Source organism: Aegilops tauschii, chromosome 1, assembly GCF_002575655.3.
Source record: "Aegilops tauschii subsp. strangulata cultivar AL8/78 chromosome 1, Aet v6.0, whole genome shotgun sequence".
In the NCBI taxonomy this organism is placed as follows: domain Eukaryota; kingdom Viridiplantae; phylum Streptophyta; class Magnoliopsida; order Poales; family Poaceae; genus Aegilops; species Aegilops tauschii.
The window spans coordinates 418171047-418459404 of NC_053035.3; the positions used below are offsets into that span (position 1 = coordinate 418171047).

At 46.9% G+C, this 288358-nt stretch overlaps 1 protein-coding gene and 1 long non-coding RNA gene across 3 annotated transcripts; one reads left to right on the forward strand and one right to left on the reverse strand.

Annotated features, from left to right (window-relative positions):
* Positions 1–282571: 282571 nt before the first annotated feature.
* Positions 282572–287709, reverse strand: LOC109752098 (uncharacterized). 2 transcript variants are annotated; one of them, XR_002230249.4, is made up of 3 exons: positions 286701–287693; positions 286523–286591; positions 282572–283062 (listed from the first exon to the last, which is right to left on the reverse strand). It is a non-coding gene; the product is annotated as an uncharacterized lncRNA (long non-coding RNA). The 2 variants fall into 2 exon arrangements; XR_005755813.3 differs by lacking the exon at positions 282572–283062 and adding an exon at positions 285584–285823 and having other exon boundaries at positions 286701–287709.
* LOC109752097 (formiminotransferase cyclodeaminase-like protein) lies at positions 283474–285279 on the forward strand. The gene is made up of 3 exons (XM_020310963.3): positions 283474–283766; positions 284094–284520; positions 284617–285279. Exons 1-3 carry the CDS (start codon positions 283743–283745, stop codon positions 285126–285128), a joined length of 963 nt encoding a protein of 320 aa, XP_020166552.1. The 5' UTR covers positions 283474–283742; the 3' UTR covers positions 285129–285279.
* Positions 287710–288358: the final 649 nt, after the last annotated feature.

Below are 288358 nucleotides of genomic sequence, written 5' to 3' on the forward strand. Positions count from 1 at the left end.
GGATTTCCATGCAACGGATGCACTAGAGCTATAAATATATGAAAGCTCAACAAAAGAAACTAAGTGGGTGTGCATCCAACTTGCTTGCTCACGAAGACCTAGGGCACTTGAGGAGGCCCATTGTTGGAATATACAAGCCAAGTTCTATAATGAAAAATTCCCACTAGTATATGAAAGTGACAAAACAAGAGACTCTCTATCATGAAGATTATGGTGCTACTTTGAAGCACAAGTGTGGTAAAAGGATAGTAACATTGTCCCTTCTCTCATTTTCTCTCATTTTTTTGGGCCTTCTCTTTTTTATGGCCTTTCTCTTTTTTTTATTCCTAACTTGGGACAATGCTCTAAAAAATGATGATCATCACACTTCTATTTATTTACAACTCAATGATTACAACTCGATACTAGAACAGAGTATGACTCTATATGAATGCCTCCTGCGGTGTACCGAGATATGCAATGAACCAAGAGTGACATGTATGACAGAATTATGAACGGTGGCTTTGCCACAAATACTATGTCAACTACATGATCATGCAAAGCAATATGGCAATGATGAACGTGTCATGATAAACGGAATGGTGGAAAGTTGCATCACAATATATCTCAGAATGGCTATGGAAATGCCATAATAGGTAGGTATGGTGGCTGTTTTGAGGAAGATATAAGGAGGTTTATGTGTGAAAGAGCGTATCATATCACGGGGTTTGGATGCACCGGCGAAGTTTGCACCAACTCTCAATGTGAGAAAGGGCAATGCACGGTACCGAAGAGGCTAGCAATGATGGAAAGGTGAGAGTGCGTATAATCCATGGACTCAACATTAGTCATAAAGAACTCACATACTTATTGAAAAAATCTACAAGTCATCAAAAACCAAGCACTACGCGCATGCTCCTAGGGGGATAGATTGGTAGGAAAAGGCCATCGCTCGTCCCCGACCGCCACTCATAAGGAGGACAATCAAAGAACACCTCATGTTTCAAATTTGTTACATAACGTTTACCATACATGCATGCTACGGGACTTGCAAACTTCAACACAAGTATTTCTCAAATTCACAACTACTCAACTATCACAACTTTAATATTACTACCTCCATGTCTCAAAACAATCATCAAGCATCAAACTTCTCTTAGTATTCAACGCACTCATAAGAAAGTTTTTTACTATTCTTGAATACCTAGCATATTAGGATTAGTTAAGCCAATTACCATGCTATTTAAGACTCTCAAAATAATCTAAGCGAAGCATGAGAGATCAATAGTTTCTATAAAACAAATCCACCACCGTGCTCTAAAAGATATAAGTCAAGTACTAGAGCAAAAACTATATAACTCAAAATATATAAGTGAAGCACATAGAGTATTCTAATAATTTCCGAATCATGTGTGTGTCTCTCAAAAGGTGTGTACAGCAAAGATGATTGTGGTAAACTAAAAAACAAATACTCAAATCATACAAGACGCTCCAAGCAAAACACATATCATGTGGTGAATAAAAATATAGCTCCAAGTAAAGTTACCGATGGAAGTAGACGAAAGAGGGGATGCCTTCCGGGGCATCCCCAAGCTTTGGCTTTTAGGTGTCCTTAGATTATCTTGGGGGTGCCATGGGAATCCCCAAGCTTAGGCTCTTGCCACTCCTTGTTCCATAATCCATCAAATCTTTCACCCAAAACTTGAAAACTTCACAACACAAAACTCAGCAGAAAATCTCGTGAGCTCCGTTAGCGAAAGAAAACAAAAGACCACTTCAAGGTACTGTAATGAACTCATTATTTATTTATATTGGTGTTAAACCTAATGTATTACAACTTCTCTATGGTTTATAAACTCTTTTACTAGCCATAGATTCATCAAAATAAGCAAACAACACACGAAACACAGAATCTGTCAAAAACAGAACAGTCTGTAGTAATCTGTAACTAACGCAAACTTCTGGAACTCAAAAAAATCAGCCAAAATAGGAAGACCTAGAAAATTTGTTTATTGATCAGAAGCAATTGGAATAAATATTTTATCAAGTTCTTGTGATTTTTAACAATTATTTTCGTGAACATAAAGTTTCTGTAATTTTCTGCAAGATCAAATAACTATCATCCAAGAAGATCCTATAGGTTTAACTTGGCACAAACACTAATTAAAACATAAAAATACATCTAACCAGAGGCTAGAACAAATAATTCTCCTAAATAGAAGCAAAAAGCAAAAAAACTAAAATTAAAATTGGGTTACCTGTAGCAATGAAATACCAAAACCTACCCGATATGATATATGATAATTATAATTCTCTATGATATGCCTTCCCCCTAATTTCCTCCGCAGTCTTAGGCTTCGGTGGCATTTATCACGCGCTTCTGGGACCCGAGACTCTTGAGGAATCTTTTCCATTCTTTGGTTATGTCTGGAAAGATAGAAATAAAATGACTACAGTTTTGGGGAGGAATTGGAAGATGGGGGTTCCATGGCGCACTGAGATGAAAGGCTGTCTTGGACGAAACGGCAAGCGGCACGGGGAATTTCTTTCTTCACTCCTATGTATCACCTGCTTATTCACAATGAGCTGGGGATACAAGGTGTTTTTTCTCAATAGGAAGGGCTGGATCTATGTTCGCGAGCAGGGTTTAGCAATAAAAAGGGGATATATGCGTTCTCTCAAGCAGTTAAGAACAAGACCATACTCGAAGTCGAGCTCTTTTGCATCTGCTTCGATAGGTAGGGTCTCGAAGAGGCCTCCCTCGTTCTTGCTCGAATCTAGTTAGTTAGATGCTTAACCCAATCCACCAACTCGTGCGTGCATTTTCTTCTTTGTTTGGTTTTCGGGACCCCACGTACTAGTGATGGTGGAAAAAAGTGAAGTGAGGCTACTGCAGTCACAGCCCTCTCAGCCCATCCCGAAGAGAAGTTGACTGACGGGGATGTCTCGAGAAGAAATTCCAGAATTGGTAGCCTCCCAAATCCCCAACAAGCGCTATCGTTTAACGCCCTTAGCTAGGCATAATAGCAAGGATAGATCTAGGTATTGCCATCTTTGGTAGGCAACTCTTTAATAAGACATCTATCACCCTTGGGAGTTTCTTTATTTTTATTAATTATCAAACTCCTAGGCATAAAATAAAAAAATTCATTTGTAGCAAATGGTTCCTTAATGATAGCTAAAAGATTGGGATGAATACTTATAGATTTTAGATCCGCAGTTTCCTTACTAGAGGATCCACCCTTGTTTTTAGGAACATACATAAGCTTGGCAATTTTAGTTGGAGGACTTGGAGTATTCTTTACAGAAGAAAAAGTGGTTCCGAAGTTGGTAATGATACCCTCAAGTTTATCGATTCTAGTGGAATCTTGATTTATTCTTTCATTAACTAAGGGTTCCTTCTCCTTAATATTTTTCAAAGTGACTCCTACTTTAGATCCATATTGGGTAATTTGGTTGTGGATCTTTTTATCCAAATTTTCAATTAACTCTACGGTAGCAACTTTATTTTCAATAATTTCAAGTCTTTGCATTACATGCTCCAAAGTTAACGTAGTTCCATTAACCAAAAGAGGTGGTGAGCCAAACAAATCTATCATAGCATTATAAGAATCAAAAGTATGGCTACCCAAGAAATTCCCTCCGGTAATGGTATCAAGGATATATCTGTACCAAGGAGTAGCGCCTAAATAAAAATTGCGGAGAAGAACGGAAGTAGATTGCTTTCGGGTAGATCTATTTTGAGCATTGCAAATTCTATACCAAGCGTCTTTTAGATTTTCTCCCTCCCTTTGCTTAAAATTTAGAACTTCATTCTCGGGAGACAATGGGGAAGATGGAGGACTAGCCATAACGACAAGCAAACGGAAAAGAGGCAAACGGAAAAGAGAGGGCGAATAAAACACCAAGGGTGAAGTGGGGGAGAGGAAAACGAGAGGCAAATGGCGAATAATGTAATGCGGGAGATAAGGGTTTGTGATGGGTACTTGGTATGTTGACCTTTGCGTAGACTTCCCCGGCAACGGCACCAGAAATCCTTCTTGCTACCTATTGAGCACTGCGTTGGTTTTCCCTTGAAGAGGAAAGGGTGATGCAGCAAAGTAGCGTAAGTATTTCCCTCAGTTTTTGAGAACCAAGGTATCAATCCAGTAGGAGGCTACACACGAGTCCCTCGCACCTACACAAACCAATAAATCCTCGCAACCAACGCGATAAGGGGTTGTCAATCCCTACACGGTCACTTACGAGAGTGAGATCTGATAGATATGATAAGATAATATTTTTGGTATTTTTGTGATAAAGATGCAAAGTAAAATAAAAGGCAACGGAAATAACTAAGTGTTGGAAGATTAATATGATGGAAAATAGACCCGGGGCCATAGGTTTCACTAGTGGCTTCTCTCGAGAGCATAAGTATTTACGGTGGGTGAACAAATTACTGTTGAGCAATTGACAGAATTGAGCATAGTTATGAGAATATCTAGGCATGATCATGTATATAGGCATCACGTCCAAGACAAGTAGACCGACTCCTGCCTGCATCTACTACTATTACTCCACACATCGACCGCTATCCAGCATGCATCTAGAGTATTAAGTTCATAAGAACAGAGTAACACTTTAAGCAAGATGACATGATGTAGAGGGATAAACTCATGCAATATGATATAAACCCCATCTTGTTATCCTCGATGGCCACAATACAACACGTGCCTTGCTGCCCCTACTGTCACTGGGAAAGGACACCGCAAGATTGAACCCAAAGCTAAGCACTTCTCCCATTGCAAGAAAGATCAATCTAGTAGGCCAAACCAAACTGATAATTCGAAGAGACTTGCAAAGATAGCCAATCATACATAAAAGAATTCAGAAGATTCAAATATTGTTCATAGATAAACTTGATCATAAACCCACAATTCATCGGTCTCAACAAACACACCGCAAAAGAAGATTACATCGAATAGATCTCCACAAGAGAGGGGGAGAATATTGTATTGAGATCCAAAAAAGAGAGAGGAAGCCATCTAGCTAATAACTATGGACCCGAAGGTATGAGGTAAACTACCCACACTCCATGATCGATGCCCCCTCCGGTGGAGCTCCGGAGCAGGCCCCAAGATGGGATCTCACGGGTACAGAAGGTTGCGGCGGTGGAATTAGGTTTTTGGCCCCATTTCTGATCGTTTGGGGGTACGTAGGTATATATAGGAGGAAGGAGTACGTCGGTGGAGCAACGTGGGGCCCATGAGGGTGGAGGGCGCGCCCAGGGGGGTAGGCGCGCCCCCTACCTCGTGGCTTCCTGGTAGCTTTCTTTACGTAGGGTCCAAGTCCTCTGGATCACGTTCATTCCGAAAATCACGTTCCCAAAGGTTTCATTCCGTTTGGATTCCGTTTAATATTCTTTTTCTGTGGAACTCTGAAATAGGCAAAAAACAGAAATTCTAGGCTGGGCCTCCGGTTAATAGGTTAGTCCCAAAAATAATATAAAAGTGTATAATAAAGCCCAATAATGTCCAAAACAGAAGATAATATAGCATGGAGCAATCAAAAATTATAGATACGTTGGAGACGTATCAGCCTCTGCCGCCCGGTTCAAGTCCAGGACGTCCGGTTCCGCCTGCAGGAGGGCCTCGATGGCAGCGGCATCCGCGCGCTCCGCCCCAAGTTGAGCCTCCGCCGCGCGGTTCACATCCATGACATCCGGTTCCGCCTGCAAGAGAGCCTCGATGGCAGCGGCTTGCGCGCGCTCCGCGTCGAGTTGATCCTCTGCCTCCCGGTCCTCCTTTAGTATCGCCAGGTTGAACCGCTGGTCCGCCTGCACGATGGGGGACTCGGACACCGGCACAAAGTCGACGTCCATCGTCTCATACCCATCTGGGGCCTTCTGCGCCGCGACCTCCGCCATGAACATTGGATCGGCTTCCTCCTCCTCGTAGCTTGGCTCCAGAGTACTCGGGGATTGGCCCGCCGCAAAGCGAGCTTGGGAACGGAGGTCTCTGGCGCCGACCGCCGCCGCGATTTCTGCGCGGCGCTCCGGCGTCAGCATCTTGTAGTACGTGATCTTGCAGCGCACCATGGCTTTCTGGCGAACTAGGGGACGCTTGATGTGGGCTAGGGGATCGAAAGGTGGGGGAAGGGGCTAGAGATTAGGTGTGGTTCTAGGGTAGTGGCTGGCGTAGGCCGAGGAGCGAAGGTTCTGGTGTGAATAGTGGTTCCGGTGACGACCGGTCAATCGTTTTTGACTGTACATCGCTCTTGTCGCGTTCGCGTTGCAGCCCGGCACGCTGGACCCTCCACGTCGCTCATCGAATGGAACGCGCTTCGTCTTGCGTTTTCGCTCGCTTGTGGGACCGCAGCTGAGAGCAAACCGACGTCCCCCTCCCCCGCCCGCGTCATTTTATGCGGAGTAAATAAAAACAGAGGGAGTATACTACGGATGACGATCCCCTGACGTGGCCGAACCCATTGAGTAACTGACATGCGGGGCCTAGCAAGCATGGGGTCCGCCAGTAAGTGACCGAAAGGGAGGGTAAGGCAGGGATACGTATGTGAAAGGAGCTTCCAATGATATAATTTTCACATTATACATCTCATGTACTATTAATCTTGTCAATCGTCAAATGCGGTTTTGAAAAACGCATTAGAGCATGGTTAATAATATAGCCAGTCAATGGCTATAAGGAACTGCCATGTCATCTATAGCCATCATCTATTATATGCACTCATACAGTAGTGTGGGCTATAAGGTTGGCTATTTCCCGCAAAAAAAAATAAGGTTGGCTATTGTATTAGTACTTTTTTCCATCTCCTCTCCATCTCTTTCTTCATATTTATTGTACGTATTTAACTAGGAATGCGTATATAGCTAGGATCTTGCATGAGAGCTCACTCCCCTTACTTTTTCACATCTCTCTCCTCCACATAGGCCCTATATAAATGGAAGGAGGGAGTACAACTATGAGCACTAGATACTCTAGTACAGATGTTGTCAGTACTCCACTAGTACTATTGGACAGGGAGCTTAAAAAAGTTACTATTGGACTGGCTATATGTGGCGAAATCCTAGTAGAAAGAGCATGCGCGAGAACAAGCACATTCACATGGTTGAAAACAAATTGGAAACCATCTCGGGTACAAATCTAGGAGTACATACGAATCTAACAATATTGATTGGGCGTTGTTGAATGTTGATACTTTTTTTATCAAAGTAGAGATACTTTGACTACACACAAAACTTATATGTAAACTAGAAAGGATAGGAGGGAGTATATTGTACGTTAAAAAACGAAACGAACATGGAATACCCTTTATATATGATTTGCGGATGCTATCATCACCGGTTCAAAATTTTGAATCCGCCTTAGGTATCACACATGCCCCCACTCGTTCTCTCTCGATTTCATCTCGGGGTCCGAAGATCGATTTAAAGAGGACTAGGGTGGGTACAATACGTTCGTTTCGCTTATGAACGTAGAATATACTCCCTCTGATCCCCACAGACCCCCCCCCCCCCCCCGCGCGCGCGTCATTTCTATCATAGAAACAGACCAAACCTTTATCTCCTTGCACGACACGCAATTAATCTCTGAACATCAATCGATGTCGTCAACATGTGTCGGGGCATGAACCGAATGGGATGTCAAAACTAAGACGCGAAGTGACACGTAGTGGAGGCAACGTGCTTCAAACGAACCGTTTATTTGTATGCATGTCGGACAAATTACAAATAAACATTGGAAATACAAGCATGGTCTAGGCCCACATGCGAATGATACTCGGCGAAATGTTCAAATGAGGCATGCGGGAGGATGGACTCGACCGGAGGGCGACATGATCGATGGAGAAGAGGGTTGGAGAGGAATGAGAAATAAGCAAATGCCACATGATTATACTTGAACGACTCAAATAAAAAATAAGTTGTCTCACTTGGCCTACATAGTGAAAGGCCTAATGCGCAACGCGGAGCACTGACGCTCGAATATGGCCGGGAAAATAGGGAAACCGACATGTGGGGCACACCTGTCGGGACGACGTAGCGCAAACTAGTCCAATGGAGGAGCTGGCCCACGACCTCCTCGCCACCGGCAACCGTTCATGTGGGTCGTGGGGGCCAACAATGTGGCGCAGCTCCACCACCGCCTCTGGACACGGCGACCGCGGTGAGCGAAACGCTCATCGTCGCTAGACACAGTCGGTTTCAGTGTGCCGAGGGTGGCGTTAGTGTTGTGGCACGACCAACAGTATGTTTGGTTTGTGCCCAAGGTTGCCCCATCAAAGCATTGGGTAGCCAAAATTTTGGTTGAGGTTTTGGTTGCCCATGATTTGGCCGACATCGGCAAGAAAAATGAACTAGAGTTGGCTAGAGTTCATTGGCATGCCAAAAAAATGGCAACCATCCAAACAAAGACCAATCTTTGGGTCATGACCAAAATTTTGGTAAGGTGCCTTTGGCCACAATCCAAACACACCCCAACACCCGGCTCGTCGAGGATGCACGGGGCGCCGGGACGCGTCCGCGGAGTGGTGTAGCGCGGCCAATTGCATCCTCAGGACCTGAGACCATGCCGGGTCATCTTGCTTTTTCAATGACATGCGTCGATCGCATGTGAGCAAAGGGCATCTCCAACGTTGCCACGACCGCAGCTGACTACCCTGGCACACCAAAAACCCTCGTCCCTCGCGCCGTAGCGCGGTGCATTCCCAGCCGGCGCCAGCTGCCCGCATTCATGCCGTCCGTCCATATGCCGTCGTTAAGAGGCTCGGTGCTCGAGGAACCAACTCCGGTGACTTAATGACGCACCAGGACGCTTGGCCTCACCGGAATGCGCTACTTAAAGCGGCAACGCCCAGCTAACCTCCACACCAAAGCGCATCGTCCTCCTACCTGGCACCACATCCGCCATGACCGCAAGCGCGAACGCTCTGCGGGAGAGTTTGTCTTCGAGAATGGAGCTCGAGGTCGCCGCCCTCGCTCAAGTCGCCGCACAAGCGGTGGCCACGCTGGCGGCCGACGACGGGAGCATCGTTAGCCACGCGTCCTACTTGCCGCCGTCCAACGTCCGGCACCGCCGAGGTCGGGGACTCCTCCGAGGATGAGTAGGGCAAGGGAGGCGGCAGGGCATGGTGTGCCAACTGGCCGGTCCGTCTCTCGTGTTCTACTTTTCCTCGCCGAAGACCGCACCTTCACTTCACGGTCCTTGAACCCCGCCCCCGTACATGGAGATCGCATATGGAGGATGTCCGTCGCCGCTGTAGAATAGGTTTGGGGTCGGGTTTCTTTTATTTTTCTGTCCTATAAAAGTTTGAAATGTAATGAAAATCTGTCGTGTTTGCATTAATCTCGGCCGGTGTATATGAACTTTCACAATAATATAGTATACTGTAGGAGTACTAGCAAGATGCCCGTGCGTTGCACGGAAGATCAAGATCTTGTGGGAGAAATGGATGAACGAGGGAAGGCCTTATCTGCAAATGCACAGTCACGCATTTCACATTTTTCTACATCTACGGGAACCTACGAAAGGGTTAACGTAAATTGCCTCTCTCTCTCCTCCCCTGATTTTCATGGTGGTGGGCCCCTCCCTCCCCCCAATCTACAATCAACAGCTCACACGTTTCACATTATGTTAATTACGTAACTGGGACTACGTAGGTGTAGCATTACTCGTCCTAAAAACCCAACTAAGCCAACCTCCCAGCATATCGCGCGGGAACAGACCCAGCCGCGCCCTTTTAGTCGGGATTACCGGATTACTAGTAGTAGTATCGATGGATCGCGTGAAGCAACAAGTTTTTTTTTAGGTGGCGAAGCACCTAGTTTAAAAGGAAAAAAGGCGGTACACTCACAGCACCCCTGTCGCGGTCGCATTGCACCCCACACACATTCGGTCCTGCACACGGCTCACGCAAACGGAACGCGCTTCGGCTTGCCTCTTCACTGACACGTGGGACTACACTTGGAGAAACCGACCATGCGTCAAACTCCCCCCGCCCACTGCGCGAAAATCCTCCCCCCCACCCCAAAATTCCCCCCAAATCCTAGATTCAACCGCCCTTCGGCCAACTAGCCAATAATATTCCCCAAACCCCCTCCCCCCGTCCCCCTCCACTCCATTCGCTCCGCCAAAGCCGCCCTCCCCGCCACGTCGATACGTCGGCGCCGCGGTTCGTCGAGGGGATGCACGGCGATCCTCTCGCTCCCACAGTACGCTCTCGTAGACTGCCGTCCTCTAGCCGCGCCGCCACCGCTAGCGACGTTCTTGTGGAGGCGCACGGCGGTTAGCGCCGCCACCGCTGGCGACGTTCGTCTGGAGACGCATGGCGGTTAGCTTCTCCCACGGTACGCGCATTCTAGACTGAGGTCCTGTGCATGTCGGTGTAGCGCTGAATGTTAGATGATAGACGTTGTTAATCTCACTGTTTGCCGAAGTAGTTTACAGTCAATATGCTCTGCTTAAGAAGCTTCCTTGCCCTGTTCTGCACTCAATCTGCTTAGCTGCGATGTCATGCCAAGGCCGATTAGTTGCTAAAATATCCTGCCATATATTTATTGTGACGTAGATTGCCATGGTCTAGTAGCCAATCTGTTAGGTGAAATAGCTTTACACCGTTTTATACTCGATCTTTGTTGCTGCGATGGCCTTCGATAGTTTGATGGCTGTGTGCTCGGCCTCATTGACTACTGAAACAGCCTGCCATAATTTAGCACTCAAATCTGTTTGCTGAATTAGCTTTACATATATTTCGTTACTTAGATCTGCTTGTCCAAATATCTTGCCATAGCTTTAGACATTGACCTAGGTATTTTCTTTTGGACTTCATAAAAAAGCATATATGTTTTTCCTGTAATATCTAGTAGAAGAACTAATTTGTATGTCTAACAGATGGACAGGACTTGGATAACTTCTGCTCGAAGATTCTCCCCTGCATATGTCGAGGGGGTTGAAAACTTCATGAACTTTATCAGAGCTGAGTACGGTGGTCCGAAATCAGATGTGCTCTGCCCATGTAGCAGATGTATGAATTCAGTTACAAGACCGCAGTCAACTGTGCAAAATCATCTACACTTGTATGGGATGTCGGCCACATATACTAGGTGGGTTCATCATGGTGAAGCTGTGAACATCAATGTTATTGACTACGTGGAAGCAGCACATCACCATCTTGATCTGCCTGATGCTCAGGTGGAAGAGGAGGAGGAGGAGATGGTGGCGGAGCCAGTGAGTTTGACCAACATTGAAACAATGCTACGAAATGCTCGTGCATTCCATGAACTTTCACCTGCAGAAGAAAAATGGTGGGCCCGCATGTTGGAACAATGCAACGTGGCTGTCACCCCAGGAAATAAGCTGTCAGTATTCTCAGCTATGGTCACCTTTCTTCAGGTGAAGACATCTGAGCGGATGACCAACAAATCATTCGATGCGATGTTGGCTACTTTCCGCAAAGCTTTCCCAGATGCGTCTGAGCTACCATACACCTATAGTAAAATGAAGAATTTCCTTCGTGCAGTTGGAATTGGATATGATATGATCCATGTTTGTAAGAATAATTGTGTTTTGTTCCAGAAGGATTATGCCAACTTAAGTGAATGCCTGAAATGCAAATCATCAAGATGGAAAGATGGCGATGTTGTGAAGAGGATTCCTCATAATGTTCTAAGACATTTTCCAATTACACCAAGATTGCAGAGGTTGTTTCATGATGCTGAAACAAGAGAGGATGTACTGTGGCATTCTAGGAACCAGGAGTACAGAGATCAGAATGTAATGAGCCATCCATGACATGGTAGTGAGTGGAAAAGCTTCAATCAGAAGCACGAAAAGTTTGCTGCTCACCCGAGAAACATTAGACTTGGCTTAGCTTCAGATGGATTTAACCCATTTGGCCACTAGAGCGCCACATATAGCATGTGGCCAGTGCTTGTTATCCCTTACAACATGCCTCCAAATGTCTGCACCAAAGAATCAAACTACATGATGGCCTTGCTCATCCCAGGTCCAAAAAGTCCTGGAAAGGATTTTGATTTGTTCATGCAGCCTCTTGTGGAGGAACTTCAACAGCTATGGAGGGGTGTTCTCACTCGAGACCTATATAGCAGCCCACCAGCTGATTTCTTTCTGTGTGCTGCTATAATTTGGTGTATCCATGATTATCCGGCTTTGGGCACTATGTCAGGGCGAATGACACATGGTTACAATGCATGTGTTCGCTGTGACAGGAATCCGCTGTCATACGCAATACTTAGCAAGATCTGTTACATTGGACACCGCCGTTTCCTTGCCAAGGACAAGCCGCATCCTAGCAAATACCAAAGACATGTGTTCAATGCAAAGCATGAAAACCGTGATGCACCAAAGAGGCTCACCGCCGATGAGTTGCAAGTGGAATTAGAGAAGGTCAGGCATATTACACCAGGAAACCATCCTGATAATGGTAGCGGGAAAAGGAAGCGTGGCAGGGCAGAAGAGAGATTATTGTTTACCCGCAGGTCCACTTTGTGGGACTTACAGTATTGGAAAGATTTGGATCTACGGCATAATCTTGATGTGATCCACATCAAGAAAAATATATGTGACAGCATTATCGGCACACTTCTTAATATTAAAGGCAAGATGAAAGATACCTTAAAATCTAGGATTGATTTGATACACCTGGGTATCAGACAGGATTTGCAGGTGCAAGATGAAATTAAACCATGGGATATGGCACCAGCTGTGTCCGTCTTGGACAAGGTAAAAAGAAAAGAATTCTGCCAGGTCCTGTCACGTGTGAGATTCCCACATGGATTTGCTTCCAACCCTGAAAGGAGAGTCAGTGCAGATGGAAACAAGGTACAAGGGTTGAAAACTCATGACTGCCACGTCCTACTTCCAAGGGTTTTACCTGTTATCCTTAGAGGATTGGGCAGCCCTAACTTATATCACTACAAAAAAATACACTTCCGTGATGATACGTGTTTGTCACAGTAGGTATCGTTTTCTGTCATGCATGTACATCCATGACAAATTTATGACAGAATCAAGATAGTCATACCTGTGCTGTCGTAGAAGTGTTCCATGACATTGCCAAAATTATCATCACGGAAGTGTCCACTTCCATGATGATAAATCGCACGTCACAGAAGTGCTTTCGTCAAGGGTGACCGACACGTGGCATCCACCGTAACGGAACGCCGTTAAGCTATCGGGTCGGGTTTTGGATCCGATAACCCGTTAACAGCCCCGACCAATGGGGATTTTCCATGTGTAAAATCATCATTGGTTGGAGGAAACACGTGTCGGCTCATCGTTGGGACAGATGTCATCCACTCATTGGACGGAAGGCGCCTATGATACGTCGACACGTGGCACGGCCCAACAGAGGCCCATTCCTGTGAAAAGGCCGGCCCGTTTGACTTGGTCAAAAGGTGGCGGGCCGGCCCATGGAAAGCCTGTTAACGACCTGTTCGCATATAGCCCATTTACAACCCGCTAACCCAAGGCCCATTACGCCCTATCCGAATTAGGCCCAGTAGCGTCATCTGGGCCATCCAATATGATTCCAGCCCGTTTTCACTTCTGGCCCATGTATGGCCCATGACGTCTTTCAGCCCATATGAGGCCCTACATAACTCTTGGCCTATTAATGGCCCGTGGTGAAACTGGCCCGTAATGAACAGTGTATCACTTTACACCCATTAACGGCCCGTGGTGAAACTGGCCCGTAATGAACAGTGTATCACTTTATACCCATTAACGGCCCGTGGTGAAACTGGCCCTTAATGAACAGTGTATCACTTTATACCCATTAATGGCCCGTTATTCCGTTGGGCCGTTTCCAGCCCATGTTATCTTTCGGCCTTCTTAGAGCCCATTTATTCTTGGGCTCATTTCCAGCATTCGTTTACTTACGGCCCATTACTGTTATTTTCTGCTTGTGGGCCAAATTCAGCCCGTGGTTACAGTCGGCCCGTTTGTGGTCCGTTAATACATTGGGCCGTTTTCATAGCGTCATCAAATACGGCCTATTAACGATGGCCCGTTATGGTCGGTCCATGAACGGACGATTCCAACTCTAGCCCGTTTATGGCCATAATGCGGCCTGTTATTGGCCCATGTTTGTCCAATCGATCATATGGACCGTATAAGGCCCATTGATGATACGGCCCATAGAAGGCCCATTGTTTCTACGGCCCATAGAAGGCCCATTGTTTCTACGGCCCCTAGAAGGCCTACTGTTTCTACGACCCATAGAAGGCCCACTGTTTCTACGGCCCGTAGGAGGCCCAGTGTCACTACAGTAAATATTAGCCCATGGTTATTGTGGCCTAGTTTTAAAAAATAGGTTATTGCAGCCACTAGCAAACCGCGGAAAAAGAACTGCACTGACTACAAGCAAACAAATAAACAAGACAACAAGGAAATAAATAAGCAAGCAACTTATGCTAGGCTATCACGGCTATTACACATATTACATCCACTCGGCATCAAAGTTCGCCACCAGTGCAAATATAGGGAACAAAGTAGCATATAAACGCCGCAGCAAAACAAGTCCAGAACTGAAACCACTTCAGAAGAGTTCAAGAAACAATATCCTAGGTAGCCATAATGCTGGCAAGATGCTTAGCAAGCTTATTAACTTTCTCTTGTTTGACGCTTAAATCCTCCAGCGCTGGCTGTTGCACAATAAAGTACGCATCTGAATTCTGCAGGGACTTCCTCAGTCCTTCGGCTTCTTGCCGCAGCACAGCTGACTGATGGCTTTTAGCTTGTAGCTGAGACTAAAGAAGCCGAAGTGATTCTGGCAGCGAGTTCGAAGAGCTTGTGCCAGCGGTACTGGCCAGTAACTCGAACACTACGTCAACGCAGGACTGTGGGGTTTTCTCACTGTCTACAAGATCGTTTATCACCTTTCTTGGAGACCAACAGGGTTGTCTCACTATCTTGAACCTTATCTGCATTACTTTCTCTACCATTGCATAGTGGGGTGCTCTTCTCCAATATTCTGTTTGCATACTACAAGAGAAACAAGCAGACACATCACAGGTTTAGCTTGTAGTATACGAAACTCATTTTGGTAAACCGGTTCAGTAGTAAGGTGGACAGGATAACATCATGAAACAAACATATATCTATGTACTATGGTCACTGTATTGTCCATATCATTCTAGTTTATCTTCCCTAATCAATATAGAGACACAGTTCAACTCATATATTTTTAAGACACAGCAGCATACACAGAATATAAGTGTGAGAAACTACACAGCATTGGCAGCACTTGTAATGTGCATCACATGAGAACATAACTGTTTATACAAATTAAACTGAAATCAACATAGAGCAAGAAGTTAGAACAGCAATCCAGTTGAAGAAATAGGTTTAAAACATACCTGTTGCGCCATTGGAGTTTCAATTGGATCCTTCAAATTCGAAAGTAGTTGGTATGAGTAAATACAGTGATGCAACAGCAAAGGATATGGACCATAGCTACGGAATCTGACCTGAGAACAGTTGCTCTTCTGCTTTAAACGTGGAGTTTGGGTTAGCTGTGGTGGTCTTCGTGCTTTGGGCACTGCAGTAGCTTTACAAACTGCTCGTGTGGGGGTACTCTGTGGTGGACATGGTGCTTTGTCAACTATAAGTGGGTTACTATCCGCTGGGGTTGCGGTTAGATGGGTTGTAGCGGGTTCCCTGCCCAACGGTGTAAGTGTGCAATCTGGAAGAGTCTCGATTATGTGTGGTGGGGCTAGTTTGTGGGCCAGTACAACCATGGTTCTATCTGCATCGACGGGTAGCACTGTCTTTTGTGAAGAACGGGTTTTTGCTCCCTTAGATACTGCCATCACCCCCTCCAATTCAAAAGGCTGATAAACAAGAAAAGAAATTGAACGTACAGACATTGTATGATAGACAGATGTGGTAATTCACATATATGTTGTCTAACCAAACAGGACAGCATGACACAATTTCACATATATGATGCCTAACTAAACAGGATAGCATGACACAGTTTCAGATATATGATGGATAACTTAACAGGATATAATGGCATAATTCAACATATGATGAGTACCTAAACAGGATGACATGACAAAACTATATGATGTCTTTCTAAAATAGGTTGGGATGAAATAATTCACATACATGTTGTCTAAGTATACAGGATGGCATGATATAATTGACATAATTGATTCATATACTAAGCAGCTGGCACTCGCATGTATGATCTCTAAACTAAGCAGATAGAATTCAATATTGTGCATATGATGTCTAAACTAAGCAATGCAAGACACCATATGCATCATATGAGAAATATAAACATTGCAACTTAGAGCCTACACCTCAAGTGGGATATAGGACTGGTCATCTGTCTCTGAATCCTCCTCTGAGGAGCTCCCTGTAACCATCGAGATATATGCTTCAACAGGTACCATTGCCTGCTCTGAAGACCTTGTTTTCACTCCAGATTTTTCCATAACCGGCTCAAATGGCTGATACACATGAAGAGTAGTTCAATATACACAGATTGTCGACAAATGGAATACGTAATGAAAAAAAAGATGGCATGAGATAATTCACATATATGATGCCTGGCTCCATGGCGGTGCATAATTCACATATATGATAACTGGCTGAAAAACATGGCATTGCATAATTCACATATCTGATATAGAAAGAAAACAAGAGGCATTCACACAAAGCATGTCTAATCTAAGCAGATGGCATGGCAATGCAAGACACCATATGCATGATATGAGCAATATAACCCAGCCAAGTTAGAGCATGCACCTCGGGGGGGGGGGGGGACGACTGGTCATCTCTCTCTGAATCCTCCTCTGAGGAGCTATCTGTAACCAGCAAGAAATCTGCATCGACAGGTAGCACTGACTGCTCAGAAGACCTTGTTTTCACTCCAGATTTTCCCATGACCGACTCAAATGGCTGATGCACAGGAAGAGTAGATGAATGTATAAACATTGTTGACAAATGGAATACATTATGGAAAAAATATGGCACAATACAATTCACATATACGATGACTGGCTAAACAGGATGGCATTGCATGATTCACGTATATGATGCCTGGCTAAAGAAGATGGCATTGCATAATTCCCATATACTCCCTCCGTTCCTAAATATTTGTCTTTTTAGAGATTTCAAATGGACTACCACATACGGATGTATATAGACATATTTTAGAGTGTAGATTCACTCATTTTGTTCCGTATGTAGTCACTTGTTGAAATCTCTAAAAAGACAAATATTTAGGAATGGTGGGAGTATGATATAGAAACCAAACAGGTGGCATTCACACAAAGCAAATCTAAACTAAGCTGATGACATATAAGATGTATAATGTCAGCAATGCAAGGCGCCATATGCATGATATGACCAAGATCAGCATGCCAGGTTAGAGCAAACACCTCAGGTGGTAAACAGGCGTGGTCGGCTCCTTCTGAATCTCCATCTGAATAGTTATCTTCCTCTGGAATACAATCTGGAAATGCAGGAGGGGGGGGGGCACTTCGCCCACCATGGAGCGGCGTCTACATGACATTATATTCTCACGCAACGGTCTTCTCTTTTTCTCTACATGTTCAGTACGATTGTGTACAATATCTGACATGCATATTAATAAAAATATTTAGATTTTGTAAGGCCTAAGGGGTGCATGCAAAAATCAAGGCTGATGGTAGCAAACGAGTGGATGGATCCAAAACTAATGATAGTAGGTAGATTATAGCTTCAGTTAAGATAGACAATGGATCATCTATTGTTTGTTGCCCACCCAACATGAACCACATAGAAGACCCCAGATGAACTAGATAGTAGATAGATACTATTCGTTGCTGGCTCGATATGAGACCCATGGGCAATTCAAAACTCAAGATTGAACGATAAAGTAGCAGGTAATAATAACCGATGTATAACGTAAGCAAACACGAAAGACTGTGACCTCTCTTCCGGAACTGTGTAGTCCTCAGGTTCATCTGCTCAGTCGATGATGGTAATGCAGTTGGCGTGGCTGCCGGCAACGGGGAAGATGATCTGAGGCGGCGAAAGGAAGTCTGCAGGGGGGATCTCTGCTGCAGTGAACGCTTCTGTCGATGGTGCACCTCAGGTGGGGTGGATGACGGCACGGTAGGAGCAGGACATAACACACAGAGTTTTCTTTGACGCCTATCTGAAAATGAAGTAAATCTGTAGGGGCTCCTTAGAATTGGAGGATTCTATAAACGCAGGGACAGGAAAAACACAGGAATAGGATAGGAATGCATGTGCAAAACAGAGCATTTGGAAACATAGGATTTCAGTCAACCTGGGTGTTTGGCTCACATGAATTGGAAGAACAGAGGAATGGAGAAACAAAGTGATGCGACGAGTGTACAACCTCTTTGCCATAGCCTTGTGGACCTCAGCATCATTGGGTTGGACGTGGAGGATGGTGATGATGCTGGTGTGACTGTCGGAGGCGGGGAAGAAGATCCGAGGCCTCTGGAAACGGCGCCGAGGGTACCGCTCCGCTGTGATGGACGGTTCCGTCGTTGGAGCAGCTATGCTAAGGTGTACGGCGATGTCGGAGTAAATGGCCACGGGTAGCCTAACCGACTACCCCTGGCTCTTCAGAAAATTTATCAGGCCTTTGGGCCTTCAAGCACTCCAAGCATTTGGGCCGCCTTCCCCGGCCGGCTACCACTAAAGCCGACTCCCGGAAGGCGACCCAGCCTCACCGACTCCTCCCCAGGACGACTACGGGGTGGCCGACTCCAAGAAGCCGACCAGGAAGGACGCCGACTCCTAGGGGCCGGCCAAGATCACAACCACCCCTCCTTAACGGCGACGTGACCGGGTGTGGCCACAGTGCGGCCCATGACCCCCGAAGCCCGAGGCGGGCATGGCTACAGGAGGCCGTACGGGAGGGACGTCCCCCGTGCGGCTCGGAACTGTAGCCACGCTAGCCTCGACGTCATCCACGACTCACTCCTGTACGGCCCAAGGGTTGCGGGCCCCTTCAGCCAGAGAGAGGCGTGAAGGCGGCCCGGCTTTTCCTAGTCGGCCAGGAGTATAGCCGGCCTCCAGAAGCCGGCTACTCCCTTCCCCGAAGCAGGAGCCCCATTAAGGAGACAAGACGAGGTGAGGCTACAGTGATAGCCCCCGAGGCGGCCCACTGTAGCCACGCTCACCTCGACAAAGCCCTCATCATCAGAGGCGCGGCTACAGTATGCAGCCGCCGACAAAACCCTAGGCGGTGGGACCGGCCTGTCGACCAAGTAGCCGGCAGCCGGCGGGACCCACTAGCCGGCTGGACCCAGCAGCCAGCGGAGAAGCCGGCGAGCGTAGACACTGACGGCTGGGACCAGATCCCAGCCGGATTACCATTGTACCCCCGGGGGGTAGGCCTATATAAACCCCCCGGAGCACCCATGCAAAGGGTTCGCTTCTGGTTTTAGCCTTGGAGCATAGTTGGCTTCTAGGTTAACACCCACGCATAGCACACACACCATAGATAGAGAGAAGCAAGAGCTAGCCTTGTTCTTCTTCTCCCTTGATCTCAACAGCTCTAGGAGCGATTGTAGCTACCCCTTATCGATCTAGTGATCATGCGGAGACCCCGCAGAGCAGGACAAGGGGTGTTATCTCCTCGGAGAGCCCCGAACCTGGGTAAGATTCGCCGGCGTGCATGTCTTCGCCTCATCCCGTTTCCAGGCACCGGCGACGTTTTATTGGCTCCCACAATGATAAGCCATCCCTTGGCATATGTCGCACCAACCACCCAACATTTGGCGCCCACCGTGGGGCCAGGTGCACCATCGTCCGGAGACCTGTTCTGGATGGGAACCCTCTTCCTTCCCCACGAGCGCAGCCAGCCTGCTGCGCCCGATGGCGTTTGCCCCGACGCGCTGCAAGGCGTCGACGACGCCTGCGCAGCGAGCCGCCTCGCCGATCTGCTCGGCGAGACTCGCATCTTCGACGAGCCTGCGTCCGACGCAGGCACCGACTACCCCGAGAGCCGCCTCGTCAGCCTCCTCGATCAACTTCACGTCTCCAGCGAGCCTGCTGCGGACATGGAGTCGGTCGGCTCCACCGACCCGATGCTCATCGACTACGACACCGCGTCGCTCGACGCCTACCCCTCCGACGTGGTGGTCTTCGACGACCCCCTCCCTCGAGCTGACAGCGGCAGCAGCGCTGTCACCGAAGTGCTAGTCATCAGCCACGTCTCCAACTCGGGCGAGAATGCCCGCGACGCTGAGCAAGCGACGATGCACGACCTCTCCGTCCCCATCCCGGCCGACGCCGACGCCGAGACCCTGGAGGCATGCCGCCTTGCCCTCATCGCGGAGGGCAAGAAGATAGCCTCGATGAGACGCCTCACCGAGGCCCACCAGCGCGAAGTCGACCGCGCCGCCTTCGGGACGCCGCCGCCTAGCGGCCCGAGCCGAGCCGGCTTCGTCCAGAAGCGCGGCGCAGCCGTTGCCAGCATGCTGGGTGCAGATCGCCCCATCTACGCCACCCCGCTCGAGAATCTGCGAGCCGCTCAGGCGGCTGCAGAGGAGCTCAATGGGCTGGGAGCCGATGAGCTCCCCTACATGACAAGACGGATCCAGCAGCTGATCGACGCGGCTGCAGAACGGCACGAATCCGGCGCCCGGGCTGATAGCCATCCCCTGCGCCGGGAGCACGCTGCGACATCCCGCTCGCCGACTGCGAGCGGTGCGCGCCAGAAGAAAGACAAGGAGCCGGCAGCCAGCCGCAGCCGGACTCGCATTACCATCGAGCGCGACGCGGATGGCCGCCCTCGAGCTGTAGAGCACCAGGGAAACCTGCCTCCTCCCCCGCCTCGAAGAGAAAGACGCCTCACTCCACCGCCTGTCACCCATCCGACTCTTGGCGACCGACTCGGCCGCCGAGAAGGAGTCGGCGAGAATGACGCCCGCCATAGGATCGATCGCCTTGCTCGATCCTTGGCGTTAGAAGAAGAAGACGATGTCGGCCCGCCATGCTTTGGCCCCCGCATCCGCGACGAGCCCTTCCCCAAGGGGTTCTCGCTCCCCAGAGACACACCCAAGTACAACGGCTCAGTGAAGCCGGAAGATTGGCTCATCGACTACTCCACAGCTGTCAGCATCGCCAACGGCAATCGGCGCGTCGCCGTGAAGTACGTCCCCTTGATGCTGCAAGGCACAGCGCGCACGTGGCTCAACAGCCTCAAGCCCTACAGCATCAACAGCTGGCTGGACTGCACCGAAGTTTTTGTCCGCAACTTCACCAGCACCTACAAGCGGCCTCCCAAGCCTCGCCAGCTCTCCCTCTGTGTCCAAGGGCCCAACGAGTCGACCCGCGACTACCTCACGCGATGGGCCGAGCTCCGCAACTCCTGCGAGGGAGTGCACGAGGTCCAGGCCATCGAGTATTTCACCGCCGGGTGCCGAGAGGGCACCCTCCTCAAGCACCGACTCCTCTGCGATGAGCCGGCTACCCTCGATGAGTTGCTGATCACCGCCGACAAGTATGCCACTGCCGACTCCTCCATGAAGACCGAGCTCCGAGTGGACGCCTCGGGGAAAGTAGTTGCTCTGGCTCCCAAGACGCCGGCTGGCGACCCTAACCGGCGCCCCTACCAGAACGACCACAAGCGCAAGGGCCCCATGCCGACTTCCTCCAGTCGGCAGGTGGCCACCATTGAAGACGAGCAGCCCGAAGAACGGCCCGCTCCCAAGAAGAAGGGTGGCCGGCCGCCTTGGCAGCCGTCTTTCTCCTACGAACAACCACTCGATGCTCCCTGCAAGTTCCACAGCGGTGCGAAGCCGTCCAACCATACGACACGGAAATGCCACTGGCTCACCCGCATCACCAAGGGCGAAGGGATGGTGCCGCCTCCGCCTCCCGGCCCGCCGCCTCCAGCTCCCCAGCAGCCGGCGGCCCGGCCGGCAGTCGGCGCCATCCAAGACGAGTTCCCCGAAGCGCACGACGCCTACGTCGTCTTCACAAGTCAAGTCGACGACAAGCGCAGCCGACGCCGGCAGCACCAAGAAGTAAACGCAGTCGCCTCTAGCACCGCCGAGTTCATGCACTGGTCGGAAAAGCCCATCAGCTGGAGCCAGGCCGACCACCCAGAGGTGATGCCTTCGCCTGGCTCCTATGGTATGGTCTTGGACGTCACCCTTGCGACGGAGAGGCGAGCTGCCAGATTTTCCCGCGTCCTGATAGACGGCGGAAGCAGTATCAACATACTGTACCGCGATACCATGGACAAGCTGAACATCAAAGCAAAGCAGCTCATGCCGAGCCGCACCGTCTTCCATGGTATCGTACCCGGCCTATCTTGCTCTCCAATCAGCAAGATCAAAATGGATGTTCTCTTCGGAGACAAAGATCACTTTCGCCGGGAAGCAATATGGTTCGAGGTGGTGGATTTGGAGAGCCCCTATCATGCACTACTTGGCCGACCTGCTTTGGCCAAGTTCATGGCTGTGCCCCACTATGCCTACCTGAAGATGAAGATGCCTAGCTCGAAGGGGATCATCACGGTAGCCGGCGACTACAAGAAGTCCATCGAGTGTGCCATGGCCAGCAGCCGGCTGGCCGAGTCCCTCGTGGTGGCAGAAGAGAAGAAGATGTTGGAACGGGTTGTGGCCATGGCCGGCAAGCAGCCGGCCTTGTCCCCTAACCCCAAGGACTGTGATGCGCAGGGCTCCTTCCAGCCTGCCAGAGAGACGAAGAAGATACCTCTAGACCCGGAGCACCCGGAGAGGTTCGCCATGATTGGGGCGAACTTGGACAGTAAATAGGAAGGCGAGCTCGCCGACTTCCTCCGTGAGAATCGAGACATCTTTGCATGGTCCCCAAAGGACATGCCGGGTGTCCCGAAGGATTTTGCCGAGCACAAATTACATGTCCGAGCTGATGCGAAGCCGGTCAAGCAACCCCTCCGCCGACTATCAGAAGAAAGGCGAAGAATCGTGGGAGAAGAGGTAGCCCGGCTCCTTGCAGTCGGCTTCATCATGGAAGTGTTCTTTCCAGAATGGCTTGCCAATCCAGTTCTGGTTTTGAAGAAGAATAACAAGTGGCGCATGTGTATAGACTACACAAGTTTGAACAAGGCCTGCCCAAAGGATCCGTTTGCTTTGCCACGGATTGACCAAGTGATAGACTCCACAGCCGGATGCGAGCTGTTAAGTTTTTTGGATGCATACTCAGGGTATCATCAGATCAAGTTGGACCCGGCTGACCGCCTGAAGACTGCCTTCATCACACCCTTTGGAGCTTTCTGCTACCTGACAATGACATTCGGCTTGAGAAACGCCGGTGCCACTTTTCAGCCTTGCATGCAGAAATGTCTCTTGAAACAACTCGGCACAAATGCCCACGTCTACGTAGACGACATTCTGGTGAAGACAGAGAAGCGCGGTACCTTGTTGGAAGACCTGAAGGAAACATTTGCGAACTTGCGCCGATTCCAGATCAAGCTCAACCCCGAGAAGTGCGTGTTCGGAGTGCCAGCCGGCCAGCTGCTAGGCTTCCTGGTCTCCGAACGCGGCATTGAGTGCAACCCTGTCAAGATCAAAGCCATCGAGTGGATGGAGATTCCCACCAAGCTGCGAGATGTGCAGAAGTTCACTGGCTGCTTAGCCTCCCTGAACCGTTTTATCAGCCGACTAGGAGAGAAGGCTCTCCCCCTGTACCGACTCATGAAGAAGTCCACTCACTTTGAGTGGAATGATCAAGCCGACCAAGCCTTCCATGAGTTGAAGAAAATGTTGACCACTCCGCCTGTCCTGGCTGCGCCAACTGAGAAGGAGCCCATGCTCCTCTACATGGCCGCGACAAGCCGAGTCGTCAGCACTGTTGTTGTGGTCCAGCGCCCGGAGGAAGGCCGAGCCCAGCTGGTCCAGAGGCCGGTCTACTATCTCAGCGAAGTACTGTCCAGCTCAAAGCAAAACTACCTGCACTACCAGAAGATGTGCTATGGGGTGTACTTCGCTGCCAAGAAATTGAAGCCCTACTTCCAAGAGCACCCCATCACGGTCGTGTGCACTGCCCCGCTCGCTGAGATCATAGGCAGCCGGGATGCATCCGGCCGGGTGGCCAAAAATGGGCCATTGCCTTGGCGCCCTACACGATTTTCTATCAACCCCGCACCGCCATCAAGTCGCAAGCATTGGCCGACTTCCTCGTCGACTGGGCCGAGACCCAGTACTTACCGCCGGCTCCCGACTCTACCCATTGGCGGATGCACTTTGACGGGTCCAAGATGCGCACTGGCTTGGGAGCCGGCATCGTCCTCACCTCTCCCAAAGGCGACAAGCTCAAGTACACGCTGCAGATCCACTTCGCCGCCTCCAACAACGTGGCCGAGTACGAGGTGCTCGTACATGGGCTCCGGCTAGCCAAAGAACTCGGCATACGCCGGATCCTGTGCTACGGCGACTCAGACTTGGTGGTCCAGCAATCATCTGGCGACTGGGACGCCAAGGACGCAAACATGGCAAGCTACCGTTTCCTCGTCCAGCAGATGAGCGGATACTTCGAAGGGTGCGAGTTCCTTCACGTGCCAAGGGCCGACAACGACCAAGCAGATGCCCTAGCACGGATCGGCTCCACCCGACAAGCCATACCGACTGGCGTCTCCCTCCAGCGCTTCCTCAAGCCGTCCATCAAGCCGTCTCCATAGTCGGATTCCATCTTCGTACCTCCTGCGCCAGAAACAGCCGGATCCGGCTCAAGAAATCCCGCAGGCGGCACGGGGACTTCGACGACTGCCCCGGGGACTGACGTAGTCGCACCCGGCCCAGGGACTTCAGAACCCGGCCCGGGGACTGCAGCAGTCGGCCCGGGGACTGCAACGACACAAGAAGCGGTGGTCGACTCCAATGCAACACCCAACCCACCCACCCGAGTCATGGTGGCCACATTAACAGCAGAAGAAGGCACAGCTCCCTCATGGGCCCAGCCCATCCTCAAGTTCCTAGTCAACAGAGAGCTGCCGGCTGATGAGATCGCAGCAAGACTAGTGCAACGACGAGCCGCAGCATACACAATAATCAACAGGGAGCTTGTGAAGCGCAGCGTCACTGGAGTCTTCCAGCGTTGCGTCGAGCCAGAAAAAGGAGTGGCAATCCTCAAAGACATCCACCAAGGCGAATGCGGCCATCACGCCGCCTCAAGATCCCTCGTGGCCAAAGCTTTCCGCCATGGTTTCTTCTGGCCGACTGCCTTGGAGGATGCTAAAGAAATAGTCAAGAGCTGCAGAGGATGTCAAGTCTTCAGTTCCAAACAACACCTGCCGGCTTCTGCCCTCAAGACCATTCCTCTGACCTGGCCTTTTGCCGTCTGGGGACTGGACATGGTGGGCCCTTTCAAGACAGCCCGCGGTGGCTTGACACATCTACTCGTTGCTGTGGACAAGTTCACAAAGTGGATTGAAGCCAAGCCAATTAAGAAGCTGAACGGGCCGACTGCCGTGACATTCATCACCGACATCACTACTCGGTACGGCGTGCCGCATAGCATCATCACCGACAACGGCACGAACTTCGCCAAAGGCGCACTGGCACGTTTCTGCGCGACACAGGGCATCCGACTGGACTTAGCGTCCGTTGCCCACCCGCAGTCAAACGGCCAGGTCGAGCGAGCAAATGGACTTATCCTCTCCGGCATCAAACCCCGACTGGTTGTACCACTGGAGCGATCGGCTGGCTGCTGGCTCGAAGAGCTGCCGGCTGTCCTCTGGAGCCTGCGCACTACACCCAACAAGTCAACCGGCTTCACTCCATTCTTCCTTGTGTACGGTGCCGAGGCTGTCATCCCAACAGACATCGAGTTCGACTCGCCTCGGATCACCATGTACACGGAGGAGGAAGCCAAAGAAGCAAGAGAAGACGGCGTCGACCTACTGGAAGAAGGCCGGCTGTTAGCCCTCAGCCGGTCCGCCATCTACCAGCGAGGCCTGCGCCGCTACTACAACCGCAAGGTCAAGCCAACATCCTTCCAAGAGGGCGACCTTGTGCTCCAGCTGATCCAGCGAACAGCCGGCTAGCACAAGCTCTCGGCCCCTTGGGAAGGCCCCTTTGTCGTCAGCAAGGCACTCGGCAACGACTCCTACTACTTGATCGACGCGCAAAAGCCAAGAGCACGCAAGAGAGACGACTCCGGCAAGGAGTCGGAGCGACCATGGAACGCAAACCTCCTAAGATGATTTTACAGCTGAAAAGCAGTATGTATCACGCTACCCCTTTTGTATTAAGTTACAGACCAACAGCCCCCCCGAACAGTACTCGGGGACTGCCTTTTATTTATCTATGAATGACGAGTGTCATATCCATGAATGTATTATTACATTTTGAATTCTTGTCCGGCACCGGGTCCGACTAGTCGGCCCGGGGACTGGCCGCCTTGAGCTATATTCTAAGTTCTTCCCGAAGTCAGCAAAGTAGTGCGCCGGCTCCCAAGTCCTCTCTTGTTGAAAGTCACAGCTCAAAGAACTGACTGTCCGACTAGCAAGAGAGAAGACAGAAAGGACGCCCACACGAAAAATGGCTAAGGAACAACTAACCTATATAGCAAAAAGACGGCCTCCATATGTGCCTGCCGGCTGTCACAGCAGCCGGCTGGCCGGCTTCCTAAAAAACTTAGCTTAAGTCCGGCAGAGCTAAAAGTACTTCCCCCTCCCCAATCGGCCAGGCACTCCCCGGCTACAGATTGCAGAGCAACTGTTTGACTAGGGAGGCGGCAACCAAGGGAGGGCGGCAAAGGAAAAAAGCAGAAGGACAAAAAGCGAAAGTACAAGGAAAGACCGATTGCATAACTTATATACATAAAGCCGCCCACAGGCCGGCAACAGACTTAAGTTTGAATACACCAGTGGGTGGAATTGTGCAGACTTAACCAAACATTGTTCAAAAGTAACAAGACAGGAAAACAAAAGAAAGAAGACTAAGGCGCGACTTGGAGGCCGAGCTGGTCGGTGAAGGCAGCTCGCCGGCTGAAGGAGTGGCCGCCTAGCTTGTCCCGGCTTGACCACCTCCCGCGGCAGGAGACGCACTCGCACACGACGTAGTGCTGGAGGCGCGGTCTGGCTGGCCGGCTACTCCACCAGCCGGCTCGGCGTCTTCACCCTCCTCCTCCTCCTCTTCGCCCTCGTCGCTGGAGTCGATCTCCTCCGCCGAGTCCTCGCCGTGCGCCGGGTCTAGCCCGAACCAATCTTCCGGCTGGGCGACTCCATTGTCGTCCACCTCGGGGGCGAAGACGTTGGTGTCGGTGTAGTCGGCGATCGCTGAAGCCCGCCGAATGATGGCCGGCCGCGCCGGCTCAGCTCCGTGTCGGCTTGCTGCCGCCAGGTCGCCAGCTGGTCCAAGTTCAGGCCGGGATACCAGGCCTTGACGAATTCCAGCGCCCGCCTGGCACCGGAGCGAGCCGCTGACGCCTTCCAAGCCTCGAAGTGGCCGACTGCCACCTCCAGCCAGTCGGCGGTCCGACTGGGGGTGCGAGGGACCACTTGGCCGGGCCAGAGGGCGGCCAAGACCTGCGATCCCGCGCGCTGAAGCCGGCGGAGCAGCCTGTGAGCCGGCTGGATGCGAGCCTGGATCTCCAGGAGCTGTTCCTCCAGCGAGCGGCCGGCGGTTGGCGAGATCTCGAAGCCGGCTTGCCTCTTCGCCTAGCGACGGGCTTCGATGGCCTGGTTGGCGGCAGTGGAATAGCCGGGGAAGTACTCTGCGCGAAGAAGAAAAGGAAAGAAAAACACCAAAATCAGAAAAACAAGTCAAAATGGCAGATGGCAAGAAAGGACGAAGGGGTAGACGACTTACCGTCAACCAGATCCTCGATCTGGCCATAGCCAGAGACCAGAGTCTGCCTGGCCTCTGCCCAGCCGGCCGCCTCCGTCTCGAACTCAGCCTGGAGGGTGGCTTCGCGATCCTGCGCAGCCTTCAGCGCCGCCTGGTGGCCTTCCTCCTGGTCGGCCAACTTCTTGACTAGGCGGTCGCACTCCTGCACCAAGGCGGCGAGCTCCGCGTCCTTGGCACGAAGAGCAGTCTAGGACTCCCCCAGCTGTGCCCTTAGACTGGCGTTGGCCGCTGCAGAGATAGAAGAAGAAGAACAATGAGAAATCATCAAGGAAGATCCGAGCCGACTGCTCAGCAGTCGGCCCGAATCTCGGGGACTACACCCAGTGGGTGCGCTGACGCGCCCCCACATGAGATAAAGATCAAGTCACATACCTCGGCTTTCAGTGAGATCGGCGGTCTTCTGAGTCAGCTCCCGAGCATGGGAGTTGAAGGCGGCCGCTCGGAGGTTGTGGTAGTCCTGCAAGACGGACAGAAGACCGAAGTGAGAACAAAAGCAGCAAAAACAAAATCTCCAAGAAGTTCCAAGCCGCCTGCTCAGCAGCCGACTCGGAACTCGGGGACTACACCCAGTGGGTGCGCTGACGCGCCCCCACGAGAGAAATCAAGATCAAGAAAGAACAAGATGAGAATACTAACCCGGATGGCTGCCCGCGTGGCGAGGAATTCGTCGGTGAACTGCCTCAGCGCCGCGGCTTGGCTTTGCAGCCGGGTCCGGACGTCTTGTGCAGCGACGTTCACCACGGCTGTCCCTCCGCTCGGCGTCCACCCCGAGGTAGCGCTGGCCGCCTCCGCGTCTCGAGCCGACGAGCTGGAGCCCACGGCCGGCTGTGGCTCCGACGCAGCCTTCTGCGGTTCAGACGCGGCCTTCCCTGCACGCCGGCTTGGCGGAACCCGGACCGCCACCTCAGCCCCCGCGGCCGGCTCGCCCTCCGCCGACTGTACGGGCGCAGGCTCAGGCTAGCGGCCTTGGGTCGCCCTAGTCGGAGGAGTCGGCCCCGGCGCCTCCCCCAAGATGACGATGTCGTCGTCGCTTCCTCCCAGCCCCGGCTGGGAACCGCTGGGTCCCCCTGGCGAGGGATCCACGTCCCCGGGCGCCATGGTGCGCAGGGGGGTGACCATCAAAGCCTCCCCTGCCACCGCTTCGGCCTCGGCCTCTGCCTGGGCCTTGGCTGCGGCCTCGGCGAGCGCCTTCGCCGCCTCCTCCTCCCGAGCTGCCTGGGCGGCGGCTGCCCTCCGTGCCTCCGCCTCCCGCGCTTCCTGCTCCTCCCGCGCCTCCCGCGCGTTCCTTTCCGTCGCCTCCAGGAGGGCGGCACGGGGATCTACGTGGCGGGTGGTGCTCCCAGAGCCCCCTGGCGACTCGACGACGGAGCCGGCGGCCGCCCGCTCAAGTGATAGCGGAGCTCTGACCATTGAAAAAGAAGACGAAGATTCAAGAACCACCAAAGGAAAGAAAGAAGGACAGTACGTAGAAAGAGAGAACTTACGCCGACACAGTCTGCGGCTGCTTCACCACTTTGCGGAAGCGAGCCGCCTTCGCGGCCGCCTCTTCCCGCCTGGTGGCCGCCGCCCCACCCCTGGGCTTCTTCGTCCGGCTACCGAACATGCCCTGGGTGGCGCGACGTTTCTGACCTCTACCCCGAGCAGGCTGCGCGCTGGAGGAGCCCGCGCCGCGTCCGGATGCCAGCTGGCGATGCGGGACGGCTTCGGCTTCGTCCTCGTCCGGCCAGTCGTCGAAGGTAGCGGTGAACCCGGAGCCGCCTGCTTCGCCGCCGGCTTGGCCGGCGGCCGGCTCGGCGACATCCTCCATATGGACCGCCCCCAGGTCGGGGTCCTCCTGGTCGTGTTCGGTCCGGTCGGGGACGAAGCGGCGCTCCACGTCTGCCCCGCCGGCCGGCCGGAGCAGAGGACTCTGTCAAAAGAGCAAGCCGACTGAGTTAGTGTCGGCCCAGAGGAACTCGGCGACAAAGCTGAGAGAAAGAGAGAGAAAAAGAGACGAGGGGAGCGTATCGTAGGCGGAGGATTGGCGCGGCTGTATGGCTCCTTGCCGAATCGCCAGTCTTCGGAAAGTTGGCAGTTGGCCAGGTAATTCACCATGTCGGCGGCGTCGGGCTGCGGCATCTCCTTGGTGCACATTCGGCTCGGATCGAGCTAGCCGCTCATCTGACAGATCAGATGAGGCCGGCTCTGGAGCGGAAGGACCCGGCGCGTGACAAACGCGGCCAGGAGGTCGGGCCCCGTCAGGCCCTCCGACTGGACCATCACCCGCAGGCGGGCGATGGCGGCGTTTCCTCCCTGCGACAGCGTCACCGCCCGGAAGGACCACTGGGGCAGCCTCCCCGCCGGTGGGCCGGCTACGTAAGCCGGCAGGTTGATGTAGTCGCCCCGTGGAGCGATGTTCTGCACGTAGAAGTACGACTTCTGCCACTTCTTCACCGATTGGATCAGCGTGATGACGGGGAAGGGGTTGTCGGCGCCCGATCTCCGCGACGCGATGAAGGCGCCAGTATGAGCCGGCACGCCTTTACTGCGCGTGCCCAGCTTCGACTGGAAGAACTACCCCCAGAGCTCAAGGGTGGGGAGGACGCCGAGATAGCCCTCGCACAGGGTGACGAAGGCCGACAGCAGCACCACCGCTTTGGGGGTGAGGTGGTGCGGCTGGAGCTGATAGAATTCCAGCCAGGAGCGGAAGAAGGCGCTCACTGGCAGGCCGAAGTCGCGCAGGAAGTGCGAGCGGAAGACCACCCGCTCGCCCTCCCGTGGCGCCGGCCTGATTTCCTTCTCCGGCGCGAGGCGGACCTCCACTTTGTCCGCGCTGGGCAGACGCCGGGTGTCGCGGAGGAAGTCGATGTGGTCTTTATGGACGATAGAGCCATCCCAATCCCCGCCAAGCTGCTCTACGTGGGGAGGCATAGCGGAAGCTAGCGCGGCGGCGGAGGAGCGTGCGGAGGAAGAGCGCGGCGGCGAGGCGCTGTCGCGAGAACGAGCAAGGCAAGAAGACGGTGGAAGTAGGAGGAGCGTGCGAGGGCCTGCCGCCCTCCACCTCCCCCTACTTATAGCCTCACGCGGCCGAAGAGGCCGGACGTGGGGGGGGAGACGTGGGATTAACTGCACCCACTCCCCCCACGTCTCGCGTTTATTACGCATAAGTGCGAGCCGAAACTGCCGCACGGAACGTGCGGGCAGTTTCGGGATACAAAGGATCCGCGCCTGGGCCGGGGCGCGGACGTGGCGGGCCCCCTCCCTGCGGCGACGTCCCATCACGCGCGTGGGCTGGCAGGCTTTCCGGCCACGTGGCACGCCAACAGCCCGAGGCCGGCCCGCGGCCCGGTACACGTACCTGCGGGTTCCCGCCCTCCGACTCCAGAAGAATTCGACTAAGGCGGCGCGCCTGACCAAGGCCGGCTCCCAGCTGCCGGCTTGTCACAATAGGAAGCTGATCGAGCTTCTTGAACCCCACTCCACCTCGAAGCCCAATCAGCTTCGGGGACTACTCTCGGAGTAAATGGCCACGGGTAGCCTAACCGACTACCCCTGGCTCTTCAGAAAATTTATCAGGCCTTTGGGCCTTCAAGCACTCCAAGCATTTGGGCCGCCTTCCCCGGCCGGCTACCACTAAAGCCGACTGCCGGAAGGCGACCCAGCCTCACCGACTCCTCCCCAGGACGACTACGGGGTGGCCGGCTCCAAGAAGCCGACCAGGAAGGACGCCGACTCCTAGGGGCCGGCCAAGATCACAACCACCCCTCCTTAACGGCGACGTGACCGGGTGTGGCCACAGTGCGGCCCATGACCCCCGAAGCCCGAGGCGGGCATGGCTACAGGAGGCCGTACGGGAGGGACGTCCCCCGTGCGGCTCGGAACTGTAGCCACGCTAGCCTCGACGTCATCCACGACCCACTCCTGTACGGCCCAAGGGTTGCGGGCCCCTTCAGCCAGAGAGAGGCATGAAGGCGGCCCGGCTTTTCCTAGTCGGCCAGGAGTATAGCCGGCCTCCAGAAGCCGGCTACTCCCTTCCTCGAAGCAGGAGCCCCATTAAGGAGACAAGACGAGGTGAGGCTACAGTGATAGCCCCCGAGGCGGCCCACTGTAGCCACGCTCACCTCGACAAAGCCCTCATCATCAGAGGCGCGGCTACAGTAAGCAGCCGCCGACAAAACCCTAGGCGGTGGGACCGGCCTGTCGACCAAGTAGCCGGCAGCCGGCGGGACCCACCAGCCGGCGGGACCCAGCAGCCAGCGGAGAAGCCGGCGAGCGTAGAAACTGACGGCTGGGACCAGATCCCAGCCGGATTACCATTGTACCCCCAGGGGGTAGGCCTATATAAACCCCCCGGAGCACCCATGCAAAGGGTTCGCTTCTGGTTTTGGCCTTGGAGCATAGTTGGCTTCTAGGTTAACACCCACGCATAGCACACACACCATAGATAGAGAGAAGCAAGAGCTAGCCTTGTTCTTCTCCCTTGATCTCAACAGCTCTAGGAGCGATTGTAGCTACCCCTTATCGATCTAGTGATCATGCGGAGACCCCGCAGAGCAGGACTAGGGGTGTTATCTCCTCGGAGAGCCCCGAACCTGGGTAAGATTCGCCGGCGTGCATGTCTTCGCCTCATCCCGTTTCCAGGCACCGGCGACGTTTTATTGGCTCCCACAATGATAAGCCATCCCTTGGCATATGTCGCACCAATCACCCGACAGGCGACGAGGCTGAAGCATGACAAGACAGACAACGTTAATCTGAAGTGGGACCCTAATATCATCTGCAATAGATGATGTAAAATACATCACCAAAAAGTGCTAGATGTAAAACGCATCAGCCGCGCCATGGCCGCTCCGACAGATGCTGTAAGTACTGTTCACTCTGAACTTAACTGAAGAAAATGAACTTCACAGTCGAAACTGAATTTTACTGTCGAAACTGATTGAACTAGTAACAGAGCATTGCAATAGATGTTTAGGGCGTTCGAGCACTAGTAGCAGAGAAGTAGTGATCTAAATTAGCAGACGCTCGAGCAGGGAACGCACTAGCAGAGAGCAAGTCGTGCAGTAGCACCGCGAGCGAGTGCTAAAGCAGCAACTCCTGCAGCTGCCGGAGGCCGTGCAGCAGCAGCAGCAGCGCAAGCGAGAGCAAGAGCAGAGCAGCAGCACGAACGAAAGCAGGAGCAGTGCAGCAGCGCGACCGACAGCAAGAACAGAGCCGCAGCGCGAGCGAGAGTCAGAGCAGCTGCAGCTAGTGTCGTTGTGGAAGTCGCCGCCGAGGAAGCAACGACATGGGGGAGAGACGCCGTGGATGATGTGGCCGGCGACGGCGCCGTCGATGGAGACACGCCATGTCTGCTCGGTATCGAGCACCGGCAGCCCCGTGAGATCAAATAAAAGATAAAATGCTGCGGTGAGTGCAGAACCTCCTTGGTGGCGCCGAGTTGGCCTCGGCTTCATCGGAGGAATTGGTGAGGGTGCTGCGGTTCCGGTGGGGCAGGTCAAGACGGTGTTGTGGGTATTGAGGTGGCGCGATAGACGAGGTGAACCTCGGGGCAGCTCCTTGGAGGTGGAGGACGGGGGCTGATACGGCGGGACGACGAGATCGACAGCGAATCCTCATCCGGTGCGGTGGATGAGGGACGGCGAGCTGTTGCGGTGGACGACGTAGTCGGGGAAGAGTCTCTGGTTGGGCGGCGGTCGGGAGGCCGATGGAGGAGCGTGGGGTTTCGCGGGTTTTGGCGGCCTCGGTGTACGAATGGGGGGGGGCGAAGGGGGAGGGGGAGCCAAGCTTAGGGACGCGCTTGTCCGAAATGTAGGGTAAGTTACCAGCGTACCCCCACCGGTTTTGACACCGCGACGTGGAGCTTCATTTCCGGCTGAGGGGTAGAAGGGGGATTTCACGTGTCTGGGCTGCGGGAGCGATTTCGGATGAGGAGGGAGTTCTCGCGCGCGTCCAAATTTTGGGATAACAAGGCGCGGCGCGGGTTGAAGAAGCGGGAGTTTCAAAGCAGGTGAGACAAAAGATACTCGAGCTTGAAAATTTCGGGATAACAAGGTGCGGATTCCTTGTTCGGCAGAACAAACTTAACGTGTAAAAACCAATTCATACAAGACACAAGAGAGTCATGTCCCCTTTTACTATATTGCTATAGATGCCATTGAAAAAACTACAAGAAAAGTGTAAAAAAAATCGGGAGAACAAGATTACCCTGCACAGTACCAAATCGATTCGCACTTCCCTCAACAACAGCAAAAAACAAATCAATTCCCACCAAAGAAAGAGTAGTGTCCATTTTTATATGTTTACAGATGCCATGATCTCGAATTTCAATTTTTGAATCCACGTTATGTTGAATTCGAATATATCGTTAGGTGACATTGCGGTTTATAATTGATGTAGTCGTACATTTTGATCTTCCATCATATATGAACATTTTACTCCACCATGTGAACATATATATTGTTGTCTACCATATGGACTAAATTTGAATCAATTTTCCTTATTTGAATACGATTGTTGTCAAGTTATACAATAATTTAAATATTATCTTGATAACAAAAAACATACATATAGCAGTAATCATATTTCACTATGAACTACATGTACCATACGCTCTCCAATTCAAATACTTGTATCCATTTTATGTTGAATTCAAATCATAGTACATTATTGGTCTAGGTAGCGAGATGTTTGGGATAATCAAAACCCTGTTTTCATACGTATAATTTTTGGCTGAATTGGGACAAGTTTTGGTATAAGCCTCCTGCAAAACCGGAGATTCTCTCAACAAGCCTCGTGGTTCCGAGAGGGAACGTGTCACCTTTGTGTGCGAAACGATATACGCTACCTCCCCCCTGATTTTATTTACAGAGGCAACATAGAACTATATGAGTGCCCTGTTAAATTTTGGAATTATTTCGGGTTCATTTGGCCTTTTTATACATTAATTGAGTTTCTGGACTTTTAATGTGCATAATCTAAATATGAATTGCATGCACATGCTCCGGTGCACCAAGGTGGGTTGAAAAATCACATGTGTGTCCTCGGTTGAATTTCTAGGTCCCATGGAAGAAATGAGAATGAAATTCAAACATCTGGGCGTCATGACTCGGCCGAGAACATCGAGAAACTTTGATTTTAAATTCATGTAAATCCAAAACTCGCCTGGAAATCATGAAACTTGGCATCGTGTCATGTCATGGCACTAACATGTTGTGGTAAAAAATTGGGCCGATTTGGAAGCTCGTGGTTCTAAGAGGGAACGTGCCACCTTTGAGTGTGAAACGATATACGCTGCCCCCCTTGAGTTTCTTAACAAAGGCAACATAGAACTACATTAGTGCCCTGTTAAATTTTGGAATTATTCCGGGTTCGTTTGTCGTTTTTTATACATTAATTGAGTTTCTGGTCATTTAATGTGCATAAGTCAAATTTGAACTACACGCACATGCTCTCGTGCACCAAAGTTGGTTGAAAATCACATTTGTGTCCTCGGGTGAATTTCTAGGTCCCATGCAAGAAATGAGAATAAAATTAAAACATCTGGGCATCGTGGCTCGGCCGAGAACATTGAGAAACTTGGTTTTAAAATTCTTGTAAATCCAAAACACGTCTGAAAATCATGAAACTTGGCATGGATGTCATGTCATGGTACTACCATATTGTGGTAAAAAAATTGGCCGAATAGGAACAAATTTTGGTATAAGCTTCTTGCAAACCGAAGCTTCTCTCAAGAAGGCTCGTGGTTCTGAGAGGGAACGTGCCACCTTTGAGTGCGAAACGATATACGTTGTCCCCCTTGAGTTTATTTACAAAGGCAACATAGAACTACATGAGTGCCCTGTTAAATTTTGGAATTATTCCGGCTTCGTTTGGCCTTATTTACACATTAATTGAGTTTTTGGTCATTTAATGTGCATAATTCAAATTTGAACTACAAGCACATGCTCCCGTCCTCCAAAGTTGGTTGAAAAATCACATTTGTGTCCTCGAGTGAATTTCTACTCCCTCCTTCCATCTATATAGGTCCTAATGCGTTTTTCGAGGCTAACTTTGACCAAACGTTAGAGCAATAATATATGACATGCAACTTACACAAAGCATACTTTCAAATTTGTATGTCAAAGGAGCTTCCAATAATATAATTTTCATAGTATACATCTCATGTGCTATTAATCTTGTCAATAGTCAAAGGCTGTCTTGAAAAACACATTAGGCCCTATATAGATGGAAGGAGGGAGTAGGTCCCATGCAAAAAATTGGCCTAGTGTCATGGCTCGGTCGAGAACATTGAGAAACTTGGTTTTAAAATCATGAAACTTGGCATGGTGTCATGTCATGGTAGTACCATGCCATGGTAAAAAAATTGGCCGAATAGGAACAAATTTTGGTATAATCTTCTTGCAAATCGGAGCTTCTCTCAAGAAGGCTCATGGTTCTAGGAGGGAACGTGTCACCTTTGTGTGCATAATTCACATTTGAAATACAAGCACATGTTCCAGTGCACCAAAGTTGGTTGGAAAATCACATGTGTGTCCTCGGGTAAATTTCTAGGTTCCATGCAAGAAATGGGAATGAAATTCAAAATTCTGGGCGTCGTGGCTGGGTTGGAAACATTGAGAAACTTAGTTTTTTAATTCCTGTAAATCCAAAACACGCATGAAAATAATGAAACTTGGCTTGGTGCCATGACATGGCACCAACATGCTGTGGTAAATTTGCAGTCCGATTTGCGAAGGCGCACACATTAACAATCAACAAAGTCATTTTGGAACAAGTGCTGTCACGTTACAATCGGAAACACAAGTATTACTGAAACCGTGGGCGTTCTACTTACTAGTACCATTTACGTGCCGCCACGCGTCCCCATTTTTTATTAGCTAGGAGGCGCCGTGCAGGGTAGCTATTTGAGTACGAGAGGCGTGCGATCAGACCCCTACGCATGCTTATCGGGAGGAGAGCCCTTTGACCTCCATCTGCCGTCCACCTCTCTCCCAAGGTCTCCATTAATGGCGCCCGAGCCTCTGTTTAATGGCGTGGCTATGTCTCACTCGACTGAGATTTAAGAGAGAAAAAACAAAATCTGAAAGCACGGATCTTGATGTAAGATCCGACGGACATATATAGCATCTACTGCGACTTATAGCAAGACTGATGAATATATAAGGACGATTAATTTTTTTTTATCACAGAAGGGCTTGCCCCTTCCGATTTTCATTACTGAAACCCACCACAATTCACAAGAAGTTCAGCACAACTCCAGCCTAACACGAATGACTAAAAGCTACCAGATTGAAATCGCAACATCCCAAGAGGCCAACAAAGGCCAAACATCCGCGCTAGAATCCAACATTTCACAACCGACGACACAATCCACATCCTAAACCGATTATTTCATCAAAAGAAACCAGTAAACTGAAGGAAGCCCAGCAGCAACTAGAAGAATAGCAACTCCAGGGTCGCCACAGCAAGAGTTTTCTTCATTCCAGCCTCGCAACATTGATCTTCCACAGAAAGATAAGGACGATTAATTGTCTTACATAATTAGAAAGATAATTAAAAAAGCCACATGCGGCTACGCCCGAAATACACAAGGGCAAAAGAAGAAGGAAGACAAGGATCTGGCTCGATGATCTCTACTTTCTTGATGCGTTGCTGCAGGCCGCGGGAACTAGGCTCCGCGGCGAGCGGCGATGAGCTCTTTCGTGTCCTCAAGACGCTGCTTGAGAACATCCACAGATTCCTCCACCAGCCTTTGGCACTCGTTGCGGAGCATGTCATTCTCGTCCATAAGTTTCTTGACGATGACGCCGGTCCTCTTCAACAAGGCACTGGTCTCCTCCTGCTGGTCTGCACTTCGGACGATCTTCTCCCTCAGCAGGTCGCGCTCGGCTCGGAGCCTCTCATTGCCCTCCCTTAGTTGCCGGATGACGCCGGTAGCCTGTTCAAACGAGGCTTTCATGTCGTCCTACAACCTCGCCCAGCCGGAGATCTGATCCATCTGGCTATGGACGATCGCATGCATGCGCTTGTAACAGTCGTCGCCTGCCCGCGAGAAATTTTCCCAGGCTGCCGCGGCGCGGCGGGACATCTCTGCTGCATTCGTGGCGCGGCGGGACATCTCTGCTGCTTCCGCGGCGCGGCCGGACCAGTCTGTTACATCGACGGCGCGGCGGGACCTCCGTGCTGCTTCAGCGGCGCGGCGGGACCTCTGTGCTGATACTTCCGCACGACGGGATATGTCGGCTGCTCTCGCAGCGAGGCGGGACATCTCTCGTGCTTCCGCTTCCATGCTCGCCTCTCCCTGGTGGCAATCTCTCGACCCAGAACTCATGCTGGCCATGGCAGACGCAAGGGAAGGATGCTGAATGACTTGTTTGTTTTTGTGGATGAGGAGTTGAGGAGGAATGTGCAGTCATCTTGGCATACTAGTATTTATAACCGAGTACTAATACGCTCCTAAGTGGGAAACCGTTTAGGTTGTGACCGGTGTGAACAGGTTTGCAATTCAATATAGCGTTGTACTAATACGCTCCTAAGTGGGAAACCGTTTAGGTTGTGATAGGTGTGAACAGGTTTGCAATTCAATATAGCATGGAGTAATTTGGAATGTGACGAGACGCAAGATCAAAATTTATTGACGGCTCTAGTTTCGAAGTGCGGCACTATTCCCAGATGGAGTACTTCTTTTTCTACTCCCGCCTTTCCGGTTTTATAGGGCTTATCTCAAAATTTTAGTTTTTGCCATTTTATAAGGCTCAATTTGGTTGTTCCCCAACACATGTTCAGATTCCAAGGTGCATTAAATCATTGCATGCAAGTATTAAGAGAAAATTGACCAATGCATGTACTTTATGCATGCATGCATTGCAATTAATGCATTGATAAACATAATTTTTTGAGAAAAAACAAGAGCATTAATTAGGTGCTTTTGCAAACTACAAAAAATATTCCACCACTCACCATCTTGGTTGGTGAGATTTTTGAATTAAGCCCTATAAACCGGAAAGGAGGGAGTACTGCTGTGTACGTGCAATAACTGGCACCGTCGTATACATATCTTACGGTTAATGGGGTGTTCGACAGGAATAGCCGCGTGGCGAGCTCTCACATACGCGTCTGTTTTTTCTCGAAAAGGAGGATGATGACCCCCGGCCTCTGCATCTGGGACTCACACACGCATCTGTAGCTACGAATTGTAGTGTTCTCAACCATCCGATTGGCTCTATCATGGATGTACCTATATACTAAAACATGTCTAGATACATCTATATTTTGACAAATGGAAGGCATGTATTGTGGAACGGAGGCAGTGCTTGTCATCAAAATGGATAAAAAGGGACGTATCTAGAACTAAAATACGTCTACATACATCTCCTTTTATCCATTTTGATGACAAGTAGTACTTCTTACCCAAAGGAACTTTATATCCAACAGACACAAAATATCCGCACGACTGTTGGAAATTACTGATCTGATGTCAAAGTAATTGCTGCATCGCCACCAAAACCCACCATTTCTTAAGCTAAAGTAGACCAAGGTAATCCCTATATTAGCATATTACTAAGATAAACAGAAGGCACTGTAGAAACATATAGGACGTGAGCTTGTCAATCTGAATGTGGAGGGACACAAGCTTAGCCCCGGCCAGCAGCTTGGGCGGAACTGTCAAGAAGGTCAGCTCCTGCACGTCGACGTCGCCAGGATCCTTGCTGCTTGTCACCTCCATTTCCACCTTGACGACGTCGGTCGTGCCTTTGGGCTCCCCCGGCGGGCCGTTCGCCCACAGCTTGGCCACGTAGTGTGGCAGTGGGGACGTCCCCGCTCTGATGCAGACGACCGACACGGCGATAGGCGCGCCGATGTCGAGCACGCCGCTGACCAAGAAAAACGCGCGGCGGTCCTCCTCCGCGAACAGCAAGAGCCGTGGCTCCGACAGTGGCACTTGCAGCTGGAGCACCTTGCCGTACTGGATCCTGTGCACGGGCATGGGATGCGCGGTGCTGATGTGGTGGTAGGGCTCCGGCGGCGGGCCTTCGTAGCCGCAGACGGGCACAGGGCATTTGCAGGGCGCGAGCGGACACACGCTCTGGTGATCGGCGAGCTTGTGGTAAGTGACGTAGAGCCCACAGCCTTCGTGCAGGCACTCCACCCTCACCGATGAAAGGACAGAGTCCACCGCCGTGTTCCGCACGTCGAAGCCACCGCCGCACTCACACTTCTGGCACTGCCGCTGGTTCCTCGGGCACTCGATGCGGCAGTCCGCGCAGGCCAGGTGCCCTCCCTTGCACTGCAGAAATCAATCGAACAACACATCAATCAAGAAACCTGCACCTTGCTCAATCAGCCGAACGGACGAGGTGTATTCGAACCTCATACACTGGAGGCGTCAAGGGGCGGAGGCACAAGGGGCAGTGGAGCACGGTGAGGTCCATGGAGACCTTAGAGAGCTCCATCGTCGGGTCCTGTTCGGTCTGCATGATCTCGCCCTCCTCGTGCACAACCATCTCTCGACTTGGGCCGGGGTATTACAAAGCTTTACCGTCACATATTTTATACTACTTCAAGGTGCATTAAATCAACACATGCAAGTATCAAAAGGAGAATCATGGCATGCATGCATGCGTTGTAATTAATGCATCGATAAACGCAAATTATTGAAATATATCGAGTGCAGTGCTTTGATGTGTCGCGTCAACTCGTACATCAACGAGAAGTTTGATTATCCTCTCCCTCGCGGACTTAACTACACCTGCCTTTGGCCGTATGACAGGTTGGCCACACACCTGTTGGGCCCACCTGTCATACACGCAAAGGCAGGAGCGTCCCTCCCTGGCCCATGAGCGTGGTGGCTGGCAAGACTAGGAGAAGCTTTCGCTACACGCTCTCCCTCCCGCACGTGGTGGACATGCAGCAGTTCAATCGGTGTAAGATGGCCAGAAGCATACTGTAGTACTCCTCCAGTGCAGTAGTACTCCATCATTGTTCGACTTCCTGAAGAGGCGAAGAGCCAAGCGCAGCCCGGACGCTCGTGTGGCAGTTTCATGTGTAGAGTAGTCTAGGATAGCGTGTACCATGCCTGTAAGCTTAAAATCGTTGGGGTCGGCTCCATGCTATGTGGCCGTCTCGAAGTTTAAAAAAAATTAAAATAGTCTTCTGGCCCTACCTGACACCCTGGTGATTGTATTTTGCACGTTCATCTGGTCAAGACATGAATATATATTTTAATTTGTTTTTTTCGAAAAGGGGGGACTCCCCGGCCTCTGCATCAGAACGATGCATACGGCCACATATATTTTAATTTGTGGTGGGTAAATGTTAGAGGTTGCAGCAAATATATTGTACACTGCGGGTCTTTCAGCCAAGTTTAGAGTCAAGCATGTAGGGCCAGTGCTATGATATGTCGCGTCAACTCGTACAACGAGGAGAAGCTTGATTTTACTACACGCCTTCTCCCTCACCCATGCGCGCAGTTGCTCACAAACGAGGACAGGCTTTTGCTTAGTAGTACTTCTACAACAAGCTATCCATCCCGCTCGCGGTGGACGGACATGCAGCAGTGGATTCGACACTGTAGAAGCAGTAGTAGTAACATCATTGTTCTTCTTCTCGAAGAGGCGAAGAGCCAAGCGGAAACCGAACGTTGCAGTTGCGAACATTGGAGCACGCATATAGCCAGGCTCTTGCATGAGACAAAATTGATATGTGAGCCCACTATTGTACTAGTACGTACAACTACTTGCTAGTATAGCCCTGTAAACCAGAAAGGAGTATTTGCCCTTCTAGAGATTTCAACAAGTGACTAGACTACACCGAGATGGAGTACATATGGAGCAAAATGAGTGAATCTGCACCGTAAATAAATACGTACTAGTTCTATCGTTTTCCTCTCCGAGGTGCACAATATTGAGTATACTGACTAGTCTCTTTTTGACACGCATTTACGTTTTTTTACACAGTACAGACGCAAGCGCTCATATACACGCGCATACACTCACCCCTATGAACGCACACACGCACGGCACTATCATCTTGAAATTGACGAAGTCACCATAGGCACCTCGTCATCGACGAGTCCATAGGTGCCTGAATGCCAAGGAGGGAGAGGGTAGCAGTTCCCGAGACATTGAACGGTCAATGATGCATCCTCAATTACATGCAGAGGGAATTAATTGGAGAAGCATAATAGAGCCAGCACGATGTGAATGCAACACAGTTTGGACTCTCATATAATAAAGGCGCCCCACCACTCCAATCCATCTACTCCCAAGTCTTTGTGTAACACTGCTCACTCCAATCCAAGACCAAGTGACCAGAAGCCACAAGCACCTATGGAGGCGATGGACGCGAGCGGCAGTCGGCTGTGCCAAATCATCCAAGGCGCCGGCCTACGGCCCTGCACCGCGCAGCGTTTCCAGACGGTGCTGGCGACCGCAGGCATCGTAGCCCTCGCCGACGCCGGCTTCTCCTCTCGCATGGACGACATGATGGTCAATTCCATCCGCAAGTTCACCGCCGTCAAGAAGCGCGCGGACGACCTTGCCGTACTGCTCCAGCCCGCGCGCCCAGGCTCCTCATTGCCTGCCACCCTCATCGGCTTCCATGGTGATGAACTCTTTCAAGCCCTGGTGGCCCTACAGGTGCCGGAGGTCGCGACGAAGAATGTGCACCTCGAGGCCGCGCTCGCCGCGCAGCGCCTCGCCATGCAAGAAATCGTCGACCTGCACATCCACGTCTACGAGGAAATCGTCTACATAGGCCACTACAAGGCAAGCGAGGACATAAAGACGTTGGCCTTCTTCCAGTGGCTGGAATCTTTGGACGCCATTGTTCAGAAGCATGTCGACCTGGCCACGAAAGCCGCTGCTACTTAGGCGCCGTTCGGTGGGCCGGCGCCCTAAGTCGAGGAGGTGGACGTCGTCGATGGATGCATCTCTTCTTGCCTCCTGTAACCAGCACTGCATCGCCTCGTGGCCTTAATGTTTTATTAGTATAGTACTCCCCCCGTTCCCAAATATAAGTCTTTCTAAAGATTCCAGCAAGTGACTACTACATACGGAGCAAAATGAGTGATTCTACACTCTAAACTATGTCTACATACATCTGTATGTTGTAGTCCATTTGAAATAGTATCTAAAAAGGCTTATATTTATGAACGGAGGGAGTATATGGCATTTTTATTCCAGTCGTAACGTTTTCACTGTGAGGTGGGGCCGCAGTTGAGCAAACCCACCCCGCCCACCGGGCGTCGGCCGAGTTTAGAATTAGAAGAGAGAAACGAGGGAGGAGAGCTAGCTGTAGCACGGACGCTGTTGTCAGATGGGACTCGTGTTTATAGAATAGGAGTACTGAGCACTCGTGCCTCTTTTTTTTTTAGGGAAAAATTAGTCGTATGTCTAGTACCACTAGTTGGGTGCATGCGACCTATAGCTGTCATCACTTTAGGTCTCCTTTTCGAACCGCGGCTACGCTTCACGGTACATATTATTTCACGCATTTATCCTCCTATATGTACAACTAGGCTATTTCCACATGCTCCCATTCGCCGACATGTGGGACATAGAGCATCTGGGTCGTAGTGCATGCACGACTCAGAGCATATGCCGAGGTACTTTACATTTCAGACCTCATGAATTACATGCAAGCCCCCCGCAGAAGAATAAATAAATGAATGAATTACTACATGAAACCGGATTATTTTCGTGGAAACCGGAGCACATTCATTAAATTTTGGACATAACACGTTTATAAGAAATGACCGGACCGAAACCAGTCTAAGGGCCTCTTTGATTCGCAGGATACTGAAAACACAGGAATGGGGAAAGTATGATGGCGATGAACCGAGACGAGGAGAACTCTAACTCAGTTAGAGGTTAGAGTTAGATTCTAACCCTGAACTAACTCTAAACCAAAGAGGTGTATGGATGGCAGGGTTAGATTGACAATAAATGCTCTATCTCAATCATTTGACTACTTTGGACCCTATTTTCTGCCGGATTTGGAGGGTGCTTGGATACGTTTTAGTTCCATGACTAAAAGTAGTGGGACTAAAACTTGCTAGCCTCACCCATGCTTGGATCCAAATACTAAAGAGACTAAAATCAAGTTAATGAGCATTTATTATCCTCCAAACCCTCCAATCCAGAACTCTCCTGTGTTATAGGAGAGGAGTTAAATGAGGAGAGAGACGACTAATCCACATTTTAGTAGGGGTACCCCTGACTAAATTTTTTTAGTCTCAAGACTAGTTTTAGCCCCTGTTTAGTCAGGGGTGCTTGGAACTTTAGCCTCTTAAAGACTATTTTTAGTCAGACTAAAATAAGTCCCTTGGATCCAAGCACCCTCTTGGTGTGGCCGGCTCTTCTGTGGCCTCCTCCCGCTCACAATTGACATAAACGAACCATCTATACAAATCAAGCATGCAAAACATGATAATTTTTACTTTGTCCATACAAAGGAGATATCCCACTTAAACATACAAGTCGTCAATCAAGCTTCACAAAATAAAAAAACACTTCATGAAACAAAGAATGAGCTAACTCATCACGGAAGTCATTCACGATAGGGAGGGAGCCCGCAGCCCCTCACGCACCAAGGGAGGAGCTCGCCATCGTCGCTTTGGAGGAAGGCTCTGTAGAGCCCAAGCCCCGGGAACCCCTCCGATGCCAGCCCTTCCGAGTTGAGGTCGACACCGGCATGGGTAGCAGGGCCGCTTGCCGCCGACTGGGAACTTAATCTTTGGGCCTCTAGAAATAATGCAAGCCTGTAACTAAAATACCTAGAAAGGTGAACTGAATCTTTGGGCCTCTAGAAATAATGCAAGCCTGAAACTGAAATACCTAGAAAGCTGAACTGAATCTTTGGGCCTCTAGAAATAATGCAAGCCTGAAAGTGAAATACCTAGATAGGTGAACTGAATCTTTGGGCCTCTAGAAATAATGCAAGCCTGAAAGTGAAATACCTAGAAAGGTGAACTGAATCTTTGGGCCTCTAGAAATAATGCAAGCCTGAAATTGAAATACCTAGAAAAGTGAACTGAATCTTTGGGCCTCTAGAAATAATGCAAGCCTGAAATTGAAATACCTAGAAAGGTGACCTGAATCTTTGGGCCTCTAGAAAGATTTATTACCTCCTCAAGCAGCATCAAACAATTCCATGCGTGCACCACAAATCTATACCAAGTTTGATCAGGATCTACTTTTCCAAATTAGAATTAGCGCTAGGGCAAGCAATATCAATGATATGGCCGTGAGACAGAGAAGGAACGAACAAACTCACCCCTCTCGCGACCTCCCTGGTAGATGCGTAGCCGCTGCGCACGACAGAGGGAGAAAAACGATTGGTGAAGGGGGAGCGGGGCGACCTTTGAAGGCCGGAGGGAGAGGGCAGCCGGAGTAGGGCGGCGGAGGCCGGAAGGAGAGGGCGCCCGGAGGAGAGAGAGGGCGAGCTGCCCTATGGGGAATAGAGAGGAGTCGTGCGAGAGGGGGGAGCGATTTGGTGCGGGCAGGGGAGCTTTTTTTAGTTCTCTTTTAGTGGGCCCGAGGATAACTAACCCAATTAGAACCTCTCCACCGGGCTAGTTTTTTTAGCTGGGTTAGAGCAAACTAGCTCAAACTAACCCCTCTTGTTTCGATAATTTGAGGCTATTTCAACCCAAACTAGCTCTAACTCAGGGATCCAAACAAAGAGGAGTGTTACTGTACATGCTACAGTGTGGACCGTAGCACATTGTTTTTTATGGCCATATCACCACATTGTTTTCTACTGCTAGTTCACTGGGCTACCGTGGTTCGCACTGCTGGTTGACTGGGCTGCCGTGGTTCGCACTCCTCCGACCTGAGTAGTACTCTAGTATAGTACTAGTATATACCGCATCATTCTTTGCTCCTTCTTACTACTCCGACATGTGGGAGAGCCAGCATCCGGGTCGATGTGTCATGCACCAGATTAGAGCGCGGAACGGAAGGGGGGCATCACCCCGGTCGGAGCGCCAGTAATTCATGACTATAGTGAGTGGTCATATCACAAGTCTTTCCAGCAGTAACGTGCCTTCAAATTGCACAGCCCCCCTCGCTCACCCTCCTCGCCTCTCTATCAAACCGCCTACCCGAAAACTGCCGCGCGTACTGCCCGGGAAAAGCCCCGCCCTCAACTTTTAACTATGCGAAAATAGTTCGAGCTTGTTTGTTCTATATAAATACAGTACTTACTGTATGTTTATTCACCCGTGGGGTTGTTCAATGAATGGAGGGGCGGGGAGCACAAGTGAACAATACTGTAGTACTACTAGTAGTAAGTAGGAGTCGTACAGTAGTCACCTTAAATAGAGAGTTTCTTTTCTTTAATGCCACGTACACAAATTGAAACGCTTGTTGTGGAGAGAAAAAAGATAATCACTCCACTATATATGGACGCAGGGGCCTGAGCGCTTGCTTTACTAGGGTTTCTCTCTTCATTCTCTCATCCTCTCCAAATATAAACAAGACAGCGGTAGCGACATTTTCTCTCTGCTCACCGCTGGTCACAAATCCGGCCGGATCCCTTTGGTCAGTGTGTGTAGAGGACTAAAAGGTGCATCGTTCACGCGGTCATCGCCGCCGAGGGAGGAAACCCACAGCTGCCGGAGGGGCCCGATCCTCTGCCCGTGCCGTTCTCTCCGACACAGCGCCGGCTCGGGAGGTCCTCCGACCCTTCTTCCTCCCTGCCGTATTGTCCGCAGATCCGACTTGCCGCCGCCGACATCCCGGCGACCCTCAGGTATAAGTTGTTCGAAAGCGGCCTTGCTCTACTGCCCCAGCTCCCCACGTGTCTGCATGTGCATCTTTTTCTACTCCCATCAGCTCTTCCAAAGCCACCTAAATTTTTAGTATTATTAGAGGTAAAGCTACTTCATGCATTCGAATCTAGGGCTTTGTTCAAACAATGAAGAAAGGGGGAAAGTTGTAGCATGAATCTAGGACTTGATTCAAAGAGGAAATAATATGGTGAAAGTAGTAGAGACCGGATACCCAACCAGTCTCTTGGTTGAAAAGGGAAATAATGGGAAAACGCAGTACAAACTAGATAAGGAACAGATCTATTATTGGTTGAAAAAAGGATAGAAAGTGGCGGTTGGTGGACAAGTCAACAGAGTATGTCCAGGATTAGATTTGCTGCCATCACATAGTAAAAGGTCTCCAGGATTAGGTTTGCTGCCCTCACATAGTAAAAGGTCTCAGGATTAGATTTGCTGCCCTCATATAGTAAAAGGTCTCAGGATTAGATTTGCTGCCCTCACATAGTAAAAGGTCTCCAGGATTAGATTTGCTGCCCTCACATAGTAAAAGGTCTCCAGGATTAGATTTGCTGCCCTCACATAGTAAAAGGTCTCCAGGATTAGATTTGCTGCCCTCACATAGTACAAGGTCTCCAGGATTAGGTTTGCTGCCCTCACATAGCATGAACAAACTCGGCATCACCACTTTATGCCTCCTTGTAGGTACATTGTGCTGATGCGTCCACTATCGCATGTCCTTATACCAACCTTTTGCTGTTGTTAATGTAAGGGCGCATGTAAAATGAAGCGATCACACTGTTACCTTAGGGACATGTCTAACCAGTGTTATTGTTAATCTAATGCCTCCAGTGATAAGATGCAATTAAACTGCGTTACAAATGGCACTCCTGCTGTTTTCCCCAGTAAGATAAGTAAGTTGCTCCTTTACGCTGCTGAGTGTCCTGGTGTCCCCACGGTCCCATGCCCTTAAACCAACTCTTTAGCTGTTGTTGATTTACTGTGTCTGGTAAACAAGCAATGCCACCATTAAAGTAATCCCATATTTGAGGAATCTCATTGTTGATCATAATGCTTCTAGTAACATGAAGTGTTGCTGACGTTTTAAAATTTCTACTGTCCTTGCGTGATTGCCATGAACATAATTAAGATGCTTCTTTTCATTTTGTATATGTTTCGTATATTCTTATTGACCAGCAACTGTTTACTTTCTATCTTTTTGTGCAGATAGGGATATCCATTTCACCTTGTTGCTATTGTGACCTTTTGGTGAACTGCACAAAACACTTTTTTGGAATGAGTGTCTTGTGCAGTTCAACTAAAATGTTACATGGGCAACATCTCTCAATTTTGGTGGAACTGCACAAAATGGTGATTGGAGTTTCCAAAATCTCCGTCAAATTCTGCTGGTAATCTCGTGCAACATTTTATTAGCCTTTGCAAGATGAGTCGTAGCTGAATGATGCAATCTTTGCTTCATTTCAGGCGAACTGCAGAAAAAGTGGCATGAATTGAATCATCGATTGGAGCTGCAGGTTGACTTCCACTAGTGCCACTATTATAGTAATCATGCTCTTTATTATCTGCGTTGTGCAAACAGGAATACTCAACTACAGATGTTGTGACGGTCAAGAGCATTCACCAAGTTCTTCGATTGTATGACATGGCTAGCCAAGATGGATTTAATCCCGATATTCACTCTATCAAAATGCTCTAATGGGTTGGTTCTGAATCTTGCAAGCTGGGAATCAGTGAGATGTGTAGGCATCTTTGTTGTACTTATTCTTTGAATCTTATTTGTTGGTTCTGAATCTTGCAAGCTGGGAATCAATGAGATGTGTAGGCATCTTTGTTGTACTTATTATTTGGATCTTATTTGTTGGTTCCAAATCTTGCAAGCTGGGAATCAATGAGATGTGTAGGCATCTTTGTTGTACTTATTATTTGGATCTTATTTGTTGGTTCTGAATCTTGCAAGCTAGGAAACACAGCATGATGATGCAGAGGACAACAATCATAACAAACAGTTCAAACTTGGTAGTATTATCTTTGTGAAAGTGCGACAAATGTGCTGATCGTGAGCGTCCTGAGAATAATAATTCTAATTGTTGTGCATGTTGATCCTGTGGCACTGATAGAACGAGCGAATGCATTGCTTGTTTTAAGTACAAATTTCTATTAAAGCTAATTAAATTTAAGTAAAGTGACCACTAACTCCTGTTATTACAGTACCAATATAGACCCGCTCGTGAACCGACGTGTGGCCGAGGGTGCATCTTCTGCCGGGCGTGCAGCGGACGAGGGAGGGGTAGTAACTATTGTCGCCTGTACACACTCGGCTTACTGTTGAATCTAGTTCCCCAAGAGCTGAAAAATGAACTGCTGCCGCCGCCTACACACTCGTTCACTCGAAGAGACTCCAATGGCGATCCGAGGGGTGAGCCTGCTGGATATGGACTTCAGCGAGGAGTTCCCCTTTGAGTTCGCCGTCCAGTCCTATGGCTGCACCAAGTTGAATGTGATGTACACCAACGATACGGACTCGGTGAAGCTCTGCCTCGCCTCAGTCCTATGGCTGCACCAGGTTCTGGAGCATTCGCCCGTTTCATCGGCAGCGCCGACTGCACCTTCGCTACGGTGGAGAGAAGGAAGAACGTGACGATTCGGCCATCTGGTGCAACAAGCTTGTCGACATCCAGAAGCAATACAAGATCATCAGCAACGGGCAAGAGAAGGACTCCGTGGTTGACCTCGCTGAGACCATCATCGACCCCTGATACGCCAACATGAAAGAAGACGACCTAAACACGTGGGAGGTACCTCTGAATCTAGCCTACATAACCTACGCCGCCAAGGACGCATATGCATGCTACGACATGTACAGGCAGATCTTGGACATGAGGGCGTGTATGCTTCCCGTAACCAACGAGTACATGGACAGCCACAGCGTCATGATCAAGCGTGCCAGGAAGGTCTAGATGTTGTACTTTATCTGTTTATAAGCACCTTTATCATCTGAGCATTTCATGCATTAGCCTATGTGTCGTAATTATCTGTTTTGTCCGAAATATTTCTTTTAAGAACCCATTAACCTGATTGCTTTTTAGTGGCTATTTGCTTATGTATGTAAACTAGTTCACTTGTCCATAAAAAAAACTAGTTCACTCGGCTGCCGTGCTTTGAATCTCCTTCCTCCCAACATATTCCCCTCCTCAGGTGGACCCAGTAGGTCTCTGAATTTTCTCCCACTTTCTTTTTCGATGTAAACTGAGTTTTCTCCCAGTACTTTCCCCTAGAACCAACTCAACTGTCCCACGTCTAGCCTAAAAAATAATAATACCCCACGTACTATTAACTCATCAAACTAAAATGATATATTATTTCGTAAGTTGAAAGTTCTTACAAAATAATAATAATATTTGTTTATATATAACTTGGCAAGTTAACTCCTAGTGATTGCGTACATAAGCTTGCAAAGATTTTACTGACGTGCAATCATGTGTTTATGTTTTTATAACATTTCTCCGTCTAGCCCAACATAATATTTTCACCCAGCCCAGCAAGTCCGCGGATTTCGAGAAAAATGCAAATGGGATTTAAACGGGCTGCATAGATGCTACATCATTGTTTCACCCAGCCCATCAAATGGACTAAAAAACAAATGGCTTGGCTGACATGTGGGCCAGTAGGTCGAAGCCTAAGAAGGCGTTGGATTTACATCCAACGGCCGGCATTCTTCTTCAATCTCTCGTCTTCTTCCCCCAGCGTTGCCGGAACCGCCTGCTCCAGCCTTCGGCGTCCAGCGGCATTGTTTTGCGCTCCTCAGCGAAACGCTACCCCGCCGACGGCCAGGCCATCCCTCCACTCCGCACCTCCTGTTATTCTCTGTCGAGTGTAGGCCCACCCCGCACCCGAACCAGTCAAGTTTCCCACTCCTCTCCGTCTGCGACTCCACTGCCGTGTCTTCCCCATCTTCGGGTCGTTCCAGTCTGGGGCCTGGCCATCGTCCACCGCCTCGGTGCGCTCAGCGCGGTGTGGTCAACATACGAGAGTCATCGGAAGAGGACTGTACGTGGAGAGCCTGACGGCTGGGACCCACGAGGTCCATGGTCGCACGCAAGGAAAGTTCCTCCTTATTACGCACTGTACGTGCACTGTACGTGGGAAGGGCTTCTGTATTTCACAAAAAAAGTCCCCCCCGCTGACAGGTCAGACCCACCAGCTATATCTTCGCACACAAGGAAGTGCCTCCTTATTACAGACCAAAAAATGAATACCCCCTGCTAGCTGGGACCCACCATAGTGGGTGGTTGACTTGTGGGCCTACTAAGTTGACGAGGACGGAGGGCTTTGTCAACTTAGTCATTATGAATGATTGTAGCTCCAGTGACCGTACGATGTCCATCCAACGGCCATAGTGCTTCTTCAACCTCTGGTCTTCTTGCTCCAGCCGCCCAAAGCAGCGTCGGTCGTGCCGCGTGCTCCTGCCTCTCGTGGCCGGCTGTGATGCCGCGGAGGCCTCACCTCCCCCTACTTCTCCCACCGCTGGCCCAGGGTATCCCTCTACTCACCCACACCCCCTGTTATTGTACAGCGACGGCAGCCTCACGCCGCAGCCGAACCAGTGAACCCTCGTACTCCTCTCCGCGTGGGCATCCACTGCAGCGTCTTCCCCGGCTCCGCGTTGTCCCCTTCCTAGGCCTCGCCGTCGTCCACTGCCTTGGTGCTCTCGGCGCGGCGTGGTCAATGTGGTCAACGACCGACTTCCATCGGAAGAGTACTATACGTGGAGAGGCTGACAGCTGGGTCCACGGCCACAGCCCAGTTTTTTTGTGATTTGACAAGTAAGTCGCTTTGTCAGGCCTGTTGGGCTGCAAATCTTTCAAGACGAGGAGAGCTTCATTCGGCTGGCCGAGAAAATGGCCTATCAGTAATGAGAAATGGGCTGTACATTTTTAAAACACATCAAACCGGCAATTAGTTTCAAATATCTTTTTTCATTTCGAGATTTTAAAGTACATTAATTTTTATGCGTGAAGAATTTGTTGGATTTTATATTGATATACATTTATTTTTAAAATCAGTTTGAATGTGAGTCGAAATTTCGGAATTAAAAACAGTTCGGACCGCACCGAAATATGAAAAATTTCGTATAATTTTTTAACCGTGGCCACAATATGGGCTGTAATGCTAACAAAAAGAATAGGGGCTCCAAAAAAACCTTAAGAATTAGCAAATGGGCTGTAAATTATTAGAAATAATGGCAGATGGGTTGTATGCTGTTTTCCACAGATTTGAGGCTTTCCTAAATAAAAGGTTGACGCACAACCAGTGACTGTTGGATGTCCATCGAACGGCCGTCGTGCTTCTTCAATCTCTGCTCTTCCTGCTCCAGCCTCTCAAATAAGCGCCGGCGGGACTACCTGCTCCCTCCTCCCCGCGGCCGGCTGTGCTGCCGCGCAGGCCTCACCGCCCCACCGTACTCCCATCGCTGGCCTAGCCATCCCTCTACTCACCCACACCTGCTGTTATTCTCCGGCGACGGCAAACGAACCAGTAAACCCTCGTACAGTCGTACTCCCCTCCGCGTGGGAAACAACTGCCGAGTCTTCCCTGCCTCCGTGTCGTTCCCTTCCTAGGCCTCGCCGTTGTCCACCACCCTGGTGCTCTCGGCGCGGCCTGGTCAACGTGGTCAAGGACCGACATGCATCTGAAGTGGACTGTACGTGGAGAGGCCGACAGCTGGGTCCACGGCCGCACGCAAGGAAATGCCTCCTTATTACGCGCAAAATAATGATTCCTCCACCTGACATCAGGGACCCACCGAAAGGGCCTCTGTATTTCATGAAAAAAATGTTACTGCCGCTGACAGCTCGGACCCACCAGCTATATCGTCGCACACAAGGAAGTGCCTCCTTATTACGCACAAAAAAAGGAATACTCCCCCTGTTAGCTGGGACCCAGTATAGTGGCAGGCTGACTTGTGGGCCTACTAAGTTGACGGGGACGGAGGGCTTTGTCAAGTTAGTCAATATGCACGATTCTAGCTCCAGTGACCGTACGATGTCCATCCAACGGCCGTAGTGCTTCTTCAACCTCTGGTCTTCTTGCTCCAGCCGCCCAAACCAGCGCCGGTCGTGCCTCGTGCTCCTGCCTCCTGTGGCCGGCTGTGATGCGGCGGAGGCCTCACCGCCCCCTACTACTCCCACCGCTGGCCAGGCCATCCCTCTACTCACCCACACCCCCTGTTATTCTGCGGCGACGGCAGCCTCACACCGCAGCGAACCAGTGAACCCTCGTACTCCTCTACGCGTGGGCATCCACTGCCGCGTCTTCCCCGGCTCCGCGTCGTCCCCTTCCTAGGCCTCGCCGTCGTCCACCGCCCTGGTGCTCTCGGCGCGGCGTGGTCAACGTGGTCAAGGAACGGCTTCCATCGGATGTGGACTGTACGTGGAGAGGCTGACAGCTGGGTCCACGGCCGCAGCAAGGAAGTGCCTCCTTATTACGTGCAAAATAATTATTCCTCCACCTGACAGCTGGGACCCGCCGGACGGGCCACCGTATTTCGCAAGAAAAATGTTTGCCCCTGACTGCTGGGACCCACCAGCTACATCTTCGCACGCAAGGAGGTTCGTCCGGGCAAAAAAAATGATTCCCCCCCTGACTGCTGGGACCCACCAGCTACATCTTCGTAGGCAAGGAAGTGCCTGACAGTCCGGACCCACCTGGTCGAAGGGTACGTAGTGTTGTCATTCTGGTCGCGAAGGTGTACGTACATATATACTGGTGGATGCAGAGGCGCGCACGTGTCGTAGTAGAGGCGCGTACGTGTCGTAGTAGAGACGCGCACGTAGCATGTACACGTACGTACAGCGGCCAGGGTGCAAGAAAGAAAATACGGCCACGTATGTGTACATACGGGCGGGGTCTCGAACGCCTACTCGCGCATACGTACGGCCAGGGCTCTTGTACATGGCTGGGTCGGAACGGAGAAACAGCGTCGTCGTCGTGTTCATGGGGAGGCAACGGAATGCGTCGTGTTCATGGGGAGGCAACGGAATGCATCGTGTTCATCGGGAGGCAACGGAACGCGTGGGAGCCAACCGGCTGGGTCGGAACGGAATGCGTCATCGTGTTCTTCGGGAGGGCTTGGACGGAACAGCCGATGGAAACGAGGCCTGGCGTACCGCAGAACGGAGGAAACGGCCTTGTGTTCGACCGGCCACCTTTGAAACGGGATCCTGTTCATCGGGAGGGGTCTGGCGTACCGCAAAACGGAGGAAATGGACCTCCTACGGTTGAAATGGGGGTCCTGTTGATCGGGAGGGGTGTGGCGTATCGCAAAACGGAGGAAACGGACTTGTGTTGGAGCGCTACGGTCGAAACAGGGGTCCTGTTCATCGGGAGGGGTGTTGCGTACCGCAAAACGGGACTCCACGGGATACTGTTCATCTCCACCGTCGACCCCTCCAGCCTCCACGGGCTACTGTTCATCCACCGTCGACCTCCTCCAGCCTCCACCTGCGACTGTTCATCCACGGGCTCCTGTTCATCCAGCCTCCACCACGCGCTACTCCACCGGCTACTGTTCAACCAGCCCTCTCCACGGGCTCCTGTTCAACCACCCCTCCACGGGCTCCTGTTCATCCAGCCCTCCGCCGTCTACTGTTCATTCTGCCCTCCACGGGGTGGTCCTGTTCATCCTGCCCTCCACGGGATCCTGTTTATCCAGCCCCAACCGGCTCGATCGTTCGGGGTCCTATTCATCCAGAGGCAACACCACGGGGTCCTGTTCATCCACCCCCACCGGGAACTGTTCATCCAAACCCCCCCAGCAACGCTCACTGTTCATCCAGAGGCAGCATCGATCGGCTTCAGTTAGCAGCAGTAGCGAAGGAATCGCTTGATCGGGTTCAGTTAACAGCCATCGATTGATCGCTCGGGTTCAGTAACACATAGCCTGCAGTGCAATCGCTCAGGTTCAGTTAGAGCCCAACGCCTCGCTTGGGTTTAGTTAGAGCCAACGCCTCGCACAGACGCGCGTACGTGTACGATAGAAACGTGCATCGCTCGGCCCCCGACCTCCCACCGTAACTGGGAACTCCCCGAAATTTTTCTCGCCCTCGCTTCTACCACGGTTTTTTTCCATCATGGACAGCCCAAAGAATGTCATGCAGCTGCGTCTCCGGCCTGCCCAGGACGAAAAGCCCATTTTCTGTCATGATTTTTTGTCATAGAAGTAGGAACCCACCACATCTATGATGATACCGGGTTTTGTCACAATTATCGTCATAGAAGTGTCATATGTATGACAGAATCTTTTTTCGTTCGGCCCAAAATGTCACGGATGTGTCTTTTTTTTGTAGTGTATAGAGCAGTTGCAGAGTTGGGACAATTCTTCAGGGAACTCTGCAGTAGAAATATCAGGATAGATGCTTTGCAGCGCCTTAGAGACAAGATACCAACTATCCTATGCGACCTTGAGAAGATATATCCTCCAGCCTTCTGTGATGTGATGGTGCATTTGGTTGTTCATCTACCTGATGAGGCACTACTTAGAGGTCCAGTACAGTATGGCTGGATGTACCCTATTGAAAGGCGACTAGGCACTTTGAAGGGCTATGTTAGGAACAGAGCTAGACCCGAGGGTTCCATTGCAGAGGCCTACATTGCTACAAAAGCGTTGACATTCTGCTCAAAATACATTGAAACAGCTGATCAGCTTAGCAAAGATGTGGATGAAGACAATCCCGGGCTCAATGTTATCGATTATTCTGTTCGAGTTACAGGAAGAGTCGACAAGAGGACAAACCTAAAGATTTGGACAAAATGGTTTGGTATGTGTTGAATAACTATCCTAAGATACTACCTTATATCAAGTAAGTGCTAAGTACTGCAGCCTATACATCGTAATCTACTAAACTTGCAGCACATTCTTATATATTTAGATGTTTGATGCGATCACTATGTTGTGCAGTATCTACAAAAAGGAGTTACTGCCGCAAAATCCAAGAAACATTGACGAACTGGTTATGGCAGGATTTGCGAAATGGTTCAAGAGCCATGTAAGCTTTTGAATTGCACTGTCAGTTTTTTTAATATATTGAGTACATAAGATGATCAGCTTGTCTGTTTTCTAACCATAGGTGAAGAAGCTGCGGGAGGATCGGCAGGCAGTTGATGATGCCCTTTACTCACTAGCAATGGGTCATGATACTCGGGTAAGATATTATGAATCTTGCGTTGTTGGAGATGTGCGCTACAACACCCTTGCATGAGATGAAGGCAGGAAGACACAAAACAGTGCCATCATGAGCACGGATACGTATGAAAAAGAGACAAATGAAATGTATGCTAACATACCAGACATTGTTCAGTTGCAGTATATCTCCGGTTTCGAGGATCATCGGTGTGTGGTTCTGTTGTGTTGTCGTTGGTATAATCTGTTTTCCAGGATCGCAAAATCCAGAGCTGATGATTATTTCAAATCCATCAATGTCAAGGCGGCGTACCAGACCAACGAGCCTTTTATTTGGGCAAATCAAGCAACACAGATATTTTTCTTGGAAGACACATTTGCACGTAGCGATGACTGGAGAGTAGTGCAAAGGTTTGAACAGAGGAATTCGTTTAATGAAGTTGCACAACAAGATGATGCTTACACTGCTCCTGATGTACAAGATAACACAGATGTTCCTAATATCTTTGAGAACCATCACGTCAATGACGCCGGCGAAAAGATTGTCTGTCGTGCTGTGGACATACAAGAGTTGATCAAGAAGAAGCCAACGTTCGAGGACGTTGAGGACGAAGAAGAAGATGACACCGTGGGGAATTATGATTCAGACTGATACACATGGCGAAGATGTTGACGCTGCTGTTGCGGATGATGATTACATTGCTTTTGTCGTATTTGCCTGTCAGAAGACGTTTTTTTATCTACTATGTGAAATTGTGTTTGCTATGACAACTGAAACCTGGTGAACATGTTGTTTGGTATTTTCCTATGAGAACATGACTTGTTATGTATACTGATTTGTGTATGGTGATTGTATGACGACTAAAACATGTTGACATTGTTGTTTAGTTGTACTCATATTTGGCTGTGAAACTTGAATTTATGACATAGTTTGCTGTTCGACTGCAATTTGCTCGACGTCTTCGAATGAGAACAAAGCTGACCCGACAGGTCCTCTGCTAATTTATTTATTTGTTTATTACCAAAAGGGCCTCTGCTATTTATTTATTTATGAGCAAAAGGGGATACCCCTGATTTCCGTTAATAGAAATCATTAGATGTTCACAACACTACGCCCAGCCTGCTACAAAGGTTTCATTCATTACTAGTTTCAGCAAAGTGCTCATGTCATAGCCACTGAATACATCACGAGTGCTACATACACTGCAAATAAAGAGACAATCATCCTACAGAGCACATCGATTTTGCCCATTATCTTCACAAGCTCTTTCATCTCCTCATTGCTGTCAAGGCCGTTCAGCAGCTGTTGCTTGGCCATGATCAGAGAAACTGCATCTTTAACCTTCTGCTCTACATCTTCCACTTCTGCCGTTCTTTCAGTTACTTGTCCAACACCCCAACCTGCTGGTATTGGGATTCCTCGGGTAACCAAATAATCAGCGTAGTTGCACTCCCCCACATCAACAACTTCCCAGAAATACAAATCACACGAATCTTCCCTTTTCTGCACGAATCAAATTGGAAGATCATCAACCAAACTATTAAAAAAATCAGCAACTGAAAGCAGCAGAAAACACTTAAACATATTATTACCCCATGATTCGGGAATTTGTAGAAGACTCGGCCAGGGTTGAGGATTGTTGTTGAGACGCGACGGATGACTCTACGTGATTTACATCAGTGGCACCACACCAACGGCAGCGGGTTGCGATGAGCAACCGGCTGCAGTGCGCGTGCCGGCGGGGGTGTGATGAGACCCACAGGCAATGGTACGGGTGGCGACTTGGCGCATATTTGGTTGTTGCCTGCTGAAGAGCAGGTGGACGAGCAGCCAGCGGACATGGTTGCTGCGGCCAGAGCTTCTCATGCTAGGCAGAGTAAGTAGAGAAGAGGAGAAGCGAACATTGGATATGTCAGTTTCATTACTTGCAGAGTAGCATAGCACCATATATAGTCATAGTCTTAGGTTCGGATTCGAACCAGCTATAGGAGCACGTCTCTCTTTTTTCTAAAACTCAGCAACGTCTCTTTACTGGTATACTAGCTTGTTCTGTACGCCTTCTCAAGTCTGTGATTCCTCCACCTGACATCTGGGACCCACCAGAAGGGCCTCTGTATTTCACGAAAAAAACGTGCCCCCCGCTGTCAGGTCGGACCCACCAGCTATCTTCGCACGCAAGGAAGTGCCTCAGTATTACACACACACAAAAAGAATACTCCCCATGCCAGCTGGAACCCAGCATCGTGGGAGGCTGACTTGTGGGCCTACCAAGTTGACGGGGACGGAGGGCTTTGTCAACTTAGTCAATATGAATGATTGTAGCTCGAGTTACCGTACGATGTTCATCCAACGGCAGTAGTGCTTCTTCAACCTCTGGTCTTCTTGCTCCAGCCGCCCAAACCAGCGCCAGTCGTGCCGCGTGCTCCAGCCTCCCGTGGCCGGCTGTGATGCCATGGAGGCCTCACCGCCCCCTACTACTCCCACCGCTGGCCAGGGCATCCCTCTACTCACCCACACCCCCTGTTATTTTGCGGCGACGGCAGCCTCACACCGCAGCCGAACCAGTGAACCCTCGTACTCCTCTCCGCGTGGGCATCCACTGCCGCGTCTTCCCCGGCTCCGTGTCGGCCCCTTCCTAGGCCTCGTCGTCGTCCACCGCCTTGGTGCTCTCGGCGTGGCGTGGTCAATGTGGTCAATGACCGACTTCCATCGAAAGAGTACTGTACGTGGAGAGGCTGACAGCTGGGTCCACGGCCACAGCCCAGTTTTTTTGTGATTTGCCAAGTAAGTCGCTTTGTCAGGCCTGTTGGGCTGCAAATCTTTTCAAGACGAGGAGAGCTTCATTCGGCTGGCCGAGAAAATGGCCTATCAGTAATGAGAAATGGGTTGTACATTTTTAAAACACATCAAACCGGTAATTAGTTTCAATTTTCTTTTTTTCATTTCGAGATTTAAATTGCATTAATTTTTATGCGTGGACAATTTGTTTGATTTTATATTGATATACATTTATTTTTAAAATCAGTTTGAATGTGACTCGAAATTTCGGGATTAAAAACAGTTCAGACCGCACCGAAATATGCAAAATTTCGTATAATTTTTTAACCGTGGCCACAATATGGGCTGTAATGCTAACAAAAAGAATATGGGCTCCAAAAAAACCCTTAAAAATTAGCAAATGGGCTATAAATTATTAGAAATAATGGCAGATGCGCTGTATGATGTTTTTCACAGATTTGAGGCTTACCTAAAAGAAGATTGACGCACAAGCAGTGACTGTTGGATGTCCATCCAATGGCCGTCGTGCTTCTTCAATGTCTGCTCTTCCTGCTCTAGCCGCTCAAACAAGCGCCGACGGGACTGCCTGCTCTCTCCTCCCCGCGGCCGGCTATGCTGCCGCGCAGGCCTCATCGCCCCACCGTACTCCCATCGCTGGCCTAGCCATCCCTCTACTCACCCACACCTGCTGTTATTCTCCGGCGACGGCAGACGAACCAGTAAACCCTCGTACAGTCGTACTCCCCTCCGCATGGGAAACAACTGCCGAGTCTTCCCTGCCTCCGTGTCGTTCCCTTCCTAGGCCTCGCCGTCGTCCACCGCCCTGGTGCTCTCGGCGTGGCCTGGTCAACGTGGTCAACGACCGACATGCATCTGAAGTGGACTGTACGTGGAGAGGCTGACAGCTGGGTCCACGGCCACACGCAAGGAAATGCCTCCTTATTACGCGCAAAATAATGATTCCTCCACCTAACATCTGGGACCCACCGAAAGGGCCTCTGTATTTCGCCAAAAAAATGTTACCGCCGCTGACAGCTTGGACCCACCAGCTATATCTTCGCACGCAAGGAAGTGCCTCCTTATTACGCACAAAAAAATGAATACTCCCCCTGCTAGCTAGGAGCCAGTATAGTGGCAGGCTGAATTGTGGGCCTACTAAGTTGACGGGGACGGAGGGCTTTGACAACTTAGTTAATATGCACGATTCTAGCTCCAGTGACCGTATGATGTCCATCCAATGGCCGTAGCGCTTCTTCAACCTCTGGTCTTCTTGCTCCAGCCGCCCAAACCAGCGCCGGTCGTGCCTCGTGCTCCTGCCTCCCGTGGCCGGCTGCGATGCGGCGGAGGCCTCACCGCCCCCTACTACTACCACCGCTGGCCAAGCCATCCCTCTACTCACCCACACCCCCTGTTATTCTGGGGCGACGGCAGCCTCACACCACAGCGAACCAGTGAACCCTCATACTCCTCTACGCGTGGGCATCCACTGCCGCGTCTTCCCCGGCTCCGCGTCGTCCCCTTCCTAGGCCTCGACGTCGTCCATGGCCCTGGTGCTCTCGGCGCGGCATGGTCAACGTGGTCAAGGAACGACTTCCATCGAAAGAGTATTGTACGTGGAGAGGCTGATAGCTGGTTCCACGGCAGCCGTAAGGAAGTGCCTCCTTATTACGCGGAAAATAACTATTCCTCCACGTGACAGCAGGGACCCACCGGACGGGCCACCGTATTTGGCGAAAAAAACGTTTCCCCCCTGACTGCTGGGACCCACCGGACGGGCCACCGTATTTCGCGAAAAAACGTTCCCCCCGCTGTCAGCTCGGACCCACCGGAAGTGCCTCCTTATTACGCACAAAAAATGAATACTCCCACTGCTAGTTGGGACCCACCTTGGTGGGTGGCTAACTTGTGGGCCTACTAAGTTGACGGGGACGGAGTTCTTTGTTAACTTAGTCAATATGAACGATTCTAGCTCCAGTGACCGTACGATGTCCATCCAACGGCCGTAGTGCTTCTTCAACCTCTGGTCTTCTTGCTCCAGCCGCCCAAAGCAGCGCCGGTTGTGCCGCATGCTCCTGCCTCCCGTGGCCGGCTGTGCTGCCGCGGAGGCCTCACCGCCCTACTATTCCCACCGCTAGCCAGGCCCTGCGGTGACGGCAGCCTCACACCGCAGCCGAACCAGTGAACCCTCGTACTCCTCTCCGTGCGGGCTTCCACTGCCGCGTCTTCCCCGGCTCCGCGTCGTCCCCTTCCTAGGCCTCGCCGTCGTCCATCACCCTAGTGCTCTCGATGCGGCATGGTCAATGTGGTCAAGGAACGACTTCCATCGGAAGAGTACTGTACATGGAGAGGCTGACAGCTGGGTCCACGGCCGCAGCAAGGAAGTGCCTCCTTATTACGCGCAAAATAATTATTCCTCCACCTGACAGCGGGGACCCTCCGGATGGGCCACCGTATTTCATGAAAAAAACATTTCCCTCTGACTGCTGGGAACCACCAGCTACATCTTCGCACGCAAGGAAGTGCGTCCGGGCAAAAAAAAAACGATTCGCCCCCTGACTGCTGGGACCCACCAGCTACATATTCGCACGCAAGGAAGTGCTTGACAGTCGGGACCCACCTGGTCGAAGCGTACGTAGCATTGTCATTCTAGTCGCGAACGTGTACGTACATACTTGTCGATGTAGAGGCGCGCACGTGTCGTAGTAGAGGCGCGCACGTAGCATGTACACGTACGTACAGCGGCCAGGGTGCAAGAAAGTAAATACGGCCACGTACATACATACGGGCGGGGTCTCGAACGCCTACTCGCGTGTACGTACGGCTAGGGCTCGTGTACATGGCTGGGACGGAACGGAGAAACAGCGTCGTCATCGTGTTCATGGGGAGCCAACCGGTTGGGTCGGAACGGAATGTGTCATCGTGTTCATTGGGAGGGCTTGGACGGAACAACGATGGAAACGAGGCCTGGCGTACCGCAGAACGGAGGAAACGGCCTTGTTTTCGACCGGCCACGTTCGAAACGGGATCCTGTTCATCGGGAGGGGTCTGGCGTACCGCAAAACGGAGGAAACGGACCTCCTACGGTCAAAACAGGGGTCCTGTTGATCGGGAGGGGTATGGCGTACCGTAAAACGGAGGAAACGGACTTGTGTTGGATGGCTACAGTCGAAACAGGGGTCCTGTTCATCGGGATGGGGAGGCGTACCGCAAAACGGGACTCCACGGGATACTGTTCATCTCCACCGTCGACCCCCTCCAGCCTCCACGGGCTACTGTTCATCCACCGTCGACCTCCTCCAGCCTCCACCTGCGACTGTTCATCCACGGGCTCCTGTTCATCCAGCCTCCACTACGCGCTACTCCACCGGCTACTGTTCAACCAGCCCTCTCCACGGGCTCCTGTTCAACCACCCTCCACGGGCTACTGTTCATCCAGCCCTCCACCATCTACTGTTCATCCTGCCCTCCACGGGGTGGTCTGTTCATCCAGCCCTCCACGGGGTCCTGTTCATCCAGCCCCAACCGGCTCGATCGATCGGGGTCCTGTTCATCCAGAGGCAACACCATGGGGTCCTGTTCATCCACCCCCACCGGGAAATGTTCATCCAAACCCCCCAGCAACGCTCACTATTCATCCAGAGGCAGCATCGATCGGCTTCAGTTAGCAGCAGTAGCGAAGGAATCGCTCGATCGGGTTCAGTTAACAGCCATCGATCGATCGCTCGGGTTCAGTAACGCGTAGCCTGCAGTGCAATCGGTCGGGTTCAGTTAGAGCCCAACGCCTCGCTCGGGTTCAGTTAGAGCCCAACGCCTCGCACCCACGCGCGTGAGTGTACGAGAGAAACGCGCATCGCTCGGCCCCGACCACCCACCCTAACCGGGAACACCCCGATATTTTCCTCGCCCTCGCTTCTACCACGGTTTTTTTCGTCATGGACGGTCCAAAGAATGTCATGCAGCTGCGTCTCCAGCCCACCCAGGACGAAAAGCCCATTTTCTGTCATGATTTTTTGTCATATAAGTAGGACCCCACCACATCTATGATGATACCGAGTTTTGTCACAATTATCGTCATAGAAGTGTCATAAGTATGACTGAAAAATTTCGTTCGGCCCGAAATGTCACGGATGTGTCTTTTTTTGTAGTGCTATGGAACCAGAAGAGAGAGAGAGAGAGAGAGAGAGAGAGAGAGAGAGATGTCCGTTGGAGGACAGGTGATCAAGGAGATGAAGCACTATCTCCACCTTTTTTAGGGTTTTGAGTTACAATATGTTAGGTGAGTTGCAAATAATGTGGCACATTTGTGTGCTAGAGAGGTGCTAAAACTTTCTGTTAGCTCCTTTATTTTGGATATAGCCCCTGGTTATCTGATTGAGGTTGTTCAGTCGGATATTGTCCCGCCAAACTTTGAATGAAATGACATGATGGCAGTTAAAAAACATGCAAGAAGCTACTTTGACCCAATAATAGTATCAGGAGGGGGGCATTTAGGCCTGCGGTAGCTATGTATTGCCAATTGCAAGAGACGCGTAAACTATATCTCGCTTAGTGCGAGTGCTCCCTTCATCTAGCCTGAAGCTTTGTCCCTATGTTGTAGCCACTTGGTATTTATATGCCTGTTTTTTTAGTTCGTGGTTTTCTTCTGGCTTTTTTCTGGTTGAGTTGCTTCTTTGTTTTTTCTTTTGTATTTTCTTCGGGTTCTTTTAAATTTCTTCACCGGTTTTCATTTTTTTCTTTCATTTCTTCCCTGGTTTTTCTATTTTGCATAGTTTTTTCTTTGGTTTTCTAGTTCCCTTTTTCTCTTTGGTTTTTTTCTTTTCTATTTTCTTTATTTTTATTTGGAATTTTTTTTCTAACTTTTCATCAATTTTCTTTGTTTGTCTTCATTTTTTCTTTTCTTGGTTTCTCTCTGTTTCCTCGTGGGTTTTCATGGTTTTCTATGGATTTTCTGTCTTCTTCATTTCTGACGTGTTTCTTTGCTTATTTCTACTATTTCTTTGGTTTTCTTCGCTTTTTTTCTTTTTTTGTCTTTTTGTTCAACACATGTTTATATTTTCCATATACATTAGAAACTTTTTTATATATGTTTAACTTTTTCTAATACACGTCAGCATTTTTAAAGAATATATGTTGACAACTACTTGTTTTCATATACATTGTAATATATATATATATATATATATAAAATATTTAACATTTTGAAATACATTTTAAACATTTTTAAAATATATCATAAATATTTTTATACACGATCAATAATTAAAATCTTATGGTTTTATAGTCAAAACATTTAATGCAGGTTCTATATTTTTATTATATGATAGATACCTTTTTTATTTGTTTCACATTTTTAAATAGTTGATTTACCGTTTTAAAATATTTGTGTTTAATGAATACAATTTTTTATGCACATAGTATATTTTTCCTAGATATCAGTAACATTTTTTGTACACGTTAACATTTTTAGAATATATGATTAAAATTTTATTGATACACAATCATCATTTAAAAAATGTTTTATATTCAGTTTTTTCAATAGTTGTTCTACATTTTATGTATACGTCAGGAATTTTTTTATACACATTTAACATTCTTAAATAGATTTTTAACATTTTTTTATACACACTTAACATTCTGCCTGCTCTCCCGAGGGTGCTACTGGGCCAGCACATTACTCTAACTGCGACGCGAGTTTTTTCACTGTTTCTGGTGGTTTTCTTCGGTTTTCATTTTTATTTCTCTGTTTTTCTACGTTTCTTCTTAGTTTACCGGTTTTCTTTCTTTTCTTTCTTTTTATTTTTCCAATTTCGCACAAAATATGTCTAGATTTTTCATATACATCAGGAATACTTTTTATACGCGTGCAACATTTTTTAAATACATTATTATTATTTTTTTCAAATATATCTTCTGATGTCCATTTTTTTTCATAAATACTGTGCATTTTTTGATGCAGATACTATTTTATACATATTAAGTTATTTTCAAATAAATTATTCAAATTTTCAAAAACAAAATTTTAAACATTTTTCAAATAAAGTTCAAAACATCTTTCAAATGGTACAGTTTTTTTTGTCAACTATACGATTTTTTGCTATACTGTATAAACAATTTTCTTCAAGTGTCACAAACATACTTTTGAAATCGTTGAATATATAATTAAATGACACTTATATTTTTGTTAAACTAGCAAGATGCCCATGCGTTGCACAGAACATCAAGATGCATTTTATTGAGTAGTTTATCTTGTGGGAGACAAGGATGAATGAGGGAAGGCCTTATTTGCAAATGTGGAGAGGGGTGTGGGTATCATTTTGCAAAATTGTCATAGTTTCCTTCCTATCCGTTGGATATAAATCGGACGGCCTATATTGCAGGATGGCAGGCACACCATCATCACCTACTCTGTTTTTTATAAGAGTAGAGATAGTGCAAAACGTATTTTGGCAATTACACGAATATTTTTTGACATGTACAACATTTTTCTAAAATGGCACATTCATTTTTTCTGAAACTCGTGGAAATGATATAATTTTTTCAAGCTATGAACAATTTTTTAAAACTACACTAACAAAATGTTTACATTGTGTTATACTTCTCAAGTTCGCAAACATTTATCTGATTTTTTTTTAAATATTTATATTTATATTTGTTTTCGTATATATAAACAAAATAAAAACCAATGAAAAAAGGACAAAATATATACATCGCGCCATTTTAGGCATCCTTGAGAGGAAGAGACACTGCGCGGTGATCCCTATTAGGCGCTTCGGGCGTCCGTTATAGTGCATTTTGCAAACGGGCGCCGTAAGCACTCCAAGCTGGGCCGGCCCATTTTATGTTTTCCCCTGTTTTAGAAATGTCAAAAAAGCATGTGGGTTCGAACACGCAAGACGAAACCCCTTCGTTACTTGCTTTTTCTTTCTTTTATCATGTTCTTCAGTTCGGTTTTCTTTTTCTTTTTCCCCTCCTTTTTTTGTTTTCGTTAATGCGCGGTTTTTAAAAAGTCATGAACCTTTTTCTAGGTTGATGAACTTTTTCTTTAAATTTGTGAACTTTCTTTCAAAATTGATGAACTTTTTCCAGAACCGATATTGTTTTTTCAAATTAGATGAACATTTGATCAAATTTGATGGTCTTTTTTGAAATTTGATGAACCTTTTTGAAATTCAATAAACTTTTTTTCAAATTCAATGATTTTTTTCCCAATTCAATGAACATTTTCAAATTTGCTAACCTTTTTCCATTTGTGAATGCTTTTTCAAATTTGTGTTTTCTTTATTCAAATAATTTATAGTGAGTATATAATAGTATATATTTGTTGGGGGACGTAGTATTTGAAAAAAATTCCTACGATCACACGAGATCTATCTAGGAGAAGCATAGCAACGAGCGGGGAGAGTGTGTCCACGTACCCTCGTAGACCGAAAGCGGAAGCGTTTAGTAACACGGTTGATGTAGTCGAACGTCTTCATGATCCAACCGATCAAAGCACCGAACGTACGGCACCTCCGTGTTCAGCACACATTCAGCATGATGACGTCCCTCGAGCTCTTGATCCAGTTGAGGACGAGAGAGAGTTCCGTCAGCACGACGGCGTGGCCACGGTGATGATGAAGCTACCGGCGCAGGGCTTCGCCTAAGCACTACGACGATATGACCGAGGTGTGTATCTATGGAGGGCGGGCACCGCACACGCCTAAGAGAAGACTTGTTGTGCCTTTGGGGTGCCCCCTCCCATGTATATAAAGGAGGGGGGAGGAGGAGGCCGGCCCAAGGGGGAGCGCGCCAAGGGGGGAGTCCTACTTGGAGTCCTAGTCCAAGTAGGATTCGCCCCCCCTCCTTCCTTCCACCGGAGAGGGAAAAGGGGAAGGGAGAGAGAGGGAGAAGGAAAGAGGGGGGCTGGCCCCCTCCCCTAGTCCAATTCGGTTTGGGCAAGGGGGGAGGGGCGCCCCTCTCACGTGGCCTCTCTCCTCTCCTGCAATAAGGTCGAATAGGCCCAATACTCCTCCCGGGGGGTTCTGGTAACCATCCGGTACTCCGGTAAAATATCCGAATCACTCGGAACCATTCCGATGTCCGAATATAACCTTCCAATATATGAATCTTTACCTCTCGACTCTGTCGAGACTCCTCGTCATGTCCGTGATCTCATCCGGGACTCCGAACAATCTTCGGTCATCAAATCACATAACTCATAATACAAATCGTCATCGAACGTTAAGCGTGCGGACCCTACGGGTTCGAGAACTATGTCGACATGAACGAGACACATCTCCGATCGATAACCAATAGCAGAACCTGGATGCTCATATTGGCTCCTACATATTCTATGAAGATCTTTATCGGTCAAACCGCATAACAACATACGTCATTCCCTTTGTCATCGGTATGTTACTTGCCCCAGATTCGATCGTCGGTATCATCATACCTAGTTCAATCTCGTTACCGGCAAGTCTCTTTACTCGTTCCGTAATGCATCATCCCGCAACTAACTCATTAGTCACATTGCTTGCAAGACTTATAGTGATGTGCATTACCGAGAGGGCCCAGAGATACCTCTTCGATACACGGAGTGACAAATCCTAATCTCGATATATGCCAACTCAACAAACACCTTCGGAGACACCTGTAGAGCATCTTTAGAATCACCCAGTTATGTTGTGACGTTTGATAGCACACAAGGTGTTCCTCCGGTATTCGGGAGTTGCATAATGTCATAGTCAGAGGAACATGTATAAGTCATGAAGAAAGCAATAGCAGTAAAACTAAACGATCATTATGCTAAGCGAACGAATGGGTCTTGTCCATCACATCATTCTCTAATGATGTGATCCCGTTCATCAAATGACAACACATGTCTATGGTTAGGAAACTTAACCATCTTTGATTAATGAGCTAGTCAAGTAGAGGCATACTAGGGACACTCCATTTGTCTATGTATTCACACATGTACTAAGTTTCCGGTTAACCACTTGGGAAACCTTCCGGACTCCGTTTTTCCTCTGTATACTTGTCCTCCAAGATAAAAAATCTATATATACTTTCCGAACCTGTTCACCACCGTATCACGAAGAAATCCCATGTTCTCTTTTTCCTTTGTTGTTTTGTGTCAGATCCCATCTACCATGGCTGCTTCAAGCTCCTCCAAGGACAAGTTCTTCAAGAACATCATCAACCCATATCTGCGGGAGGTGGTGCAGCACCCTCAGGTCATTGAGATGCATGAGGGGCTGCTTCACCTTTGCAATGTGCCCTGTCCCAAGGGGACGGGAACCGTGGAGGCTAGGCTTGAAGCTGTGGAGCAAGATGTCTTCCGGTGCAAGGGGATGGGGGAGCATGGTCTCCATGCCAATCACCTCATGATCACGGATCTCTCCCGTGATCTCATGGTCGATGGCAAGCCGATGAAGGACTTCGTCTTCACCTTCAACGAGCAAATAAACTTTCTCCAAAGCCAGATCTATGACCTCCAGAACCAAGTCTTTGAATATGAGGCGAGGTTTAAAGGTACGAGTTTGGCTGCTAGTTGCAGGACCCGTGAGACTCACTCTTCCTCTTATGATGGTGGACCACTGCTATGGAAATCCGAGGACAAGACATTTTCTTCATCACCACCATCACCTTCTTCACCACCAAAGGAGAACTGAGTATCGGGTATGGGCACTCCCCTTGGCTTCCGCCAAGCTTGGGGGAGGTGCCCCGGTATCGTATCATCCTACTATCTTTTCACATTTACTTAGTTCTATCCTTTTGCTTTAGATGAAATAAAGTTTAGTTCGATCCTTTCTTCTTTGAAAGTTTGCTTAGTTATCTATCATTGTAATCGTGTGCTAGTTATATAATAAAGTTAGTTTTAGTTTTTACTTTCATGTTGCAAATAAAGAAAAGAAACTAGAAAATAAAAAGAGAAAGAAAACAAATAAAAGAAAGGAAATAAATTAATAAGATCATATACTAATCCTATCGTAGGTGATAGCACCACTTAAGGAAAAGTATAAGTAAGAAAATTTTATTAGAGATTGACAAGCATAGCATTAGTCAATGATGCAACTCATGCAAGAATTAATAAGGGAAGGGAAGATTCACATATAAATATACCATCCTAGAAATATTTTGTGATTGTGAGCCCTCATCAAAATATTATATGCCAAAATTGTTGATGTTGGACAAGGAAGACAACATAATGGTTTATGTTTGTTTATATTCACATAGAAGTCATATTGTCATAGATCCTTTAACATGTGATGCTTGCCCCCTATCTTTGCTAGCCAAAAATTCCGCACTAAGTAGAGATACTACTTGTGCATCCAAAAACCCTTAAACCCAAATCTTTTTCATGTGTCCACCATACCTACCTATGGATTGGGCAAGATCCCTCAAGTAAGTTGTCATCGGTGCAAAAAGGCAATAAAAATTGCTCCTAAAAGTGTGAGATCATTTAGTGTAAGAGAAAATTGAGCGTTGTACGAACTTGGATGACAAAGAATAAAAGCGACAGACTGCATAATAAAGGTTGTCATCTTAAGGGGCAATACAATGTGACGTTCTTTTGCACTAAGGGATTGAGCATACAAACAAATAAGTGCATGGCAACCTCTGGTTCCCTCTGTGAAGGGCCTATCTTTTACTTTTATGTATTTACTTTTATGCAAAGAGTCAAAGTTTTCCTTCCGCTCCTTTTTATTTTTCTCCTTTGGCAAGCATCATGTCGTGAGGAAAGATCTAGGCACACATGTCCAGTTGAATATAGATAGCATGAATTATTATTGTTGACATCACCCTTGAGGTGAGTATGTTGGGAGGCGACACTATAAGCCCCTATCTTTCTATGTGTCCGGTTGAAACGTTTTGCTCATGTGTACGAGGTGAGTGTTAGCAATCATAGAAGACTATATGATGGTTGAGTATGTGACTTGCCTAAAGGCTCCGACACGTGACCCTTCCTGAAAAGATTATGAATTGTAGTTGCAAAGTTGACTGAGAACAGTTTGTTGGTTTCTAATAGAGTTTTTGCTTTATACTTCGATCATGTGATGAACTATTACTTATTAATGGGAAGTGTATGATAGAAGTTATATGATAAAAGTATTATGTTTAAATTTGTTGCTATTATAATAATCAACATGATGCTTCTATGTCCGTATTTTGTTTTTATCGACACCTCTCTCTCAAAGCATGTGGACATGTTTTTCGATTTCGGTTTTCGCTTAAGGACAAGCGAGGTCTAAGCTTGGGGGAGTTGATACGTCCATTTCACATCATGTTTTCTTACTGTTATTTATAATGTTTTTATCCATAATAATGCCTTTTGGAGTAATTCTAATGCCTTTTCTCTCATACTTTGCAAGGTACACACCAAGAGGGAGAATTTCGGCAGCTGGAAATCTGGACCAGAAAAAGCTACGTCAGGCCACCTATTATGCACAACTCCAAATGAGCTGAAACTTCACGAAGAATTTTTATGGAATATATATAGGAAATATTGGAGCCAATAACTACCGGAGGGGGGCCACCAGGTGGGCACAACCCACCTGGGCGCGCCAGGCCCCCCAAGCGCGCCCTAGTGGGTTGTGGCCTCCTCGGCCCACCTCCGGTGCCCATCTTCTGGTATATAAGTCATTTTGATCTAGAAAAAAATAAAGAGAAGACTTTCGGGGCTGAGCGCCGCCGTCTCGAGGCGGAACTTGGGCAGGAGCACTTTTGCCCTCCGGCGGAGCGACTCTGCCGGGGGAACTACCCTCCCGGAGGGGGAAATCATCGTCATCATCATCACCAACAACTCTCCCATCTTGGGGAGGGCAATCTCCATCAACATCTTCACCCGCACCATCTCATCTCAAACCCTAGTTCATCTCTTGTATTCAATCTTGTTACCGGAACTATAGATTGGTGCTAGGGGGTGACTAGTAGTGTTGATTACATCTTGTAGTTGATTACTATATGGTTTATTTGGTGGAAGATTATATGTTCAGATCCATATGCTATTTAATACTCCTCTGATCATGAGCATGTTTATTATTTGTGAGTAGTTACTTTTGTTCTTGAGGTCACGGGATAAATCATGTTGCAAGTAATCATGTGAATTTGATATGTGTGTTCGATATTTTGATGGTATGTATGTTGTGATTCCCTTAGTGGTGTCATGTGAACGTCAACTACATGACACTTCACCATACTTGGGCCTAAGGGAATGCATTGTGGAGTAGTAAATAGATGGTGGGTTGCGAGAGTGACAGAAACTTAAACCCCAGTTTATGCACTATTCCGTAAGGGACCGATTGGACCCAAAAGTTTATTGCTATGGTTAGAATTTATTCTTAATACTTTTCTCGTAGTTGCGGATGCTTGCGGGAGGGTTAATCATAAGTAGGAGGTTTGTTCATGTAAGAACAGCACCTAAGCACCGGTCCACCCACATATCAAATCATCAAAGTAGCGAACACGAATTAAACCAACATGATGAAAGTGACTAGATGAAATTCCCGTGTACCCTCAAGAACGCTTTGCATTTCATAAGAGACCATTTTGGCCTGTCCTTTGCCTCAAAAGGATTGGGATACCTTGTTGCATACTTATTGTTACTATTGTTACTTGCTCGTTACAAATTATTTTGCTACCAAACTACTCGCTACTTACAATTTCAGCACTTGTAGACACTACCTTACTGAAAACTACTTGTCATTTCGTTCTGCTCCTCGTTGGGTTCGACACTCTTACTTATCGAAAAGAACTACAATTGATCCCCTATACTTTTGGGTCATCAAGGCTATTTTCTGGCGCCGTTGCCGGGGAGTGAAGCGCCTTTGGTAAGTGGAATTTGGTAAGGAAACATTCATATAGTGTGCTGAAATTTATTGTCACTTGTTACTATGGAAAACAATCCTTTGAGGGGTTTGTTAGGGGTATCTTCACCTCGTCCGGAACCACAATTAATTGCCCCTCAACCTACTGCACCTACTGAAAATATTGAATATGAAATTCCTTCGGGTATGATAGAACAATTGCTAGCTAATCCTTATGCAGGAGATGGAACCGAACATCCTGATATGCACTTGATATATGTAGAACAAATTTGTGGATTGTTCAAGCTTGCAGGTTTACCCGGAGATGAGGTGATGAAAAAGGTTTTCCCTTTATCTTTGAAGGGAAAAGCATTGGCATGGTATAGGCTATGTGATGATATTAGATCATGGAATTGGAATCGTTTAAAATTGGAGTTCCACCAAAAAATTTATCCTATGCATCTAGTTCATCGTGATCGGAATTATATATATAATTTTTGGCCTCGTGAAGGAGAAAGTATCGCTCTATCTTGGGGGAGGCTTAAGTCAATGTTATATTCATGCCCCAATCATGAGCTCTCAAGAGAAATTATTATTCAAAAATTTTATGGTCGGCTTTCTCGTAATGATCAAACCATGCTGGATACTTCTTGTGCTGGTTCTTTTATGAAGAAAACTATTGAATTCCGGTGGGATCTTTTGGAAAGAATTAAACGAAACTCTGAAGATTGGGAACTCGACGAAGGTAAAGAGTCAGGTATAAAGCTGAAGTATGATTGTGTTAAATCTTAATGGATACCGATGCTTTTCAAAAGTTTAGCACTAAATATGGACTTGATTCTGAGATAGTAGCCTCCTTTTGTGAATCATTTGCTACTCATGTTGAACTCCCTAAAGATAAGTGGTTTAAATATCTGTAACGCCACGATGCGGCTATATCTCCCACGTGTCGAGGCACGACTTAGAGGCATAACCGCATAGTGGTTTTGTCGCAAGAAGGGTCATCTTCACACAATCGCATGTACTGAACAAGAATGGGATAAAGAGTTGGCTTACAATCTCCACTTCACACAATACATAAATATCATCATACATCATCCAAAATACAATCATATAGACCGACTACGGTCAAAATCCAGATGAAAATAAGACAACCCCAAATGCTAGCTCCCCGATCGTCCCAACTGGGCTCCACTACTGATCATCAGGAAAAGACACATAGTAACGACCACGTTCCTCGTCGAACTCCCACTTGAGATCGACGCCATCATCTGCACTGGCATCGTCGGCCCCTGCAACTGTTTTGGTAGAATCTGTGAGTCACGAGGACTCAGCAATCTCACACCCGCGAGATCAAAACTATTTAAGCTTGTAGGAAAAGATGGTGCAAAGAGGTGGAGCTGCAGCGGCAAAAACATATATGGTGGCTAACTTGCGCAAATGAGAGCGAGGAGAGAAGCAAAGGAACGAACGTCATCTAACAATGACCAAGAAGAGGTCCTGAACACCTACTTACGTCATACATAACTCAGACCGTGTTCACTTCCCGGACTTCGCCGAGAAGAGACCATCACGGCTACACACGCAGTTGATGTATTTTAATTGGGTCAAGTGACAAGTTATCTACAACCGGACATTAACAAATTCTCATCTGCCTCATAACCGCGGGCACGGCTTTCGAAAGATATTACCCTGCAGGGGTGTCCCAACTTAGCCCATCATAAGCTCTCACGGTCAACGAAGGATAAACCTTCTCCCGGAACGACCCGATCAGTCTCGGAATCCCGGTTTACAAGACATCTCAACAATGGTAAAACAAGACCAGCAAAGCCGCCCGAATGTGCCGACAAATCCCGATAGGAGCTGCACATATCTCGTTCTCAGGGCACACCGGATAAGTCAAGCTACGAGTAAAACCAAACCTTGAGTTTCCCCGAGGTGGCCCCGCAGGCTGCTCGGTTCAGACCAACACTCGAAGGAGCACTGGCCCAGGGGGGTTAAAATAAGATGACCCTCGGGCTCGCGAAAACCCGGGGGAAAAGTCTTAGGCGGCAAATGGTAAAACCAAGGTTGGGCCTTGCTGCAGGAGTTTTATTCAAGGCGAACTGTCAAGGGGGTCCCATAAATCACCCGACCGCGTAAGGAACGCAAACTCAAGGAACATAATCCCGGTATAACAGTAACTAGGGCGGCAAGAGTGGAACAAAACACCAGGCATAACGCCGAGCCTTCCACCCTTTACCAAATATATATAGATGCATTAATTAAATAAGAGATATTGTGATATCCCAACATATCCATGTTCCGACATGGAACAAACTTCAACTTCACCTGCAACTAGCAACGCTATAAGAGGGGCTGAGCAAAAGCGGTAACTTAGCCAAACAATGGTTTGCTAGGAAAGGATGGTTAGAGGCTGACATGGCTAAAATGGGAGACATGATATAGCAAGTGATAGGTAGCGAGCATGGCAATAGAGCGAACAACTAGCATAGCAAAGATAGAAGTGATTTCGAGGGGTGGTCATCTTGCCTGCAAGATTCTCATAGTTGTCGAAAGCTTGATCCTCGTAAGCGTACTCGACAGGTTCCTCGTTCACGAACTCGTCTCCTGGCTCTACCCAAGACAAGAACACAAACAAACGGAACCACAATCAACCACGAGAAATGTACAAGCAACAAGATGCAAAACATGTATGATATGCAAGATATGATATGCGATGCATATGCGTGCTCCGGAAGGAAAATGATGAACATGGAAGTAACTTGGCAAACCAAGCATGCCACTGGAAGGATGAGATGATTTCGGTCGAAATCGATATAAAGATCACCGGAAACGGATGCACGGTTTGCAAATGGCAAGCAAAACAAGAATGACACTAATCTGTGATAAACAGCAAGATAGCACTTAAAATGCAACAAGCAACAATGCTACAGCACCCCAACATAGCAACAAAGCATATGACAGTAAACTAAAGGAGATGCTTGACAAAAGATGAACACTGAGCTACGGCTAGTTCCCAACATATCAAGCTCAAACAAGCATGGCAAAAGAGCAAAAGATTACAGGTTCACAGACTTAGTGAAAAACTGGACATAGCAGAAATCAGCATCAGGTAGCAATGTTCAGAGCACGAAATCGACATAGCAAAGCAAGGCATGGCAGTGTTCTACTAGAAGCACATGACAAAATTCCCTTACTGACGATAAGCCAAAAAGGACCATAAGATATGATGGAAAGCATGTAAACATAGCAAGTTTCGTTAACAGGTTTCAGACTTAGCAGAAAACAGAGCATGACAGAAATAATAATATGTAGGCCTCTTTGTGAGCTTGATGCACTCACTACAGAGCAACGAACTACAAACCAAGCACACCTACAGCAAGATGGCATGTTTTTGAAGCTATCCATGGCAAGAACAATATCATAGCATGCATGGATCAACTACAATAAGCTTGGCAAAATTATATATCATGTTAAGAATCTGCCAGAAATATTTTATAGCAAACGTAGAGCAAGATTGAGTCATGCTATGGCACTCCATAATTGGAAACAATTGCAGTAATGGATCAATTACAACTATAGCTACAAAACATACTTACTGAAAATCTACAAAATATGCATGGATCTCCCTGTAGCATCAAGTTTACATGGCAACAAAATTACAGCAGACAAGGACTTAGAGAAATCACCGAGTCCCTGAAATCAGAATTATTACGGGGCCTACTTTGCATGCTTGTGCTAGTCACCACAGAGATCACAAAAATACATGGACCACACAATTGGAAAGATGGCATGGCATACTTCAAAACACATGTAGAGCGCATGCTCAAAAGATGCACAGATTAAATGATACAAAAATGACAAATCTCCAAGTTCTGTCAAGAACCAGAGAATAACAGCAACTAGCCCTCTTCCACCAGAGATTTGGGCATCAAGATGACCTCTAATGAACATGGTGCAATTGGACAAAATGAAGAGCATCACGAGGCAAACAATTTGACATATTACACGCGCGAATCGGAGCTACATGCATGGAGTTATCGCATCACGAACAAGTGCATATGCTGATGAAATTCCAGACTTAGAGAAAAAAGGAGGGGCGAGGAGAAGTCAACGCTCACGTACAGATCCGATCGGATCGAAGGCTACAGGAGCTCGAGCTCCGGTGATGGCGCTCGTGGCCGGCGACAGAGGAAGGGGAGGAGGCGGCCGGAGGAGGGGCGCCGGCCGGGGCGGCGGAGGGCGGCGCCGGCGGGGCGCGGGCACGCGGCGGCGGAGGAGCCCGGCGGGGCCGGCCGGCGGCGACGGGGCCAAGGCGGCGGCGCGGCGAGGCGGAGGCGGCGGAGCACTGGCCAGTGGCAGGGGAAGGCGCGCGGGCGCGCGGGCGCGGAGGCGGCGGGCCGCGGGGGCCGGCGATGGGCCTGCGGGCCGGCGGCGGGGCGAGGCCGGAGGCGGCCACGTGTCGCCACGGGACTGGTCGGGCGGCGCGGCGGACGTTGTCCGGCCGGAGCAGACGCGTCCGGCGCGGCGCGGAGGGAGTGGGTTAGGGTTCGTCTGTGATTCCGTTTTTCGGGGGAGATGGGGTTTTATAGGTAGAGGGAGCTAGGAGACTCCAAATGAGGTGCGGTTTTCGCCCACACGATCGTGATCGAACGACCTAGAGCATGGAAGAGAGTTTGGTGGGTTTTGGGCTGGTTTTGGAGGGGTTTTTTGCTGGACACTCAAATAGACTTTGCGGATGCCCGGTTAACCGTTGGAGTACCAAACGACCTCCAAATGGAACGAAACTTGATCGGTGGTCTCCGGGTGGTATATTAAGGCCACTTGACAAGCCTCGGTCCATTCCGAGAAAGTTTGACACACGCACACGAAAGAAAACAAGAGGGGTGCACCGGAGGAGATAGGAGCGCCGGATTGGAAAACGGACAACGGGGAAAATGCTCGGATGCAAGAGACGAACACGTATGCGAATGCAATGCATATGATGACATGATATGAAAATGCATGACATGACAAAATACAAAACGAAAGACAAAACCCGACAACGGAGGGAAAAACATATCGCATAGCCGGAAATGGCAAGAGTCGGAGTTACAAATATGGCAAGTTACATACGGGGTGTTACAACACTCCACCACTACGAGAGGATCTCGTCCCGAGATCTAGGACTGAAAGAACTCCGGATATTCGGAACGGAGATGGTCCTCGCGTTCCCAGGTGGCTTCCCGGTCGGAATGGTGCGACCACTTCACTTTCAGGAATTTGATAGACTTGTTGCGAGTCTTGCGCTCAGTTTCTTCAAGAATAGCAACGGGGTGCTCATGATAAGACAAATCTTCTTGGAGGTCAATCTCTTCGAAGTTGATAGTGCGCTCAGGCGTCTTGAAGCACTTGCGGAGCTGTGACACGTGGAACACATCGTGCACGTTCGCGAAGTTGGAAGGAAGCTCAAGTTGATAGGCGAGGTCGCCTCTTTTGCCAATGATCTTGAAAGGACCCACGTATCTAGGGGCAAGCTTCCCGTTGATACCGAAGCGACGAGTGCCTTTCATTGGAGAGACGCGGAGGTAGACATGGTCTCCGATCTCGAAAGCCACATCACGGTGCTTACTATCATAGTAACTCTTCTGGCGCGATTGCGCGGCTTTGAGATTGTCACGGATGACCTTACACATTTCTTCAGCTTCAGTGATTAAGTCATTGCCAAGAAGTTGGCGTTCACCAGCCTCTGACCAATTGAGAGGAGTACGGCACTTTCTGCCATAGAGAATCTCGAATGGGGCCTTGCCCGAACTCGCTTGGACGCTGTTGTTGTAGGAGAATTCAGCATAAGGAAGACAATCTTCCCATTTCATGCCAAAGGAAATGACACAAGCCCTGAGCATATCTTCAAGAATTTGATTGACTCGCTCGACTTGGCCACTAGTTTGAGGGTGAAAAGCTGTGCTGAAGCGAATATTTGTGCCCATGGCCTTTTGGAAGGAGTCCCAGAACTTAGAGGTGAAGATGCTTCCACGATCTGAGGAAATCAATTGTGGAATGCCGTGCAAAGAGACAATTCTGGAGGTGTAGAGCTCTGCCAGCTGAGCTGCTGTGATGGATTCTTTGATTGGAAGGAAATGAGCCACTTTAGAAAGCTTGTCAATGACAACGAAGATAGCGTCATTTCCGCGCTTGGACTTTGGAAAACCAGTCACGAAGTCCATTTCGATATGATCAAACTTCCACTCCGGGATAGCAAGAGGTTGGAGGAGACCAGCTGGTCGTTGGTGTTCTGCTTTCACTCTTCGGCAGACATCACATTCATTCACGAATTGAGCAATTTCTCGCTTCATTCGACTCCACCAATACGACTGCTTGAGGTCATGATACATCTTCGTACTTCCAGGATGAATGGAAAGGAGAGAATTGTGCGCCTCGCTCATTATGACTTTCCTTAGATCACCTTTAGGAACCACAATCCGGTCCTCGAAGAACAAAGTGTCTCTGTCATTAATGCGATAGCACTTGTATTTGGAAAGACCCTTGTCGATACCATGTTTCACCTTCTTCACCATGGCATCAAGGAGTTGTGCCTCACGAATTTGATCTTCCAAAGTAGGAGATACTATGAGGTTGGCAAGAAAGCCTTGAGGAACAACTTGGAGATTCAGCTTGCGGAAAGCTTCACAAAGATCCGGTTGGAAAGGCTTGAGAATTAAGCTGTTGCAATAAGCCTTCCTGCTTAAAGCATCTGCAATGACATTGGCCTTGCCTGGAGTATATTCAATACTCGGATTGTACTCTTGAATCATTTCGACCCATCGAGTCTGCCTCAGGTTGAGGTTGGGCTGAGTGAAGATATACTTCAGACTCTTGTGATCAGTGAAAATGTCCACTTGTCTTCCCAACAAGAGATGTCTCCACGTGATTAATGCATGGACAACTGCCGCCAACTCAAGATCGTGAGTGGGGTGGTTCTTCTCATTGGGCTTCAACTGCCGAGAGGTATAGGCCACAACTTTCTTCTCTTGCATTAACACAGCACCGAGACCTTGGAGAGAAGCATCACAGAAAACTTCATACGGCTTGGATTCATCAGGAGGAGTCAAGACAGGAGCTGTGACTAGTTTCTCTTTGAGAGTGTTGAAAGCAACGTCACACTCAGGAGACCAGACATACTTCACATGCTTCTGTAGGAGGTTGGAAAGAGGCTTTGCAATCTTGGAGAAATTCTCAACGAATCTTCGGCAATAGCTTGCAAGACCCAGAAAACTGCGGAGCTGCTTGACATTTTGAGGAGGTTCCCAATCCACAACTGCGGACACCTTCTCGGGGTTAACAGCGATGCCCTTGGCAGAGATGATGTGACCAAGGAAAAGAACTTCATCGAGCCAAAACTCACATTTGGAGAACTTCGCATAGAATTGATACTCTCTGAGCTTGTCGAGCACCAATCGCAAATGTTTGGCATGATCCTGCTTGTTCTTGGAGAAGACCAAGATATCATCGAGATACACCAGAACAAATTCATTGGTATAGGGGTTGAAGATGAAACTCATCATCCGAGAGAACACTGGAGGAGCATTGACAAGGCCGAAAGACACGACAGTATATTCATAAGAACCAAAGCTCGTTCTGAATGCTGTCTTGGGAATATCTTCTTCACGAATGCGAATCTGATGATAACCCATACGAAGGTCAAGCTTCGAGAATACTTTAGCACCCTTGAGTTGCTCAAATAGCTCATTGATGTTGGGAAGTGGATACTTGTTCTTGATTGTCTTCTTGTTCAATGGACGGTAGTCGACACAAAGTCGGTCCGTGCCATCCTTCTTCTTGACAAAAAGAACACCACAACCCCATGGAGAAGAACTCGATCTGATCAAACCCAGACGTTCTTGTTCATCGAGCTGCTTCTTCAATTCCTTCAGCTCGTTAGGTCCAAGCTTGTATGGACGCTTGCAAACGGGTTCAGTGCCAGGCTCTAGTTCGATAACGAACTCAACTGGCCGGTGAGGAGGCATATCCGGAAGCTCTTCTGGAAAGACATCTTGATACTCGCAAACGACTGGAATTTGAGAGATGGCATTCAATTCGCCCTTCTCATTGAGAGAGAAAAACCGAATGGTTTCATCACGAGCGGCATAGATAATCACATCCTCAGACGAGTGTGTCAATTGAATTTCCCTGGCAGCACAATCAAGTTGAGCCTTGTGCTTAGAAAGCCAGTCCATCCCGAGAATAAGATCAATATCCGAGTCACCAAGAACAATAGGAGAAGACTGGAATTTATAGTCGCCCATCTTGATGGAGACATCCGGAACCATCATACTAGAACTCAAACGTTTACCCGGAGAAACCACATCCATGGGTTTACTCAAATGAGAACAAGTGAATTCATGCTTGGCAAAAAACGGTCTTGACATGAAACAAAGAGATGCACCAGTATCAAAAAGAACTTTTGCAGGAATATCATTAACAGGAAGATTACCCATTATCACATCAGTGGATTCCTCCGCTTGAGCTGCATTCATCATGTTCACCTTTGCAGACTTTGGATTATGCTTGACCACTGCATTGCTGGAAGATCTGACAGGAGGAGGAGGAGGAAGACGCCTCTGGTTGAAGCACTTGTTAGCATAGTGACCTTTCTGCTGACATTTGTTGCATGTCACCTCTGAGAGTGGACGGTGATAAGGAGCATTGGACTTTGGAGCTTGATTCTGAGACTTGTTCTGATAGCCAGAGTTGGAAGAGCTATGGCCACCTTTGTTCTTCTGCTGGTAAGGCTGACGAAACGGAGGAGGAGGAGGCAACCAGAACTTCTGTTGCTTAGCTATCACAAGTGAGGAAGAAGAAGACTGAACTGCGTCTCTGACTCTCTTCTTAGAAGCCTCACACTTGAGCTGAGCAGCCTCTTGCTTCAGTGCCATATTGTAGAATTGATCAAACTGAGTAGGCTCAACAAGAACGAGAGCTAACTGCAGATCCTCTTTAAGGCCACCTCTGAAGTGATAGATCATGCTCTTCTCATCAGGGACGTCTTGTTTAGCGAAGCGAGCAAGTTTCTGAAACTGAATGTTGTATTGATACACAGACATGTTGCCTTGCTTGAGATTGCGGAACTCCTCACGCTTGCTCTCAACAACACTTTGTGGAATGTGGTGCGCTTTGAAGTCCCGACAGAAGTCAGTCCAAGTGATCACACGACCTCCTCTGGAATCTTTGTATTGTTGATACCAATCAGCAGCTTGGTCCTTGAGCTGGAAAGAAGCGAACTTGACATAGTCCTCAGGCCTGACATTGCTACATTCAAAATGCTTGTTGATGTCCACGAGCCAATCATCGGCATCCGTGGCCTCGGCACAGTAGCTGAAAGACTTGGGCTGATTTGCGAGAAACTGGTTGAGAGTGGCAAAGTGAAACTGATTGTTGCCTTGACCTTCATTGCCTTGATTGCCTTGCCCTTGAGTACGTTCTTGCAAGAGTTGCAGAATCATCTGAGCATTGGCGTTGGTGGCTGCCATGATTGCTTGCCATGCCTCCGGAGGTGGAGGTGGTGGCGGAGGGTTCGCTTGACTCCCTTCATTGCGATCCGGATTCTGACGCGTTGGCGGAGCCATCCTGAAGAGGGTGACATCCGTTAGCATCTTGATAGACAAATGGATAAGTAGAATCAATGGATAGAAATTGCAACATATAGTCTTCATAATAAACATTCGAATGAAGATGAACGAATGAATTCCGTAGTAAATCATCACAGTTCCATAAGTTGAGAAGCCACTTGAAAAAGATATGGAAAGAACATAAGAATTCGAAGCAACTCGAATACCACAATACAAAATAAAACAAAGTATTGGCTTGCAGAATAAGCCTGAACAAACATATGATAGATATTTCGTCCGAAGTTTTCATGGTGGGGCCCACACGGGCTCAATCGTACAGCACCATCATGTACAAGGCTGTGCACATGACATACGAAGCGTCCCTGAGTCGGCAAAGCCATGGACTCTTTAAGACACAATGAGACCACTGTAAAATCAACCGTGGAAAGGCGGACCACTAGACGTCGAACCCCAATCTCATATCATGCGTCTGTCGGAAAGATTTCCTAAGGCTACTTGAATTCCCACTTATAAACTCCCGAAACTTTCTGGTTATGCAATCTGGTGTAAGGGATACAGGGGACACAAAATATATATCACCCAAACTAGCAATCCCTAGATCCAGCTGTATCCATCCGTCAACACATAACCAAGAAACCTTCGGAAATCGTTTACCTCAACCTTCGAAAAACATCCGTTATACAAGTTATGGCAATACTCCCGAACTCCCGCCCCAGTACTGGGTGGCGTCGAGGTGATCTCACCAACAACTGCATAAAAGAGATTTCGATGTCGGCGAAACTCAGGTATTCCAGAACTGCAACGATAAAATTGTGACGACAACACCTCGGAGCTCAACTCCCCGGGACACTGCCACAACCCCTAAATGACAGGAGGCACCAAGAACAATGTTCTCGTCACAAAGCCATCGGAACGATTCCAAGATACCCGCGTGATCCTAAATTTTTTTTAGTGCAATATGAGGAGAGAAAAGTCAAAACTTCTACGTCAGGAGACCTCACCAGAGCGACGAAGGGGCTGAGGAGTAAAAAGAATCCTACTCTCCGATATATATAATCCTAAGACTCAAAACATTTTTATTCTAGACTCAACAACGCCAGCGATTCGATCAAGCAGGGGGCTCCTAAGTCGGGGATGGCTCTGATTACCAACTTGTAACGCCCACGATGCGGCTATATCTCCCACGTGTCGAGGCATGACTTAGAGGCATAACCGCATAGTGGTTTTGTCGCAAGAAGGGTCATCTTCACACAATCCCATGTACTGAACAAGAATGGGATAAAGAGTTGGCTTACAATCGCCACTTCACACAATACATAAATATCATCATACATCATCCAAAATACAATCATATAGACCGACTACGGTCAAAATCCAGATGAAAATAAGACAACCCCAAATGCTAGCTCCCCGATCGTCCCAACTGGGCTCCACTACTGATCATCAGGAAAAGACACATAGTAACGACCACGTTCCTCGTCGAACTCCCACTTGAGATCGACGCCATCATCTGCACTGGCATCGTCGGCCCCTGCAACTGTTTTGGTAGAATCTGTGAGTCACGAGGACTCAGCAATCTCACACCCGCGAGATCAAAACTATTTAAGCTTGTAGGAAAAGATGGTGCAAAGAGGTGGAGCTGCAGCGGCAAAAACATATATGGTGGCTAACTTGCGCAAATGAGAGCGAGGAGAGAAGCAAAGGAACGGACGTCATCTAACAATGACCAAGAAGAGGTCCTGAACACCTACTTACGTCATACATAACTCAGACCGTGTTCACTTCCCGGACTTCGCCGAGAAGAGAGCATCACGGCTACACACGCAGTTGATGTATTTTAATTGGGTCAAGTGACAAGTTATCTACAACCGGACATTAACAAATTCCCATCTGCCTCATAACCGCGGGCACGGCTTTCGAAAGATATTACCCTGCAGGGGTGTCCCAACTTAGCCCATCATAAGCTCTCACGGTCAACGAAGGATAAACCTTCTCCCGGAACGACCCGATCAGTCTCGGAATCCCGGTTTACAAGACATCTCGACAATGGTAAAACAAGACCAGCAAAGCCGCTCGAATGTGCCGACAAATCCCGATAGGAGCTGCACATATCTCGTTCTCAGGGCACACCGGATAAGTCAAGCTACGAGTAAAACCAGACCTCGAGTTTCCCCGAGGTGGCCCCGCAGGCTGCTCGGTTCGGACCAACACTCGAAGGAGCACTGGCCCAGGGGGGTTAAAATAAGATGACCCTCGGGCTCGCGAAAACCCGGGGGAAAAGGCTTAGGCGGCAAATGGTAAAACCAAGGTTGGGCCTTGCTGCAGGAGTTTTATTCAAGGCGAACTGTCAAGGGGGTCCCATAAATCACCCGACCGCGTAAGGAACGCAAACTCAAGGAACATAATCCCGGTATAACAGTAACTAGGGCGGCAAGAGTGGAACAAAACACCAGGCATAAGGCCGAGCCTTCCACCCTTTACCAAATATATATAGATGCATTAATTAAATAAGAGATATTGTGATATCCCAACATATCCATGTTCCGACATGGAACAAACTTCAACTTCACCTGCAACTAGCAACGCTATAAGAGGGGCTGAGCAAAAGCGGTACTTAGCCAAACAATGGTTTGCTAGGAAAGGATGGTTAGAGGCTGACATGGCTAAAATGGGAGACATGATATAGCAAGTGATAGGTAGCGAGCATGGCAATAGAGCGAACAACTAGCATAGCAAAGATAGAAGTGATTTCGAGGGGTGGTCATCTTGCCTGCAAGATTCTCATAGTTGTCGAAAGCTTGATCCTCGTAAGCGTACTCGACAGGTTCCTCGTTCACGAACTCGTCTCCCGGCTCTACCCAAGACAAGAACACAAACAAACGGAACCACAATCAACCACGAGAAATGTACAAGCAACAAGATGCAAAACATGTATGATATGCAAGATATGATATGCGATGCATATGCGTGCTCCGGAAGGAAAATGATGAACATGGAAGTAACTTGGCAAACCAAGCATGCCACTGGAAGGATGAGATGATTTCGGTCGAAATCGATATAAAGATCACCGGAAACGGATGCACGGTTTGCAAATGGCAAGCAAAACAAGAATGACACTAATCTGTGATAAACAGCAAGATAGCACTTAAAATGCAACAAGCAACAATGCTACAGCACCCCAACATAGCAACAAAGCATATGACAGTAAACTAAAGGAGATGCTTGACAAAAGATGAACACTGAGCTACGGCTAGTTCCCAACATATCAAGCTCAAACAAGCATGGCAAAAGAGCAAAAGATTACAGGTTCACAGACTTGGTGAAAAACTGGACATAGCAGAAATCAGCATCAGGTAGCAATGTTCAGAGCACGAAGTCAACATGCTCCAGGAACTTAACATAGCAAACCAAGGAATGGCAGTGTTCTACTAAAAGTACATGACAAAAGTCCCTTACTGACCATAAGCCAAAAAGGACCATAAGATATGATGGCAAGCATGTAAACATAGCAAGTTTCGTTAACAGGTTTCAGACTTTGCAGAAAACAGAGCATGGCAGAAATAATAATATGTAGGCCTCTTTGTGAGCTTGATGCACTCACTACAGAGCAATACACTACGAACCAAGCACACCTACAGCAAGATGGCATGTTTATGAAGCTATCCATGGCATGAACAATAGCATAGCATGCATGGATCAACTACAATAAGCTTGGCAAAATTGCATATCATGTTAAGAATCTGCCAGAAATATTTTATAGCAAACGTAGAGCAAGATTGAGTCATGCTATGGCACTCCATAATTGCAAACAATTGCAGTAATGGATCAATTACAACTATAGCTACAAAACATACTTACTGAAAATCTACAAAATATGCATGGATCTCTCTGTAGCATCAAGTTTACATGGCAACAAAATTACAGCAGACAAGGACTTAGAGAAATCACCGAGTCCCTGAAATCAGAATTATTACGGGGCCTACTTTGCATGCTTGTGCTAGTCACCACAGAGATCACAAAAATACATGGACTACACCATTGGAAATATGGCATGGCATACTCCAAAACACATGTAGAGCTCATGCTCAAAAGATGCACAGATTAAATGATACAAAAATGACAAATCTCCAAGTTCTGTCAAGAACCAGAGAATAACAGCAACTAGCCCTCTTCCACCAGAGATTTGGGCATCAAGATGACCTCTAATGAACATGGTGCAATTGAACAAAATGAAGAGCCTCACGAGACGAACAATTTGACATATTACACGCGCGAATCGGAGCTACATGCACGGAGTTATCGCATCACGAACAAGTGCATATGCTGATGAAATTCCAGACTTAGAGAAAAAAGGAGGGGCGAGGAGAAGTCAACGCTCACGTACAGATCCGATCGGATCGAAGGCTACAGGAGCTCGAGCTCCGGTGATGGCGCTCGTGGCCGGCGACGGAGGAAGGGGAGGAGGCGGCCGGAGGAGGGGCGCCGGCCGGGGCGGCGGAGGGCGGCGCCGGCGGGGCGCGGGCGCGCGGCGGCGGAGGAGCCCGGCGGGGCCGGCCGGTGGCGACGGGGCCACGGCGGCGGCGCGGCGAGGCGGAGGCGGCGGAGCACTGGTCGGCGGCGGGGGAAGGCACGCGGGCGCGGAGGCGGCGGGCCGCGGGGGCCGGCGATGGGCCTGCGGGCCGGCGGCGGGGCAAGGCCGGAGGCGGCCACGTGTCGCCACGGGACTGGTCGGGCGGTGCGGCGGACGTTGTCCGGCCGGAGCGGACGCGTCCGGCGCGGCGCGGAGGGAGTGGGTTAGGGTTCGTCTGTGATTCCGTTTTTCGGGGGAGATGGGGTTTTATAGGTAGAGGGAGCTAGGAGACTCCAAATGAGGTGCGGTTTTCGCCCACACGATCGTGATCGAACGACCTAGAGCATGGCAGAGAGTTTGGTGGGTTTTGGGCTGGTTTTGGAGGGGTTTTTTGCTGGACACTCAAATGGACTTTGCGGATGCCCGGTTAACCGTTGGAGTACCAAACGACCTCCAAATGGAACGAAACTTGACCGGTGGTCTCCGGGTGGTATATTAAGGCCACTTGACAAGCCTCGGTCCATTCCGAGAAAGTTTGACACACGCACACGAAAGAAAACAAGAGGGGTGCGCCGGAGGAGATAGGAGCGCCGGATTGGAAAACGGACAACGGGGAAAATGCTCGGATGCAAGAGACGAACACGTATGCAAATGCAATGCATATGATGACATGATATGAAAATGCATGACATGACAAAATACAAAACGAAAGACAAAAACCGACAACGGAGGGAAAAACATATCGCATAGCCGGAAATGGCAAGAGTCGGAGTTACAAATATGGCAAGTTACATACGGGGTGTTACAATATCACTCACCTATTAAAGAAGAAATTAAAGAACCGGTACCAGTTAAAGAAGAAACTATACTCTATAATGTTGATCCAGTTGTTCCTACTGCTTATATTGAGAAACCTCCTTTCCCTGTTAGGATGAAGGAACATGCTAAAGTTTCAACTGTGGTTAACAAAAGTTATGTTAGAACACCTAAACCAGATAAAAAAAATTAGGATAGAACCTAATGTTGCTATGGTTAAAGATCTCTTGGAAGAAGATATGGATGGGCATGTTATTTACTTCTGTGCAGAAGCTGCTAGAATTGCTAAACCTGATAAAAGGGATAAACATAGACCAGTTGTTGGCATGCCTGTCATCTCAGTTAAAATAGGAGATCACTGTTATCATGGTTTATGTGACATGGGTGCTAGTGTGAGTGCTATTCCTTACACTTTATATCAAGAAATTAAGAAAGACATAGCACCTGCAGAGATAGAAGACATAGATGTTACTATTAAACTTGCTAATAGAGACACCATATCACCTTGTGGGATTATTAGAGATGTTGAAGTCTTGTGTGGGAAAATAAAATACCCTACTGATTTTCTTGTTCTTGGTTCCCCACAAGATGACTTCTGTCCCATTATTTTTGGTAGACCTTTCTTGAATACAGTTAATGCTAAGATATATTGTAAGAAACAAACTGTTGGTGTTAGCTTTGGTGAGGAGTCTCATGAGTTTAATTTTTCCAAGTTTAGTAGAAATCATCATGAAAAAAAATTGCCTAGTAAGGATGAATTAATTGGTCTTGCTTCTATTGCTGTGCCACCTACTGATCCTTTAGAATAGTATTTGCTAGACCATGAAAATGATTAAAATATGCATGAAAGAAATGAAATAGATAAGATTTTCTTTGAACAACGTCCCCTACTTAAACACAATTTGCCTATTGAAACTCTAGGAGGTCCTCCTCCACCTAAAGGTGATCCTATGTTTGAATTAAAACAATTGCCAGACACTTTGAAATATGCTTATCTTGATGAAAAGAAAATATATCATGTTATTATCAGTGCTAACCTCTCAGAACATGAAGAAGAAAGATTATTGAAAGTTCTAAGGAAGCACCGAGCTGCTATTGGCTATACTCTTGATGATTTAAAGGGCATATTAGTCCCACTCTATGTCAGCATGAAATTAATATGGAACCTGATGCTAAACCAGTTGTTGATCACCAACGTCGGTTAAATCCGAAGATGAAAGAGGTGGTAAGAACGGAAATACTAAAACTTCTAGAAGCAGGTATAATCTATCCCATAGCTGATAATAGATGAGTAAGTCCTGTTCATTGTGTCCCTAAGAAAGGAGTTATAACTGTTGTTCCTAATGATAAGAATGAACTTATTCCACAAAGAATTGTTACAGGCTATAGAATGGTAATTGATTTCAGAAAATTAAATAAAGCAACTAGAAAAGATCATTACCCTTTGCCTTTTATTGATCAAATGCTTGAAAGATTATCTAAGCACACACACTTTTGCTTCCTTGATGGATATTCTGGCTTTTCACAAATACCTGTTTCTCAACCTGATCAAGAAAAGACCACTTTTACTTGTCCTTTTGGAACTTATGCTTATAGACGTATGCCTTTTGGTTTATGTAATGCACTTGCTACCTTTCAAAGATGCATGATGGCTATATTCTCTGACTTCTGCGAAAAGATTGTTGAGCTTTTCATGGATGACTTTTATGTTTATGGGAAGTCTTTTGATGATTGTTTAAGCAATCATGATCGAGTTTTGCATAGATGTGAACAAACAAATCTTGTCTTGAATTGGGAGAAGTGCCACTTTATGGTTAATGAAGGCATTGTCTTGGGTCATAAAATTTCTGAAAGAGGTATCGAAGTGGACCAAGCTAAGGTTGATGCAATTGAGAAAATGCCATGTCCTAAGGACATAAAAGGTATTCGTAGTTTCCTAGGTCATGCTGGTTTCTATAGGAGGTTTATTAAAGACTTCTCTAAAATTTCTAGGCCTCTCACTAATCTTTTGCAAAAGGATATCCCTTTTGTTTTTGATGATGATTGTTTAGAAGCCTTTGAAACACTCAAGAAAGCTTTAATCTCTGCACCTATTGTTCAACCACCTGATTGGAACTTGCCTTTTGAAATTATGTGTGATGCTAGTGATTATGTTGTTGGTGTTGTTCTAGGACAAAGAGTTGATAAGAAATTGAATGTTATTCATTATGCTAGTAAAACTCTAGACAATGCTCAAAGAAATTATGCTACTACTGAAAAAGAATTCTTAGCAGTGGTGTCTGCTTGTGATAAGTTTAGACCTTATATTGTTGATTCCAAAGTAATTGTTCACACAGACCATGCTGCTATTAAATATCTTATGGAAAAGAAAGATGCTAAACCTAGACTTATTCGTTGGGTTCTCTTGTTACAAGAATTTGATTTGCATATTATTGATAGAAAAGGAGCTGAGAACCCTGCAGCTGATAACTTGTCTAGGCTTGAAAATGTGCTTGATGACCCACTTCCTGTTGATGATAGTTTTCCTGATGAGCAGTTAGTTGCCATAAATGTTGCTAATAGAACTCCTTGGTATGCTGACTATGCTAATTACATTGTTTCTAAATACTTGCCACCTAGCTTTACTTACCAACAAAAGAAAAAATTCTTCTATGATTTAAGACATTACTTTTGGGATGACCCACATCTTTATAAAGAAGGAGTAGATGGTATTATTAGACGATGTGTACCTGAGCATGAACAGGGACAAATCCTACGGAAATGTCACTCTGAACCATATGGAGGGCATCATGCTGGAGATAGAACTACTCATAAGGTTTTGCAGTTTGGATTTTATTGGCCCACTCTCTTCAATGATGCTCGTAAGTATGTCTCATCTTGTGATGAATGCCAAACAATAGGTAATATTGGTAGGCGTCAAGAAATGCCTATGAATTATTCACTCGCTGTTGAACCATTTGATGTTTGGGGATTTGATTACGTGGGACCTTTTCCTTCCTCTAATGGGTATACACATATTTTGGTTGCTGTTGATTATGTTACTAAATGGGTAGAAGCTATTCCAACTAGTACTGCTGATCACAACAACTCTATCAAAATGCTTAAGGAAGTTATTTTCCCAAGGTTTGGAGTCCCTAGATATTTAATGGCTGATGGTGGTTCACACTTTATTCATGGTGCTTTTCGTAAAATGCTTGCTAAGTATGATGTTAACCATAGAATTGCATCACCCTATCATCCTCAGTCCAGTGGTCAAGTTGAACTTAGAAATAGAGAAATAAAATTAATTTTGCAAAAGACTGTCAATAGGTCCAGGAAGAATTGGTCTAAGAAATTAGATGATGCACTTTGGCCTTATAGAACAGCATATAAAAATCCTATGGGTATGTCACCTTATTAAATGGTTTATGGAAAAGCTTGTCATTTGCCTCTTGAGTTAGAACATAAAGCATACTGGGCAGTTAAAGAACTCAACTATGATTTCAAACTTGCTAGTGAAAAGAGGTTATTTGATATAAGCTCATTAGATGAATGGAGAACCCAAGCTTATGAAAATGCAAAATTATTCAAAGAGAAAGTTAAAAGGTGGCATGACAAAAGAATCCAAAAGCGTGAGTTTAAAGTCGGAGAATATGTTCTTTTGTACAACTCTCGTTTCAGATTCTTTGTAGGAAAGCTCCTCTGGAAATGGGAAGGCCCATATGTCATCGAGGAGGTTTACCGGTCTAGAGCCATCAAAATAAATAATTCTGAAGGTACTAACCCGAAGGTTGTCAATGGGCAACGAATAGAGCATTATATCTCAGGTACGCCTATTGATGTTGAAAGCAATATTATCCAAACTTTGACACCGGAAGAACACATAAAAGAGTCCTTCCGGAACACTCCAGAATCGTCAAAATAAGGTGGTACGTGATACGGTAAGTAAACGGACTCTGAAAAATCCGCAAAAATATTTTTTGTCAGTTTTGGAATATTTTAAAATCTTGGAAATAAAGAAACTTCTAGGAAGCATCCCCTGGTGTCGCCTGGCGCGCCCAGGTGGGTTGTGCCCACCCGGGACACCTTCTGGACTCCGTTTTTCTTCTGTATACTTGTCCTCCAAGATAAAAAAAATCTATATATACTTCCCGAACCTGTTAACCACCATATCGCTAAGAAATCCTCTGTTCTCTTTTTCGTTTGTTGTTTTCTGTCAGATCCCATCTACCATGGCTGCTTCAAGCTCCTCCAAGGACAAGTTCTTCAAGAACGTCATCAACTCATATCTTCGGGAGGTGGTGCAGCACCCTCAGGTCATTGAGATGCATGCGGGGTTGCTTCACCTTCGCGATGTGCCATGTCCCAAGGGGATGGGAACCATGGAGGATAGGCTTGAAGCTGTGGATCAAGATGTCTTCCGATGCAAGGGGATGAGGGGCATGGACTCCATGCCAATCACCTCATGATCATGGATCTCTCCCGTGATCTCAAGGTGGATGACAAGCCCATGAAGGACATCGTCTTCACCTTCAATGAGCAAATCAAATTTCTCCAAAGCCAGATCTATGACCTCTGGAACCAAGTCTTTGAATATGAGGCGATGTTTAAAGGTATGAGTTTGGCTGCTAGTTGCAGGACCCATGAGACTCACTCTTCCTCTTATGATGGTGGACCACTGCTATGGAAATCCGAGGACAAGACCTTTTCTTCATCACCACCATCACCTTCTTCACCACCAAAGGAGAACTAAGTATCGGGTATGGGCACTCCCCTTGGCTTCCGCCAAGCTTGGGGAGGTGCCCCGGTATCGTATCATCCCACTATCTTTTTACTTTTACTTAGTTCTATCCTTTTTCTTTAGATGAAATAAAGTTTAATTCAATCCTTTCTTCTTTGAAAGTTTGCTAGTTATCTATCATTGTAATCATGTGCAAGTTATATAATAAAGTTAGTTTGAGTTTTTACTTTCTTTACTTTCATGTTGCAAATAAAGAAAAGAAACTAGAAAAGAAAAAGAGAAAGAAAAAACATAAAAGAAAGGAAATAAATTAATAAGATCATACACTAATCCTATGGTAGGTGATAGCACCACATAAGGAAAAGTATAAGTAAGAAAATTTTATTAGAGATTGACAAGCATATCATTAGTCAATGATGCAACTCATGCAAGAATTAATAAGGGAAGGGAAGATTCACATATAAATATACCATCCTAGAAATCTTTTGTGATTGTGAGCCCTCATCAAAATATTATATGCCAAAATTGTTGACGTTGGACAAGGAAGACAACGTAATGGTTTATGTTTGTTTATATTCACATAGAAGTCATATTGTCATAGATCCTTTAACATGTGATGCTTGCCCCCTATCTTTGCTAGCCAAAAATTCCGCACTAAGTAGAGATACTACTTGTGCATCCAAAAACCCTTAAATCCAAATCTTTTTCAAGTGTCAACCATACCTACCTATGGATTGAGCAATATCCCTCAAGTAAGTTGTCATCGGTGCAAAAAGTCAATAAAATTGCTTCTACAAGTGTGAGATCATTTAGTGTAAGAGAAAATTGAGCGTTGTACGAACTTGGATGACAAAGAATAAAAGCGACAGACTGCATAATAAAGGTTGTCATCTTAAGGGGCAATACAACGTGACGTTCTTTTGCACTAAGGGATTGAGCATACAAACAAATAAGCGCATGGAAACCTCTGCTTCCCTGTGCGAAGGGCCTATCTTTTACTTTTATGTATTTACTTGTATGCAAAGAGTCAAAGTTTTCCTTCTACTCCTTTTTATTTTTCTCCTTTGTCAAGCATCATGTGGTGAGGAAAGATCTAGGCACATATGTCCAGTTGAATATAGATAGCATGATTTATATATTGTTGACATCACCCTTGAGGTGAGTATGTTGGGAGGCGAAACTATAAGCCCCTATCTTTCTATGTGTCCGGTTGAAACGTTTTGCTTATATGTACGAGGTGAGTGTTAGCAATCATAGAAGACTATATGATGGTTGAGTATGTGGACTTGCCTAAAGGCTCCGACACGTGACCCTTCCTGAAATGATGATGAATGGTAGTTGCAAAGTTGACTGAGAACATAGTTTGTTGGTTTCTAATAGAGTTTTTGCTTTATACTTCGATTATGTGATGAACTATTACTTATTCATGGGAAGTGTATGATAGAAGTTCTATGATAAAAGTATTATGTTTAAATTTCTTGTTGTTATAATAATCAACATGATGCTTCTATGTCCGTATTTTGTTTTTATCGACACCTCTCTCTCAAAGCATGTGGGCATGTTTTTCGATTTCGGTTTTCGCTTGAGGACAAGCGAGGTCTAAGCATGGGGGAGTTGATACGTCCATTTCGCATCATGTTTTCTTACTGTTATTTATAATGTTTTTATCCATAATAATGCTTTTTGGAGTAATTCTAATGCCTTTTCTCTCATAATTTGCAAGGTACACACCAAGAGGGAGAATTCCGGCAGCTGGAAATCTGGACCTGAAAAAGTTACGTCAGGCCACCTATTCTGCACAACAGCAAATGAGCTGAAACTTCACGGAGAATTTTTATGGAATATATATATAGGAGCTGAAACTATGCGCTTTTCTATCAATTGCTCGGCAGTAATTTGTTAACCCACTGATGTCTACTACACAACCTTCTTCTTGTAGACGTTGTTGGGCCTCCAAGTGCAGAGGTTTTTAGGACAGTAGCAAATTTCCCTCAAGTGGATGACCTAAGGTTTATCAATCCGTGGGAGGCGTAGGATGAAGATGGTCTCTCTCGAGCAACCCTGCAACCAAATAACAAAGAGTCTCTTGTGTCCCCAACACACCCAATACAATGGTAAATTGTATAGGTGCACTAGTTCGGCGAAGAGATGGTGATACAAGTGCAATATGGATGGTAGATATAGGTTTTTGTAATCTGAAAATAAAAAAACAGCAAGGTAACTAATGATAAAAGTGAGCGTAAACGGTATTGCAATGCTTTGAAACAAGGCCTAGGGTTCATACTTTCACTAGTGCAAGTTCTCTCAACAATAATAACATAGTTGAATCATATAACTATCCCTCAACATGCAACAAAGAGTCACTTCAAAGTCACTAATAGCGGAAAACAAACGAAGAGATTATGCTAGGGTACGAAACCACCTCAAAGTTATTCTTTCCAATCAATCCGTTGGGCTATTCCTATAAGTGTCACAAACAACCCTAGAGTTCGTACTAGAATAACACCTTAAGACACAAATCAACCAAAACCCTAATGTCACCTAGATACTCCAATGTCACCTCAAGTATCTGTGGGTATGATTATACGATATGCATCACACAATCTCAGATTCATCTATTCAACCAACACAGAGAACTTCAAAGAGTGCCCCAAAGTTTCTACCGGAGAATCAAGACGAAAACGTGTGCCAACCCCTATGCATAGGTTCATGGGCGGAACCCGCAAGTTGATCACCAAAACATACATCAAGTGAATCACGTGATATCCCATTGTCACCACAGATACGCACGGCAAGACATACATCAAGTGTTCTCTAATCATTAAAGACTCAATCCGATAAGATTACTTCAAAGGGAAAACTCAATCCATTACAAGAGAGTAGAGGGGGAGAAGCAACATAAGATCCAACTATAATAGCAAAGCTCGCGATACATCAAGATCGTGCCAAATCAAGAACATGAGAGAGAGAGAGAGATCAAACACGTAGCTACTTGTACATACCCTCAGCCTCGAGGGTGAACTACTCCCTCCTCGTCATGGAGAGCGCCGGGATGATGAAGATGGCCACCGGCGAGGGATCCCCCCTCCGGCAGGGTGCCGGAACAGGGTCCCGATTGGTTTTTGGTGGCTACAGAGGCTTGCGGCGGCGGAACTCCAAATCTATTCTGTTCCCCGATCGTTTTAGGGTATATGGGTATATATAGGTGAAGGAAGTACGTTAGGGGAGCCACGAGGGGCCCACGAGGGTGGAGGGCGTGCCCAGGGGGGTGGGCGCGCCCCCCTGCCTCGTGCCTCCCTCGTTGCTTCCTTGACGTGGACTCCAAGTCTCCCGGGTTGCTTTCCTTCCAAGAATAACTTCTCCAAAAGATTTAATTCCGTTCCGACTCTGTTTGATATTCCTTTTCTTCGAAACACTGAAACAAGGGAAAAAACAGGAACTGGCACTAGGCTCTGGGTCAATAGGTTAGTCCCAAAAATAATATAAAAGTGTTTAATAAGGCCCATAAACATCCAAAACAGATAATATAATAGCATGGAACAATCAAAAAATTATAGATACGTTGGAGACGTATCAGCATCCCCAAGCTTAATTCCTGCTCGTCCTCGAGTAGGTAAATGATAAAAAACAGAATTTTTGATGTGGAATGCTACCTAACATATTTATCAATGTAATCTTCTTTATTGTGGCAAGAATATTCAGATCCATAAGATTCAAGACAAAAGTTTAATATTGACATGAAAATAATAATACTTCAAGCATACTAACAAAGAAATCATGTCTTCTCAAAATAACATGGCCAAAGAAAGCTATCCCTACAAAATCATATAGTCTGGCTATGCTCTATCTTCACCACACAAAATATTTAAATCATGCACAACCCCGATGACAAGCCAAGCAATTGTTTCATACTTTTGACGTTCTCAAACTTTTTCAATATTCACGCAATACATGAGCGTGAGCCATGGACATAGCACTATATGTGGAATAGAATGGTGGTTGTGGAGAAGACAAAAAGGAGAAGATAGTCTCACATCAACTAGGCGTATCAACGGGCTATGGAGATGCCCATCAATAGATATCAATGTGAGTGAGTAGGGATTGCCATGCAACGGATGCACTAGAGCTATAAGCATATGAAAGCTCAACAAAAGAAACTAAGTGGGTGTGCATCCAACTCGCTTGCTCACGAAGACCTAGGGCATTTTGAGGAAGCCCATCATTGGAATATACAAGCCAAGTTCTATAATGAAAAATTCCCACTAATATATGAAAGTGACAAAATGAGAGACTCTCTATCATGAAGATCATGGTGCTACTTTGAAGCACAAGTGTGGTAAAAGGATAGTAAGATTGTCCCTTCTCTCTTTTTCTCTCATTTTTTTATTTGGGCCTTTTCTCCTTTTTTATGGCCTCTTTTTTTTCGTCCGGAGTCTCATCCCGACTTGTGGGGGAATCATAGTCTCCATCATCCTTTTCCTCACATGGGACAATGCTCTAAAAATGAAGATCATCACACTTTTATTTTCTTACAACTCAACAATTACAACTCGATACTTAGAACAAAATATGACTCTATATGAATGCCTCCGGCGGTGTACCGGGATATGCAATGAATCAAGAGTGACATGTATGAAAGAATTATGAACGGTGGCTTTGCCACAAATACAATGTCAACTACATGATCATGCTAAGCAATATGACAATGATGGAGCGTGTCATAATGAACGGAACGGTGGAAAGTTGCATGGCAATATATCTCGGAATGGCTATGGAAATGCCATGATAGGTAGGTATGGTGGCTGTTTTGAGGAAGGTATATGGTGGGTGTATGATACCGGCGAAAAGTGCGCGGTATTAGAGAGGCTAGCGATGGTGAGAGGAAGAAAAGTGTGTATAATCCATGGACTCAACATTAGTCATAAAGAACTCATATACTTATTGCAAAAATCTACAAGTTATCAAAGCAAAGTATTACGCGCATGCTCCTAGGGGGATAGATTGGTAGGAAGAGACCATCGCTCGTCCCCGACCGCCACTCATAAGGAAGACAATCAATAAATAAATTATGCTCCGACTTCATCACATAACGGTTCACCATGCGTGCATGCTACGGGAATCACAAACTTCAACACAAGTATTTCTCAAATTCACAACTACTCAACTAGCATGACTCTAATATCACCATCTTTATATCTCAAAACAATTATCAAGCATCAAACTTCTCATAGTATTCAACACACTCATAAGAAAGTTTTACAAATCTTGAATACCAAGCATATCAGGATTATTTAAGCAAATTACCATGCTATTTAAGACTCTCAAAATAATGTAAGTGAGGCATGAGAGATCAGTAGTTTCTATAAAACAAATCCACCACCGTGCTCTAAAAGATATAAGTGAAGTACTAGAGCAAAACTATATAACTCAAAAGATATAAGCGAAGCACATAGAGTATTCTAATAAATTCCAAATCATGTATGGCTCTCTCAAAAGGTGTGTACAGCAAGGATGATTGTGGTAAACTAAAAAGCAAAGACTCAAATCATACAAGACGCTCCAAGCAAAACACATATCATGTGGTGAATAAAAATATAGCTCCAAGTAAAGTTACCGATGGAAGTAGACGAAAGAGGGGATGCCTTCCGGGGCATCCCCAAGCTTTGGCTTTATGGTGTCCTTAGATTATCTTGGGGGTGCCATGGGCATCCCCAAGCTTAGGCTCTTGACACTCCTTGTTCCATAATCCATCAAAATCTTTCACCCAAAACTTGAAAACTTCACAACACAAAACTTAAGAGAAATCTCGTGAGCTCCGTTAGTGAAAGAAAACAAAAGACCACTTCAAGGTACTGTAATGAACTCATTCTTTATTTATATTGGTGTTAAACCTACTGTATTCTAACTTCTCTATGGTTTATAAACTATTTTACTAGCCATAGATTCATCAAAATAAGCAAACAACACACGAAAAACAGAATCTGTCAAAAACAGAACAGTCTGTAGTAATCTGTAACTAACGCAAACTTCTGGAACTCCAAAAATTCTAAAATAAATTGGTGGACCTGAGGAATTTGTCTAGTAATCATCTGCAAAATAATCAACTAAATAGCACTCTCCAGTAAAAAAGTTTTAGCTAATCTCGTGAGCGCTAAAGTTTCTGTTTTTTACAGCATGATCATAAAGACTTCACCCAAGTCTTCCCAAAGGTTCTACTTGGCACAAACACTAATTAAAACACAAAACCACATATAAACAGAATCTAGATGGATTATTTATTACTAAACAGAACCAAAAAGAAAGAAACTAAAATAAAGTTGGGTTGCCTCCCAACAAGCGCTATCGTTTAACGCCCCTAGCTAGGCATGATGATTTCAATGATGCTCACATAAGAGATAAGAATTGAAACATAAAGAGAGCATAATGAAGAATATGACTAGAACATTTAAGTCTAACCCACTTACTATGCATAGGGATTTCGTGAGCAAACAACTTATGGGAACAAGAATCAACTTGCATAGGAAGGTAAAACAAGCATAACTTCAAAACTTTAAGCACATAGAGAGGAAACTTGATATTATTGCAATTCCTACAAGCATAAATTCCTCCCTCATAACAATTTTCAGTAGCATCATGAATGAATTCAATAATATAACCAAAACCTAAAGCATTCTTTTCATGATCTACAAGCATAGAATTTTTACTACTCTCCACATAAGCAAAATTCTTCTCATTCGGAATAGGGGAGTTTCATAAGAGACTTGAATACTATAAATTGTTTCCACAATAAAAGAGTAATGTTCAGAAAAAGGGAAATCATAATCATGACAAGTTTTATAAATATAATCATCACTACTTTTTATAGCATAAGTGTCATCACAATAATCATCATAAGTAGCAACTTTGTTCTCGTCATAATCGATTGAAACCTCTTCCAAGATAGTCGACTCATCACTAAATAAAGTCATGACCTCTCCAAATCCACTTTCATAAATATTATAAGATTCAACATCCTCCAAAATAGTGGGATCATTACTTCCTAAAGTTGACACTCTTCCAAACCCACTTTCATCACTATAATCATCATAGGTAGAAGGCATGCTATCATCATAACAACTTTGCATATCAAAACTTGGGAGGCTAAAAATATCATCTTCATTAAACGTAGCATCCCCAAGCTTGGGACAAACATTAATTGCAGCAAATATATTCTCAAAAACATCATCTTCATCAAACATAGCATCCCCAAGCTTGGGCCTTTTCATATGATAAGCATAATCACTCTCATCATTAATAGTATGGATAGCACCAATAGTATAGCAATTGTCATATTCCAAGCAAGTGCCAAAAAGATTTTCAAGATCATAAGAAGTATCATTATCTTCCCAATCATAATCATCACAACAAGCAATAGGCATAACGAGATCATCATCAAGTGTATCATCTTCCTTTTCATGAGGCACAACAATAATAGGAGCAACATTATTTGGGGGAGATATCTTTTTACCTCTCTTCCTTTTTCTTTTATTCTTCTTCACCTCATGTGTGGGTTCGATCCTCTTTTTGGAGCTCCTTATTAATGAGATTGGTTGAATAGAAGGCTCCTCCTCGTTACCTGATTCATCATAAGAAATAATAGGAGAATATTGGGAAGTCTCTTCCCTTTCATTAGTATTCTCTTCATCCTTTATTTGTTTTCTTTTCTTTATGTAATTGGCAATATAAGGATTTTCAATGCAATTCACCGCACAATACATATAAATTTCTTCTAGATCAAAACCAAGAAGTTTATAACGGGCAAATTCTGGAAGATGCCTAGTTATATGTTTCATTTCTTCGCAACCCATAAGCAAGCTAAGTTCATTATAATGTGCAAGGGAAATCAACTCATCACAATTTTTGGACACGATTAGATCATGAAACAATTTGCATCGGATAGCTAAATGACCACTTTCATTGCAAAGTCCACAAGTACGGCCAAGAAAATTTAAATTTTCAGCACAAACATCTAGCCTTTCTTGCAACAATTTAGTTTCTAAGTGCTTATGCCTCTTGCAATATCTATCTTCCCTATTTGGTGTGTACTTGCAAACCCAATGCACTCCACAAAAATTGACATGTTTATAGGAGACATTTTCATCATAACTAGTGCAATCATCATTAGTACCATGGATATTCAAGGAGTTCATACTAACAACATTGCAATCATGCTCATCATTCAAAGATTTAGTGCCAAACATTTTAATGCATTCTTCTTCTAACACTTTGGCACAATTTTCCTTTCCATCATACTCACGAAAGATATTAAAAAGATGAAGCATATGAGACAAACTCAACTCCATTTATTTATAGTTTTCTTTTATAAACTAAACTAGTGCTAAAACAAGAAACAAAAAGATTCGATTCCAAGATCTAAAGATATACCTTCAAGAACTCACCTCCCCGGCAACGGCGCCAGAAAAGACCTTGATGTCTACTACACAACCTTGTTCTTGTAGACGTTGTTGGGCCTCCAAGTGCAGAGGTTTGTAGGACAGTAGCAAATTTCCCTCATGTGGATGACCTATGGTTTATCAATCCGTGGGAGGCGTAGGATGAAGATGGTCTCTCTCGAGCAACCTTGCAACCAAATAACAAAGATTCTCTTGTGTCCCCAACACACCCAATACAATGGTAAATTGTATAGGTGCACTAGTTCGGTGAAGAGATGGTGATACAAGTGCAATATGGATGGTAGATATAGGTTTTTGTAATCTGAAAATAAAAAAACAGCAAGGTAACTAATGATAAAAGTGAGCGTAAATGGTATTGCAATGCTTTGAAAAAAGGCCTAGGGTTCATACTTTCACTAGTGCAAGTTCTCTCAACAATAATAACATAGTTGGATCATATAACTATCCCTCAACATGCAACAAAGAGTCACTCCAAAGTCACTAATAGCGGAAAACAAACGAAGAGATTATGGTAGGGTACGAAACCACCTCAAAGTTATTCTTTCCAATCAATCCGTTGGGCTATTCCTATAAGTGTCACAAACAGCCCTAGAGTTCGTACTAGAATAACACCTTAAGACACAAATCAACCAAAACCCTAATGTCACCTAGATACTCCAATGTCACCTCAAGTATCCGTGGGTATGTTTATATGATGTGCATCACACAATCTCAGATTCATCTATTCAACCAACACATAAAACCTCAAAGAGTGCCCAAAAGTTTCTACCGGAGAATCAAGACGAAAACGTGTGCCAACCCCTATGCATAGGTTCATGGGCGGAACCCGCAAGTTTATCACCAAAACATACATCAAGTGAATCACGTGATATCCCATTGTCACCACAGATACGCACGGCAAGACATACATCAAGTGTTCTCAAATCATTAAAGACTCAATCCGATAAGATTACTTCAAAGGGAAAACTCAATCCATTACAAGAGAGTAGAGGGGGAGAAGCAACATAAGATCCAACTATAATAGCAAAGCTCGCGATACATCAAGATCGTGCCAAATCAAGAACACAAGAGAGAGAGAGAGAGAGAGAGAGAGAGAGAGATCAAACACATAGCTACTGGTACATACCCTCAGCCCCGAGGGTGAACTACTCCCTCCTCGTCATGGAGAGCGCCGCGATGATGAAGATGGCCACCGGTGAGGGATCCCCCCTCCGGCAGGGCGCCGGAACAGGGTCCCGATTGGTTTTTGGTGGCTATAGAGGCTTGCGGCGGCGGAACTCCAGATCTATTCTGTTCCCCGATCGTTTTAGGGTATATGGGTATATATAGGTGAAAGAAGTACGTCAGGGGAGCCACGAGGGGCCCACGAGGGTGGAGGGCGCGTCAAGGGGGGTGGGCGCGACCCCCTGCCTCGTGCCTCCCTTGTTGCTTCCTTGATGTGGACTCCAAGTCTCCTGGGTTGCTTTCCTTCCAAAAATAACTTCTCCAGAAGATTTAATTCCGTTTCGACTCCGTTTGATATTCCTTTTCTTTGAAACACTGAAACAAGGGAAAAAACAGGAACTGGCACTGGGCTCTGGGTCAATAGGTTAGTCCCAAAAAATAATATAAAATTGTTTAATAAGGCCCATAAAGATCCAAAACAGATAATATAATAGCATGGAACAATCAAAAATTATAGATACGTTGGAGACGTATCACCCACCGTAATACATGCTATCTTGAGAGAAGCCACTAGTGAAACCTATGGGCCCCGGGTCTCTTTCTTATTATATTGCATCTCTTTTATTTACATCGCATCTTGTTTACTATTTTGCAATCTTTTCTTTCCAATCTATACAATAAAAATACCAAAAAATATTTACTTTACTATCTCTATTAGATCTCACTTTTGTGAGTGATCGTGAAGGGATTGACAACCCCTTTATCGCGTTGGTTGCAAGGTTCTTGATTGTTTGTGCAGGTACTAGGTGACTTGTGCGTTGTCTCCTACTTTATTGATACCTTGGTTCTCAAAACTGAGGGAAATACTTATGCTACTTTGTTGCATCACCCTTTCCTCTTCAAGGGAAAACCAACGCATGCTCAAGAGGTAGCACCCTCCCGGAGGGGGAAATCATCGTCATCATCATCACCAAGAACTCTCCCATCTTGGGGAGGGCAATCTCCATCAACATCTTCACCAGCACCATCTCATCTCAAACCCTAGTTCATCTCTTGTATTCAATCTTGTTACCGGAACTATAGATTGGTGCTAGGGGTGACTAGTAGTGTTGATTACATCTTGTAGTGGATTACTATATGGTTTATTTGGTGGAAGATTATATGTTCAGATCCATGATGCTATTTAATACTCCTCTGATCATGAGCATGTTTATTATTTGTGAGTAGTTACTTTTTTTATTGAGGTCACGGGATAAATCATGTTGCAAGTAATCATGCGAATTTGATATGTGTTCGATATTTTGATGGTATGTATGTTGTGATTCCATTAGTGGTGTCATGTGAACGTTGACTACATGACACTTCACCATACTTGGGCCTAAGGGAATGTATTGTGGAGTAGTAAATAGATGGTGGGTTGCGAGAGTGACAAAAACTTAAACCCCAGTTTATGCACTATTCCATAAGGGACCGATTGGACCCAAAAGTTTAATGCTATGGTTAGAATTTATTCTTAATACTTTTCTCGTAGTTGCGGATGTTTGCGGGACGGTTAATCATAAGTAGGAGGTTTGTTCAAGTAAGAACAGCACCTAAGCACCGGTCCACCCACATATCAAATCATCAAAGTAGCGAACACAGATTAAACCAACATGATGAAAGTGACTAGATGAAATTCCCGTGTACCCTAAAGAATGCTTTGCTTATGATAAGAGACCGTTTTGGCCTGTCCTTTGCCTCAAAAGGATTGGGCTACCTTGCTGAACACTTATTGTTACAATCGTTACTTGCTCGTTACAAATTATCTTGCTACCAAACTACTCGCTACTTACAATTTCAGCACTTGTAGACACTACCTTACTGAAAACTACTTGTCATTTCCTTCTGCTCCTCATTCGGTTCGACACTCTTACTTATCAAAAAGAGCTAAAATTGATCCCCTACACTTGTGGGTCATCAAACACCCAAAGGGGTTACTAGAGTCAATAATCTAGTTCACATCGCCATGTGATTAACACCCAAAGTGTACTAAGGTGTGATCATGTTTTGCTTGTGAGAGAAGTTTAGTCAACGGGTCTGCCACATTCAGATCCGTATGTATTTTGCAAATTTCTATGTCTACAATGCTCTGCACGGAGCTACTCTAGCTAATTGCTCCCACTTTCAATATGTATCCAAATTGAGACTTAGAGTCATCCGGATCAGTGTCAAAGCTTGCATCGACGTAACCCTTTACGACGAACTTTTTGTCACCTCCATAACCGAGAAACATATCCTTATTCCACTAAGGATAATTTTGAACGCTATCCAGTGATCCACTCCTGGATCACTATTGTACCCTCTTGCCAAACTCATGGTGAGGTACACAATAGGTCTGGTACACAACATAGCATACTTTATAGAACCTATGACTGAGGCATAGGGAATGACTTTTCATTCTCTTTCTATTTTCTGCCGTGGTCGGGTTTTTAGTCTTTACTCAATATCACACCTTGCAACACAGGCAAGAACTCCTTCTTTGACTGTTCCATTTTGAACTACTTCAAAATCTTGTCAAGGTATGTACACACTGAAAAAAACTTATCAAGCGCCTTGTTCTATCTCTATAGATCTTGATGCTCAATATGTAAGCAAATTCACCCAGGTCTTTCTTTGAAAAACTCCTTTCAAACACTCCTTTATGCTTTCCAGAAAACTCTACATCATTTCCGATCAACAATATGTCATTCACATATACTTATCAGAAAGGCTGTAGTGCTCCCACTTTCTTGTAAATACAGGCTTCACCGCAAGTCTGTATAAAATTATATGCTTTGATCAACTCATCAAAGCGTATATTCCAACTCCGAGATGCTTGCACCAGTCCGTAGATGGATCGCTGGAGCTTGCACATTTTGTTTAGCACTTTTAGGATTGACAAACCTTCTTGTTGCATCATATACAACTCTTCTTTAAGACATCCATTAAGGAATGCAGTTTTGACATCCATTTGCCAGATTTCATAAAATGTGGCAATTGCTAACATGATTCAGACAGACTTAAGCATCGCTACGAGTGAGAAAATCTCATAGTAGTCAACACCTTGAACTTGTCGAAAACCTTTTGTGATAAGTCGAGCTTTTGTAGATAGTAATACTACCATCAGCGTCCGTCTTCCTCTTGAAGATCCATTTATTCTCTATGGCTTGCCGATCATCGGACAAGTCAACCAAAGTCCATACTTTGTTTTTATACATGGATCCCATCTCATATTTCATGGCCTTAAGCCATTTTGCGGAATCTGGGCTCATCATCGCTTCCTCATAGTTCGTAGGTTCCTCATGGTCTAGTAACATGACTTCCAGAATAGGATTGTCGTACCACTCTGGTGCGAAACATGCTCTGGTCGACCTACAAGGTTCGGTAGTAACTTGATCCGAAGTTTCATGATCATAATCATTAGCTTCCTCACTAGTTGGTGCAGGCATCACGGGAACGGTTTACTGTGATGAGCTACTTTCCAATTCGAGAGAAGGTACAATTACCTCATCAAGTTCTACTTTCCTCCCACTCACTTCTTTCGAGAGAAATTCCTTCTCTAGAAAGAATCCATTCTTAGCAACAAAGATCTTTCCTTTGGATCTGTGATAGAAGGTGTACCCAATAGTTTCTTTTGGGTATCCTATAAAGATGCACTTCTCCGATTTGGATTCGAGCTTATCAGGCTGAAACTTTTTCACATAAGCATCGCAACCCCAAACTTTAAGAAACGATAGCTTAGGTTTCTTGCTAAACAACAATTCATACGGTGTCATCTCAACGGATTTAGACGGTGCCCTATTTAACATGAATGCAGATGTCTCTAATGCATAACCCCAAAACGATAATGTTAAATCGGTAAGAGACATCATAGATCGCAACATATCTAATAAAGTGCGGTTACGACGTTCGGACACACCATTATGCTGTGGTGTTCCAGGTGGCGTGAGTTGCGAAACTTATTCCACATTGTTTCACATAAATACCAAACCCATAACTCAAATATTCGCCTCTGCGATCAGATCGTAGAAACTTTTTTTTTCTTGTTACGATGATTCTCCACTTCACTCTGAAATTCTTTGAACTTTTCAAATGTTTCGGACTTGTGTTTGATTAAGTAGATATATGATACGTCTCCAACGTATCTATAATTTTTGATTGTTCCATGCTATTTTATTATCAATCTTGGATGTTTTATAATCATTTTATAGTCATTTTATATCATTTTTTGGTACTAACCTATTGACATAGTGCCAAGTGCGAGTTGCTGTTTTCTGCATGTTTTTTACATCGCAGGAAATCAATATCAGATGGAGTCCAAATGCCACGAAACTTCATGATGATTTTTTATGGCCCAAAAGGAAGAAGTTGGGCCCTGGTTGCACCTGGGGAGAGTCCCGAGGAGAGGACAACCCACCAGGGCGTGCCAGGATGCCCAGGCGTGCCCTGGTGGGTTGTGCCCACCTCGGGTGCCCACTGGACCGCCTCTTTGCTCTATAAATACCCCAAAAATCCAGAAACCCTAGGGGAGTCGACGAAATATTCATCTAGCCGTCACAGAGTCCAGAACCACCAGATCCAATCTAGACACCATCTCGGATGGGGTTCACCACCTCCATTAGTGCCTCTGCGATGATGCGTGAGTAGTTCTTTGTAGACCTTTGAGTCTGTAGTTAGTAGCTAGATGGCTTTCTCTCTCTCCCTAAATTCTCAATACAATGGTCTCTTGGAGATCCATATGATGTAACTCTTTTTGCGGTGTGTTTGTTGGGATCTGATGAACTTGAGTTTATGATAAGTCATAATTTTTTATATCCATGAAAGTTATTTGAGTTTCTTTCATCTCTTATATGCATGCTCTCTTATAGCCTCGTATTTCTTCTCCGATATTTGGGTTTTGTTTGGCCAACTTGATCTATTTATCTTGCAATGGGAAGAGGTGCCCGGTAGTGGGTTCGATCTTACGGTGCTTGATCCCAGTGACAGAAAGGAAACGACACGTATGTATCATTGCTACTAAGGATAAACAGATGGGATCTATATCTACGTAATAGATAAACGGATCTTGTCTACGTCATGTCATTGTTCTTATTGCATTACTCCATTTTTCCATGAACTTAATACACTAGATGCATGCAGGATAGCGGTCGATGTGTGGAGTAATAGTAGTAGCTGCAGGCAGGAGTCGGTCTACTAATCTTGGACGTGATGCCTATGTAATGATCATTGCCTGGATATCATCATAATTATTTGAGGTTCTATCAATTGCCCAACAGTAATTTGTTTACCCACCATTTGCTATTTTTCTCGAGAGAAGCCACCAGTGAAACCTACGGCCCCCGGGTCTTCTTTCTCATATATTTGCTTGCGATCTACTTTTCCTTTGCAATTTTATTCAGATCTATTGAACCAAAAATATAAAAATACTTTGCTGCACTTTATTTTATTTGCAATCTATTACTTCAATCTATTACAAATTTCTGGCATCATTGCCCAAAAGGGATTGACAACCACTTTAACACGTCGGGTTGCGAGGTGTTGTGATTTGTGTGCAGGTGTTGTTTACGTTGTGTTGCTTGGTTCTCCTACTGGTTCGATAACCTTGGTTTCATCACTGAGGGAAATACCTACCTTCGCTATGCTACATCATCCCTTCCTCTTTGGGGAAACACCGACGTAGTCCTAGCAGATAGGAGCTTTCTGGCGCTATAGTCAGGGAGCGATCAAAAGGAATATCTGGCGCCGTTGTCGGGGAGGATCTTCAACATAACCAGGTTCCTAATCACAAATCTCATCTCCTCGCAATTTACATTATTTGCCATTTGCCTCTCGTTTTCCTCTCCCCCACTTCACAAAAATTTGCCGTTTTATTTGCCTCTCTTTTTCCGTTCGTCGTTTTCTTGCTTTCCAGTCTTGATGGCTAGCATCCCTACTCATCCTTTGTCACCAGATTTTGAAGTTCTTTACTTCAAGCAAAGACAAGGAGAAAATTTGAAAGATGCCTGGTATAGGCTTATGGAATCTTATCGTGTTTCCAATCTAAAGCGGGATGCTAAAGTTTTGCTTCGTAATTTTTACATAGGATTGGCTTTGCATCAGAGACAACTTCTGGACTTTGCCACTGAAGGAAATTTTATTGATCTTGATGCTAATGCTGCCTATGAAATTTTAGAGGGAATCTTGGGAATTCCTCCTCGAAAGAAGGGGTTTTCTTTTACCCCTGAGGGAGTTCAAATGTTGGACAAACTTGGTGATTTGCATAAATATATGGTTGAAATACAGAAATATAATGAACCCCTCAAGCACCTCAATGGTAGTATCAATCGCATGAATACTTTGATTAGTCTTTGCAACAAGCGATTGGATATTTTGGATCTTAAGATGGTTTCTTATCCGGAGAATTTAGGGAAGCGTAAAGAGCCTCCCAGGTTTGAGAAAACCCTTACGAAAGTTGCCAAAACTTTGGAAGGAAAAACTTAGATCCTTGCCTTGCGCCTAGCTAAGGGCGTAAAACTATAGCGCTTGTTGGGAGGCAACCCAATGAATAAAATTTATTTTTTCTTTTTTGCTTTCTGTTCTTGTGTATTTGCACAATTATGCCTCTGGTATAAGTGTTTTTTATGTTTTAATTAGTGTTTGTGCCAAGTAAAGCCTATAGGATCTTCTTGGGTGATAGTTGTTTGATCTTGCTGAAAAAGACAGAAACTTTGTGCTCACGAAAAAATTGTTTAAAATCACCAGAAAGTGATAAAATGCCAATTATTTTTGCAGAAGATTAATATACAAATTTCCCATGTCATCCTATTTTTTCAGAATTTTTGGAGTTACAGAAGTATTCGAAAGTGTCAAATTACTACAGACTGTTCTGTTTTGACAGATTCTGTTTTCTTTGTGTTGTGTGCTCATTTTGATGGCTCTATGGTTTCCTTAGATGCGTTTTTGCCATATAAAAGTTGGAATATAGTAGATATAATACAAAAACAAAATATGAATTGGTTTGATACAGCACTTATAGTAGTGGTTTGCTTTCTTTTACTAACGGATCTCACAAAGGTTTTGTTGAGTTTTGTGTGATTGAAGTTTTCAAGTTTTGGGTTATCTTATGATGGATGAAAGAAGGATATAAGAGCCTAAGCTTGGGGATGCCATGACATCCCAAGCTATTATCGAAGAATGAGCAACCAACTAAGCTTGGGGATGCCCCCGAGTGGCATCCCCTCTTTCTTCTAACGACCATCGGTATTTTACTCGAGGCTATATTTTTTGTTCGTCACATGATATGTGTTTTGCTTGGAGCGTCTTGTATGATATGTGTCTTTGCTTGTTTTATTTTGTGTTTTAAGTCATCAATCCTTGCTGGACACACCTATTTTAGAGATCCAAAATTATATCATGACTTGGTAGAATTGCTCTGTGTGCTTCACTTAAATCTTTTATGAGCTAGGACTTGCTCTAGTGCCTCGCTTATATCTTTTTGAGCACGGTGTGCTTAGTATTTTTGAAGAAATGCTCTCTTGCTTCACATAGATTTATTTGAGAGTTAGTAAAAAATTTAAGAAATTCTCTCTTGCTTCACTTAAATTATTTTGAGAGAAAGAAAATTTGTTATGCTCATGATCTTCACTTATATTTGTTTGAGCTTATGAAAAGTAACACATGAAAATTAGTCCCAAAGTGATAGATATCCAAGAAGGATAAAGTAAAAAATGTCATGAAGGTCATTGGACAAAATAAACTTGATTCTTAGTAATAGTTTTGAGATATGATGATGTGATATGTGAGTTATGTTGATGAGTAATTGTGCTCTAGTAAGAATATTGGTGTTAAGGTTTGTGATTCCCTATGCATGCACGAAAGTCAATAATCATGCAATGAAAATTATATCCTACTTGTGGTGCATTATTCGGTGTTAATTATGCTTAATGCTTGCTGATGAGATTATTTATTTCTTGGTTGGTCGCTTCTCAATCTTTTTGCTAGCCTTCATTTTGCACTAAGTATGACCTCTATTTGTGCATCCAAAATCCTCTAAACCAGTTTTGCCACATGAGTCCACTATATCTACCTATATGCGGTATTCTTTTGCCGTTCTAAGAAAATTTGCATGTGCCATCTCTAATTTTCAAAATAAACTTCTCTTTTGTGTGTTTGTTTCGCTCGCGGAACGGTAACGGCTGGCTAATATTTTCCATGCTAGATGTGTTATTCTCACGATGAGTGTTTATTCACTTGTCATTGCACAAGAGTAAGGCAAAAGTTTCAGGGATGCCCGGTCCCGAAATGCAAAAATGAATTTACTTTATGTTGTCAAATAATAAATTCATTGGAAAGTGTTGGTATGGAAGGCACCCGTGGATACGGTTAGCCATGGAAAAGTGAAAGTATGGTGGAAAAAGGAATAAACTTCATTTTCTGTTTGGGAACCGCCTATGGCATATCTAGCATGGAAAGTATTTTTAGCTCTACGTCGTTTTCGTTGGTGGGATGGATACACCTCCCAAAAGGTTTTTATCTCTAATTTTTTTCGCTTTGAGCTCTAGCACCTCTACAAATCCCTACTTCCCTATACGAATGGCTATTATTTTACCTTATGCAATTTTTATTTCGAATTTGAGTCTCCATCTTCTCTTATAAAAGCACCAACTAAGAGGCAATATGATCATGCTTAAGTATTGGGTGTAGCTAATATTCGAGTGTGTTTCATGAATGGATCAATGTTTGAGCACGATGGGCTAGGGATAACTTGTTTTAGTGTTGATATTTTGAAAGACATGGTTGCTTGTTGATATGCTTGAGTATCTAAATTATTATGTCAAAACTAGACTATTGCTTTGAATCACATAAAAGTCCAAATGTCCATGCTATAAAGAAAAAATATGATATGACATGATAAACAGCACTCCACATCAAAAATTCTGTTTTTATCACTTACCTACTCGAGGACGAGCAGGAGTTAAGCTTGGGGATGCTGATACTTCTCCAACGTATCTATAATTTTTTATTGTTCCGTGCTGTTTTATTACCAATCTTGGCTGTTTTATAATCATTTTATAGTCATTTTATAGCATTTTTTGGTCCTAACCTATTGACATGGTGCCAAGTGCTAGTTGCAGTTTTCTGCATGTTTTTTACATCGCGGGAAATCAATATCAGACGGAGTCCAAATACCACGAAACTTCATGATGATTTTTATGGACCAAAAGGAAGAAGTTGGGCCCTGGTTGCACCTGGGGGCAGTCCCAAGGAGGGGACAACCCACCAGGGCGCGCTAGGAGGCCCAGGCGTGCCCTGGTGGGTTGTGCCCACCTCGGGTGCCCCCTGAACCACCTCTTTGCTCTATAAATACCCCAAAAATCCAGAAACCCTAGGGGAGTCGACGAAATATTCATCCAGCCGCCGCAGAGTCCAGAACCACCAGATCCAATCTAGACACCATCTTGGATGGGGTTCACCACCTCCATTGGTGCCTCTTCGATGATGCGTGAGTAGTTCTTTGTAGACCTTCGAGTCCGTAGTTAGTAGCTAGATGGCTTTCTTTCTCTCGCTAAATTTTCAATACAATGGTCTCTTGGAGATCCATATGATGTAACTCTTTTTGCGGTGTGTTTGTTGGGATCTGAACTTTGAGTTTATGATCAGTCATATCTTTTTATATCCATGAAAGTTATTTGAGTTTCTTTGATCTCTTATATGCATGATCTCTTATAGCCTCGTATTTCTTCTCCGATATTTGGGTTTTGTTTGGCCAACTTGATCTATTTATCTTGGAATGGGAAGAGGTGCTCGGTAGTGGGTCCGATCTTATGGTGCTTGATCCCAGTGACAGAAAAGGAAACGACACGTATGTATCGTTGCTACTAAGGATAAAAGGATGGGATCTATATCTACGCAATAGATAAACGGATATTGTCTACATCATGTCATCGTTCTTATTGCACTACTCCATTTTTCCATGAACTTAATACACTAGATGCATGCAGGATAGCGGTCGATGTGTGGAGTAATAGTAGTATATGCAGGCAGGAGTCGGTCTACTAATCTTGGACGTGATGCCTATGTAATGATCATTGCCTGGATATCGTCATAATTATTTGAGGTTCTATCAATTGCCCAATAGTAATTTGTTTACCCACCGTTTGCTATTTTCTCGAGAGAAGCCACTAGTGAAACCTACGGCCCCCGGGTCTTCTTTCTCATATATTTGCTTGCGATCTAATTTTCCTTTGCATTTTTATTCAGATCTATTAAACCAAAAATAATAAAATACTTTGCTGCATTTTATTTTATTTGCAATCTATTACTTCAATCTATTACAAATTTCTGGCATCGTTACCCGAAAGGGATTGACAACCCCTTTAACACGTCGGGTTGTGAGGTGTTGTTATTTGTGTGCAGGTGCTGTTTACGTTGTGTTGCTTGGTTCTCCTACTGGTTCGATAACCTTGGTTTCATCACTGAGGGAAATACCTACCTTCGTTGTTCTACATCATCCCTTCCTCTTTGGGGAAACACCGACGTAGTCCTAGCAGACAGGAGCTTTCTGGCGCTATAGTCAGGGAGCGATCAATATACCCATATCTGCTCGAATCATCTGTGAAGGTCAGAAAATAATGATACCCGCCGCGAGCCTCAACACTCATTGGACCGCATACATCGGTATGCATTATCTCCAATAAGTCATTGGCTCGCTCCATTTGTTCCGGAGAACGGAGTTTAGTCATCTTGCCCATGAGGCATGGTTCGCAAGTATCAAATGATTCATAATCAAGTGATTCCAAAAATCCATTTGCATGAAATTTCTTCATGCGCTTTACACCAATATGACCTCAATGGCAGTGCCACAAATATGTTGCACTATCATTATCAACTTTGCATCTTTTGGCATCAATATTATGTGTATCACTGCGATCGAGATTCAGTAAACTATTTACATTGGATGTAAGACCAGAGAAGGTTTTATTCATGTAAATAGAACAACAATTATTCTCTGACTTAAATGAATAATCGTATCGCAATAAACATGATCCAATCATATTCATGCTCAACGCAAACACCAAATAACATTTATTTAGTTCCAATACTAATCCCGAAGATAGAGTGAGTATGCGATGGTGATATTATCAACCTTGGAATCATTTCCAACACACATCGTCACCTTGCCCTCAACTAGTCTCTGTTCATTTTGCAACTCCTGTTTCGAGTTACTAATCATAGCAACTAATAAACTGGTATCAAATACCCAGGGGCTACTATGAACACTAGTAAAGTACACATCAATAACATGTATATCATACATACTTTTGTTCACTTTGCCATCCTTCTTATCCGCCAAGTATTTGGGGCATTTCCGCTTCCAGTAACCATTTCCTTTGCAGTAGAAGCACTCAGTTTCAGGCTTGGGTCTAGCTTTGGGCTTCTTCATGGGAGTGGCAACTTGCATGACATTGTTCTTGAAGTTCCCTTTCTTTCCCCTGCCCTTTTACTTGAAACTAGTGGTCTTGTCAACCATCAACACTTGATGCTTTTCTTTGATTTCTACCTTTGCCGATTTCAGCATTGCGAAGAGCTCGGGAATCGTTTTCGTCATCCCTTACATATTATAGTTCATCACGAAGTTCCAGTAACCTGGTGATAGTGACTAGAGAACTCTGTCAATCACTATCTTATCTGGAAGATTAACTCCCACTTGATTCAAGCGATTGTAGTACTCAGACATTCTGAGTGTTGGGATCTATGGTAGGGTGCGTTGACTGCAAATTAAAATTTCCTACGCGCAGAACAACCAGGAACATGCTACGGGAGATGGATCACAGTTCGTTACCACTAGACATGCAGTGTCGTGCAGCGGAAGAAGAGTTGGGGCAGCGCGTCCGCGTGGTTCGTCTGCTCCTCGTCCGATCTCCCTCGAACAGCCAGTCGTCGGATCCCGCGCACAAGTTCGCCGGAGCGGCACAAGTGCACCGCCTCTAACGGTATCCGCGCGTGCAGGAGGAACGTCGTGCGGCGGACTACTAGGTCCGATCACACAACCGGCAGCGAGTGGAGGTGTCTATTCGCAACACATGCAAACCCTAGTGACAGCGCCGAAGCGATCAATCGCATGAGTGTGCGGCACCTCCACTTTATATAGGCGTCCGTCGTGGGCTCAACACTTGGGCCTCGCACGGACCCTAAAGCCCATAAGTCTACTTGACCCCAATCCGAATACAGCTAGGATCACATCCGACCAGTGTCCTCGGATCCGACCTCGTAGGTTCCTTCCCTTAAGTGCGCGACCCCTTAGGTTCAAGACGGCTTGGTTGCAGTTCGGATCACCTCTGAACTGCACGGTTGGTAGCGACCTCTAGCAAGGCATGCCGAACACCAAGCAGACTATGAAGCTGGTTAGGCGAACCTATACATCACACTTCCATTCATTTTGCCACACGATATATGTCGTCGGGCTCAAGGCGAGTCTGTCATCCTTGTGCTAGCCCGACCTCTTTCTCGTTCCAGTTATGCCGACCATAAACCGGATTATCTCATAATCCTTGTCGCATGGCCATGCTTATCCTGGTGGGATCACACGAGGGGCCCAGAGTATATCTCTCCTTATCGGAGGGGCAAATCCCATCTTGCTTGACCATGTCTTGCAGCATGGGTCTGGACAAGCCCGAAACCTACCTTTGTAACTACCTAGTCACGGAGTAGCGTTTGGTCGGCCCAAAGCAGGTCTGTCACCATCCCGAGTACATGCGCCGGCTCAGGTCTTAGGACATAGAACATATGTTATACGAGAGACTCACAGATGACATATCGCTGCGTCTCATAGTTGGGTATGTCCGACTCGGACCTTATCTCAACTCGGATCCGACCAGACCTTTCCAAGTCCATATTATCCGGTTAGCATCCAATGCTGCATGGCTAGTGAGACCAATCCATCGACCGTGTCATATGCTAGTCTAGTCGGCTGCGCGTCCACACAGCCCTTTCGACTAGGGACCTTTTAGGATAGTCATCATACAATGCATAGTCCCACAAACAAGTCACGTACTTGCTGATACACATCACTGACAATGTCCAAGGACTATCTTTATTCATAAACACATAGGAAATATCATCATACATGATTGCCTCTAGGGCATATCTCCAATAGTCTCCCACTTGCACTAGAGTCAATCAAATAGACATCGAATGCCCATAGCTCTAACGTGCCCCTCATGCTTGGGTTGTGGAAGCGGCTTAGTCAACGGATCTGCAACATTTGCATCCGTGTGAATTTTGCATAACTCTACATCACCATTCTTTATGATCTTTCGTATCAGGTGATATTTCCGATCTATGTGTCTGACCTTGTGGTGATTCCTCGGCTCCTTGGCTTGTGCGATGGCACCAGAATTATCACAATAAAGGTCCAACGGTTTTACCAAGGCTGGGAAAATACCAAATCATCCAGAAAGTTCCGGATCCAAACACCTTCTTTTGCAGCTTCACAAGCAGCAATGTATTCGGCTTCTGTGGTAGAATCGGCCACCGTATCTTGCTTGGAACTCATCCAGCTCACTACTCCTCCGTTCATGACGTACACGAATCCGGACTGTGATCGACAATCATCTCTGTCGGTTTGGAAACTAGCATCGGCGTAACCCCTTACGACGAGCTCTTCCTCACCTCCATAAACTAGGAATATCTCTTTAGTACTTTTCAGGTACTTCAAAATAGTCTTTACCGCTGCCCAGTGACTCTCACCTGGGTTGGCTTGGTATCTGCTTGTTAGGCTTATTGCAAAAGCAACATCTGGCCTTATACATATCATGGCATACATGATGGATCCGATTGCCGAGGCATACGAAATCCTAATCATCCTGCTTCGCTCATCAGATGTCGAAGGACTCTGAGTCTCTCTTAGCCTTATACCATGTGAGAGTGGCAAGAACCCTTTCTTCACCTCACTCATGTTGAACCGCTTCAACACTTTATCTATGTACGTGCTCTGGCTTAAGCCGAGCAGCCTCCTCGATCTATCTCTATAGATCTTAATGCCTAAAATATACACTGCTTCACGAAGGTCCTTCATTGAAAACTTGCCATTCAATGACTCCTTGACTGAGTTCAGCATCAAAACATCATTTCCGATCAGTAGTATGTCATCCACATACAAGATCAAAAACACTATCGAGCTCCCACTTAACTTCTTGTATAAACAAGCGTCCTCTTTGCTTTTGATGAAACAGAGACCGGCGATGACCTCATCAAAATGAATGTTCCTGCTCCGAGATGCTTGCCTCAACCCATAAATGGATCTCTTGAGCTTGCATACCTTACTGGTGCTAGTCGGATCGACAAAACCCTCGGGCTGTATCATATACACGTCCTCGGTTAAATTTCCGTGAAGGAAAGCTGTTTTGACATCCATCTGCCATATCTCGTAATCGAAATATGCAGCTATAGCTAGTACGATCCTCATCGACTTCAGCATTGCTACCGGCGAGTAAGTCTCGTCATAATCAATTCCTTGAACTTGTCCATAACCCTTAGCGACAAGCCGAGCTTTGTGGACCTGAACATTTCCATCCACATCGGTTTTCTTCTTAAAGACCCATTTGCAACCAATGGCCATTACGCCAGGCGGCGGATCAACCAAGTCCCAGACTTGATTCTCATCCATGGACTTTAACTCAGATCTCATGGCCTCTAGCCATGCCTCGGAATCTGGGCTCACCATCGCTTCCGCATACGTGGCCGGCTTGTCTCTTTCTAGCAACAATACATCATGCACTCTGCGCAATCTTTCTGACCTCCGTGGTTCCGGTGCCGCTTCCACTACGGGTGCCCTGACTGACTCCGGTATGATCTCATCACCCGTCGAGCCGTCCCTGAGTGGTACTCGAATTTCTTCGAGTCGGACCGTCCTCCCACTAGCCTCCCGACTAAGAAACTCTTTCTCAAGGAAAACCCCGTTTCGAGCAACAAACACTTTGCTCTCTTCCCGGTTGAAGAAGTAGTATCCCAAGGTTTCCCTCGGATATCCCACGAATATGCATCCGACTTAGGTGTAAGCTTGTCTGACATGAGTCGCTTGACAAATGCTTCACAACCCCAAATCTTTAGAAAAGACAAACTGGGACTCTTCCCGGTCCACATCTCATGTGGTGTCTTGTCTATGGATTTTGATGGTACCCTGTTAAGTGTGAAAGATGCAGTTTCTAGAGCGTATCCCTAGAATGACAAGGGTAAATCTGATTTGCTCATCATTGACCGAACCATGTCCAACAAGGTCCCATTCCTCCGTTCCGACACGCCGTTTCTCTGTGGCGTACCCGGAGGTGTAAGCTGAGGTACTATACCTCGGCTTTTTAGATGATCATCAAACTCCTGACCCATGTACTCACCTCCACGATCTGATCGTAGAAGTTTTATAGTCTTGCCGAGCTGATTCTCAACCTTGTTCTGAAACTCTTTGAACTTTTAAAAAGTTTCCGACTTGTGCCTCATCAAATAGATATATCCATATCTACTCAAGTCGTCGGTAAAAGTCACAAAGTACTGATAGACGCCTCTGGCAGTTGTGCTCATTGGACCACACACATCACTGTGTATAAGCTCCAATAGCTCGGACGCCCTCTCGGAACTCTTTGCAAAAGGAGACTTAGTCATCTTGCCGAGCAAGCATGATTCACATGTCTCGAATGACCCGAAGTCGGACGAAGTTAGGAGCCCATCATCATGGAGCTTCTTCATGCGTTTCAGACTAATGTGTCCAAGCTAGCAATGCCAGAAGTATGTCGGATTTATCTCATTAGGCTTATGCCTCTTGACATTCACGTTATAGACCGGTTCCTGTTCTAGATTCAATATAAATAGCCCATCAACAATGGGTGCATAGCCGTGGAACATACCATTCAAATAAAACGAACAACCATTGTCCTTTAAATTGAATTCATAACCCTGACTCATCAAGCATGAGGCAGAAATAATGTTCCGACTAAGTGCAGGAATGTAATAACAATTATTCAATTCCAAAATAAATACAGAAGGAAGCTGGAGCTACATCGTGCCGACTTCCAACGCAGCAACTCTTGCTTTGTTGCCGACCCTGATGTCAATCTCCCCTTGTGCCACACGCCTAGTTCTTACCAGCCCCTGCATCGAGTTGCAAATGAACAACCGATCCGGTATCAAATACCCAAGAGCTACTAGGTATGTCAGCAAGGTAAATGTCTATAACATATGCAACAAGTGTAGCTTTACCTGAAGAAGCATTTCCGGCCTTCTTGCCATGCTCTGCAAGCCACTTGCTATAGTTCCTCTTCAAGACCGGTCTCCTTGCAATGATAGCAAATGATCTTCGAGTCCGGTCCTGACTTCGGCGCAGCGGCGGAGGTTACCGTCTCCGTGCCCTTTACCTTAGCCTTTTTCTTGGACCAACTCTTCTTGAACTTAGCCGATTTCTGCACCATCAACACTTGATGCGTGCCTTTCTTAATATCCTGCTCTGCCACCTTAAGCATCCCATGCAATTCAGTGGGCTTCTTATCCATGCCATGTATATGATAGTTCGAGATGAACGTCCCATAGCTGGGCGGAAGAGAACCCAGAACTGCATCAGTAGCCAGCTAACCCAAGAGCGGGAAGCCCAACCTATCCAAAGCTTGCACATATCCGATCATCTTGATCACATGTGGGCTCAGTAGATCACCTTCCTTCAGCTTGCAATCCATCAAGGATTTCTAGACGTTGAACCTTTCGGTCCTAGCCTGTGTCTGAAACATGCTCTTCAGGCTCTCGATCATATCGTAAGCCTCGACATTTTTGAAATGCTGTTGCAAATCGGGCTCCATACAAGCTAGCATCAGACAGCTGATCTCCGTTGATTCATCAACGAGTTTCTGGTAGGCATTCTTAGTTGTGGTATTAGCATTATCGGCAGGTTCCTTTGGAAGTGGATCCTCTAGAACATGTTCCTTTTTATCATGCTTGAGAACAATTCTCAGATTTCTATACCAGGTGGTAAAGTTTGTTCAATTCAGTTTATCCTTTTCCAGAATTGATTTCAATGCAAATTTGGGTTGAGCAGGTTGTGCCATTGATCTACAACAGAAAATATGCAATCACTAAGTGTCGGAGTAAATGGCCACGGGTAGCCCAACCGACTACCCCTGGTTCTTCAGAAAAATTATCAGGCCTTTGGGCCTTCAAGTACTCCAGGCATTCGGGCCGCCTTCCCTGGCCGGCTACCTCTAAAGCCGACTCCCGGAAGGCGACCCTGCCTCAGCAACCCCTCCCCCAGGACGATTACAGGGTGGCCGACTCCAAGAAGCCGGCCAAGAAGGACGCCGACTCCAAAGAGCCGGCCGAGACCACAACCACTCCAAGCTGTTCCCACATAACGGCGACACGACGGGGTGTGGCCACAGTGCGGCCCACTACCCCCGAAGCCCGAGGTGGGCATGGCTACAGGAGGCCGTACGGAACGGCCGTCTCCCGTGCGGCTCGGCACTGTAGCCATGCTGGCCTCGACGTCACCCACGACCGACTCCCGTACGGCCCGCGGGCGGCGGGGCCCTTCAGCCAGAGAGAGGCGTGAAGGCGGCCCGGCCTTTCCCAGTCGGCCAAGAGCGTAGCCGGCCTCCAGAAGCCGGCTACTCCCTTCCTCGAAGCAGGAGCCCCATTAAGGAGACAAGATGAGGTAAGGCTATAGTGATAGCCCCCGAGGCGGCCCACTGTAGCCACGCTTACCTCGACAAAGCCCTCGTCATCACAGGCGAGGCTACAGTAAGCAGCCGCCGACAAGACCCTAGGCGGTGGGGCCGGCCTGTCGACCAAGTAGCCGGCAGCCGGCGGGACCCACCAGCCGGCGGGACCCAGCAGCCGGCGGAGAAGCCGGCAAGCGTAGACACTGACGGCTGGGACCAGCTCCCAGTCGGATTACCATTGTACCCCCGGGGGGTAGGCCTATATAAACCCCCCGGAGCACCCATGCAAATGGTTCGCACCTAAGCATAGTTGGCCTCTGAGCATAGAGTTGCCTTCTAAGCATAGCACACACACCATAGATAGAGAGAAGCAAGAGCTTGCCTTGTTCTTCTTCTCCCTTGATCTCAACAGCTCTAGGAGCGATTGTAGCTACCTTTCATCGATCTAGTGATCATGCGGAGACCCCGCAGAGTAGGACTAGGGGTGTTATCTCCTCGGAGAGCCCCGAACCTGGGTAAGATCCGCCGGCGTGCATGTCTTCGCCTCATCCCGTTTCCAGGCACCGGCGACGTTTTATTGGCTCCCACAATGATAAGCCATCCCTTGGCATATGTTGCACCAACCACCCGACATTTGGCGCCCACCGTGGGGCCAGGTGCACCGTCGTTCGGAGACCTGTTCTGGACGGGAACCCTCTTCCTCCCCCGCGAGCGCAGCCAGCCTGCTGCGCCCGATGGCGTTTGCCTCGACGCGCTGCAAGGCGTCGACGACGCCTGCGCAGCAAGCCGCCTCGCCGATCTTCTCGGCGAGACTCGCATCTCCGACGAGCCTGCGTCCGACGCAGGCACCGACTACCCCGAGAGCCGCCTCATCAGCCTCCTCGACCAACTTCACGTCTCCAGCGAGCCTGCTGCGGACATGGAGTCTGTCGGCTCCACCGACCCAATGCTCATCGACTCCGACACCGCGTCGCTTGACGCCTACCCCTCCGACGTGGTGGTCTTTGACGACCCCCTCCCTCGAGCTGACAGCGGCAGCAGCGCTGTCACCGAAGTGCTGGTCATCAGCCACGTCTCCAACTCGGGCGAGAATGCCCGCGACGCTCAGCAAGCGGCGATGCACGACCTCTCTGTCCCCATCCCGGCCGACGCCGACGCCGAGACCCTGGAGGCACGCCGCCTTGCCCTCATCGCGGAGGGCCAGAAGATAGCCTCGATGAGACGCCTCACCAAGGCCCACCAGCGCGAAGTCGACCGCGCCGCCTTCGGCACGCCGCCGCCTAGCGGCCCGAGCCGAGCCGGCTTCGTCCAGAAGCGCGGCGCAGCCGTCGCCAGCATGCTGGGCGCGGATCGCCCCGTCTACGCCACCCCGCTCGAGAATCTGCGAGCCGCTCAGGCGGCTGCAGAAGAGCTGAATGGGCTGGGAGCCGATGAGCTCCCCTACATGACGAGACGGATCCAGCAGCTGCTCGACGCGGCTGCAGAACGGCACGAAGCCGGCGCCCGTGCTGATAGTCATCCCCCGCGCCGAGAGCACGCCGCGACGTCCCGCTCGCCGACTGCGAGCGGCGCGCGCCAGAAGAAAGACAAGGAGCCGGCTGCCAGCCGCAGCCGGACTCGCATCACTCTCGAGCGCGACGCGGAGGGCCGCCCTCGAGCAGTAGAACACCAAGGAAGCCTGCCTCCTCCCCCGCCTCAAAGAGAAAGACGCCTCACTCCGCCGCCTATCACACATCCGACTCTTGGCGGCCGACTCGGCCGCTGAGAAGGAGTCGGCGAGAACGACGCCCGCCACAGGATCGACCGCCTTGCTCGATCCTTGGCGTTAGAAGAAGAAGACAATGTCGGCCCGCCATGCTTTGGCCCCCGCATCCGCGACGAGCCCTTCCCCAAAGGGTTCTCGCTCCCCAGAGACACGCCCAAGTACAACGGCTCAGTGAAGCCGGAAGATTGGCTCATCGACTACTCCACGGCCGTCAGCATCGCCAACGGCAATCGGCGCGTCGCCGTAAAGTACGTCCCCCTGATGCTGCAAGGCACGGCGCGCACATGGCTCAACAGCCTCAAGCCCTACAGCATCAACAGTTGGCTGGACTTCACCAAAGTTTTCGTTCGCAACTTCACCAGCACCTACAAGCGGCCTCCCAAGCCTCACCAGCTCTCCCTCTGCGTCCAAGGGCCCAACGAGTCGACCCGCGACTACCTCACGCGATGGGCCGAGCTCCGCAACTCCTACGAGGGAGTGCACGAGGTCCAGGCCATCGAGTACTTCACCGCCGGGTGCCGAGAGGGCACCCTCCTCAAGCACCGATTCCTCTGCGACGAGCCGGCTACCCTCGATGAATTGTTGGTCATCGCCGACAAATACGCCACCGCCGACTCCTCAATGAAGACCGAGCTCCGAGTAGACGCCTCGGGGAAAGTACTTGCTCCGGCTCCCAAAACGCCGGCTGGCGACCCTAATCGGCGCCCCTACCAGAACGACCACAAGCGCAAGGGCCCCATGCCGACTTCCTCCAGTCGGCAGGTGGCCACAGTTGAAGACGAGCAGCCTGAAGAACGGCCCGCTCCCAAGAAGAAGGGTGGAAGGCCGGCTTGGCAGCCGTCTTTCTCCTACGAACAAGCACTCGATGCCCCCTGCAAGTTCCACAGCGGCGCGAAGCCGTCCAACCACACAACCCGGAAATGCCACTGGCTCACCCGCATCACCAAGGGTGAGGGAATGTTGCCGCCTCCGCCTCCCGGCCAGCCGCCTCCAGCCCCCCAGCAGCCGGCGGCTCGGCCGGCAGTCGGCGCCATCCAAGACGAATTCCCCGAAGAGCATGCCGCCTACGTCGTCTTCACTAGTCAAGCCGACGACAAGCGCAGCCGACGACGGCAGCACCAAGAAGTAAATGCAGTCGCCTCTAGCACTGCCGAGTTCATGCACTGGTCAGAAAAGCCAATCAGCTGGAGCCAGGCCGACCACCCAGAGGTGATGCCTTCGCCCGGCTCCTATGCAATGGTCTTGGACGTCACCCTCGCGACGGAGAGGCGAGCTGCCAGATTTTCCCGCGTCCTTATAGATGGCGGAAGCAGTATCAACATACTGTACCGCGATACCATGGAAAAACTGAACATCAAAGCGAAGCAGCTCATGCCGAGCCGCACCGTCTTCCATGGTATCGTACCCGGCCTGTCTTGCTCTCCAATCGGCAAGATCAAAATGGATGTTCTCTTCGGAGACGAAGATCATTTTCGCCGGGAAGAAATATGGTTCGAGGTAGTGGATTTGGAGAGCCCCTATCATGCACTGCTTGGCCGACCTGCTTTGGCCAAGTACATGGCTGTGCCCCACTACGCCTACCTGAAGATGAAGATGCCGAGCTCGAAGGGGATCATCACGGTAGCCGGCGACTACAAGAAGTCCATCGTGTGTGCCATGGCCAGTAGCCGGCTGGCCGAGTCCCTCGTGGTGGCAGAAGAGAAGAAGATGTTGGAACGGGTTGTGGCCATGGCCGGCAAACAGCCGGCCTTGTCCCCCAACCCCAAGGATTGTGATGCGCAGGGCTCCTTCCAGCCTGCCAAAGAGAGGAAGAAGATACCTCTGGACCCGGAGAACCCGGAGAGGTTCGCTGTGATTGGGGCGAACTTGGACAGCAAATAGGAAGGCGAGCTCGTCGACTTCCTCCATGAGAATCGAGACATCTTTGCATGGTCCCCAAAGGACATGCCGGGTGTCCCGAAGGATTTCGCCGAGCACAAGCTACATGTCCGAGATGATGCGAAGCCGGTCAAGCAGCCCCTCCGCCGACTATCAGAAGAGAAGCGAAGAATCGTGGGAGAAGAAATAGCCCGGCTCCTTGCCGCCGGCTTTATCATGGAAGTGTTCTTTCCAGAGTGGCTCGCCAACCCAGTTCTGGTTCTGAAGAAGAACAACAAGTGGCGTATGTGTATAGACTACACTAGCCTGAACAAGGCCTGCCCAAAGGATCCATTTGCTCTGCCACGGATCGACCAAGTGATAGACTCCACAGCCGGATGCGAGCTGTTAAGTTTTTTGGATGCATACTCAGGGTATCATCAGATCAAGTTGGACCCGGCTGACCGCCTGAAAACTGCCTTCATCACACCCTTTGGAGCTTTCTGCTACCTGACAATGACATTCGGCCTGAGAAATGCCGGTGCCACTTTTCAGCGTTGCATGCAGAAATGTCTCTTGAAACAACTCGGCAGAAATGCCCACGTCTACGTAGACGACATTGTGGTGAAGACAGAGAAGCGCGGTACCTTGCTGGAAGACCTGAAAGAAACATTCGCCAACTTGCGCCGATTCCAGATCAAGCTCAATCCCGAGAAGTGCGTGTTCGGAGTGCCAGCCGGCCAGCTGCTAGGCTTCCTGGTCTCCGAACGCGGCATTGAGTGCAACCCCGTCAAGATCAAGGCCATCGAGAGGATGGAGATTCCCACCAAGCTGCGAGATGTGCAGAAGTTCACTGGCTGCTTAGCCTCCCTGAATCGTTTTATCAGCCGACTAGGAGAAAAGGCTCTCCCCTTGTACCGACTCATGAAGAAGTCCACTCACTTTGAGTGGAATGATCAAGCCGACCAAGCCTTCCATGAGTTGAAGAAAATGTTGACCACTCCGCCTGTCCTGGCAGCGCCGACTGAGAAGGAGCCCATGCTCCTCTACATCGCCGCGACTAGCCGAGTCGCCAGCACTGTTGTTGTGGTCCAGCGCCCGGAGGAAGGCCGAGCCCAGCTGGTCCAGAGGCCGGTCTACTATCTCAGCGAAGTACTATCCAGCTCAAAGCAAAACTACCCGCACTACCAGAAGATGTGCTATGGGGTGTACTTCGCAGCCAAGAAATTGAAGCCCTACTTCCAAGAGCACCCCATCACGGTCGTGTGCACTGCCCCGCTCGCCGAGATCATAGGCAGCCGGGATGCATCCGGCCGGGTGGCCAAATGGGCCATTGCCTTGGCGCCCTACACGATCTTCTATCAACCCCGCACCGCCATCAAGTCGCAAGCATTGGCCGACTTCCTCGTCGACTGGGCCGAGACCCAGTACTTACCGCTGGCTCCCGACTCTACCCACTGGCGGATGCACTTTAACGGGTCCAAGATGCGCACCGGCTTGGGATCCGGCATCGTCCTCACCTCTCCCAAAGGCGACAAGCTCAAGTACACGCTGCAGATCCACTTCGCCGCCTCCAACAACGTGGCCGAGTACGAGGCGCTCGTACATGGGCTCCGGCTAGCCAAAGAACTTGGCATACGCCGGATCCTGTGCTACGGCGACTCCGACCTGGTGGTCCAGCAGTCGTCTGGAGACTGGGACGCCAAGGATGCGAACATGGCGAGCTATCGTTTCCTCGTCCAGCAGATAAGCGGATATTTCGAAGGGTGCGAGTTCCTTCACGTGCCAAGGGCCGACAACGACCAAGCAGATGCCCTAGCACGGATCGGCTCCACCCGACAAGCCATACCGACTGGCGTCTCCCTCCAGCGCCTCCTCAAGCCGTCCATCAAGCCGTCTCCAGAGTCGGATTCCATCTTCGTACCGCCTGCGCCAGAAACAGCCGGATCCGACTGGAGAAATCCCGCAGGCGGCACGGGGACTTCGACTACCGGCCCGGGGACTGCCGTAGTCGCACCCGGCCCGGGGACTTCAGAACCCGGCTCGGGGACTGCAGCAGTCGGCCCGGGGACTGCAACGACACAAGAAGCGGTGGCCGACTCCAATGCAACACCCAGCCCACCCACCCGAGTCATGGTGGCCACATTAACAGAAGAAGAAGTCACAGCTCCCTCATGGGCCCAGCCCATCCTCAAGTTCCTAGTCAGCAGAGAGCTGCCGGCTGACGAGATCTCAGCAAGACTAGTGCAACGACGAGCCGCAGCATACACAATAATCAACAGAGAGCTCGTGAAGCGCAGCGTCACTGGAGTCTTCCAGCGTTGCGTCGAGCCAGAAAAAGGAGTGGCAATCCTCAAAGACATCCACCAAGGCGAATGCGGCCATCACGCAGCCTCAAGATCCCTCGTGGCCAAGGCTTTCCGCCACGGTTTCTTCTGGCCGACTGCCTTGGAGGATGCTAAAGAAATAGTCAAGAGTTGCAGAGGATGCCAAGTTTTTAGTGCCAAGCAACACCTGTCGGCTTCTGCACTCAAGACCATTCCCCTCACTTGGCCCTTTGCCGTCTAGGGACTGGACATGGTGGGCCCTTTCAAGACAGCCCGCGGCGGCTTGACACATCTACTGGTCGCAGTGGACAAGTTCACAAAGTGGATCGAAGCTAAGCCGATTAAGAAGCTGAACGGGCCGACTGCCGTAACATTCATCACCGACATCACTACTCGGTACGGCGTGCCGCACAGCATCATCACCGACAACGGCATGAACTTCGCCAAAGGAGCACTGGCACGTTTCTGCACGACGCAGGGCATCCGGCTGGACTTAGCGTCCGTTGCCCACCCGCAGTCAAACGGCCAGGTCGAGCGAGGAAATGGACTCATCCTCTCCGGCATCAAGCCCCGACTGGTTGTACCACTGGAGCGATCGGCCGGCTGCTGGCTCAAAGAGCTGCCGGCTGTCCTCTGGAGTCTGCGCACTACACCCAACAAGTCAACCGGCTTCACTCCATTCTTCCTCGTGTACGGTGCCGAGGCTGTCATCCCAACAGACATCGAGTTCGACAAGCCTCGGATCACCATGTACACGGAGGAGGAAGCCAAAGAAGCAAGAGAAGACGGCGTCGACCTACTGGAAGAAGGCCGGCTGTTAGCCCTCAGCCGGTCCGCCATCTACCAGCAAGGGCTGCGCCGCTACTACAACCGCAAGGTCAAGCCAAGATCCTTCCAAGAGGGCGACCTTGTGCTCCCGCTGATCCAGCGAACAGCCGGCCAGCACAAGCTCTCGGCCCCTTGGGAAGGCCCCTTCGTCGTCAGCAAGGCACTCGGCAACGACTCCTACTACTTGATCGACGCGCAAAAACCAAGAGCACGCAAGAGAGACGACTCCGGCAAGGAGTCAGAGCGACCATGGAACGCAAACCTCCTAAGACGATTTTACAGCTGAAAAGCAGTATGTATCACGCTCCCCTTTTGTATTAAGTACAAACCAACAGGCCCCCCGAACAGTACTCGGGGACTGCCTTTTTTATTATCTATGAATGACGAGTGTCATATCCATGAATGTATTATTACATTTTGAATTTTTGTCCGGCACCGGGTTCGACCAGTCGGCCCGGGGACTGGCCGCCTTGAGCTATATCGAAAGTTTTTCCTAAAGTCAGAAAAGTAGTGCGCCGGCTCCCGAGTCCTCTCTTGTTGAAAGTCGCAGCTCAAAGAACTGACTGCCCGACTAGAAAGAGGAAAGACAGAAAGGACGCCCACACAAAAAAGGCTAAGGAACAACGAATCTATATAGCAAAGAGACGGCCTCCAAACATGCCTGCCGGCTACCAGAGCAGCCGGCTGGCCGGCTTCCTAAAAAACTTAGCTTTAGTCCAGCAGAGCTAAAGTACTTCCCCCTCCCCAATCGGCCAGGCACTCCCCCGGCTAACAGATTGCAGAGCAATTGTTTGACTGGGGAGGCGGCAACCAAGGGAGGGCGGCAAAGGAAAAAGCAGAAGGACAAAAAACAAAAGTACAAGGAAAGACCAAATGCATAAGTTATATATACATAAAGCCCCCAACAGGCGGCAACAGACATAAGTTTGAATACACCCAGTGGGTGGAATTGTGCAGAACTTAACCAAACATTGTTCTAAAGAGTAACAAGACAGGAAAAGCAAAAAATGGCGGACTAGGACGCGACATGGAGGCCGAACTGGACGGTGAAGGCGGCCTCGCCGGCTGAAGGAGTGGCCGCCTAGTGGGTCTCGGCCTGGCCACCACCTACGGCAGGCGACGCACTCGCACGCGATGTAGTGCTGGAGGTGCGGTCAGGCTGAGGCTGGCCAGCTGCTCCACCAGCCGGCTCGGCGTCTTCACCTTCCTCCTCCTCTTCTTCACCCTCGTCGCTGGAGTCGATCTCCTCCACCGAGTCTTCGCCGTACGCCGGGTCCAGCCCGAACCACTCCTCCGGCTGAGCGACTCCATTGTCGTCCACCTCGGGGGTGAAGACGCTGGTGTCGGTGTAGTCGGCGATTGCCGAAGCCCGCCGAATGATGTCCGGCCGCACCGGCTCCAGCTCCGTGTCGGCTTGCTGCCGCCAGGTAGCCAGCTGGTCCAGGTTCAGGCCGGGATACCAGGCCTTGACGAACTCCAGCGCCCGCCTGGCGCCGGAGTGAGCCGTCGACGCCTTCCAAGCCTCGAAGCGGCCGACTGCTACCTCCAGCCAGTCGGCGGTCCGACTGGGGGTGCGAGGGACCGCTTGGCCGGGCCAGAGGGCGGCCAAGACCTGCGCCCGGGCACGCTGAAGCCGGCGGAGCAGCCGGTGAGCCGGCTGGATGCGAGCCTGGATCGCCAGGAGCTGTTCCTCCAGCGAGCGGTCGGCGGTTGGCGAGATTTCAAAGCCGGCTTGCCTCCGCGCCTGGCGACGGGCCTCGATGGTCTGGCTGGCAGCAGTCGAATAGCCAGGGAAATACTCTGCGCGAAGAAGAAGAAAGGAAGAGAAGAACACCAAAATCAGAAAGCAAGCCAAAGTGGCATACGGCAAGAAAGGACGGAGAGGTAGGCGGCTTACCGTCAACCAGATCTTCGATCTGGCCGTAGCCAGAGACCAGAGTCTGCCTGGCCTCGGCCCAGCCAGCCGCCTCCGTCTCGAACTCGGCCTGGAGAGTGGCTTCGCGATCCTGCGCAGCCTTCAGCGCCGCCTTGTGGCCTTCCTCCTGGTCGGCTAGCTTCTTGACCAGGCGGTCGCGCTCCTGCACCAAGGCGGCGAGCTCGGCATCCTTGGCACGAAGAGCAGTCTGGGACTCCCCCAGCTATGCCCTCAGACTGGCGTTGGCCGCTGCAGAGACGGCAGAAGAAGAAGAACAGTAAGAAATCGTCAAGGAAGATCCGACCCGACTGCTCAGCAGTCGGCCCGATTCTCGGGTACTACACCCAGTGGGTGCGCTGACGCGCCCCCACATGAGATAAAGATCAAGTCACATACCTCGGCTCTCAGTAAGGTCGGCGGTCTTCTGAGTCAGCTCCCGAGCCTGGGAGTTGAAGGCGGCCGCTCGGAGGTTGTGGTAGTCCTGCAAGATGGACAGAAGACCAGAGTAAAGGCAAATTCTCCAAGAAGTTCCAAGCCGCCTGCTCAGCAGCCGACTCGGAACTCGGGGACTACACCCAGTGGGTGCGCTGACGCGCCCCCACGGAAGAAATCAAGATCAAGAAGAGAAATCAAGATCAAGAAAAAACAAGATGGGAATACTAACCCGGATGGCCGCCCGCGTCGCGAGGAACTCATCGGTGAACTGCCTCAGCGCCGCAGCTTGGCTTTGGAGCCGGGTCCGGACGTCTTGCGCAGCCACGTTCACCACGGCCGTCCCGCCGCCTGGTGTCCACCCTGAGGTAGCGCTGGCCACCTCCGCATCTCGGGCCGACGAGCTGGAGCCTACGGCCGGCTGTGGCTCCGACGCGGCCTTCTGCGGCTCCGACGCGGCCTTCCCCGCACGCCGGCTTGGCGGAACCCGGACCGCCACCTCAACCCTCGCGGCCGGCTCGCCCTCCGCCGACTGTGCAGGCGGCGGGTCAGGCTGGCCACCTTGGGCCGCCCCAGTTGGCAGGGTCGGCTCCGGTGCCTTCTCCAATATGATGACGTCGTCGCCGCTTCCCCCCAGCCCTGGCTGGTCGCCGCTGGCTCCCCCTGGTGAGGGCTCCGTGTCCCCAGGCACCATGGCGCGCAGGGGGGTGACTATCAAAACCTCTCCTGCCACTGCCGCGGCCTCAGCCTCTGCCTGGGCCGTGGCTGCGGCCTCGGCGAGTGCCTTCGCCGTGGCTGTGGCCTCGGCGAGTGCCTTCGCCGCCTCCTCCTCCCGTGCCGCCTGGGCGGCGGCCGCCTTCCGCGCCTCCGCCTCCCGTGCCTCCTGCTTCTCCCGCGCCTCCCGCGCGTTCCTTTTCGTCGCCTCCTGGAGGTCGGCGCGGGGGTCCACGCGGCGGGTGGTGCTCCCAGAGCCCCTCGGCGACTCAACGACGGAGCCAGCAGCCGCCCGCTCAAGCGACAGTGGAGCCCTGATCATTGGAGAAGAAGACAAAGGTTCAAGAACCACCAAAGAAAGAAAGAAAGAGAGTACACAAAGAAAGATTTGGACTTACGCCGACACGGTCTGCGGTTGCTTCACCACTTTGCGGAAACGAGCCGCCTTCGCGGCCGCCTCCTCCCGCCTGGTGGCCGCCGCCCCGCCCCTGGGTTTCTTCGTTCGGCTACCGAACAGACCCTGGGTGGCGCGACGCTTCTGCCCTCCGCCCCGAGCAGGCTGCGCGGCGGAGGAGCCCGCGCCGCGTCCAGATGCCGGCTGGCGGCGCGGAACGGCTTCGGCTTCATCTTCGTCCGGCCAGTCGTCGAAGGTAGCAGTGAACCCGGAGCCGCCTGCTTCGCCGCCGGCTTGGCCACCGCCCGGCTCGACGGCGTCGTCCATATAGACCGCCCCCAGGTCGGGGTCCTCTAGGTCGTGTTCGGTCCGGTCGGGGACGAAGCAGCGCTCCGCGTCTGACCCGCTGGCCGGCCGAAGCAGAGGGCTCTGGCGAAGAACAAGCCGACTAAGTCAGAGTCGGCCAAGAGATGCTCGGCAACAAGGCTGAGAGAAAGAGAGAAAAAGAGACAAGGGGAACTTACCGTAGGCGGAGGATTGGCTCGGCTATATGGCTCCTTGCCGAACTGCCACTCTTCAGTGAGTTGGCAATTCGCAAGGTAGTTCACCATGTAGGCGACCTCATGGCGCGGCATCTCCTTGGTGCACATTCGGCTCAGATCGAGCTGGCCGCTCATGTGACAGATCAGATGAGGCCGGCTCTGGAGCGGAAGAACCCAGCGCGTGACGAACGCGGCCAGGAGGTCGGGCCCCGTCAGGCCCTCCGACTGGACCATCACCCGCAGTCGGGCGATGGCGGCGTTTCCCGCCTGCGACAGCGTCACAGCCCGGAAGGACCACTGGGGTAGCCTGCCCGCCGGTGGGCCGGCTACGTAAGCCGGCAGGTTGATGTAGTCGCCCCGCGGAGCGATGTTCCGCACGTAGAAGTATGACTTCTGCCACTTCTTCACCGATTGGATCAGCGTGATGACGGGGAAGGGGTTGTCGGCGGCCGATCTCCGCGACGCGATGAAGGCGCCAGTATGAGCCGGCACGCCCTTGCTGCGCGTGCCCATCTTTGACTGGAAGAGCTCCCCCCAGAGCTCAAGGGTGGGGAGGACGCCGAGATAGCCCTCGCACAGGGTGACGAAGGCAGACAGCAGCACCACCGCGTTGGGGGTGAGATGGTGCGGCTGGAGCTGATAGAATTCGAGCCAGGAGCGGAAGAAGGCGCTCACTGGCAGGCCGAAGCCACGCAAGAAGTGCGAGCGGAAGACCACCCGCTCGCCCTCCTGCGGCGTCGGCCTGATCTCCTTCGCCGGCGCGAGGCGGACCTCCACGTTGTCCGCGGTGGGCAGCCGCCGTGTGTCGCGGAGGAAGTCGACGTGGTCGTCATGGACGTTGGAGCCGTCCCAATCCCCGCCAAGCTGCTCGACGGTGGGAGGCATGGCGAAAGCTAGCACGGCGGCGGAGGAGTGTGCGGTGGAAGAGCGCGGCAGCGAGGCGCTGTCGCGAGAACGGGCGAGCGAAGAAGACGGTGGAAGTAGGAGGAGCGTGCGAGGGCCTGCCGCCCTCCACCTCCCCCTACTTATAGCCTCACGAGGCCGAAGAGGCCGGACGTGGGGGGAGACGTGGGATTAACTGCGCCCACTCCCCCCACGTCTCGCGATTATTGCGCATAAATGCGAGCCGAAACTGCCGCACGGAACGTGCGGGCGGTTTCGGGATACAAAGGATCCGCGCCTGGGCCGGGGCGCGGACGTGGCGGGCCCCCTCCCTGCGGCGACGTCCCGTCACGCGCGTGGGCTGGCAGGCTTTCCGGCCACGTGGTTCGCCGACGGTCCGTGGCCGGCCCGCGTCCCGGTGCACGTGCCAGCGGGCTCCCGCCCTCCGACTCCAGAAGATTTCGACTCAGGCGGCGCGCCTGATCAAGGCCGGCTCCCAGCTACCGGCTTGTCAAGATAGGAAGCTGATCGAGCTTCTCAACCCCTACTCCACCTCGAAGCCCAATCAGCTTCGGGGACTACTGTCGGAGTAAATGCCCACGGGTAGCCCAACCGACTACCCCTGGTTCTTCGGAAAAATTATCAGGCCTTTGGGCCTTCAAGCACTCCAGGCATTCGGGCCGCCTTCCCTGGCCGGCTACCTCTAAAGCCGACTCCCGGAAGGCGACCCTGCCTCAGCAACCCCTCCCCCAGGACGATTACAGGGTGGCCGACTCCAAGAAGCCGGCCAAGAAGGACGCCGACTCCAAAGAGCCGGCCGAGACCACAACCACTCCAAGCTGTTCCCACATAACGGCGACACGACGGGGTGTGGCCACAGTGCGGCCCACTACCCCCGAAGCCCGACGTGGGCATGGCTACAGGAGGCCGTACGGAACGGCCGTCTCCCGTGCGGCTCGGCATTGTAGCCATGCTGGCCTCGACGTCACCCACGACCGACTCCCGTACGGCCCGTGGGCGGCGGGCCCCTTCAGCCAGAGAGAGGCGTGAAGGCGGCCCGGCCTTTCCCAGTCGGCCAAGAGCGTAGCCGGCCTCCAGAAGCCGGCTACTCCCTTCCTCGAAGCAGGAGCCCCATTAAGGAGACAAGACGAGGTAAGGCTACAGTGATAGCCCCCGAGGCGGCCCACTGTAGCCACGCTTACCTCGACAAAGCCCTCGTCATCACAGGCGAAGCTACAGTAAGCAGCCGCCGACAAGACCCTAGGCGGTGGGGCCGGCCTGTCGACCAAGTAGCCGGCAGCCGGCGGGACCCCCCAGCCGGCGGGACCCAGCAGCCGGCGGAGAAGCCGGCAAGCGTAGACACTGACGGCTGGGACCAGCTCCCAGTCGGATTACCATTGTACCCCCGGGGGGTAGGCCTATATAAACCCCCCGGAGCACCCATGCAAAGGGTTCGCACCTAAGCATAGTTGGCCTCTGAGCATAGAGTTGCCTTCTAAGCATAGCACACACACCATAGATAGAGAGAAGCAAGAGCTAGCCTTGTTCTTCTTCTCCCTTGATCTCAACAGCTCTAGGAGCGATTGTAGCTACCTTTCATCGATCTAGTGATCATGCGGAGACCCCGCAGAGCAGGACTAGGGGTGTTATCTCCTCGGAGAGCCCCGAACCTGGGTAAGATCCGCCGGCGTGCATGTCTTCGCCTCATCTCGTTTCCAGGCACCGGCGACGTTTTATTGGCTCCCACAATGATAAGCCATCCCTTGGCATATGTCGCACCAACCACCCGACACTAAGCAGTGTGTTTATGTAGAGTAATTCTAGACTTAAACGAAAATACTCCCATTGAAGTTGGCATCCCTCCGCAAACTCTCAGTGATTCACGATCCGACTAGCATAACTGCTAGACAACATGCCTATCCGGTAAGCAACTCCTTGCTAATCGTATCTCTATCCGACTCCTGTCGGTCGGGAAGATATCTCATACCCCGCCTTCTTTGCCACAAGGCCCAAAACCGTTTTGATAGCCTTGTCAAGTTAACCTGATGCAGTGCATGTCCGTGTCCGACACGAACCCTTCAGTTCAAGGACACCTAGTAGCACCCCAATTTTATGATCCCACTACTAGACGTACTTGACGTGCGAAGGTGCAACATCGGGGATGGCAATTCGCTTGATATTCATGAGGGATCTTTCTACCATTTTAACATGCATAGAAAACAAGAAGCATAACAATCGCAAATAAACATATATTGTGAAATAGTATGGCTCCTTCATGGATGTTCTTCCAGGTCGGCTCCGACTCTAATGACCATCTAGGAACTCCATATTGTTTGTCGCGCCAGGACGCCAAGCCACCAACCTGATCTCTATTATCCAACTACTACAACTAGTAATGAATTTTACATAGAGTCACAAGTCGACACGCAGGTCGTTATACAATATAATGACAGCACTTTGGCTCCCGCCGGCTGACAAACATGATACGCATGCCATGTATAATTACACACATGCATAACATACACATGAGCCATACTATTCACACCAAACCTGCAAAACAAAGTTATGCATAGAATCGCGTTCTACCGGTTTGTGTGTCAGGTACGTTTTCGGAAATCACAGATCACATCTGCACTCTGATCATGCCAATTTTTCTGATCTGGCCGATCTCATCGATCACCGCGAATCCAATTCGGATTTACGTTTCACTGTTAACCCCGATGGCGGATAACCGACCAGTAGGGGTAGGTTGTGTCACGACCTCATCGATCCCGATTGACAGAAAACATAGCCTCAACGGTTCCCATGTGCAGTTGATCACATCAACCGTGCACATAGCTGATCTCATAAACAACAATAGATGTCATCTGCTGCCTCCACATATCTACTATGCATACGATCTGAATCCAAATCCTATAGCAGAGGCTCTGATACCACTGTTGGGATCTACCGTAGGGTGCGTCGACTGCAAATTAAAATTTCCTACGCACAGAACAACCAGGAACATGCTACGGGAGATGGATCACAGTTCATTACCACTAGACGCGCAGTGCCGTGCAGCGGAAGAAGAGTTGGGGCAGCGCGTCCGCGTGGTTCATATCCTCCTCGCCCGATCTCCCTCGAACAGCCAGTCATCGGATCCCACGTACAAGTTCGCCGGAGTGGCGCAAGTGCACCGCCTCTAACGGTATCCGCGCGTACAGGAGGAACGTCGTGCGGCGGACTGCTAGGTCCGATCACACAACTGGCGGCGAGTGGAGGTGTCTATTCGCAACACATGCAAACCCTAGTGACAGCGCCGAAGCGATCAATCGCATGAGTGTGCGGCACCTCCATTTATATAGGCGTCTGCCGTGGGCTCAACACTTGGGCCTCGCACGGACCCTAAAGCCCATAAGTCTACTCGGCCACAATCCGAATACAGCTCGGATCACATCCGACCAGTGTCCTTGGATCCGACCTCATAGGTTCCTTCCCTTAAGCGCGCGACCCCTTAGGTTCAAGCCGGCTTGGTCGCAGTTCGGATCACCTCCGAACTACACGGTTGGTAGCGGCCTCTAGCAAGGCATGTCGAACACCAAGCAGACTATGAAGCTGGTTAGGCGAACCTATACATCACACTTCCATTCCTTTTGCCACACAATATATGTTGTCGGGCTCAAGGCGAGTCTGTCATCATTGTGCTAGCCCGACCTCTTTCTAGTTCTAGTGATGCCGACCATAAACCGGATTATCTCATAATCCTTCTCGCATGGCCATGCTTATCCTGGTCGGATCACACGAGGGGCCCAGAGTATATCTCTCCTTATCGGAGGGGTAAATCCCATCTTGCTCGACCATGTCTCGCAGCATGGGTCTGGACAAGCCCGAAACCTACCTTTGTAACTACCCAGTCACAGAGTAGCATTTGGTCGGCCCAAAGCAGGTCTGTCACCATCCCGTGTACATGCGCCAGCTCAGGTCTTAGGAGATAGAACGTATGTTATATGAGAGACTCACAGATGACATATCGCTGCGTCTCATAGTTGGGTCTGTCCGACTCAGACCTTATCTCGACTCGGATCTGACTACATCGAATCCAACCAGACCTTTCCAAGTCCATATTATCCGGTCAGTATCCAATGCTGCATGGCAAGTGAGACCAAGCCATCGACCGTGTCATATGCTAGTCTAGTCGTCTGCGCGTCCACACAACCCTTTCGACTGGGGACCTTTTAGGACAGTCATCATACAATGCATAGTCCCACAAACAAGTCACGTACTTGCTGATACACATCATTGACAATGTCCAAGGACTATCTTTATTCATAAACACATAGGAAATATCATCATTCATGATTGCCTCTAGGGCATATCTCCAACACTGAGCACATGCTCACTGGTTGAGCTATTCTCCTCCATCTTGTAGGCAAAATACTTGTCAGAGGTCTGATATCTGTCTACTCGGGCATGAGTCTGATATACCAATTTCAACTCTTGGAACATCTCGTATGGTCCATGTCGTTCAAAACATTTTTGAAGTCCCGGTTCTAAGCCGTAAAGCATGGTGCACTAAACTATCAAGTAGTCATCATACCGAGCTTGTCAAATGTTCATAACGTCTGTATTTTCTCCTGCAATAGTTTTGTCACCTAGCGGTGCATCAAGGACATAATTCTTCTGTGCAGCAATGAGGATAATCCTCAGATCACGGACCCAGTCCGCATCATTGCTACTATCATCTTTCAACTTGTTTTTCTCTAGGAACATATCAAAATTAAACGGGGAGCTACATCGCAAGCTATTGATCTACAACATAGATATGTAAATACTATCAGGACTAAGTTCATGATAAATTAAAGTTCAATTAATCATATTACTTAAGAACTCCCACTTAGATAGACATCCCTCTAGTCATCTAAATGATCACGTGATCCATATCAACTAAACCATGTCGGATCATCACGTGAGATGGAGTAGTTTTCAATGGTGAACATCTCTATGTTGATCATATCTTCTATATGATTCACGTTCAACCTTTCGGTCTCAGTGTTCCGAGGCCATATCTGCATATGCTAGGCTCGTCAAGTTTAACTCGAGTATTCTGCACGTGCAAAACTGGCTTGCACCCATTGTATGTGAACGTAGAGCTTATCACACTCGATCATCACGTGGTGTCTCGGCACGACGAACTGTAGCAATGGTGCATACTCAGGGAGAACACTTATACCTTGAAATTTAGTGAGGGATCATCTTATATGCTACCCATGTACTAAGCAAAATAAGATGCATAAAAGATAAACATCACATGCAATCAAAATATGTGACATAGTATGGCCATCATCATCTTGTGCCTTTGATCTCCATCTCCAAAGCACTGTCATGATCTCCATTGTCACCGGCTTGACACCTTGATCTCCATCGTAGCGTCGTTGTCGTCTCGCCAACTATTGCTTCTACGACTACCGCTACCGCTTAGTGATAAAGTAAAGCAATTACATGGCGATTGCATTTCATATAATAAAGCGACAACCATAAGGCTCCTGCCAGTTGCCGATAACTTTTACAAAACATCATCATCTCATACAACAATTTATATCTCATCATGTCTTGACCATATCACATCACAATATGCCCTGCAAAAACAAGTTAGACGTCCTCTACTTTGTTGTTGCAAGTTTTACGTGGCTGCTACGGGCTTCTAGCAAGAACCGTTCTTACCTACGCATCAAAACCACAACGATTTTTCGTCAAGTGTGTTGTTTTAACCTTCAACCAGGACCGGCCGTAGTCAAACTCGATTCAACTAAAGTTGGAGAAACTGACACCCGCTAGCCACCTGTGTGCGAAGCACGTCGGTAGAACCAGTCTCATGAACATGGTCATGTAATGTCGGTCCGGGCTGCTTCATCCAACAATACCGCTGAATCAAAGTAAGACGTTGGTGGTAAGCAATATGACTATTATCGCCCACAACTCATTGTGTTCTACTCGTGCATATAACATCTACGCAGAGACCTGGCTCTGTTGCCACTGTTGGGGAACGTAGTATTTAAAAATTTCCTACGATCACGCAAGATCTATCTAGGAGAAGCATAGCAACGAGCGGGGAGAGTGTGTCCACGTACCCTCATAGAACAAAAGTGGAAGCCTTTAGTAACGCGGTTGATGTAGTCGAACGTCTTCACGATCCAACCGATCAAAGCAACGAACGTACGGCACCTCCGTGTTCAGCACACATTCAGCACGATGACGTCCCTCGAGCTCTTGATCCAGTTGAGGACGAGGGAGAGTTCCATCAGCACGACGGCATGGTGACGGTGATGATGAAGTTACCGGCGCAGGGCTTCGCCTAAGCACTACGACGATATGACCGAGGTGTGTATCTGTGGAGGGGGCGTCGCACACGCCTAAGAGAAGACTTGTTGTGCCTTTTGGGTGCCCCCCTCCCACGTATATAAAGGAGGGGGAGGAGGAGGCCGGCCAAGGGGGGCGCCCCAAGGGGGAGTCCTACTTGGACTCCTAGTCCAAGTAGGATTCGGCCCCCCCTCCTTCCTTTCACCGGAGAGGGAAAAGGGGAAGGGAGAGAGCAGGAGAAGGAAAGAGGGGGGCCGGCCCCCTCCCCTAGTCCAATTTGGTTTGGGCAAGGGGGGAGTGCCCCTCTCACGTGGCCTCTCTCCTCTCCTCCAATAAGGCCCAATAGGCCCAATACTTCTCCCGGGGGGTTCCGGTAACCCTCCGGTACTCCGGTAAAATATCCGAATCACTCGGAACCATTCCGATGTCCGAATATAACCTTCCAATATGTGAATATTTACACCTCGACCATTTCAAGACTTCTCGTCATGTCCGTGATCTCATCCGGGACTTCGAACAATCTTCGGTCATCAAATCACATAACTCATAATACAAATCGTCATCGAACGTTAAGCGTGCAGACCCTACAGGTTCGAGAACTATGTAGACATGACCGAGACACATCTCCGGTCAATAACCAATAGAGGAACCTGGATGCTCATATTGGCTGCTACATATTCTACGAAGATCTTTATCGGTCAAACTGCATAACAACATACGTCATTCCCTTTGTCATTGGTATGTTACTTGTGACAGCCTGGTGTTTGCCCTTTCTTATTTGCTTGAAATTTCATTTGAAAGTTTTTGAAACTTGGAGTTTCTGAATCTTTTCATTTGGACTTAAACACTTGGGCATCCTTGGCTTTCACCCAAGTGTTCACTTCTCTCCCAAACCATCACTTCACTTCTGATCCACCACAAAATAACCTTTGGAGTATTTTTCTTAAATGAAAAATATTCATTTTCTCTCAAAAACCCTAAGCCAGATATGTTTGCTTCAAGGCAACCCTAATTTTTATGGCTCGGAAAATTCTAAGATAATTCACAAATATTCTAGGGACCCTAGGGCACCTCCCTGAGCAAAAATATTTCATCACTTTTGGAATATTTTTGCTACAGAAAATCTTTTCTGTTCTAGACAGAAATGGTGGTTTCTACAGCAACTACCATTTTACTTGCTCCATTTGACCTGAACTTTCTTGTGCATCTTTACCTTAGTAACTTATAACTAGCCTCCAAAGCACAGCCCCAAACTCCCAGCCATTTGACCACAGTAACATCACAAAGTTACTGACCAGAAACTTACCTGGCTTGTAAAATCTTCTCTACTACACCTGGATCCAAACCAAACCGTGGTAAACTTCAAAACTACCACGAACAACATGCCAGACATGATTTTTGGACGAAGGCTGGCCTGAGGAGAGAGTTCGCGCGGTGACCACGCGTGTCCACGATGCCAGGCATGCGTGTCGACGCGCTCTGGGTGACGCCGAGCGCTCTGTTCGAGCGTGCTCGCTTCCCCCGCCTGCCCAACCATGCCAAACCCCGCCACCATCATTGTCTCGACGTCCTTAACTCCTCCCTGGCACTCACCGACGCCAGAGCTCGCCACAGCGAGCATGGCCAAGGTCCGGCCAGCCAAACAGTGCGGAGCGCACTGCGCTCGTCGCCATCCCCTTGATCCTGTGCTTGTCTCCGCTCGCCCACAATGGCTGCATGACCTCCGTCGCCTTCTCCCCCTCTCACTGACGCCGCTCGTCGTCGGGCGCCATGGACAGGTGTCCACCGGCGGAGCCCGAAGCACCCTCGCCGCTCGCCTATAAATAGAGCCACCCCAGCCTCCTCGAGCACCATCCAGCACTCACACACACCCCACGATCGAGTAGGAAGCCGTAGCCCGGCCGGGCAGGCCTCGGGCCGCCGTCCCCGAGCTCGAGCTCGCCGGCGATCCCCTCTGGTCGCCGCGGTAGCTCCAGCCCCTCCCAGGCCTGGGCGACCCCTCCAAGGCCTCCGCCTCTCTCCGGTGAGGCCATCTCGCCCGCTTGGAGCCTCTGGAGTGACCTCTGCTCGCTGTCTTCCTCAACTCCGGCGACCTCCACGTTCTGCCTCCGCTTGCGAGCAAGTTTCCGACGCCGTCCGACCACCCCTAGCCACGCTACGGGTACGGGCAGGTGCGCCATCGTCCCCTCTCTCAATCCCTCCCTCTCGTTTCGGCCAAGGAGCCCTCGTCGCCGGTGAGAGCTCCAGCGAATCCGCGGCCCTCTCTGTTTCTCTCTCCCTCTTCCCCCACCTGACTAGCGGGGCCCGCTAGTCAGCCACTCAGTACACGCGCGAACCGGTACGAGTGGTGGTGCCCCTGGGCTTTACGCCTTCGACATCACCCCCCAGCTGTTTCTTTTTATTCAAATTCATTTATATTCCAGAGAGCTTCAAACAATTTTAACTTTTTAACCATAAGTCCAAATGAGATCATTTCTTTTTGCATTGTGTTCTTTGAAAGGAAATCTAACAGCTCACCAAAGATGAGATTTTTCTGATCTGTTTAGAATTTCTGGTGAATTTCAGAAGTGTTCTTGATATTTTCTTTTTGTGTTTAAAATTATTTTCAGAAGGTGAGGCTTGTCTTGAAGATCACCAGGAGGTTTGTGAACCTCATCTGCACTAAGGCAAGCCACAGCAACATTTTTATGATGCCATTTCAATATTTGTGATTTTCTCACTTAAATGAAATGATCAACCCATGCATTTAAATAATTATTGAATTATTTGTATTCTGTTAAGTATTGGTCAGTTGTTATGCTTGATTTACAGAATAGTTGAAACTAGTTTAAGTGGGTAAAGCAAGTTAAAATTTATTTGAGGTGATGTTAGAAATAATTTTGTTATGCATGTTAGTAATTATTTAAAGCTTTGTGTTTGCATTCTTAAATTGATAAAAATTTGTTAGAAGATATTCTGTTAAATACTTGTTTAATCATATTACTTGTCTTACAGAATGTTTGAACCCAACTTAGTGATAAAGAAATTAAGAGTTGTTGATAATGATATCTTTTGGTCAAGCATATGAAAAATTTATCGGAGTTACTTTCTTGCGTAGGAAATTAATAAAACTTGTTGCAAAATATTTTGGTTAAGTTGTGAGTCATTTTGAGCAAGTAGATTAATATGAGTTGTTGACGTTTATGCTTGGTGTGCATATGGATGACGTCGGTCATTTTTATCAATATGTGATGCATGTGCTGTTTTGCATTTCATGGCATGCTATGACACCAGTCATTTTTAGTTTAAAGTTAATCCTGAATATAACTCAACTTGAATATACCATTGACTGGGTCATGGTGCCGCTGAATCGAGTTTCTTTCCAGTGCAACCACATTTGCCTTGTTGGAAGGCCTTGATTCGGTCCATTGACACGGCCTCTGGTCGGTGCCTCCATCTAGGGAAGATTATGTCGTGTTTGCCCTGGCCCGGTAAGCACACATAATCTTGTGTGCTCGTTGATGAGATTATGGTACCGAGTCCCCGAGTGGGAGTGTTTTGACCACGACGGTGGTCGGGGTGTCTTTGGTAGACACGGGGCCACCCAGGACCAGCCCGTTGGGGATTTGGGTCGGAGTGGCCGGGAGAGTGCTGTGGCAATGGAGGGGTTTTGTCGGAATGCCGTTGGTCCACCCGAATGGGAATGCGAGGCCATGGGTTCCGTGGTGTGGGTACAGTGTGCTACCTTTGCAGACTGTATAATCTATCGATAGCCGCGTCCACGGTCACGGACACCTCGTACTAGGTCCCACCATGAGTCAACGTTTAATAAAAATTGCACACTAAGCTATGAACTTTGCATTGTCAATGGATGGCAGAAAGGCCATCGAGGTATTTGGGACCAAATGATGGTCGTGGTTGTGATCGCCGTAAGGATCATGAGTTGTTCTTAAGAAAGACCACTATGGTGGTGTGTTTGTGGTCCAGAGATGATCACAGTTGGTAAGCTGTCCCGAGGGATGTTCGGGCTTGATCACAGCATGTTGACATATAATGTTGCATTATTAATAATTGGTTAAATATCATGATATTGTTTGTCATTATGATTATGCTTGTTGTGAGCTTGCAAGTACATTCAATGTACTGACCTGGCGTGTCATGCCAGATTTCAGGAAAGTCTCGTTGGAAAGGAGCGTTGTTCGAGTCTAGATCGTGTCCACGTCAGTGTCCCTGTGATATGGAGCTTCCGCTACGACGTTATTCCGCTGCCACGTAGTTGTTCGAGTCGAGGCCCCTTTCTGTTCACTAAATAATGTACATATTGTTCCGCCGCACCGAGTGTGCCGCTTGGCCTCGACCACTGTTGTAATATGAACTCTGTTCCGCTAGCATCAATAAAGCGGTTGTTTTATGTACCAATATGTTGTGTGTTGCCAGAAGACATGATCTCTGGGCTGGCAATGCAGGGTAAACCGGTCGCTCTGAGCCGGGGTGCCACATTACTTGCCTGAGATTCGATCGTCGGTATCATCATACCTAGTTCAATCTCGTTACCAGCAAGTCTCTTTACTCGTTCCGTAATGCATCATCCGGCAACTAACTCATTAGTCACATTGCTTGCAAGGCTTACAGTGATGTGCATTACCGAGAGGGCCCAGAGATACCCCTCCGATGCACGGAGTGACAAATCCTAATCTCGATCTATGCCAACTCAACAAACACCTTCAGAGACACATGTAGAGCATCTTTATAATCACCCAGTTACGTTGTGCCGTTTGATAGCACACAAGGTGTTTCTCTGGTATTCGGGAGTTGCATAATCTCATAGTCAGAGGAACATGTATAAGTCATGAAGAAAGCAATAGCAGTAAAACTAAACGATCATTATGCTAAGCTAACGAATGGGTCTTGTCCATCACATCATTCTCTAATGATGTGATCCCATTCATCAAATGACAACACATGTCTATGGTTAGGAAACTTAACCATCTTTGATTAACGAGCTAGTCAAGTAGAGGCATACTAGGGACACTCTGTTTGTCTATGTATTCACACATGTACTAAGTTTCCGGTTAATATAATTCTAGCATTAATAATAAACATTTATCATGATATAAAGAAATATAAATAACAACTTTATTATTGCCTCTAGGGCATATTTCCTTCAATGTTTGTTTATACTGGATGAAATGTCAAACGGTCTGTTTTTTCACAGCTAATGAAGAAACTGATATTGGTCTAGTGGTTGATGCATGTGAGCATTGGCTCGGGCATCAGAAGGTCGAGTCCAACTTCTCTCGAAATAAACGTGACATTTTCCCTTCGTGTTTTGCTCTTCAGCATGTTGCCGGGCAGGCCCGCTTGCGTCCGTGCGAGCGCCTGACGCGCCCATTACAGTGTGTGTGTGTGTGTGTGTGTGTGTGTGTGTGTATATATATATCAATATAAAAAGACCCAAAGGGGCAATCCCGGCAATCAAACCATGTCAATCCAACAATCTAGATTGCTCCAATGGTGAGCTCTCAACATGTTGAGCGTGCAATTGATAGCATACCAAATATCAACATCTATATTAATATCATAATTAATACATAATTGATAACCTAACTAATATCAATGTGCGGTTGATTTTCTTCCTAATATTAACTTGCATTGTACGTGCTCATTTAGTAGTTTTGTAAATGGCAGCTTGCCTGAAGCACCGCCCGCTGGGCCAGCTCATCCAAGTTTTTTTTTCAAAACGAACCATGCAAAAAGCTATTGTGTTTATATGTCGCACCTGAGACCTCCGACTTTCTAGTAGGATGCATTATCCATCCCGCCACCAATTCTCATATGAATACTAACATCCTAGTTTTCTTTTTTTCTTCCTGGTTGGATGAATTTTTTTCAAATTCGTAAAAAAATAATTCAAAATTGATGAACTTTTTGTCAATTTTGATGATTTTTTTTTCAAAATTAGTGAACTTTTCTTCAAATTCAATCAACTTTTTTTAAAATTTAATGAATCTTTTTTCAAAATTTGATGGATCCTTTTTCAAAATTTGATGAACTTTTTTCAAAATTGATGTATGTTTTTTCAAACTCGATGAACATTTTTTGAATTCGATGAACTTTTTTTCAAAACATTGAACTTTTGTCAAAATTGTTGAATTTTTTTTAAGTTTGTGAACTTTTCTAGAAAATGAAGAACATTTTTCAAAATCATTGAACCTTTTGAAATTCACAATTCTTTCCAAATAATTCAAAAATCTAAGTGATATAATAGATGGTATTGTGTGATAAATAGCGCGACCACGCTTGTTCTTATATAGCTGGCGGTATTGTTAATCACACTGGTGGTTAGTTACGCTACGATAAGACCCCATCGCCATGAGTCAGAATCCTCTCGAAGGCTCTTTTTTGCTGGTATTTTTCGTGGGACTATTCACTGTGTTGTGATTTCATGGGCCAGCCATGGGCCGGCGCACTAGGTACTTTTGTAGGCCGGCCCACTAGGAGCTATTTAAAAAAATTGGCGGTGCAGAAAAAAATCCTAGGCCTACAACTTCATTTAAAGCTTGTTCGCATGTCTATGTTTATTATACTCGACTTGGTTATCAGGCCCAATGTATTAAAAGCGTCTGGGACAAACAACAGTACAACACATCGTCCTCAAATTAGGTCTCCGTAAAATCCTGTAAAAGCGCTATAAAACAACTGCGAGCTGCTCTCACAGGCTCATGTGTATTCTCTACTGTATTTTTTATCACAAAGAGAAAAAGATTGTGAACGTTTTGTAAAAAAGCGAACAACATTTATAAATTTATGAATATTTTTAAAACTCATAAACATTTTTTACTCTATGATCATCTTCTAAATTCATAAAAATTTCAATATATAAGAAAACCATAGCCTGTTTTTCTAAACCAACGAGTGTAGTTTTTGTTTCCACACCAGTGAGTGAGGGAAAAACAAAAGAAAGCAAGCGAGCGAGGAGGGAGTTACACAAACCACCACTTAGGGCTAGTTTTGCACAAAGCACCTTCTATACGGGTTTTTGTGTGTGGAAAACACCACATACTGGTGTAATACATTGCATCTAGGTCTAATCTAGTGTTTGAGTATATTGACATAATTCCACACAAGTGGGTCTCGTTTGTAAGTGCACGCGTGACAATAAAAACCAGCCAGACCAACTAACAACTTACACTGTCATTATCTCCCAAACCTATGGTCCAACATAGCCGAAACTTTCCTAGATTAGCAGTGAGTACATGCAGTATTTACTGGATTTTCTCCGCTTTTTTATGAAAATGTCAAATTTTTAACCAAAAAAATTGAATGTGCTAACTAAAACTTCACTATCTAGCAAACCATTGGCCCAAATGGGGTAAAATTTTCCCAAAATGCTACTAGAGACATGTATAATTTACTGTAATTTTTCACATTTTTTTTAAGCTGTTAAAATTTGAATGAAACAACTAACATTTGAATGAATCAGATTTTAGCATCCAAGTAGTTGCCATATGGCCATTACAGCAATCGGAAAATAATATGACTAGTCTCACACACCAAAATATACAACCATCAAGTTTTAACATCCAAGTATTTGCCAAGTTGCAACATGGCCATTACAAACTACTATACACCATTCATTCTTGACAAGGATTGCGATTATCTTTTTTGAGCTGGATGACCTTCTTATTGCCAAGTGTAGCTTCAAAGGTTGTGCACAGTTTGTGTACCTATGCCCTTGCAGCTTACAATTTGAACATTTGATTGTGGTCATTCTTACTTGAACGCTGGACTTTGATGATTCATGTTTTCCCTTGCGTCTTTTCTTCTATTTCTTCCACACTTTGTTTCATACTCGGGCGGGTCTATATCAGTTATTTCTCTTCTCGTCCATCCATGGGGACCGTCAGAGGTAGGGGAGAAGATGAGCAAAGCTTGGGGGAAGGGGGGTCTAGCTTACCCGACGATGAGGAACGACCGACTAGGCTCCATCATCGGTGACCACTTCACCAGCGACGGGACGGTCGCCACCGCCTACTCTTCCTATGTGAGGCCATACCTCTGCTCGAGTCTGAGAACAGAGAGAGATTAGATGCTTTTGCGTATCGACCTGGGCTTTCAGCCCACTTTCTGAATTGGCTTTCAGCCCATTTCTTCAACCGGTTCTTTTCTTGTACTCTACTCTTTTCTTCAGCTCAATCTGTGTTTTGGTTGATGTGGCCAATTTTTATTGCCAACCGTGCACCTACAAGAGGGGCCCACTTTTCTGAAATTATCTTAGTGTACTCAAACTAGATTAGACCTAGTTGCAACATATTACATCAATACGTGGCATTTTCTGTAACAAACCTGTATAGCAGATGTTTTGTGCAAAACTAGCCCCAATAAGTGGTGATTTGTGCAACTCCCTCGTGAGCGAATGACCAAGACAACCTAGTAAGGAGCAAGCGACTAGGCCACAGCCTACGCGCACTATGGCGATGAGCTAAATAGGACTAAAGGAGCACTCAAAAAGTACCGGTAAAAAATTGTCATTGGTTACCCCCAGCCGGAGATGCTGCAAAGTTTAATATTGATGGTGGGATCTCAAGTCTGGGAGAAAAAGGGAGTAGCTAATGCGGTTTGCCGGGATAAGACATTCCACTTTCTAGGGGCATAGGTTGTGGTGTTTGATGGCCTGGTTGGCCGGGCGAATTTGGAGGCGCAATCTTGTAGCGAAGCTCTAGCCCTCGGACAAGATCTCAATCTTCAGAGTTTGGTTGTTGCTTCAAATTGCTTAGAAGTTCAAACATCAAGAATGGAGCATCACCATCTTATGCACCTATTCCGAAGGAGATTGTTTCGAGTAGGAGTAAGTTTTCTCACGTCGTTCTTCTTTCGAGCATAGGGAGCACAATTTTGAAGCCACTCGTTAGCAAAAGGAGCTGCGTATCTTTCGGTGGGTCGCCATGTGTGGCCAGGGGTTTAATCGGATGTTGCATGTATTCCAGGTGCTTTGAACTATGAATAAAGTCCCTAGTTTACCCTAAAAAACGGCAAGTTTCTGCCACGTAATATGTATTTTGTGCTCTCTCTCTCTCTCTTTTGCAGGGGTGTATTCTCTACTCTACTTTTTTATATGCCAGAGAAAAATGTGTAGATTTTATGGGTCTCAGTCCACCAAATCTTATACCTAATCCAAGTTAAAATTCTGAAATCGCAAAGGTCCATTTGACTTGCATGGCAAGTGTATAAGTTCATACTGCTAGTAGAGTAGAAGAATCATCAATATAAAATATGAGATGTTCTACTACTCCTTGTAGCATTAGAAAAGTGTTGGAGATATTTATATTCATGTGATGATTATTATTTTCTTATGTATTCGTGGGTTATTTGTATTGTCTATCAACATCATCATTGAAATGTATCAACAAGTACTAGTGGTTGGCGCGTCACCCTGTGGCACCGTCTGACAAGAAGTTGTGCGCCCATTTCCATCTCAAAAATATACGCAGTCCCCAACTCCATCTTAAGAAAAACCTCACCTACATCTTAAAGAAAGAACCTTCCTCACTTAGCCAACTAGCAAGTGCCATGCGGCAAGCTATGCAATCGTTTCCATCTAAAAAATACATGGGTCCTCACCTCCATCTTAGAAAAAAATCACCTCCATCTATACAAAAGAAAAAAAACATCTTAGAAAAAACTCATCTCCATCTAAAAAAGACAAAAAGGAAAAGAAAATAGAAAAAATTGTTCCCACCACAGTCAACCAGCGGGCACCACTTGGCATAGCCCAGCATTGGCCCTTTCTTTCTCCCTTAATGGTTTTCATGTGACTTTTTTATACTATATTGTATGACGATTGTTCCAATGGTCCTTGATTGAATTGTTATGCAGGCCCTGATCGAAAGGTTCTCCGCTCTTCACAGTGTCGATGACCTCCAGGTTGTCTGAGTTAATGATAACACGATTACACCCCGCCCTTTGCGCAAGAGACAACCCGAATCTAATTAAGGGCCAAAGCTTCAGCTGCCAGGACATCTACGCACCAGTCTATCTTCCCATTCCCCCATGCAATGAATTTTCCTTTATCATCCCTGAGGACCGCCCATCATCAAAGGATGCATCAACATTGAGTTTTACAAAAAAGCAAGGGACGACTCCGGCCCTCCCTTTTTATTGTCGCTCTTGGATATGAAGCAATAACAAAGTTTGATGTAAGGGCACGAATTCCCATAGAAATCTAAGATACACATTGGATTGCTTCCTCGCGAACCAGTTTATGTGTTTCCCATCACTGATACCAGGTAGTAATGGCGATCAACACTTGGACATTTTGAATCTCCAAAGAGGATAAATCCTAATCGGGCATGAGAAGTAAAAACTCTAGGACTACCTCGCCTGCACGATCAACTTCACATGCTCTCATGATAATTTCGCCAAATCAAATCTTCTCCAAACCTCTTTTGCTTTGTGACATAGAAATAACACATGCTTTGTTTCTTCTGGATCCAAAGTGCAAGACTTTGATGTGTCTGTTTCCAAGTGTAACACGACACAAGAGTGTACCATGTAATGTATGCCATATAAAGATTTTCACCTTTGTTGGACACAAGAGCTTCCGTATCTTGCGCCAAATTGGATTGATCATAGTTCTTACCACTCCATTACTATATCGAAGCTTCCCCCCATGTCGATGATCCCACTCCGCAAAATATGCTGACCGGACCGAGAACATACCATTTTTCGTATAACTCCATGTAACAAAATCCAGCATATCATGTTGGGGAAGAGGGATGGCAAGTACGCTTATGCATCAATGAGCCATAATGTTTGTCTAACCAAATATTCATCCCAAGTATTAGACAAAGGGTCAATAAAAATCATCAAATCGAGACATTATATGGTTCCCTTTAGGAGTGATGGCTTTTTGCTACTTCTTGAGATTGCGTTGGTTTTTCCCTTGAAGAGGAAAGGGTGATGCAGCAAAGTAGAGATAACTATTTCCCTTAGTTAAGAACCAAGGTATCAATCCAGTAGGAGAAACACGCAATCCCCCGATATATGTACCTACACAAACAATTAAACACTTGCACCCAACGCGATAAAGGGGTTGTCAATCCCTTCACGGTCACTTGTAAAGGTGAGATCTGATAGAGATAGATATAAAAGATTACTAAAACGTAAAAGTAAATAAAAGTAAATAAATTATAGCAAGGTATTTTTGGTATTTTCGGTACATAGATCTGAAAATATAAGAAGGAAAATAGACTCGGGGGCCATAGGTTTCCCTAGAGGCTTCTCTCTTGAAGGCAAATAATACAGTGGGTGAACAAATTACTGTCGAGCAACTGATAGAAAAGCACAAAGTTATAACAATATCCAAGGCAATGATTATGCATATAGGCATCACGTCCGTGTCAAGTAGACCGACTCCTGCCTGCATCTACTACTATTACTCCACACATCGACCGCTATCCAGCATGCATCTAGAGTATTAAGTTCATAAACAACGGAGTAACGCCTTAAGTAAGATAACAATGATGTAGAGGGATAAACTCAAGCAATATGATGAAAACCCCATATTTTTACCCTTGATGGCAACAATTCAATACGTGTCTCGCCACGCCTACTTTGTCACTGGGTGAAATCATGCAAGATTGAACCCAAAACTAAGCACCTCTCCCATTGCAAGAAAAACCAATCTAGTTGGCCAAACCAAACTGATAATTCCAAGAGAAATACAAAGATATCAAATCATGCATATAAGAATTCAGAGAAGATTCAAATAATATTCATAGATAAGCTGATCATAAATCCACAATTCATCGATCTTGACAAACACACCGCAAAAGAAGATTACATCGGATAGATCTCCAAGAACATCAAGGAGAACATGGTATTGAGAATCAAAGAGAGAGAACAAGCCATCTAGCTACTAGCTATGGACCCGTAGGTCTGTGGTAAACTACTCACACTTCATCGGAAGGGTAATAGGGTTGATGTAGATGCTCTCCGTGATCGAATCCCCCTCTGGAAGGATGCCGGAAAAAGGCCCAAGATGGGATCTCACGGGAACAGAAGGTTACGGCGGCGGAAAAGTATTTTGGTGGACGCTTCTATTCATAATGGAATATTTGAGGATTTATAGAACTCAGAGGGAGGTCGGCAGACTCCTGAGGGGCCCACAAGCGAGGGGGCGCCCCCCTAGGGAGCGCCCTGGAGGCTTGTGGACTCTTCTGACTTGGCCTCCAAGCTCCGTGGATGTCTTCTGGTCCAAGAAAAATCATCGTGAAAGTTTTATTCCGTTTGGACTCCGTTTGATATTCCTTTTCTGTAAAACTCAAAAACAAGGAAAGAACAGAAACTGGCACTGGGCTCTAGGTTAATAAGTTAGTCCCAGCAATAATATAAAATAGTGTAATAATGCATATAAAATATCCAAAACCGATAATATAATAGCAAGGAACAATAAAAAATTATAGATACGTTAGAGACGTATCAAGCATCCCCAAGCTTAATTCCTACTCGTCCTCGAGTAGGTAAATGATAAAAACAAAAAAATTATGTGGAATGCTACCTAACATATTTATTCCTGTTCACATCCATAAGATTCAAAACAGAAGTTTAATATTGACATAAAAACAATAATACTTCAAGCATACTAATAAATTGAGCAATCATGTCTTCTCAAAATAACATGGCCAAAGAAAGTTATCCCTACAAAATCATATAGTCTGGCTATGCTCCATCTTCATCACAAAAAAATATTAAATCATGCACAACCCCGATGACAAGCCAAGCAATTGTTTCGTACTTTTGATGTTCTCAAACCTTTTCAACTTTCACGCAATACATGAGCGTGAGCCATGTATATAACACTATATGTGGAATAGAATATGGTGGTTGTGGAGAAGACAAAAGGAAGGAGATAGTCTCACATCAACTAGGCATATCAACGGGCTATGGAGATGCCCATCAATAGATATCAATGTGAGTGAGTGGGGATTGCCATGCAACGGATGCACTAGAGCTATAAGTTTATGAAAGCTCAAAAATAAACTAAGTGGGTGTGCATCCAACTCGCTTGCTCATGAAGACCTAGGGAAATTTGAGGAAGCCCATCATTGGAATATACAAGCCAAGTGATATAACAAAAAATTCCCACTAGTATATGAAAGTGACAACATAGGAGACTCTCTATCATGAAGATCATGGTGCTACTTTGAAGCACAGGTGTGGAAAAGGATAGTAACATTGTCCCTTCTCTCTTTTCTCTCTCTTTTTCTTTTTTTGGTGGGCTTCTTTGGCATCTTTTATTTTTATAAAGTCCGGAGACTCATCCCAACTTGTGAGGGAATCATAGCTTCCATCATCCTTTCCTCACATGGGACAATACTCTAATAATGATGATCATCACACTTTTATTTACTTACAACTCAAGAATTACCACTCGATACTTAGAACAAAATATGACTCTATATGAATGACTCCGGCGGTGTACCGGGATGTGCAATTATCTAGCGTAGCAAATGACATCAAAAAATGGACGAGCCATGAAAACATCATGCTAGCTATCTTACGATCATGCAAAGCAATATAACAATGCTGGTGCGTGTCATAATAAAATGGAACGGTGGAAGTTGCATGGAAATATATCTCGGAATGGCTATGAAATGCCATAATAGGTAGGCATGGTGGCTGTTTTGAGGAAGGTATATGGTGGGTGTAATGCACCGGCGAAAGTTGCGCGATACTAGAGAAGCTAGTAAAGGTGAAAGGGTGAGAGTGCGTATAATCCATGGACTCAACATTAGTCATAAAGAACTCACATACTTATTGCAAAAATCTATTAGTCATTGTAACAAAGTACTATGCGCATGCTCCTAGGGGGATAGATTGGTAGGAAAAGACCATCGCTCGTCCCCGACCGCCACTCATAAGGAAGACAATCAATAAATAAGTCATGCTCCGACTTCATCACATAACGTTTCACCGTACGCGCATGCTACGGGAATCACAAACTTCAACACAAATGTTTCTACAATCCACAATTACTCACTAGCATGACTCTAATATCACCATCTCTATATCTCAAAACAATCATAAGGAATCAAACTTCACATAGTATTCAACGCACTTTATATGAAAGTTTTTATTATATCCCTCTTGGATGCCCATCATATTGGGACTAAATTCATATCCAAAGCAAATTACCATGATGTTTAGAGAGACTCTCAAAATAATATAAGTGAAGCATGAGTGTTCAACAATTTCTAAAAAATAAAGCCACCGTCGTGCTAAAAAAATATATAAGTGAAGCACTAGAGCAAAATTGCCTAGCTCAAAAGATATAAGTGAAGCACATAGAGTATTCTAAAAAATTCACGATTCATGCGTGTCCCTCTCAAAACACTACAAAAAAATACACTTCCGTGATGATACCTGTTTGTCACAGTAGGTCGCGTTTTCTGTCATGCATGTACATCCATGACAAATTTATGACAGAATCAAGATAGTCATACCTGTGCTGTCGTAGAAGTGTTCCAACATTGCCAAAATTATCATCACGGAAGTGTCCACTTCCATGACGATAAATCACGCGTCACAGAAGTGCTTTCGTCAAGGGTGACCGACACGTGGCATCCACCATAACGGAACGCCGTTAAGCTATCGTGTCAGATTTTGGATCCGATAACCCGTTAACAGCCACGACCAATGCCGATTTTCCACGTGTAAAATTCTCATTGGCTGGCGGATCCACTTGTCAGCTCCGCGTTGGCACAGGTGTCACTCATCCAACGGTCGAGATGGGCCTATGATATGTTGACACGTGGACTGGCTCAAAAGTGGCCCACAAAGTTTAAATGGGCCGGCCCAACCGAAGGCCCATAAGATTTAGCGGACCATAATGGGCCGGCCCAGCTAAAGGCCCACAAAATTTAGCGGACCATAATGGGCCGGCTCAGCTAAAGGCCCACATGATTTTGCAGACCAGAATGGGCCGGCCCATCTAAAGGCCCACAAGATTTTGCGGACCACACCGGGCCGGCCCAACTAGAGGCCCACAAGATTCTGCAGACCATAATGGGCCGGCCCAGCTAAAGGACCAACATTCTCTATCAAATCGGCCCGTCAACGGCCTGTCCTAAACTTGTCATCAACGCGGCCCATGGTCACTTCTGGCCCGTTAACAGTCCGCTAAGTAATTGGGCCGAATTACGGCCCGGTGTATTTCCGGCCTGTTAAAGGTCCGGCTTCATTTGGGCCCATTTACAGGCCATCAAAACTTTCGGCCCATAAACGACCGTGAAGGATTTGGGTCATATTCGGCCATGTCTGACATTCGGCCTGTTAGAGGCCCACTATAGCTTTGGGCCACTTTCGGCCTGTTGTCATTTTCGGCCTGTTAACGCCGGACGTAAACCATGGGCCATATGTGGCCCAACGTCATATCGGGCCCATTAACGGACCATATAAAAATGACGATAATCTAGCCCGACCGAAGTTCCGGCCTGTTAAAGGCCCGTGTATTAGGTCGGCGCATTTACGGCCCGTCCAAATTTCGGCCTGTCAAAGATCCGCATTGTAAATGGGCTACCATTTCGGCCTTCTAAGTCCAGTGGGTTATTTGGCACAATCAGGGCCCAATCTCACTTTCGGTCTATTAAAGGCCCATGTTTTTTATGGGCTCAAGATATTTACACCTGTAAACGTCCTATTTTTACTGAGGGCCCAAATTATGTTTAGGCCTGTTAAAGGCCCACTATGGGCACAGGCCTACCAGAAAAATATGAAAGCTTATGCTGATTTAGGCCCAGATATTTTTAGTGGGCTACATGCCAATTTCGGCCCATAATCGTTTTTAGCCCAATTGGAATGGGCCTGACGAATGTTGGCATGTTGGGCTCCTATGAAGCTTTCGGCCGAATACATTACTAAGATAAACCTACACTATACAAAAATAGCATCGTAATTACTGCAGCCTGAGGCAGCATCATAAATGTTGTATCACAACAAAATAAATTCCAACCATACAACAAAAGGCCTGTTGGCATAAAGTTTACAGTCTTTCCAGATAAAAGCACCATCAGATGTATAGAAGCACAAATCATTTGACCTGAGTGCTAATGTTTCAGGCTGTAGAATCTGATGGAGCAGCACGATCTCCACCTTTTTCCGCCATTGCTCTTGAACAATGAAGCGAATTTCTGATAGTCTGGTTTCAAAACCATTCATATCTTGACGACATTTCTCAACCACTATTCTTGTTTCCGAAACAACGTCCATTAGGGATTGGACTTGTGTCTGGAGCACAGATATATCACTCTGTCTAGCAAGAAGATTTTGTTCAGTAGGCAATTTGGACGAGGTTACCTTAACAACCAACCCAGAATTACGCAGGAAGGTGCTTTTTGCACTGTTAGTGGAGAGATACTGACGCACTGCAGCAAGAGGTGACATTGTGCCTGTAGTAGCCTCGTCACCTTCAGGTGGTTGTGGTTGTTCAATCATTTGTTCCATAGCTTCCTAAAAGTTTGAACTTGTAGATTAGTGTACCAGATAAGTTACTAATGAGACAAAAACAAACAAAGTAGGTTAAACGTTTATACATAACTTATTTTGGTGAACTACTGTAATACATTAGCATGTATTATAGTGCCAACTACATAATAAAATCACTTTCGGAACATATGTCCATGTAGCATGCCTACTGTATTGTCTATTTCCTCACATTCGTTGACATCTAAGGATAAAGAGACATGGTTTAAAGTAGGATGAACATAGTATGACATCATTCATATCATGGGCAAACAGATATAAAACAAACAGGCTATTTTATCATTGTGTGCGCACGTGAACATAGCAACTAGATTACAGATCAAGACCAAAAGAATATCCTTCATCTCTTTTAAACCATGTAAGGTGAAATGATACGTTAAGACAACTGTGAATAAAAGTGAACAGAGTAACTGACATTGGCTGCAAACCAAGTAGTTAAATGAACACATCACAGTACCAATCAGTTCAAGGCAGGAGGAGTAAGGACTTACAACAGCGGCTTGAACTAGTGTGCTCATGCCCTTCATCTTGCTGGTGTGGCAATCCTTGAAGATTTGCACTGCATTCGGTTTAGGTTCTTTTTGGTCCGCACGGGCTTTCCTCTGTATTTGGAACAAGTCAATATAGATACGATAATATGGCACAAAAAAAGAAGGAAGTAGCAGCTATTTACAAGAGCCTCGCAGTGTGCAATATAGCTACGAGATCCTGTTGTCTGTTGGAATTTCACTTTAGAACGGTTGGTTTTGTTCTTCAAACTGTTAGCCTAGAAGAAGATACACTTGTAAGGCACATACATAAATACAAGTTCAATATGTGGTCTGATCAAATACATATAGCCTACCTGATACTTTGGATCAGACCAGTGTTTAACGAGGGCTATCCAGTCTTCATCTGTAATATATTCCACTTGAGATGTTTGGGCGATTTCATTGTTAGCCTTGCCTTCAAAGTGAGATTTTCTAAGGTGGTACCGATACTGTCGCAGAGTAGACTGAAAAACATGAGTGCATGCTTGTTTAGTTGCAACATCTTTCGGATCCAACTTGAACCTCATCTGTTGAAAAAAGAATGTGAGTCTTATTAGGAGGAAGCTAGAAAGTATGGGACAGAGCAAGACAATATTACTAATTGCGATGAATAACATTACTTACGGATAAATGGTCAAGGAAGGTGTTAAACTGGGTATTGTCTTTCTCATTCCTGTACTGGATCCACGTTGCGAGGATACGTGCATGACACCTAATGGCAACGGCTGCCTCTAATACTAACTTGGCTGACTCTGTAGCATCACGTGGCCTTTTTAAACCTGCCTCAAAATGGATCTCCATTCTTCCTCCTTTAGATTTTGTTAATCTGTCAAGCATTATCCCTGATGTCTCTTTCCGCTTGCGCCGTGGTGCTAGTTTAACGACGAATATGGAAAGTGTTAGTGTACATCAAACTGTGAGAGTACATATAAAGGAGCATGCAACTGCAACTTGACTCGGTCAGGTACCATCTTGGTGTTGATGCTGATGAGGTTCATCTGATCTTGCCAAGTCCTATTGTGTCAGCAGTGCTTCGGAAGTAGTGTTAGGTGTGAAGGCAGCTTGGGAACTGGCCAGTTCGGGAGCAAACGAACGAGTAACTGGTTGAGATGCTGGTACAGTTGAAGCGGATGCTGCAGCTGGTGGAGCAGGTGATACTGTGTTTATAGATTTAGCTGGTGGACTTGGACCTTCTACTACACTATAAGTACCAGCAGAATCTCGACGGCAGATCCTTTTCTGTTTCACCCGACGAGTAACAGCACTCCCTACTATATTATTTTCCTTGCTCTTTTTTGACTTTGCCATGTCAAGCTGTACCCACAACACAAAAGAATAAAATCACTCTTCAGAACTCATTGATGCATGATACAGACAAGCAATACTTTGATGTAAGACAACCGTATGAGGATGGAATATGTAAGAAAAACAGGACGGCATGACATATTCACAGCTATGATGTGCAAACTAAGCAGAAGGATTTTCAAGAAAATAGAAGTAATGCAAGCTAGACGCCATATGAAAGATGCAACCAATATTACTCTGCCAAGTTAAAAGTGTCTTGTCATAAGTGGAAATTCGAAAAATTAGAAGCAGTACAACGTAGAAATCAATGCAAGATGCAACCACTATCAAACTGCCATGTTAAAAGCGTCCAATCATGAGTGACTGATGCGGGATACACAACAGCAGTACTTTGATGTAAGAACATGGTATGATAGATAGATGCAGTGTATTCTAGACACAGAAAGCCATGTCATATGCACATGTATAACGTAGGAACTCAGCACGTGCAACTTAATCAAAATAGAAGAAATACAGGCTAGACAACATATGCAACATGAAACCAATTATCACACTGTCAACTTAGAGCAAGCACCTGCGATGGTGGAGTATGGGAGATGAACTCATCATGTAGACTTGGGACTTCAACTTCATTAGCAGTAGGAGTGGCAAATCTAGAGAATCTCTGTTTGCATCGGTCCGGAGGACCACCAACATCCCGTAACTTACTCTTTTCCTTCCTATTTTCTGATATTGCCTTATGAAGTCAAAACCACAAGAAGATGAATAAAATTAGCTCTGCATAACTGGTTGATGCATGATACAGACGAACACTACTTTGATGTAAGGCAAGCGCGGGATAGGAGGATGGAATATATGTCACATCCTAGCTAGTTCATGCATTAGAGTGTTGCATCATTTCTACTTTTCACATAAACTTGAAATGGGGATGCCAGAAACCCCCAGCACCCCCCGAACACAACTAGGGTTTACTAAAATCCTTTTCAATGAACCTGAAATGCCCTCCATAAATGTTCACCATCTTTGGTCCTGGCTAAAACCTCTGCCAAAATGGTTTCATATTTTTGGAGGCTATTCTGGATTTTTGCACCAAGCCATAAGTATTTGCATTTGGGCAATTTAAATCCTATAAATATTTTTAAATGCCCAAATAATCTTGAAGGTATTTTTAGGCTGTTGAGAATATTTTCAAAGGTGCCTCTGAATATTTTCAGGATTTTCCTAAATGGAATAGTATTTCTACTATTTCAAAACACAGAACAGAAATAAATAAAAAGGAAAAACAGAAAGCAGAGAAGGAACTTACCTGGCAGCCCACCTGGCGGCCCAGCACTGTGCTGGCCCATGGCCAATCAGCTTCTTGCTCCCGCCAGAGCAGGCACAGAGGTGACGCCGGCGTGCGCGAGCTCGCCACGGCGCCACCTGCTTGCCGCCTCGCCCGTGGACGAGCTGGACGACCTCCACGTCGCGCCCCCGAGCCCCTGGACACCCCCCATTCGCCCCCATCGCCCTCCCTCGCTCTCTCTCGCCATGGCCGAAGGAGCTGCCACCTCGCCGCCCCACCGTGTCCAGCAGCTCCGCCGTCGCCTTCTCCTTCGAGCAAGTCGAGCCCCGAGCGCTCGCTTGCCCCGAAGCCACTGCTTCGACCTCGCCTTCACCGCCCACCGCCGGAGATCCCCTTCGCCGTCACCACCGCAGCAGTTCGTCCCCGACAGCGCCACCTAGCTCATCGCCTCTGCCGTGAGCTTCTGCCCCTTCCCCATCCTCTCATTCTTGCTGCCGCCCCTTGCGTCGACCGTGACCAGCAGCACCGCACACGCCGCCGCACGAGCTCATCGCCGACGAGGCTCCGGCCATCCAACGGTCGCACCACCATGGCCGTTAGCTTCACTGCCTCGCCAGGAGCCCGTAGCACCATCGCACGCCCCTCGCCGTGCTCTCTAGCGACGGGTTCGACTACACCCGTACCCCGGCAGCCGCATAGCTCGTCGCCGGCGTCGATTCCGGCGACCCCGAGCTCCACCACCACCACCAGTCGATGCGGCTCGTTCCCAGCTGCGTGTAGATGCTCTCCGCCGCCCATTTGATCACCGGAGCATGGATCCCGCACCCCACCGCCGCGTCTGGACATCGCCGGCGGCTAAACGCCGGCGAGTCAGCGTGGTTTGACCACGGGTTTGACTCCCCAGAGTCACTGACAAGTGGGGCCCGCCTGCTAATTAACCTGGGTTAGATTTAAGTTAATCCTAATTAGTTAATTATCTAACAATGACACTGACACAGGGGACCCACACGTCAGGTTTGACCTGGACGACCCCGTTGACCGCTGACGTCATCATGACACACTGCTGACGTAATAAGTAACTTAATTACTGGACTTATTCTTATACAGGAAATTCCAGAAATTATCACAAACTTCAAAAAATCATAGAAAATAATCTATAGCTCAGAATGAAAAGATTTATATATGAAAAATGATCAGAAAAATCCATTCTATCCATCTGTACTGTTTTCATCCATGTTTAAGCAAATTAACCTACTGTTTAATGCAGAACAAGATAAAGCACTAAAAAGGGCCACATATGAACTTGGAATTTGAATCTTTGATTCAAAATAGTCCAAACCCATCTGGTCTTAGTTGCATTAGCCCAATACATCCATTTTGCCATGTCTCATGCATGCATCATATTGTTGCACTTTGCTTGGTGTTGATTGTGCTTCGATGTGTTCATTGTGGTAGGTCCTGCCTCCGAGGATATTCACGACTATCCAACTGAAGCGCAGTATCCCACCACCACTCCGTCAGGCAAGCAACCCATTGATCATTTCGATACAAACCCATCTTCTCGCTTCTGCTCTCATTTACTGCATTAAGACAACACGATTCAAACTGCTGTGTGTTGCGGTAGTTGAACCCACTTTCCTTTGCATGACCTGTCATTGCCACAGTAACTAGATGAAACCCACTAGCATGTGTAGGAGTTGATTGAGCCATGTTGTGTTCCTACAATGCTATGCTTGCTACGCTTAGAGTCGTGTCAGGTCTGGCTCATCAGGGTGATGAACTAGAGTGAAAGCGTGTGTCGGTAATGAGAGTGAGGTGTTGAATACGATTTGGTAAAGGTATCGATGGGAGGCCATGTAGGAGTACATGGTGGGTTGTTTCATTGAGACCGTCCCTAAGAACTGAGATCTGTATGCGTGATTTAAGATTCAGCTACTACCACGCATTGGGCCCGAAACCAATGGACCCCCTCGGCTTCTTAATCACCCTTGTCCTCTGTCCAGGAGTTGCACGTAGTTTCTGGTGTTTGTAGTAAGCTGGAGGCCGTGGACAGCACTGACCAAGGGGTGGGCTGTGATGCGGTAGGCTCGTGGCCCGGTGTACCGAGTTGCCCGTTTGGTGTCTCGGGAGCCCTGCACACATTGTTCGGGGCCGTATGTGGAAACCTCGGCCGGACTCCCTGCGGATGGAACCTGAATAGGCGATAAACCTGGACTAGAGACTCGAGTGTTTAGGTAGGCTGTGGCCGACACCCTTGCTGGGCTTCCGCTTGAAGGTTGCCGAGTACACACTGTGTAAACGGTGGTAAGTGGTGAGAGCGTGTGTGACGAAGTACACCCCTGCAGGGTATAGAACTATTCGAATAGCCGCGTCCGCGGTAAAGGACTACTTGGTCGCTTATGCAGTTCATAGACAAGTAAATGGATACTACTAAAAGCCTCAAGATAAGTGTGAGTACCGCGGATGGCCCTCTCGTGGGATGACGAGGGAGGATCCACGGTGGAGTATTGAAATGGTGATTAGTGGACTCGAGTGCGAAAACTATTTTACAAATGGTGTCTCGTAGGATAGCTTAGCCAAGAGTCAAAGCTGGCTTGCTGCAATAACTCCACTACCTTCTTGAGAATGAACATGTATAGTAGGATCTGTTGTAAGACTTGCTGAGTACCTTTGTACTCATGTTGCTTCAATTACTGTTTTCAGACGACAACACCGCCCCTTCCGATGGGTTCTATGTAGAACTCGACGACGACGAGTGACTTGCCACCCAGGTGGTGATTTAGGCTTGTGAAGGGCCTACGTAGATAGACAGGCTTCGTCAAGCCTTCTTTCTTTCTAGTGTCTGTACCCAGACAAGTTGCTTCCGCATGTGTTTGTATGATTGTATGACTTGAGTGTCGGGTCATGTGACCCCTATCTGTATGAACAAGTTATGTAAGGCTCTCTGGAGCCCTTTAAATAAAGTACTTTGAGTTGTAGAGTTTTGTTGTGATGCCATGTTGTATTTGCACATATCGAGCATATTGTGTGTATGATTGAAATGCTTGGTATGTGTGGGATCCGACAATCTAGTTGTTTATCCTTGGCAGCCTCTCTTATGGGGAAATGTAGTCTAGTGCCTCCTTGAGCCATAGTAGTCCGCTACAGCCCGGTTCACTGGAGTCCTGGTAGCCCAGCACTACTGCTCTGGACACTTGACTGGCCGGCATGTGATTCATATCGTTCCTGTGTCTGTCCCTTCGGGGAAATGTCACGCGGTGACATCCGGAGTCCTGCCTAGCCTGCTACAGCCCGGGTTCCCGGAGTCCTGTTAGCCCAGTGCTACAGCCCGGATTCACACGCTGCTGACCGACACGTTCGATGTTGATTCATGTATGCCTGTCCCCATACGTTACTGCCGCTTTGGGCTCACGACTAGCCATGTCGGCCCGGGTTCTTTGTCATATGGATGCTAGCGACATTGTCATATACGTGAGCCAAAAGGCGCAAACGGTCCCGAGCCATGGTAAGGCGACACCCGTGGGAGTACCGTGCGTGAGGGCGCAATGTGATATGAGGTGTTACAGGCTAGATCGGTGTGACCTAGAATCGGGGTCCTGACAGCGTTGGCATCAGAGCCGGACTGCCTGTAGGTGCGTTAAGCCAAACTGGTCGATGTCGAGTCTAGAAATGCTTTAGTTATATGTAGGGGAATTGATTGTGAGAGGGAACGTAAGTCGCTTTTACTCCTTACCTTATGCCCTCTGATCTGAGTCATTCTCTTCTCATTCTACGTGGGTTAAGGACTAGGCTCTGTTCTCTCTATCAGGTTCACGTGTTACTAATCCGTAGTAACTTATAGGATTGTTGGTTCCATGCTTCGGTTCAGTTTCTACTACCTTTAGTATGTTGTCGGTTAAACCAGAACCTTGACATGATGTTGTTGAGTGGTATTGCAAACTGTTGCGAATGTCTCAAATCTTTTTTCCGAGCATTTACAGCCGTTATGCTGTCCGAATTCTCCTAGAAATACTAATGCCTTGCATTATTCCGTGCTTTCAGATGGCCACCCGTTCCCAGAATCAAGTGGTTCGTCTGACCCGGTGCCTCGGCGTACCTGGTCACACGGCCATGCTGGTCCGAGTGATGGTTGAGACAGGCTATCGTTGGTATCCCGAGTATACCGTCGAGGAGCAGTTTCGAGACTTTAATGAAAGCCAATATTTTTGCACAGTCAGGATTTACCCTTCCTATCCTGGAGCTACTGAACCCCTCCATTGCTCTTATGGACTTGGGGTTACCATCGAGATGTCCGTGCAGGACGCAGCTTACTCGATGATGACTCTCATGCGAGCCAGAACTGCCTTGCTTCAGAACACTGACTTCCGCTATATGCCAGCACCACTCCCTGGGGCACAGGGGTACTATCAGGCTACCTACTGTGATCCTACCCATGAGGATTCACTACTCCGCACCACCACCGAGATGCTTGAGGACAAGGACCGTGAGAATCGTGCCTTGCGAATGGAGCTCTTTAATGCCTGTTCTGATCACTGGGCCACTCTGACACGGTTTGCACCTGCCGTGCAGGCCGGGTATATGGACATCAGGGACTTGTACCCCGTGCGGTCTGGTCTGCCAGAATGTATGGAATGGCGTGATGTAGGAGGCATCACCCCTCCTCGTGGACCCCGTCTGCCACCGTTTGTTGGACCAAGGCCACACCCGAGTCCTTATGGACCGCAAGCTCCACAGGACCGACTGTTTCCAGATGATCATGTTCAGCTCCCAGGACATGGTGGTGACTTCTATGAAGATTACTACGGAGACGTCTGAGTTGGTAGTAGTTCCACTAGTATTGTAACAGTTGTATTCCCCACAGTCCTGCGTGTCTTGTGGGATACGACTTGGTGTGTATCACGTTCCGGAGGTGTAGAAAAATAATGTATAGGAGCTTGGAATGCCTCTGATGAGATGTATCGTCTTTTCATCGTAGTTGTACTCTAGCCTGGGCTTGTACTAAACTATGTATGGTGTGTATGACCGTTGGTATATATATGTCAGTTTCTATATTACCATGTCATACTGATGATCATCTCTGCATTCCGTGTTATCCATTACATTCCGCATTTCCCTGCCAAGATTTAGCCGTCCTTGTCTAAACTGTTGTTTTGTTTCTCCTAGGATGGTTAACACCCGCAACAACCCTGCTGTCCAGGCGCAGGGTGAAGCCAATGCAGTTAGGGGGGAGAATCTGCCTCAACCGCCTTCTCTGGCCGAAGTCATGCTGGAGGCAGAAAGAAACAAGCGTGAGACTAACCGCTTGCTAGAGCGGATTGAGCAGAATACTGCACGTCATCAGAGGAACGACTTGGTGTCCATCAATGACTTTATCAAGTTTTACCCACCGAAGTTTAACCATTTCGTCGAGCCCCTCGATGCGGATGATTGGCTTCGCAGCATCACCCATAAGCTACGTTCTGCCAACGTAGCCAAAGCTGATAAGGTTACCTACGCTGCCTATCACCTCGAAGGCCCTGCTAGCCTTTGGTGGGAAAACTTTGAGGCTATGCGCCCAGCCGGCCAAATCACTACTTGGGCTGAATTCAGTGAGGCTTTCCGTGAGCATCATATTCCGGAGGGTCTCATAGATCGTAAGCGGGAAGAATTCTGCAACTTCACCCAAGGCAGACTGACCGTGGATGCATACAGCCGTGGGTTTGGAAATCTAGCATGCTATGCTCCTGAAGAGGTATCCACCGACGCCAAGAAGCAGGCAAGGTTCCGCAAGGTACTTAGCCCCGAGCTTCGCCGTGATCTTCGTCTGCACGAGTGCACCTCTTTCCAGAAATTGGTCAATAAGGCCATCGGTGCCGAGACAGGACAGACTGACTATGACGCTACACGCAAGCACTCTCGCGATTTTGGTTCCTCATCCGGCTCCGGATCTCAGAAGCGCCGCGTCTGGATTCCAAACACTGCTCTGCCACCTAGGTTCACTCCGAGGCCATCCTTCGAGGCGCCTCGCCCCAACCAGCAGTATGCACCGCCCAAGGTCTATGGTGGCCCCGCTGCTAATCCTGCTCCATGCCCCAATGTTGTGACATGCTTCAAGTGTGGAGAAACGGGTCACTATTTGCGCGAGTGCCCCCGAAACAACCCCAATCAACCTGGACAGTCCGTTGGCCGTGGTAAGCCAGCAGGAAAGACTTACTACGCCAAGCCAGCCACCACTGCACGTGGCCATGTCAACTATGTTTCAGCTGAAGAAACTCATGAGGATCCCAACGTCGTCCTTGGTACGCTCCTTGTTAATTGCCATCCGGCAACTGTTCTTTTCGATACTGGAGCATCTCATTCATTTATCTCTGAGAGCTACGCTCGATTGCACAACACCACATTTAGTGACATGCCCACCTCCATGGACATTCAAACTCCTGGTTCTAGATGGAAAACCTCTAGGATAAGCCATGGAAATGAAATTCTTGTCGACAGATTGGTCTTCCTTGCATCACTAATAGCTCTCAAGTCCTCGGACATAAATATCATCTTGGGTATGGACTGGATGTCAGCTCATTATGCTAAGATTGATTGCTCTACTAGAACTGTTCAACTCACCCATCCGTCGGGCAAGACAGTCAATGTTTTGACCCGAGTGTCTAAGCGTCAGCTTTACTCATTAAATGCCAACCCTCTTCCAGACCTTGAAGATGTTCCGGTAGTCCGTGACTTCCCGGATGTCTTTCCAGAAGAACTGCCAGGTATTCCACTTGACAGGGATGTCGAGTTCGTGATAGACCTTGTTCCAGGAACCGTCCCAATCTCTAGAAGACCTTATAAGATGGCACCCCTAGAGCTAGCTGAGCTTAAGAAACAACTCGATGAGTCCTTGAAAAAGGGTTTCATCCGTCCTAGTTCTTCTCCGTGGGCTTGCCCCATCCTCTTCGTCAAGAAGAAGGATGGTACGGATCGGATGGTTGTAGATTACCGACCTGTCGACCTAGTCACTATCAAGAACAAGTATCCGCTTCCCAGGATCAATGACCTGTATGATCAGCTCGCTGGATCCTCAGTCTTCTCTAAAATGGATTTGAGGTTGGGCTACCATCAAATCAAAATCAGGAACGGGGAAATTCCTAAAACGGCCTTTGTTACTCGTTATGGCCAATACGAGTATACCGTCATGTCTTTCGGTTTAACCAATGCTCCAGCCACCTTCTCTCGGTTAATGAACTCAATCTTCATGGAGTATTTGGATAAATTCGTCGTAGTATACCTCGATGATATACTCATCTACTCCAAGAATGAGGAAGTACATGCCGAGCATCTAAGGCTAGTATTGACGATACTTCGAGAGCATCGCCTTTATGCTAAATTCTCTAAGTGTGAATTCTGGTTGCCAGAAGTGACCTATCTAGGCCATGTAATCTCTGGTAAGGGTATTGCTGTCAATCCCGAGCGAGTTCAAGCCATCCTTGACTGGACTCCACCTGAATCGGTCAAGCAAGTTCGGAGTTTCCTTGGCTTAGCGAGCTACTGTCGCCGCTTCGTCGAGAATTTCTCCAAGGTTGCTAAACCTCTAACTGAACTCCTCAAGAAAGATAAAAAGTTCGAGTGGACCCCACAGTGCGAGTTCAGCTTCCAGGAACTGAAAAGACGCCTGACATCTGCTCCCGTACTCATACCACCAGATTTTTCTAAGGACTTTGTTATCTATTGCGACGCCTCGCGACAAGGACTAGGTTGCATACTCATGCAAGATCGTCACGTGATTGCCTACGCTTCCCGATAGTTGCGTCCACATGAGGATAATTATCCCACACATGATCTAGAGCTTGCAGCCGTAGTCCATGCACTCAAAACATGGCGACATTACCTTCTCGGTAATCGTTGCAAGATTTTCACCGATCACCAAAGTCTGAAATACATTTTCACCCAACCGGATTTGAATCTCAGGCAAAGACGTTGGGTCGAGTTGATCACAGATTACGACTTAGGAATAACTTACACCCCGGGCAAAGCCAACGTCATGGCTGATGCGCTAAGCCGTAAATCTTACTGTAACAACTTGATGTTACAACAAAGTCAACCACTTCTCCACGAGGAATTCTGTAAGCTTAACCTTCACATTGTTCCTCGAGGGTTCCTATCCACCCTGGTGGCGAAACCTACCCTTACGGATCAGATCATCAAAGCTCAGAAGGTAGATCCGGGAATCTCCCGTATTAAGAGAAACATCAAGAAAGGAGTTGCGGATTGTTTCTCTGTTGATGACCAAGGTGTTGTGTTCTTTGGAGACCGCCTAGTGGTTCCCAAGGTACGCAACCTGAGGCGATTGATCCTTAAGGAAGCTCATGAATCTCCTCTCACCATTCATCCCGGTAGTACCAAAATGTATCAAGACCTACGCCAGAGGTTTTGGTGGACTAGGATGAAGAGAGAAATTGCTCCATACATTGCTAATTGCGACGTCTGCCGTCGTGTTAAAGCAGAGCATCAACGGCCTGCTGGCACCCTTCAGCCTTTGGCTATTCCTGAATGGAAATGGGATAAAATCGGTATGGATTTCATTACCGGGTTTCCCAGGACCAAGAGAGGGAATAATGCTATCTTCGTTGTTGTCGATCGTCTTTCCAAAGTAGCCCACTTCCTACCTGTTCGTGAGAGTATAACCGCGAGCCAGCTAGCTGACTTGTACATCTCCTGAATAGTGTCTCTTCATGGTGTTCCATTGGAAATTAACTCAGACCGTGGAAGTCTCTTCACCTCTCGATTTTGGGAAAGTTTCCAGAATGCTATGGGAACTCGTCTCTCCTTTAGCACCGCCTTCCACCTTCAATCAAGTGGTCAGTTAGAACGAGTTAATCAAATTCTGGAGGATATGCTCCGAGCTTCTGTCATCTCTTTCGGCATGGATTAGGAGAAATGCATTCCATTCGCCGAGTTCGCTTATAAAAATAGTTATCAAGCTATCTTGGGCAAAGCTCCTTTCGAGGTTCTCTATGGACGAAAATGTCGAACGCCTCTTAACTGGTCAGAAACCGGGGAAAGACAACTCTTTGGCCCGGATATGATTCAGGAAGCAGAAGAGCAGGTTCGCATTATTTGTAAGAAATTGAAAACAGCCCAATCTCGCCAAAATAGCCATTATGACCGCAAACATAAGGCTATGACTTTTGAGGTTGACGAGAAGGCTTACCTTCGGGTTACTCCTTTAAAGGGAACCCATCGATTCGGTATCAAAGGCAAATTGGCTCCTCGTTACATTGGACCCTTTCGCATTCCTGCCAAGCGAGGAGAAGTTGCCTACCAATTGGAACTACCTCCGCATCTTTCCAAGGTTCATGACGTCTTCCACGTTTCTCAACTCAGGCGTTGCTTCTCGGATCCTATCCGTGGAGTGGACCACGAAACGCTTGATCTCCAAGATAATCTCACATATCGGGAATATCCCGTTCGAATCCTTGATTAAGCCGAGCGTACCACTCGACGCCAAAACATCAAGTTTCTCAAGGTTCAATGGTCACACCATTCCGAGAAAGAAGCTACTTGGGAAAGGGAGGATTGTCTTCGACTTGAGTACCCCACCTTCTTCCCAACGGATACTAAATCTCGGGACGAGATTCTTTTGAGTGGGGGTGAGTTGTCACATCCTAGCTAGTTCATGCATTAGAGTGTTGCGTCATGTCTACTTTTCACAGAAACTTGAAATGGGGATGCCAGAAACCCCCAGCACCCCCCCCGAACACAACTAGGGTTTACTAAAATCCTTTTCAATGAACCTGAAATGCCCTCCATAAATGTTCACCATCTTTGGTCCTGGCTAAAACCTCTGCCAAAAATGATTTCATATTTTTGGAGGCTATTCTGGATTTTTGCACCAAGCCATAAGTATTTGCATTTGGGCAATTTAAATCCTATAAATATTTTTAAATGCCCAAATAATCTTGAAGGTATTTTTAGGCTGTTGAGAATAATTTCAAAGGTGCCTCTGAATATTTTCAGGATTTTCCTAAATGGAATAGTATTTCTACTATTTCAAAACACAGAACAGAAATAAATAAAAAGGAAAAACAGAAAGCAGAGAGGGAACATACCTGGCAGCCCACCTGGCGGCCCAGCACTGTGCTGGCCCATAGCCAGTCAGCTGCTTGCTCCCGCCAGAGCAGGCACAGAGGTGACGCCGGCGTGCGCGAGCTCGCCACGGTGCCACCTGCTTGCCGCCTCGCCCGTGGACGAGCTGGATGACCTCCACGTCGCGCCCCCGAGCCCCTGGACACCCCCCATTCGCCCCCATCGCCCTCCCTCGCTCTCTCTCGCCATGGCCGAAGGAGCCGCTGCCACCTAGCCGGCGTAGCCGTAGCCACCGCCGTCCTCGCGCCGCCCCACCATGTCCAGCAGCTCCGCCGTCGCCTTCTCCTTCGAGCAAGTCGAGCCCCGAGCGCTCGCTTGCCCCGAAGCCACTGCTTCGACCTCGCCTTCACCGCCCACCGCCGGAGATCCCCTTCGCCGTCATCACCGCAGCAGTTCGTCCCCGACAGCTCCACCTAGCTCATCGCCTCTGCCGTGAGCTTCTACCCCTTCCCCATCCTCTCATTCTTGCTGCCGCCCCTTGCGTCGACCATGACCAGCAGAACCGCACACGCCGCCGCACGAGCTCGTCGCCGACGAGGCTCCGGCCATCCAACGGTCGCACCACCATGGCCGTTAGCCTCACTGCATCGCCAGGAGCCCATAGCACCATCGCACGCCCCTCACCGTGCTCTCTAGCGACGGGTTCGACTACACCCGTACCCTAGCAGCCGCACAGCTCGTCGTCGGCATCGATTCCGGCGACCCCGAGCTCCACCACCACCACCAGTCGATGTGGCTCGTTCCCAGCTGCGTGTAGATGCTCTCCGCCGCCCATTTGATCGCCGGAGCACGGATCCCGCACCCCACCGCCGCGTCTGGACGTCGCCGGCAGCTAAACACCGGCGAGTCAGCGTGGTTTGACCACGGGTTTGACTCCCCAGAGTCACTGACAAGTGGGGCCCGCCTGCTAATTAACCTGGGTTAGATTTAAGTTAATCCTAATTAGTTAATTATCTAAGAGTGACACTGACACAGGGGACCCACACGTCAGGTTTGACCTGGACGACCCCGTTGACCGCTGACGTCATCATGACACACTGCTGACGTAATAAGTAACTTAATTACTGGACTTATTCTTATACAGGAAATTCCAGAAATTATCACAAACTTCAAAAAATCATAGAAAATAATCTATAGCTCAGAATGAAAAGATTTATATATGAAAAATGATCAGAAAAATCCATTCTATCCATCTGTACTGGTTTCATGCATGTTTAAGAAAATTAACCTACTGTTTAATGCAGAACAAGATAAAGCACTAAAAAGGGCCACATATGAACTTGGAATTTGAATCTTTGATTCAAAATAGTCCAAACCCATCTGGTCTTAGTTGCATTAGCCCAATACATCCATTTTGCCATGTCTCATGCATGCATCATATTGTTGCACTTTGCTTGGTGTTGATTGTGCTTCGATGTGTTCATTGTGGTAGGTCCTGCCTCCGAGGATATTCACGACTATCCAACTGAAGGGCAGTATTCCACCACCACTCCGTCAGGCAAGCAACCCATTGATCATTTCGATACAAACCCATCTTCTCGCTTCTGCTCTCATTTACTGCATTAAGACAACGCGATTCAAACTGCTGTGTGTTGCGGTAGTTGAACCCACTTTCCTTTGCATGACCTGTCATTGCCACAGTAACTAGATGAAACCCACTAGCATGTGTAGGAGTTGATTGAGCCATGTTGTGTTCCTACAATGCTATGCTTGCTACGCTTAGAGTCGTGTCAGGTCTGGCTCATCAGGGTGATGAACTAGAGTGAAAGCGTGTGTCGGTAATGAGAGTGAGGTGTTGAATACGATTTGGTAAAGGTATCGATGGGAGGCCATGTAGGAGTACATGGTGGGTTGTTTCATTGAGACCGTCCCTAAGAACTGAGATCTGTATGCGTGATTTAAGATTCAACTACTACCACGCATTGGGCCCGAAACCAATGGACCCCCTCGGCTTCTTAATCACCCTTGTCCTCTGTCCAGGAGTTGCACGTAGTTTCTGGTGTTTGTAGTAAGCTGGAGGCCGTGGACAGCGCTGACCAAGGGGTGGGCTGTGATGCGGTAGGCTCGTGGCCCGGTGTACCGAGTTACCCGTTTGGTGTCTCGGGAACCATGCACACATCGTTCGGGGCCGTATGTGGAAACCTCGGCCGGACTCCCTGCGGATGGAACCTGAATAGGCGATAAACCTGGACTAGAGACTCGAGTGTTTAGGTAGGCTGTGGCCGACACCCTCGCTGGGCTTCCGCTTGAAGGTTGCCGAGTACACACTGTGTAAACAGTGGTAAGTGGTGAGAGCGTGTGTGACGAAGTACACCCCTGCAGGGTATAGAACTATTCGAATAGCCGCGTCCGCGGTAAAGGACTACTTGGTCGCTTATGCAGTTCATAGACAAGTAAATGGATACTACTAAAAGCCTCAAGATAAGTGTGAGTACCGCGGATGGCCCTCTCGTGGGATGACGAGGGAGGATCCACGGTGGAGTATTGAAATGGTGATTAGTGGACTCGAGTGCGAAAACTATTTTACAAATGGTGTCTCGTAGGATAGCTTAGCCAAGAGTCAAAGCTGGCTTGCTGCAATAACTCCACTACCTTCTTGAGAATGAACATGTATAGTAGGATCTGTTGTAAGACTTGCTGAGTACCTTTGTACTCATGTTGCTTCAATTACTGTTTTCAGACGACAACACCGCCCCTTCCGATGGGTTCTATGTAGAACTCGACGACGACGAGTGACTTGCCACCCAGGTGGTGATCTAGGCTTGTGAAGGGCCTACGTAGATAGACAGGCTTCGTCAAGCCTTCTTTCTTTCTAGTGTCTGTACCCAGACAAGTTGCTTCCGCATGTGTTTGTATGATTGTATGACTTGAGTGTCGGGTCATGTGACCCCTATCTGTATGAACAAGTTATGTAAGGCTCTCTGGAGCCCTTTAAATAAAGTACTTTGAGTTGTAGAGTTTTGTTGTGATGCCATGTTGTATTTGCACATATCGAGCATATTGTGTGTATGATTGAAATGCTTGGTATGTGTGGGATCCGACAATCTAGTTGTTTATCCTTGGCAGCCTCTCTTATGGGGAAATGTAGTCTAGTGCCTCCTTGAGCCATAGTAGTCCGCTACAGCCCGGTTCACCGGAGTCCTGCTAGCCCAGCACTACTGCTCTGGACACTTGACTGGCCGGCATGTGATTCATATCGTTCCTGTGTCTGTCCCTTCGGGGAAATGTCACGTGGTGACATCCGGAGTCCTGCCTAGCCTGCTACAGCCCGGGTTCCCGGAGTCCTGTTAGCCCAGTGCTACAACCCGGATTCACACGCTGCTGACCGACACGTTCGATGTTGATTCATGTATGCCTGTCCCCATAAGTTAGTGCCACTTTGGGTTCACGACTAGCCATGTCGGCCCGGGTTCTCTGTCATATGGATGCTGGCGACATTGTCATATACGTGAGCCAAAAGGCGCAAACGGTCCCGGGCCATGGTAAGGCGACACCCGTGGAAGTACCGTGCGTGAGGCCGCAATGTGATATGAGGTGTTACAGGCTAGATCGGTGTGACTTAGAATCGGGGTCCTGACAATATATACAAAAAAAGACAGCGTTTCATATTCACACGTACGATAGGAGGATGGAATATGTAAGAAAAAACAATAAGCGGAAGGCATTTCAACAAAATTAGAAGAAATGAAAGCTAGGCACCATATGAACATGCAACCAATATCACTCTATCAGGTAAAAAGTGTCTCGTCGTAAGTGCCATTTCAAGAAATTAGAAGCAGTACAAGCTAGAAGACAATGCAAGATGCAACCTACATCACTGTCTCAAGTTAAATGTGTCTTATGGGTAAGTGATCGTTGCAGGTATAAGTTGTAAGCTACGCAGATGCAATTCAACATAATCAGAAGCAATACAAACTAGACATCATACGGAAAACGCAACCACGTATAACAGTTCCAAGTAAGAGCAAGCACCTGTGATGGTGGAGTAGGGGAGATGTGCTCATCATGTACACGTATGTTCTAGAAACAGGAACACGTGTCATATTCACAGGCATTATGTGTAAAGTAAGGAGATGCAATTCAAGTTAGAAGCAATACAAGCTAGACATCATACGCAACATGCAACCACATATAATAGTGTCAAGTTAGAGCAAGCACCTGTGATGGTGGAGTAGGGGAGATGTGCTCATCATCTACACAGCTACGTTGACTGTCCAGCCTTGTGTTGTCTTGCGAATCTTGTTGGGAGGATGGCGGAGTAGAATCTGTAGAGACCCCCTGTTTGAGTTGCCCCGAAGGACCACCATCATCCACTGCCGGACTAATTTTCTTCAGCTGTAATGATTTTGCATTGTGAAGTCAAACCGATAAGAAAAAGGAATAAAATTCGCTCTTCAGAACTCTTTCATGCATGATACTGACGAACACTACTCGGATGAAAGGCAAACACATGATGCGAGGATGGAATATGTATGAAAAACAGGATGGTGTGACATATTCACACCTATGATGTGGTAACTAAGCAGAAGGCATTTCAACAAATTAGAAGCACTGCAAGCTAGACACCATATGAAAGATGCAACCAATATCACTCTGCCAAGTTCAAACTGTATGGCGTTTCAACAAATTAGAAGCAGTACATGCTAGAAATCATATGCAAGACACAACCAATATCACAGTGGTGACTTAAAGGTGCCTTATCATAAGTGACTGATGCGGGATATGCAAGAATATTAGTCTGATGTAGAAACAGGAACACATGTCATATTCATAGGCATTATGTGTAAAGTAAGCAGATGCAATTCAACAAAATTAGAAGCAATACAAGCTAGACATCATACGCAACATGCAACCACATATAATAGTGCCAAGTTAGAGCAAGCACTTGTGATGGTGGAGTAGGGGAGATGTGCTCATCATCTACACAGCTACGTTGACTGTCTAGCCTTGCGTTGTCTGGTGAATCTTGTTGGGAGGATGGCGGAGTAGAATCTGTAGAGAACCTCCGTTTCAGTTGCTCGGAAGGACCACCATCATCCAATGCCTTGCCAATTTCCTTCAGCTTTATTGATTTTGCATTGTGAGGTCATACCGACAAGAAAAAGGAATATCATTCGCTCTTGAGAACTCATTCATGCATGATACTGACGAACACTACTCTGATGAAAGGCAAAGTCATGATACGAGGATGGAATATGTACGAAAAAATGGACGGCTTGACATATTCACACCTATGATGTGGTAACTAAGCAGAAGGCACTTCAACAAGTTAGAAACACTACAAGACACCATATGGAAGGTGCAATCAATATCACTCTGCCAAGTTAAAACTGTCTCGTCATAGGTGGCGTTCATCAAACTAGAAGCAATACATGCTAGAAATCATATTCCAGGTGCAAACCAATATCACACTGCCAACTTAAAGGTGTCCCATCATAAGTGACTGATGTAGGATACACAAGAAGAGTAGTTTCATGTAAGAACATGGTGTGATAGACAGATATAGTATGTACCAAAAACTGGAAAGCATGCACATGTATCATGTGTAAGCTAAGCAGATGCAGTTTACACTAATTAGGAGCAATACGAGCTAGACACCATATGCAACATGCAACCAGATATCACACTGCCAAGTTAGAGCAAGCACCTTGGATGGTGGAGTAGGGGAGCGGAGACTTGGACCTTGTAATGCACTATCAGTACAAGGAGAATCGGTACAGATGTTCCGTTTACGTTGCTGCAGAGGACCACCATCATCGCGTTCCTTACTCTTTTCCTTCCTCTTTCTTGATTTTGCCTTGTCAAGCCAAACCCACAAGAAAAAGGAATAAAATTTGCTCTTCAGAACTCATTGATGCATGATACTGACAAACACTACTTTCATGTAAGGCAGCCGCATGATAGGAGGATGGAATATGTATGAAAAACAGGACGGCGTGACATATTGACATGTATGATGTATAAAGTGTAAACTAAGCACAAGGTGCATGAACTTGTTAGAATCGATGCAAGCTAGAAACCATATGAAAGATGAAACCAATATCACTCTGCCAAATTAAAAGGGTGCCCTAACAAATGTATTTGACCAAATTAGAAGCAATACATGGAAACAAGCTAGAAATAATATGCAATATGCAACGAATAAAGGTGACTCATCATAAGTGATTGATGCAGGATACAGAAGAGAGGTAGTTTCATGTAAGAACAAGGTTAACACATAGATGTAGTGTGTACCAAAAATAGGAAGGCATGTCATATTCACAGGTATAGTGTGTAAACTAAGCAAATGCATTTTTCCCTAATTAGAAGCATTACAAGCTAGACACAGTATGCAACATGCAACCACATATCACACTGCGAAGTTAGAGCAAGCACCTGTAATGGTGGTGTAGGGGAAGTGCGGTCTTCAGGTACAGAGCTACGTTCAATATCTTCATTTAGGCTTGCTGTTTCTTGAGAATCATGTGGAGAGGATGAAATTGCATTCTTTATAAGAGTATTGCGTCTCATATTAACCCACGCGCGTGACTGTCTCATCATAAGCGATAGACGCAGGATACACAAGAACAGTAGTTTGATGTAAGAACATGGTGTGATAGGCAGATGTAGTATGTACCAAAAACAGGAAGGTGTGTCATATTCACATGTATAATGTGTAAGCTAAGGAGATGCAATTTAACAAATTAGGAGCATTGATGAGGGATACACAATAAAAGTAGTTTGATGTAAGAACATGGTTAATAGAAAGACGTAGTATGTACCAAAAATAGGAAGGCATGTCATATTCACAGATATAATGTGTTAACTAAGCAGATGCAATTTACCCTAATTAGAAGCATTACAAGGTAGACACCATATGCAACATGCAACCACATATCACACTACCAAGTAAGAGCAAGCACCTGCGATGGTGGTGTGGGGGAATTGCGGTGATCAACTAGAGAGCTACGTTGACTATCTTCATTTAGCCTTGCTGTTTCTTGAGAATCATGTGGGGAGGATGACACTGCACTCTTTAAACGAGTAGGGCGTCTCACAGTAACCCACTCGGGTGACTGTCTCATCATAAGTGATTGACGAGGGATACAAAAGAGCATTAGTTTGATGTACGAACATGGTTAATAGACATATGTAGTATGTATCAAAAATAGGAAGGCATGTCATTATCAAAGGTATAATGTGTAAAGTAAGCAGATGCAATTTAACCAAATTGGAAGCAATACAAGCTAGACACCATATGCAACATGCAACCACATTTGACAGCGCGAAGTTAAAGCAAGCACCTGGGATGGTTGTGTGTGGCAATTGAGATCATCAACTGCAGAGCTATGTTTACTGTCTCCAACTGCTGACACTGCACCCATTAGAGCGCTGAAACGCTTAGTGCTTATCTTCGAATTACACTGGATCGACTTCTGTCTTTTCTTTTCTGCATTCATCAACACTGCGTCAGAGTCTGAAATACCCATGCATTAAAAAAACAATAGTGTGAGTATGGGTGAAGTGTGTGCACAATTAGTACAGTGTAAAGGCAGCAGATAGCAGGTCGGTGAGAAATAAATGACGGCAGACATATGATAGCTCTACAACATGCATGGCACACTAAATTACTACAGGATTCTATGAAAATAATAGTCGACTGAAAGCAAATAGGTCAATCCATTTTCTCTGCACCGTCCGATGTACAAAGAACGGGCAGATCGCCTTCATCTACCTCCAGCCAGTCAGTGTTGACGATCTTCCTCGAAATGCCAGCGACCACCGGCCCAGTATTACTCCCCTGCCTGCGCCCTCCCCTCGACCTCACCGCACCGCCGTGCTTGGCACCTCCCCCCCGGCCATCCATTCAAGCCCCGCCGACCTCCAGATCGGGCGCAAGCAGCTCCTGCGCCCCACACCCCTATGATAGACACCGATGCGCTGCTTCCCCGGGGAACAGGCGGACTAGGTGCTCCGCGCGCCTAAGCGGGTGCTGCTTCTTTTAATTGCGGTTCGACTAAGCCTGAATTGAAATCCAGGCGGGCTACTGACCTCTAGCCAAGGTGAAATAGTAAAAGGGAGGAAACCTTGTGCATTTAGTATCACGAAGAAGATGCAGTAAGAAGCGCTCAACTAGTTTCTTTCGTGGGATGAATACGGTGTGAGCGGAGACATAAGATTTGCACGAATAAGGGAAGAGGAGTACCTCTTTCTGCTGGCAGTGCTGTGTCCTCCTTCTGTTTTTCCGACGGCCTTCTTGTTGTTCGCCGGAAACTAGAAGTTGTGGAGGACGGTGCAGCCTTGGACGAACCCATGGCCAAGTTGTTGAGTGTGGTGCGGTGGCCGTCTGTCAGCGGTGGGGAAGCAGATCCGAGGCGGCGAACGACGGCGTAGCGGGAACAGCTCTGGTGCGGTGGACGGTTGCGACAGTGAAGCCGCAGCAGTGAGGCGCAGGACAGCGTGGTCGGAGTGGTTCTGGTACGGTGCACGTCGGCGTCGGCGTCGTGGAGGCAGCTCTGCCTCGGCTTCATCTGCTAAGTCCTTGAGGGCGTTGCGGTTGCGGTTGCGTTGGACGACGACGTCGGGGTACCGGCTTCGGCGTGATGGAGGAGGGCGGCGGTGGATTGGCCGCTATGGGGTGGAGGACGGAGGAGGCTGGGGTTTCGCGGCTGGTGGAGAGGGCGTTTTCGCGCCCATGGAGTATGAATGGGGAAACGGAGGGAGGCGGGGAACTAAGGGGGAACAATGTTTCGGTTTGAGACGCACTTGTTTGAAATTTGGGGAAAGTTACAAACTTTGCCCCCATCTAAAATTTTGGACATATTGCGGGTTGGGGGTAGGACAGTCATGTCAGGTGTCCCAATGTGGGCGGGATAGATTTCGGCCGAGCGCATGGGTAGGCGCCCACGGCGTATGAATGCTTCTCGGAGGCGGTTGAGACTGGCATCTTGGTGAAGTTACAAACCTACCCCGGTTTAGACCTTTGGACATCGGGCCGATAGGCTACACGGGCCATACTCAGGACAGTAATTTCCTACCACCAAAACATTAGTCTCGCGCGGTTTCGGGTGACCAGAGGCCTATTTGGCGCTTCGTTCAATATTTGGGAGCAGAAGCATTAACGTTTTCGGTTCTCTTGAATTGAACTTTCAGGATTTGTCAAACTTCACAAATCTTTACTCTTGAAAATCCTAAAGCTACGATTATTTTGGAATGGGGGGGGTACATTTGAATATACATTGTACATGAGTATATATTAAAGAATATGCAACTTACCTCAGTTCATGCATGGTTCCAGATATAATCTCCTTGGTTGCAAAAAAAGTTACATATGCGTATGAATATATATAGCATGTTCAAACTCACAACAAAGATTGATGCCCCCTTTTACATCTGATTTACAAATGCCATTATCTCGGGTTTAAATAGATGAATGCACTTCCTATGAATTCGATTCTTCGAAACCCCCTTTATGTTGAATTCGACATGTATTCTATTTCGTAGCTAGCAATTTGGAATGTATCCATGCAAGTGACAAATTTATAAAGTGCTTCACACTAACAACATGGAGTGCACTAATTAATGTTTATATATGAATTGCAAAAGCATCCATTGCCTGTATTTCAAACCCCCCTCACTCTATGGATCGATAATATGAAATAAACACATGCACATGCTAGAATTCAATAGAGTATGGGTGTCTGATAGACCGATTTTCGTCCATACGCAATTTGCAAAATTCATGATCTCATCCAAAAATAATAATGCCATTTATATTTTAATTTAATGCGTAGAACCGCCTTTTACACGTAGATGCACTATGCCTCGCCCTGTTCTCACAAACGCGTTATATATCTCTCTATCTAACGCATAAGTGCACACACTTTATATGCATCGGCATTTCTCTTTCACACATGCTCACAATCTCTCTCAGGGTGTTGGGGTGTCTCACGCACATGCTCTCTCTGTTTCTCTCTCTCTCTCTTTCTGACTACTATGTACCACTCTTTTCACTAATCTCAGTTGGAAAACACTATTTCTCTCACATGCATATGTACACATGCACGATCTCTACTAGCCCTCTATACGCACATATATGTGCCTACGTGTCTCCCGCACGCACATTATCTTTAGGCCTCTCTCGCACACATTGCCCCCCCCCGACACACCTCTCTCTTAGTAGTTGGCAGATATGATTTCATCATATCATTCGGTAGGATACCCCTGGCTGTTAGGCTGGATGGTAATACGAGGCAAAGTTTTACCCTAGTTCGGATCGGACCCTTGCAGTTGAAGAAAGAGCCTACTCCTGGTACTATATATTAGTGATAGGGGTGTGTACAAAGTACACGTGAATACTAGGCATTGTGCGTGTGTGTATACTATCGACGAACTAGCCCCCAAGCTTGTATAACATACTAAGGGCCTAGGGTTAGAAATCATATATAGTCGGCTTATCACCAGTGGGGATAGAGTCCTCCGCGACTCTAGTAGCTTCGTGTTGTACGCCGAGTCCTCCACATGGGTCTTCGTATAACACGTCTCGGTCCAACCTATATGTGGCGCAGGATGGAACCGACCCATGAGTCTTCATGTTGACCCACCACAACTAGAAATGATGTGCCCACCACACCACACACGCAATCGGCTACTAAGAAAATAAGCATATACAATAGTACAACGGTATCTAGCTCACGATACGTCTCCATATTTTGTTGATGACACTGACGGACTTTGCATTTGATGCATGCTCCGTATTTTGTTGACGACACTTACGGTCATTGTATTTGAAGCGAAAGCACGATATGGTCACTGGACTTCAGAATAAGCTCATCACGGTCACCACATACATTTTGTCGTGCTAACTAACATGTGGTTGGATGGTTAGAGGACAGTGGTTTCTCGAGCCCACCAAGGATAAAGTCCCGGTGCTCGCATTTATCTTGTGTTAATTTCAGTATTTTCTGGTGATGTACGTTCAGTGGGAGGAGACGTTCCACTCGACTACGAGGCACCTATGGTGACTTCGTAAAATCTCAAGATCATATATGCTGGCCCACTCTCTCGAAGGTGCTCATAGGGGTAGGGTTCGCGTGTGTGTGCTTATAGCGGTGAGTGCTTGCGCGCATATATGAGCCCTTGCGTCTGTACCGTGTTAAACAAATACATATCATGATTCTACGGTCAATGGCTCACCCGTACAACTCCGTATTTTGTTGATGACACAATCAATTGACCAGTCAAACGTTCCACGCGGTGCAACTAGTGTTGCACCATCGGGGCGCGTAACCATGGGGCCCACCTGTCAGCTCGTATATGAAAGAAAGAAATGGTAGTTTGAGTCTGTACTGTGTTAATAAAATAGGAGTACATTTTAGGGTGATCATACGGTCACTGGCTCACCATACAACTCCGTAATTTGTTGATAACACGATCAATTGACCAGTCAAACGGTCCACATTCAGCAGCGCACATTACCATAGGGCCCACCCGTCAGCGCGTATATGAAGGACAGAAATGGTAATAAATTAGTGGTCGGTGGGTATTCGAAGTCGTGAGACCTATGGTTGGCAGTCACTGGCGGTTGGGGGCGTTCATTGGGCGGTGGGGTGGGGATCCCCGGAGAAAAAGCTCGGCAAGGGGGGCTAGAGGGATGGCCGGTGCGGCGGCAGACCGGCGGTGGGGAGTGGTTTCGGGGAGGGCGGGCCGGCCGCGGGCGGCGGGGGCTGGCGGTTCGGCCTGTGGTGGCCGGCGGCTCAGGGGGGTGGACTTTGATGATAAACTAGAGGCCCTTGATTTCGTATCCAACGGCTGGAAAATCTAATGACCAGAGATGAAAAAGGCAGTCGACTGACGTGTAGCCTCACCCGCACGTACACATGCACGCATGCAAGACACGCACGCATGTAGGCGTGCAACACTGACACGTACACACGCACGCATGCTGGCGTGCAACATTGACACGTACACATGCACTAACGAACACACGCACGTACGCACCCATGCATGCAACACTGAAACGTACCCTTGCATGCACGCAACACTCGCACGCCTGCATGCACATAGCACACGACACAAGACACACGCTCAACCTATACGTGCATGCACCCTTTGTTAAGGACATGGATTGTTACGGGTATTAATCAATCTTATCTGTGATAAGCAGAACATTGATGTTTGCAGGGGTCTTTATGAATCACAACGTATCGAACGGGCTATCAACATAGTAGGCTTATCTACATGAAAAAATGACGTCACACTCAATGAACAATCATCGGTTATGAAATGCCCGCTTCTGACTGCCCTGGCCCACCAAAGGTTCCTCTGCTGTGCGCTGCCTACGTTGGGTCACTGACATGCAGGCCATGCACCCAAAGAGCCCACACGTCAATGGAAGAATGGCGCGGTGTCCTAGGTCAGAGTCGAGGGCGCCACTCGCGGCACGCCCGGCTGAACACGCCTCCGTGCCGCATTCAAACGCCTCCATGAAACCCACCCGTGTGGAAGCCGAGAAACCCACTCTGGACACACGTCCGTTCATGATCGAGCCGGCGTTAAACGCAACGCTGGCCGAGCTCCTCCCGTCCGCCGTCTATTTAATCTCCTATTTAAACGAGGCCAAACACCGGCCAAGAATCGCACACCTCCGCCGCTCCCCTATCTCCTCCACCATTTTGTCCACTCTTACAATGGCTTACGAAGAGTAGTTATTCCGCATCCAAGCCGGCTGGGTAGCCCGCCGGATACGAGCTATGCAGCTCGCTGATCCACCTCCCTCCCCTCGCCCGACGGAGCCAGTTGCCGCCCCAAGCCGGCGCGCGGTTCAGCAAATCGCCGCTCCAGGCCAGCAAGACGAGGAGCGGCGCACGGGCGTCGTTGCTGCCGTCCACGCCGCCGCCTCGTACCGCGTCTCCCGTGTCTGTGGCCAAGACTCCCATGCTAGCGGCCGCGCCATGCAAGCAGCGACAGAAGCCGGGTGCGCGGAGAGCGACGAGTCGGTGGCCAGCGCCTCCGCGTCTACCGCCATCATCGAGGAGAAGTAGAACACGGGAAGTCGCCGCCGCTTGGGTCCCATGAAGGCCACCGCGGAGGCGACGCTGGCATACACAGCAGGTGTCTTGCCGGATCCTTTTGTTGCAAGGACCTTCGTCGACCCCGCATGGGCTCCACGGAAGAGGGGAATGTTAGGATGAACTCGAGCCGGTGCCGGCCATGGCGAAGTAGTGGCCGGTGATGAACTCGAACCAGTGCCAGCCACCATCATCTTCGGCACCAGCCAATGATATCAGTTGGGCAGTGGGGAAGCGAGCCGTCCTTTGCGCTAAAGCATATACCTCCGGGGCTCCCGGCAGTCCGCTGATCGTGCTGCCGGACATGAGGAACACAAATCGATCGGCGGGCGACCATTTAGGCCAGGTATTATATACCTGTGCTGTCCAGAACTAGCACCGCGTAGTTCATTTGAATGTAATGAAATTCGTCATGTTTGTATGAAAATCCGGTAGTTTTATATGATTTCCGTCGTTGTTTATATGAAATATCAGTTTGTCTATGTGTTTGCGTGAATTTCGTCCGGTTGGTTGAGTTGTTGTCATGATGTGTGCGGCTACGGTTGGATGGCGTAATTTGCAGGTCGCCAGTCGGTCTGCGGGCGGCTCGGGCGGCGTTGTGGGACAAAAAAACACAGCTCGTGCGAGCTCGTCTCCAACGTGCGCGCTGGAGGATGCATGACAGCATGAGCACCCGAGCCATTCCTCGTTCATCGGTGGCAAAGGCACCGGTGGACAAAAGGGTCGCCAATATTTTGGCTACCCCGGGCAAGATCCAAACAGCCCCTCCCAACAGATTCAAATCCCTCGTTCGCCGTGGAATTTTGCCATGTGTTGTTTTCATGGACTAGCAAGATGCCCGTGCATTGCACGGAACATCAAGATGCATTTTTTTACAAACTCCCGCATGCATGCAAGGGATAATTAATGTCCTCCTTTGCTAGTACCACGAGGCAAACACCACTAATATTGCATCGATTAGTGTTAGTGGCCTTGTATATCTGCAAATTGTAATTTTGATAGTGGCCCCTTGTATATAAAAATGGAGGGATAAAGATGAGAGATAAGGTGAGGAGGAGTGGGGCGTGGTGGTGACTGGTGGTCGGACTGGGCGGAGGCATGGGGATGGACGGCACATTATGTCTAGGTTTGTATCTCTCTCACACACACCCACGTAGGTGGGGGTCGTGCACGAAGAGAAGAGGTGCACGCACGGCGCACGTACTCCCGTCTCTTTCCCAACCACACCCGCGCGGGTACACGATGGAGCTCATTTCAGTACGAAAAAGGCAGCCCACATGGTAATTTGGCACGTGTATTGGTTGTCCACTTGGTGGAGGGAGGATCGTCTACCACGGGTGAACAAACAAATTGCAACTTGACGGTTATGTTAAATTAAAAAAGAGGCAAACCATGTGGGGCCTACCTTAGAGGCAAGGCTCTATACACTGGAGTACTTTTGATGTGTCCCCTCAACTCGCAGAACGAGGAGAAGCTTGCTTAGTACGCCGTCTCCCCCGCCCACGGGCGCGGTGGCTCGCAGGATGAGGTGAAGCTTGCTTACGAGTAGTAGTAGTACTACTACTACTACTGTACGCCTTTACGCCCGCTCCCAAACCCACGCGCGCGGTGGCTCGCAGCACGAGGAGAAAATCTTACTACTCCCTCCGTTTACTCCTCGTCCCTACTACGTAGTTTGGTTAGTACTCCCTCCATTTACTTATACAAGGCCACTATAAAAAAATACATTTTGCATCTATACAAGGCCACAAATAGTAATCGAGCAAAAGTTACTACTCCCTCCTTTCCAGTTTATGGCTCAATTTCAAAATCTCTCCAACCAAGGTAGACGGTGAGTGGTTGAATTAATTTCGTAGTTTGCACAAGTAATTAGTACGCTCGTTTTTCTCAAGAAGTTATGTTTACCGAGGCATTAATTAGAACGAATGCATGAATGACCACTAAATTTCCATGAACTTGTACATGCATTGGTTAGTTTCCTCTTGACACTGCTTGCGTCGGGTGATCTAACGCACCTCGAAATCCAACATGTAATGGTACTACTACTAGTATAGTAGAATTGAGACTTATCAAACGGACAAACGAATGTTTTTTAGATGAGCCCTCTAAACCCTAGTGGGTACGTACTCCGTAAAAACAGATTTTTCCAAAACTAAGTCACTCCCTTTCATGAATTATGTAGTATACTCCTCCCTCGACGCTCCCTTTCATGAATTCTGTACTTCCTGTCGCCGACATGTGGGACATATAGCAACCGGGTCGACGTGTCAAGCACCAAGTAACAGTGCAGAACAGCAGGGGGGACGCACCCCACTCGTACCGGCCCAGTAGTAGTAATGAGCAATGAGACGTCAAATCACAATGTCGCACCTTCCCAGACGGACGAAGCAACCATTATTTCACACTTCGGTTCGCCATCATCTCAAACCACGTAGTATTGCTTCTGCCTCAAGAGGGACACGCGCATCGCCTTGGTACATCATGACACGTGGGACCGCATGACAGGCCATGCTCCCCCGCCGATCGCTCGGTAAAATCACCTCATTTTTACTATACTTCCTCCGTATCGGTTTACTACATGGCATGCACGTCATTCTAGGTTGAGAATTTAACTGGCTATATATGTGATGAACAGTACTCTAGCCTTTTAAAAAATGTATACTTTTGTACAGTAGTACTATCGATGGATTGCGCCATGGAGCAAAAATTGAAATAAAAAAAAGGTGGTACATATAGAGAGCGCTCGTCGCCAAATTATGCATATAGTACTATTAAAAAAGCTAGTACGTGCTTAATTGGGGTGCTAAATTCTATTAAAGAAATACTAGTAGTATGTACATACTGAAGAGTTAAAGTAACGAGAAGAAACATAACATAGTTCTGCTGGGGGCTCAGCACAACACACCCCTCAAATTAAACTAAGCACACCTGAAATTAAACTATGCAACTAATCCGGTAGACACTGCATTAGAAGTTTAGAACCACCATGAGCAACGACACTGCCACCTTACTCGGAGTCCTCGTCCACGTCCTCGACTTCGTCCTTGTCCCTCTTCCTCTTGGCCGATACTTCTTTGCTTGAACTGCACACTTGGTTGTTGCTCTTCATCCAACCCTTGTAGATATTGAAACAAAGGTAGCCATCCATTGCAGCGTAGTGGATGTGGTCTATATCTAGTACATTCTGCTGCCATGCATGATGATGAAACGTGTAATGAGGTTTCTCCAGTTTACGGTACGAAGGATGAACCATGGCTCCTGCCAGGGTCAGCATTGAAGGCTGACGAGAGGGCACCAGCCGATTCTTCTGGAGGTCGAAGGGGTTGCCTACAACGAGGCCTATCCGACCCAGGACTTCTTTGTCGTTCTTAAAGTCTACAGTAACGAATTTCACTGGTTTGTCCTTGAGGAAGTTCTTAAAATCCTGGCACTCAACGTCGGCATGGCATATGTCGTAGACCAAGCAAACGTTATGTACGCCACCTGGATCACGGCGGGCTTCTTCCTCTCTTCGTCCTTTAGATCCTTCTCTCGTCCCAGGACTGTGGTGTACTCAACATCTAGCCCAGTGACCCACTCATCATCTGAGTTTTTGAACATGCGTCTGAAGCAAGAAAGGCATCCTTTCACCGTCGCGGAAGAACGGGTGTAGATGACGTCGAACTCATCGCAGGTGATGGTTCTAACCTTGTACTCACCGCCGATCGTGGAGATTTGGGATGCCATGGATTTGGGAGGAGGGTTAGGATTAGTGGAACTGTCGTAATGTGAATGGACGGGACGACTAGGAGCGAACCGCCGTAGTATTGAAGGACGTGCGGGGACGAGTAGGAGCGAACTGCCAGCGTGCGAACGGCAGGGTAGTGGCTTTCCATTCTCCCATGATACGGGCTTTCGAGAGCCCTTGGATCTGAGATCGAACGGTTGCATGGCGTGATTCTAGACCTATGGGTGAATATCCTATCCTGGAGGGTTATTCTGCAAATTTTCAGCAAGTTAGCATGCGACCGTTTGATCTCAGATCCAAGGACTGCCAGCAGCTCGTATCATGGTCGCGCCTACCACGACCGCCGCGTAGCTAGCGCGGTCGCGCCCTTGGAGATTTAACACAGTGCGTTAGGCTATCTGATGTTGGCATGTCATACATAGTCATCACTTAGTCACTCATACTACAACAAGGTTGGCTATAAGGTTGGCTATAAGTGTAATTTTTTTACTCCTCTCTATCTCTTTCTTCGTACTCCCTCCGTCCCATAATATAAGAACGTTTTTGACACTAGTGTAGTGCCAAAAACGTTCTTATATTATGGGACACAGGGAGTACTAGTATTTATTGAATTTGCCAAGGAGTGACCTCTTCCAATGAAATGGTGTTGCTAAGTTTGCTTCATTTAATTAGCTATAGACTCAAAATTTTCTTTTCACCTAGGTACATGCGCTTAGCACCATTTCTTCCTTGGGTCACCAAACTAGTCTCTCTCTTCTTGATTAACTTGCCACATCAGACTTTATTATGTGGCAAGCTTAAGCACCTGTAGGAGCAAGTAAAAGTAAGTACAATAGTGCGCTTTACATGGCATTTTTGCATATGTGGAGGAAAGAGAGGCAAGGAAAAAGTGGAGAAGTGGGCTCTCATGCAAGAGCCAGCCTCTACTACATAGTGGAGCATTGGGAGAGGCACCTGTATGGAGGTGGTCAGGAATCGGGAGACTCGCGCCGGTCGTAGCGCCGCAGTTAAAATGATAATGGCAAGTCAAATCACGGGGCCCCACCTGTCCGGCAGTAACTAGCTGTCAAATCACACAGCCCTACGTTTGCAGCAGCCTACTCCCTCGTCTTCTCGCGTCTCCGTCGAACCGACTAGGCGGAACTGCCCCGCCTACCGCGCAGGAAAAGCCCCGCCCTCGACTTTTAAATATAACTACATCCGCTTAAGAATCCAATGATATACTTTTTGTGACATAGTAACTCATATTTAGTTAGTCAAATGGATGACCTAGAACTACGTGCAGGCCCTGTAAACCGAGACGCCTAAAAATAAAAAACCGAGACGGAGAGGGTAGTTCACCACGTATGTTTTTAGATCAATATAGTCGGGATTCACCAAGGAGCAAAACCAAGTGGTAGGCTGCTCCTGTCGTGTTGGCGTAGCAACTCAAGCAGGGTCAGTCCGCACACGAAATGGTGACACACTTAACAGGACCCCTTTGGCCGACATGTGGCTCATCCACCGTCTTGTTCCACGTATGATGCACCAAATTACAGTTCGGAGCAGCGGTTGGAATTGGAGGCACCCCGGTCGTAGCGCCGTAGTAGTAGAAAATGAGCGATGAGGGGTCAAATCACAAAGCCCCACTTTCCCGCATTAAGCTGGACGGACGAAGCAACCATCATTTCACTCTAGGGCACAAGATCATAAAGAAAAGAGAAAACAATGATGCGTGCGACAGCTACCTAGGGCACCCTAGGGTAGGGGTCTCCACTACAGATCCTTTTTTTTGAAAGCGCCTCCACTACAAATCGGCTTCTCCCTCGTCCTCTTGAAGAAAACCGATGATGAGTGCGGCGGTAGGGTTTGTAGGAGTACTACGGCGTGCGGGGCCACGTCGTAGTAAACGGGTTCGAGTCGACGCCTTAAATATGTGTGGGCCGCTTGGTTTTACGGGAACGAGGCGGCATTTTGGGTTCGGGGACCAGTGGAGATATAGTACGTACAAAAAATTGTGGACGTAAGTTCGACTGAAAGGCAATGATGCATGGGCCCTGCATTTTGATATACCCGGGGCCGCGTGAAATTTGCTACTCTACTCAAAACTAGTAAGGTACACATGTATTGAACGCATGAGATTTCGAAACCAAATTACGAATAAATACACACTATAGCATGTAATGCTTTGAGTCATATATGCATGATGTAGATGTTCGTTTAGTTCTTATAGTTCATCTCATTCAAAATCAATTAGTTTTATAAAAATGTTAAGATTCATGGGGTTGTGCATTGTAAATCATAAAGTAAAAAACAAATAATGGCAATTCATTTAGAAAAAAATAATCAATTATAATACAGAAGATTCTAGAACAAAGGAGAAGTGCTTGTGTTTTGAGGTTTGTGCATTATGCTTAAGTTCAACCATGGAGTCTTCTAAATTGTACATGTGGCAGATCTGGTGGAATGTTGATGATATCCAACGGCCAGTAGTGCTCGGATTTGCCTATCTCTGCACTGTCGGGTTAGCTTCATCCAGCGACCATCTTTCAAAGTTATTGGCACACTATATAGTTCTTGTGCCATAGTTGCATGTTTTCGAAAAAAAGCTACTAGTGGGTTGTACTATCTATTTAGGAATAGAAGATGTATACATGGAAGTTGTAGGGAAATAGATGACATGGAGCATCTCAATTCCTATGAGTAGGGATTGGAAAAGAGATGTCATTTGGTTCACATCATAGGAACTTTTCTATTGAATCTAGAGATGACATGTATCTCAATTCCTATGAGGAGGGATTAGAAAAGAGATGTAATTTGGTTCATATCATAGGAACTTTTCTATTGAATATACGCTAATGTTTATTTTCCTTTGAAATTAAGGGAGTATAGGAATCCATTCATATGAACCAAGTGGCTCTAAAGCTATAGAAATGATATCATGTTTATTTCCTTTGAAATGTGGAGTATATGAATCTATTCCTATGAACCAATTGGCTCTAAAGGAAAAAATCCTATAAAATCATATCATATAGAGTTCCTATGATATTCCTCGACACTAAAGGATGCTTGAAATTGCTGCGGGTGATACGATGGTCTTTCTTTGTAGACTCCTCACCCATCTTTATAGTTACCTCTCGAAGATGAATGAAATGATTTATACATGGTATTCTACATGTGCAATTTGGTACATGAAAACTCGGTAAAAGTTTGCGAGGTTCGATTTTTCAATAAAGCTATATGCACTGCATTTCGGAACGGAGGGAGCATACGGCAGTTGCTAACACTCACGTGGAAGATTTGTGTGTAGGAGGAGTGGCTGTTCTGTTAAATGACATGGCAAAACTGACACTGTCGGATGCCGATCTAACGGTTCTTACGGCGTTCGTCAGGAAAAGGCTTGTGGCGAACGTTTGTCGGATAATGATTTATGGACACATGCATTGTATTGATACGTGCCCCCCTCTCTCTCACGCACACGCACCCTCACGAGTCATGACTCTCCCGAGTCCTCTCGCAGACTCGCACGTCGCACCCACTGTCTATCTGCAGGTAGACGTCACGCACATATGTGCTCTTCACACCGTACCCTCAGAACTTCTAAAAAACAAAAGACGGCGCGCACATTTTATTTTAGCTCACACATCACACACTTATACTATTACTCTTGCGGCGAACGTTCTTTGGGCATAGTATATTGTACTCTCACGAAGGGAAGCGGTGCACGCACGCACTAGTTCTCTCACACCCACTCGCTGGTACACGTAGGAGCGCATTTTTTGAAGCTGGTACAACAAAATCACTCCACTATATATAAAAGCAGGAGCCTTAGCGCTTGCTTTACTAGGGTTCCTCTCGTTCACTCTCTCATGCTCTCCAGATCTAAGCAACACATAGGCGGCCACACTCTCTCTCAGCTCATGGCTGGTCACAAATCCGGCCGGACAACCTCGGCCGGGGCAGGGGTGTAGGTGCATCGTTCACGCTGTCGTTGGCGGCGAGGGAGGAGACCAACGGCTGCCCGCACGTCCCGATCGGCGGCCGTGCCGTTCTCTCCGAGAGAGCGCCGCTCGGGAGGGCCTCCGACCCCTTCTGCCTCCCTGCGGTATTGTGGCCAAGATGCGGCCTCCCGACGCCGTCTTTGCCACATGCCGACGACCCTCAGGTATATATTCCTTTGAAACCTGCCTTGCTCTACTGCCCCAGCTCCCTTCGTGTGGATCCTTTTCTACTTCCGTCCGTTGTTCCAATGCCACCTAGACTTCTACTATTATTAGAAGTAAAGCTAGTTCATACAGTTGACTCAAAGCATTGGTTCAAACAGGGAAGAAAGTGGGAAAGCTGTAGCATGAATCTAGGACTTGGTTCTAAGAGGAAACGGGGGAAAGTAGTAATATCTGTCACTGTTTAAATAACCGTATCTCGTATTTGCGCAAACAGGGATGTCTGTCTCCGTATCGTTTCTATCCGCGCAATCAAAAGCACACACCTCAGTTTTAGTACAACTGCGCAAAATGAGATGGCTATCCCTCGTTGCCATCGTCTAACCTCCCGTCTTCAAGGTATCCCTACATTGGTACTAGTAACTAAGGTAGAATGACCAACGCAATCTAAAAGAAGCTGATTCGTACGTTTTACTTCCTGATTGCAGTGCAGGGACGAGCGAAAACAACTGCATCCTAGTCCGGAATGCACTTTCTACCAGTTCATCCATGGACCGAGGACTAGCTCGCACGGCTGCACGGCGGTTTTTTGGACAGGTGCGCGGATAAGAGGCATTGTGGTCTGCTTATTTCTGCAAATAGCGGTGCTTAAATTTAGTGGAATGCACAAGCATTTCAGCTGGTCAGTACACTGCATGGTTCAGTTCAGCATTCCAGCTGAGACCACAATTATAATTGGTTATTCTGGAATGAGAGAACCTAACCCTGAATGGTGGCAACAAGAAAAAACCAGAGTGAACTCCAGGAAATTTAAGCCTGCCGGGAGGTCCTTTCCTTAGAGAAGCCTTGCTTGTTTTTTCCTGATTTGTAAACCTTCTCACAACTTTGTCTTTTGCTGTGAACTAGTATATGTTTGTTATGTTCTATGAATCATTGAGATGTATAAAATTTCTTAACTTATGCTTTTCAAGTTTTTTATGAAGACGAGTTTAATGTGAGTGTTCCACATGAGCGCTGGACTAGCGTGTGAACGTTTGGAATTTATTACATTGTGGCCTCAATTAACTGCATGAACCACTGTAACAAGATACATAGTTGATTATATGTCACACAGCAGATTGTTGATTGTTAGCTAGTCGATAGCCTAGTGTTGAAGCGAGCTGAGCCAATGTGCCGTGTTTTGCACAACTGCTTACAAGTGGGGTAGCACCAACAGTGTTTACAAGTACTTATGTATACGTCGGCGCACGGTTCTCGAACGAGTGCTCTATTTCATCAAAACACACACTGCTCGTATGATAAACCATGACAACTTATGTCTTACCATGCCATATTCATGAAAAAACTAGTGAGGACGCATCTATTTCGGCAACAATTACGATGGTTCTCACATGATTCACGGGCACACAAAAGTAGCATCAGTTCCCATAGACGGATTCAAATAGAGTACTAGCCCCAGAGGGATCGATAACAGGCAAGGTTCGGATAATTAGACACAATCCAAACTACTATTAAACACTAGCTGGGGCAACCATTTCATGCCTCGATCTAATTTGGGCTGGACACAAGACGGACCTTGCCATGAACATCATCGAGGACGTCCCGCAGCAGCTCAATCCTGTGAACCTTCATGAAGACAACCTTGTGGCCTTGCCACTGATAAACTTGTTTGTGGAGGCATGCCATGTCATCTTCCTGCGTAAGCTTGACAAGAACAGTATGCCTCACAAACGAAGGAGTAGCTTTGAACTTCTTGTTCTTCAGTACACCTTGGACAACACGCCTGACAACAGTGAGGCTGGAATACAACTCTTCATTGGTATAAACGCAAATGGCTTCCAGGATCCAACAGCCTAAGAACTCTGTTTTCCCAGTGCGTATATTCAGGTCGTCTGCCTCATAGCGAGTGACATGTACAACCACACAATCCTTGTCTGCATCAGGGCTCTAATTGAAACAGAAACAAATTCTGAATTACTTTTCAGTATAAGAAACACAAATTATTTAAACCACTATGTATAGCATGGCATTGAAGCTAATAAAATTTTGCATTATTAATCACCACATACTTCCTTTTCTAAAAAAAAATCACCACATACTTAGATGAAAAACCACAATCGAGATTGGCAAAGAAAGAAATCACCTTGGGCAGCTCAGCGGGGGGGGACACATCCTCGAAGGGGGAAAACTACTCCTGCAGTGCCACGGGGGTTGACCATCTCAGTAGTGGCCATGAGCGTATCTGGAGTCAGCTCGGTGGTTGCCTCCATCTTCTTGGAGCTCTCTGTCTCGTGGGGATCAGCCTCCCACGTCTGCTCCAATATCGGTAGATCTTTGCCTGGTTCTCCTTGGTCCATCATGAAACTGACGAATACTAGGAGACCACTCAAAGGAAAACACAATCGCAATGACAATGAAACAAAAAAGAGAGTGAGGATCGGTTACTACTTTGCAAAAGTTCTTTTTTTTCTCTGAATGAAAATATACCAACATCACGGATCCGCTTACCTTCCCTTCGTTCGGAGAGAAGAACAGTGGCAGATGCGAGTGTTGCCTTTCTTGAAGACGGTGAGGGAGAAGGATAGTCCGAGGGAGAAGGGGATTCAGCGAAGAGTGAAATGATGGTTGCTTCGTCCATCAAACTTAGACTGCGGGGAGGTGGGGTTTTGTGATATGACGGCTCGTTACTGCCGCGCTACGACCGGGGTGACTCTCCGCCTGCATACTGCCTTCTAATTTGGTGGATGGCATTTGGGCCCGCGCGCTGCATGGCCCGCATGTCGTGAACAAAAGTATAACGGCATTCAGTAGAGGGAGACGTTTCAATGACCTAGGAGGAGCCAGAAGCGGTAGAGTGTCTCCACTGTACTAGTAGTAATTGTTTTTCTGGGTTGCTGTAGAGTGTCTCCACTGTACTAGTAGTAATTGTTTCTCTGGGCCCAAGACAAAACAGCCCATCCACACTAGTAAATAGTTAAATCAATTCAAAAGTCCATCCACACTGGGTGCTCTTCTTCCTCCTCGCTCCCACCCACCTCACGTCAGCTCGCTCCACTCGTACCCCCAAATTCCTCACCTTACTCCTACAGAAAACCCCAGCTCCCCTTCTTCCTCACTCCTACAGAAAACCCCCAGCTCCCCTTCTTCTTCGCTCGCACTACAACTAGGCTCGTCATTCGTTACTCTGCTCAAATCCGTGAGCGCGACGCGACGCCCTCGAGGAAAATGGAGTCGGCTGACCCCAGCGCCAAGAAGATGAGGCTCCCGCCAGCGGCGACACCTGTTGTAGATCCCGCACCCGGCAGCGCGGGGAGAAGCGGCGACCCCGCCCCCACCGGATCCCAGGAACCCGTAGAATCTCGGGTGGACCGCATCAGCGATCTCCCGGACGCCGTCCTTGGGGAGATCATCTCGCTTCTCCCCACCAAGGATTGCTGTCGCACCCAAGTCCTCTCAATTCGGTGGTGCCCTCTATGGCGCGCCGTGCCCCTTAATCTCGACTGTCATCAGCTATCTCTCTTCAATGATTTTGAAATCCCCAGAGCCATCATCTCCTCCCACCAGGGCTCCGTTCAAAGCCTCTGCATCCCGTCATGCTACCTGAGCAAGCATACCATGCCCTGCACGGTGGACGCCTGGCTGAAATCCCCTGAATTTACAGAACTACAGCTGCTTGAGTTCTACTATTCCCCTAGAAATCACATACCACATACCGAACGCCATGAACTTGTGCCCTCAGCACCGATGTCCATCTCGCGGTTTTCGTCCTCTCTCCATACCGCCACCTTTGCGCTGTGCTACCTACCAGACAATCTGGTACTAAACCTTCGACTCCCATTTCTCAAGAAACTTTCACTTGTGCGGGTTCGTATATCGGAGGCCTCATTGCACAGCATCATCCACTCCAGTTGCCCTGCGCTAGAGTGCTTGGTGCTTGTTTTCACAGTTAGAATCGGTTGTCTCCAAATAAAGTCGCCTAACCTTGTAAGAATTGGAATTTCTTTTGACGGAAGGCAGCTCATCATCCAAGATGCCCCTTCACTTCAAAGGTTGATCCTTGATTCTAGTTATTCATCGTTGCAAATAACCGTCCTCTCTGCGCCTAAACTGGAGACCTTGGGTGTAATACATGATCTCTGTGCTCATTTCAATATGGTGTTTGGCTCCACGGTTCTTCAGGTACTTTATATTATCATCTACACTTGTAACCATAAGCTGCATTTTAAATTTCTGCGCATAATTTATATATCATCTTGGAGTACAAATTTTGTACTAATATTATGTTCTATGCTCAATGAAGAGTTTCTCCATGGATGGCCTATGAATGGTGTTGGATTCTGTCAAGATCTTATATATCCAAATGAATAGTTTTGATCTGAACAAGATTATTGGCTTGCTGCAATGCTTTCCATGTCTGGAGAAGTTGTATATAAAGGTGATAATTTCACGCACGTTGGAAGCACGCATATGTGTACTAGAATTAACCGTTCAGCTGTTGCTCTTTCGACACTCTTCTTTTAGACCTTAACTGTTTTCAATCTTCATGTCTATTTAGGCAACAGGACGGGGTAAGAAAGTTATAACCAATCGGTGGATTCGTAAGCATCGGGATTTTCTCACTTCTCATGAGATTCGATTGAAGACAATAACGCTAGAACGATATGTAGCCAACCGTGCAAACACAAGATTTGTCACATTCTTCCTGCTGAATGCGAGGTTACTATTGTCCATCAGGCTTAAGTTTATCAGCAGCATGGTTTTGACGGATGGGTATGTCGAAGAGCAAAAAAAGGGGTTTCAAGTGGGTAAAATAGCTTCTGAATGTGCCGGGCTTCTATTTACAACATATTGTTGTCATAATCCAGTAAATTTTACGACCCAGGATGTTCATTCTATGGACCTGATCGATCCATTTGTCTGTGACTGCCGAAAACAGTGCTGGAGTTAGATGTTGTTGCCCTTTTCAATCTGGTTTTTTTTGTAAACCTGATGAACAATTAACCCTCGTGCTTTTGTACAGTTTGTAAGCTGGAGTTAGATGTTCCTGCCCTTTTCAACTCGGCTGTGACTGTCATATTTTCTTCGAAACAAGGAAAATGGCTTGCCATTCGTTTAATTTAGAGTGAAATATTGTAACAAATCCCAACCAAGGGAAATAACATCACTCTCGCCGGCTGCTTGAGCTCACTGTGCATTACAGAAGCCAAGTGATTAGCCCCCACCAGCACCCACAAACTTATTTCGAACTAGCACATCAAATGGGCTGTAAATGTTCATAGGAAAGGCTGCATGACCATGACAGATTTGGATTCTGACATTTGGGACCCGCGAGGAAATAGCCTATCCAAGGTGGTGTCGACTTACTAGCCAGTCAACAAACGATTCTGCCTACCAGCCGTTGGATTGACATCCAACATTTGTCGTGTATCTTCTATCTCTTGTCTTCTTCTTCCTCCAGCCGCCCAAACCAAACCACCCCGTCGGCTCCGCCTGCTCCCGCCTCCCATGGCTGGCTGCGCCTCCGCCGCCCTACCGTACGTACCCTCCAACGTTGGCTAGTCCCTCCCTCTATTCCCCCACACGTCCTGTTATTCTCCGGTGATGTCAGCCCCAACACGCACCCGCGCCCGAACCAGTCAACCCTCGTACTCCCCTCCGCCTGTGACTGGACCGGCGCATCTTCAATGGCTCCTGTTCATTTCGTCCGAGGCCTCGCCGTCGTCCTCCGCCTTGCGGCCTTGGTTCGCTCGCCGTGCGCGGTGCGCCACCCTCTTGCGTTGTCAACGTCGTCAACAACCGAGAGGAACAAGGAGATGACTGTACGTGGAGAGGATGACAGTAGGGACCCACCAGCGTCATGGCAGTACGCAAGCAAGTGCCTCTATAGGACAAGCCCAAAAATATGGTTCCTCCTAATGGTTGGACATCTGGGGCTCACGCCATTGTCGACGTAGTCAATAAACGAGAGAATTACACTATGAGCGGTTGACACCAGGGACCCAGCAAGTCGCGCAGTTTTTTTTTGAGGAACAAGCAGTTGTTATTTATACTAGTTTTAGCGACGGATCAGGGTAACAACGGGGCTGTGCGGGGGCTGTGGCCCGTCTAGCCAGGGTTTTATTTATGTTTACCACATCATGAGCCCAGTTGTGTTTTTTTCTTGCTGAAAATGGCTAGCCCAGTTCTATTTTTTAAAAGAAATACCCTAACAAGGCCTACTTGCTTTATCGGCCCTGCTGGGCTGCAATCTTTCAAGACGAGGAGAGTTTCATTCGGTTTGCCCAGAAATGGGTTGTACATTTTTTAAACACATCAAACCGGGAAGTAGTTTCAATTTTTTTTCATTACAAGATATTAAATTCCATTGATTTTTATGCGCGGACAATTATTTGGATTTTATATTTATATAAATTATTTTTCAAAATAGTTTGAATGTGAATAGATATTTCTGGATTAAAAACAGTTGACCGCACCGAAATATGCAAAATTTCGTATACTTTTTAACCGTGGCCACAATATGGGGTGTAATGCTAACAAAAAGAAGATGGGCTCCAAAAAATTCTTAAGAATTAGCAAATGGGTTGTACATTATTAGAAATAATGGCAGATGGGTTGTATGCTGTTTTCCACAGATTTGAGGCTGACTTGTGCGCCTACTACAGGTTGACGCGTATGCTTTCATAAAAAAAAGGTTGACGCACACGCAACGCCCTGTCAACTTAGTCAACACACGAGAGCAGTGACTGTTGGATGTCCATCCAACGGCTGTCGTGCTTCTTCAATCTCTGCTCTTCATGCTCCAGCCGCTCAAACAAGCGCCGGCGGGACTGCCTGCTCCCTCCTCCCGCGGCCGGCTATGCTGCCGCGCAGGCCTCACGGCCCCACCGTACTCCCATCGCTGGCCTAGCCATCCCTCTACTCACCCACACATGCTGTTATTCTCCAGCGACGGCAGACGAACCAGTAAACCCTCGTACTCCTCCGCGTGGGAAACAACTGCCGAGTATTCCCTGGCTCCGTGTCGTTCCCTTCCTAGGCCTCGCCGTCGTCCACCGCCCTGGTGCTCTCGGCGCGGCCTGGTCAACGTGGTCAATGAACGACATCCATCGGAAGTGGACTGTACGTTGAGAGGCTGACAGCTGGGTCCACGGCCGCACGCAAGGAAATGCCTCCTTATTACACGCAAAATAATGATTCCTCCACCTGACAGCTAGGACCCACAGGAAGGGCCTCTGTATTTCGCAAAAAAAAATTCCCCCCGCTGACAGGTCGGACCCACCAGCTATATCTTCGCACGCAAGGAAGTGCCTCCTTATTACGCCCAAAAAAATGAATACGCCCCTGCTAGCTGGGACCCACCATATTGTTGGGCTGACTTGTGGGCCTACTAAGTTGACGGGGACGGAGGGCTTTGTCAACTTAGTCAATACTCCAGTGACTGTATGATGTCCATCCAACGGCCATAGTGCTTCTTCAACCTCTGGTCTTCTTGCTCCAGCCGCCCAAAGCAGCGCCGATCGTGCCGCCTGCTCCTGCCTCCCGTGACTGGCTGTGCTACCACGGAGGCCTCACCGCCCCCATACTACTCCCACCACTGGCCAGGCCATCCCTCCACTCACCCACACCCCCTATTATTCTGCGGCGACGGCAGCCTCACACCGCAGCCGAACCAGTGAACGCTCGTACTCCTCTCCGCGTGGGCATCCACTGCCGCGTCTTGCCCGACTCCGCGTCTTCCCCTTCCTAGGCCTCGCCGTCGTCCACCGCCGTGGTGCTCTCGGCGCGGCGTGGTCAATGTGGTCAACGATCGACTTCCATCGGAAGAGTACTGTACATGGAGAGGCTAACAACTGGGTCCACGGCAGCCGCAAGGAAGTGCCTCCTTATTACGCGGAAAATAATTATTCCTCCACCTGATAGCAGGGACCCACCGGACGGGCCACCAGTATTTTGTGAAAAAAATCGTTTCCCCCTGACTGCTGGGACCCACCGGACGGGCCACCGTATTTCGCGAAAAAACGTTCCCCCCGCTGTCAGCTCGGACCCACCGGAAGTGCCTCCTTATTACGCAAAAAAAAAAGAATACTCCCCCGGCTAGCTTGGACCCACCTTGGTGGGAGGCTGACTTGTGGGCCTATTAAGTTGACGGGGACGAAGGGCTTTGTCAACTTAGTCAATATGAACGATTCTAGCTCCAGTGACCGTACGATGTCCATCCAACGGCCGTAGTGCTTCTTCAACCTCTGGTCTTCTTGCTCCAGCCGCCCAAAGCAGCGCCAGTCGTGCCACATGCTCCTGCCTCCTGTGGCCGGCTGTGCTGCCGCAGAGGCCTCACTGCCCCCTACTATTCCCACCGCTGGCCAGGCCCTGCAGCGACGGCAGCCTCACACCGCAGCCGAACCAGTGAACCCTCATACTCCTCTCCGCGCGGGCTTCCACTGCCGCGTCTTCCCTGGCTCCGCGTAGTCCCCTTCCTAGGCCTCGCCGTCGTCCACCGCCGTGGTGCTCTCCGCGCGGCGTGGTCAACGTGGTCAAGGAAGGACTTCCATCGGAAGAGTACTGTACGTGGAGAGGCTGACAGCTGGGTCCACGGCCACAGCCCAGTTTTTTTGTGATTTGCCAAGTAAGTCGCTTTGTCAGGCCTGTTGGGCTGCAAATCTTTCAAGACGAGGAGAGCTTTCATTCGGCTGGCCGAGAAAATGGCCCATCAGTAATGAGAAATGGGCTGTACATTTTTAAAACACATCAAACCGGCAATTAGTTTCAAATATCTTTTTTTTCATTTCAAGATTTTAAATTACATTAATTTGTATGCATGGAGAATTTGTTGGATTTTGTATTGATATACATTTATTTTTAAAATCAGTTTGAATGTGAGTCGAAATTTCGGGATTAAAAACAGTTCGGACCGCACCGAAATATGCAAAATTTCGTATAATTTTTAAACCGTGGCCACAATATGGGCTGTAATGCTAACAAAAAGAATATGGGCTCCAAAAAACCTTAAGAATTAGCAAATGGGCTATAATTATTAGAAATAATGGCAGATGGGCTGTATGCTGTTTTCCACAGATTTGAGGCTTTCCTAAAAAAAGGTTGACGCACAAGCACTGACTGTTGGATGTCCATCCAACGGCCGTCGTGCTTCTTCAATCTCTGCTCTTCCTGCTCCAGCCGCTCAAACAAGCGCCGGCGGGACTGCCTGCTCCCTCCTCCCCGCGGCCGGCTGTGCTGCCGCATGCCTCACCGCCCCACCGTACTCCCATCGCTGGCCTAGCCATCCCTCTACTCACCCACACCTGTTGTTATTCTCCGGCGACGGCACACGAACCAGTAAACCCTCGTAGAGTCGTACTCCCCTCCGCGTGGGAAACAACTGCCGAGTCTTCCCTGCCTCCATGTCGTCCCCTTCCTAGGCCTCGCCGTCGTCCAGCGCCGTGGTGCTCTCGGCGCGGCGTGGTCAATGTGGTCAACGACCGACTTCCATCGGAAGAGTACTGTGCGTGGAGACGCTGACAGCTGGGTCCACGGCCGCAGCAAGGAAGTGCCTCCTTATTACGCGCAAAATAATTATTCCTCCACCTGACAGCGGGGACCCACCGGACGGGCCACCGTATTTTGTGAAAAAAACGTTTCCCCCCTGACTGCTGGGACCCACCAGCTACACCTTCGCACGCAAGGAAGTGCGTCCGGGCAAAAAAACGATTCGCCCCCCTGACTGCTGGGACCCACCAGCTACATCTTTGCACGCAAGGAAGTGCGTGACAGTCGGGGCCCACCTAGTCGAAGCGTACGTAGCATTGTCATTCTGGTCGCGAACGTGTACGTACATATATACTGGTGGATGTAGAGGCGCGCACGTGTCGTAGTAGAGGCGCGCACGTAGCATGTACACGTACGTACAGCGGCCAGGGTGCAAGAAAGAAAAGACAGCCACGTATGTGTACATACGGGCGGGGTCTCGAACGCCTACTCGCGCATACGTACGGTGAGGGCTCGTTGACATGGCTGGGTCAGAACGGAGAAACAGCATCGTCGTCGTGTTCATGGGGAGGCAACGGAATGCGTCGTGTTCATGGGGAGGCAACGGAATGCGTCGTGTTCATCGGGAGGCAACGGAACGCGTGTGAGCCAACCGGCTGGGTCGGAACGGAATGCGTGGTCATGTTCATCGGGAGGGCTTGGACGGAACAGGCGATGGAAACGAGGCCTGGCGTACCGCAGAACGGAGGAAACGGCCTTGTGTTCGACCGGCCACGTTCGAAACGGGATCCTGTTCATCGGGAGGGGTCTGGCGTACCACAAAACGGACGAAACGGACTTCCTACGGTCGAAACAAGGGTCCTGTTGATCGGGAGGGGTGTGGCGTACCGCAAAACGGATGAAACGAACCTCCTACGGTCAAAACGGGGGTCCTGTTGATCGGGAGGGGTGTGGCGTACCGCAAACAGACGAAACGGACCTCCTACGGTCGAAACGGGGGTCCTGTTCATTGGGAGGGGTGTGGCGTACCGCAAAACAGGACTCCACGGGATACTGTTCATCTCCATCGTCGACCTCCTCCAGCCTCCACGGGCTACCGTCAACCTCCTCCAGCCTCCACGGGCTACCGTCGACCTCCTCCCGCCTCCACGGGCTCCTGTTCATCCAGCCTCCACCGCGCGCTACTCCACCGGCTACTGTTCAACCACCCCTCCACGGGCACCCCTCCACCGTCTACTGTTCATCCAGCCCTCCACACCACTGGGTCCTATTCAACCACCCCTCCACGGGCACCCCTCCACCGTTTACTGTTCATCCAGTCCTCCACACCATGGGGTCCTGTTCAACCACCCCTCCACGGGCACCCCTCCACCGTCTACTGTTCATCCAGCCCTCCACACCAGGGGGTCCTGTTCATCTAGAGGCAACGCCACCGCTCACTGTTCATCCAAACACCCCCCGCAACGCTCACTGTTCATCCAATCGATCGGCTTCAGTTAGCAGCAGTAGCGAAGGAATCGCTCGATCGGGTTCAGTTAACAGCCATCGATCGATCGCTCGGGTTCAGTAACGCGTAGCCTGCAGTGCAATCGCTCGGGTTCAGTTAGAGCCCAACGCCTCGCTCAGGTTCAGTTAGAGCCAATGCCTTGCACACACGCGCGTACGTGTACAAGAGAAACGCGCATCGCTCGGCCCCCGACCTCCCACCGTAACCAGGAACTCCCCAAAATTTTCCTCCCCCTCGCTTCTACCATGGTTTTTTCCGTCATGGACGGCCCAAAGAATGTCATGCAGCTGCGTCTCCGGCCCGTCCAGGACGAAAAGCCCATTTTCTGCCATGATTTTTTGTCATAGAAGTAGGAGCCCACCACATCTATGATGATACCGGGTTTTGTCACAATTATCGTCATAGAAGTGTCATATGTATGACAGAAAAAAATTCGTTCGGCCCAAAATGTCACGGATGTGTCTTTTCTTTGTAGTGAAAGGTGTGTACAGCAAGGATGATTGTGGCAAACTAAAAAGCAAAGGATCACATCATACAAGATGCTCCAAGCAAAACACATATCATGTGGTGAATAAAAATATAGCCTTGCTGATAGACGAAGACGAAAGAGGGGATGCCATCCGGGGCATCCCCAAGCTTAGATGTTTGGTTGTCCTTGAATATTACCTTGGGTTGCCTTGGGAATCCCCAATCTTAGGCTCTTGCCACTACTTATTCCATAGTCCATCAAATCTTTACCCAAAACTTGAAAACTTCACAACACAAAACTCACCGGAAAACTAATGAGATCCATTAGTATAAGAAAATAAATCACCACTTTTTGGTACTGTTGTGAACTCATTCTTTATTTATATTGGTGTAGTATCTACTGTATTCCAACTTCTCCAAGGTTCATACCCCCCGATACTACCCATAGATTCATCAAAATAAGCAAACAACGCATAGAAAACACAATCTGTAAAAAATAGAACAGTCTGTAGCAATCTGAAAACTTTGAATACTTCTGTAACTTAAAATATTCTGAAAAAGTAGGACAACCTGGGCAATTTGTATATCAATCTTGTGTAGGAAAATCAAGATTTTATCACGCTTCTTCGATTTTATAAAATCCTGGCAATGAGCGCAAAAGTTTTTGTTTTTCAGCAAGATCAAATCAACTATCATCGTAAGCCATCCCAAAGGTCTTACTTGGCTCAAACACTAATTATAACATAAAAACACATCTAACCAGCGATGAAAAAATTATTAAAAAGCAGAACCAAAAAACAAGAGCAAAAATAAAATTGGGTTGCCTCCCAACAAGCGTTATTATTTAATGCCCCTAGCTAGGCATAAAACATAGATCTAGATATTGTCATCTTTGGTATGCAATTCACTTTTAATCAAATCTTCCAAAAACTCTTCTTAGCAAATCTGTTCTTTCCTTTATTTCCCTTCTAGTAGGTGAACTTAATTCATGAAAAGGACTTTGATTAGTGATGTTGACATTCATAAACCCGTAATCTAGATCATCACCACATATATCATCATATAAAATACGTATCTCATTTTTAATGGGTTCCTTAGTCATCTTTTCCAACCAATCATTATTAAATCATACATAAATTCCCCTTGTATCCAAATAAATTTATCATAGGTCTCAAGGTACAAGGTTTGAGTGATTTCCGAGTAGGGAACTCTCCTCCTAAGATTGTCATTGTAAGATTGATAATCCCTAGATTGCAAACTACGCAAAGTTTCTTTATCATGGAGGATTTCTTCAATCGGAGGATGTTCAACATTTTTATTATAGAAAGCAAAAACCTCCCTAGCCTCTTGTATTATAAAATCAAATCCCCGCATAAGGATAAGAGTGGCAATATTTTAAGCTTTAGGATGATTAATATTGGGAAGTTCATAAAACACCTTTTGCAAAGCGGGATGGATATGCACAAATTTTCTTTCTAGTTTTTCAACAAGCATGACAATGGCATCCACATAATAGTTTGTATCGAGAAGGATAGATCTTTTACTAATAGGCATATTTCCCGTACAATCAAAGAATTCTTGAATAACACTTTTCCCAATAATATTACCGTCTCCCACATGAAAAGTTTTTGCTTTATAGTTAGGGGGAGTTTCAGTTTCATGATCTAAAGAACAAGATCCAAGTTTTTCCTCAAGATTTACACTAGCAAGACCCTCAAAATTTTCAATGATAACCTCCCCAGGTTCAGATAGCAACAAACCAGTCTAGCAAATGGGCAACCAAAAAGCGAACGAAAAGACAAACAGAAGAAAAGCAAATAAAAAGGCAAATCTTTTTGTATTTTTCTGAAAATGTTTTATAAGTGGGGGAGAGGAAAATGAGATGAGAGTTTATGATAGGTACTTGGTAGGCTTGATGTAGATCTCCCCGGCAATGGCGCCAGAAATTCTTCCTGCTACTTCTTGAGCTTGCGTTGGTTTTTTCCTTGAAGAGGAAAGGGTGATGCAGTAAAGTAGAGATAAGTATTTCCCTTAGTTAAGAACTTAGGTATCAATCCAGTAGGAGAAACACGCAAGTCCCCAATATATGCACCTACACAAACAATCAAACACTTGCACCCAACGCGATAAAGGGGTTGTCAATCCCTTCATGATCACTTGCAAAGGTGAGATCTGATATAGAGATAGATATAAATGATTACTAAAACGTAAAAGTAAATAATTGCAGCAAGGTATTTTTGGTATATAGATCTGAAAATATAAGACAGAAAATAGACCCGGGGGCCATAGGTTTCACTAGAGGCTTCTCTCTTGAAGGCAAATAATACGGTGGGTGAACAAATTACTGTCGAGCAATTGATAGAAAAGTGCAAAGTTATGACGATATCCAAGGCAATGATTATGCATATAGGCATTGAGGGAGTCCTGGATTAAGGGGTCCTCAGGTGTCCGGGATGTGTGTACGGGCCGGACTAATGGGCCGTGAAGATACAAGGTAGAAGACCTTCCCCCGTGTCCGGATAGGGCTCTCCTTTTCGTGGATGGCAAGATTGGCGTCCGGATGTATAGTTTCCTTATTCTGTAAACCGACTCTCTACAACCCTAGGCCCCTCTGGTGTCTATATAAACCGGAGGGTTTAGTCCGTAGAGGCCATCAGAATTCACATAGGCTAGACATCTAGGGTTTAGCCATTACGATCTCGAGGTAGATCAACTCTTGTAACCCCTATACTCATCAAAGTCAATCAAGCAGGAAGTAGGGTTTTACCTTAATTAAGAGGGCCCGAACATGGGTAAACATCGTGTCCCCTTTGTCTCCTGTTACCTTCGATCCTAAGATGCACAGTTCGGGACCCCCTACACGAGATCGGCCGGTTTTGACACCGACATTGGTGCTTTCATTGAGAGTTTCTTTGTGTCGTCGATGGAAGGATCGATGGCTCTCCTTGTCATCAATGACAACATCACCTCTGGAGGGGCCCTAGCTCCAGGACAGATCCTCCAGCTCGGCGGTTTTACCTTAGGCGCCCGCTCGGCCTTTAAGCCAAAGGTGGCCCTCCAAATCGCCAAACATCATCTCCGCATCGGCCTCGAACACTCTGAAAAGATGGATCCGACAGATGTCTCATCCCGAACTGCTAGATCGCATCGCCGCCCTGGGGGTCACAATAGACTATGATCGGATTGGGCTTGAACCCGATCAGAGGGAATCAAGTCCCCGCCGATCACCCATCTGGTAGCGGTCATGGAGGAACAAGCCGAGAATAATTCTCTTTCTAAGCTAAGAACAAGCTATGTTTGGATTTCCGAGCCCTGCGAGCCAGATACTCATCTTTGGGAAGAGACCCCATGTCCTCCGAACATAGAATCAGGCGTTGAGCCCGAAAGTCACCCGGACCCTTCGGATCCTGGACTAATAACCTCTAAAATTCTTCAAACTCCGGATCCAATAGTGGGTCAGGGTTCGAATTTTAGCCCGCCCACCCACCACAAACAATATTCCCCAAGCAACTCAGGTCCTCCAGACGTATGTGACCTAATGTATGTGCGGCAGCAACCTCGGGAAACCGTCCATCACTTCTGGGCCAGATTCCTCCTTGTTAAAAACAAGATTAAAGATTGCTGCGACGATGACGCGGTTTCAGTTATTTGCCGCAACTGTACGGACGAGGGAATCCTTAATGCCCTTAACCGTTGCCGCATACTGCACTTCGCAGATTTGGCACACATAGTATAGAAGTACTGCGCAATGGAAAGTGCCTGGAAATCCCAGACAGCCCGGTGGGAACCTCCTGCCATTAAGCAACCCACCAGGCGGGCAAAAAGGGTGCACCTTTATGGGGCACCTGATCATGATCCTATGGACAAGAAAATCAAGCCCTTCACGGGACATAGAACTGTCCTTGACGAATTGCTCGACAAGCCTTGTCAGATACACACGACGCCGAATACCGAACCAACACATACATTCGGTACTACCTCATAGAAGCACTCTTCGGAGGACGACGATCTCAATGTCTTTACGGTCTTCGAGACCTTTTCTTTGAATAACCGGCGCAAAAGGGCGCTACGCGACCTCGCTAAAGTTAACCAGGTAGCCGCAATAAATCCTTGGAACGATATGGCAATAACCTTCACCGCCGACGATGAGCCAAGGGCCCGATCAGTCCGAGCACCAGCCGCCCTGGTCTTAAATCCAATTATGGATGGCTTTTGGCTCACTAAAGTACTTATGGACGGTGGCAGCAGACTAAACCTCATCTACGAAGATACACTCCAAAAAATGCAAATGGACAAGAGTCGCATTGAGCAAAGCCGCACCACCTTTTGAGGCATTATCCCCAGTCGAGAAGCACGAAGCTCGGGGAAAATTAAGCTTGACGTAGTATTCGGCACGCCGGAGAACTACAGGTCTGAAGAGTTGCTCTTTGATACGTCTCCAACATATCTATAATTTTTTATTGTTCCATGCTATTATATTATCTGTTTTGGATGTTTAATGGGCTTTAATATGCTCTTTTATATTATTTTTGGGACTAACCTATTAACCGGAGGCCCAGTGCCAGTTTCTATTTTTTTGCCTATTTTAGTGTTTTGCAGAAAAGGAATACCAAACGGAATCCAAACGGAATGAAACCTTCGCGATGATCTTTCTTGGAACAAACGCAATCCAGAAGACTTGGAGTTGAAGTCTGGAACTCCGCAAGGCGGCCACGAGGCAGGAGGGCGCGCCCAGGGGGTAGGCGCGCCCCCCACACTCGTGGGTCCCACGGAGCTCCACCGACATACTTCTTTCGCCTATATATACTCTTATACCCTAAAACATCAGGGGAAGCCACGAAACCACTTTTCCACCGCCGCAACCTTCTGTACCCATGAGTTCCCATCTTGGGGCCTTTTTCGGCGATCTGCCGGAGGGGGAATCGATCACGGAGGGCTTCTACATCAACACCATAGCCTCTCCGATGATGTGTGAGTAGTTTACCACAGACCTTCGGGTCCATAGTTATTAGCTAGATGGCTTCTTCTCTCTCTTTGGTTCTGAATACAAAGTTCTCCTCGATGTTCTTGGAGATCTACTCGATGTAATACTCTTTTGCGGTGTGTTTGCCGAGATCCGATGAACTGTGGATTTATGATCAAGATTATCTATGAATAATATATGGTTCTTCTCAGAATTCTTATATGCATGCTTTGATATCTTTGCAAGTCTCTTCGAATTATCGGTTTAGTTTGGCCTACTAGATTGATCTTTCTTGCAATGGGAGAAGTGCTTAGCTTTGGGTTCAATCTTGCGGTGTCCTTTCCCAGTGACAGTAGGGGCAGCAAGGCACGTATTCTATTGTTGCCATCGAGGATAAAAAGATGGGGTTTATATCATATTTCTTGAGTGTATCCCTCTACATCATGTCATCTTGCTTAATGTGTTACTCTGTTCTTATGAACTTAATACTCTAGATGCATGCTGGATAGCGGTCGATGTGTGGAGTAATAGTAGTAGATGCAGAATCATTTCGGTCTAAATGACACGGACGTGATGCCTATATTCATGATCATTGCCTAGATATTCTCATAACTATGCACTTTTCTATCAATTGCTCGGCAGTAATTTGTTCACCCACTGTAATATATGCTATCTTGAGAGAAGCCACTAGTGAAACCTATGGCCCCCGGGTCTCTTTCTTATTATATTGCATCTCTTTTATTTACATCACATCTCGTTTTACTATTTTGCAATCTTTACTTTCCAATCTATACAACAAAAATACCAAAAATATTTATCTTACTATCTTTATTAGATCTCACTTTTGCGAGTGACCTCAAGGGATTGACAACCCCTTTATCGCGTTGGTTGCAAGGTTCTTGATTGTTTGTGCAGGTACTAGGTGACTTGAGTGTTATCTCCTACTGGATTGATACCTTGGTTCTCAAAAACTGAGGGAAATACTTACGCTACTTTGATGCATCACCCTTTCCTCTTCAAGGGAAAACCAACGCATTCTCAAGAGGTAGCAAGAAGGATTTCTGGCGCCGTTGCCGGGGAGATTTACGCCAAGTCAAGTCAAGATTTTGTAGCGACCTGACCTCAGACGGTCAAGTCTCTGTGCTTCTGTGTCATCCCTGGATCGGTAATGCTGACACACACAGTACTCGAAGGATTTATAACAGAGTAGCAATCACACACTTATTACACGAATGTCCCCAAAAGAGAACTTATTACAATAAATATGGCTTAAGCCATCTAAATAAGATAACAGCGGAAGGCTTGGAAGATAAAGTGAGTCCATCAACTCCAACGGCATAGCTGAGTGCATGACAAACGACCTAGCGCACCTTACTCTTCGTCTGAAAAGTCTGCAACATGATATGTTGCAGCCCGAAACAGGTCAGCACATGGAATATCGTGGCAATATAACACAGTAGAGCAATAAACAGATAAATGCTAACACTACATGCATATATGGCTGGTGGAGGCTCTATGGTTATAATGTTATGCGAAAAGCCAATTTTCCCTACAACAAAGGAATAGATTTTAATTTAACTATCATGGTGGTTGAAACATCATTGAGAAGGTTCCTCCAACTCAATCCCAATTAAAGTAATCATTTACAACCCAACAAATTAATTTAGAGTGATGAGATCAAATCAATAATTCAAGTACCAGATACTCAAGATGTCCATAACCGGGGACACGGCTAACCATGATTAGTTTATACACTCTGCAGAGGTTTGCGCACTTTTCCCCACAAGACTCGCTCTCCTCCGTTGGATTTCTCGCACTACATGGTGCTTGAGAAACAGATGACTGAGACACAGTCTTTCAGAAACATTTACTCTTTCCTCTGGGTAGATAGTTACACCTACTTTCCCTCTACATCTGCTAGCCTACCACTAAAAGAGGTCATGCAACCTACTCAACTATGCTAGAGCCCATAATAGTTTGTGGCTGCACACGGAAGTTTCTAGCATGAATAATCTTGTGATCCCTCTAAGCCTGGGTGGCGGATCGTAGGATGATCACACGGGTACTCCGGGATATCCTAGGACAACACTGGATTCTCAAGGTGCCCAAACCAACAATCCACCTAGATGTGTATTCAAGTAGCCACCTTAAGTTAACCATAAATTAACAATCTCACATCTTTCATGGATTCACTCACCCAAACCACGTCTACGAGCATAGCATAGCAATATAAGCATAACGTAGAAGTAACTCCCAAGGGTTTGATAACATAAAGACAATAGGTTCTACCTCATCAACTACTTCCCAATACCCACATGTTAAGAGATCCTACTCATGCAATGTGTTAGCGTTGTAACTAATGCATAAAAACTGGGTAATAAAGGGGTATGATCAATGTGTTACTTGCCTTGCTGACGATCTGCAAATCCTAGAGACTCATAGTAGCACGCTTCGCACTCCGGGAATTCTATCGCAAACAAACAATAGCATACATAAGTACTCAACTAGAAGCACGGATAAAACTCAAATAAGAAGATCTAACCAGAAAGTTCAACTGAAGAACTCTGGTTTGCAAAAATAATCGAATCAAACGGATCAACGAAACTGAAACTACGAAAGAAACAACATCCGCTTACTAATCTGGACTAAAGTCAAATTTTACAGTACCAAAATCTTGTTCAAGTTGGTTAAACAGAAAGAGGGCTTCGAGACGAAGGTCTAGGCGCTTGTTTCACCTGATTTGGATACAAGCGAAAAGATAAACTAAAACAAAGATCAGGGCAGAAATCACGATCGAGAATAATCGCAGAAAACCCCTGGAAAATATAACGAGACGAACAGGCTAACAAACGAGCGTTCGCTGTCTGCGGCTAACTGACAAACAATGTTCGTTAAAACGAACGAACGGATGAACGTCCGTTAAATAACCGAACCGAGAAAACCGAACCGAACAAAATAAAAAAATGCATCTGGGGTTTCTAAAAAAAACGATCGGTTTTTACCTAAACCGAAAAAACCGGGCGTGGGATCCGGCGAACGGCGGCGGCGGCTCCGGCGGCTTGCGGCGGCTCCGGCGAGGCGAGGTGGCGGCGGGGCGACGGCGGGGTGCGGGCGGGGCGGCGCGGCGCAAGCTGCGGCGGCGGCGGCTGCTGCGTGCTGCTGCTGCTGCAGTGGGGAGCAGGGCGAGGCGAGGCGGGGTGAGGGCGGCGGCGGGGCAGGTTATAAAGGGAAGGGGGGCGACTCGGCTTGGGGCAGGGGCAACCGGGCGGCGGCGGCGTCCCGGACTCCGGCGGTGTCCGGCTCGGGCACGGGGCGCACGCGCGCGGGGAGGCGGCGGCGGTGCCAGGCCGGCTAGGCTTCGGCCCAGTTCGGTCCGCGAAGATTAAAAAACAGATTCCCTCGGAAAAATCCTAGAAAATAAAATAAAAATCTAAAAATACCAAAACAAATTTTAACCGTCTAAATAGAATATTTAGAACAAAGTGAACATTTTCTTGGCCCTCAAATGAAATTTTGAAAAATGCATATTTTTCTAATTCAAATAAAATAACAATAAAATCCAAATAAAATTATTTATTTGATTTTAATATTTTTCCTCCAATATTTCTTTTATTTTGGAGAAGTCATATAATCTCCTCTCGTTTATTTTTATATTGAAATATTTTCGGAGAGAAAAAAATAATTGAAACCAAAATGATCCTTGTTTCGATATTTGAGAAAATTCAAATATGAAAAACGTGAAATCCCCAACTCTCTCCGTGGGTCCTTGAGTTGCTTAGAATTTCAAGGATCGCGAGACGAAATGCCATAAAATATAATATGCATGAATGACCTATGTATAACATTCCAAATTGAAAATTTGGGATGTTACAAACCTACCCCCTTTAAGATGAATCTCGTCCTCGAGATTCGGGTTGGCTAGAAAATAGGTGTGGGTGGTCTTTGCGTAGAACATCCCCTCGTTCCTAGGTAGCTTCATCCTCGGTATGTTGTCTCCAGTGAACTTTGCAAAACTTGATAACTTTGCTGCGAGTGACTCGGCTGGCAAACTCGAGAATCTTGACAGGTTTCTCCTCATAGGTCAGATCACTGTCCAACTGAATTGCTTCCAGGGGCACTGTGTCTCTCAGAGGAATATCGGCCATTTTTGCATGGCACTTCTTCAACTGGGAAACGTGAAACAGATCATGAACTCCTGACAGTCCTTCGGGTAACTCCAACTTGTAGGCAACCTCTCCCATACGTTCCAAAACTCGATATGGCCCTACAAATCTTGGGGCTAGCTTTCCCTTAACTCCAAAACGTTTAACTCCTCGTATAGGTGACACTCGCAGATATGTTCTGTCTCCGGTTTCATAGACTACCTCCTTGCGTTTTGAGTCTGCATAGCTCTTCTGTCTAAACTCGGCTACCTTTAGTCTGTCTTGAATCAGCTTAACCTTTTCTTCTGACTCTTTAATCAAATCCGGTCCAAACAACTGACGGTCTCCAACTTCATCCCACTTCAACGGTGTTTTGCACCTTTGTCCGTACAAAGCTTCGAAAGGTGCCATCTTCAAACTGGCCTGGTAGCTATTGTTGTATGAGAACTCTGCGTAGGGCAAGTTATCATCCCAACTAGATCCATAATCTAGCGCACAAGCTCTCAACATGTCCTCCAGAATCTGATTGACTCTCTCGGTCTGTCCATCTGTCTGCGGATGAAAGGTTGTACTAAACTCTAGCCTGGTACCCAAAATCTGGTACAGCTGGTGCCAAAACTTTGAAGTGGACTGTGTTCCTCTATCTGATACGATGGTCCTTGGAACTCCATGCAGACATAGGATCCTGGTCATATATATCTTGGCCAACTTCGCACTTGTATAGGTGGTTTTCACTGGGATAAAGTGACCCACTTTGGTCAAGCGAACAACTACTACCCAGATAGAATCATATCCCGGTCGAGTCTCGGGTAATCCGGTGATAAAATCCATGCCAAGCTTGTCCCACTTCCATTCGGGTATCGGCATAGGCTGCAGTAATCCTACTGGCTTCTGATGTTCTTCCTTCACTCTCTGACATACATCACATAAGGCTACATACTCGGCAATATCCTTCTTCATTCTGGTCCACCAGAAATGCTCCTTCAAATCCAAATACATTTTGGTGTTTCTGGGGTGTATCAAGTATGGCGAGTCATGAGCTTCCTGTAGTATCAACTTCCTGATCTCGTCATTATTGGGCACATATACACGGTCCTCAAACCACAGGGTGTCGTGCTCATTCTCATGAAAACCTTTGGCTTTTCCTTCACTCATCTTCTCCTTTATCTCCGCAATTTCTTTGTCATCCTTCTGAGCTTCTTGAATCTTTCCCAATAACGTTGACTGAACCTCCAACGCTGCAACAAAACCTCTAGGGACTATCTCCAAACGAAGCTCCCTAAGATCCTCGGCTAACTCCTTTGGAAATCCTCCGCTCACGAGCGTATTGGCATAACTCTTCCGGCTCAAAGCGTCTGCTACAACAGTGGCCTTGCCTGGATGATAGTGCAACTTCACATCATAATCATTTATGAGCTCCAACCATCTCCTCTGCCTGAGGTTCAGCTCCTTCTGCATGAAAATGTACTTCAAACTCTTATGATCCATGTACACATCACAACGGTTTCCAATAAGAAAATGTCTCCAGGTCTTGAGTGCATGCACTACAGCTGCTAACTCCAAATCATGCGTAGCATAATTCAACTCATGGGGTTGAAGCTGACGTGAGGCATATGAGACAACTCTTCCGTCTTGCATAAGTACTCCTCCGAGTCCTAAACGAGATGCGTCGCAATACACTTGGAAATCCTTACGTATATCTGGCAGAATCAGCACCGGGGCTCTAACCAAACGTTTCTTCAACTCCTGAAAACTTGCTTCACATTCTTCAGTCCAATGGAACTTGGTGTCCTTCTTCAACAACGCCGTCATACGCTTCGCAATCTTGGAAAAAATCTCAATGAATCTTCGATAGTATCCCGGGAGTCCAAGAAAACTGCTGATCTCTCCAACTGAGGTGGGTGCCAACCACTCAGTGACTGACTGAACCTTGGTAGGATCCACTGCTATACCTTCTCCTGATATAACATGTCCAAGAAATCCAACTTCCTTCAACCAAAACTCACATTTGCTGAATTTGGCGTACAACTGATGTTCTCTGAGCTTCTCGAGAACCAATCGCAAATGCTCTTTGTGTTCTTCTTCATTCTTCGAGTACACCAAAATATCATCAATGAACACCACGACAAACTTATCCAAGAACTCCATGAATACCTTGTACATCATGCTCATGAAATAGGTGGGGCATTAGTCAATCCAAATGACATAACCGTATACTCATATAACCCATACCTCGTGGTGAAAGCTGTTTTTTGGTATATCCTTTTCTTGTATCTTCAGCTGGTGATATCCTGATCGCAGATCGATCTTCAAAAACACTTTAGCTCCTTGCAACTGATCAAACAAATCATTGATCATCGGCAGCGGGTACTTGTTCTTGATTGTCACCTCATTCAAAGCACGATAATCAACAACCATTCTTAACGATCCATCTTTCTTCTCAACCAAGAGCACTGGGGCTCCCCATGGTGATGAACTTCGTCGAATGTAACCATTCTCCAATAACTCCTTAATCTGTTTCTTGATCTCTTCCAGATCATTTGCGGGCATCCGGTATGGTCTCTTCGATATCGGTCCGGTGCCTGGCAACAGCTCTATCAAAAACTCGATGTCTCGATCTGGCGGCATGCCCGGTAACTCATCTGGAAATACATCTGGATAATCCTTCACTATAGGCACTTCCTCCATTGTGGGTATGGCCTCCATGGTTATGGGTAAATCCTCCCGAGTTCGGGGTAAAACGAGGCTTCTGCTGAGCTCCAGAATTGTACTTTCCTTGTCCATACTTCCTCTTGCGGCTCTCAATCTGCTGCTGCTGCTTCCCTTCAATCATAAGAGCCTTGTCTACCAGCTCCTGGTAGTTGTTAAATGTTGCCACCATCAACTGCATGCTCATCTCATCATTCAGCCCTTCCATAAACTTCTCCTGCTTCGTGGCATCTATGGCTACATCATCTGGGGCATAGTGAGATAGCTTACTAAAGTCATCTACGTACTGAGCCACAGTACGATTTCCCTGGCGCAAGTTGCGGAACTCGATCTTCTTCATGCTCAGAGCCCAAGTTGAGACATGGGCTGTGTGGAATGCTTGCTGAAACTAATCCCAAGTGATATTGGCTATAGAGAAAGTGGTCGTTTAATTCTCCCACCATGAAGCTGCTGGTCCATCCAATTGATGTGCGGCAAAGCGCACCTTCTCAGCATCTGTGCAACCTACGGTGGTCAATTCCCTTCCAATCTTGCGTAGCCAGTCATCGGCAACTATTGGCTCGGTGCTACTGGAAAACACCGGCGGCTGCAACCTCAGAAAACACCGGCGGCTGCAACCTGGAGTGTCACGACCGGATTTTCGGGATATTGATTTCCCAGAAAGCGGCCTTTGTGCTCACCAGCCCCAGGATTACTGTTAGCTGATGAGGCACCAACTTGATACAAGAATTCCAGGCAAAGTACAAAATATGTAGTACAAGACCATTGTGGCCTAGGAGTACAACACTTGGTTTCTAGTGGTTGATGGCGGAAGAGGTTTGTGGTTCATCTGCGTTTATGGGACTCCATTTCCCACAAGAACAGCTGACCAGGATAACTCCTATCTTCGCGAGGCTGCTATCGTCATTGCGTAGGTTTCGGGGCTGTCGTCGTGACGCTCTTCTCCACGCAAGAAATCTGGCCAAGACAATAGCCAGGGACAAGCCAGTGAGTACGTTTGAATGTACTCGCAAACATTAAGAACACGGGTATAATATAACAAGGGATAATCATGCTCCGAAATATTTTATGATGATAACATCTGCCATGAAGTAAACAAAAATCTGTGATGCACGCATGCAGGTAAAATATGAGCATGCAATACGGGAGTAGAAATAGAATGCGCTGATCGAGTGTCTGAAATGACTCCTCGAAAGGTTGTAAATAAATTAACAATGCCTCAGTCGGGCGTCTGAGCGACGCCACATAAAGGGCTTATAAATAATAAATAAACAACAAGCATGCCGCAGTCGGGTGTCTGAGCGACGCCACATAAAGGGCTTATAATTAATAAATAAACAACAAGCATGCCGCAGTCGGGCGTCTGAGCGACACCACATAAAGGGCTTATAAAGAATAATTAAATAACATGCATGCCGCAGTCGGGCGTCTGAGCGACACCACAGTGAGGGCTTATATAAGAATAATCACAGTGAATATCCAGGAGGTAGAACCATCCCAGGGATACTCAATAATTCAAATAATGTAAATGGTTAGTCCATAATAATAATAAACATAATCCTCATATGCCACAGGACATAAACAATATCTAGTCTAGCCGTTTCTCCATCCGAAAACCGTCACTAGACTCTAGTTTAGCCGTGTCTCCATCCGAAAACCGCCACTAGGCCCATCTCAGACTGAAGTCCTTGCTCATGAACATGGCTACCCAAATAGATATAACCTCTGCAGAGGGTGTACTCTTTACCCACGAGTAACGGATTTATTTAGTCCATCGGAACTAATTCCGCCTACGGCCTTTTAATTTGAAAACACGCCTGACCTGCACACACCAGCTTAACTTACCGGTGTCTGGAATCACCCACGACACCCGTCAAGCAAAACTCTAAGTGGGGAGGCTACAACCTCGACGTAGCATGGGATCAAATTTATATCGCGCGCTCTAAGGGGTGCCCCCCTCTCGGTCCCAACCGGAAACACCCATGCCCCCGGACCAGGTGGCATGCCTACCGGATGCATCCGGTATCTTCCACCATGGCCTCTCTGTACGGTGTGTGCTTTGGTAAGGGGTTGACAACTTACTGAACCATACCCTACCTGCGGCAGGGATAAGTGGTAGTACAAAACAAGTAGGGGAAGTCACTGAACAAGACTCGACCTACGACCGACTCAGGAGGTCCAAGAATTCTCCAACAATATTACCAATAACAGATAAACTCCCCACTCATCAAGCCTCATCATGCCATACCGGACATACTCGTCTCGACGAGGAACTAGGGACAAGCTCGTGTCTACCCAAGATCACGACTTTCCTGGCTTCCTTCCGGTATGCATGAGAAGCTCACGAGGATGATCATTATCACCAGCATATCCATTTATAACAGCAAGGAAATCTCCAATATGCACTCATGCGTGTGACTTAAACGTTACATAAAAAAATAACGTATGCTCCAAGTCAAAGTGGTGCTGTAACCGTATCAAAACACCACACAAAAATATTATGCCAGAGTTCAGAATGCTTGCCTTCAAGTGTATGCATGTGGGGGTGCACTTTAGAAGGTTGCCTTATTCTCCAAAATCCTATTTTGAGAAATAATCAAATAACACACATTTCAAACATAGTACAAAAAGTTGTCCCAAATATTTTTGAAATAAATCTTAAAATAAACTAGATGAAATTTGAGAGAGGTAGGAAAAAGAATCAACTCATTTGGAGTTTTATTTTAAAAGATATAGCCAGTCAAAGTTCTGTTTTAAATGAAACCAGAAAAAGGAAAACGCTTCGATACAGAATACGCTTTCGGGGTAGGGGATACGTACTCGCGGAAATACGCTTCCACTTAAGCCAGCGCGGGTGGCGCGGGGGTCACTGACAGTGGGTCCAGAGGGCCCACTTGTCAGGTTTGACTATTCCTCCCCCTCTCCCTCCTCTTCCTACGCCCGAACGGGGCGGGACTCCGGCGATCGCCGTCGATGAACGGCGGCTCCTCGAGGGCACCTGAGGGCAGGGATGGACCCGCCAGACCGGGGCGGTCCTCTCGGTGGTCGCTGGGTCGACGGTGGTGGGAGGAGTCGCCGGCGGCGAGCTCCGCGGCGGAGAGGGCTACGGGAGTGAAGTGGGTTTTGGGCTCCGGTGGTTTCCGATCGAGGCTGAGGCGCTGGGCAGCTCCGCAAGAACAAGGGGAAGCGAGTGGTGGCGCTGGATGGGTGAGGGAGTGCCTGGTTGTGACGAATGGCACCGGAAGGCAGCGGCGGCCGAACCGGCCGGAGGTGGGGGAGATGGCCTCTTCCGGTCAATCCACTGCTTGGGGAGTTCTAGGGGGAAGGCTTGAGGTCGCCTGAGTGCTCGGAAGGGCTCGGGGCCTCCTTTTATAGGCGCTCGAGGCTAGTCCCGCGGCGGCCGAGGATAAGAACGCCGGCGACCGTCGCTCTATAGCCGCAGGGCGACGTGGCGGCGACAAGCGCGTGCCGACGAGCTTCAGGATAAGCTCGAGCTGTTCACAGGGGCAGCTGGCGCGCGCGGGTGGCTTGGGCGGCGCCGTCCATGGCAGGAGCTCACTGCCGACGCCGGCGTGCCGCCAAAGGCTTCTGACGGCGGCGCTGTAGGGTGCCAGGGGTGGCATGGAGAGTGGGTGAGGGTAGTGCGCGTCTCTGCAGGCGAGCAAGGGCCAGGGGCAAAACGCGCGAGTGCGGCAGTGCGACGCGGCGGCTCGGTGCGCGCGCGTGCAAAACGTGCGCTCTGGGCGCGCCCAGAGCACGCACGGGATGTGCTCGACGAAATGTCAGGGCAGCCTAGAGTGCGAGAGTGAGGCTGGCAATTAACAGGACTAGGATAGGGATAGCTAGGAGCTTAGTGGACAAGGTTGCTGGGTCAGTGGATCAAGTACACAGTGCAAACTAAAGTTCATGCCAAAACTGACTGTGCACACCAAGCGTTCGACAGAAATCTAAGTGCATTTAGGCCAAAATCTCCAGATCAGGGTCTCTCTAGATGTAGGTGATGATGGCAAGATCATTTGGGCAAAACCAGAAACTTGCTAGTGCAAGTTTCGCAAAACTACAGTTTTGGACAGAAAGAAAAAGGTTTCATTGCATGCACTTAAATTCCTCCAATGAGTCCATTCTCCGGGACTTAAGGGTTTTGCAGGAAGGGCTACAAGCAGGAAAAAGTTCAGGGGCACTAGAGCAAAATAAAATAGGGTTGCCGTACAAATCACCAAACTGGACCAGAATGAAAAAGAGGTTGATTCACTCAAATGTTTCAAAGAACATCACTGGGTTTTTGCATGAAGTTGACTTATATGCATCTACTGACATCTCCAAACACTTGGAAGATTTTTCAAAGGAATATTTAAATAGGTTGTAGTGCAAAAATACCTACTTGACTAGATTTGAAAAGTTGATGTAGAGCTCAAAATCTCCAATAACCAAAAGATATTTTTGCATAAAAGTGATGTGGGAACATCACATGACATCCCCAAATTTTGGTGGAAATTTTAAATGCATTTGGCAAATGGTTGCAGTGCAACAGAGACTCCAATTTCATGAAAAATCATTTTAAAAGAATAAAGCTCAGGGAAAGGCAAATCTTGCAATTAAATCCACTGAATAAGAATGGTTTCATAGAGAGAACATACAAGTCCAATAATACTTTTGGGAAGTTTTTTCACTTGAGGTAAAAACCCGTAATATCAAAAGGGTAAATCTAGACAAGTGGAAAAATTTAATTTCCTGGCAAAATTTTAATTAATAAAACAAGGTCAAAATTTTGGGGTGTCACAACACTACCCCCCTTAAGTAAAATCTCGTCCTCGAGATTTGCTAAAAGCTGTTTCGAACAAACATTGCTTTTATCAAAAGAAAACATTCTACTGTGCAATAACAATGTAGCTACAGTGAGAGGGCAATTAGTGGTGTAAAACCACAGTGTGGCGTACTGGCGCTGCGCGGAAAAATCCATGGTTTGGGGAAAAACGAGATATTTCTACGCTGAGTACAGTAAATTTAGAATAAATTCTAAATTACTGAAACACGCTGGTCGTACCCGAGAGCACAGTGCTCTCTCTGGCTGACAGGTGGACCCAGGGCCCACTGTCGGCCTCTTCTTCTACCTCTGGCTCTCTCTTCTCTCTCGCGTGCTCTCCCGCGCTTCCTCCACCGGTGATGCCTAGCGCGTAGGGCATCTAGGCCGTACTGCGGTAGTGCGCGGCGTGCTAGCTGCCGGTGCAGCGTGCACTCCCCTCGCGGGCCAGTGCACTGTCGGCACTGCTCGCGGACTCGCCTCCGAACACCGGCGATCGAGCGACGAGTGGCGCTGGTGGACCTCGCCCACCGTACACCGATCTCGAGCTATAAAATGATCGCGTTGCTCCTCTCTTCTTCCTCACACCTGGCCTCGCTTCTACTTCTCCTTCCTTCTCCTCCATTGTTGTTAGAAGGGGCTTGAGACGAGGCTCTAATGGCGGAGGCGATGCCGGACTGGTTCGTGGTCCTGGTGTGTGGAGGTTTGGCGACGCTACTGGGGTTATCCGTGCTCTTGTGCGCGATGATCCTGGATGATCGTCGTGATGCTGCCGCTCGAGTGCTAGCTCTTCGCGGTGGCGGCGATCACGAGGATTAGGCGCGGCATCGAGGGCTAACTGCTGTCGGTGCGCTGGGGCAACTTGCACCCGAATGGTTACTCACAAATCTCTCTTACTGAGACTGTGGTGTCCTCGGGTGTGATCAGTTAGGCGCAAAAACATGCACGAGAATTTGTAATTAGCGCACGCGGTCGAGTGGTTGCGGTTGTGAGTCTGCTGTTACGGCGCTGCGCGAATAAAAATCTATGCCGTGAAGATATATACGCTGCAGCAACTCGGGGAAAGAAATCTCATTACCAAAATTTATCGAGAGAAAATTAGTTAAAACAAAATTAACAGCTGTAAAACCTGCTCACATAATTGAAACCAAAATCTGATCCATCGCACAAATTCTGTTTGGATACCACGTACAAGTCACAACACATAAATAAATACTGGGATAATAAACACAGCGGTGACGTTTACAATGAGAACGGCAAAAGGACACGGTCCTGAGAAAACGTCTCTGGTACTGGGGCACACTCCTCTTCTATCGGGGGAAGCGGGTTGACCAGTCGATGAATGCGCCTCTCCTGGTCAGGCCTCAGTGGTCTGCCAATAGCGATCCGAGGATTTAAATCAGCGAGGCTCTGGAGATAACCCATTACCCGTTGAGTCAAACGTTCCTGAGCGATAATGTACTGGGCAAGGTTGGCCAGTACTGGATCTCTCTCAATTCGTCCACCGGGAAAAGATGCAACTTCTCCGGGTGCTGCACGACTCGGAAAATAATAATATCCTCGTTCGCTGGCATAGGGTACCGCGAATCGAAGGCGAGCGAGCGCTTCGTACGCAGCAGCTTCTATGGCCATATGCGGAGTCGGCATGGATTTTCCCACGAAGGAGACTTCCGTTGGGTCTTGGTTTGGGTCTGAGGGAGGGATGTGCACCACTGCCAATTATTTCGAGGTGGAAGGGGTGATCCTCGATTTGAGCAACTCGTACTGGGGTGGATGGATGGCACTCATGGTACTGCAGGTAAAGTCCCACAATAATTTAACAAAACTACCCGGGGTGGCATCTGGGGTTCTCAGATAAATACTGGGGGTCGGCATGGCAAAGAAATGGCTGTGAGTGTTGCGCGCAAGGTGAGGGGTACTTGGCAAGGTCACGAGGTGGCCTCTATATAGCATTGGGGCTGGGTTATCTACCGGGGTGAAGGGTAACTGGTTGTTGATCCTGTTCTTGGGTCAACACCACAGATATACATATCACATAAATGTGACGCATTACTGTGGGTGCCGTCGGGGTTGGTCTTGGTAGCTGCGCCCGGAATTTAAAGAAAAATCAACTGTACGCCAACGTACATATGCATAGCTACTACTCCAAAAATAGGGGCGCACAGCAGACAGCATTTAATAAAAGCGATACAAGATCACACCATTACAAAGCGTAGGAAAACTAAGGCTTGATACAACTCGAGCGTCTTAGTCTACTTCGTTAATGTCTAAGTGGGCTGGCCTTGTGGACGCCGAGGTTTCTCCACGGGTTTCACCGTCGGGATTTGCTGGTTGAGGTTGAGGGGCTGCAGGGTCGGGGTAGTGGTGATGACCATCGCGGGGGTTGTTGGCCACAATCCCGTTGGAATGGGTTCCCAAAAGGCGACGAAGCGCTTCTGGGGACACCAAAGCACTCTGGTTGATGGCTGGGGCAGATCTCAAGGGATCGATCGGGTGTCCGAACAGCACGACTGGGTTGTCAGCGTCGGGCTCCATTTCTCCTCTTGCCGGGGCTCGGCGAACCAGTTCTCCACGAGCTGCGATCAAATCAAGGGTGATTTGATCGAACAGTTGCTCTAGTGCACTTACATAGCGTACCAGATGCAACAGTGCAGGATCTGTCTCGTGATCTCCGTTGGCAACCTGGGGCGGCCTGCCATACCCGTCACGACTGGGGTAGTAGTAGAACGAGCGACAGTTAACTCTGGGAGACGAGTGCCAGAGTTGAACTATAGCTTCTCGAGCTGCTAGCTGGATGGCTTGTGGCTCAAAGGAAGTTGTCCTTCCAATGAACCTGTAGGGGCATTCTGGCGACAGGCCCCTACCATAGATGTGCACAGTGGCCCAGTACTGATGGCTCTCACTGTACATGGGTCCTTGGTACACAACATATTCAGGAGGCTCCTCTAATGTAACGCCCACGATGCGGCTATATCTCCCACGTGTCGAGGCACGACTTAGAGGCATAACCGCATAGTGGTTTTGTCGCAAGAAGGGTCATCTTCACACAATCCCATGTAATGAACAAGAATGGGATAAAGAGTTGGCTTACAATCGCCACTTCACACAATACATAAATATCATTCATACATCATCCAAAGTACAATCATATAGACCGGCTACGGTCAAAAACCAGATGAAAATAAGACAACCCCAAATGCTAGATCCCCGATCGTCCCAACTGGGCTCCACTACTGATCATCAGGAAAAGACACATAGTAACGACCACGTTCCTCGTCGAACTCCCACTTGAGATCGACGCCATCATCTGCACTGGCATCGTCAGCACCTGCAACTGGTTTTGGAAGTATCTGGGACTCAGCAATCTCACACCCGCGAGATCAAGACTATTTAAGCTTATAGGACAAGTAGGGTGCAAGAGGTGAAGCTGCAGCGGCAAAAGCATATATGGTGGCTAACTTGCGCAAATGAGAGCGAGAAGAGAAGCAATGGAACGGACGTCATCTAGCAATGACCAAGAAGAGGTCCTGAACACCTACTTACGTCAAACATAACACAGACCGTGTTCACTTCCCGGACTCCGCCGAGAAGAGACCATCACGGCTACACACGCACTTGGTGTATTTTAATTGGGTCAAGTGACAAGTTATCTACAACCGGACATTAACAACTTCCCATCTGCCTCATAACTGCGGGCACGGCTTTCGAAAGATAATACCCTGCAGGGGTGTTCCAACTTAGCCCATCATAAGCTCTCACGGTCAACGAAGGATAAACCTTCTCCCGGAAAGACCCGATCAGTCTCGGAATTCCGGTTTACAAGACATATCGACAATGGTAAAACAAGACCAGCAAAGCCTCCCGAATGTGCCGACAAATCCCGATAGGAGCTGCACATATCTCGTTCTCAGGGCACACCGGATTGTCCAAGCTTCCGATAGGCCAGACCAGAGTTGCCCCTGGTGGCCACCGGCGACTGACAGTTTGGACCAATACTCAGAGGAGCACTGGCCCGGGGGTTTAAAATAAAGATGACCCTCGGGCTCTAGAAAACCCGGGGGAAAAAGGTATAGGTCGCAAATGGTAAAACCAAGGTTGGGCCTTGCTGGAGGAGTTTTATTCAAGGCGAACTGTCAAGGGGGTCCCATAAATCACCCGACCGCGTAAGGAACGCAAACTCAAGGAACATAATCCCGGTATGACAGTAACTAGGGCGGCAAGAATGGAACAAAACACCAGGCATAAGGCCGAGCCTTCCACCCTTAACCAAAATATATAGATGCATTAATTAAATAAGAGATATTGTGATATCCCAACATGTCCATGTTCCGATATGGAACAAACTTCAACTTCACCTGCAGCTAGCAACGCTATAAGAGGGGCTGAGCAAAAGCGGTAACATAGCCAAACAACGGTTTGCTAGGAAAGGATGGTTAGGGGCTGACATGGCTGAAATAGGAGACATGATATAGCAAGTGATAGGTAGCGAGCATGGCAATAGAGCGAACAACTAGCATAGCAAAGATAGAAGTGATTTCGAGGGGTGGTCATCTTGCCTGCAAGGTTCTCAGAGTTGTCGAAAGCTTGATCCTCGTAAGCGTACTCGACAGGTTCCTCGTTCACGAACTCGTCTCCCGGCTCTACCCAAGACAAGAACACAAACAAACGGAACCACAATCAACAACGAGAAATGCACAAGCAACATGATGCAAGACATGTATGATATGCAAGATATGATATGCGATGCATATGCGTGCTCCGGAAGGAAAATGATGAACATGGCAGTAACTTGGCAAACCAAGCATGCCACTGGAAAGATGAGATGATTTTGGTCGAAATCGATATAAAGATCACCGGAATCGGATGCACGGTTTGCAAATGGCAAGCAAAACAAGTATGACACCAATCTGCGATAAACAGCAAGATAGCACTTAAAATGCAACAAGTAACAATGCTACAGCACCCCAACATAGCAACAAAGCACATGGCAGTAATCTACAGGAGATGCTTGACAAAAGATGAACACTGAGTTACGGCTAGTTCACAACATATCAAGCTCAAACAAGCATGGCAAAAAGTGCAAAAGATTACAGGTTCACAGACTTAGTGAAAAACTGGACATGGCAGAAATCATCATCAGGTAGCAATGTTCAGAGCACGAAATCAACATGCTACAGGAACTTAACATAGCAAAACAAGGCATGGTAGTGTTCTACTAAATGCACATGACAAAAGTCCCTTACTGACCATAAGCCAAAAAGGACCAGAAGATATGATGGCAAGCATGTAAACTTAGCAAGTTTCGTTATCAGGTTTCAGACTTAGCAGAAAACAGAGCATGACAGAAATATTAATATGTAGGCCTCTTTGTGAGCTTGATGCACTCACTACAGAGCAATGCATGACAAACCAAGCATACCTACAGCAAGATGGCATGTTTATGAAGCTATCCATGGCAAGAACAACTACATAGCATGTATGGATCAACTACAATAAGCTTGGTAAAAATGCATGTCATGTTAAGAATCTGCCAGAAATATTTTATAGCAAGAGTAGAGCAAGATTGAGTCATGCTATGGTGCTCTAAAATTGCAAACAATTGCAGGAATGGATCAATTACAACTATAGCTACAAAACATCCTTACTGAACATCTCCAAAATATGCATGGATCTCTCTCTAGCATCAAGTTTACATGGCAATAAAATTACAGCAGACAAAAACTTAGAGAAATCACCAAGTCCCTGAAATCAGAAATATTACGGGGCCTAATTTGCATGCTTGTGCTAGTCACCACAAGGATCACAAAAATACATGTACTAAACCACTGGAAAGATGGCATGGCATAGTTCAAAACACATGTAGAGATCATGCTCAAAAGATGCACAGAATAAATGATACAAAAATGACAAATCTCCAAGTTCTGATAAGAACCAGAGATTAACAGCAACTAGCCCTCTTCCAACGAAGATTTGGGCATCAAGATGACCTCTAATGAACATGGTGCAATTGAACAAAATGAAGAGCATCACGAGACGAACAATTTGACATATTATACGCGCGAATCGGAGCTACATTTACAAAGTTATCGCATCGGTAACAAGTGCATATGCTGATGAATTTCCAAGACTTGGAAGAATTTCGAGGGGGAGAAAAGTCAACGGGCGCGGTTTCTACCAGATCGGATCGGGCCGGCTCCCGAGCTCGAGCTCGAGCCCGACGGCGGCGAGGCAGGGACCGGCGGCGGGCGGCGCTAGGCGGGGGAGGAGAGGAGGAGGCGCGGCGGAGGAGGCGGTCGCCGACGGGGGCGGCGGTCGCCGGAGGCGGTGGCGCCGGCTGGCGGCGGCGCCCGGAGCGACGGACGGCGGAGGCGAGCTCGGCCGGCGGCGAGGAGACCGGCAGGCGGCGGCGGCGCGGCTCCGGCGGAGGCGGCGGTGGCGGGCGCGCGCGGGCGCGGAGGAGGCGGCGGCGGGCTCGGGCGGGCCCGCGGCTGGCTCGCGGGCCGGCGCGGAGGGAGAGGCCGGCGGGACACGTGGCAGCAGCAGATTCGCCGGGGCGCGGCGGCGGACGTGTCCGGCGCGGGCGGACGCGTCCGGCGCGGCGCGGAGGGAGAGGGTTAGGGTTCGTCTGAGATTTCGTTTTTCGGGATGCCCACATATAAATAGGTAGAGGGAGCTAGGAGGCTCCAAATGAGGTGCGGTTTTCGCCCACACGATCGTGATCGAACGACCTAGAGCATGGAAGAGAGTTTGGTGGGCTTTGGGCTGGTTTTGGAGGGGTTTTTTGCTGGACACTCAAATGGACATAGCGGAGGCCCGGTTAACCGTTGGAGTACCAAACGACCTACGAATGGAACGAAACTTGACCGGTAGTCTCCGGGTGGTATATAAAGACCACTTGACAAGCCTCGGTCCATTTCGAGAAAGTTTGACACACGCACACGAAAGAAAACAAGAGGGGTGCACCGGAGGAGATAGGAGCGCCGGATTGGAAAACGGACAACGTGGAAAATGCTCGGATGCATGAGACGAACACGTATGTGAATGCAATGCACATGATGCCATGATATGAAAATACATGACATGACAAAATACAAAACGAAAGACAAAACCCGACAACGGAGGGAAAAACATATCACATAGCCGAAAATGGCAAGAGTCGGAGTTACAAATATGGCGAGATACATGCGGGGTGTTACATCTAATGCATAGGCACGGCGGGTGAGGTTTGCGAGCACGGTCACAAAACCTCCAAGGTTGGTTGCTGTGGTCTCATTGTGAACAATGGGGCCAGGCATCGTGGCTTGGTTTGGGGAGGAGGCTGTGCTGTGCTGCGTTGAGGCTAGCGTGCCCTTTTTATAGGAAAAGGGGACGGAGTCTTCCTCCGCACGCTTGCGAATGAGACGTGTTAGGTGTCGGTCACTGGCACGTGATCGACGGGCTAGGCTGATAGGTTGGGCACCGTCCGCCTAAAGGCGTCGGGTCACTGTGGGGCTATCTTACGCGAGAAGCTTGGCCGGGGTTAGGTTAAGGTCTGGTGGTTTGGTTAACCTAGGTTTATTGACCTGGCTAAGATAGGATTAGCCAATGGTCAGCCTGGCTCTGATACCAAGTCTGTCACGACCGGATTTTCTGGATATTGATTTTCCAGAAAGCGGCCTTTGTGCTCACCAGCCCCAGGATTACTGTTAGCTGATGAGGCACCAACTTGATACAAGAATTCCAAGCAAAGTACAAAATATGTAGTACAAGACCATTGTGGCCTAGGAGTACAACACTTGGTTTCTAGTGCTTGATGGCGGAAGCGGTTTGTGGTTCATCTGCATTTATGGGACTCCATTTCCCACAAGAACAGCTGACCAGGATAACTCCTATCTTCGCGAGGTTGCTATCGTCATTGCGTAGGTTTCGGGGTTGTCGTCGTGACGCTCTTCTCCACGCAAGAAATCTGGCCAAGACAATGGCCAGGGACAAGCCAGTGAGTACGTTTGAATGTACTCGCAAACATTAAGAACACGGGTATAATATAACAAGGGATAATCATGCTCCGAAATATTTTATGATGATAACATCTGCCATGAAGTAAACAAAAATCTGTGATGCACGCATGCAGGTAAAATATGAGCATGCAATACGGGAGTAGAAATAGAATGCGCTGATCGAGTGTCTGAAATGACTCCTCGAAAGGTTGTAAATAAATTAACAATGCCTCAGTCGGGCGTCTGAGCGACGCCACATAAAGGGCTTATAAATAATAAATAAACAACAAGCATGCCGCAGTCGGGCGTCTGAGCGACGCCACATAAAGGGCTTATAATTAATAAATAAACAACAAGCATGCCGCAGTCGGGCGTCTGAGCGACACCACATAAAGGTCTTATAAAGAATAATTAAATAACATGCATACCGCAGTCGGGCGTCTGAGCGACACCACAGTGAGGGCTTATATAAGAATAATCACAGTGAATATCCAGGAGGTAGAACCGTCCCAGGGATACTCAATAATTCAAATAATGTAAATGGTTAGTCCATAATAATAATAAACATAATCCTCATATGCCACAGGACAGAAACAATATCTAGTCTAGCCGTTTCTCCATCTGAAAACCGTCACTAGACTCTAGTTTAGCCGTGTCTCCATCCGAAAACCACCACTAGGCCCATCTCAGACTGAAGTCCTTGCTCATGAACATGGCTACCCAAATAGATATAACCTCTGCAGAGGGTGTACTCTTTACCCACGAGTAACGGATTTATTTAGTCCATCGGAACTAATTCCGCCTACGGCCTTTTAATTTGAAAACACGCCTGACCTGCACACACCAGCTTAACTTACCGGTGTCTGGAATCACCCACGACACCCGTCAAGCAAAACTCTAAGTGGGGAGGCTACAACCTCGACGTAGCATGGGATCAAATTTATATCGCGCGCTCTAAGGGGTGCCCCCCTCTCGGTCCCAACCGGAAACACCCATGCCCCCGGACCAGGTGGCATGCCTACCGGATGCATCCGGTATCTTCCACCATGGCCTCTCTGTACGGTGTGTGCTTTGGTAAGGGGTTGACAACTTACTGAACCATACCCTACCTGCGGCAGGGACAAGTGGTAGTACAAAACAAGTAGGGGAAGTCACTGAACAAGACTCGACCTACGACCGACTCAGGAGGTCCAAGAATTCTCCAACAATATTACCAATAACAGATAAACTCCCCACTCATCAAGCCTCATCATGCCATACCGGACATACTCGTATCGACGAGGAACTAGGGACAAGCTCGTGTCTACCCAAGACCACGACTTTCCCGGCTTCCTTCCGGTATGCATGAGAAGCTCACGAGGATGATCATTATCACCAGCATATCCATTTATAACAGCAAGGAAATCTCAAATATGCACTCATGCGTGTGACTTAAACGTTACATAAAAAAATAACGTATGCTCCAAGTCAAAGTGGTGCTGTAACCGTATCAAAACACCACACAAAAATATTATGCCAGAGTTCAGAATGCTTGCCTTCAAGTGTATGCATGTGGGGGTGCACTTTAGAAGGTTGCCTTATTCTCCAAAATCCTATTTTGAGAAATAATCAAATAACACACAGTACAAAAATTTGTCCCAAATATTTTTGAAATAAATCTTAAAATAAACTAGATGAAATTTGAGAGAGGTAGGAAAAAGAATCAACTCATTTGGAGTTTTATTTTAAAAGATATAGCCAGTCAAAGTTCTGTTTTAAATAAAACCAGAAAAAGGAAAACGCTTCGATACAGAATACGCTTTCGGGGTAGGGGATACGTACTCGCGGAAATACGCTTCCACTTAAGCCAGCGCGGGTGGCGCGGGGGTCACTGATAGTGGGTCCAGAGGGCCCACTGGTCAGGTTTGACTATTCCCCCCCTCTCCCTCCTCTTCCTACGCCCGAACGGGGCGGGACTCCAGCGATCGCCGTCGATGAACGGCGGCTCCTCGAGGGCACCTGAGGGCAGGGATGGACCCGCCAGACCGGGGTGGTCCTCTCGGTGGTCGCTGGGTCGACGGTGGTGGGAGGAGACGCCGGCGGCGAGCTCCGCGGCGGAGAGGGCTACGGGAGTGAAGTGGGTTTTGGGCTCCGGTGGTTTCCGATCGAGGCTGAGGCGCTGGGCAGCTCCGCAAGAACAAGGGGAAGCGAGTGGTGGCGCTGGATGGGCGAGGGAGTGCCTGGTTGCGACGAATGGCACCGGAAGGCAGCGGCGGCCGAACCGGCCGGAGGTGGGGGAGATGGCCTCTTCCGGTCAATCCACTGCTTGGGGAGTTCTAGGGGGAAGGCTTGAGGTCGCCTGAGCACTCGGAGGGGCTCGGGGCCTCCTTTTATAGGCGCTCGAGGCTAGTCCCGCGGCTGCCGAGGATAAGAATGCCGGCGACCGTCGCTCTGTAGCCGCAGGGCGACGTGGCGGCGACGAGCGGGTGGCTTGGGCGGCGCCGTCCATGCCAGGAGCTCACTGCCGACGCCGGCGTGCCGCCAAAGGCTTCTGACGGCGGCGCTGTAGGGCGCCAGGGGTGGCGTGGAGAGTGGGCGAGGGTACTGCGCATCTCTGCAGGCGAGCAAGGGCCAGGGGAGGAACGCGGCGAGTGCGGCAGTGCGACGCGGCGGCTTGGTGCGCGCGCGTGCAAAACGTGCGCTCTGGGCGCGCCCAGAGCACGCACGGGACGTGCTTGACGAAATGCCAGGGCAGCCTAGAGTGCGAGAGTGAGGCTGGCAATTAACAGGACTAGGATAGGGATAGCTAGGAGCTTAGTGGACAAGGTTGCTGGGTTAGTGGATCAAGTACACAGTGCAAACTAAAGTTCATGCCAAAACTGACTGTGCACACCAAGCGTTCGACAGAAATCTAAGTGCATTTAGGCAACTCTTGGAGTGGCCAAAATCTCCAGATCAGGGTCTCTCTAGATGTAGGTGATGATGGCTAGATCATTTGGGCAAAACCAGAAACTTGCTAGTGCAAGTTTTGCAAAACTACAGTTTTGGACAGAAAGAAAAAGGTTTCATTGCATGCACTTAAATTCCTCCAATGAGTCCATTCTCCTGGACTTAAGGGTTTTGCAGGAAGGGCTACAAGCAGGAAAAAGTTCAGGGGCACTAGAGCAAAATAAAATAGGGTTGCCGTACAAATCACCAAACTGGACCAGAATGAAAAAGAGGTTGATTCACTCAAATGTTTCAAAGAACATCACTGGGTTTTTGCATGAAGTTGAATTATATGCATCTACTGACATCTCCAAACACTTGGAAGAATTTTCAAAGGAATATTTAAATAGGTTGTAGTGCAAAAATACCTACTTGACTAGATTTGAAAAGTTGATGTAGAGCTCAAAATCTCCAATAACCAAAAGATATTTTTGCATAAAAGTGATGTGGGAACATCACATGACATCCCCAAATTTTGGTGGAAATTTTAAATGCATTTGGCAAATGGTTGCAGTGCAACAGAGACTCCAATTTCATGAAAAATCATTTTAAAAGAGTAAAGCTCAGGGAAAGGCAAATCTTGCAATTAAATCCACTGAATAAGAATGGTTTCATAGAGAGAACATACAAGTCCAATAATACTTTTGGAAAGTTTTTTCACTTGAGGTAAAAACCCATAATATCAAAAGGGTAAATCTAGACAAGTGGAAAAATTTAATTTCCTGGCAAAATTTTAATTAATAAAACAAGGTCAAAATTTTGGGGTGTCACATGGAGGTGGTGGCGGCGGGTTGTTGTTGTTTTTGTTGTTGTTGTTATTGTTGCCTTGGTTCTGGACTAATATCTGCATCAAGGCATTTTGCTGTTGGATCAACTGAGTCATCTCCGGTGGGAAGACAAATCCGGTGTCACGTCTCGGAGGCATCTGATGGGTTTAGAGGGGAGAGATTAGAATAGAAATGAGGTCTAGTGAGAAAGCACTACCCATATGCACATGAGACAAACACAATCATATCACACCAAATCTATTCAAGCAAGGGCATACAATCGGTCTAGAACTATCGTTACAAAAGTGCTCGGACTACTACTATGTACATGGGGGAAACTACTAATCATATGTTGGTCATCTAGAAATACTGATCGGTGGCAGACTCCATGATATCTGCTCCAGCTTTGTCTTCATAATCATCATCACTACCATCAAGGTCGGAGTCAGTGTCGTCGATGATGATGTAGTCTTTAGAACGAATTTCCTTGGGTTCATCGTCTTCTCCTCCTGGTGCGGAGTCTCCCATAAAAACTCCTAGCTTCCTTGTCAGGTCGTCGTTCTTCTCCACAAGTATTGCGACTTCTTCCTCATATCCGTCGCGAGTAGACTTGAGTTCCTCTTCTAGCTCCATGTTCCTGGTCATCGCCTTCTTCAAATCTATCATGCTTGCGCACATCTGGTTCTCCTGTCGACGAATGTGCTGGTTTAACTCCTGGATGAAAGCTGCAATGGAACAGTCTCTCCTGGTGCTGATCATCTCCCATTGCTCATCTCAGTGCCCACATATCTGGTAGATAGTGTCTTTGAGATCCTTGCTGTAGACTTCGCCGATGCGTCCCATGGCGATGTGGGCTGCCATGCTCTTTCCTAAACTCCAGGTTGGTGCATCAATGGAAAATTCTATGGGCTCGGTAACTGGCATGAATGTCCTTCCTGGAACTTGAACTCGAATCATCCAACGCTCCTCTTCCGGTAAAGTGGCGGTGTAGGTCCCGGTGAAGCTTGGTATTCCGATGTTCAGGTACCTAGTGACTTCCTTCAAGTGTCGTCCAAAGGGTGTGTCTTCATCCGGTTGAGCAAACTTGTTCCTTGAGTCCGCCATCCTAAAGAGTAGAAAATGAAGAGGAGTCAGAAATGAGTAGAGAAGAGTGACCTATGGCTCATCTTAGTGGTCGTGTCCTACATTCAGCTTGTGCTCTGATACCATCTTGTAGCGACCTGACCTCAGACGGTCAAGTCTCTGTGCTTCAGTGTCATCCCTGGATCGGTAATGCTGACACACACAGTACTCGAAGGACAGAGTAGCAATCACACACTTATTACATTGAATGTCTCCAAAAGAGAACTTATTACAATAAATATGGCTTAAGGCCATCTAAATAAGATAACAGCAGAAGGCTTGGAAGATAAAATGAGTCCATCAACTCCAACGGCATAGCTGAGTGCATGACAAACGACCTAGCGCACCTTACTCTTCGTCTGAAAAGTCTACAACATGATATGTTACAGCCCGAAACGGGTCAGCACAATGAATATGCTGGCAATATAACACAGTAGAGCAATAAACAGATAAATGCTAACACTACATGCATATATGGCTGGTGGAGGCTCTATGGTTATAATGTTTTGCGAAAAGCCAATTTTTTCCTACAACAAAGGAATAGATTTTAATTTAACTATCATGGTGGTTGAAACATCATTGAGAAGGTTCCTCCAACTCAATCACAATTAAAGTAATCATTTACAACCCAACAAATTAATTTAGAGTGATGAGATCAAATCAATAATTCAAGTACCAGATACTCAAGATGTCCATAACCGGGGACACAACTAACCATGATTAGTTTATACACTCTGCAGAGGTTTGCGCACTTTTCCCCACAAGACTCGATCTCCTCCATTGGATTTCTCGCACTACATGGCATTTGAGAAACGGATGACCGAGACACAGTCTTTCAGAAACACTTACTCTTTACTCTGGGTAGACAATTACACCTACTTTCCCTCTCCATCTGCTAGCCTACCACTGAAAGAGGTCATGCAACCTACTCAACTATGCTAGAGACCATAATAGCTTGTGGGTGCACACGGAAGTTTCTAACATGAATAATCTTATGATCCCTTTGAGCCTGGGTGGTGGACCGTAGGATGATCACACGGGTACTCCGGGATATCCTAGGACAACACTGGATTCTCCAGGTGCCCAAACCAACAATCCACCCAGATGTGTATTCAAGTAGCCACCTTAAGTTAACCATTAATTAACAATCTCACATCTGTCATGGATTCACTCACCCAAACCACGTCTATGAGCATAGCATAGCAATATAAGCATAACGTAGAAGTAACTCCCAAGGGTTTGATAACATAAAGACAATAGGTTCTACCTCATCAACAACTTTCCAATACCCACACGTTAAGAGATCCTACTCATGCAATGTGTGAGGGTTGTAACTAATGCATAAAAACTGGGTAATAAAGGGGTATGATCAATGTGTTACTTGCCTTGCTGACAATCTGCAAATCCTAGAGACTCGTAGTAGCACGCTTCGCACTCTGGGAATTCTATCGCAAACAAACAATAGCATACATAAGCACTCAACTAGAAGCACGGATAAAACTCAAATAAGAAGACCTAACTAGAAAGATCAACTGAAGAACTCCGGTTTGCAAAAAGAATCAAATCAAACGGAGCAACGAAACTCAAACTACGAAAGAAACAAGATCCGTTTACTAATCTGGACTAAAGTCAAATTTTACAGTACCAAAATCTTGTTCAAGTTGGTTAAACAGAAAGAGGGCTTCGAGACGAAGGTCTACACACTTGTTTCTCCTGATTTGGATAAACGAGCTCAAAGATAAACTAAAACGAAGATCAAGGCAGAAATCACGATCGAAAATAATCGTAGAAAAACCCTGGAAAATAAAACGAGACGAACAAGCTAACGAACGAGCGTGCGCTGTCTGTGGCTAACTGACGAACAGCGTTCGTTAAAACGAACGAACGGACGAACGTCCGTTAAATAACCGAACCGAGAAAACCGAACCGAACAAAATAAAAAAACGCATCTAGGGTTTCTAAAAAACTGATCGGTTTTTACCTAAATCGAAAAAAACTGGGCGTCGGATCCGGCGAATGGCGGCGGCGGCTCCGGCGGCTTGCGACGGCTCTGGCGAGGCGAGGTGGCGGCGGGGTGCGGGCGGGGTGACGCGGGCGGCGCGGCGCTGGCGGCGGTGGCTGCTGTGTGTTGCTGCTGCTGCGGTGGGGAGCGGGGCGAGGCAAGGCGGGGTGAGGGCGGCGGCGGGGCAGGTTATAAAAGGGAGGGGGCAACTCGGCTTGGGGCAGGGGCAACCGGGCGGCGGTGGCGTCCCAGACTCCGGTGGAGTCTGGCTTGGGCACAGGGCGCGCGCGGGGGGAGACGGCGGCGGTGCCGGGCCGGCTGGGCTTCGGCCCAGTTCGGTCCGCGAAGATTTAAAAAAACAAATCCTGCCGAAAAAATCCTAGAAAATAAAATAAAAATCTAAAAGTACCAAAACAAATTTTCACCATCTAAATAGAATATTTAGAACAAAGTGAACATTTTCTTGGCCCTAAAATGAAATTTTGAAAAATGCATATTTTTCTAATTCAAATAAAATAACAATAAAATCCAAATAAAATTATTTATTTGATTTTAATATTTTTCCTCCAATATTTCTTTTATTTTGGAGAAGTCATATTATCTCCTCTCGTTTATTTTTATATTGAAATATTTTTGGAGAGAAAAAATAATTGAAACCAAAATGATCCTTGTTTCGATATTTGAGAAAATTCAAATATGAAAAACGTGAATCCCCAACTCTCTCCGTGGGTCCTTGAGTTGCTTAGAATTTCTAGATCGCGAAACGAAATGCGATAAAATATGATATGCATGAATGACCTATGTATAACATTCCAAATTGAAAATTTGGGATGTTACAGATTTGATCTCCCGCCAACGTGCGGATTTCTGGCGCCGTTGCCGGGGAGATCTACGTCAAGTCAAGACATACCAAGTACCCATCATAAACTCATCTCCCTCGCATTACATTATTTTCCATTCGCCTCTCATTTTCCTCTCCCCCACTTCTAAAACGATTTTCGAAAACCTTTGCCTTTTCTTCGCCCCTCTTCCGTTCGATCTTGTGTTACCATGTGCCTTCTTTTTGCTTGCATCTTCGCTTTCTAAAAGTTTATGGATCCTCATCCACTTGCTAATATTTTTAAGAGATCCAATTATGATTAACCAATTGCTAGTGAGTTGTGTGGACTAGATTATCTTTATGAGGTTTTTCTTGAAATCCGTGAATCTGGAAATTTTGATGAAGTACTTTATGAAGTGATTCATGGTAGATCTTTGAATGAAAAGCATGATTGCAATGATGGTATTATAAATTCTATTAATGTCAGTTGTGCTAATAATATGCAAAACCCTAAGCTTGGGGATTCTAGTTTTGCTATATCCTCTACTTGTTGCAGTGATCATGATTGGGGTGATTCTTCTTATGATCTTGAAATTTTATTTAAGCCTCATGATGAATTGAGATTGATAATAATGTTTGCAATAATACTGAAAGTGGGTTTGGAAGAGTGTCGACTTTAGATCCCACATATTTGGAGAATATTCAATCTTATGAATTTTTTGATAAAAGTGGGTTCGGAGAGGTCATGACTTTATTTTATGATAATCCCACTACTTTGGAAGAGTGTCAACTTCGCATGCATGTGGATCGTGTTGAAAATATTTTATGTGATAGCTATTTTGTTGAAATTGCTTATGATCCCACATGTAATTATTATGAGAGAGGAAAATATGGTTGTAGAAATTTTCATGTTACTAAATTACCTCTCTTTATGTTGAGATTGCTATTGTTTCTTTCCTCTTCCTTGCATATGCTAGTTTTTGCTTGCTATGGTAATTTGTTTGCCTATAAGATGCATATGCATAGGAAGTATTTTAGACTTACATGTGTTTGTCACGTGTTTCATGATGCTCTCTTTGCGCTTCAATTCTTGTCTTTCATGTGAGCATCATTGAAATCTCAATGCCTAGCTAGGGGAGTTAAACGATAGCGCTTGTTGGGAGGCAACCCAATTTTATTTTTGTTCTTGCTTTTTTCTCCTGTTAGTAATAAATAATTCATCTAGCTTCTGTTTAGATGTGGTTTTATGTTTTAATTAGTGTTTGTGCCAAGTAGAACCTTTGGGAAGACATGGGTGAAGTCTTTGCAATCTTGCTGTAAAAAACTGAAACTTTTGTGCTCACGAGATTAGATGGCATTTTTTACTGCAGATGATTAATAGACAAATTCCTCACGTCCACAATTTATTTCAGTATTTTTGGAGTTCCAGAAGTATTCGTTTGATACAGATTGCTACAGACTGTTCTGTTTTGACAGATTCTGTTTTTCGTGTGTTGTTTGCTTATTTTAATGAATCTATGAGTAGTATCGGGGGGTATGAACCATAGAGATGTTTGAATACAGTAGGTTTAACACCAATACAAATAAAGAATGAGTTCATTACAGTACCTTAAAGTGGTGGTTTGTTTTCTTATACTAACGGAGCTCATGAGATTTTCTGTTAAGTTTTGTGTTGTGAAGTTTTCAAGTTTTTGGGTAAAGATTTGATGGATTTTGGAATAAGGAGTGGCAATATCCTAAGCTTGGGGATGCCCAAGGCACCCCAAGGTAAAATTCAAGGAAAACCAAAATCCTAAGCTTGGGGGTGCCCCGGAAGGCATCCCCTCTTTCGTCTTCGTCTATCGGTAACTTTACTTGAGGCTATATTTTTATTCACCACATGATATGTGTTTTGCTTGGAGCGTCTTGTATGATTTGAGTCTTTGCTTTTTATTTTACCACAATCATCCTTGCTGTACACACCTTTTGGAGAGATACGCATGAATTGGAATTTATTAGAATACTCTATGTGCTTCACTTATATCTTTTGAGCTAGATAATGTTGCTCTAGTGCTTCACTTATATCTTTTTAGAGCACGGTGGTGGTTTTATTTTATAGAAATTATTGATCTCTCATGCTTCACTTATATTATTTTGAGAGTCTTTTAGAACAGCATGGTAATTTGCTTTGGCTATAATTAGTCCTAATATGATGAGCATCCAAGACGGGTATAATAAAAACTATCATATAAAGAGCATTGAATACTATGAGAAGTTTGATTCCTTATGATTGTTTTGAGATATGAAGATGGTGATATTAGATTCATGCTAGTTGAGTAGTTGTGAATTTGACAGATACTTGTGTTAAAGTTTGTGATTCCCGTAGCATGCATGAATGGTGAACCGTTATGTGATGAAGTCGGAGCATGATTTATTTATTGATTGTCTTCCTTATGAGTGGCGGTCGAGGACGAGCGATGGTCTTTTCCTACCAATCTATCCCCCTAGGAGCATGCGTGTAGTACTTTGTTTCGATAACTAATAGATTTTTGCAATAAGTATGTGAGTCATTTATGACTAATGTTGAGTCCATGGATTATACGCACTCTCACCCATCCACCATTGCTAGCCTCTCTAATACCACGCACCTTTCGCCGGTATCATACACCCACCATATACCTTCCTCAAAACAGCCACCATACCTACCTATTATGGCATTTCCATAGACATTCCGAGATATATTTCCATGCAACTTTCCACCGTTCCGTTTATTATGACACGCTCCATCATTGTCATATTGCTTTGCATGATCATGTAGTTGGCATCGTATTTGTGGCAAAGCCACCGTTCATGATTTTCATACATGTCACTCTTGATTCATTGCACATCCCGGTACACCGCCGGAGGCATTCACATACAGTCATATTTTGTTCTAACTATTGAGTTGTAATTCTTGAGTTGTAAGTAAATAAAAGTGTGATGATCATCATTATTAGAGCATTGTCCCAGTGAGGAAAGGATGATGGAGACTATGATTCCCCCACAAGTCTGGATGAGACTCCGGACGAAAAAAAAGAGAAAGGCCCAAATAAAAAAATAAAAAAATGAGAGAAAAAGAGAGAAGGGACAATGCTACTATCCTTTTTACCACACTTGTGCTTCAAAGTAGCACTATGATCTTCATGATAGAGAGTCTCCTATGTTGTCACTTTCATATAATAGTGGGAAATTTTTCATTATAGAAATTGGCTTGTATATTCCAATGATGGGCTTCCTCAAATTGCCCCAGGTTTTCGTGATTAAGCGAGTTGGATGCACACCCACTTAGTTTCTTTTATTGAGCTTTCATACACTTATAGCTCTAGTGCATCTGTTGCATGGCAATCCCTCCTCACTCACATTGATATCTATTAATGGGCATCTCCATAGCCCGTTGATATGCCTAGTTGATGTGAGACTATATTCTCCTTTTTGTCTTCTCCACAACCACCATTCTATTCCACCTATAGTGCTATGTCCATGGCTCACGCTCATGTATTGCGTGAAGGTTGAAAAAGTTTGAGAACATTAAAAGTATGAAACAATTGATTGGCTTGTCATCGGGGTTGTGCATGATTTAAGTATTTTGTGTGATGAAGATAGAGCATAGTCAGACTATATGATTTTGTAGGGATAGCTTTCTTTGGCCATGTTATTTTGAGAAGACATGATTGCTTTATTAGTATGCTTGAAGTATTATTATTTTTATGTCAATATTAAACTTTTGTTTTGAATCTTATGGATCCGAACATTCATGCCACAATAAAGAGAATTACATTGATAACTATGATAGGTAGCATTCCACATCAAAAATTCTGTTTTTATCATTTACCTACTCAAGGACGAGCAGGAATTAAGCTTGGGTATGCTTGATATGTCTCCAACGTGTCTATAATTTTTTATTGTTCCATGCTATTATATTATCTGTTTTGGATGTTTAATGGGCTTTAATATGCTCTTTTATATTATTATTGGGACTAACCTATTAACCGGAGCCCCAGTGCCAGTTTCTGTTTTTGCCTATTTTAGTGTTTTGCAAAAAAGGAATAGCAAACAGAATCCAAATGGAATGAAACCTTCGCAATGATGTTTTTTGGAACAAACGCAATCCAGAAGACTTGGAGTTGAAGTCTGGAACTCCGCGAGGCGGCCACGAGGCAGGAGGGTGCGCCTAGGGGGGTAGGCACGCCCCCACCCTCATGGGCCCCACGGAGCTCCACCGACGTACTTCTTTCGCCTATATATACTCTTATACCCTAAAAATATCAGGGGGAGCCACGAAACCACTTTTCCACCGCCGCAACCTTCTGTACCCGTGAGATCCCATCTTGGGGCCTTTTCCGGCGATCTGCTGGAGGGGGAATCGATCATGGAGGGCTTCTACATCAACACCATAGCCTCTCCGATGATGTGTGAGTAGTTTACCACAGACCTTCGGGTCCATAGTTATTAGCTAGATGGCTTATTCTCTCTCTTTAGTTCTCACTACAAAGTTCTCCTCGATGTTCTTGGAGACCTATTCGATGTAATACTCTTTTGCGGTGTGTTTGCCGAGGTCCGATGAATTGTGGATTTATGATCAAGATTATCTATGAATAATATCTAGTTCTTCTCTGAATTCTTATACACATGATTTGATATCTTTGCAAGTCGCTTCGAATTATCGGTTTAGTTTGGCCTGCTAGATTGATCTTTCTTGCAATGGGAGAAGTGCTTAGCTTTGGGTTCAATCTTGCAGTGTCCTTTCCCAGTGACAGTAGGGGCAGCAAGGCACGTATTGTATTGTTGCCATCGAGGATAAAAAGATGGGGTTTATATCATATTGCTTGAGTTTAACCCTCTACATCATGTCATCTTGCTTAATGCGTTACTCTGTTCTTATGAACTTAATACTCTAGATGCATGCTGGATAGCGGTCGATGTGTGGAGTAATAGTAGTAGACACAGAATCGTTTCGGTCTACTTGACACGGACGTGATGCCTATATTCATGATCATTGCCTAGATATTCTCATAACTATGCGCTTTTCTATCAATTGCTCGGCAGTAATTTGTTCACCCACCGAAATATATGCTATCTTGAGAGAAGCCACTAGTGAAACCTATGGCCCCCAGGTCTATTCCTTATTATATTGCATCTCTTTTATTTACATCACATCTCGTTTTACTATTTTGCAATCTTTACTTTCCAATATATACAACAAAAATACCAAAAAAAATTATCTTACTATCTTTATTAGATCTCACTTTTGAGAGTGACCGTGAAGGGATTGACATGTTGGGGAATGTAGCAATAATTCAAAATTTTCCTACGTGTCACCAAGATCAATCTAGGATATACTAGCAATGAGAGAGAGAGAGGGAGTGCATCTTCATACCCTTGAAGATCGCTAAGCAGAAGTGTTACAAGAACGTGGTTGATGGAGTCATACTCACGGCGATTCAAATCGCGGAAGATCCGATCTAGTGCCGAACGGACGGCGCCTCCGTGTTCAACACACGTATAGCCCGGGGACATCTCCTCCTTCTTGATCCAGCAAGGGGAGAGGAGAAGTTGAGGGAGAGCTCCGGCAACACGACGGCGTGGTGGTGGAGCTTGTGGTATTTCTGCAGGGCTTCGCCAAGCACTACGGAGGAGGAGGAAGGGGCTGCGCCAAGCAAGGGGTGCGGCTGCCCTCTCTCTCCCTCACTATATATAGGGGAAGGAGGAGGCGCCCTAGGGTTTCCCTAGGGGAGGGGCGGCGGCCACAGGGGAAACCCTAGATGGGTTTGGGCGCCCCCACCCCTAGGAAACTTGCCCCCCAAGCCGGGAGGGGTGGCTGCCCTAGGGGAGGCGCCCCCACCTCTCCAAGTTACGTGAGATGGGGTGGGAGGGGCGCTCAGCCCCTTAGTGGGATGATGTGCCCCCTCCCCTTGGCCCATAAGGCCCCCCAACGCTTGCCGGGGCCTCCGAAACCCCTTTCGGGCACGCTGGTCGTCACCCGATACCCCCGGAACAATTTCGGACTCCAATACCCTTCGTCCAATATATCAATCTTCACCTCCGAACCATTTTGGAGTTCCTCGTCACATCCGGGATCTCATCCAGGACTCCGAACAACCTTCGACAACCACATACTATTTCCCATAACAACTCTAGTGTCACCGAACCTTAAGTGTGTAGACCCTACGGGTTTGGGAACCATGCAGACATGACCGAGACGTTCTCCGGCCAATAACCAACAGCGGGTTCTGGATACCCATGTTGGCTCCCACATGTTCCACGATGATCTCATCGGATGAACCATGATGTCGGGGATTCAATCAATCCCGTATACAATTCCCTTTGTCTATCGGTATGTTACTTGCCCGAGATTCGATCGTCGGTATCCCAATACCTCGTTCAATCTCGTTACCAGCAAGTCTCTTTACTCATTCCGTAACGCATGATCCCGTGACTAACTCCTTAGTCACATTGAACTCATTATGATGATGCATTACCGAGTGGGCCCAGAGATACCTCTCCGTCATACGGAGTGACAAATCCCAGTCTCGATTCGTGCCAACTCAACAGATACTTTCGGAGCTACCTGTAGTGCACCTTTATAGTCACCCAGTTACGTTGTGACGTTTGATACACCCAAAGCATTGCTACGGCATCCGGGAGTTACACAATCTCATGGTCTAAGGAAATGATACTTGACATTAGAAAAGCTCTAGCGAAGAAACTACACGATCTTGTGCTATGCTTAGGATTGGGTCTTGTCCATCACATCATTCTCCTAATGATGTGATCCCCTTATCAATGACATCCAATGTCCATGGTCAGGAAACCATAACCATCTATTAATGAAAGAGCTAGTCAACTAGAGGCTCACTAGGGACATGTTGTGGTCTATGTATTCACACATGTATTACGGTTTCCAGTTAATACAATTATAGCATGAACAATAGACAATTATCATGAACAAGGAAATATAATAATAACCATTTTATTATTGCCTCTAGGGCATATTTCCAACAGTCTCCCACTTGCACTAGAGTCAATAATCTAGTTCACATCACTATGTGATTGTAATGAATCCAACACCCATGGGGTTTGATCATATCTCGCTTGTGAGAGAGGTTATTAGTCAATGGGTCTGAACCTTTCAGATTCGTGTGTGCTTTACAAATCTCTCTGTCATCTTGCAGATGCAGCTACCACACGCTATTTGGAGCTGTTCCAAATAACTGTTCTACTATATGAATCCGGTTTACTACTCATAGTCATCCAGATTAGTATCAAAGTTTGCATCGACGTAACCCTTTACGACGAACTCTTTTACCACCTCCATAATCAAGAAAATTCCTTAGTCCACTAGTTACTAAGGACAACTTTGACCGATGTCCTGTGATCCATTCCTGGATCACTCTTGTACCCCTTGACTGACTCACGGGAAGGCGCACTTCAGGTGCGGTACACAGCACAACATACTGTAGAGCCTACGTCTAAAGCATAGGGGACGACCTTCGTCCTTTCTCTCTCTTCTGCCATGGTCATGTCTTGAGTCTTACTCAGTACTCACATATTATAACACAGCCAAGAACTCATTCTTTGCCGATCTATTTTGAACTCCTTCAAAATCTTGTCACGGTATGTGTTCATTTGAAATTACTATTAAGCGTTTTTTATCTATCCTTATAGATCTTGATGCTCAATGTTCAAGTAGCTTAATCCAGGTTTCCATTGAAAACACTTTTCAAACAACCCTATATGCTTTCCAGAAATTCTACATCATTTCTGATCAACAATATGTCAACAACATATACTCATCAGAAATTCTGTAGTGCTCCCACTCACTTCTTTGGAAATACAAGTTTCTCATAAACTTTGTATAAACCCAAAATCTTTGATCATCTCATCAAAGCGTATATTCCAACTCCGAGATGCTTACTCCAGTCCTTAGAAGGATTGCTGGAGCTTTGCATACTTGTTAGCAACTTTTAGGATTGACAAAACCTTCTGGTTGTATCACATACAACCTTTCCTCAAGAAAATCGTCGAGGAAACAATGTTTTGACATCCTATCTGCAAGATTTCATAAATAATGCAGTAACTGCTAATATAATTCCAACAAACTCTTAGCATCGCTACGAGTGAGAAAGTCTCATCGTAGTCAACTCCTTGAACTTGTCAGAAAACATCTTAGTGACAAGTCGAGCCTTCTTAATGGTGACACATACCATCATTGTCTGTCTTCCTTTTAAAATCCATTTGTACCCAACAGCCTCACGACTATCAAGTAGTTCTTCCAAAGTCTGCACTTTGTTTTCATACATGGATCCTCTCTCGGATTTTATGGCCTCGAGCCATTTGTTGGAATCCAGGCCCACCATCGCTTCTCCATAGCTCGCAGGTTCATTGTTGTCTAGCAACATGGCTTCCAAGACAGGATTACCGTACCACTCTGAAGTAGTACGCATCCTTGTCATCCTACGAGGTTTGGTAGTGACTTGATCCGAAGTTTCATGATCACTATCATTAGCTTCCACTTCAATTGGTGTAGATGCCACAGGAACAACTTCATGTGCCCTGCTACACACTGGTTGAAGTGATGGTTCAATAACCTCATCAAGTCTCCACCATCCTCCCACTCAATTCTTTCGAGAGAAACTTTTCCTCGAGAAAGGACCCGATTCTAGAAACAATCCCTTTTGCTTCCGGATCTAAGACAGGAGGTATACCCAACTGTTTTTAGGTGTCCTATGAAGATGCATTTATCCGTTTTGGGTTCGAGCTTATCAGCCTGAAACTTTTTCACATAAGCGTCGCAGCCCCAAACTTTTAAGAAACGACGGCTTAGGTTTCTCTAAACCATAATTCATATGGTGTCGTCTCAACGAAATTGCGTGATCCCCTATTTAAAGTGAATGCGGTTGTCTCTAATGCCTAACCCATAAACGATAGTGGTAATTCGATAAGACACATCATGGTATGCACCATATCCAATAGGGTGCAGTTATGATGTTCGGACACACCATCACACTATGGTGTTCCAGGCAGTATTAGTTGTGAAACAATTTCCACAATGTCTTAATTGTGCGCCAAACTCGTAACTCAGATATTCATCTCTATGATCATATCATAGACATTTTATCCTCTTGTCACGACAATCTTCAACTTCACTCTGAAATTACTTGAACCTTTCAATAATTCAGACTTGTGTTTCATCAAGTAAATATACTTAGCATCTACTCAAATCATCTGTGAAGTAAGAACACAACGATATCCACTGCGTGCCGCAGCACTCATTGGATTGCACACATCAAAGGTATTACTTCCAACAAGTTGCTCTCTTGTTCCATCTCATTGAAAATGAGGCCTCTCAGTCATCTTGCCCATGTGGTATGATTTGCATGTCTCAAGTGATTCAAAATCAAGTGAGTCCAAACGATCCATCTGCATGGAGTTTCTTCATGCGTATATACCAATAGACATGGTTCGCATGTCTTAATCTTTTCAAAAACGAGTGAGTCCAAAGATCCATCAACATGGAGCTTCTTCATGCGTTTTATACCAATATGACTCAAGTGGCAGTGCCACAAGTATGTGGTACTATCATTACTATCTTATATCTTTTGGCATGAACATGTGTATCACTACGATCGAGATTCAATAAACCATTCATTTTAGGTGCAAGACCATTGAAGGTATTATTCAAATAAACAGAGTAACCATTATTCTCCTTAAATGAGTAACCGTATTGCGATAAACATGACCAATCATGTCTATGCTCAACGCAAACACCAAATAACAATTATTTAGGTTTAATACCAATCCCGATGGTAGAGGGAGCGTACGATGTTTGATTACATCAACCTTGGAAACACTTCCAAGTTCCAACACATATCATCATCTCACCTTTAGCTAGTCTCCGTTTATTCCGTAGCCTTTTATTTCGAGTTACTAACACTTAGCAACCGAACCGGTATCTAATACCCTGGTGCTACTAGGAGTACTAGTAAAGTACACATTAATATAATGTATATCCAATATACTACTGTCGACCTTGCCTGCCTTCTCATCTACCAAGTATCTAGGGTAGTTCTGCTTCAGTGATCGTTCCCCTTATTACAGAAGCACTTAGTCTCGGGTTTGGGTTCAACCTTGGGCTTCTTCACCAGAGCAGCAACTGATTTGCCGTTTCATGAAGTATCCCTTCTTGCCCTTGCCCTTCTTGAAACTAGTGGTTTTACTAACCATCAACAATTGATGCTCCTACTTGATTTCTACTTTCGTAGTGTCAAACATCGCGAATAGCTCAAGGATCATCATATCTATCCCTGATATGTTATAGTTCATCACGAAGCTCTAGTAGCTTGGTGGCAGTGACTTTGGAGAACCATCACTATCTCATCTGGAAGATTAACTCCCACTCGATTCAAGCGATTGTAGTACTCAGACAATCTGAGCACATGCTCAACGATTGAGCTTTTCTCCCTTAGTTTGCAGGCTAAGAAACTTGTTGGAGGTCTCATACCTCTTGACGTGGGCACGACCCTGAAATCCCAATTTCAGTTCTCGGAACATCTCATATGTTCTGCGACATTTCAAAAAATGTCTTCGGCACCTCAATTCTAAACCATTTAACATTACGCACTGATCTATCATGTAGTCATCAAAACGTGTATGTCAGATGTTCACAACATTGACAGACGACGCTCGAGGTTCAGCACACCGAGCGGTGCATTAAGGACATAATCCTTCTGCGCAGCAATGAGGACAATCCTCAGTTTACGGACCCAGTCCGCATAATTTCTACTGTCAACTTTCAACAATATTTTCTCTAGGAACATATCTAAACAGTAAGCTACGTCATAATTTGTAATGACCTTTTGACTATGTTCATGATAATTAAGTTCATCTAATCAAATTATTTAATGAACTCCCACTCAGATAGACATCCCTCTAGTCATCTAAGTGATACATGATCCGAGTCAACTAGGCCGTGTCCGATCATCACGTGAGACGGACTAGTCATCATCGGTGAACATCTTCATGTTGATCGTATCTACTATACGACTCATGTTCGACCTTTCGGTCTCTTGTGTTCCGAGGCCATGTCTGTACATGCTAGGCTCGTCAAGTCAACCTAAGTGTTTTGCATGTGTAAATCTGGCTTACACCTGTTGTATGCGAACGTTAGAATCTATCACACCTGATCATCACGTGGTGCTTTGAAACAACGAACTTTCGCAATGGTGCACAGTTTGGGGGAACACTTTCTTGAATTTTTTTAATGAGGGATCATCTTATTTATGCTACCGTTGTTCTAAGCAAATAAGATGTAAACATGATAAACATCACATGCAAATCATAAAGTGACATGATATGGCAATATCATCTTGCGCCTTTGATCTCCATCTTTGAGGCGCGGCATGATCACCTTCGTCACCGGCATGACACCATGATCTCCATCATCATGATCTCCATCATCGTGTCTTCATGAAGTTGTCTCGCCAACTATTACTTCTACTACTATGGCTAACAGTTAGCAATAAAGTAAATTAATTACATGGCGTTTTTCAATGACACGTAGGTCATACAATAAATTAAGACAACTCCTATGGCTCCTGCCGGTTGTCATACTCATCGACATGCAAGTCGTGATTCCTATTACAAGAACATGATCAATCTCATACATCACATATATCATTCATCACATTCTTTTGGCCATATCACATCACATAGCATACCCTGCAAAAACAAGTTAGACGTCCTCTAATTGTTGTTGCATGTTTTACGTGGCTGCTATGGGTTTCTAGCAAGAACGTTTCTTACCTACGCAAAAGCCACAACGGTGATATGCCAATTGCTATTTACCCTTCATAAGGACCCTTTTCATCGAATCCGATCCGACTAAAGTGGGAGAGACAGACACCCGCTAGCCACCTTATGCAACAAGTGCATGTCAGTCAGTGAAACCTGTCTCACGTAAGCGTACGTGTAAGGTCGGTCCGGGCCGCTTCATCCCACAATGCTGCCAAATCAAGATAAGACTAGTAACGGTAAGCATATTGAACAAACCAACGCCGACAAGTACTTGTGTTCTACTCATGCATAGAATCTACGCATAGACCTAGCTCATGATGCCACTGTTGGGGAACGTAGCAATAATTCAAAATTTTCCTACGTGTCACCAAGATCAATCTAGAAGATACTAGCAACGAGAGAGAGAGAGGGAGTGCATCTTCATACCCTTGAAGATCACTAAGCAGAACCGTTACAAGAACGCGGTTGATGGAGTCATACTCGCGGCGATTCAAATCGCGGAAGATCCGATCTAGTGCCGAACGGACTGCGCCTCCGCGTTCAACACACATACAGCCCGGGGACATCTCCTCCTTCTTGCTCCAGCAAGGGGAGAGGAGAAGTTGAGGGAGAGCTCCGGCAACACGACGGCGTGGTGGTGGAGCTTGTGGTATTTCTGCAGGGCTTCGCCAAGCACTACGGAGGAGGAGGAAGGGGCTGAGCCAGGCAAGGGGTGCCGCTGCCCTATCTCTTCCTCACTATATATAGGGGGAAGGAGGAGGCGCCCTAGGGTTTCCCTAGGGGAGGGGCGGCGGCCACAGTGGAAACCCTAGATGGGTTTGGGCGCCCCCACCCCTAGGAAACTTGCCCCCCAAGCCGGGAGGGGTGGCTGCCCTAGGGGAGGCGCCCCTACCTCTCCAAGTTACGTGAGATGGGGTGGGAGGGGCGCTCAGCCCCTTAGTGGGCTGATGTGCCCCCTCCCCTTGGCCCATAAGGCCCCCCAACGCTTGCCGGGGCCTCTGAAATCCCTTTCGGACACGCTGGTCGTCACCCGATACCCCCGGAACAATTCCGGACTCCAATACCCTTCGTCCAATATATCGATCTTCACCTCCGAACCATTTCGGAGTTCCTCGTCATGTCCGGGATCTCATCCGGGACTCCGAACAACCTTCGATAACCACATACTATTTCCCATAACAACTCTAGCGTCACCGAACCTTAAGTGTGTAGACCCTACGGGTTCGGGAACCATGCAGACATGACCGAGACGTTCTCCGGCCAATAACCAACAGCGGGATCTGGATACCCATGTTGGCTCCCACATGTTCCACAATGACCTCATCGGATGAACCACGATGTCGGGGATTCAATCAATCTCGTATACAATTCCCTTTGTCTATCGGTATGTTACTTGCCCGAGATTCGATCGTCGGTATCCCAATACCTCGTTCAATCTCGTTACCAGCAAGTCTCTTTACTCGTTCCGTAATGCATGATCCCATGACTAACTCCTTAGTCACATTGAGCTCATTATGATGATGCATTACCGAGTGGGCCCAGAGATACCTCTCCATCATACGGAGTGACAAATCCCAGTCTCGATTCGTGCCAACTCAACAGATACTTTCGGAGCTACCTGTAGTGCATCTTTATAGTCACCCAGTTACGTTGTGACGTTTGATACACCCAAAGCATTCCTACGGCATCCGGGAGTTACATAATCTCATGGTCTAAGGAAATGATACTTGACATTAGAAAAGCTCTAGCGAACGAACTACACGATCTTTTGCTATGCTTAGGATTGGGTCTTGTCCATCACATCATTCTCCTAATGATGTGATCCCGTTATCAATGACATCCAATGTCCATGGTCAGGAAACCATAACCATCTATTGATCAACGAGCTAGTCAACTAGAGGCTCACTAGGGACATGTTGTGGTCTATGTATTCACACATGTATTACGGTTTGTAGTTAATACAATTATAGCATGAATAATAGACAATTATCATGAACAAGGAAATATAGTAATAACCATTTTATTATTGCCTCTAAGGCATATTTCCAACATGACAACCCCTTTATCGCGTTGGTTGCAAGATTCTTGATTGTTTGTGCAGGTACTAGGTGACTTGCGTGTTATCTCCCACTTTTGCGAGTGACCGCGAAGGGATTGACAACCCCTTTATTGCGTTGGTTGCAAGGTTCTTGATTGTTTGTGCAGGTACTAGGTGACTTGTGTGTTATCTCCTACTGGATTGATACCTTGGTTCTCAAAAACTGAGGGAAATACTTACGCTACTTTGCTGCATCACCCTTTCCTCTTCAAGGGAAAACCAACGCATGATCAAGAGGTAGCACTCTTCCACGTGGCACCTTTCAATAGCGGATATCACGCCCTGTTGGGGCGAGACGCATTCACAGGCTTTCAAGCCATACCCCATTACGGGTACATGAAGCTCAAAATGCCAGGGCCCAATGGAGTTATCACTATCACTAGTGATCCGGATATAGCACTCCGCGCCGAAAACAAAACTGCATCCTTGGCCCTCGAGGCACTATCCGAGGCCCTCGCGGCCGAGGAGCTAACCCCTCTACGCTCCACAGTGGATAAGGACGATGTAATCCTCGACAAGAGGCCCAAATCCACTTCCTTCAAGCCAGCAGACGAAATAGTCAAATTTCAAGTACACCCAACGGATCCTAACAAAACAGCAGCCATTGGAGCACAGTTGGATCCAATGATCGACGCCGCCCTAAGAGTGTTCCTGCGCGAAAATTGGGATATCTTTGACTGGCAACCTTCGGACATGCACGGGATCCCACGCAGACTGGCCGAACACGGCCTCAATATCATAAAAGGGTTCAAACCAGTCAAGCAGACGTTGCGGCGATTTTCCAAACCCAAACGACAAGCTATGGGGGAGGAGCTAGCCAAACTACTTGAGGCTGAATTCATCAGAGAAATCAAGCATCCGGACTGGCTAGCCAACCTGGTCATGGTGCCAAAGAAGGATAAATGTTGGCGCCTTTGTGCCAATTTCAAAGACCTCAATAAGGCTTGCCCTAAGGACCCCTTCCCATTGCCCCGCATCGACCAAATTATTGACGCGACCGTAGGACACGACTCATTATGTTTCCTCGACGCATACTCTGGATACCATCAAATTAAGATGGAGTTCGACCAGGCCGCAACGGCATTCATTACACCCTATGGGCCTTTCTGCTTCAATACTATGCCTTTTGGGCTCAAAAACGCTGGCGCCACTTACCAACGCATGATTCAAACATGTCTGGAAAAGCAAATTGGCAAGACAGTGGAGGCATACGTAGATGATGTCGTCATCAAGACTAAGCATGTCGAATCATTGGTGGACGATCTATGTGTCACATTTGATAACCTCCGAACATATGACATACGGCTCAATCCGGAAAAATGTGTCTTCGGTGTTCCAGCCAGAAAACTACTCAGGTTCATCGTTTCCAATAGAGGAATCGAAGCGAACGCAACAAAAATCCGAGCCTTGTCACAATTGGCAACGCCAACAGACTTAAAGCAAGTCCAAAAACTAGCTGGGTGCATGGCATCCTTGAGCCGCTTTATCTCCAGATTAGGAGAAAAGGCGCTACCACTTTATCGTCTGCTCCGACACACCGGCCACTTCGAATGGACGGATGTGGCCACAGCCGGATTGGAAGAAATAAAAACTTTGTTAGCAAGCAACCGAATCCTTGCCGCACCAAGTGTTGGCGAACCTATGTTTCTCTACATATCTGCGACTCACAAGGTGGTGAGTGCGGTACTCGTCGTCGAACGACAGGAAGAGGGACATAAATTCCCGCTCCAGAAACCAGTGTACTATGTATCGGTGGTCCTTACACCATGCAAATCTCGATACCCACACTATCAAAAGATAGCGTATGCGGTCTTCACGGCATCCCGTTGAAGGAAATATGCCCTAGAGGCAATAATAAAGTTATTATTTATTTCCTTATTTCATGATAAATGTTTATTATTCATGCTAGAATTGTATTAACCAGAAACATAATACATGTGTGACTACATAGACAAACAAAGTGTCACTAGTATGCCTCTACTTGACTAGCTCGTTGATTAAAGATGGTTATGTTTCCAAACCATAGACATGAGTTGTCATTTGATAAATGGGATCACATCATTAGAGAATGATGTGATTAACTTGACCCATTCCATTAGCTTAGCACTTGATCGTTTAGTATGTTGCTATTGCTTTCTTCATGACTTATACATGTTCCTATGACTATGAGATTATGCAACTCCCCAATACCGAAGGAACACTTTGTGTGCTACCAAACGTCACAATGTAACTGGGTGATTATAAAGGTGTTCTACAAGTGTCTCCGAAGGTACTTGTTGAGTTGGCATAGATCGAGACTAGGATTTGTCACTCCGATTGTCGAAGAGGTATCTCTGGGCGCTCTCGGTAATGCACATCACTATAAGCCTTGCAAGCATTGTAACTAATGAGTTAGTTGCGGGATGATGTATTACGGAACGAGTAAAGAGACTTGCCGGTAATGAGATTGAACTACGTATTAATATACCGACGATCGAATCTTGGGCAAGTAACATACCGATGACAAAGGGAACAACGTATGTTGTTATGCGGTTTGACCGATAAAGATCTTCATAGAATATGTGGGAGCCAATAAGAGCATCCAGGTTCCGCTATTGGTTATTGACCGGAGACATGTCTCGGTCATGTCTACATAGTTCTCGAACCCGTAGGGTCCGCACGCTTAAAGTTCGGTGACGATCGGTATTATGAGTTTTTGTGTTTTGATGTACCGAAGGTAGTTTGGAGTCCCAGATATGATCACAGACATGATGAGGAGTCTCGAAATGGTTGAGGCGTAAAGATCAATATATTGGACGACTATGTTCGGACACCAGAAGTGTTTCGGGAGGTTTCGGACATATACCGGAGTACCGGGGGGTTACCGGAACCCCCCGGGGAGTTTATTGGGCCTATTGGGCCCTAGTGGGAGAAGAGGAGGGGCGGCCAGGACAGCCGCGTGCTTGTCAGGACCCCGATTCCAAGTCACACCGATCTAGCCTGTAACACCTCATATCACTTTGCGGCCTCACGCACGGTACTCCCACGGGTGTCGCCTTACCATGGCCCGGGACCGTTTGCGCCTTTTGGCTCACGTATATGACAATGTCGCTAGCATCCATATGACAGAGAACCCGGGCCGACATGGCTAGTCGTGAACCCAAAGCGGCACTAACGTATGGGGACAGGCATCCATGAATCAACATCGAACGTGTCGGTCAGCAGCGTGCGAATCCGGGCTGTAGCACTGGGCTAACAGGACTCCGGGAACCCGGGCTGTAGCAGGCTAGGCAGGACTCCGGATGTCACTGCGTGACATTTCCCCGAAGGGACAGACACAGGAACGATATGAAACACATGCCGGCCAGTCAAGTGCCCAGAGCAGTAGTGCTGGGCTAGCAGGACTCCGGTGAACCGGGCTGTAGCGGACTACTATGGCTCAAGGAGGCACTAGACTACATTTCCCCATAAGAGAGGCTGCTAAGGATAGACAACTAGATTGTCGGATCCCACACATACCAAGCATTTCAATCATACACACAATATGCTCGATATGTGCAAATACAACATGGCATCACAACAAGACTCTACGACTCAGAGTATTTATTCATGAGGCTCCGAAGAGCGAGATATTACAAACATGGGTCTCATGACCCAACATTCAGAGCATACAAACCAAAGCACATGCGGAAGCTTAACATGTCTGAGTACAGACATCTACAAATGAAAAAGGCTGAGAAGCCTGACTGTCTACCAGATCCTGCCGAGGGCACAAGATCGTAGCTGAGGTAACAAGCTAAACGTCGAAGTCCACACGGAACTACTAGCGAGACTGACGTCTCTCTGCAAAACATAAAATAAGCAAACGTTAGTACAAATGTACCCAGCAAGACTTACATCAGGACTATCTATATATGCATCGGTATCAACAAAGGGGGTGGTGGAGTTTAACTGCAGCAAGCCAGCTTTGACTCGGTGGCTATCCTGAACTATGACTGCAAGTAACTCTTTTGAGGTGGCGCACACGAGTCCACATATTCACCATATCAATACACCACTATGGATCCGCTCCCGTCTCCCTACGAGAACGCCATCCATAGCACTCACGCTTATCTTGCGCATTTTAGAGTATCCACTTTCACTTGTCTATGAACCGTTATAGGCAACCCAGAAGTCCTTTACCGCGGACATGGCTATTCGAATAGATCATATTAACCCTGCAGGGGTATACTTCGTCACACACGCTCTCGCCACTTACCACCATGTACACGTCGTGTACCTCGGCAACCTTCAAGCGGAAGCCTGGCGAGGGAGTCAGCCACGACCTGACTAACCACACAAGTCTCTAGTCCAGGTTTATCGCCTATTCGGGTTCCATCCGCAAGGAGATTCGGCCGGGGTGTCGCTCACGGCCCCAAACGATGTGTGCAGGGTTCCCGAGCCCACCATCCGGGTGCCACTCGGTACACCAGGCCACGTGTGCCTAGTCTGTCCCAAGCCCACCTGTACCGGGTGCCACTTGGTAGACTACTAACACTACCTACAAACACCAGAGACTAGTTGCAACTCCTGGACAGAGATCGAGGCGGTTAATAAGCCGAGAGGGGTCGAGTTACCGGAACCCAATGTGTGGTAGTAACTGTTCATGGATCACAAACACAGAACTCAGTTCCTGAGGACGGTTTCAATGAGACAACCCACCATGTACTCCTACATGGCCTCTCACCGCTACCTTTACCAAATCGTGTTCACACACTTAGCTCTCAACAGTAGGACATGTTCACCATATTCCAATTCATTCCCGATGAATCAGACCTGACTCAACTCTAAGCAATAGCAGGCATGACAAACAAGCATGAATGAGTAGGCACATCAGGGCTCAAACAACTCCTACTCATGCTAGTGGGTTTCATCTATTTACTGTGGCAATGACAGGTCATGCAGAGGATAAAGGGGTTCAGCTACCGCAGCAAGTAACAGATGAATCGTTGTTGTCCTAATGCAGTAAAAGAGAGCAGGAGTGAGAGGGTGGGATTATATCAGAATGAGCAAGGGGGTTTTGCTTGCCTGGCACTTCTGAAGATAGCATTGAGTCTTCATTAGTGTCATCGAACTCATCGTCGGAAACACGGCTATCGAGAGGGGACAATACCGGCAACAGGGAGGAAACAGAATCAATGCAATGCACAATATGATGCATGATCATGACATGGCAATATGAATGTGTTTTGAGCTAATGCAGCTAGCAACATATTAAATGGAGTTGGTTTGAACCTTAGGTTCAAATTCAAACTCCATATAAGACATTTCAAATGCCATTTATTCAAATTGTCATATACAGTGGTTGTAAGTTGTTCAAACATGCATGAGGATGCCATAAACAGATTCTTTGGATTTTTTTGATAATTTTTCATATATAAATCATTTCATTTGGAGCTACGGTTGAATTTCTATGAATTTTAGAAGTTAGGGCATTTTCTGGAATTTCCTGGATTATTTTAAATCTAGAAAATCAATTATTGCATCAGCATTGCGTCTGGGTGACGTCAGCAGGGTCAACAGGCCGGTCCAGGTCAAACCTGACCAGTGGGGTCCACTGGTCAGTGAGACAGACACTAATCCCGCGTTGACTCCGGCTTTGACCCGCTGCGGGGCCCGCTGTCAGTGACTCTAGGGGGTTAGTTAGCGCTAATGACGGTGCCACGTCACCAACCACCGGAGTTGGACGCCGGCGACCAAACCCCACGGCGAAGGATCGCCGGAGTTGCTCGGGACGGCGCTACAGGGGTCGGCTCGACGCGCTGGAGGCACCAGAGGGATGCTCATCCTCGCGCGCATCCAGGGGATCACGCGGGAGGCTGCGGGGTGGCCGGAGACGATGGCCACGGCAACCATGGCGGTGGCCGGAGCTCGGCTAGATGCGGGCGCGGGGCTGCAGCTCGATTCCAAGCGAACGGAGAGCACAAGCAGAAGCTACGGGGCCCTAGGAGCTCGACCAGGTGCTCGGACGCGTCGTTGGCCCTCCGTAATGACGACGACAAACGCGGCGGCGGCGAGCTGCGGCTGCGGTGGCCAGGGGGCTAGAGGAGGGATTCGACGGCGGGGAGAGAGGGGTCGGGAGCAGGAGCTCACAAGGAGGCGACGCAGTAGGTCAGTGGGCTCGGGGACGTCCTTGACGGCGCGAATCGACGACGAAGGGCTCGGGTGCCCGAGGTTGAAGACGAGGTTGGTGAGGCCGTTGCAGGGCTGCCGGCGATGCGTGGCTCGGCGGAGAGGACGGGGACGTCACGGTGGAGCTTCTGGGCGCATTGGTGAGGCGAGGGGAAGGCGGTGGCCGCGGTGGTGGCGATCGGCGGCGACGGGCTCGCTCGGGTGGCTGCGGCGCGAGCGCTGGGGGGAGAGGGAGGAACCAGAGGGGGGGAAATGCAGGGGGTGTCGTGGCGCTCTTGGCGCCCTCCAGCAGCAGCGGCGGCAAGCAGGAGGTGGCCGCGTGCGTGCTGGCGTGCGGAGGCCACGCGCCCCTGCCTACTGGCGTGAGGTAGGGGATGACTGGCATCTCCAGTGGGCTGGGCTGCTACAGTAACGGGCCAAGGTAACTCTCTCTCTGCTTTCTGTTTCTGTTTTCTATTTATTTGATCTGTTTTGAATCAGTAGAAATACTAACTCATTTTGGAAACTCCTGAAAATAATTGTGGGCACTATTAGAATTATTTCCAACTGCCCCCAATTGCTTTCATAAGTATTGAAGCATTTAAAATATTTATAGGCATTAAATGCTTCAATTCAAATACAATATGATTTAACTAAAAATCCATAAATGGCCAAGAAATATGCTCATCATTTTTGGCACAGGTTTTCACCTTTATCAGAAATCATGAACATTTTCAAAGGCATTTTGGGTTCTTTGGAAAAGATTTTATTTGAACCTATTTGAGTTCTTTCTGGTGCTAGGGTTTGATCAATCCCCATTTCAGTTTTAAATAAAATTTAAACATGCTGCAACAGACATGTGCTAGCCTAGTGCAAGGTAAGGCTAGGGATGTGACAACTCACCCCCACTAAAACAAGAATCTCGTCCCGAGATTCAAGCGTAGGGTAAGGTGAAAGGGGAACGCAAACTAACATAATCTTCACGATCCAATTGTTCTTCTCGAAGATGTTGATTCATTGCATCATTTTGATCTTGACATCATTTCTTTCAAGAGCTTCATCCAACTATGATGACGGAAGAGAGGGAAACTCTACAGGATTGATCTTCTCGAAGATCGAGCTATACAAGATCAACTTGCGGAATGAGATGTTGAAGCATCTCGAGTTGAGACACAAAACACATCGAGAGGGATGGAAGAACAAACGATGAGGTTTGATTTGGTGGGCAACAATCCCATGCTTAGATAATATGGTGCATGGGTTCCAAAGCAGCGAGGAGTTAATTGCCATGACTCCATAATGGGGCACCTTAGGAAAGGTGACTCGTAGAATTCTTCCCTTAAGTGGCAAAAAGAATTACTTTTGATACAAAGATCATTGAAACTCTTTATACCAGCGTAAGGCAATTTACAAATGATCGTTTGAAAGAATTCAAAAGAATGGCACACTCAATTTGGAAAGGAAACTATGGTTATAGAACAACTCGGCAAATGGAAGGCACATTCCAGTTGATACCAAGGACATAACCTAGTGACTGAGCGTGCTTTCAAGAACTTGAGCATTTCCATATTCATCAAGGTTTTACCAACATCCGTGCCGTGGATCTTGGCAACACATCATACAACCATGATGAACGGTGATGGAGGATGCAGGTGCAAAGGAGGACATCACTTTCTCAGATTTTTCCTTAGCAATGCCAAAGAAGCAAATCTGGATGATCGACCGAGAGACATTTAGCACTCCGCTTCTAATGTTCTCCTTGATGCACTAGCATATCCCATTCATATATATGGTTTGATATCTAGAACATCAAGTAAAAGGTCGGACTTCGGAAAATATAAAAATCCATAAGGAACAACTTAGGGAGCAAATCCTACGAAATCCTTATGGGGAGGTGGCCAACTTCCTCAATCAAGTTACTACAATAATAGGTCTTCCGGCTGGGTGTGTTGGCCACGACATCCACTTACCGGGTTACGAAGACCAATATTATAGCTATTGGGAGATGTCCCAACCATCATATCTGCCTGAGATTCAGATCTGGTTGGTAACAGGATATTTCAGACAACATGTCCAGAAAAGGAAAGTTTGCAACACAAACCGACGAGATGGCGTTGCGAGATTCTCAGGAGATGAACTTGGTAGCAAGCTCCAAAACATGAGCGGGTTCTGCTACAAACATGTGAACACGCTGTCCCAGACAAGCATGGCCACAGAGTAGTCTTGCAATAAAACACTACCGAGTTCTGGTTAGGAACCATCAACAAGGATGTCGAAGTCCTTACATAAGTCCGGATCCTAAGAAGGAACTTCTTCTCCTTGAACAAATCAATCAGTGGCTTAGTGTCCTAGGGACACATATAGAATGGAGGTAGCGAGCCTATCAAACCATAGCATACTTCGCACATGCATGACTGACTTGGGATGGTTCCGAAGGAAGCAAAAACAATCTTTCTCGAACTCACGGCGACAACTTGCACCAAATGCACATGAATTCGAGGAAGTCACTACTTTCATCCAAACATATACTTCATGAACGGGGCATGAAGAAAATGCTTACACAAGTTTCCAACACTAGCTGGATGTTCAACACGAGTCATGGAGAAGGTAGCAGTGTTGCTGATGGGCTCAACAACAATTCATCCAGGTTTCCATGGAGATGGAATTCCATAATTATGTGAACAAGTGATAGCATTGGTCAGACCCAAAAAATATAATGGTGTATGCTCGAGGACACCACCACGAGTAAGACAACATTACGAATATCATTGGCTCTGATTTGATTTAAGGATAGCCCACACTCAAATCAAAGTTTGGACAAGACAATAGATCCAACAATTGATCTCGAGGATCAATCAATGAAGATATCATCTTTCTACAACAAACACACACACAAGAGATATCCTTTGGAAAGAACTAAGTCAGGCAAGCTTTTATCTTCCAACTCTCCAAGTTGTTGTTTAGCTTAACCAACTAGCTCAAGGTATCCAACACAGATTCTTGGAGAAAGAGTGGTTTATAGGAAAACCATTTAATCATGAGCTCAACATAGCGGTCAGGTGGCAACCTGGTGATACTTCTGAGAAGATATTCGGAAAATCACGAACCACCGATATGTTACTAAGGTTGAGAACAATCTTGCTTTTCAGGGCAAGCCGATATGATCAACTGAGCAAGGGTTTGACAAGATCCTAACTCATTGATTGAAGAGTGCACCAAAAATAAGGACTAGGTAGCACGATCAATCTTAGGATGATGATTCAATAACCAGCACGCTAAGAGTGAGAGTATTGCCATTAACCACCAAGCAACGAGTTGCTCAGAGTGTTGATTTCACACATCACGGTTCACTTGTCGGTATTCCGATTGTGACAACACGGGACCGAGGAATGAATAATGATGGCGAGAAGTATCACTGCGTCAACAATTCATAAGAGGTGGTGCAATTCTCACGACACTCTTGACATAAAGATGGTAACGCTCCAAGGTAGAGCAGAGCAAAAGCTGGATTGGCATTTTGGTTTGCGGAATACAATTGCTTTGACCCAATCCTAGATATGGACGAGGTTCTGGAGTTTGTTTCTCCTAGTCATTCTGGAATAGAACGGCTTGACGGACCACAAGGGTAGTACACATCGATAACACGGATGTACAACTAGTCTTGACTATCAATTGATAGACAGAGGTCAGAATACAACTAAAGAGAGACAACTCAAAGGGACATATGGTTTTCTGAGTTGCGGATGCATAGATTTAGTATGTCAACAAGTTCAACATATTTCTTTTGGATAATCCATGCAGAAAGGTAGGACTGGCAGATTCACAATTCAGAATGGAGGACTCATCAAGAGCACTCTTATTGTGATCTTTTGGTTCAAGAACTTCTGCCGTAAGCAGTTCATGGTATTTGGAAGAAGGATATACCACGGACCTCGAGGACTAACGCAAAGGTTACTAATATCCTAAAGGTACGAGCAACACTATCAACACGAGGTAAGTAGAGTGAATTTTGGGTCAAGAACCCAAGAGTAGGATACCCACTACTAAATGGCATCACGGGATGCTTTCGAGAATAATGGCCAGAATCATCACACTGGGGATACAAAGCATGGCTAGATTACTAGGTGACTCCCTAAAACACCTAGGGTCATAGTAATAGCTCCAACATATATGTCGAGGCAATAGAGTGCCTCAACGCACCGGTAGTGTGCTTAATCTGGCCCAAAGGGACGCAAAAACAGAGGGAAAGGATTTTGCAAATGCATCAGATTTTTTAGAAACCTGGGATGACTCGGACAACATAACGGCTATAAAAGCTCAAAAGATTTGAGACATCCTGCAAAAATGGTGGCATAACCATTCAGAATCACAATATCAAGGTTCCGAGACCAACTATGAACATACGGAAGTAGTAGGAACTGAACTGAGGCCTGGAACCAACAATCCTACGAGTCTACGGATTAGTAACATGTGATCCTGATAGAAAGATGAGGAGCCTAGTTCTTAATCCCCGTAGAAAACAAGAGGCTGACTCAGATCAGAAGGCCATAAGGTATAAGGAGTAAAAGAGCCTTACGTTCCCTTCCACAATCAATTCCCTTATATAACTAAAGCATTTCTAGACTCAACTTCGACCAGTTTGGCTTCGTAAACCTACAGGCAGTCAGGCTCTGATACCAAAGCTGTCAGGACCCCGATTCCAAGTCACACCGATCTAGCCTGTAACACCTCATATCACTTTGCGGCCTCACGCACGGTACTCCCACGGGTGTCGCCTTACCATGGCCCGAGACCGTTTGCGCCTTTTGGCTCACGTATATGACAATGTCGCTAGCATCCATATGACAGAGAACCCGGGCCGACATGGCTAGTCGTGAACCCAAAGCGGCACTAACGTATGGGGACAGGCATACATGAATCAACATTGAACGTGTCGGTCAGCAGCGTGCGAATCCGGGCTGTAGCACTGGGCTAACAGGACTCCGGGAACCCGGGCTGTAGCAGGCTAGGCAGGACTCCGGATGTCACCGCGTGACATTTCCCCGAAGGGACAGACACAGGAACGATATGAAACACATGCCGGCCAGACAAGTGCCCAGAGCAGTAGTGCTGGGCTAGCAGGACTCCGGTGAACCGGGCTGTAGCGGACTACTATGGCTCAAGGAGGCACTAGACTACATTTCCCCATAAGAGAGGCTGCTAAGGATAGACAACTAGATTGTCGGATCCCACACATACCAAGCATTTCAATCATACACACAATATGCTCGATATGTGCAAATACAACATGGCATCACAACAAGACTCTACGACTCAGAGTACTTATTCATTAGGCTCCGAAGAGCGAGATATTACAAACATGGGTCTCATGACCCAACATTCAGAGCATACAAACCAAAGCACATGCGGAAGCTTAACACGTCTGAGTACAGACATGTACAAATGAAAAAGGCTGAGAAGCCTGACTGTCTACCAGATCCTACTGAGGGCACAAGATCGTAGCTGAGGTAACAAGCTAAACGTCGAAGTCCACACGGAACTACTAGCGAGACTGACGTCTCTCTGCAAAACATAAAATAAGCAAACGTTAGTACAAATGTACCCAGCAAGACTTACATCAAGACTATCTATATATGCATCGGTATCAACAAAGGGGGTGGTGGAGTTTAACTGCAGCAAGCCAGCTTTGACTCGGTGGCTATCCTGAACTATGACTGCAAGTAACTCTTTTGAGGTGGCGCACACGAGTCCACATATTCACCATATCAATACACCACAATGGATCCGCTCCCGTCTCCCTACGAGAACGCCATCCATAGCACTCACGCTTGTCTTGCGCATTTTAGAGTATCCACTTTCACTTGTCTGTGAACCGTTATAGGCAACCCAGAAGTCCTTTGCCGCGGACACGGCTATTCGAATAGATCATATTAACCCTGCAGGGGTGTACTTCGTCACACACGCTCTCGCCACTTACCACCATGTACACGTCGTGTACCTCGGCAACCTTCAAGCGGAAGCCTGGCGAGGGAGTCGGCCATGACCTGACTAACCACACAAGTCTCTAGTCCAGGTTTATCGCCTATTCGGGTTCCATCCGCAAGGAGATCCGGCCGGGGTGTCGCTCACGGCCCCAAACGATGTGTGCAGGGTTCCCGAGCCCACCATCCGGGTGCCACTCGGTACACCAGGCCACGTGTGCCTAGTCTGTCCCAAGCCCACCTGTACCGGGTGCCACTTGGTAGACTACTAACACTACCTACAAACACCAGAGACTAGTTGCAACTCCTGGACAGAGATCGAGGCGGTTAATAAGCCGAGAGGGGTCGAGTTACCGGAACCCAATGTGTGGTAGTAACTGTTCATGGATCACAAACACAGAACTCAGTTCCTGAGGACGGTTTCAATGAGACAACCCACCATGTACTCCTACATGGCCTCTCACCGCTACCTTTACCAAATCGTGTTCACACACTTAGCTCTTAACAGTAGGACATGTTCACCATATTCCAATTCATTCCCGATGAATCAGACCTGACTCAACTCTAAGCAATAGCAGGCATGAAAAACAAGCATGAATGAGTAGGCACATTAGGGCTCAAACAACTCCTACTCATGCTAGTGGGTTTCATCTATTTACTGTGGCAATGACAGGTCATGCAGAGGATAAAGGGGTTCAGCTACCGCAGCAAGTAACAGATGAATCGTTGTTGTCCTAATGCAGTAAAAGAGAGCAGGAGCGAGAGAGTGGGATTGTATCGGAATGAGCAAGGGGGTTTTGCTTGCCTGGCACTTCTGAAGATAGCATTGAGTCTTCATTAGTGTCATCGAACTCATCGTCGGAAACACGGCTATCGAGAGGGGACAATACCGGCAACAGAGAGGAAACACAATCAATGCAATGCACAATATGATGCATGATCATGACATGGCAATATGAATGTGTTTTGAGCTAATGCAGCTAGCAACATATTAAATGGAGTTGGTTTGAACCTTAGGTTCAAATTCAAACTCCATATAAGACATTTCAAATGCCATTTATTCAAATTGTCATATACAGTGGCTGTAAGTTGTTCAAACATGCATGAGGATGCCATAAACAGATTCTTTGGATTTTTCTGATAATTTTTCATATATAAATCATTTCATTTGGAGCTACGGTTGAATTTCTATGAATTTTAGAAGTTAGGGCATTTTCTGGAATTTCCTGGATTATTTTAAATCTAGAAAATCAATTATTGCATCAGCATTGCGTCTGGGTGACGTCAGCAGGGTCAACAGGCCGGTCCAGGTCAAACTTGACCAGTGGGGTCCACTGGTCAGTGAGACAGACACTAATCCCGCGTTGACTCCGGCTTTGACCCGCTGCGGGGCCCGCTGTCAGTGACTCTAGGGGGGTTAGTTAGCGCTAATGACGGTGCCACGTCACCAACCACCGGAGTTGGACGCCGGCGACCAAACCCCACGGCGGAGGATCGCCGGAGTTGCTCGGGACGGCGCTACAGGGGTCAGCTCGACGCGCTGGAGGCACCAGAGGGATGTTCATCCTCGCGCGCATCCAGGGGATCACGCGGGAGGCTGCGGGGTGGCCGGAGACGTTGGCCACAGCAACCATGGCGGTGGCCAGAGCTCGGCTAGATGCGGGCGCGGGGCTGCAGCTCGATTCCAAGAGAACGGAGAGCACAAGTAGAAGCTATGGGGCCCTAGGAGCTGGACCAGGTGCTCGGACGCGTCGTTGGCCCTACGTAATGATGACGGCGACAAACGCGGCGGCGGCGAGCTGCGGCCGCGGTGGCCAGGGGGCTAGAGGAGGGATTCGACGGCGGGGAGAGAGGGGTTGGGAGCAGGAGCTCACAGGGAGGCGACGCAGTAGGTCAGTGGGCTCGGGGACGTCCTTGACGGCGCGAATCGACGACGAAGGGCTCGGGTGCCCGAGGTTGAAGACAAGGTTGGTGAGGCCGTTGCAGGGCTGCCGGCGATGCGTGGCTCAGCGGAGAGGACGGGGACGTCACGGTGGAGCTTCTGGGCGCGTTGGTGAGGCGAGGGGAAGGCGGTGGCCGCGGTGGTGGCGATCGGCGGCGACGGGCTCGCTCGGGTGGCTGCGGCGCGAGCGCTGGGGGGGAGAGGGAGGAACCAGAGGGGGGAGATGCAGGGGGTGTCGTGGCGCTCTTGGCGCCCTCCAGCAGCAGCGGCGGCAAGCAGGAGGTGGCCGCGTGCGTGCTGGCGTGCGGAGGCCACGCGCCCCTGCCTACTGGCGTGAGGTAGGGGATGACTGGCATCTCACCAGTGGGCTGGGCTGCTACAGTAACGGGCCAAGGTAACTCTCTCTCTCTGCTTTCTGTTTTCTATTTATTTGATCTGTTTTGAATCAGTAGAAATACTAACTCATTTTGGAAACTCCTGAAAATAATTGTGGGCACTATTAGAATTATTTCCAACTGCCCCCAATTGCTTTCATAAGTATTGAAGCATTTAAAATATTTATAGGCATTAAATGCTTCAATTCAAATACAATATGATTTAACTAAAAATCCATAAATGGCCAAGAAATATGCTCATCATTTTTGGCACAGGTTTTCACCTTTATCAGAAATCATGAACATTTTCAAAGGCATTTTGGGTTCTTTGGAAAAGATTTTATTTGAACCTATTTGAGTTCTTTCTGGTGCTAGGGTTTGATCAATCCCCATTTCAGTTTTAAATAAAATTTAAACATGCTGCAACAGACATGTGCTAGCCTAGTGCAAGGTAAGGCTAGGGATGTGACAGTGCTCCCTCCCCCTCTAGTCCGAATTGGATAAGGAGGGGGGCGGCGCCCCCCTTTCCTTCTCAACCTCTCTCCCTTCCCTCTCCTCTCCTACTCCTACTTGGAAGGGGGGAGTCCGGAGTAGGACTCCTCATGGGGCGCGCCATAGGGGGCCGGCCCCTCCCCCTCCTCCACTCCTTTATATACGGGGAGGGAGGCACCCCTTGGAGACACAACAATTGATCATTGATCTCTTAGCCGTGTGCGGTGCCCCCCTCCACCATAATCCACCTCGGTAATATCGTAGCGGTGCTTAGGCGAAGCCCTGCATCGGTAGCAACATCATCACCGTCATCACGCCGTCGTGCTGACGGAACTCTCCCTCGAAGCTCTGCTAGATCGGAGTTTGTGGGACGTCATCGAGTTGAACGTGTGCTGAACTCGGAGGTGCCGTGCGTTCGGTACTTGGATCGGTCGGATCGTGAAGACGTACGACTACATCAACCGCGTTGTTCTAACGCTTCCGCTTTCGGTCTACGAGGGTACGGGGACAACACTCTCCCCTCTCGTTGCTATGCATCACCATGATCTTGCATGTGTGTAGCAAATTTTTTGAAATTACTACGTTCCCCAACAGTGGCATCCGAGCCAGGTTTATGCGTAGATGTTATATGCACGAGTAGAACACAAGTGAGTTTTGGGCGATACAAGTCATACTGCTTACCAGCATGTCACACTTTGGCTCGGCGGTATTGTTGGATGAAGCGGCCCGGACCGACATTATGCGTACGCTTACGCGAGACTGGTTCTACTGACGTGCTTTGCACATAGGTGGCTGGCGGGTGTCAGTTTCTCCAACTTTAGTTGAACCGAATGTGGCTACGCCTGGTCCTTGTGAAGGTTAAAACAGCACTAACTTGACAAACTATCGTTGTGGTTTTGATGCGTAGGTAAGAACGGTTCTTACTAAGCCCATAGCAGCCATGTAAAACTTGCAACAACAAAGTAGAGGACGTCTAACTTGTTTTTGTAGGGCATGTTGTGATGTGATATGGTCAAGACATGATGCTAAATTTTATTTTATGAGATGATCATGTTTTGTAGCAAAGTTATCGGCAACTGGCAGGAGCCATATGGTTGTCGCTTTGTTGTATGCAATGCAATCGCCCTGTAATTGCTTTACTTTATCACTAAGCGGTAGCGATAGTCGTAGAAGCAATAGTTGGCGGGACGACAACGATGCTACGATGAAGATCAAAGGTGTCGCGCCGGTGACGATGGTGATCATGACGGTGCTTTGGAGATGGAGATCACAGACACAAGATGATGATGGCCATATCATATCACTTATATTGATTGCATGTGATGTTTATCCTTTATGCATCTTATTTTGCTTAGATCGACGGTAGCATTATAAGATGATCTCTCACTAAATTTCAAGGTACAAGTGTTCTCCCTGAGTATGCACCGTTGCGAAAGTTCATCGTGCCGAGACACCACGTGATGATCGGGTGTGATAAGCTCTACGTTCACATACAACGGGTGCAAGCCAGTTTTGCACATGCAGAATACTCGGGTTAAACTTGACGAGCCTAGCATATGCAGATGGCCTCGGAACACTGAGACCGAAAGGTCGAGCGTGAATCATATAGTAGATATGATCAACATAGTGATGTTCACCATTGAAAACTACTCCATCTCACGTGATGATCGGACATGGTTTAGTTGATATGGATCATGTGATCACTTAGATGATTAGAGGGATGTCTATCTAAGTGGGAGTACTTTAATAATTTGATTAACTAAACTTTAATTTATCATGAACTTAGTACGTGATAGTATTTTGCATGTCTGTGTTGTTGTAGATAGATGGCCCGTGTTGTTGTTCTGTTGAATTTTAATGCGTTCCTTGAGAAAGCAAAGTTGAAAGATGATGGTAGCAATTACACGGACTGGGTCCATAACTTGAGGATTATCCTCATTGCTGCACAGAAGAATTACGTCTTGGAAGCACCGCTAGGTGCCAAACCTGCTGCAGGAGCTGAACCAGATGTTATGAACGTCTGGCAAAGCAAAGCTGATGACTACTCGATAGTTCAGTGTGCCATGCTTTACGGCCTAGAATCGGGACTTCGACGATGTTTTGAACGTCATGGAGCATATGAGATGTTCCAGGAGTTGAAGTTAATATTTCAAGCAAATGCCCGGATTGAGAGATATGAAGTCTCCAATAAGTTCTACAGCTGTAAGATGGAGGAGAATAGTTCTGTCAGTGAGCATATACTCAGAATGTCTGGGTATAACAATCACTTGATTCAACTGGGAGTTAATCTTCCGGAATGATAGCGTCATTGACAGAATTCTTCAATCACTACCACCAAGCTACAAGAGCTTCGTGATGAACTATAACATGCAAGGGATGGATAAGACGATTCCCGAGCTCTTCGCAATGCTGAAGGTTGCGGAGGTAGAAATCAAGAAGGAGCATCAAGTGTTGATGGTCAACAAGACCACCAGTTTCAAGAAAAAGGGTAAAGGGAAGAAAAAGGGGGAACTTCAAGAAGAACAGCAAGCAAGTTGCTGCTCAAGAGAAGAAACCCAAGTATGGACCTAAACCTGAGACTGAGTGCTTCTACTGCAAACAGACTGGTCACTAGAAGCGGAACTGCCCCAAGTATTTGGCGGATAAGAAGGATGGCAAGGTGAACAAAGGTATATGTGATATACATGTTATTGATGTATACCTCACTAATTCTTGCAGTAGTGCCTGGTATTTGATACTGGTTCTGTTGCTAATATTTGCAACTCGAAACAGGGACTACGGATTAAGCGAAGATTGGCTAAGGACGAGGTGACGATGCGCGTGGGAAATGGTTCCAAAGTCGATGTGATCGCAGTCGGCACGCTACATCTACATCTACCTTCGAGATTAGTTTTAGACCTAAATAATTGTTATTTGGTGCCAGCGTTGAGCGTGAACATTATATCTGGATCTTGTTTGATGCGAGACGGTTATTCATTTAAATCAGAGAATAATGGTTGTTCTATTTATATGAGTAATATCTTTTATGGTCATGCACCCTTAAAGAGTGGTCTATTCTTTTTGAATCTCGATAGTAGTGATACACATATTCATACAAGCCAAAAGATGCAGAGTTGATAATGATAGTGCAACTTATTTGTGGCACTGCCGTTTAGGTCATATTGGTGTAAAGCGCATGAAGAAACTCCATTCCGATGGACTTTTGGAATCACTTGATTATGAATCACTTGGTACTTGAGAACCATGCCTCATGGGCAAGATGACTAAAACGCCGTTCTCCGGAACTATGGAGCGAGCAACAGATTTGTTGGAGATCATACATACTGATGTATGTGGTCCAATGAATGTTGAGGCTCGCGGCGGGTATCGTTATTTTCTCACCTTCAAAGATGATTTGAGCAGATATGGGTATATCTACTTGATGAAACATAAGTCTGAAACATTTGAAAAGTTCAAAGAATTTCAGAGTGAAGTTGAAAATCATCGTAACAAGAAAATAAAGTTTCTACGATCTGATCGTGGAGGAGAATATTTGAGTTTTGAGTTTGGTCTTCATTTGAAACAATGCGGAATAGTTTCGCAACTCACGCCACCCGGAACACCACAGCGTAATGGTGTGTCCGAACGTCGTAATCGTACTTTACTAGATATGGTGCGATCTATGATGTCTCTTACTGATTTATCGCTATCGTTTTGGGGATATGCTCTAGAGACAGCTGCATTCACATTAAATAGGGCACCATCTAAATCTGTTGAGACGACTCCTTATGAACTGTGGTTTGGCAAGAAACCAAAGTTGTCGTTTCTTAAAGTTTGGGGTTGCGATGCTTATGTGAAAAAGCTTCAACCTGATGAGCTCAAACCCAAATCGGAGAAATGTGTCTTCATAGGATACCCAAAAGAGACTGTTGGGTACACCTTCTATCACAGATCCAAAGGCAAGACATCCGTTGCTAAGAATGGATCCTTTCTAGAGAAGGAGTTTCTCTCGAAAGAAGTGAGTGGGAGGAAAGTAGAACTTGATGAGGTAACTGTACCTACTCCCTTATTGGAAAGTAGTTCATCACAGAAACCGGTTCCTGTGACACCTACACTAATTAGTGAGGAAGCTAATGATGATAATCATGAAACTTCAGATCAAGTTACTACCGAACCTCGTAGGGCAACCAGAGTAAGATCCGCACCAGAGTGGTACGGTAATCCTGTTCTGGAGGTCATGTTACTAGACCATGACGAACCTACGAACTATGAGGAAGCGATGATGAGCCCAGATTCTGCAAAATGGCTTGAGGCCATGAAATCTGAGATGGGATCCATGTATGAGAACAAAGTATGGACTTTGGTTGACTTGCCCGATGATCGGCAAGCCATCGAGAATAAATGCATCTTCAAGAAGAAGACAGACGCTGAAGGTAATATTACTGTCTACAAAGCTCGACTTGTTGCGAAAGGTTTTCGACAAGTTCAAGGAGTTGACTATGATGAGACCTTCTCACCCGTAGCGATGCTTAAGTCCATCTGAATCATGTTAGCAATTGCCGCATTTTATGATTATGAAATTTGGCAAATGGCTGTGAAGACTACATTCCTGAATGGATTTCTGGAAGAAGAGTTGTATATGATGCAACCTGAAGGTTTTATCGATCCAAAGGGTGCTAACAAAGTGTGCAAGCTCCAGCGATCCATTTATGGACTGGTGCAAGCCTCTCGGAGTTGGAATAAACGCTTTGATAGTGTGATCAAAGCATATGGTTTTATACAGACTTTTGGAGAAGCCTGTATTTACAAGAAAGTGAGTGGGAGCTCTGTAGCATTTCTAATACTATATGTGGATGACATATTGCTGATTGGAAATGATATGGAATTTCTGGAGAGCATAAAAGGATACTTGAATAAGAGTTTTTCAATGAAAGACCTCGGTGAAGCTGCTTACATATTGGGCATCAAGATCTATAGAGATAGATCAAGACGCTTAATTGGACTTTCCCAAAGCACATACCTTGACAAAGTTTTGAAGAAGTTCAAAATGGATCAGGCAAAGAAAGGGTTCTTACCTGTGTTACAAGGTGTGAAGTTGAGTAAGACTCAATGCCCGACCACTGCAGAAGATAGAGAGAAAATGAAAGATGTTCCCTATGCTTCAGCCATAGGCTCTATCATGTATGCAATGTTGTGTACCAGACCTGATGTGTGCCTTACTATTAGTTTAGCAGGGAGGTACCAAAGTAATCCAGGAGTGGATCACTAGACAGCGGTCAAGAACATCCTGAAATACCTTAAAAGGACTAAGGATATGTTTCTCGTTTATGGAGGTGACAAAGAGCTCGTCGTAAATGGTTACGTCGATGCAAGCTTTGACACTGATCCGGACGATTCTAAATAGCAAACCGGATACGTGTTTATATTGAACGGTGGAGCTGTCAGTTGGAGCAGTTCTAAACAAAGCGTCGTGATGGGATCTACGTGTGAAGCGGAGTACATAGCTGCTTCGGAAGCAGCAAATGAAGGAGTCTGGATGAAGGAGTTCATATCCGATCTAGGTGTCATACTTAGTGCGTCAGGTCCAATGAAAATCTTTTGTGACAATACTGGTGCAATTGCCTTGGCAAAGGAATCCAGATTTCACAAGAGAACCAAGCACATCAAGAGATGCTTCAATTCCATCTGCGATCAAGTCCAGGGTGGGGACATAGAGATTTGCAAGATACATACAGATCTGAATGTTGCAGACCCGTTGACTAAGCCTCTCTCACGAGCAAAACATGATCACCACCAAGGCTCCATGGGTGTAAGAATCATTACTGTGTAATCTAGATTATTGACTCTAGTGCAAGTGGGAGACTGAAGGAAATATGCCCTAGAGGCAATAATAAAGTTATTATTTATGTCCTTATTTCATGATAAATTTTTATTATTCATGCTAGAATTGTATTAACCGGAAACATAATACATGTGTGAATACATAGACAACCAGAGTGTCACTAGTATGCCTCTACTTGACTAGCTCGTTGATCAAAGATGCTTATGTTTCCTAACCATAGACATGAGTTGTCATTTGATAAACGGGATCACATCATTAGAGAATGATGTGATTGACTTGACCCATTCCGTTAGCTTAGCACTTGATCGTTTAGTATGTTGCTATTGCTTTCTTCATGACTTATACATGTTCCTATGACTATGAGATTATGCAACTCCCGAATACCAGAGGAACACTTTGTGTGCTACCAAACGTCACAACGTAACTGGGTGATTATAAAGGTGCTCTACAGGTGTCTCCGAAGGTACTTGTTGAGTTGGCATAGATCGAGATTAGGATTTGTCACTCCAATTGTCGAAGAGGTATCTCTGGGCCCTCTCGGTAATGCACATCACTATAAGCCTTGCAAGCATTGTAACTAATGAGTTAGTTGCGGGATGATGTATTACGGAACGAGTAAAGAGACTTGCTGGTAACGAGATTGAACTAGGTATTAAGATACCGACAATCGAATCTCGGGCAGGTAACATACCGATGACAAAGGGAACAACGTATGTTGTTATGCGGTTTGACCGATAAAGATCTTCGTAGAATATGTGGGAGCCAATATGAGCATCCAGGTTCCGCTATTGGTTATTGACCGGAGACGTGTCTCGGTCATGTCTACATAGTTCTCGAACCCGTAGGGTCCGCACGCTTAAAGTTTGGTGACGATCGGTATTATGAGTTTTTGTGTTTTGATGTACCGAAGGTAGTTCGGAGTCCCAGATATGATCACGGACATGACGAGGAGTCTCGAAATGGTCGAGATGTAAAGATCGATATATTGGACGACTATGTTCGGACACCGGAAGTGTTTCGGGAGGTTTCGGACATATACCGAAGTACCGGGGGGTTACCGGAACCCCCCCCCCCCCGGGGAGTTTATTGGGCCTATTGGGCCCTAATGGGAGAAGAGGAGGGGCGGCCAGGGCAGCCGCGTGCCCCCTCCCCCTCTAGTCCGAATCGGATAAGGAGGGGCGGCGCCCCCCTTTCCTTCTCTTCCTCTCTCCCTTCCCTCTCCTCTCCTACTCCTACTTGGAAGGGGGGAGTCCTACTCCCGGTGGGAGTAGGACTCCTCATGGGGCGCGCCATAGGGGGCTGGCCCCTCCCCCTCCTCCACTCCTTTACATACGGGGAGGGAGGCACCCCTTGGAGACACAACAATTGATCATTGATCTCTTAGCCGTGTGCGGTGGCCCCTCCACCATAATCCACCTCGGTAATATCATAGCGGTGCTTAGGCGAAGCCCTGCGTCGGTAGCAACATCATCACCGTCATCACGCCGTCGTGCTGATGGAACTCTCCCTCGAAGCTCTGCTGGATCGGAGTTTGTGGGACGTCATTGAGTTGAACGTGTGCTGAACTCGGAGGTGCCGTGCGTTCGGTACTTGGATCGGTCAAATCGTGAAGACGTACGACTACATCAACCGTGTTGTTCTAACGCTTCCACTTTCGCTCTACGAGGGTACGTGGACAACACTCTCCCCTCTCATTGCTATGCATCACCATGATCTTGCATGTGCGTAGGAATTTTTTTGAAATTACTACGTTCCCCAACACCCGTAAGCTGCGGCACTACTTTCAAGAGTGTTCGATCACGGTGGCTTCCGAAGTACCACTCAATGACATCATAAACAATCGGGACGCCACCAGCCGCATTGTCAAATGGGCCATCGAGCTCTTACCATTTGAAATAACATACAAGCCACGCCGAGTTATTAAATCTCAGGTGTTGGCAGATTTTGTCGCCGAATGGACAGAAGCCGAACTCCCTAAAGAGTACAACACATACTCCAACTGGGTGATGTACTTTGACGGCTCTAAAATGTTAGCCGGATTGGGGGCTGGTGTCATCCTAACATCCCCTACCGGGACACAGACCATTACGTATTACAAATCATGTATACGGACTCCAACAACGCGGCCGAATATGAGGCACTACTGCATGGTCTCCGAATGGTTGTTTCTATGGGCATACAACGCCTCGAGGTGCATGAGGATTCGAACCTTGCAATATCCCAAATAAATGGAGAATTTGATGCAAAAGATCCAAAGATGGCGGCATACCGCAACGCCGTACTCAAAATATCAGCTCGGTTTGAGGGGCTCGAGTTTCATCATGTTGCTCGAGACAGTAATCAAGCAGCGGACATCCTCGCTCGAATGGGCGCTAAACGCGACCCCGTCCCACCTAATACCTTTGTGGAAAGGCTCTTCAAGCCATCCATCGTATGGCAGGACGAGAGAGACAATACTAGTCCGGAGCCGATCATACCCCCAGATGCCGAACACAATTCTGGCATCATCGGGGGCTCGGGCACCGAAATGACACCTTCCGCCCATGTAATCATGGCTGTCATTGCTCCATGGACCGAACCTTTCCTAGCCTACCTTAATAGGCGGGAGCTCCCTGATGACCAGAATGAGGCCCGTCGCATAGTTCGACGCTCGAAAGCCTACAAAGTTCATGAAGAAGAACTCTACAAGAAATGTACTAGTGGAGTTCTTCAGAGATGTATCTCCGAAGAGGAGGGACGGCAGCTCTTGGCTGAAATACATGCTGGTCTCGGTGGCCATCACGCCGCATCTCGGGCCCTTGTAAGTAAGGCCTTCCGTACAGGTTTCTTTCGGCCCACGGCCCGAGCAGATGCACAGGCCCTTGTACAACGCTGTGTCGGATGCCAGCTTTTTGCCAATCAAAGCCATATGCTGCCCACCGCCCTAAAAACAATCCCCATTACTTGGCCTTTCACGGTCTGGGGGCTAGACATGGTCGTACCCCTTAAAGGGGGAAGCCATAAGAAGAAATATTTGTTGGTCATGGTGGATAAATTCACTAAGTGGATAGAGGCCAAACCAGTAAAAATGGCTGAAGTTGGGCCGGTGATCGACTTTATATCCGGTGTTGTACACCGTTATGGCATCCCGCACAGCATCATTACTGACAATGGCTCTAACTTCACAGCCGATGAGGTGAAAAATTGGTGTGCTAACCTGGGCATTAAGCTCGACTATGCCTCCGTATATCACCCTCAAACAAACGGTCAGGTCGAACGGGCTAATGGCCTGATAATGAGCGGCATTAAACCCAGACTAGTGCGATCCCTACGGGAGTCAAATAAACACTGTGTTGAGGAACTTGATTCCGTACTCTGGGGACTACGGACCACGCCCAATCACACGACCGGATATACACCCTTCTTCATGGTGTACGGCACAGAGGCTATCTTGCCCTGCGACATTATTCATGACTCACCTCGAGTGCGCATGTATGAAGAGAGAGAAGCCGAGCTCGATCGGCAAGATGACCTAGATGGCCTGGAGGAGGAGCGCGATGTCGCAAAAGCCCGTTCCACATTCTATCAACAACAAGCTCGGAGATACCAAAGCAGAGAAGTGCGGACAAAGACTTATAACGTCGGTGAGCTCGTTTTACGCCTCCCAGAGAAGAAAAAGGACAAGCTCAAACAAAAATGGGAAGGTCCCTTCATTATCGATGAAGTTCTCACTAGAGGAGCCTACTGCCTTCGTAATGCATCGTATAATCGCTTAGAGCCGAATCCATGGAACGCTGCTCGGCTCCGAAGATTCTACGCATAAGTTCGGCCATACTTCTTTTTCGTTCCGTTTTTCTCCTCTTCAATTTTTTTCTTTTTTCTTGTTTTTATACGATTTCCAGGATGTGTTTGGATAATCCGAACACTTGAGGGGTACACATCCTTAAATGTACACACCCCACCATGTCTGGGGGCTTTTTTAAATGGAAGCTTATTATTATTCCGAGCCTAGAGCTCACAATATATGTGTCGTTTGCTCATGTACATCGTTTTTGCCATTATATGCACCTCTATGACTTAAGTTTTTGCCAAGCTAGGTTGCCTTGCTCCTGTGCTTATGCCCTACGTTCCCGATTGTTCGGCTAGGGCGTAAAGGGAGCACCTCTGCGATTGTTACAACCGGGTTATCCGGACATGTACCTCAGACGGGTGAAGCCGAAAGCTAGCGTTCTTAAGAGAATAATTGGCCGGCAATCAAACGACAGATTGTTGCATTATTGTAACCAATTTAAACACTGCGAGACACTTTTTCTGTATTATGGATCAAACGCCCCGGCACGCATAATTACAGTATGCCAACCCAAGGAAAGGAACCCTTAACGGAACTATTTTCTTTGGAAGATGTTTCTTACATATGTAATATAACATACATCCTGAACTCAACTTTTTGTCTGTTCGAGCACAATGACTGGGTTGCCTGGTTTCCAGACATAGTAAATACTTCTTTTCGAATAAGTATCCGGAAACACTCCACCATTTTGGTTCGGAGGTTAAAGCCGAAAGCCTGCGATGACAAAAAAATTCACATGTTCGGATAAAGATACAGGTTGATCATAAACATACATTAATACATTAAATCAAAAACCTATTCCTTATCTATTCCATCTATAAGACTGTCTAACCTACAGTCTTCCTGCGAATATTTCGCAGCTATCATTACTTGGTTATACACCAAATTGAATGGAATTTCTTTCCTGTTTGGTCCCTGTGGTCCCACTCGGGCCATATGATTTGGATCCAGTTTGGTGAAACGTGTCTTCACCATGGCCCAGGCTTCTCGTGCGCCTTTGCAGCAGGCGGATGTCTTCCATAGCTCGAGCCGGCGCCGGGCACCTTTGAACAGGTTTGCCAGGCCCTCCATACTTTCTAGAGGGGTATCAGATGACCATAAAGCCTTCACCATACTCTTCATGGCTTTCCGGGCCCGAGCATGTACCACGGACAGTTCCTTCAGCATGTCGCCTTGAAATCCGGATACTTCTTCCTCCGGTCAACCAGTCAACAGGCCTGCAGCAACAGAGTCATGACATTCCGAATTATGGACTAAACATGAACATCTAAGGTGGTTTTGCATAAAAAAGGGAAGACATACCGAACATGCCGCCCTTCAGTTTTTCATTTTCTTTCTGTGCAGCCGATAACTGAGCCTTTAAGCTCTCTATCTCTTCGGATTATTTGTTCTTTTCCCCCTCGTGATTTTTCTCCCCGGACGCGCCCATTGCAGTCTTTTTTCATTTCTGCCAGTTCGGCAGTGACAGCATTCAGCTGCGTCTGGTTTGTTTTCAGCTCCTGGGCTAGCACAGTATTCTTCTCTTTAAGAACCTGCAGATAATATCGATCCTTAAATCGGTTTGCTTCACCGCTTCATGTCTCGGGGGCTACTGGTATATGACTATCCAAATCGCATAAAATTTTACCTGTATGTCCTTTGAGAACAACTAGGTGACTCCGGCAAGTCCGTCCCGAGCCATTCGAATGTATGCATCCACAGAACTGAGTGCGGTAAATTCTTGCTCAGAAAAGGATGGAGCGCGCATGCCCTCTTTCAATCGACGGTGATTCATTACGCTCTCCACTTTGGAATTCATGACAGAAACATCGTCTGAATCCTCATGAGGTGGCGGAACTGGCGTTGCATCGGCTCCCATCCTAGTTGACGAGTCCAGCGCCGGATTGGCGGACATTCGGCTAACAGGGCATTTTCCCACCGTCTGTCGCGTGTTTCTCCTGACATCAAGAATAAAGGAGACTTTGAACAATCCGGACTCATACCCAGGCATGTATTAAAGCGGACATACCTCTTAGAAGGCGGCGAGGTTTCTGCAGCACTCCTGGTCCCCTTTCGCTTCGAACGACTACCCCGTGTGGGGGCTACCCTGGAAGAGGTACTGTCCGATGAGCGTCGATCCTATTAAAATCCGGATCAGTATAATGAGCAATAGTGCAAATAAGGTATTTCTTTCAAGAGCCCTCCGAATACTCATGGTGCAGAAGGGATAGAGGCGGGGGTAGTCGGCGGTGATAGCCACTTCTGAGCCATCAAGGCTCGCTTGATAAAATACCCCATCATCGAACTCTATGTATATGTCCAGATCCTCGCAAAAGCCAGGGTCTCCCTCGCGGTTATGATCCTCTGGCTGTGGAGCGGGATAGTGGACGTCCTCGGTCATCTTCCTCCATGACTATTGTGGCAACAAAGGGCAAATTTGATTAGTATCGGTAACAGCAATAAAGTAACACAGACAATCGAAGTCTTACCCCTTCAATGGGGTTGTACATGGAATAGCCTTCCTGACAGTTTAACCGGAGGAAATCTTCTTTCTCAACCTTATACAGATCGGCCAAGATTGTGGCCAGTTCGGCTGGGGTATCCGGACCCTTCCGTCTGTAATGGGACGCGTCATCTTCGCTGTTGTAACACCATAAGGGAGTTACTCTGGATTGGAGAGGCTGGACACACCTCTTTATTGCAATAGCCATAACCTCGACTATCAAGAGCTCAGTATGGGCTAGTAACCTGACCTTGCTAACCAATCTTTTTACTTCCACGCTGTCCTCCTCCTTGGGACTCCGGGGACACCAGTTGAAACGCTTCTTTGAAGGGGCGCTAAAAAACTCAGGAAGGCCGCGCCGAACTGGGTCCGGCAGTGGGACGTCATCCATGTAGAACCACTCCGAAGACCACTGCGGGTATACTTCTTTGGGAGTTCCTATGAGGTATTCGGATCTGGCTAGCCATACTTCGGCACCGCCAACTTCAAAAATAGAGCCTCCTCATTGGTGTGGAACAAGGCAAAAGAACTTCCTCCATAGTTCAAAATGGGGCTCGATGCCTAAGAACAGTTCGCAGAGGGCAACGAAAGCTGAGATGTGCAGAATCGAACCTGGGGTAAGGTTGTGCAGTTGGATACCGTAAAATTCCAATAGGCCCCTGAGAAAGGGATGGATTGGAAATCCTAGGCCCCGTAGCAGGAATGGGACAAAGCACACTCTCTCCTCCTTATTGGGGTTGGGGAAATTCTCAGCCATCATATCGTTGCCGATTGAAGCCAATCCCGCTTGAACGGGGACTAGATCTGCGAGGGGAAGATAGCCCTACGTCTGGACTCGGTTCAGCTAAAGATGAGGCACGAAGAAACTCTGCCAATCACCCTCTTGAGGGCCATGGGGGCGCGAAGAGGAGCCCGGAGCACTGGCCATGTTGGAAAGCTTCGTTCGTGGCTAATCTTGACGGTTTTTCCTTTTGCACGATGTGAGATGGCATTAGGGGATCTATGTCTCCTTATATAGATGCCATCCGAGCGCGGTGGGGGGCTTATTTGCAAAAAGCATGGACCGTTCGTATTCACCCTGCATGCAGAAATTGAAGCGACAACAGGGAGGAGCCATAAAAGACAGAAACATCGAGGTCACAGCAAGACTGTCATTGGTCCGCAGTATAACGAAGAACCCGCCTTGCAAAGCCGAAGACATAAGCCGGACACTATGTCGTCATTGAAGGCAAGTTCGGGGGCTACTGAGGGAGTCCTGGATTAAGAGGTCCTCGGGTGTCCGGGATGTGTGTTATGGGCCGGACTGATGGGCCGTGAAGATACAAGGTAGAAGACCTTCCCCATTGTCCGGATAGGACTCTTCTTTTCGTGGATGGCAAGATTGGCGTCCGGATGTATAGTTTCCTTATTCTGTAAACCGACTCTGTACAACCCTAGGCCCCTCCGGTGTCTATATAAACCGGAGGGTTTAGTCCGTAGAGGCCATCAGAATTCACATAGGCTAGACATCTAGGGTTTAGCCATTAGGATCTCGAGGTAGATCAACTCTTGTAACCCCTATACTCATCAAAGTCAATCAAGCAGGAAGTAGGGTTTTACGTCCATTAAGAGGGCCCGAACCTGGGTAAACATCGTGTCCCCTTTGTCTCCTGTTACCTTCGATCCTAAGACGCACAGTTCGGGACCCCCTACCCGAGATTGGCCAGTTTTGACACCGACATGCATCACGTCCGTGTCAAGTAGACCGACTTCTGTCTGTATCTACTACTATTACTCCACATATCGACCGCTATCCAGCATGCATCTGGAGTATTAAGTTCATAAAGAACGGAGTAACGCCTTAAGTAAGATGACATGATGTAGAGGGACAAACTCAAGCAATATGATGAAAACCCCATCTTTTTACCCTTGATGGCAACAATTCAATACGTGTCTCGCTACCCCTACTTTTTCACTGGGTGAAATCACGCAAGATTGAACCCAAAACTAAGCACCTCTCCCATTGAAAGAAAAAACAAATCTAGTTGGTCAGACCAAACCGACAATTCGAAGAGAAATACAAAGATATCAAATCATGCATATAATTCATAGAAGATTCAAATAATATTCATAGATAAGCTGATCATAAATCCACAATTCACCGATCTCGACAAACACACCGCAAAAGAAGATTACATCGGATAGATATCCAAGAACATCGAGGAGAACATAGTATTGAGAATCAAAGAGAGAGAAGAAGCCATCTAGCTACTAGCTATGGACCCGTAGGTCTGTGGTAAACTACTCACGCTTCATCGGAAGGGCAATAGGGTTGATGTAGATGCTCTTCGTGATCGAATGCCCCTCCCGCAGGATGTCGGAAAAGGCCCCAAGATGGGATCTCACGGGAACAGAAGGTTACGGGGGCGGAAAAGTATTTTCGTGGACGCTTCTGCTGATAATGGAATATTTGAGGATTTATAGAACTCAGAGGATGGTCGATGGACTCCCGAGGGGGCCACAAGTCAGAGGGTGCCCCCTAGGGCGCGCCCTGGAGGCTTGTGGAGTCCTCGGGACACTTCTGACTTGGCCTCCAAGCTCCGTGGATGTCTTCTGGTCCAAGAAAAATCATCGCGAAAATTTTATTCCGTTTGGACTCCGTTTGATAATACTTTTCTGTAAAAACTCAAAAACAAGGAAAAAACCCAGAAACTGGCACTAGGCTCTAGGTTAATAAGTTAGTCCCAAAAATAATATAAAATAGCATAATAATGGAGAGAGGCGTTTTGGAGGCCGAGCTCCATGGAGGCCTTTATTTTTTTAAATTCAAATTCAAACTTTTATGGTTCAAAAAATTCTGCAAAAAAATATGCGTGTATGTAAGGATGTAACCCACGTGTGTAAAAATTCATGATGAAATACCTTGAGTTGCGACCTATACAAAAAAGACAAATTCATGGTCTGGGAGGATGAATAGTATCATGTGTTAAATAGCCCCATATTTGTCTTTTTTGAACAGCCCTCATTTCAATGTATTTTGAACTTAAAATTTACACACATGTGTGTTATGCCTTCATGTATATCTATATTTTTTCAGAATTTTTTGAAACGTAAAAATATGAATTTTGATGAAATTTCAAATTTGAATTTGGAGGCCTCACAGGAGCCCGAGCTCCAAAAGGGATTTCTGATAATAATGCATACAAAACATCCAAAACAGATAATATAATAGCATGGAACAATAAAAAATTATAGATACATTGGAGACGTATCACTTTTCTATTGGCACAATTTGGGATCCAAGCATCCTCCCAAATATCAATATTCTGACCATTCCCAACTCTTCAAATATAGCCATGTTTTAGCAGATTCACGCCCAACATAATGCTCTGCCAGGTGAACGACGATCCATTTTTCATCTTTGCATTCCGTAAATCACCATCAGGAAAGCATTCCACTCTCAAAATAGTGGCACATAAGGAGTCTGGATTCTCGAGAAGATGACAACCCTGTTTTGCCAACATTAATGGGTTGAAACAATGAATATCATGAAAACCCATATCTCCTTGATCTTTTTTGGGACACACATTTTCCACCAAGCCATCAAATGCATCCTCCTCCGGTTATCCTCATCTCCCCACCAAAAATGGGCCATCGCTCAATAATTTCTTTGCGAATCTTTTTAGGAATTCTAAAGACCAACATTGCATATATGGGCATGGCTTCAGCAACAGGCTTGAGAATAATTTCCTTCCTTCCACTGGATAATAACTTTTTCTTCTAGCCGCTGATTTTTGTAATGATGCGTTCAATTAGATATTGGAAACAATCAGATTTATCCAACCCCAAGTTGGTTGGCAAACCTAAGTATTTGCCACTAGGGGCCTCAATCAAGATATCCAGAGTGGTGCACAATTGTTCCCTCACCTCGGCACTATTATTGGGGCTAAAAAAGATACTCGCCTTCTCTACACTCACCATTTGCCCCGAGGTGGCGCAATACAAGTCCAAAATTGCCTTCAATGTTTCAGCATTGTGTATATTAGCCCTCATGAGGATCAATGATTCATTAGCGAAGAGAATATTGGTGATCGAGAGAGCATCTCTACAAACTTTCACTCCCAAAATATTTTCATTCTCCTCTTCATGCGTTAGTAGAGCAGTCAGACCCTCCGTACATAATAGGAAGTTATGAACAAATAAGTAGATAAAGGGTCCCTCGGGTGTAAACCTCTCGTAAACTTGAAACTCTCGCTTTCTTCCGCATTAAACCGGACCTGGTGTTCAATACTAGATAAAGATTGCATAATTAAATTTACCCAATTCTCCTGGAAGTCCAGCTTTAGCATAATCCCCTTCAAAAAAGGTCACTCAACCCTATCGTAAGCTTTGCGCATATCCAATTTGATTGCGCGCAACCCCTCTTTTCCTTCTCTCTTATTTTTTATTTTATGGAAATACTCATAAGCCACTAAGACATTGTCCAAAATCAATCTACCAGGGATGAAAGCACTCTGGGATGGGGTAATAATTTAAGGAAGGAAAACCTTCAAATGATTGTCCACCATCTTTGTGATAACCTTATACACCACGTTACATAAGTTGATCGGCCTAAACTGAGTATCTTTTTCCGGTGAATTAATCTTGACGATCATCACAATTGCAGTGTCATTCCATCAAGGTGGATAGTACAAGTATTCACCTCTTTCAAAACCTCCTCAACCAAATCATGCCCTAACATGGGCCAAAATCTTTTATAAAAGATAGCATGCAGACCATCCGGTCTGGGAGCTTTTAAATCACCCATCGCAAAAAAGCGCCTTGCGAACATCTTCAGCAGTGTAAGGAGCGAGGAGGGTATTATTCATCTCCCTTGCTGCCAAACCCCCAAATCATCAAGAAGTTTTTTGATGTTATTCCTCTTCTTCCTGGTTGTAGCTGCATTATGAAAAAAGGGAGGTATTGCGATCCCCATGCATCAGCCAATTAGCACGACCACTCTGAATCCAGAAGATTTCTTCCTGATCCAATAGGTTCTCGATGAGGACAAGAATCTCCTTTTGTCTTGTGCGAGATTCGGAGTTCATAGGGCCACGACAAGTTTTTTCAGTTTGTTGATTCTATGTTTTGGTCCCTTGAGTGTATCACGATTCCAAGAATGTAAGTCCGCTTGTACCGCTCTTGTGCGCGCCGCAAGAGACGGCCCAATATCCGCCATCATGGCCCTTTCTCGTGCCGACTTCACAATTTCATTATCAGTTTCTTCTTTGAGCCATCTAGCATGAAATTGTTTTACACGGTCCTTTGAACAACTGAACATATTACTATCAAATAATTCATATCTAAAATTAACGGACGGTGATCATAATGTACGTGTTCCTCATTTATAACCACCGCGTGAGGATTTTTTTTAAAAAAAAACACCCCATATATTAATTAAGCCAAAGAAAAGTTCTTACAATCATTCGTTACAGCATACACCACGCAGGGCGGAACAGAATTAAAAAGAATCCCATCGGACCTAGTACTAAAGCTAAACTTAGCAATCTCATGTGCCACCCCATTTGCAGTCCGACTTATCTTTGGAATATTAAATTTTTGGATCATCCTAGATATACTCAGAGCATCATCCATCAAATCAGCTAGAGGGGACCTGTCAAGCTTCTCATTTGCAAGAAACGAATGTACGAAAGCATAGTCAGTCTCTAAAATAATAGATTGGTGAAGGGGGATACCTATATAAAGTCCTGCGAGGCAGGCGCGGAGCTAAGCTTCATTCACACTGGTACACTGATCAATAAAGTCCCACGAAGAAACAATAATATCTCCAGATGAATTACGAGCTATGACCCCCACACTGGCTGCATTAGTACTCTCCACAAAATTGGCGTCAACATTGATCTTGATATGATCATTAGGGGGACGAGTCCACACCACATGATCTTTTAACAGTTGGTAATCCGCTACAACTCCGCTCACCTTCTCCTTACCTTTGTTGCTAGCCTCCAATTGAGCGGTGTCATGACTAGACATGAAAGTGGACCAAAAATTGTCCACAAAATGTGCGAAGGCATTAACGGATTCTTTCCTCTTCCAAAAAATTAAATCATTTCTCAAATTCCATGCTCACCAGAAAAGAAACATGATTTGCTCCCTCTGTCGCAAACCCAATTGCGCCAGCAAAATCAATAACCAATCCGGTCCCATGCACTTGAAGAACTCTTCATCCGGAAAATTCCACCGCTCTCTCACGGCCATTCGAAGAGCACGAGCTTTAGAACAACTCACCAGAGCATGAAAGATGTCTTCATCTTGAACCCCACAAATAGAACACATACATGAATCAGTCTGATGGTGCTTAACTCTATTCATCTGGACCGCCAAGCTATTGGTAGCAGCTCGCCACGCAAAAATCTTGATGTTCTGAGGTATATTAGCCTTCTATATTATCTCCCAAATCCCTCTTTCCCCCTCTGTTTCGCCACTATATTGGCCAACGGGATCCTGGCTATCCTTCAAATGAAGCACAAAATTGTACGCACTTTTAACAGAAAATATACCATTCTTCTCATGGTGCCACGCAACAAAATCCCCATCTCTAGAGGCCTGAATACAAATCTTAAGAATTTCCTCCGCATCATGTGGATAGAATAGATACTTGATCAAATTTTCATCCCAGCACTTACGGCCGCTCATGAATAAATCAGATACCAATTTCAACCTGGTATTATGCCTTCTAGCTGAGATTTTTAGGCCATGCCTCCTAGGTATCCAATTATCCCTCCATATATTAATACTAGATCCATCACATACCCACCAAATGATCCCCTTCTTAAGAAGTTCCAGGCCATGTGTAATACCTTGCCAAGTCACAGAACTAGCATGCGGAAACACCGTATCAAGAATATGTCCCTGAGGGTAATACTTTGCCTTCATCAACTTCGCACATAGCGAATCCGGGTAAACCAACAACCGCCATGCCTGTTTGGCCGAAAGAGCTTGATTAAAAATCCTGAGATCACGGAAACCCATCCCACCCTTACCTTTTGGTCTTGTTAGTTTGTCCCACGCTGACCAATGAGTTTTTCTTCTTTCTTCTTCATCTCCCCACCAAAAGTTCCTTATAATCTGGGATAACTCCTCACAAAGGGAAGCCGGAAATTTGAAAAACCCCATAGCGTACACAGGTAGAGCCTGAATTACTGTTTTGATTAAATCTTCCTTGACTCCACAAGAAGTATATTTTTCAATCCAGTCAGAAAGCCTTTTCAAAAACTTATCTTTAGTATACTGAAACATACTGGCCTTCATTCTACCCTCTGGGACTGGTAATCCAAGATATTTATCCTCGAACCCCTCCACAGTAATTTTTAAGATAAACATAATAGTCACTTGTTTCTCCAAGCTGCATTTTTTCCAAACATTATGGAACACTTATCAGGGCTTAACATCTATCCAGTTCCCTTCTCATACACCGTCAGAATATTTTTAATTGCTAAAGCTTGATCAAAAAAACCCTTGAAAAATAGCAGACTATCATCTGCAAATAACAAGTGAGAAATACCAGGCGCTCGTCTAGTCAGTCTGAATTCATGGAGAACTCCCCTGGCACATGCGTCATTAAGCAACAAAGAAAGCGCCTCGGCCACAAATAAGAACAAATAGGGAGATAAAGGATCTCCCTGCCTGAGCCCCTGAGAAGGTGAGAACGACTGCAACAATTGACCATTAAAGCGCACCGCAAATTTCACCGAAGTAACACATGTCATAACCCATTTAATCCATTGTGGCACAAAACCCAACGCACCCATCATACTTTGCAAAAATTGCCAATCCACACGGTCATAGGCTTTGGCTAGGTCCAACTTATAAGCACAATATTCCCCTCTTAAATCCTTAAGCGTACGTAATGAATGCATACATTCAAAGGCTATAAGAGCATTATCAGAAATTAACCTTCCCGGAATAAACGCACTTTGGGTAGGGGAAATCATACCATCGAGGAGTGGTCGCAACCTGTTAACAAGACACTTGGAAATAATCTTGTAGATAACATTGCACAAACTGATCGGCCTGAATCTTTGATTGTTTGGGGATTCTTGATCTTCGGGATGAGAACAATAGTTGTATTATTAATACCATCAGGCATAATTCCAGAAATAAAAAATGGTTGCACGGCCTTGACAATATCATCTTTGATTAGACCCCAATTCCACTGAAAAAACCTCGCATGAAAGCCATCTGGCCCTGGCGCTTTTAACGGTCCCATTTGAAAAAGGGCATCACTTATTTCTTTTTCCGTAAAAGGTTTGCATAAATCATCATTCATGTCATCAGTCACACGGGGCTTGACTAATGAAATAATGTGGGATGGATCGACCGAAGCATCACAAGAATAAAGTTGTTTAAAAAACGAGTTTGTGATACCTTTCATTTCCTCCAGATTGCAAACAACTCGGTCTAGTCTTTCCATGATATCACCTCTTCTCCAAGTAAATGGATCACCGATAAAGCCTGTATCTTCCAACCCACACTTTGTAAGGCGGTCTCGGAAACCTTTCATCGTTGCGTTTGGTCTCACATTTCTACCCTCTTTTTCCGGAGCATATAACTTTTTGTTAAAGTCCCCTAAGACCACCCAAGGATGAGTGCCCTTATTATGCAAGTTACGTATATCCTTCCAAGACAAAGGGCATTCATTCCAAGTCGTATGACCATAAAAACCCGTGAATCTCCATTTTACAACATCATCATTCAAAAACACAACATCAACAAAACTAGACGATACATGGTTTAACACAATTTTATTCAACTTTTAATAATAAAGAACTAGGTCACCGGCATCAGTACCATTATTTATAATGAGAGGATTATGAATGAATGAAAGTGTATTGTCCATTATATAAAAAAAATTGGATACTTGAGTCAGTCATGATTTTTTTTGCGCGGATTCGAGTACATAATACGTTCTACTCTACGTAGACTTCGTACCACGCACGCCACTACCGTAGTTTTCCCACTTTTGTTCTCACTACGATAATTAAGGGTTTCCCTATGGACGCGGCCTCACCAAGGGTCCTCCACTATTCCCCTATCAATTGCAAAGGTGAGGTAGAGAGGCTTTTACTGTCATCTAATTACCTCAACATCCTAACCTTTACAACGGCAATAATATGCTTTGTGGCCTTGCGGCGAAAATGTTGAGTGGGGACCCTTCTCAACATTCACAAAGGGTATTAAACCACAGGGAATCTCACATCATTATTAATATTTCAGCTCCTATACACACCAAGGTTCATCCATATCCCCGAGAACTAAGGGGACTATTCACACATGGAGACGGCAAACATCATACGAATAGTAGTGATACACATGGATCAAATAATCGGCTAACACATGTATGTGATCCACAAGGGTTCGGTATTACAAAGAGATGGAGATGGATGGCGGTAAAGATGATTGATGCCGATGTCCCCTTGCACAAGGTGGTGATGGTGGCGATCTCCTCCTTGCCAATTCAGCCTCCGGATGCCTTCCAGAGGCTAGGATTATTTGTTCTAGATGAGTTTATCAAGTCTCCGGGCATCTGATTCATGATGCAAACACACGGGGTTGAAGTAGTTGACCAAGCGGTGGCGACGGCGCACGGTACGAGCGCTGGACCTTGCGTTGTCGAGCCCTCTATTGCCTCTTTTGCCATTGCGGTCGATGACAAACTCGAGGGTTCCGAAGAAGAGAGTTCAGACAGGGGCGGGTATCATGTTTGTGTAGAGCCGACCTATCTCGTCCGCAACGAAGGTGTGGGAGATAAAGATGAAACTCTGGCCGGATGTGAAGACGTGGGCTGAAAGCTGAGATCCTATCTGCGTTTGATCTCCGGTTAGCGCAACGAGTGCCTGGCACACCAAATGATGGTACTGAAAAACGACAGTAGTCCCGGTAGGGTGGTGCGTAGGATAGGAAGTACCATAAGGGATCACAAACAGGGGGTTCACCTAGGTTCATGCCCTCGTGATGGTGGTACCCTACTTCTGTTTTGGTTTTTGATTGATGGGGGGAAAACTAACACCCTACTCCGGCTTTTGTTTTTGGTTGAAGGAGGAAAATGCCTCGTGTGAGGGGCTTATAATATGTGTAGAGAATTGCTATCAAAACTATGACTATGATGTCAGATGGATCGAGCTACCCCTGCTCTAGCCTTATAAAGGGGGACGAGACCTGGGGTTACAAGTTTGTTAATCAACCTAAGGTCCAGATCCGACGAGGTGTTCTTGACTTCCATGCAAGATGAGAACCTTCCAAAAGGGGGGCTTACTGTGGAACGAGAGGCCCTGGCCATACCTTGGACAGTTGGGCCACGAGATCAGCGGTTTTCCAGACAATGGGCCACCCCTGGATACACTGTCATTAGTAATCTTATGATGATTTTTTTTCTGAAAAGGAGGATTAACCCCCAGCCTCTACATTGGTTGATGCACACAACCATGTATTGTTGATTATTCAATGATGTTAGCCAAAGCCAAACATTGTCGGACAAGTCGGCTTACACAAAATAAAAGAAAAACTCAAGGCCATCCAAAAAGGAAATGACCTCACCCCAAATCTCCACAAACCTAAGACTTGTGACCCTCCCGTAGGATCTTCGTCCCCAAAGACGAGCTTCGAGCCAACACCTTCAACAAGAATACAACGCACACCCGACGACATTGCACCGGAGAGGTCCAACATCTTATGATGATGCTAATGTTAAACGAAAACTGCCTAATCTCCAAACAGAATCTAGCATTGGAGGTCAAGACAAGGAGCATATAAAGAGACCGCTCTACAGAAACTTTATTACCAGACAAGAGACTAGATTCAAAGTGACCGTTCCCAGTAATCTTCATCAAGGAATTAACACAAGGGAAGGAAAAGTTATTTATCCACGTCAGCAAGACACTGTCAAAAGTGACCGTTGACATTTTGTATATATGTTTTCCCACCGAATACAAAGTCACCTCAGTTCACATGACCGATTTCAAGCTTACCATGAATCCAATCATCAATCATCATGAACGAGCTCTAGTAAATGTAAAGAAAAAACAGCGGCAGCGCAGATGGCCATATGAGCATATCAACGTGGAAAACGACGGCTCATTTCAGATCACAAATGCTTTTCTCTAAGATGCACGTGATCGCCACGTACGGCTGCACAGTCCTATCCAGAGAGCAGTGTACCCATCGATACAGGTCAGATCTTTGTCCCCTTCCCCATCACATTGCCCGCGGCGATCCATCCCCCTTTGTCCCGGTCCTCATGCGGTACGCCGCTGATCAGAGCCCCCAAATTGCTCTTCTCAAGACGTCAGAGCCCTCCAAATTGATAGTGGTACACAGAATGCAACCTGCAAGAGAAGCAATTCGACTATAAAAGTGAAGCAATCCGGCTATAGGAGGACGGCCATGAGCATACACTCAGTTATATATACGTCTTCAGGGAGTTAATTAATTGCTAGTGCACAAAAGCAGCAAATAATCGGCATGACCGTCGCACGACATTTGTCATTGGCAAAATGTATAATTTCGAGATGCGGAGGACTGCCATCCCATTAATTCCCGTCCAATGACGGTTTTCGACGAAACCGTGTGCTTCTGAGGTGGACAATGACATTGCACCGGCCACCTAGATGGATGGGGGTAACACACAAGATTTCATTATCCACAAGTAATGAAATTAGGTCCACGGCAAAGAGTAAGAGACAAGATTTATTATGATGCGGTTTAACAGGGCAATAGCATGTTACCATGTGCATAAGAATAATGTTTCCCATCGGCCGGTGGCATGCAGCCGTGCGACAACCAAAGATAACTATGCAAGTATATGTAGATGTAGGGGACTGCTGAGTCATAAAGCTGAAGAGCACATGCTCCGTCCTTCCATGGTTGGGGCTTACTCGGAACAAAAAGGTTCCTTGCAAGCAACTTTTTGATCCATATAACCATAAGAAGAAGGCGTTGCTCTACCACTCCATTTCATTCCCCACAAGCGAGAGAGAGAGAGAGTGATAGAGGGGGAGCTGAAGGCATGGAGGGCAAGCACACCGAGCAGGTATGTTCTGGTACCCAGCCCCTCCAGTTCCTCAAGATTTGAACCAGGATTTAGGATTTGTAGATAGAGGCTAGAACAGACAGAGTGCGAAAAACCCAGGTTATTCAGCCATATATGAACTTCCAAAACCTGCTAATTTCAAGGATCTGCGAGGAATTAGCTAGAACTAGTTGATTTCTGCTGTATCTGGGTCGATTGTGCAATCAGATATTCAGATACATGTACTAGACACTAGGAATTAAGCCACCCAGTACTATTTCAAAGAAGAAAAATTGAAATTTCAGTTTATCCTCACCTGAATTCGTACCTTGTTCATCTGCTCCAAAGGCAAACGTGAAGGCGAAGCTCAGCACGATGCACTTGAAGGTGATCTGCTGCAAGCTCTACATTTCTGAAAGCCAAAACGCGGCGGTTGTCGACGCCATCAGCCGCATAGGCCAGAAAGACCCTGAGGTGGGTTTGCTCAGCAAGTTTGAGGATGAGTACTACAACCGTGTCCGCTACACGCTTGTCTCCTACATCACCAGCGAAAGCTCCACCGGTGAAGCTGTATTCAGCCCAATCAGGAAGGTACTGCTGGCGATGATCGAGGCTGCATTTTCAGCCATAAATCTCGAAGTGCACTGTGGGACTCATCCAAGGATCGGCGTCGTCGATGACATGTCGTTCCACCCCCTGAGTCAAGCAGCCACCATGGAGGATGCTGCACAGCTGGCTAAGCTGGTGGCCTCTGACATTGGAAATGGTTTGCAAGGTGTGCTCTTCGACAAGATTTTGTTCTATCACTAACAAATGAGATGATACACTACATAAATAATCTGGTTCTCTTCCCTCCCTGTTCTGTATGCAGTTCCGGTGTTCCTCTACGCAGCAGCACACCCCACCAGCAAGAGTGTCAGTGCGGTCCGGCGTGAGCTCGGCTACTACCGGCCAAATCACAACGGCATCCAATGGACAGGACAAGTGCTCCCTGATACTCTACCAGTGAAGCCAGATGTGGGCCCAGCTCATGTTTCTAGTAAAAGAGGCGCCACCATGGTCGGAGCTAAACCTTTCGTCGAGAGCTACAATGTGCCGATATTCTGCAAGGATGTCCCGACCGTGAGAAGGATCACCCGAAGGGTGACCGGACGGAGCGGAGGGTTCCCGACGGTGCAGGCGCTCGCTCTCTTCCATGGCGACAACTGCACGGAGATTGCGTGCTTGCTGGATCCAGACCATGTTGGTGCCGATCAGGTTCAGTGGCTGGTGGAGCAGATTGCAGAAGAGCAAGGGCTTGAGGTCGACAAGGGTTATTTCACCGACCTGTCCAAGGACATGATGCTGGAAAGGTACTTCGAGATGGTTTCTGCAGCTGATTGACATGTGCATAATTTTCTTATTGTGATCAGGCATGTCTGCACTTCCATGTATGCTGCTGTTTAAACTGTGGCACTAACTGGACCCCAGACCGACCAATTCCAATATTTTGTATATACTTAATAAAATCGGCACTGGAGATGGTCTATGGAAACTTCACCACAGTAATTGGCGCATAACAGGTCTGATCACTGAATGAGAATGTTGTTTTCAGTAATTAAAATCTGGCAACTTGGCAAGGCAGCATTGCTTAATGCCAACTGACAAAATACTTTTTGGGGGATGGAGGGGGTGGGGGCACACATTTTTTCATAGAAATTTGGAACAGAAAAGATTAGAGGGTAAAAGATTAATATATAAATATATGTGAAAATATGAATATTTTAATTTATGCTGTCTCACTTTGTACCATGCACTACAATATATACTATTTAGAATACCGCTATAGAAGGGGGCACTTCAAAGTTCAAATAGCCGTCAAGTATCTTTGTGTAAGTCAGCTTGCAGGAGATTTACAGATCCTTTTGCAGATCCCATAAGATTGAAGGAAGATAAGGAAAACATTAAAAAGATGATCAGAGAAAATTATGGACTATGAAGGTAGGCAACTGAATGAGTTGGGTACCATCTATGGTAGGAAATACGGGAGGAGGAAAGAACCGTCACACTTTAGATAGACCTTTTGCAGCAGCATGTACCTGTCAAATCGGTAACTGAGCATTCTCACATGATCATCTAAATTCACATAAGGAGCAATTGTGGCAGTTCCACTAGCAACATCAACAGAAATGGCAGCACTAGATTCAACAAATACCCCACTAGAAATCTAAGCATTAAAAAGAAGGGCGTGTCAAAAACTCCAAAGTTCTGAAGATAGACCACGTAAGTAGATAGATTCAATATCTTTATCGGAAAAAAGTAGATTCAATATACTGAGAAAGGAATAATACAAATATATGGGAGATTAATTGTGATAGTTGCTAATCAATGTTCAATGCTGGAATAACAGGCCATAAAAAAACACTTGGACTATAAGCCAGCAAGCAGTACTCTTGCATTGGTCAATGTTCATGTATATTCTTCCTAAGATATAAATTTTAGGTTAAATTCAAGACAATGTTAGCACGGATTTCAGCCGTCAGAATAATGCAGTATGCTTGCAACTAACAAGCAGGATGACAAACAATCTAGCATCAAACCCATACTCCAAAATAGCTGCCTGAGTTTGCAGATTGTGATTTGGGAGGAAGCCCATCAGATCTCGAACCCAACAGGGCATTTGGATCCAAGCATCACACCAACTGGCCAGAGCTTGGATACAAGAAGAGGCCGACGTAACAAATCTTGGTCCAAACGTGAAATTTAGAGCAGGGGGAGAAAACAGCGCTTGGATTTACCAGCAGATCGGAACCGCGCGCGGCATGGGGAGGCGCTTTTCTTCCCCTGTTCGGCATCGCCGGTAAACCCTAGGACACGGCGGTCGCCAAATCAGTGAAGAATGAACAGCGAGACAGTGTATGGCATCAGATTGAAACCAAGCTGGAAGAGGTCCCGGTGTTTTTTTATGGGAATTACCAGGTGAGCCAAAAGCGGTTCCACCGCTGGTGGAGGTGGAGGCGGAGTGCGTGCCGCTGGAGGTCAGCGGCATGCCCAATGGCCGACGGCGTCCGTGCGCCGGAACGGCGGTGAGGAGCACCGGAAGGCATACAGAGTGGGCACCGCGAACAGGAAGGCCCCAAAACGCGCGGTGGGCCGGCGGCCGGCCCACATACCGTTTCTGCACCTCCGGGAACGTGGTGGAGCTGGTTTTCTGGTTCCGTTTCGTTTATTCCAGAAAAAAAAGTTTCTTTTATTCCAGAAAAATGTTATAGTTCATGTAAAAATATTTTAAAAAGTTGGAATCAAAAAAGTATTTTTTTTAGTTTGCAAATTTTGAGATATCGATATATTCATAAAAATATTAAATGTTGGTGGTATTTTGAATGTTCATGAATTTTAAAAGCAAAAGAAGAAGAAAATATAAGAAAAAACATAAAGTAGAAACCCCCCAAAACCAGAGAAGAACGCCCAAGAAAACATAAAAAAATTGGGCGAATCCTATTTGACGCTGCCCGTTAATGTGTATTTTGCAAACGGGCGCCTGCAGCGCCCCGCGCTGGGCCGACCCATCTTCGCTTTCTTGTAAACGTGTAAAAGGCGCACACGCGGGGGATCAAACCAGCGACGTCCACACCAAACTATATTGCGGTAACCACCACGCCACCTTCACTGATATGTCAACTTACATCTCTTTCCTAATTTTCGTATTTCCTCTTTCCTTCTTCTTTTTTCTTGTTTTCCCTTTTCCTTTTTTCGTTTTATGTTTCTGTTTATTCTTTTTTCTTCCTGGTATGATGTTTCAAATTCCTGAACTTTTTTCTTCAAATGATGAAATTACTTTTCAAATTCGAAGAATTTTATAAATTTTGATGAACATTTTTTTAAATTCAATGAACTTTTTCCGAATTTTATGAACTTTTTTCAAATTCGATGAACTTTTTCTTGAAAATTGAATAACCTTTTTTAAAAAATTCGATGAACATTTTTCAAAATTGCTGAAGTTTTTATCAGAATTGATGAACCTTTTCTCAAATTTGATGAACGTTGTCCAAATTTAATTTTTTTTCTATTCAAAATCTGTGAACATTTTTCAAATTTGATGATTTTTTTAAATCAATGAAATTTTTTCAGGTTTGTGAATTTTTCTTCCAAAATGAAGAACTTTTTCAAAATCATGATATTTTTTCCAAATAATTCAAAATATTTAAGTGGTACAATAGATGAATGGTTCTGTGCAATAAAATAGTGTTGCGGCCTTGCTATTATGTATTTGCCTCTCTTAATAATCACAAAGGGCAAGTAGCTTGCGTGGTTGGTGTTGTGGTGAGTTTGAAACCTGTAGATAGCTTTTTTCGATTTTTTTTCTATCTTTTGCGTTTGCTAGTCTGCGACTTTCATGGGCCGGCCCAGCGCGGGGCACTGCATGCGCCAGGAGCGCGAACGGGTGCCTGCAGCGCCGTATAGGAGCCCCCACAAAATTGTTCTTCCACTCGCGTCTAGTTCCGATGAAGAATTGGAGATTCCACACAAGAGATTACGAGAATCGGGTTGGCCACACTTTATTATTCAAAGTTTACAAAAATTGGAATACATGATGGGTCATGGTGCCAGCCCAGCAATGTGGCGGAGGAGAT

Excerpts from the sequence above, each read along its gene's own strand:
- LOC109752097 (XM_020310963.3), top strand. The coding sequence starts at position 283,743 with ATGGAGGGCAAGCACACCGAGCAG. Across the intron at positions 283,767-284,093 it reads AGGGCAAGCACACCGAGCAG|GCAAACGTGAAGGCGAAGCT; the intron begins GTATGTTCTGGT and ends TCTGCTCCAAAG. Across the intron at positions 284,521-284,616 it reads CATTGGAAATGGTTTGCAAG|TTCCGGTGTTCCTCTACGCA; the intron begins GTGTGCTCTTCG and ends TTCTGTATGCAG.